This window comes from Vidua macroura, chromosome 12, assembly GCF_024509145.1.
Source record: "Vidua macroura isolate BioBank_ID:100142 chromosome 12, ASM2450914v1, whole genome shotgun sequence".
Lineage (NCBI taxonomy): Eukaryota > Metazoa > Chordata > Aves > Passeriformes > Viduidae > Vidua > Vidua macroura.
This window is the reverse complement of record NC_071582.1, coordinates 12,353,718-12,584,558: the sequence shown is the minus strand read 5'-3', so window position 1 is coordinate 12,584,558 and position 230,841 is coordinate 12,353,718. Positions and strand designations below refer to the sequence as shown.

At 41.8% G+C, this 230,841-nt stretch overlaps 5 protein-coding genes, 1 long non-coding RNA gene and 1 other non-coding gene across 15 annotated transcripts in view; 2 read left to right on the top strand and 5 right to left on the bottom strand.

Annotated features, from left to right (window-relative positions):
- Window positions 1-4,006: 4,006 nt before the first annotated feature.
- WHAMM (WASP homolog associated with actin, golgi membranes and microtubules) lies at window positions 4,007-16,953 on the bottom strand. The gene is given in 12 exon segments (XM_053988315.1): window positions 4,007-4,391; window positions 6,700-7,225; window positions 7,589-7,684; window positions 7,769-7,855; window positions 9,254-9,441; window positions 10,399-10,564; window positions 11,234-11,403; window positions 11,871-12,021; window positions 13,300-13,473; window positions 16,311-16,865; window positions 16,868-16,920; window positions 16,923-16,953. Coding segments are annotated over 12 exon segments (2,478 nt in total). The 5' UTR covers window positions 16,948-16,953; the 3' UTR covers window positions 4,007-4,104.
- A 1,806-nt stretch (window positions 16,954-18,759) lies between these two features.
- FSD2 (fibronectin type III and SPRY domain containing 2) lies at window positions 18,760-34,816 on the top strand. The gene is made up of 13 exons (XM_053988314.1): window positions 18,760-19,116; window positions 21,175-21,973; window positions 22,052-22,147; window positions 23,225-23,458; window positions 24,695-24,717; window positions 25,680-25,801; window positions 26,372-26,527; window positions 27,343-27,477; window positions 28,221-28,374; window positions 28,764-28,897; window positions 30,468-30,600; window positions 32,720-32,896; window positions 33,636-34,816. Exons 2-13 carry the CDS (start codon window positions 21,215-21,217, stop codon window positions 33,886-33,888), a joined length of 2,376 nt encoding a protein of 791 aa, XP_053844289.1. The 5' UTR covers window positions 18,760-19,116; window positions 21,175-21,214; the 3' UTR covers window positions 33,889-34,816.
- An 85-nt stretch (window positions 34,817-34,901) lies between these two features.
- PDE8A (phosphodiesterase 8A) lies at window positions 34,902-190,752 on the bottom strand. 4 transcript variants are annotated; one of them, XM_053988313.1, is made up of 28 exons: window positions 190,737-190,752; window positions 78,547-78,603; window positions 75,941-76,131; window positions 74,679-74,735; window positions 73,212-73,269; window positions 71,721-71,809; window positions 71,412-71,490; window positions 69,685-69,822; window positions 65,289-65,377; window positions 64,656-64,707; window positions 64,514-64,556; window positions 63,518-63,595; window positions 62,498-62,568; window positions 61,746-61,910; window positions 59,305-59,353; window positions 58,864-58,999; window positions 56,958-57,156; window positions 54,043-54,260; window positions 53,095-53,227; window positions 49,581-49,745; window positions 48,597-48,726; window positions 45,974-47,854; window positions 45,313-45,436; window positions 40,755-40,917; window positions 38,547-38,698; window positions 36,953-37,013; window positions 36,548-36,616; window positions 34,902-35,990 (listed from the first exon to the last, which is right to left on the bottom strand). In XM_053988313.1, the coding sequence occupies exons 2-22, from the start codon at window positions 78,571-78,573 to the stop codon at window positions 47,748-47,750; spliced, it is 2,274 nt and encodes a 757-aa protein (XP_053844288.1). In that variant the 5' UTR covers window positions 78,574-78,603; window positions 190,737-190,752; the 3' UTR covers window positions 34,902-35,990; window positions 36,548-36,616; window positions 36,953-37,013; window positions 38,547-38,698; window positions 40,755-40,917; window positions 45,313-45,436; window positions 45,974-47,747. The 4 variants fall into 4 exon arrangements, with proteins under 4 accessions (XP_053844288.1, XP_053844286.1, XP_053844285.1 ...); XM_053988311.1 differs by lacking the exon at window positions 190,737-190,752 and adding an exon at window positions 164,080-164,660 and having other exon boundaries at window positions 36,548-36,708; XM_053988310.1 differs by lacking the exon at window positions 190,737-190,752 and adding an exon at window positions 164,080-164,660.
- Window positions 37,174-37,305, bottom strand: LOC128813651 (small Cajal body-specific RNA 15). Its single transcript, XR_008439119.1, has one exon. It is a non-coding gene; the product is annotated as a small Cajal body-specific RNA 15 (non-coding RNA).
- Window positions 190,753-202,270: 11,518 nt separating the features above from the next.
- Window positions 202,271-215,121, bottom strand: GATM (glycine amidinotransferase). 3 transcript variants are annotated; one of them, XM_053988857.1, is made up of 9 exons: window positions 215,041-215,121; window positions 214,433-214,648; window positions 209,977-210,172; window positions 208,629-208,819; window positions 207,206-207,343; window positions 206,729-206,893; window positions 204,948-205,011; window positions 204,731-204,847; window positions 202,271-203,317 (listed from the first exon to the last, which is right to left on the bottom strand). In XM_053988857.1, the coding sequence occupies exons 1-9, from the start codon at window positions 215,107-215,109 to the stop codon at window positions 203,205-203,207; spliced, it is 1,269 nt and encodes a 422-aa protein (XP_053844832.1). In that variant the 5' UTR covers window positions 215,110-215,121; the 3' UTR covers window positions 202,271-203,204. The 3 variants fall into 3 exon arrangements, with proteins under 3 accessions (XP_053844832.1, XP_053844834.1, XP_053844833.1); XM_053988859.1 differs by lacking the exon at window positions 215,041-215,121 and adding an exon at window positions 213,343-213,379 and having other exon boundaries at window positions 214,433-214,548; XM_053988858.1 differs by lacking the exons at window positions 202,271-203,317; window positions 204,731-204,847; window positions 204,948-205,011 and adding an exon at window positions 205,267-205,943.
- An 11,463-nt stretch (window positions 215,122-226,584) lies between these two features.
- Window positions 226,585-230,841, bottom strand: part of HDC (histidine decarboxylase) — a 10,969-nt gene continuing 6,712 nt past the window's right edge. For 3 of the 4 annotated variants that reach the window (XM_053988785.1, XM_053988787.1, XM_053988788.1), the window contains 3 exons: window positions 229,817-229,915; window positions 229,035-229,136; window positions 227,909-228,855 (listed from right to left, as the gene is read on the bottom strand). In XM_053988785.1, the coding sequence (XP_053844760.1) occupies window positions 228,094-228,855; window positions 229,035-229,136; window positions 229,817-229,915 (963 nt within the window). In that variant the 3' untranslated portion in view covers window positions 227,909-228,093. Of the gene's footprint in view, window positions 227,121-227,799; window positions 227,887-227,908; window positions 228,856-229,034; window positions 229,137-229,816; window positions 229,916-230,841 lie in introns of those variants that run through there. The other variant, XM_053988786.1, reaches the window with a different exon arrangement.
- On the top strand, window positions 227,393-228,157 carry LOC128813562 (uncharacterized). Its single transcript, XR_008439083.1, has 3 exons — window positions 227,393-227,659; window positions 227,789-227,852; window positions 228,075-228,157. It is a non-coding gene; the product is annotated as an uncharacterized LOC128813562 (long non-coding RNA).

Genomic DNA, 230,841 nt, shown 5'->3' with positions numbered 1-230,841 from the left:
ATTAAATCCACGCTTTTTGAGTGAGGGCATGCATAGCCTTAAGTCTCATTTTCTCCAAAGGGTGCACACTCTTATCTTCCAACTGCTTTGCAGAGGAAGACTGAAAAGAGAAGCATTTCCCAACCTTTTGTTAGCTGTAATTAATGTCTTCATACTCATCCTCTTTGTCCTTCTTTCTCCTGGTGTACATGTGCATCTTTTTATTTTAAGGGATAAAAGAAGGAAGCAACTGAAGGATGGATCATAGGTGCAGCCCTGAAAACCTTCACCACTTCAAGCCCTTCTATTCAGATCTGTTCCACAGTCCCCACAGTCCCACAGATTCATGATGTGACACACTTGCTCAAGCCTCTATAAGTCTGGATCACTTCAAAATGTTCACACTCAGATATGATTTGCTTGATTTAATACCATTTTGCAGGAAAAAAAGGTCAGCATTCAGCTTATGGGCCAGCCCTGTGCACTGAGCTGGGGGGTTTGCTGTGGAGAAGCTTCATAAATCCCAAAAAGCAGCATGTGGACAGAAATGGTGGCAAAGCCAAGGCTGCACTGACATCACCTGCTATGGCCATGGTGCCCAGCGCTGCTGCCACAACACTTCTCTTGCTGTGATCAAAGCACTGGTGTTTCAAAGAGAAGTTCTTTTAGTCAGACTAAGTAGTTTTTGAATACATCAGCTTTAAACCTCTGTAAAAATACTGGCAGCTGCTGTCTGGACTGCCCTCATCATAGTTAGAAAGATCACAAACCATAGTGATACTGATTTATAGAAATTGATCTCTTTACCTCATGACTGGGATTTCCAGCAACTTTGTGCATTATTAACTCTTTAAAGCCAGACAATTGTATTTTTTCAGTTTAAAATAATCTATTTCTGCAGATGGACCATTAGGGCAGACTATTCCCACCAAGGGATTCACTTACTAGCCCAGAGTGAGGTAGTTTGAGAAGGGTATTTAATGTCAAAAAGGTGTCCCAGCATTTTTGCAGGTTAATATTGGACTGGTCTGCTAGAGCTGGTTTTTACAGATCCAAGCCATCAGTCCAGTTTCTCCTATTCTGTCCATCAGCCCTTGCACTTTGCTGACAGTGCATGGCACCAGCAGCTGCACCAAACACAGAGGTCAGAAGGCATCTGCTGAAGCCTGAGTTCAAATCCAGATTAAGGCCTCTCTCTTTTTGGCACTTCCAGGTGGTTTTCTTGAGTGCCCCACCAACCTGTGACACTGGGGTTATTTCTTACCCACCCTCCCCTTCACAGCCCACTGTGGTCATGGTCACAGAGAGACAGAAGAAAAATCTGAGGGCAGCTTAGAAAGGTTTTTTTGAGTGCCTTGCATTTGGGCATCTTTCAGAAAACAGGCTGTGGCTTCCCCTGCAGAGCAAACTGAGCCTCAAGGCAGCAGGACACTGATCTCACCTGGCTCAGCTGGGCATGGGCTGCAAACCTCTCCCTGCCACAGCAGTCAGCAATACCAGCAGCACCCCGGGGTGCTTATCTGACCTGCTTAGAAAGATTTCCAGTGACAGAAACCACCCTCCCAGGCAACCTGTCCCTGCACCTCTCTGCTCCCTCTGTTTGTTAGAAAGGTTTTCCTACCATTACCCTGAATCATTTCAGCTGTAATTTAAGCCCCTTATCTCCCTGTGAACACGTAGAACAAATTACTTCCCTCCTCTTTGCAGCTGCTTCTTATGTATTTGAAAACTGCTCTCTCACCTTCTTCTCTTTAGGCTAATGCCAGTGCTTCTGGTGTTTACCTTGGCCGTGCTTCTGACATCCAGGAGAATTGGTGATGCAGCAGCTACTCTGCTGAGTAGGATCCATTAAATCTTGGTAGTGAACCAGGCAGTGAGGATTACTTGATAGAGGTGAAGTCTTCTACATCAACCAGAAAATTGCAGCAGCCCATTTTCCACAGAGCAGACCTGCTGGCTGTCCAGCAATAAAGCAGGCTTCAAAAAACATGTGGGTTTAGCAGTTTCTGAGTGGATTTTCAAGGATATTTTTCAGCCTGGGATGTAGAGCTCTGTTGGACACATGAGATCAGTCCCAGAAAAGCTTCAGACATGGATACAAAATAAACCCTTAAGCAGGAGAAATCACTGTCCAGTAGTGCTGATCCTCAGATGGCCTCTCCTGAGTAAAAAGTCCTGCTGTTCAATACACAGAAACTGTAAGATTTGCTGGAGAAATTGCAACTCACTTAATTCTCTACATACTTTATGCTGTGTGCAACTTCCCAGGAATGCAACAGTAAATCAGTAAAGGGCTCTGTGCTGCCATTTGGCAGGAGGTACCAGCCAGGGGGAAGCAGCCCAGCCTCTGCACCCTCTATCCAGCTTTAAATAACTGCACCACTAAAGGGCATGGCCAGGAGAGCTCCCAGCACCACCCCATGGGCTGAGCACTCCTTCTGCCCAGGGTATCCCTTGGGGAAGAAATCTTTGCTTTCACAGGATGATTTTGTCTGTGGGAAGTGCTCAGTATTTGGGGTGGATTCTGCCCTGCTCTGCCCAGCCCAGCTCAGGGGGCAGCAGGGTGCTGTGGGCACACTGCCATCGTGCCCAGCTCCCCTCCAGGGTATCTCCTTGGGAGAGCTGAGTAACACCTGACCTGTGCTGATGTTCATTTTGTTTCTGGTTTCATAGCAGTAGACAAAAAACAGTGGCTTTTTTCTCACATCCAAACAGCAGTAGGTGCTTAAACAGTAAAAAAAATGCACCCCCAGCTGCTTCTGCTTCTCACATGAAAACTGCTGCATACATATTTACTGTGCTGATTAACAGATCTGCTGCTCTACAGTGGAACAGGGAATTAAAGCACTGTATTTTCAATTTTGTTACCAAATTACAATTCATAAATATTTGGGAAAATAAAGGCATTTGCATATACCATTAGTGAGAGTGCAGTTGCTGTATGGCTGCCACTTGCTATCAAAACCCAGGGTACCATGGTATAAATAATGCTCAGTTCACAGCAGTATCCTAAAATGACAGCACGCTGAATCTACTTCTTCTGTCAAGATATATTTTTATTAAGGGTCAGTATAAACTTCAAAAAAAAAAAAAACAAAACAAAACAAAAAAAAAAAAAAAAAAAACAAAAAAAAAAAAAAAAAAAAAAAAACCCACTTTAATCATTTGTGCCACTATATACCCAAAAGAGCAAGAGTCTCTAAATGCTCTAAATGTAGCTGAATTTTGAAATAGTCAGCTTCCAGGCACAATGTAAATACCTGCCATTTATAAGGCCATCAGGTAATTTAAATTCATGAGAGTAGCTATAAACATGTATTGAAGTTCTCAGTGGGGAAATGCAGCCCTACATTACAGGACTAAATCCTGAAAAATATTGTATACAATATTTTGGCTCTTTCTTTCATGTCAACAGGTCGTTGTAAATGTAGATGTATAAAAAACATTTAACATTTGAAAGTTCTCTATACTTAATCTTTCAGCTAAAAAAGTAAAATTTTTCAGTAATTACTGCAGTAGTGTTTATTTCAAACTTGAAACTGATTTTCCCAATCAGTGTTATCAAGCTATCCGTAAGTGCACACTTTCTAACTTGATGATAAATGGAGTACCCACACAGTTATTTAACAGTGAGCTGCATTAGACAAGCAAAATGTTTAAGAATTTTCTGGACAGTGGAGGGAGGAGTGAAAGATTCCAAATTATGTTAAATTTTCTGGTCTGCCTCTGTCACCACAGATTTGCTTCTACTTTAAGAGATTTTCAGTTATTTTTTCACTCCTTAAACTTTGTTGTGATAGCATTACCTACTGTGTAGTAACAATCTAAATAATGTATGTTTAAATCCAGCATTTTAGCTGTCTTCAGATGTGGTGAAAACACTACATGGTTGAGCCAGGAACAACTATTAGTGCAAGCATAATTTGGAGTATGATTTATCATGCAAAAATATGAATCTGTAGCTCCTACAGAAAATCAGCAGCAATCTTTTACTTTACAAGACATTTTGGACTATGAGAACACCACACACAATCACACAGTTCTTTCATTTTGACAGGGACAGTCTTCTACAATGTGCAAAATGAGGCACACACTCTGTTCCAGTCAGTAGGTCTGTTAGGGTGCTTAGCTGTCCCATTCTCCATTATTCTGATCATTGTCCTCCTCTTCTTCAGAATCAGCAGACACTTTCTTAATTCTCTGCATGGCTGCCTTAATGCTTCTCTCTAGCTCATTAGGAGATCCTCTGCTGACATCTCTCTCAGTATCTCGATTCACTTTCCTTAGTTTAACCCCTTGCCTTATGGCAGAGAGGATGTTGTCCTTCACAGAGGCGTACGGATTTGGCTGCTCCACTTTGCGAAGGTGAACTTCACTGCGCTTCAGAGAAGCCAAAACTTCATCCATGGAACCTGCAACACATAAATCCACTGCTACCAGAAGAAAGCATGAGACAACCACACTTAAGAGGTATGAAGCCCTACCCAGTGTTCAGGGCTCTTTCTTTAATCTGTGCTACCACTAGGATGGTCTGTTCTGGCACAAGAATGATCTTTTCTGGCACAGACTCTTTCAAGCTTTACAACAGCAGGCTCTGGAACTGCTTTTAAAAAGCAGTTACAGCTTTTATATCTTGAATTGAGAATCCAGTGCCTTCTCATCATTATATACAGTTGTGCTCTAAGGAAGAAATTATACACAAAGGACAATGCTCTTTTTCATTACAACTTTATGGGCTTTCAAAAAAATTGCACTGAACAAAAAAAAAATCTCTTGCATTCTGTGTTATAAACAATTCACCATCCCTTGTAGCTTGCCCAGAAGCCTGTTGAGACCGTCAATTGCATTTTTGCTCAGCCAAGAGAAAAATAAAAGGATTTGAGTAGAAGGGCTTTAAAGCACACCACTGAAGTCACTGGGAGCCAGATCAGGCCCTATGCAGGCAGCTCTTTTCTGCACGGACTTAGAAAACAATTCCTATTTTGCAACATGATTTAGATCTCAGGTGTATGTTTCTGAACTTCAGACCACAAAGGACACCATACTGAGAGTTTCCACTAGACCTCCTGATACACACTAATTTGTGTTTTACTCCTGCTGGACTCTCTGCTGCTGGCTCCAGACTGTCAGACAGGGAGGCTGTTTCCCTGGACAGCAATAGGTCCAGACCATCTGTGCCTCACAGCTAGAAATATTTTTGCCATGCACAGTGCACACAAGGTTATATGATTACCATCAACCACTTGAAATGTAACAGTCTGCTAAATCCTGTGGTACCTCCAGAGACTAAAAAGGATCAAGCAAAGATCCACCAGATTGCCTTACAAAGCCTACAAGTAAGAGAATCTTTAAGTCTACTACCTAAATGGGTTGCCTGGTAAAAGATTAGTCAGACAAACAAATTATAAAATAAGCCTCTCCTGGCTTTTCACATACAAAGACATGAGTAGCTCATAACTAAAACCAACACGTTTATGAAGCTGTTTCAGTAAGTTCCTATGGTGATTTAGCAATTACTGTTACAGCTACTGACATGATGGCTTTCTTCAAGAAATAGGTGTAAACAACTAATCAGACCTCTCCAATAAACAAAAAATACCTTTTCTTATCCAAAAATAATAAAAAGACATTAATGTTAGGCTGTGAATGGTAGTAAATATTAGCTACCAGAAAGGCCTTTCCAATAGTAGTTAGACTACTCTGGAGTACAACTCCTGTTGCTAATCAAGGCTTCTTAAGAGTATCTGTGGTAGTTATCCCATGGATATCCCACACTGAAGTCTGCACTGAAGATGCACAATAGTTTGCCATGGTAACTCAACTGTGTCTCAGCCCTTCAGCTGCTTGTACTTCCCCACAGCTTGGAAGAACTAAAAACGCTGAACTTCCCCTGATATTTCTGCCTGTGGTTTGCCTCTGAACTGATAGGATACAAAGGCTGCTTGGATGTATTGTGAAGAGTTGAAAAGGAAAAGGAATGTACCACATTTAAAGACATTCTTCATTCTAGCATAAACTCCACTGTGAAAAACAACCAAAAAAAATTGCTGCCTTCCAGCTTAGATCAATCTCTCTGACATAGTCAAAATATCCGCTCGTCTCGGAGACAAAAATAAACCTGTTAGCAGGATGCAACCAGGGCAGCCTTGGGAGGCTGCTGAGCCCTATTCTCATTCAAACTACTCCTTCAATTGCCAAGTTCAGCCTTCAATTACACCTGCAAAGCAAAGGTGTAACAGAGCAGAATTTCTTCCCTAGGAACATATGCCAAAGCTATTCACCTGCCTTTCAAATCCTGGTTGAATTCTGCATGAATTGCCTAAGGAAACCTTTATTTAGAAACCAAGCAAATCATAAATGGACAAAAGCTGTGCATACCTTAGAAACATAAGCAGCCCAATTACCAGCTCTGTAGTACATACATCATAAACACTAAAATGTAGCCTTAGTACAGCTACAAATTTACCCACATTGGTCTTCTGATTGGAGCACCAGGACCCTGTGAAGTGTCTCAAACAGGAAACATAAATCATTGTTACTCATTTAACATCCTGAGCTATGGTTAGTGTTATTGTATGTAGTTTCTTAGATTAAGCTTTCCAAGAGCCTCATTCTCCTGATCAACTACACACTATTCCTGTCCAGAAGCAGAGGAGGGAGGGAGACCACAAAAATACAGGAAATGCATTAAAAAGCACCGGTTGATGTGAGCCTACTTACCTATGCAATTATTTATGGACCTCCTGGATGAGTCATCCTGATTGTGCAGTGCAGGGCTTTCTGAGGAGCTATCAGAGCTGAGGGGAAGTGGTTTATCCTCTGTTGCTGATGGTTTTAACTGGAGAGGTAGGGTGGGAGGTGGGGGTGGAGGGGGCAAGGGAGGAGGTGGTGGAGGAGGGGGTGGAGGAGGGGGTGCTGAGCATGGAGACACCATCAATTCCTCACTGTGCTTTTGTTCCTCTGTGTCACCATCAGTAACAAAAATCTGGACAGGGATGTCTGCTGGGGGGGTATTCTGACATGAAGCTTTTGGTTCCTTATCTTCTACAAGCAGAATGCTCTGTGGCTGCTCGAGAGCTGTCCTTACTCTCGATGAGGGTGCAGGGGACAGAACTGCTGGGGCTGCCCCTGTGCTCGATGCAGGTGGAGGGGACAGCACCACAGCCTGCTGAGGGATGCCTCGTGGCAACTTGGGACTGTGAGGCTGGGGACGAGATGTTTTCAGAACAACATGAGCTGGACACTTCTGAAAAAAAAATCATAAGGCAGGAGGTCACATCTCCATTGGACTGGCCAAAACATCAATCCCAATGAGATAAAAAGCCACAGAGCACAAAACTGTCCCACCCACCCATTCAAGCAGAAAATTCAACCCCGAATAAATTTAAATGAATAATAAAGCATTTATTTCAAAGCCATTTCCGCACCTGTATTTTTTGCAACAGAGTCCACACCTGGAAACTGTATCCCCTTTACTCAATATACATAATCCTATTTTAGGCTATCCAAACGGTTGTCTCTGACTGGGACCACACTCACATGTGAGCTATGGCTACTTTCTGACATGTTTTGACACCACTTAAGGACTACTGCAGTTCACAGTACTTGCCTCCCTGAATACTTTCAGCCTCTCCAGCGTTTTCTGACGTTCCTGGCTTATCCAAGCTTTTTTCTTTTTCTCCTCCTCTTTTTGTTTGTCTCTCTTCTGCATTAAAACACAAGTAAGTGAGCCTTAGTGTGTGAAAACCAGCAGCTGCCAGACTCCCCAAGGCTGCTGTTTGGTACTCACTATCTGAATGCTGTGATGCTGCTGGAAGCGCTTTCTGCTCTCTTCTGCCTGTTGCAGTCTCTGCCGGTGGCTCGCTTCACACTGATCCTGGAAGAGCAGAATTCATGCAACTCTCAGTTCACACTTCCTCTGCACCAGCTCTGCCATTAACTCCTGTGCACCAGCCACTAAACAGCAACCACAGCTGGGCGCTTGGCAGGCCAAGAAAGATGGCTAAGCTCAAGTAATGTCAGATGTGAGACCCTGATGGTGAAGTCTGTGGGACTCCTTCACGCCTAAAGCCAATGTTCTCCTAATCAGCCATATTTTTATTCATGCTGCAGCAAAAATTAATCCAGATGTGACCCAACCCCTCTGTCTTACACTTTAGTTAAAAAGAAAGAAAAAAAAAAAAGAGAAGAAAGGGAAACAAAAAGAAAAGAAGAAACAAGCTCATGCAAAGACATGAGGAAGAAGGCAAAAAGGAAGCTAGCAAAGCACTACAAAAATACAAAGCTACATTTTCCCCTCTCCCTTATTTGCCAGAACTCCTAAGTACAAAAGGCAGGGAAGCAAAGGTATGGGAAGCACAATGAATGCCTAGCAAGGGTACTTTCTGTTAGTGACAAGTGCCACAGAGAAGCTGCAGGTTTCAGTATTTTCTCTGGGAGTCGCTTTTTGTCTCTGTACAGAGGGGGATTATCCACATGGCTGGACAAGCATTTGCAAGTCATGTGGCATTTGGCTTCAGTGTTATACAACCAATAGACAGCAATTAAGTAAATGAAAACAGAAGCAAAGGAAGTGTCTGCCAAGAAAGCAGTTGTAAGCAAGAGACAATGATGGCTCACAAAGCATTTCCAATATAATTCCCAGTTTGTCCAGGCTACTGAGTGATAAAAGGTCAGACAGACTTGAACCTAAACTCTGCTCTCTGCCCCAGCAGAACTGCAGGTGTAAGGTAAACTACTCTTACTGAGAAGGTTCATGAGAGTCAACTTTTGTCTTCCTAGTGTTCTGCTCTGAATGGGAAACAAAGGAAAAACTGCCCTTTGCACACAACTGAGAGGCTGGAGAGAGAACTGCAGCTGTTGAAGTTTTCCCTTCCTCCTGTTCAAAGGTACGGTATCAGTGTGCAGGTTGTCCTATCACTGCAGCTTCCTCCACAGAAGGTCAGTTTCCTCCTGTACTGCAGCTGCTTTGGAAAAGGCTGCTAGGGCAAAGCTCCAGCTGGCCCCAGGGCTCTGGTAAGGTCTAGCTGATGGGAGAACACCTGGGTCACCCAGGTAAGTTTGTGTTCTCTTTCCAAGCCAGAGACACTTGCACCACACCACGGAGCATAAAGCTGTTAAAATCACATTGCCCCTCTTTCTGCTTGCAGGCCTTGGCACTGAGTCATGAATCATCTTGTATGCTCCACCCAAACTTCCCTAATTGTTTCCTGTCCATCCCTCATGAGTCAAGACATCAGCTGAAGATAATGCACATCTCCAGGACTGCATTTACTTTTTTGTTCCTGAGGTAGGCTCTCCTCGCACAGACAGTCCCACGCTTTGTCTCCAACTGCTTAGTCTTCTGCCTCAGCATCGTCATTGCTGACAAGTTAGCGTAATGTTGTCCCATGGTCTGTTCAATGACCTTGAGCTCCTCAGGATTTTCACATGTATCATAGTAAACAACTTCATCCTGTTTCTCTAAAAAGGCATTTGGCATTTTTAAAAAACCAAAAATTGCCACAGTTATTTAAACATTTAAAGAGCTAATGACATTTTAAAAGCCACTGAAGGCAGTGAGTTAGTTATGAGTAAGTGTAAAGCTCCAGAGCCGAGCTGGGTCCTTCACAGTCATATGCAAACATGTCACGTTACTCACAGGGGTGCTTTGCAGGATAAATTTATGCTGTTAGCATTTGTTATTTAGCTTCCTCTTTCAAATGTTTCCCTGTGCTTCAACTCCTACCTTCGTGAACTGGAGTTTTCCTGGAAAACAGAAGGCTCTTCTGATCAACACTGGGTGTCCTATTTTACTATTTACCACGCTTCAGTTATGTAACAAGTGGCAGCAATGTTTACCTCACAGTGTACGTGGTAACGGAGAATTCATAAGCACAAATAAGAACTCAACTCGTGCCCAACTTGGTATAACTGTGTCACAAAGAGACACTTAAACTGGAAGACAGTGGTATTCAGGTAAGATTCTAGCTATAACCACCTCTTTTTGTCACTATAGGATGCATTTTGTAATCTCTACATGTTAGATTAGAATAGATGATGATTAATTACAGGACCTATTTCAGCAGGTTCACAATACCCAGTTTCTGTGAGTAGATCTTGTAGATATTAGAGCAGTTAAGCACTGTCAATATAAATTACTCCATGCTAAACCAGGGCATGCACATATCACAGCTGCTAGCAAGATGAGCAACCGGTGTGGCTTTTTTTTTAATTTGTGTTAACAAATTAGTGTCTAATTAATTAAAGTGTCTAATTAAAGACAAAATATCAGATGGTACCACAGCATTAATGTTTTCCAGCAATGCTTTCTACTAGCAAGACCCGAGCAATGATATCCTTTTTTTTTAACTGAAAAACAGAGCAGGCTATGTCCCTTCTGTGTTCTGAATATGTGCTTAAATAATATTTTATTCTCACCTTTAATCTGTCTCTTTATAGTGTCCAGCTGTACAATAAGCAGCATCTCTTCATGTTTCAATACTTCAAGCTGTACATTATATAATTCCAGCTGTGTTTCATAATACTGTATTTCCAGCTCCTCCACTACACTTAAATTCTCTTCTTGTTCACCAAGATTCTCCATCTGTAACAGAAAATAATAAGCATTAGTAACAAAATATGCACACATGAAACATGTCTGGATGCACAAATGCCTGTAAGGAGCCTGGTCTAACTAGCAGCTGCTTTGGTATGGAAAACAGCAGAGCATTAGAAATGGCTTGGAGCAGAAACTGAGAGGACCAGAGAACCTTATTAACCTAAGTATAAATTTACCTTCATTTTACCAGGAAAGACTTTATTATAACCTGTACAAGTGATACTGCTCCTGAAAACAATTATATATGGTACAGTACACTACTCTTGGAAAATAAATATCAGGTACTTCTAGCAGCAGTTAGATGGCATCAAAAATTAGTATTAAATAAGTATCTTAATTTTTCAGTGTCCTCTGAAAATAATATCTAGTCTGTATCTCCCTAAAACAAAACAATTTCAAAGATTATTATCACAAATGCTCAGATGATACTTGAACTGTAAAAGCACGTATGTTAAGCTTCACTGAGTGTCCTCAAACATGCAGGAGCAATTAAAAAACTGCAGACACACATTTTCCACAATGTAAAACTGTGCTGAAAATCTAAATTGTTTCATTGACAAAGACTTGAAAAGCCTACTCTCATGACCATTTTGGTAGGTTTTGATCAGCCCTTCAAAGAACAGTGACAGAAAAGGAGGCTTTGTAAGGTCTTACAAGTTTCTGAATGCCAGTTCTCTTCTGCTTCAGGCACAACTCTCTTGCCCTCAGATGCTGAAGGGTTTCTTTTGCTAACATGTATTTCAGGTTTTCTAGTCGTGGCAAAGCTGATGCCCAGGTGGTTTTACCAAATCTCTCCTCATCTTGCTCCATCTGTTTGTGCATTGCTGTAGATTAAAACATGGTAGTAAAGCATGAGAAATGCAGTGTACTAATAGCCCTTGTGTGTTTCTGAAGTATTAAAAATGCTAATCTTATTAAACTATTTTTGAAGCTTTAGAAATTACAAGGCTGAATTTGTGACCTTATGCATGTAAATGAAATACTTCATTCCACCATGGAAACACACCCTAACAGTTGCTCAGCAATATACTCTGTTCACATGCTGAAATCCTTGAGGCTTGCACATCAGGCATTAAAAGCACCCATGGTTTCTGTGCAGAGGTTTGCAGCTGTAAGTCTCAGGCAAGCAAAATCCAAGTTTTAAACCAAACTGGCTAAAATATATAAATCTTAAGTGAATAAAGTATTTCTTTCTTAAGCTGCACATTCACCTGAACCTCAGGTTCTGCACAGAGATAAGAAGAGCTCTCAGTCACTTAAGTTAACCTTTTGTGTAAGTCATTCTGATTACCTGCCAGAGCCTTTACAGTTTCCTTGAAGTAGTTCACTGTGATATCCTGAATGGAGCACACAGCAGTCTCAGCTCGCTTAGTCCATTCATCAGCATCCTTCTGCAAAGCTGCTACTCTTCTAGGCCCCAAATTATCATACTGCAAAGATTTCTACAAGGACACAAAATTCTCAGTTACCACCTGGTTTCCACAGAGGTGCAGCCACACTATGTTACACTTGAAGACATTTCAAGAATGGTGGCAAACATGACCTTCCCCTCACCTGTCACAAAGTGAATTACTGCTCATTCCTATTTCTCATTCTCTAGGCTAATTCAGAACCTTTGTTCTCCAATCCTGACCTCACATTTGGATTAATTTACTTCTTAAAACATTTTTAAAGCTATCATCTTTAAAATTACATCCAACACAAGTGTTTCTTATTGTTACTAAAAGTAACTCTTCTATGTGCAATGTTCTCTTCTATTTTTCCCCATGTGTTGACAGCACATTGCACCAGCAGGTTCTCCAGTTTGGCAGTTCTTTCACACAGGAATAGGGATACAGAAACGAAACATTAGAGAATGTTTTCAAGTCCACAAAGGAGACATGGGTACAAGCCCAGCATTAAAATACATTTTTAGAATAATTATATTTCAAATGAGCCCAAATATCCCTTACAGTTTTTTTTTTTAATACAAACTTTGTTTCATTCTTTCCAATTTCCACTTTATTTTTCAGAACTGTACATGGAACATTTTATTGTCACAGGTTTAGACCTTCAGTATACAAGCACCTTAATCTAAACTTGAAAACTGTTCTGCTCTTTTTGAGAATTTTAACACACTATATAAGGAAAATCAACATAGTAAATGGCTGTCAATCAATCCCAGGGGTATCATAACTTTCAGAATGTGCTTCCAGTTTAAGATGCACATAAAACAAAGTGAATGCAGTGATAAATGATATGTTTTCATCTGCAGTTCTAGCAGGTTGTAGCAGTAAAAGAAAGCTCCTTTGAGTGGGAAGGTCTCCTCCACAACTGAGTTAATCGGGTGCATCAGCATTCCTGGGGATGACATTCTCAATGTAAAAAACTAATCCCATGGGAAGGTGGCACAACAAAGGCTACTTACATTGCAGTAAATTCAGCCTCCCAGAGAGTAAACCCCGGGGAGGTGGAGCCTGGGGATATTCTTCTTTTAAGTGGGACACTGGTGGGAAGTTAGCTGCAGTTCTAGTGAAGCTGTTATCATAGACTCAGATCCTCTGAGAGTGGCTCTGCCCTAAATCTGAATTTGTCAGTCATGTTTGGTGGTTTGGCGAAGGGAAAAAAAGCAGGTAGAGCCAGAAGTAGGGAATGTTCCATGATTTGAGCCTGAACTGCTCTGAGAGCAGCTGATGCCCCACTATGTAGCTTGGCCCTTCACTCTGTAAAGGCAGACTTACCAGGATTTCCAGTTTGTACAGTGTCGCCAGCTCTCGCATATCTCTGAAGGGCTGCAGTAAATACTGGTAGAATTGTGTTGCCATGGTGACCAAATCCTGATAAGCTTCATCTTCTTCTTCATAAACCTTCATCAAAGCCACCATTGTGTCAGCACTTTTATGCTGCTGCAGAACCTAGTGGGATAAAAGGTAAATCAGACACGGCTGCTTTGCATTTCTGTGTGCTCAATGCTGCCAGGCTCGGGCAGGAAGGACCTGTCCTTCTACAGCCAAGACTTCCCACTGCACAGGAGGCCTGTGCCAGGCATTCTGCAGCCACCTCAGATGAAAATACTTCCAACACCACACTGTTAAAGGCACTAATTGCTGCACATTCCATCAGGAGCCTGCAAGGAGCATCCTGCCTATGGCTCCAGAAACATTCTAATAACTGTGTGCAGATGACTTGGCTGCTGCTTTTTATAAACATAAATGGGAATCTTGGGAAGTCTGTACTGGAAGGACAAGCAAGGTATTCTTAAACTAGCAGTTGCATTGCTTCCACAATTACTAAATGCCTGCTAATGAGTTTCTGGATCCAGAATTTCTGACTTCAGGCACAGAAAAAAATAGATTGGCACTTACTTCTGATACACCCTGCAGTTAAATTCCTTGAACATTTGTATAATTTATAATAGCTTACTCTAACCTCAGCTCTAGTGGTATTGCACTTTGTAAGTCATAATTCTTCCACGGAATTACTGCCTTTCGATACACTAGGCTCTATTTATTTCCTTCTATGACAAAATAAAAAGTTGGGGATTTCCCCTCAATTGCATTTGTTTACTGGTACCAAGCAAAGCTTCAATGATTTTTCTTTGACACCAGCTGGCAGAGACCATGGCATGCTCTACATGCCAGGATAGAGTGAGCTGGCTGAGAGAACACAGCTAAGTTCCACTGAGACTCAGACCTTCCTGGAAGGACAGCGTGTGCTCTGCACCTCCATAAAGAGGGAAGGGGATGGGAGGGGTGTGTGTGCTACCAGTAGTGAGAAAAGCATTAAAAAAAGCTTGGGTTGTGTTGCAACTGAAAAGCACTGAAATTAAACCATCACCTTTGCTCTTGCCAGCTGAGTCTGGGTAAGACAGCAGAGTTCCCATGTACGGAGGAACTTCCCCAGAGAAAATCTGTGGAAGTCAGCTCAAGGGCATTCCCACCCACCCTGTCTGCAGGCCTGGCACAGGCAAGACGGGAACAAGAGAATCTGAACTGCAACATTTCTGATAATCCCAGAAGTGTGACAGCCCCTTGGGCCTCCCCAGGAGCTTGTGGTAGCTCAGACACAGTCCTAGGGCCCACCTGCAGCAATTTCAGTCTGCTTTTGCCCCACTATGGAAGCCAAATACAAATGAAAGAGCTGACTTTTTGATTCCTATTCTAAAAGTAAGAAGGGAGGGTCATGCTGCTCCTGGAGGATGCTTAGTGAGTAGAGGCGAAATATTAGTGAAGGACATTAATGAAAAAAGGATGCTCTGGTACTTCAGTTTGGTTTAATGTCTACTTCTTGAATCTTCCATAATGTGGTCTAGGCTACAGTATAAGGAATTTATGTCCCTGTTAGGTCTGGAGATACAACCCCACTCTACAGTGTGTTTAGTCACATCTAAAACATAGCTGGAAAGCACAGAGTAACTATCAGAGGCACCAATCTGTACTTCACCACCAAGCCCCAAAGTGCCACAGAGCTGAACAGGCTTGTGCTGCTTCCAAAAGAACGTGGTGGCTGGAATGTATTTCTAACTGGGCTGTGAACTGTTAGTCAGTGACAGACACTGACTTTTGTATACAACAAGGTACATGTTCATGTAAACTAAAGCTGTGTTTTTAAAAACTGTCTTTCTGAAAAAGTAGTGTTGATTCATCTGTTAAATACTGCAATAGGAAAGAGAAGGCTGAAGTCAACTGTCATAACTTTCCTCCAAAGCATGACCACTTTCATAAAATACCTTTCAGGTTACTTTGACAGAAAATAAGACTCTAAACAGGTACTGCAAGAAACAGCAGCAACACACTGGTGAGCCTGAAGTATCTGTAACTCATCAGCATTCTGATGTCCTAACTGCAACTCTATTACTACACACAACCCTTTGAATTCTTGCTTACAAGAAGGAGAAAAGATCCAGGAACACATCTATAGCAAGAAGAAACCTAAGACACACCAAAGTAAGAAAGTGCTAACATCATCATTACTTCCATCATTAGGACAGAATTTGACACTTAAAAAAACAACAAAAACCTACACACAATTTCTCTGAATACAAACCACTTATCTGTATAGGACCAGGACTAAGTTTGGTCTTAAACAAAGTCTGAGAATCCCCCAGTTAAAAGCATTACTGCAAACATGTAGCATGAGACCTCCACAGGGAGGTTAGAAAATTAGCACATGATTGTATTCTCCTCTTCGGTTACTGTTCCACCCATTGCCCAACACTGCTGGATGTTTTTAGCAATGTGTTTTTGTAGGAGTGTCTGCAGCTTAAGTAAGAGCCCCAATGCCTTAAAGTGACTGCCCACGTGGACGTGGCTTACTCTCCACTTAATGAAAGTGCACTTCCAAGACCGATGACACTTAGTACTTCAGAAAGTGACTTTGTGGCTTTCAGACAATAAAAAAGTGTTTGTGTAAGCACAAATCTGGACATTGGACAACATCATGAGCAAGGTGGTACGAGTGACTTGGTCACCCTTGCTCACGTGAGTCTGGCGAGTCTGCCCTGATCGATGAAGCCCCGCAGCAGCAGGGGCTGCCAGGCTTATCATGCAACACCCAGGCGAGCACGGGGCGCCAAGCCGGAGCTCAGACAGGTGCACCCATGAGCTGAGCTGCAGCGCCGAACACTGAAGACAGTCCTACACCGAGGGCCCCTTCCCCTGCCCGCAGGGGTGGCCGGCAGCCGCCGCACCCCTCGGGGCCAGCCCCGCGCCCCGGCTCCCGTCCGCCCTGCGCCCGGCCCCGGGGCCCGTACCCGCCGCAGGGCCTCCTTGGCCCGGGCCAGGTGGCCGCGCAGGGCCTTCCCGCGGAGCTCGTGGAGGCTCTCGAAGTACTCGTCGTCGCAGCAGCGGTCGGCGGCGAAGAGCGCGTCCAGCACCACGCGGCCGCCGCAGAGCTCCAGGGCCCAGCCCAGGTACAGCTCCAGCGCCCGGCACAGCTCCTGCAGCTCGGCCTCATCCGGCGCGGCGCCGCCGGGGAACAGCACGGCCCAGAGCCCGCCGGAGGCCGCGCCGGGCAGCGCGGGCGGCAGCTCGGGGAAGGCGGGCTCCAGGCGCGGGCACACGGCCGACAGCTGCCGGTGGACGCCGCGCAGGGCCGGCGCCGAGAAGAGCCCGGCCCAGCTCTGCGGGGCCTGCTCCGCCGCCTCCGCCCGCCCGTGGCAGGTCACCGCGAACGCGCCCTCCGCGCCGTTCCACCCCACGAGGAAGCGGAGCCGCGGCGGCGGCTGAGGCTCAGCGAAGGCGGTGTCGCGCACGGCCACCCACCCCTCCAGGCTGTCGGGCTGCGGCTCCATCGCGGCGGCGGCGGCCCCGCGGGCCCCGGAGCGAAACAGAAACCGAGCGCCGGGAGGGGCGGGGCCGCGTCGCGTCACCGGCAGCACCCGCGCCCATTGGCGGGAGCGGAAGGGGGCGGGACCGCGGCGTCGGGGGCGGGGTCAGAGGAGGCGGGGCCGAGACGGAGGCGGGGCCAGGGCGGCCCTCACGGCAGGTGTGGAGAGCAAACAGTGCCGTAGTGAAAGAGCCGGAGCGGCGGCCCCGGGAAAGGCCGTTTTTCACCGGATCATGGCATGGCACGGCATGGCATGACATGGCATGGGTGACGTTGGGTTGGGAGGCGACCCCGAAGATCGCGTTGCCACCCCTTTGCTATGGGCACGGACTCCAGGCCAGGTTGCTCAGAGCTTCATCCAGCCTGGCCTTGAGCACCTGCAGTGATAGGGCAACACCTTCCCTGGGCAACTAGTGCCAGGGCCCCACCACCCTCACAGTAAAGAATTTCTTCCCAATGTGTAACCTAAAACTACTCTCAGTTTGAACCTGCTCCCCCTTGTCCTGTCAGTACATGCTCCTGCAAATAATCTTGCTGCATCTTCTCTGTGTGCTTCCTTCAGGTACTGGAAGGAGAAAGCTTTGTGAAATCAGCCGCTGTTCCTGTGAGGAGTGGTGAGCAGGGAGCTGGTGACACCCAGCCCCGTGTTTGAGCCGCTCCCTGAGGGGCAGTTTTCCTCCTGGCCATCGTTCCTGTGGTCCTCGCAAAAGTCCAGGAGCTTTCTCCAACGCCAGGCAAACCCCACACTCCTTCCCCACACTGCCTTGAGACAGAACCTGAGCCCTGGGGCCTGCGCCCGCAAACAGCCAAGGGTGCTTGTCCTGACACCAGCTCAGCCCCGAGGTCACCATGCTTTGTATAAATGGCACCCAAATGCTGCCTCACGGGCACCGAGGGGAGCAAAGAGCAGCAGGGTGATTGAACAAGAGCAGTCACTGCTCTCTTATTTGGGCCCTGTGTCCAGGGCAGAATGCAATTCACTATCTACCAAATGTTATATTCCAGTCTTTGGCAGCAAAGTACTGCTAATTTTTTGAGAAATTAAGGCCTATAAAATAGCGTAGCTTAACACAAAGCAAAAATAAGCTGTCATTTGAAAAATTAATCAAATCTGTCGGACTGCATAAATGTTAACGTTTCAGCAAGGGCTGCGTCACTTGTGTGAAAACACTTCTGCTCTAATCTCACAGATGATAGAAGCACTGTTAGCAGTAATGAGATCGTGCCTACATGGGCAATTAACTTGTGATTCCTCGCCAAACAGCAAACAATTGCACTGCTAGAAAAGTGAGCAAATGACACCAAGATAATTGGAAAAGGAGGAAAAAGCAGAGCTGTGTCAAGATCTAATAGACATTGTCCCTTGTGGCATCCCCTGAGCTCAAGCCATATATAATACAATATTCTCAAACATGTTTAAAAATCTACTGCCAGCAGGGCTGGCTCAGTAGCATGTTCACAAGCAGCAGCCTGTGTGTGCTGGGCAGCTGTGGGTTTGAGCAGATCCACAAAGCTCAAGTGCTACAGCAGTCACAATAATCAGTGGTAACACACAGCCTGTTTTTTATCAGGTAGACCCCTACTGAGCACAGACTGCAGGGATATGTTCCTGTGAAAACCTCCCTAGTGGGGCCAATTTCCACTTTCTTCACCATAATTAGCTTTCCAGAGGTCTGGCATACACCCACGGGGGATGATGTATGGATAAGTATAATAAGCATGTGCAACGGTATGATTTTTTGTTTTCTAAATTCTAAATTTTCTTTTTTTTTTCCCCCTAATATATGATCATGATTCCAACTCAGCCCCATAGAAAAGCTCCTGCTAATTTGAGAGAGAGGACTTTACAAGTAAGTGTTTGCAAAGAACAGAACAGGTACTTCCATCAAGTTGTGCAACTCTGTAAACACATGTCCAGCCATGTGAGTTGTTTGCACGTTTTGTGTATCCCACACAGGACACTCTGCCTAACGCCCCAGCCTTGGAAATCACACTCAGAGGCAATGAATGCACTCTGCAGTGTTTATTAATACCACCTCCAAAGTGAGAGGGTACTCTGGCTTTAGTGAGGGCTCTCTGTAACTGTTCGAAGTACTTCAGAGCCTGTTCCCAGTGTATGACATTCATCCTGGTGACACTGAAGCAGCACGCTGCTGAAGGACAGCCGGGGCACATCTATATTTGTGCCATTGCTCATTGCTGGCATGCCCCTATCTGAGCAAAGAGGCAGGGTAAGGTTACCGCAATAAGTCTTCCAACTGCAGTTATAGGAAAGTGGCAAGGAATTGCTTTCGTGTGAATTAATTTTTACTAGGGGGAATAGAAGTTAACTTTGATGCCATCTGAGCTATCAGAAGAATTTATGACGTCTTAAGATAGAAGGCAAGTTTTTAGGTAGTAACCTTCTTTGTTATGTATTTACGATAACTGACGGTCACGGATCTAAACGTGCTTCATGTAATTTTATCTGTGCCTGCAAAGCAAGCAGACACTGAGCAATCATCTGAAAATCTTATTTAGGCAGCAGAATTGCAGACAAGCTTAATTATGCTAATTTTAATTTATTTAATTTCATTTTGGTAGGAAAAATAAATGTTAATTCACTTTTCTAATTAGTAGTAACTTCTAAAGCAAGCCTTATTGTTTTAATTATGGGGAAAAAAGTCTTTGCGGGAGCCAGACAACATTTTCTGGTATGTGTTAAGACCTTTTGTCTGATTAAAATGTTAGAATTTGCATGATTTATTTCATTGCCTTTAGAGTAAATAGTATTTCTGCCTAACTTCAGTGGTTTTCTCTATAGTAGGATATTGCTAACTGCAGAATCCACACCCATGTCTGCAGTGCCAGAAGACAAACGATGAACTTCTGTGTGGGTTTTCTTACAGATCTGTAGAGCTGGACTCAGCCAGGGATATAAAACCAGAGAGTGCAAAATGACTCAGTATTTTTCACTGGATTGGGAAGTTGCTTTCTACAAAGTCACTGATAGTGTTGACTCTGTTAGCTAAGCATTTCTCAGGAAAATTAGTAAAATATTGATGAAATAAATTTGAAGCAATAGCAACTACTCAGAACTAAAAAGACCATAAATGGTAGTTTGAAAGCAATCTTATGTGAAAGCTTATCCAGAAGCTCTGATAACACTGATGATAACACTCTTTTGAGTTTTTTTCTTCTGTAGAAAGTGATTTTAAAGCTTTCATATGCTTCACTTACCTAGGACTAGATGTAACTACAGATTAATTGATATTCAGCTGAAATCTTTCCATGAAGTCTTTTGCTTGTGGTACTAAACTGCTGATGGAATTGATCTGAGTAGTTTTGCAGCTATGATTCCATTCATGTTGGTGAGCAGCGAAGGGCTGTGAGGATGTTTCAGCTCAGAGAGAGCTCTGACTCTGTACTGGCATTATTTCACTGCTGTTAATACAGGCTGATTTGAAAGAGTGGGCTTGGGAATCAGCATTAAAATTGCCTTTGCACTTTTAATGTTATCCCACATGCATCTGCTTTATCATACAGCTTTGCATGCCACCTGCACATGCTCTTTTCACACCTCCCTCCTTGCACAGAATAGACAAAATATACAAGGTTTGGGTCAGTCCACAGGTCAATGGCCTGCCTTGTTCTCTAGTTACTGGATGCTTTATATGTTAAAATGTATATTTTCCACAGCACATGAGAAGCCCAAAAGGGCAGTATGTTTCCTCTGTGATATTTTTTAGAAAGAAGCCAAGACCTCAACTCAAGTTTCAGTATTAAGAATGGCAACTTGAAAAATACAGAACAGGACTTTCCGGGGCATTTACTAGTGTGTTCTGTGGCATCAGTGGTCACAACAGAGGACATTCTACATTATGCCTGACTGACAGTTCAGAAAACATGACTGACAGCAGCTGAAGAGTGAACAGGCTTCCAACCAGGCCATTTCCAATTGCACAGAACAGCACTAACTGTGCCTGAAGCACAGTCACAGTGTTTATGTGAGGATAGGACTGCTCCACAGTTTGGAAATCAGGGATCGGGGTCACAGATGAGGTACTCAGAAAAGAGGCTGCACACCAGAGACAGCTCTCTGCTGTCCTTTCACTGGGGTGAGAAGAAAACAAGCTTCCTGTGGCTTCCCTTCAGAAGCTTCACTTAGGGAGCGAAGCTACTGACTTTGGTCTTTCCAGGACCTGAGCAGTCCTCAGCCAAATCTATTCTATCCATATACTTTTAAGCAAGAAAAATCTCAATACTGGTATCTAAGTATGTAGCTAAAGATCTTTCTTATCTTTTACAAGCTTGAGACTCATCATCTCAAAAGCCTCCCTGAGGATACCAATGTCATCCAGATCTGGCAGCACGAGAAACTATGAGACTAGTGGCCAGTCACAACATCATTCAGCTTCCCCACCAGCCCCAGAGTCTAGTGACACTGAGACTGAAGGTCTGATCTTTTATCACATGGATCTTTATGGATCAAAGGAGAGGTTTGATATCTTTCCTGAAGAGCTCTCTGGTCGAGGAGACAGATCTCTGGGGGATACGAGAAGGGAATCTGCATTGAGTAGTGAAAAAGTTCAGCGCCCACAAGAAGTTGGCTATGACTTGGAAAAGGAGGTTGCGGAGTTGGCTAAGATGTATGGACTTGATGAGGATAAAGAAAAAGAGCTTGAGCTTCTTGGAGGACATCTGGAGAAGATGGAGAGCAGATGGCCACCAGCTCGCTCAGGAAAAGCAGGATTACAAGACTCCATATATAACATATCAAAAAGCAGCTCTTCAGTGAAAGATCCAAGTCAAAGCCCAAAGCAACAAAGACTTCCTGATGAGGCTTCTCAAGGTGAAAATCAGAGCAAAGCCAGAGCAGATGATGAGGCTGAGAGCACCATATGGTCCAGAGGGGGGCTAAGCAGCGGCGGCATGTCAGATGAGTGGAACAGTCAGGCTGTCAGTGAGGAGGAGGAGGAGGAGGAGGAAGAAGCAGCAGATGTTTTTTGTTCCACCTGCAAGATACCAATCCGAGCTTTCGACAAACTATTTGGTGAACACAAGGATCACGAAGTTGCTCAGCTCCCCAGTGCTGTGGAAAGTGAAAAGGTGAGAGTAACACAGTGTACTGTGGTGCCTCTAAAACAGTCTTCAGACATAGTAAGAATCACACTGGGTGTTTTGTAGGAGGAGATCCATAAAAACATGTGCAAGTTGGAAGAACAGATTGCTCAGATGGAAAATGTTGCCAGCCATTTGGAGGAAATCTTCATCACTGTAGAGGTAAGGCATTTTCTCTTGGGCTAACTTTATGGTAGTGGGGTTAAACAGTTTTGACAGTCATACTGACATTCATAGTCTTCAGTTGTTAATGAGGTGAGTACTTACAGTAACAGAGCACAGAGTTATCTTGGGGTTTGTCTAGACTAAAGTAGTCAGGAAAACTCATCCTAAAGATTTTTTTTAAGTGGGCTAGTAAAACCACATTTATAATTTGCACAGAAGTTTGCATTCAAAAATAAAGTGACCCCTACTCAGGTAATCTTAGCTTTAAATGGCTAAAGAGCTGTGATCTAACTAGTCTGTCCAGAGTGCAGCCCATGTGTTCCCTCAGCTTCATTCACAGAAGTGTCAGATCCAGGCAAATCCTTGGACCAGCTGTTGACGAAGCTGATGACTTCAAGAGTTGTGTTCCCACTCTGCTGCTGTCAACTTGGCCCCAGGGGAAGGAGGTCAGCTGGCAGCAAGTTCAAACTGAAGCAATAACTCAAGGCACTGCAGTCTTTTCTCTGCTGCATGTGGCACAGGAGGACATCGGTGCCTGAACAGTGAGCAGCTGTTGGGACTGCTTCTTGACTTGCCTGCTCCTTAAATCTTCCTTCCTAATGCTTTCTGCAGCTGTGAGTGAGAATACCAGCATTAGCTACCCAGCTCCCTCAGCACAAATCCATGGATCCCACTGAGTTGCCATGGTTTCTTTCATGGAAGGATGTGCTTAACTGTGTTGGTGGAAATGCTTGTGAGATTATGGCTAGGGTATATCCTAGAAGTGCTCCCTGGGTTTACGTTGCTTTACATCATTGTTCCTGCTGTAATTTCTGTTGCTCTTATGTCTGGAACAAAATCCAACACTTTTGTACTTCGGTGGGAGGGTGAATGATCAGAGTAAACCCCTAAAAATGCACATAAGTCAAATTACAGCTTCTGTGTACTGGTACCATGTCCTAATTTTGTGAATTAAATCATGACATATTACCTCTGTGATAAGGAGAAGTTTAGACAGACCAGAGTAAGATTTTCTTCTGCATGACCTTTGGATCAGGCTTGATGCCAAGGTACAAACCCTCAAATACCTTGCAGGAAAATTTTGGGAGGCAGGAGCAGAACTTTGAGGTGCATTACAATGATGCAGTGCAAGTGCTTGCTCAGAAGTATGAGGAGCAGCTGGAAGCACTGGGAGAAGAGAAGAGGCAGAAGCTGGAAGCTCTGTATGAGCAGCTGGTCAGCTGTGGGAAACATCTTGACACCTGCAAGGAGCTGACAGATGAAACCCAGGAGCTTTTCCTGGAAAACGACAAAGTTGAATTTATGAAGGTAAAGAGCTTTAACTGTCAAAGTGCTTTTTTGCTGCTTGCAAGTAGTCCCTGTCTGAGAAGTCCCAAGCAGCCTTTTTGCTTAGGAGAATTTGGGATGCTCAGTCCATGGTGCTGTCACTGCTCCTGATGCTTGGCATGGTGGCATTGACTTAGTAGAGTAACACAATGGGGGCAAAATGCAGAAGCAGAAGTCTGTAGTTTGGATGCTCATTAATTTGTGAGTCACACTGGGGTTCAGAGAGAAGATATCTTGCTGAAATGCTTATCTGGGGAAACTCTGGAAGCACTTAGTGTTCCTTGCCTTGTGCAGGCTCAGCTCTCTTGCTCTATTCTGGGCTCACAGCAGGCAGGCTGATGTAATCACTTAGGAAGATGTTTCCTTTTCTTGCTCATTTTGGAGGAAAGTTCAGCTGAAATACATCAAGAGCTCCTGCAAAGTGATGGATGAAATCCCACTCTTGAGGTGGTGTCAAGAAGATATTTTTCTTTGGCAGGTAGAAAAATAATTGGAAAAAAATTCAGAATTTTCACTGATGATGAGTGATTGCTCTCACCTGAGCTGTCCTGTGACTAAGGTGGGTGGGAGCATTTCTGTATTAGTGACAGTGATTTCTGAACTGGACAACAAACAAATCTCATAACACCACCTAGTCTACTTCTGTGGGTCAGTTTGCTATGACTCCAGCCTAAGTTCTTCACATGAGCTGACTTTTCCCATTCCTCTGCATCTCTGGAATAAACTTATTTTTAAATATTTCCTTAATTTGTAAACAGTTTTACATCACCCCTAAGAACCATTTTTCATCAAGAAGTGAATGTTGGTCTTGAGCTCTCAGGGGCTTAGGTTTCTCCTGGGACTGTACACCTGTCTTCCAGTTACATGCACTGCTCAGACTCCCTCCAGCACAGATCATTTCATGAGTTCTTTTGCCCAGCTGATTTTGGTTTTATTTGTGAGGGATCTGTTGGCACTTTGGACAACCAAGGGAGGAATCAGTCTAGATAGGCAGACACTGATGACTACCTGATGTTGCTCATTATCTTACTGTAAATTCAACCAAGATCTATCCATTTCAGTAGAAAGGGCTGGCTTTGTTCTCAGAGTTGGGTGAGGGCCAATTACTTCATTCCAAGTATTGCATTTGGGGCAATTTGTGTAAGACAGGCCACCAGCATGATGTAGTCTGACTCTGGACTTTTCTACCTCTAACACTCTCCCCTTTTTTTCCAACAGGCAGCAGTAACCATGGTTGACAGGTAGTATCACAGTCTGGGATTTTGTGTCACATTTCTTCCTGCTAATTGGATGGGTTATTGGAGATGCTTGCGTGTTCTGGACTTTGTTCAGGCACACAAATGTTGTCTAAGCCACTAGAGCTATTGAAATATTTAGTATTTTTGTTTTAAAGTGCATCAGAAAATGTTGCTCTAAGAAACTTAACACTCAACACTTGTTTGGATCCAATTTCAAGAAATCTGAAAGGAGAGTTAGAGCCTGAATAAATCAGTGTTTTCAGCTTAGTCATAAGGAACTAATTTCATTGAGAAACAGAATTGCTAAAGCTCTTGAAAGAAACACTCTGGATCCAAATGAGACTAAAATTGGGCTCCCTAAATATACTGTAATGGGCTTATTTATGCATTAATATAGTCGAGGTAGAAAGTCAAGCTGTGGGAGCTCAGAACAGATACTGAAAAATCTTGAAGCAATTTGAAGAAGTCTTAGGACATACTAAATCATATGCAAAAAACACTCTCTTAATTGACTGTTATTGTTCATGAAAGCACAGAGAAAAGGTACCCCTTTCTTTCAAATTTACAACTCCTAGAGCCACGAGGTCATGAATTACTAATAGTGTAAATTCAAAATAATGGAGGTTATGGAGCTGATAGGGTGCTTCCACAGCGAGGTGCTGGGCACACCCCACTCTCCTGCTCGGTGTGCGCAGCCAGCTCGCTGCAGGAGCAGGGCACACCAGGGTGGCCCTCAGTCCCAGCAGCAGCCAGCTCTCTTTGGCATCTTGGGGCACTGATGGCCACGTATCTCCAAGCTGCAGGCAGAGCAGGCTGAGCTTGTACAGCTATGAAAATGGTGTTTTAAGGAAATAGATGGTAATTTGGAATCTGCTGTTCTTTTAAAAATAGGCATCATAGATAGATACCTCCAACACTATGATATTTCCAATTAGACATTATTTTTTCCCCCCTTACAATTACAGGCTGGAAGAATTCTTAAAGAAAGAAGTGGATTTAGAGCTTTCAACAGTGCCAGATTTTGAAGAGCGGGTCATAGATGTCTCTGAAGTTGAACAACTAATGAACTCCATTAATGCTATTCCAGGTACTCTTCCTAACTGATCATTATTTCACACCTATTTACATTTAAGTAAGGAGATGTATCAAACATTACTTCTTTTAAAGGAGATCTGCAAAGGCCGAATTAAATTCTCCCTAGTTTTCCTTCTAGGTTTTTTTTTTTTTTTAAATTTGCCTACATATACAGGGACACTGGAAGATATTTTTTTATTTTTTCCCATGTGTTTTCAATATAAAATTACCAGAATTACTGCTAAATTGGGACTTTCTTGCTTTTGCTGGATGATTTCCTAGAAGACTCATGAAGATTACCCCCTGCTGTTGAGGGGTCAGGCACACATAATTGGTGATAACTTGGTTGAGGTTTATTTATTTCATTGGTTTGACTTTGTTTTGAAGCAAGACTAGTTCTCACACACCTGATTACTATCTGCAGTTGTTTACAGAGTCAGATCCTGACTTTTCTCCATGTGGGAGGAATGGAGGAATATGACCCTATTCAGTGCCAAGGCGTTGTGCAAACACCTTTGTGACAGGAGAGGTACAACAAGCTGTGATTATACATTCAAAAACTGACCTGTTTTTCCCTCTGCAGCTCCTTGTGCCCCTGTGATCAATCCCCAGGCTCCCAATGCAGCAACTGGCACTTCACTGAGAGTTTGCTGGGGCCTCTTCTCGGATGACACTGTGGAGTGCTACCAGCTGTGCTACCAACCAGTGAGCAATGAGAGGCACAGTGATGGGCAAGCAGGTAAGGAGGCCTGGGGCAAAGGGACACCTCAGCCCTCCACTGGCAAAACCAGATGATGCCAAAGTGCCTCTGCATGCCTTGTGCACTCTGTCTGCCACCAAAACTGTCTTATCTGCCACCACCATCTGCTTTGTCCCTCTTCCCCTGCCAGGTCTGCCATGCTGTGCAGCAGGACCCATCACAGGAGCTAAGATAGGACATGGCAGCAGCAGGGATAGCAGGAATGGGAAGGGGACAGTGGATGGAGTCACAAGGATTTCTGGAGGGTGGGCACTGCATTAGAACATGTGCTGCATCCATGGCAAAGCACATTATTTTTACAGAGCAAATCATCATATTATCAGCACTCCAGCTGAAACCCCTAGATGATTTTACAGCTTATCTTAGTGCTAATAATAGGCTGTAACTCCTTAAGATGCACAGGCACACAAAGAACAACAGAACCAAAATGTCCCAGCCTTGTGACAAAACTGCCTTTGCTAATACTGTTCTTGCAGAACCTTCAAAAGTGGAAGCCAGTAGAGTGCCAGTGACCAGTTGAGAAAGAAAAGCAGGAACTATCCAAATTTTATAAGATGAAGAATGAGAAATGAGCAGTAAAATAGCTTCAGCTCTTGTCCCATCTGATTTATGCAGCTTTAGAGGAAGGCATTGTGAAAATGCCTGACAGCTGATCAGAGGGTGTGGAGCACAAAGAGCTCTCCTGAACTCAGCACCCAAAACAATGCACTTCAACTCCACTGTGTGATGCAGCTTTGGGGAAGAACGGGCAAGTGTGTGAAGGCACTGTAAATGCTTTGTTGTTGTCATTTCAGAGCATACACTAAAAGTCAAAGAAACATACTGCACCATTACTGATCTGTTGCCAAATACACAGTATGAATTTTGGGTCAGTGCTTTAAATGCCTCTGGTATCAGTCCACCAAGTGAAAGAGCAGTTTATGTAACAGGTAAAAATATTTCATTCATACAACTTTGTAACTTTCATAGTGAAATTCAAAATAACCTCTGAATTTTATGCAAGTAATGCTTTCTGGGCACTTTCTTTCTTCTGATGGAAGCCTACTGACTGCATGGGAATTCCCTATTTTTATTTGGAGAGCCTATCATGACAACTGTCCCTGTTTTAGAGTGGAAGAAACAGAAGCAGAGAGACAAAATAACTGATTTAAATGCAAGCATGTAGACAACTGTGAATGAAGTTCAAATTTCCTGGTTCTGCCAGATGAATCCCAGCTTTCCTTTTATTGGCTTATAGGCATTTTGTGGATTCACCTGTTATGCTGTTCTTTTTAACTCCAGTTCAGTCTAGGACATTGTGTGTGAAATCCTGACATCAGACTGAGCAAGTCAGTGTAAGACTTGTTGAGTGCTTGTTCCAGATGTCTTTGACATCTCAGAGCAGAGATGCACCTTTATGACAAAGATAAAACTAATGCTAGAAAACAGTTGTGTAATCAATCTTTATGTTACTTCTCTGTTTAATTCTCTTGGGACCTTTATAGTCTAAATGAAGTCTTTAAATAGTACTGTTAATCACTCTACCTGCTGTTTATTGTCCATTGGGGAAGCAGGTTTCTTTACCTACACAGTATTAGTAAACAACATTTTTCTATTTTTTTGTCTTCAAAGCATGTTGTTTGCAAACATCTTCAGGTAACAGCTTAGAATTGTTCTTTGCCCTGCTTTTTAGCTCCTTCACCACCTACCATAAAGAACAAGAAGATCCGAAGCTGTGAAAATGCAGCACTGGTGTGCTGGGAATCCAGAGACATTAATCCTGTTGATTCCTACACAGTTGAATTGTCCAAGCTGACAGATGAAGAAAATGATGATATTATTACTGAGTGAGTTACTCTTCTATTGATCCCATGGCCTGTAGAGATGAAACCATTTCAATCGTGTGGCATCAGATAGGACTAAGAAAGGACTCATAACCTTCTGGTGAATTTACATTTACAAACAACCCTCTTAGTAAAATCAGTTGTAAAATGTTAATCAGAAATTACAGTATGAGAATTATGGGTATGGGAAAAGGGCAGAAGCAAATGTAAAAATCTGCAGTCTGTGACAGACTCTCTCTCACCCTGCTACTGACAACTGTACAAGGTAAAATGTTGTTGATTGGTTGTAAGACAAGTTGAAGTGTAACATCTTCTTTGTTGCTCAGAAAAATAATTTCCAAGGCCTACCTTTGTTTTGTACCTTGTCATTTTCCATGGATTTGTTTTTGTAGATCTATTGTTGGGATCCCTAATTGTGAAGTCCTTATTCACCTCCAGCCAACACAAAAGTATCAAATCTGTGTCAGAGCCCAAAACTTGGGTGGCTCCAGTGAAAGAAGTGAACCCATTCTGATACACACCACAGGTACTGTACAGCTTGGAACAACTCCAGCAGCCTATTGTAGCATCTATTGTCTTAACAGAAAGATTCCTGCTGGTTTCAATGGTCTCTGGACCAGGTCCTAATCTCTTACATCTAATTACACACCTGGTAACCTTTTAGGAATGAAAAAAAACCAAAAAACTTCTTGTAACAATAAGTACACTGCTTTAGCTCTGTAATTTATATTATTGCTGTCTGCTACATTTGGCACTTGAAAGTTACTAATTTCTAAACATTTTAAAAGACAGTGTCAACTCAACGCCCACGTATTGCCAGCCTGCAAAGTACTGACACACCAATGAGGAAAGCTGTAGTGTGATTTTACTTCAGAGATTACCATGTAATGAAGCTGCTGCTGGAAATGATGGCTGAAACAGCACTTTCTAGAGCCATTTAGCAGACATCAGTGCTCACCTTCATCACTGTTGCAATGACACTGCTCATCTCAAATCTCCCATGCCACTCACGCCTTACCTGTGTCTCTTCTGCCCTTACCTTTTGTGAGATATTTGAAAATTGTATTTATTCAGCAAGATGACCACAAAAAGTTATGTTTTAGTAAAAAACCTGTCTGCCACACAGCAGTGACGCCACAGAAAAGAAATGCTCATCCATAAATCCCTGGAAAGGAAAATTGTCATTGTGTTACCATCGTTTGTGTGTATTCCAAGTGCTTAAATCAAACTCAATATTTGAAATTGCCCATTCTGTTTGCACAGCATGTGTTTGTTTTCAGCAGCACATGCCTGTAATTGCCCTGTCATTGTTTGCATTGTATTTGCAATGAAGTAACTTGCAGTTTGATTATAATGATTTCATTTGGGATTACCATGGGGCGATTAATCTTCTTGGAGTCTACATTAGGCAAGCAGCTGATGCAAATTGATCTGTCAGCTGCAAGGACCCACCTCCAACACTGTGAATGGCCTTTGATCCTTTCTGGGGTGGATAAACAAGCACCAACTACAAACAGCAACTGTGCCAATCGTGGCTGCTCCTCAGGCCACAGTGTTTCAGACCTGCTCTGTAAAGTCTCTGCAGGAAGAAAGGCAGAAGCACTTCTGTCCTGGGCTGGTCTTACCTCTCTGACAAGGGAGGTGCTGAAGCATAAGGGATCCTTTCTCTTCAAATTGTGCCCAGCATTTATATGGATGAGTGAGGCCATGGAGAGTCCTTTAAGCCCCTTTTCTCTTTTCAGTGATTAAAAATAGATTATTTGAAACCAGACAGTCCATTGCAGGGAGGACCCCTCATCTCTCAATAGCTACTTCTTGCACAATGCCTACAGCTTTGAGACCTGGTAGGGTTCAAAACCAGGCTAAGTCCCCTGCTTTTCACAAGGCTGAAACTAAAAAATGTTAAGCTGTAAAACAGCCATTTATTAGAAAAAAATTTAAAATATGATCTTGTCCTCTCAATGCCAGCTACAGATTCTTTCTAGAGCATTGGTGAATCTTTTTGTGGATACAAATTAACATTTCATCACACCCTTGCTGCAATTCTAATGTTTTAAGGCGATATTGGAGTTATCCTTAGGCATTTTCTCTTGCAGGCACCTGCTTCTACCTTAATGAGGACACAGCTCATCCTTTACTGGCAATTCTAGATGATGGATTTACCATTTCATGTGATGAACTGGAAAACCCAGAGTGTGATCTGCCTGTCTATGATAACAGCTTTACAAGGTATACAGGGGCATTTCAGTTTCTTTGGTTCTTTTAACAGATGCCAGGAAATGTCTAATGGGGCTTTCAGCAGCTCTGATTAATTTTTTGAGTTGAAATCTCTCTCTCCAGCTGCTCTTTGGAAATTGGAAATTAATGCAAGTTCTTAAATAGGTTTACAGATACAGCAGCCACAATTATGTACAAGCCTACTTAGACGTCTGGCACACTGAGCTATATTTGAACAGGTATTTAGGTGCCATTACAAATGCTAAGAAAAGGAGAGGGATCTGAAAACTTTCCTCTTGCTGAAAGATATAACTGATACTATTTGGACCAACAGGTATTACTTTCAAAAAAAGAATTAGGCCCTTTGCTATTGAAGTGAGAGACTAAGCTTGGCAAAATCATATTTCCAGTCAAAACCACAGAAACAGCATATAACTAGGACAGGCATTGCAGGATAATACAAGTCTACAATTTATTCCCTCCATGGAAGTGCAGTGCTACTAGAGGGCTTGGTAGAAAAGAGTTGGAAGACTGGTGATCCTTTTCATTAAAGCCATCATGGTAATCTTGAATGGGATTTCATCCCACTTCTATGGAATGCTTTTATGTTTCACATAAACAGCCAGAGCTGACACTTATCTCGTTCAAAGGTCGAGATTATGGTACCACTATGAACTTTCACAAATCTCCTTCAAACCAAGATACTGAAAAAACAGAAAAAAAAAAATGGAAAAAAAAAAAGGAAAAAAAAGCTCCCAAAGAAATTACATGGCAAACTCTTCTCTTCTTTGTGAAGTTTGTGTGGTCTCCTAAGTTTGGGTGGCTGATGTATTTCCTAACTGCTTCTTCAGCGCAGCTCAGGTTTGCCTTGGTGGCTTTGCATCTCTCATTACTATGGTCATGTTTTGTTCACAGATGTTTATCCATCCATTTTGCATAATTCCTTTTCCTTCTCAAGCTGTAGCAACACAGCCTCTCTGAGTTCTGATTTTAGCAGCCTTTAAGTTTTTCCCAAGATATTTACATGCACTCACAATGAACTGTACACTTGCTCTAAGCAAGTGCAGCTACTGTGCTGTGTGTGCCCATCCTCACACAACAGGCCCTCCAAATGATGAGTGCAGCTCTCTGTCAGCATTGCCCAGAAGACCTCAGTGTCTGCCAGCAACATCCTTTTCCTTTGTAACTTACAACTTTAGACACTACCATAGAAACATAAAAGTTGTGTGTGTTTGAAACCTGCTGTCCCCCTTGACAATGACAGCTGATACACCATGTACTTTTCCTAAGAAAAAGCTGAGGTGTAGGAATGCTCAGAAGCTCTCCTAAGAGTGTTTTAGAAGCATTTGGAGTGGGTTATTTTGCCCAATTTTCTTGCTTTAGAACATGTGTTTTTGCAGACTTGCATCTTCAAAGCAGCCAGTTCCTTTGATTTCAAGACTGTGCCAGTAAATCATGCTAAAGGGTCTCTCTGTAGCACATTATCTTTGTCTCTACTACACAACTTTCAAAAGAGTTATTTTCTGCATGGTTCCTATCATACATTTCATGGCCCAGGTACCCAGCATATTACAAGTTTTCCTACTGTGTTCAATTCTTCCTAATCTCTCCAAACACAGAGGGAACCAGTGTAGACAGGTTCCCTCCTCCCCAGCTGCCCCAGGAACTTCATGCTGTTACAGTGCTCAGTTCCTAATGGTGAGTGACGTTCAAAACCCTGGGCTGTTCAGAAAGAAAATGCAAAATCTCTACTTTTTCCCCCTGCTATGGTGGGGTTCACTAGAGCACTCTCTTTTCTAACAAGCATTAACTTTCCCAGAAAACCCAGGCACTATGGGATGCTATTCTCCATCTTCCTGGAAATCTAGGGCACTTATTTATACAAAGCTAACCACAAGTAAAAACAGGGCAGGTGTCACAAAGAAACCTGCAAGCTGGGTGTCAGCTCCTCAGCAAGGGGATTTCACTGGAATCAAAAATCCACACTGCACTGCTAAGGTGACAGCAGAAGTGGCTTTTGTTTATTGCTATGTAACGTCCAGGCATACACATACCTGAACATATCTAAACACTGTAAAGAGCATTATAGAGAGGCCCTGCCAAAACACATATTCCTGTCTGTCTCCCACAGATGTATTGCGATCCTGGGCAGTCTGATCCCATTTCCAGGAAAGCATTACTGGGAGGTGGAAGTTGAGGAAGATACAGAGTACAGAATTGGTGTGGCTTTTGAGAACACTCCAAGACATGGTCACCTGGGAGCAAACAACTCATCCTGGTGCATGAGGCACATCATCACACCCTCAAGGTAAGGGCTGTGGAGGCTGCAGGTCTCCGACAGGAACAACTCTTACACCTACAGGCAGAGCAGCAGAGAAGCCAGACATTTTGTATCAGCTCAGACCAGGCACTGGGACCTCCGACATTCCACCTCTGCCCCTGTAAACTGGTGTTGAAAGGATACTGCTTAAGCAAATCTTCCTGCTTTTTTAGAGTGTTTCAAAAGCATTTGGCATGGGTTATTTTGCCCAACTTCCTTGCTTCAGAACTCGAGTTTTGGCAGATTTGCATCTTCAAAGCACCCATTTCTGAGAGGGTGACTCTGAGAGGGTGCTAGTGAATCAAGCTGAAGGGTCTCTCTGTGGTACATTGTCTCATTGAAATGAGACATTGTCCCACTGCAACAAGAAATTGAAGAAACAAATCTGAATAAAATCAGAGTTGCAGAATTTAGCTGTAAACATTACCAAAACTTCAAGAGGTTACATCTATATAATCCAGAAACTATGTATCTGGCTAAACCCAGCTATACTGTACCCAACTGGTTTTGATCTCTGTCCTACCTATGGAAGTACGTCACACCTGCCTGCAGAAATGCTAGCTCCCCTTTTGCCTCAGCTGCACTGCAGGCTCTCCCCTGGACATGGCACATTAACATCACTGCCTTTGACTCTCATGAGTCTCACTTTGGGCACCTGTGTGCACAAAGTGTTTCCCTTTGAGAGCAGCCAGGGTGCCTTCAGCTCTTTTATTTTTCTTGCCTGCAGGCACAAGTACGAATTCCTGCACAGTGGGATGACACCTGACATCAGAATTACTATTCCCCCCAGAAGGATTGGCATTCTGCTGGACTATGAGAACTGCAGACTGGCATTTTTCAATGCAGATATTGCCCAGCACCTTCACACATTCAACTCACGCTTCCAGCATTATGTCCACCCCTGCTTTGCACTGGAAACACCTGGTATCTTGAGGATACATACTGGAATTACAACACCCCCATGGACTGCCCTGCCATAACCTGTGTTCTGCAGCTACCACACCCATGTGTAATCTGCCCTGAGCAATGCCCTCTTTCAGCATTAACTGCACCATCATACTCCCTTTAAACCAGCTGTTTCCCCCTAGTAAGAGCAAAGTGACCACGACCCAGTCCAGCTGCCAAGCCTGAGCCCTTAGGAGTTTACATCCTCTTGGGAAGGATCTTAGCAAAAAGCCACTGTGGTCACAAGATCCATCAGCATCCCAGAATTCTCACTAGAAACGGACACCTTCCTTCTCAGAAGTGACACTGTCACCACACAGCAGTGGCACCTGGATCACAGGTTTCCCCAACACCCACCTGAAGCCTAGGGAACTCCCCAGTTCCAAAGCCATCATTAATTCTACTCCTGAGTCTACTCAAGAGCTAAAAACTCAAAGAAAAATAGAAATAGCAAAAGGCATAATCACTCTACAGCTGCTGGAGCTGAAAACACTCCAGCCATGAAGCTGATCTCCTAATCAAGTGTTCTTCTTGCTACGTGAAGTCTGTGACACAAGATAGTCAAATACACCTCCCCTGTGTGTGAAATGTTTGTACCTACGTACCCAGTGAGGCTTTCTGGAATACCCAAGCCTGTACTCCAGTCTCAAATATAAGCCATTTTTACAGAATGCTTCTCATTCGTTCACCCAGGGAAAAAAAGGCAGGCTTTTTGCAGTGCTTGATGTCATTATAGAAAAACACTTTTAGCTGCTTCTTTTTAGCTATGCTCACCTCCACTGGGGTGTACCCTCCCTCCACACTCACAGATCTGTTCTTCCCCTCAGCACTGAGGAATTCCACTCCATGCTGTGCCCTTGAAGCTGTGGGTGTCCAGTGAGGCTGGAAGGATTCTGGCCCAGCACACAGTTCAGACATCCTTGTTTGGGTTTCATTTCCAGACACCAATCAAGACAAGCCCTGCCTGTCAAGCAGGCTTGGCCAGCTCTGAACAGCCTCATCCATGTATGTCAAAACTACCTGAACTCAATCAAGAGTCATTAACAGAGAAGCTTTTCCACAGATTTATTGCACATTCATTACAAAAATCATTGGTTTTAAGTTTCCATTCTAGGGAATCGCCAGGAACAAGCAGTGGCCTCTATAATATGCAGGGTCTCTACAAATAAATGCCGTTGGCAAAACTAGAGATTTTACATAGAACTGTGTGTCAAAAGCTTGTCTGTTCTTTCTCAAAGAGCTTTAAAAAAGTCTTGCAAAACCAGGCCTTTAGAAACCACAAAAATGGGAGCTGAGTATGTCGCTACAGCAGTGATTAGTACCAGCTGCTCTTGGATATCTGTTTCAAAAGCCTAAGAAGATGGGTTTAGCAACACTGAGCTATACCAGCACAGCATCATTTCTTAACCTACCAGGAATTAAGATATTTTCAGGACAGAAAAGGTTGTTATGGTCACTTTGTCAGTCCTCCTGTAAGCGGGCCAGAGACTCAGTTGCTTTGTCTGCAAGTGAGCAAAGCAGCTTGTGGCCATGTGTGCCCTGCTGATGCTGGCACGGCCATCCCAGGGAACAGCAGCTGTAGGGTACAGCTCCTCTGCAGGGGATGGAAGTGGTGAGAAAGCATCATTCTTTGTTTAAAAATGTACTCCTTGACTCTGGGTTCAACTTCTAACCACTGGAACATGTTTTACCCCCTGAGAGCCCCATTCTTATTTTCAAGTAGATACCTGAAAGAGCGTAACACAGATATCAGAGCAGAGGTATGAGGACATCTGAACCTCCCAACAGAGCCTCTAATGCACAAAGGCTGCTGGTGAACCCATGATTCCACTCCCCTTCACCAGCTTTCACCTCAAGTGTTTAAACCACAGCTGTAACCTGGCAAAATACTTTCCAATTGTGAACTGAACTGCCAAGTCCCCAGGACTTCACAACCCTCTTGCTGGACTGTTGCAAGGGCAGATCTTCTGAGCCAAATGCAAGGTGCTCAGACACCCTTGCAGTAGGACTCCACAGGTACCAAACAGCTCCGTTGTAATGCTGCCAGTGGCTGAGTACAGAGCAGTCTGGTCAGGAGAATGGCCCCATGGTCATTACCAGCCATGGCACAGGACTGCTAAGGCAGTGACAGAACTATCTGAAAGAAAGAACAAATATGCAATAATTGGCTTCTAGGTTAAAAACAGTAAGGGAAATGAGTTTGTATGTTTCTGTTTAATAAAAGCTTGACCTGTTGGCACTAGCCCAAGCTTTTCCTCCCTTAAGAATCCAAACCCCATCACTTAAATATTTATACAGCAAAGGAAACTTGACAACATGTGTTTCTTAGAACCAGCTGTTGCTCTGAACAATCTCTATATAAATCCTTTACAGGGAGGCCACCACTTCCACTCAGAGGTCTACTAAGCTGTAAGTTTACACCAACCCTGCATGTCTCTGTGTTCAGTTTATTCATCAGGTGTATTCAGTTTATTGGAACTCAGGGTATAGCACTCAACTTGGACAACTGTGTTGATATGAGATCTATTTCTCTGCATTGAAAGGTATCCCAGATGAGGTAAAATGAGTTCTTACCTCTGGCCTGTATACAGGCACTCTGGCTGAACTACATCACATGGTAGGGCAACAGTCAGTTAAAAATGAGTTGTCCTTGTCTCTAACATAATGTGCTGCAAGCTGTATTTTTCCTGGTACCTGTTGGGTCTTTTTCTTCCTGTTGCTTTTCCTTATGGGCATTCACTGGTACACAGCAAACTCCATCCTCTGCAAAGGACAGAAACTCATGCCTAAAGCTCTGGTTTTGGCCAGCTGAAGCCCACAGGCAGTCCTCATGGGCACCAGTGACCCATGCATCCCTGCAGAACTTGCAGCATCAGGAACTGCCAAAGGACAGGACACCCCCAACCAGCTAGCTAACCCCCAGCAGCTAACTGGGGACTTTGCCAGGGCTGCCTAAACCCCTTTTTGCCTTTTTTCCAATTCTCTGGGATTTCAAATTCACGTTGCTGCCACTGGAGGGCATCACGTGAAGCCCTTTCAGAAGACCACGCTGCTCTCACGCAGGTTTCTGAGGCTGAAAAGAGTTTTCAAACTAGTTACCGTAATCCAAGGCATGTCCAGTGTCCCTCCTCACCCAGCGCTGGAGCCGGGAACAAAGGGCCTGTGAGCAATTGGACAGGGGAGACAGGTCAAAAGCACAACTACAAGAGACAACACAATAGCCCCGAAATACATTTAATATATATTTAAAACAAACACACCCAACCTTTTACTACTGAAACACATGACTTTTAACTTGCTCTCTCTCACTGCCATTAAAACATTGTAGGTAGATCAAGTAGGTCCTGACTTTTATCTCGCAGGCAGGCCTTGTTCTCTCACCATTTAATTTAGGAGGATAGTATCAGTGGAGTCAATATAGTGCCACTGGCTCCACTTTCTTAGTCCTCCAGATGAATCACCACAAGAAACTCCTGAAAAGTCTCAGAACAGTCTGAGTCCTCCTAAAGTAGACAGCAGAGCCTAACAACTCAGCCAGGAAGGCAATTTCCTATTCCTGACTTCAAACTCAGTTTAATCTTTTTACTGCCCACCTCTGTTTCCCAACAGTAACCAATATCACTCTTTAGCAGCACACAGCAAAGCAACCAGGGACCGTACAAAGGTGAGGCTTTGCTTCCTCTTCAGACTCTACTGCAGTCCTGGGCCAGTCCAAAACACAACACTGCCTTTTTATTCAATTTTCTCTCCATCGTGTTTATGGTGGTGTGCTCAGTTGCCACTATATACTGGGACTCAGATGTCCTAGCCCACCTCACTAAACCCTTTTCCAAACACGATTATTTTTCAAGCTTTACTTGCTCTGATGGAAGCGATACTGAGACCTAAACTACTTTACAAAATGGCTGTAAGGGGCTGAGCCCTCTGCCAAAAGGGTGTTCATCCCACACCTGGAGCTATATAAAATCCAGACCCAAATTCGTGGCTTAAACAGCCCCAGAAAAGCTGCAGTAGTGGGTCCCGGGCTACCTCACAAAACCACCACCACGAGCAGCCCCTCCGGGGCGGCAGCGGGCCCGGCGGGCAGCGCTTACCTGGGCGCAGGGCTGCGGGCGGGAGCGCCCCTTCACGGGCCCCGCGCCGGCCACGGCCCGGGGCTCCCCGCGGGACGCGCATCACGGCGGCAGCTCCCTCAGGGGACACGGCGCTCACGGGCGGAGCCCCGAGCAGGCCGGGCCTCGGCGCCACGGCACGGGAGCCGCTCCGGCCGCACGGCCACGGGGCCTTTCCGTGTGGGAGCGAACGCGGGAGGCCGTGCCCGAGCTCCGCCGCTCTCCTGCTGCCGGCCGGCCGCCTCGGGGCACCTCAGCCCGCCGCGGGAGGAGCGGGGCCGGGGCCCCGCCGCCATGAGCTCCCCCACCTCCCCTCGTGGCGCCGCCATTTCCCGCGGCGGGAGCGGCTCGGTCGGTGCCCCGACAGAGGGCGGGGAGAGGGCGGGCGCTGCCTGCGTGCTTGCCTTCCCTCCTCCCTTCCTGTGCCGGGACGGCGCCTCAGACGGGGAGGGATCGCTCGGGGTTCCCCCCTGGGGTGGGCGCTCTATTCCCGCAGCCCTGGCCTCATTTAATGCAGCCTTTTCCCGAGATGTTACGGACCAAGCCGAGCTCACCACGCTCGGCACCCACTTGAGCCCTACCTGCCCTCGGCTGGGCCATGGAGCGGCTTCCCCAGTGATGGCTCCATCCACACACAGCTGAAGTGTTGCCTCCAGCAGCCACTATCCCGTGCAGCACCTGCTGTGCTTGTCCACCTCCATTCCTTCCCATAATATGTACTCTATCCTGCAGACTGGAGCACGACAGTAACACCCGCTGCTAGCACAGCCCTGGCAAGGCTGAGGGGCAGCCACCAGCTCTCAGCGGCTCCTGGGTCTCCACCAGCAGGACTGGGGCCGGACAAAGCTGCTATTTCTCACCCCTGAGGTGGGTTGTTCCACAGCTCCCAAATCACCTGCACGGCGCCCTCATCCAGGCTGGGCTGGGCCAAAAGTAGCATGTTAACTCCCTTGCCTTGGGGGTATTTTGCAGCCAGTTGAATATGCTTAAGTATTCCTTCAATCTCTAAACAAAATTCCTTTACATTCCCTCTCTGATATTGGAAAGCAAATCATCAGGTGATGCCTGGGGCCACCCCAACACCTCCTGCCTTGTACCCCCGTGCTGAGGTGAAAGCTGCAGCCAGGCTGCTGTAATAGTACTATATATTGTGCCTGTGCAGTCAGAGTCAGATACATTTCATCATCTGTGTAACAAAATGCTTGATGAAGTAAACATTTTGCCTCCTAAACATGGAAGCATGTAGTTTACACTGAGGATTTATTAAGCCAAAAAATTCTAAGCATGCCCAAAGTGATGGCTTATATTGACATACAGGAAAGGACACTTAAGAATCAGTTCGACTTCCTCACAGCCTGTCCAATAGAAAAAAATCCTTTGTTTCTGGTGGAGAATTTCAAATTCAGCATCATCATTATTACAAACGGTTCTCTTGCTTTACATTTCTTTGTGCACTAAACTTAGAGTTCATATCTAAACTCTATCTGATCACAGAGTTCATATCAACCAAAAGGTCAAAGAATAGACAAAAATAGAAACACCTATATAAATGGCTGCTTAAATTAGAAACGGATGGTGGTTTGGTTTTGTTTGGTGGGTTTTTTTTTGTTGGTGGTGTTTTTTGTAGTTTTGGTTTGGTTTTGTTTTGTTTTGCTGCAAATGGAAAAGCAGCCATTGGCTTTTGGGCCATACTGTCTCAGTCCCTGTGTGGAGTTTTGCACATGGCAAATATCTCATGACTGGGTGAGCACAGTAGCACAGCAGTGAGAGCAGGCCTGTGTGGGGCTCTCTGGCTCTCTCTGCTTGCAGCACAAGAAGAAAATCTAAGCTCAGGGTGCATCTGATCAGAAAAGGTGGAAGTAGGTCTGAACTTTGCTCAGCCACAGTACTGTGGCATTTCAGGTACACGCTATAATAATGTGACCATATATTTGCAACCAGACTTAGAACAGATTTCCTTCAGAAAGATAAAATTATCTAAGAAGTGGATCCATGGGTAAGAAGTAATACTCATGAGGCAGATTATGAACAGAGCTAAGCCAATGGAAGTAAATATAACTTCACCAAATTCAATGCATTGGGAAGGATTTTTAAGTCCCAAAGTGGGGCTTCTGGTAGGCAGATGGAAGAAATAAAACCCCAAATCCAAAGTCCCTCTTTTCAGACCACCTTCTACAAACACAATTCATTCTTGTTACAACAAAAGCAACACAAATATCACTTTGCTAATACCTACTGAGCCAGACTTAAACATGTCACTGATATTTACTTAACAAACATTGTTACCTACATACTCTGCTGTGGTTCAAAGAACACTTGTTTATTTAGAACAGCTTATTTTAAAACAAGGCTTTGGGTTGTTTTGTTGTTGTTGGGGATGTGGTTTTGGTTGGAGGATAGGTTGGTGTTTTGCTTTTTTTTTTTTTTGCTCCTGGCATGATAGAGCAGCTAAAACTTTGTGCCTTCTGACCTTGCCTTGTCAGAGATCTGTCATAACAGGGGACAGCACACTGGCACTGAGTCTGCCAGCATGCATTTTGAGGGGCTGGGAGAGGCCGCTCGCTTTTAGGGTTTGGTTGTCAGGTGAGGAGTACTTCACTCTGCTCTCACAATGTCCTGAAAACTGTCTGTATACCAGCAATGGCAGGCTTTCTCCCTCATTAACCCCAAAAGCCATGTCTGATGTTACACACTCTGTTCCCAGCCCAGTCCCAGAGGGGTGGCCGGGTGTCTCGCCTGTTCCTGAGTGCTCACATTCGTGCTGTGTCCTTGCAGTCTGCCTTACTTACAGTAAGCAGAGTGTGAAACAGCCGGCACCAGCCAGCGTGGGGACAGTGCTGCGACTCCGTGCCCGCCGATGGCATTCGGCTCTCCCGGGAGTCTCACCAAGCCTGGCGCACAGTGGGGTGGGAGGACGAAGCTCTGGCATCTCAGGAGCTCTGACCAGTATCTCTGAAAAACACCAGAGACAAACCTTTATGAAAACACCTGCTTTCTACATTTCTCTTCCCATTTTTTGGCAGGATCCTCACCAGAGCCCTCAGCAGCAGCCAGATTGCCCCAGGACTAGGCCAAGGTTTGCTGTGGCGTGGATGCCCACAAGCCCCTGTGCTTCCCTGCAGCTCATTTCACCCACCTCTGAAAGGGCTCTGTGGGTCTGCTTGTAAAGCTTAGGGATCAGTAAAGGAAAAAATTCATTTTCTGTGTAGAATAATATTACAAGCAAAGTAACTTTTGAGGGTTTTTTTTTTTAGGCAAAAAGGGACAGTTCTTTCTGGAGGTAAAAAGCAATATTCCTCACACATTTTACACTGCAAATACCAAGAAAATCTTATCAAAACATATTTAATTTCATCTTTAGGCTGAAGACAAAGCCATACCTCCTCCCCCGAGCTGGGGAGCTGCAGGATCACCAGGTTGACGTCATTCTCCTTGGTGATAAAACATGCTGCATGCTGAACTTGGCACTCAGCATGCTCAGGTTGAGCTAAGAGCTAATGTAATGAACTCTGGGGAAGGATTTACATCAAATACCACTCTGAAATATTAAATACAGACAAGACCAACTTCTCACTTGAATAATTACACACTGGCTAAATTCCTCCTTTTGTTTCAAAGAGGAATCACTTTTCTCACTTCCTTTTGAAAATTGTATGCATTGGTGCACTGTTTCACTACCTGTGTAATAAAAGGATGAAGTGACTTCTGCTAAGTACCATGGGCTGAACTAAGATGAGTTTTAGCTCTAGCAATGACTCTTGCCACTCGACGGGGGGAGCAAGCAAACCAAGAAAAGGCAGATTCAAATTTCAACAAGTGTCCCCAGCTGCTTGTGCTTGCTAACATAAGGCAGAGGTGCCTGGGAACACTCCTGACTTCACTTTGCATGTGGGAGTACAGTACCAAAGACCTTGCACACATATTCCCACTGCCCCAGCAGCACTGCAGTGCTCACAAGCTATTTCAGTTAACTGTGTTTGTATTCTCCTTCTGCCTGTGGATACCAATGTAAGGCTTTCAGCCATTATAAGATATTTCTCCAGGCTCATTTTGAGTCAGAAAGAAAAAGATTTTCTTGTGGTAAAAACTGTAGTAAGTAAGCAGCAAGAGTCAGTTTGAAAGGCAGGGTTTAGTCCCAGTGTTATGGCTGTGTGTTTGAGGGAGATGTTCAGCCAGTGGAAGTTAAAGCAAAGACTTCTAGCAAATGAGCTAAGAAGAAAAATGGAAGCAGAGAAGCTGGAAGAGAGGGGGGAAAGTGGAACATGAGAAGACCAGAAGACTGTTTCCTGGCCTAACACTTACTGTTAAACCACAGGCAGAGCTTGAAGATCCAGGACTTCAAAGATCTTTAGAAGCCTCAAAGCTACTTTGCTTAGTGGCTCTGGGTTCCCTGGCCTTTCCTAACTCAGTTGCCTTGCCTGCTAAAGAGGCAACTGCCATTGCTTCACAGGGTTTGCAGAGCTGAGCCCACTGAGGTTTGCATGGGAAGTGTTGGAGAAGAGTCTTAAAGAGTTAAACAAGTGGAAAAAAGGGAAACATGAGACACTTTGCCCAAATAAAATTCAAAGCAGGCATCAAGAGAAAGTATTCAGTGGAGTTAAGCCACAGCCCTTTGCTCACAGAGCCAAAGTTTCAGCAAAAAACAACTGAAACACCTGGACATTCCCTTTGTTCTGAACCAGCAGCACAGGCTGCACAGGGACATGGCAGCAATTTGAAAGCTTGTTTTCTGCATGTAAACATCATGTCAGGACAAACTGCACTCCATCCTGCTATGAGTTAACAGCACCCCTGGGACCCCTGTACCTTGGAGGCATGATGTCACACATGAGCAGAGAGATTATTTGTTTTGAAGCTTGTGAATAGCTCTGAGACTTCATTTCAAAGCACTCCTTGCAGAGTCATGACTCAAACCCTTCTGGTCTCACTGAAGGGCTGTTTGCCTGTGCTGTTTCTCAGCACCCAGCAAGTGATTATTAGGTATCTATAATCCTTTCTTCTCTTTTATGCAGGAATGCATTTGCCATTGCTCAATTCCTTCATGTTAAAGACACATTTTCTTAAATGTTTTATCAATGACTCCTCTACTGAGACAAGCAGAAACACCCAGATGAAAAGGCACTGCAACAAAAACCAAGGCATTCATTCCATTTCAGGTGATTTTTAATTTATGTATTAAATTATTTATATAGCCATTGGGTAAACTGCAGTATGAAAACCATCTTCAGACCTGTGATAAGGTAGCTGTGCATACCACCTATCTGGTTTATCCTTTTGTCAGAATAAGCAATTACTACTCCAAATTTTGTACAAGGGAAAAAGATGTTCATCTAGGACAATTTGCTGAGAAGCCAACATTTTTTTTACAAGATCATAATAATTCAGATTCACTTGGAAGCATCTACAGTGATACCCAGGTTTAGAAGCAGGATTACCTGATAGAAAATATGCAGCATGGAAAATAGAGCTATTCATTCTGTCATTTAATGCTGAATTGTTGAACCTTATTAAGTTTTAAAACACAAAGCTTTTTACTAAAGCCCTGGAGGTGCATAAAGAACCTCTCCTTCATCGTGTCTGCACTGGAATTTACTCTTGTATTAGCATTAAAGCAAGAACAAATGAAAAGTGCAGACACTTTATAAGACTGCCAGCCTAACTGAAATTGGGAACACTTCAATCACACTCAGTTTATTCCAGTGTTCTCCCTTCCATGGTGAAGGACCATCAGTAAAGCCACTTCTGTCCCCAGGAAGTTCCATCACTGAGTGACAGTTCAAAAAGCTGGGAAGGGTTCAGAGCACAGGGCATGTGATGTTGCTGTGTAATCTTGGAGAATAAAGGAAGGGGATCTGGAATGGCTGAAGCATTTGCAACGGGATCCAAAGACATCTGCATCCTGGAGCAGTGAATATCAGGTTAGAGCTATTACTGCTCCACAGCAAGGCCCTTCACGCTGCATGGGCACCACAGAATCACCCCCACAGAACAGGCACAGCCTCACGGTGCACAGAAGGCTTCAGAGGTGTGGCTTGGAAAGAGAAGCTCAGTGGGAAGAAAGTAAAGATCAGGCATCAGGATTCCAGATTTTAATTATAATCTGTCCTCAGCAAATTTAGATGGACAGGAGAGTGAGCATAGCTGCAGTGGCTGAAAATCAGTGTTTTATGTTAAGTGAAATTATTGTACACTGGTATGGACATAAATCTGGCTTACAGAGAGGGTTGATTAGCACAGTTCTACAGTCCAAGTAATGGAAATAAAGATGCAGTGTAAATTTCAGGGAATTAATCATATTGATCACATATTTTCAATGATGATGCATCAGGCATTTTTATACAGATGAAATTAACTGCTTTTAACCATGTTTTAATATAACCCAGAATATTAACTATGCTTATGAAGAAATATTTTTTCTGGGCAGTTTAATATCTTTATTGAGGATCTGGATGAGGGGATCAAGTGCACCCTCAGTCAGTTTGCAAATGACACCAAGTTGGATGGGAGTGTTGCTCTGCGGCAGGGTAGGAAGGCTCTGCAGAGGGACCTGGACAGGCTGGATCCATGGAGTGATGCCAGTGGTGTAAGGTTCAACAAGGCCAAGGGCCGGGTGCTGCCCTTGGGTCACAACAACCCCACACAGCTTTACAGGCTGGGGCTGGACAGTGCCCAGCAGAAAAGGGCCCGGGGTGCTGGTCAGCAGCAGCTGAACGTGACCAGCGAGTGCCAGGAATGCCGGTGGCACCGGGCCTGTGTCAGGAGCCGTGTGGCCAGCAGGGCCGGGGCAGTGGCCATCCCCCTGCACTCAGCGCTGGTGCGGCCACACCTCCAGTGCTGTGTCCAGTTCTGGGCTTCTCAGTTCAGGAGGGTCACTGAGGGGCTGGAGCGTGTCCAGAGAAGGGAAACAGAGCTGGGGAAGGGTCTGGAGCACAAGTGCTGTAAGGAGTGGCTGAGGGAGCCGGGGGTGTTCAGCCTGGAGAAAAGGAGGCTCAGAGGAGACCTTATCACTGCCTGAAAGGACACTGTAGGCAGGTGGGAGTCAGTCTCTCCTCCCAAGAAACAAGTGATAGGACAAGAGGAAATGGCCTCAAGTTGCACCAGGGGAAGTTTAGATTGGATATTAGGATTTTTTTTTTTTTTATTTGAAGGGTTGTCAAGCACTGGAACAGGCTGCCCAGGGCAGTGGTGGAGTCACCATCTCTGAAGGGATTTAAAACATGTGCAAAAGATGTGTAGATGTGGGACTTGGGGATGTGGTTTAGTGGTGGATTTGGCAGTGCTGGAGGAACAGGCAGACTCCATAATCTTAAAGGTCTTTTCCAGTCTAAATGATTCCATGATTTTTACCTGCAGATAAGTCTCTGAGCCCACATGCTCATGTCCACACGTCCTCTCCCATCCTCACTGCAGCAGATAAGCAGAAGAGACACTGATGTGTGATTCAGTTTTCCCCTAATGGAGACACAGGAGCCTGCAAGGAACAGAAGAGATTAATACTAGGTAGCAAATTACAGCTGGTTACAATAGATGCAGTGTAGGGAAATACAATGTGATATTGCCAGGAAAACTGTCAGCCAACTCTCTCTCTCCTTGCAAGTTTCCTGTGAAAACAGGATACTTGTTTTATTGAGCCTTCAGTGAAAATATGTATCTGCTCCTTCAGCTTTGATTGTAGACCCTCTGTTAGACTGACCAGAGAAGCTTCTGTCCTAATGTCAGTGAGACAGTGGCACAGTCTGGGCACCCCTCACAGGATCTGAGCCCCCTGGCTTAGGCAACATGCACACAACAATGAACTAAAATGGAATTATGAAAAGGGAATTCCCTGCCCCAACAGCATATAACTGAATTCTGAGTAGGTAAAGAGACCACACAAGCAGGGTAAGGGCAGAAAGTCATGACACTAACAGGAACAAATGGTGGTATCCCATCAGTCTCACTGGCTTGGAGAGGAAGGAGAAACACAGAAGCAGGTAACACCTGGAGAGGTCACTTCTTCCTTTCTTACCTTAAGGCTGCTACTGCAGTCCCTGAACTGCTCCATCATCCACCTCTCCCCAGCTTCTGCTTCTTCAGGAATGGTTCAAAATGTCTCTGAACTCAATTGCCTCTGCAGTAATGACAGTCAGCAGCCCTTTCAGTGCCTCTGGATGCCTTTCTGTTGACTGGAGAGGCTGACAGGATACTGCTCGAGTCCTCCAGTGGAACGCAGCGCGACACTGCGCGGAGCTGTGAAGAGACTTGTCCAAGGGTGCACAAGGGTCTGATGGGCTTGCCAAGGGCAGGCCACAAACACAGGGGCTTGCCAGCTACACCTTTCATCACCCTTATGCTGTTCAACCTCCTCAACTTTTCCCTTCCCCCGACAAAAAGTATCGTAGTTATTTTTAAAAAAAATTCATGTGTTTGTTAGTCTGCAAACTACAAAGTGCGTATACATTTCAAATGAAATGGGTAGGACTTGACACTTCTTAAAATATACATTTTATTATTTTCTGGTAGTTGCTATGAAGGTTTCATTCAAATTGTGAAGGTACACAGCCTTTACAAACTTCTTGAGTTGAAGGTTTGTGTTGGTGGTTTTATGTTCTTTTTCCTTTATGGCAGAGGAAAATACATTGGCTATAAAATGTTGAATCACCTTAGTATCACCTCTTCATATATGCTGTGGAATGCTTTGTAGAAATACTATATAAAATAAGGCAGACTTTAACAGGGAATTCAGTCATAAAATGTCATGGGAGATAACAGAGTTCCAATACATTATTATTTTTGTAGCCAAGAGAAGATCAGGTGGTCTTCACTGGTTTGTGGGAGAACTGCTGCAGTTCTGGTGCTCAGACAGTATACAGTTCTTGTTTATTCTACTATTCTCAAGTGAGACCTTTTTAATAAAACTTATTTTAATTAACATAAATCAGACAATATTTAAACATACACATCTATCCTTACAGTGCAATAAAAATGTATCATTGTATAGTATTTTGTATTTGCATTATGAAAATAAAAGGTCTGTACATCAATTAAATGTATATTAATGAGTATGAATCATGTAAATTTATAATGCATCTAAAGTTGGCTTTGGCTTTTAAGTATTTATAAATTCATAGAAAATATTGAACATCTAACAAAATAAATAAAACATAACATTTTAATCATAGATGCTAACGATCAACCTCAAAATTCTTGTGTTATTTTTTACATTTGCTACTAAATTTCTTAAGGAGAACTCACTTTCAGTAGTGCTCAGAAGTGAATGATTGCACCTTCTGTGATGTGAAAAAATACAGTACATCTATTTTTCATAGATCAAAAAATTCTTTCATAGACAGTTGCATTTTAAATGTCTGATTGTTCTACATAACTGTCTGAAGTGCTTATAAAAAGCATGTAGCTTTCTTATAAAAGCTGTGAGTCTCTATTAATAGATAAACTTCTAGTGAATGTCCTTTTCATAAGGATTCTCTTCAAGGTCTTCCAGCTTCATGTGCTGGTATGAAGATATCACAGAAGTATGTTATAATAAACCCTCTTCAGTACAAGTACTGCAGCAATCCAGTGTAATTCCACTTGGTGGGCTTATTTCATCCGAGTCCACACATGGTACTTTGTGGAAGTCAACTGCTGACCTCGTGTTCTCTTGAACGTGAAAGTTCCCCAAGTGCATGGGCTAGCTTTACTGTAATACTGAAGAGACCAAAACAAATCTGAATTCACACAGATAAAAGTGAGCTTGAATAAATATGCATCTGGCTAGTGAATGACACACCATGGTCTAACTGCTATTCTGGTGGTGGTCGAAGGACTCGCAGGTTCCTTCCATCCAGTCCTTTCCAGTATTTAATGTTATTATTCAGATGCTCCATCAGATTTGGCAGGTCGGCAAATGCTAGGGAATGAAGGGCAGAAAGCATTGAGTTTGCAGAACTGAAACAGTCACAGATTCTGTCTGCTTAAGTATCACTTGAAATGTTTGGGCAACTGTGTTGAGTAGAAAAGCTTAAATCTGTCATACTGATGCTTGAAATAGTTTTGACTATATAGCTCTCAGCACTCATGTGCTCAGGCCACTGAGAACTTCTCTGTAAATCTACTTAATACTGATACTGCAAGTCCCAGCAAAGGATCACAGTTTTCCAGGGGGGGCATAGCTAGTTATGGTTGTAATTATCCTACCCCATCAAACCTCAGTCACATGTCATGATCTGGCATTCAGGAGAGTCACATTTCTGACCACTTTTACCATGGAGGCAGCACTTGGAAGGAAACAGTTGCTCCCCCAAGCAGTTTCCAGACAGTAGAAATTTGCCATGAAGAATAACCAATATTAACATGGACAAAATGACTGTGCTCAAAGAGCTATCAAAGAGAGTGTGTTCTGTTCTCTGTTTACAGAGAAGCAAGTTTAAAAAGTTAAAGACTGCCAGAATCTAGTATATTATAGACAAGCCATTAGAATTGCTTGTAGCCATACTTAAAAGCAATAATGAAGTTATTAATCTTACTTGAACTGCAGGAATCTTCCCTTTTCTCTCCCTTTATTTAGGAGCCATAAAAAATAAATTTAGTATCACAGTAGCTTCAAATTTTCACAAATTGCTCACATCAGGAAACAGCAGAGTTTTGCTTACCATCCCAGGCATCAAACATATCAATAATGAAGTAATCAATGAATGATAATTGGGATTTGGGGATGCTGCAAGTATTTCTGTCAAAAACTGGCATCACAACAGGTAAACCTTGCCTCCTTTCTTCGTCAGTCTGCAAAAAACATTAGTGATTATTCATCTAAGACACATTCTGTTAATGGGCTTCTTTTAGCAGCAGATTGTTTGGCACTGACTAGAAATCTGAAGCAGCAGCAACTTAATCTTAAGCACCTAGTTTCGGCAAAACAGCAGACAAATAGTGCCTTCCAGTGTTTCCCACAAAGGGATATATTTCCCTTCTGTATCTGCACACAAGCTGACCCTAAGTAACTGCACACATTACCAAGTTATGACTTCTTTGGACTTAAGAGCTGCTCAGGCATTTTCAGTCTCTGATGGAAGCAGTGATCTGTCCCACTCAGACATGGCAAAGTATCTTTTGTACTCCCTTGTCCCTTGCTTGGGGCACCAAGTTCCAACTGCAGTGTTTGGTCTATCATCTGTAATGACTGTCCTCTCCTTTTCTACATCTTCCTAAAACCTTTCCTCAGCACAGTGTGCTAAGGGATTACAGCATTTCTTGGAGTGCTGCTCCCATCCAAACACTAGAACCTGATGATCCTATTCCCAAGGCAAAGCCAGCATTTGGTACAGAAGGCATCCTTGCTCTATGTTATGTGATGGGAGTGCATTTAAAGACAAGGCTCAAAAAGCTGAGTTCCAAACTGAACAACTTGAAAGCTTAATTTTTTCAGAAATTGCACAATAGAAGTTGTCAACTTTCATCTCTCTGAAGGCATCTAGTTGTGAACCAGTATGAGTAATACCTATCATTTAAAATAAAAAGGTTGTTGTTTCTCACATTACATAATGCAGCCTGAGATACTCTGTGACACTGGCACCCTTCCCCTCCCTTTTAAAGAGATGCTGACCTGCAGTTTCAGCAGCCTGCTTTAGGTGCCTTACCTGTGCAAAGTACTCCTCAGAGATGCGGCCGGCCCATTCTATACACTGTTCTCTGGGTCTGCATGGATTGGAAATGTCAGCACACTTTATCAACATGCGCTTGATAAGGATACGGTTTTCAGGAGACCTGAGAACAGTTTTGATTGACTCTCCATCACCATTATTCTGTAACATTTAAGAATTAAAAACAATCCATTAGCAAGGTCTCCATGCACTAACTCAAAAGCTTTTGTGCTTTGAGAATGCTTTCAGCACATCCTACAGGGATCAGTCCCGCTACTGGCTACCAGATTTGATGTCTAACTGAATTTATAGGTGGATTATGAAAGTCAGCCACAGCTCTGAGCTAGCACTGAACTCCAGTTTCTGGATTTAGTCACTGGCTTTTTGACAGATTTCTTTGGCATCTTTGGGCAAGTCATCTAATCCGTCTATTCCTTATCTGCCTTCTCAAAATTGTGGAGAGGATACATTCATCACTACACACGTAATGATGAGGACTGTGTAGGCAGAAAAATGTAACTCTCTGCTGAAACCCAAGGATTAATGGACTTGCACATTAAGAGTGGAATAGTTGGTTTGAAAAGAGGGACTGACCCGAGATGCAGAGCCACTCTTGGCACACAAACCCCATCAGTGTATCAATCATTCTGACAGCACTGCTACTATTCAGAGTCAGATCCTACATTGCTTCCCAGGCATGTTCCTTATTCCCTTCCCTTGTTGCTGGACTCTTTAAGGATGGATAGGTACAGGAGTTTACACTGCTGTCTACTCAGAATAGAAACTCTTTGAAGCAAGGAACATACACAACTTTTTTGGCACCTAACAAGGTCTTGCTCTACAGTCAGAGCAGGGAAGAAGTAACTAACAATAATGATAATAATAATGTGCTACCAGTTCCTGCAGTTTTTTGTAAAGAGGGAGAAAGCAGAAAGAAACATTCAAACAAAGCAGTAGAAACATTCTGACCTTTTATTAGGTCAGAATAACCATGACATTTTTCAGAAGAAAATTCTTGTGGGGAAGACAGTTCTTCCTAAAGGAAGAAACTGACAGTAATAAAAAAAATTTGATATTCTAGAAATGGCTCAGAAATACCAGCTCCACAGGTCTCACCAAAATGAGATGTCTAAACCAATTCTTTTCTCTCATTTCTAGGTATGTGGAAGGGAAAACAGAATAAAAAAGGTGAGATGTGTATACCTCCAAATGCATGGACAAATTATATATGAGAAAGCCAACATAAAGTGATGGAAGCTCCAGAAATACAAGTATGGAAATTAGGTATGGAAAATCAGAGATTGTTCAGTTATGAATAGTAGAGAATATCCTAGCAGGTAAACCACCAGGGAACAAGAAAGGATGTTCACCTCCGAGATCTGTTCAAACCAAAGGCACAGTTCTACTTGCTAGATGCAGATGTCTTGGGAATAAAATGTGTTAACTGTGCTCAGTCCCAGCATCCTGCTCAGAGTGCAGAGGTGTCTCTGCATGTCAGATGTTGGCTTCCTGTCATAGCTTAGGTGACATCATGAGGGGAAATGGGAGGATAAAGGATGCTGGAGCTGGAAAGGATTTTTTTCAGTTTATGAAACAAAAGCAGAAAGGAAACAAACAGAGCAGCTTCTCAGCATGGCTCTTTGAACAAATTTGTATAAAAATAATTTAAAAAAAAAGAGGTGGAACTGTCCCATTTGGAACAGGCGGTTGGCAGCTCAGCCTGCACACACTCCACTGAGTCACCACCATGACTGGAAAGCAGGCCAGAAAACATACACTGCTGCTGCAGCCAGAGGGACAGCAGACTTGAAAGAGGGGCTGACAGTGTTGTTCTCCTCAGCACAATAAATAATTTGCTTTATCCACTCACACATTACAGGCTTTTTAATAGGAACTTGCCAAACTGAAACTCCCAGATGAAAGAAGGGAAACATTTTGCTTCTTGTTTTCAATAGAAATTATATATTCTTTGTCTTACTTCCCATCCTTGGGCACAATTTGCTGTGAATCACAAATGCCTTGTGGGGCAGATAATTTCCCTGCAGTCTCTGGGGCTTAAGGGTTGAACTAAACTTTTTTTTCATTTTTCTATGTCCCTGTTTGTGTTTTTACTCTCTGATTGTACAGGTCTGAGCCCTGTTCTTCAGCAGCACCAGCTGTTCAGCTCTCTGTATAGGAAAGAAGAGGAGTTTGGCTCTTTGGATGGATGCTGCTGCTCAAACAACTGCTGCATCCCAACCCTTGGGGCTGGGAGGAGGGGCTCTGCACACCAAGCCCGGCCAGTGCAGGGCTCTTCAGCAAGACCAGGAGCCCTACAGAGTTACACACTCCACGGGGCCAGTGCAGTGCACTGCACCGAGCAGCAGCAGCTCCCTTGTTCTCCTCCTGCACTGATGCTGCTATGCTCATGCAGGGAACTTAACATCCTTTCTTCTAATTTATTCAGTACACCCCGTGTCCTATTGGAACTTTGGCTTCACATTCACAGAGTTCCCATTAGCATCGCCAGGTGCCATGAACAAAGCTAATTCTAGCCTATGCTCCTGTGGACAAAGGTACAATTCTCCAGTTAAGCTCCAGTCTGCTTCTCATGGGTGAAGGAATAAGACCTGTTTGTCTCCCACTCTCAGATAATAAAAAGACTGCCTTCCCCCATTACACACAACAGTCATAAATGTGGCTTTCTAAAAAAACATGGTAAGAAAATACAGAAAACCATTACGGCTCCTACATGACGTTGCCACCGATGCAAGCTTTATCATAACCATTTCTGCAAGGCTTCTCTTTGCAAAAATCATTCCAACAAAATTATACACTGCTCTTACTGGCAACAAAACTGCTGGTTGAAGTTGTTATTGAAACTAGTGTGGTTTTTCAGAAAGAGTTCTTAACAGGCAATTTCTTTGTGTCCATGGGGTTCCAGATGGCTATTGATTATATGATACATAATGTCACCATAATCTATTTTAAAGATTAAAAAAGAAAGCAGACAGAAACCCCATGAATGCTGCCAGGCAGCACTGGAGGCTGAGGGCCCTTATTCCCAGAGAATGCACCACATGCCAGCCCACAGACCTGCCCTTATGCTGCACCCCCAGCATGTCCTCTTGAGAGCAATGTAATTCAGCCTCTGCTTTGAAGCAAACCTTGCCTCCTTTGCAGAAATGGCCAACAACAATGCCCAGTCTCACCACTTCTTCCATGGGAGCGACTGGGTTAATCAAAATGGCGTTTTTACATGAAAACATAAAGCCCAGGGTCCTGTTCCAAGTACAACATCACAGCACTGTGATATTAAGAGGATCCAAGTGAGTCCCACTCACCCTCAAAGTGAGTGACAACCATGTTAAGCAGAAGGGGATTCAAACCCAGAGGTGAAAGATATATCTCCAGCCTCTCTTTCTCCACATTTCTGATAAACTTTCTCAGAACACCATGTGGGAATTTCCCACTGCCAAGAGTTCCCAGTCCCTGCCTAGGCATTTTAAGGAGGACTTGAAGTGTTGCTTACCCCATTTTCTTCTAGTGCTGCCAAGGGTTTGTTAATGCTGTTGACAAACTTGTTGACATGTTCAAAGTGCTTTGTCATTTCTGTTGCTAAGACCATGTCAATAATGACTTGGCGAAGGGTTCGATACTCATTCCTGTTTAAAGAAGGAAACAATTAAGAATGCTGGCTGGGTCACAAAGGGCTGGTTGCTAAAACAAGTCTAACAAAATTGCAACAGACCATTCCTGTTTGAGAGAGGTGCTAGGGGAAGAAAGAACAGTAATAAAGGCTTGGGCAGCTGCATCTCTGTTAGATGTAGGAGTACCTTTGGTGTGTAGAGACATAAGTACTCCAGGCATGACTGGATCTCTAGGAGAAACAGTACCAGAGCTGGGCAGAAGCAGAGGCACCAGCTGCTTAGGAGGCTGCTAGGATATGCCACACCTGCATGTTCCCAAGGCTTTTAGCACAGACACTCAGCTGTGGCTCACTCTCCAGTCAAGTTTTCAGCAATATTTTTCTGTTGTATCTTGAGAGAACCAAGGCAATGGTCACATCCATGCCCTAAATGCTTCTCTGAGGCTGCCAGAGCAACAGGTCCTTCATTATCCTTCACATGGCTCTGTGGCTCTTTCTCTCCTTGTTCTCTACCCATCCAGCCATAGCTTGTTCTCTACATTCAATGACACAAAACAACTCTTCTAGATTTGCTCAGTTAAGATTTACACTAAATTCCTTAGATAGGGCCTGCCTTTTTATGGACAGAAGAAACTGACAGTGGGGAATTACTCAGAAGTCTTTGCAGGAGAGACAGAAGCATTCTACTGTTTTAGAAGCAAATTTCACAAGGGCCATGGACAGTTATCCACCAGGCACTGCCCTCCTCTAGGATGCTAGTTTGCCTTATGTTACACAGAAGGAAGTGAGAGATGTTGGTGAGCAGACAAGGACCCAGGGGGTTTAGCTTACCTCTCCATGTTTTTAAATATATTGCATTTGCCATCCCGGGTGGTGAGCTGGAAAGCCAGGGCAGCGTGGTGGCTCTCCAGCACGGCCGTGTCGTTGTAGAGAATTGCGAGCTCGCTGCCAGCATTGCACAGGAACGAATTGGTTCTTCCTGGGTGATCCACATCATGGACTGTGGCAGCAATGAGCGCGGCAACCTCATCAATTGGATCCAGAGTTTGCTGAAAATAGAAGGGTGCTTAGTTTTCCTGGCACACTCATTAGAAACCCTGTTCTGTCCACAAGATTAAGCCAAGTCACTGAGGAATAAAAGCCAAAACTCTGGAGATCAGTAAGGGTCAGATGTTCTACACAGAGCAATGGAAAATTCATTATAAGCTTCATTGAACATTGCGTGACTTTTTTGGCCATTTTGTACCTCTTAAATTTTGCCTTAACCACACCTTTGTCACAGCACATCAAATTAAACAAATGTAAATTAATAAATTAGTTTCTGTTTTCTAGCAACATTGAAACCACCTTCACTTGGAGTTAAGGTATTTGGCTTGGAAAAAAGACCAATACTGCTAAAAATTATTCTATTACGACCCCTTAATTTCCTTTGGCAATTTAATGTGTCCTAATCATGTTCCACTTATGTGCTAGCTAGGTTTACAGTTTGAAAGGAATGCTATCCATACATCCAGTTCTTTAATAACACTGTCCTGGGTTACAGCTAATGCATATTCTTTGGAGAATATCTGATGTTTTGTATCCATGGATAAATTACATGACACATGTTCTGTATTTTCTGTGTCACATTCTGATTCTGGTAGCATGCTGCACTCCAAGCTTTATGCCTAATTGCAATGGACATTACTTTATGCCTATTTTTATCTACCATGTCATGAAATACAAACTTATTTGACTCTTAAGATTTTAAACTTAAGTGTTAATACTTTATTAATAGCATGAAGGGGAACAAGAACTAAGCATGTCAGAAATATTTTGTATACATCTTGAAACCAGCCTTTGTGCTGTGTTTATACTGGCATTTGTGAAGGACCACAGATACAAAGTAATTATATTAAAAATTTTAATAAAATGAAAGAGACACAAGAGCAGAAATATTCCCACTTGAATCTGGGAGCAGGACAGATAATTTTCATTCCAATTTGCTTTAATTTGAGGTCCAAATTCTCTATGGGCCCTCTACCACCATTCAGAATAGTACTTGGTAGGTAAAATGACAAACCCTTCCCTTCTTCACACCTCCTGAAATTATGCAGTGATTTGACTTTGTAGGAGCAGGGATATCATAAGGACTGTCAAGAGAAGGCAAGTAATTCTTTCTGCTCTAGTTCATAGATAGCACTGTCTGAAATACTCTCTGCTGTGTGTTAGCTTCTTCCTTCTTTCTTTCAGCTGCTGCTCGTGGGATTCTGTTTTTGTGGTATGCAGTTCAGAGAGAGGGATTTCCTCAGAGGGACACACTGAGCAGCGTTCAGTCTGGCTGAGAAAGACCTGTGCAGATGGGAAATGGCCAGAAACATGAGAATGCCTGACCTGGAGGACCACAGCAGTCTACCTGACTCATTTCACAGGGATTTACAGTACTTTTACACCCAACGTCAAGTCAAGGATTCTAATTCTGTTCTCTTAACTCCCATGGCACAGAAGTGAAAACTATTCTGAGAATATGGCTTCAATTTCAGAGCCAGAAAATTTTCCTAGGCAAGTTGAACTAAGTTCAAGCTACCAAAAAAAATATTCTCAGCATGAATTTCAGTGGCAGAATTGGGCTTTCTGTGTTTAGATTAAGTTGAACTCTGTTCAACACAAAGCTGGGCTATAACTTTGAAAAGATTAAGAGAGAATTCTGAACTTTTATTCTGTTCCTTCTGTTGCTGCAACAGTTTTTTCTCTTCCTATGCCTATGGAGGAATGGCAATAACCTTCTGGAAAAAGAGGAGGCAGTCATGCTTTTGTGGCACTGAAATGGATCCAGATCTTGTTTGTTTTTCATAGATATTCTTGGGAAGACCAGCTAAACCTCTGGCAAATCAGGGGCTGAAAAAAATCCAGTGACGTTCTATCCCCACTTGGCATTTGGTATTTGTAAATCAGCCTCTGGAGAGCACATTAATGAGCTGCAGCTCCAAGTTAACGGAATTACTACAGTTTAATGAGATGTCAGAAGCTTGTTTACAGTCACAAATTTCTCAGCTAGGTGCCCATCATTGGTCCTACCCTTAGGCAGGCCAGTTCAAAACTTCTACCCAAGACTGAGACTCAGAAATATGTCCCACCACTCTGTTGCACACACATCAAGCACTGCTTTATTCCTCTTCTCCAGTCTGGGCATGTGAGAGCAAAAGTCGCTCTGATTTATTCTGGTTGTCAGTGGCTTTAATACCCCAGTGGGTGTTACAGTACTGACAAATAATTTTTTTTTCCAATTTTTTTCTCCTCCAATGCAGTCTCTATAAGCCTCAGGGCATCTTCTCCAGGGGTGATATAGCCTACTTTATGGCCTATATTGTCCTGGGAGTCTTTTGCAAAATGACCATCACAGGCATAAGAGATAGTAATTTATCACATTAAATCTGTATTTGGCATGTACCATCACAAAAGTAATTATGTCATTAGCTCACCTATCTGAGAAGGTTTAACTATATAAGAAATTTTACTTGAAAGGAAGGTTTTCTTATTCTTCCATCAAGAACTGTTCAATTCTGTAATGTTAGTATCCATCCTTCTACATATACTGTAAGAGAGATCCTAGAATTCATATAAAGCAGCCCAGTTCTTTGACCTCAGAGTTACCAAACTGGTTGGCACTAGGCAGACATTTGGCTTTTGAATCTGTTTCTGAGAAATCCTTCTTTGATTGCATCTGCATTTCCCACCTAAACTGTTTCTCATAAATGTGGACTCACCTTTACTCTTTCTTTAGACAAGAAGTAAGCAGTAGCGTGTAGTACATCTGCTGAATGAGTAGAATTATGGTAGGAGTTGGAGGAATGGTAGTTAGCCTCAATAACTTGTAACCATGACCTCAGAGTGGATTCTGAACAGTTCAGGAATTCACAGATTCCAAAGCGAGCAAATATTTTGAGACCCAGATAAACCAAAGGCCTGTGGAGAAAAATAAACAGCAAGTTTTAAAATGAATGCAGCTGAAAGAATATTATATAGCATAAACAGTATGAATCCACACAGCATTTTTAGCTAATGACATATGTAATGATGTATAAGGATTTGTTACAGAATTACTGTGTCATATACTGGAATTATAATATACATAAAGTCAAATCCCCCTTAATTCCCCTCAGTGTCAGACAAAGGTGTCTCCAGGTTTCTGTGTCAGGGAACTGTAATGCACTAAAATCTAATTAATTATCCTGGCTTTATTACCATATGTCTGCTTGGACTTCAGGCAATACTAGTAACATATTCATACTTGTGAGTCATTGAAAATCACTTTACTTATCTTAACAAATGAACTACTGTTATTTAAACACAGTAGGAAGCAATCATAATTATACTACCTTTAATAAGAGTACAGGCAACAAAGTACCTCCTTTGTCCCTCTGTGGTCCCCCCAGATCAGTAAGAACAGAGAAACCTACCTGGTGATCTCATGCATGTTGGCTGGGATAATTAATTTAGTTACTGCAATGTACCCATTAAATGTTGTAAATCACACAGACTAACTGTATTTTTATATTTTTCTTTTTAATTACTTATCTCCATTACTTCATTAGAAATCAAAATGCAGCAAAGAAAGAAAACCTAAAGCAAGTGGATGTAAATATATTAATTTAAAATAAAATAATTTTAAAGAAGAACAAAACCCTGGGGGGTTTTGCACCTTTTTGGCTTATAAAACCACAGTCTAATAATGAAGTGCATATTTGTTAACTAAGTGCCCGACATCTTTCTTACACTTTGGTTTTGAATAACTTTCAAAGCTTTTACAGATCTGGGATTTTGACAAAGGGTTTAAGATAGTCAATTCATTGCAGGATCTGGCCTTCAAATTAGTGTCTCACAAAAACTTTTACCTAAGAAAAATCATGATACATGAAACTAGACCCAAAAGGCGAACTTTTCATAAGCATGAGAAAATAAAACCAAGGATTTAAACAGAAAGAACAATTTACAGTCTTAGGGGGAGCCTTTGCTACTAATGAAATACAGTCTATTAAAACTGCTGATCTGCTTTTGAAAACTTCTATGATGGAAACTGGTATGCCCTGGTTTTTACCAGCAAATGTTCTTCAGTTAAACTTACACATAAAATGTAATGTGCCAAGAATAAAGACCTTCCTCTAATCCCAGAGAAAGGTAATGGGAATTCAGCTGAAAACCTGTTTTGGAACTGTTCAGGAAGAAAACATTCCAAATCAAATGGAAAGAAAATAAAACTTGATCTGTATCAACTGATCAAATCAAGATCAGCATGTTGACTCTATATGTAGTTTGCCATAATAGGAATTTGAATCCCCACAAGAAAAAAATTTGATTTGTATAACTTTTATATTACTGAATAAAGGAAGACTTTAAAAACTATGCTGTATTGTCATTATACCATACCAAAGATATATAATCTTCACTTATATCCACTGGGAATTTACAGGAAATAGTGCATGATGAAACAGAAGCTATTTAAGATGCATACACAACTAGAAATGACAATGAGAAAATTTCAAACATCTGACATTGAAAATAAAATTAATTCAGCTGTAAAAGCACAGGTAGAGAACTTAAGGATCTGATTAGAGGATGACATTTAAGTCACTTTTCAGCAACTTCAGTTTATGAGCTCTTGCATTTACTGACCTTTTATGGGTGGCAGCCTCAAGTTCAAAGATATCAAAATCCCACTGTTCCTCATTTTCCATTGCCTGTGTTATCCGTGGGGGTATGTCATTGAGGGAGATTGGAGAGCTCAGACTGCCAGCAACCTGATGAGTTTCTTTTGGGGAACACAGTTATTACTATATGTATTTATTAACAGTATATTAAGTAGTATATTTAATAGTGAGATACAGTTTTACTGAATGACCATGCTTTCTCTTCTGTAGTAACACCTGGCTCAGTAATGCTGCAGAAAAATGCTTATAGATAAATCCCCCCTGCCAAAAAAAAAAAAAAAAAAACCAAAAAACACCACAAACAAAAAAAAATGCTCATAAAAAAGAACATCTAATCCTATTTCCCCCGCTTCTTAAATTTCTGAACATGTTTTAGTATCTCAGTAGCTGCCAAATTAAAACTTACGTTTTGCTGACAATATGTATTCGTTCCCTGATAATCTTCGTAAACCATCCTGTTAAATGAAAGTTGCAAGTTAAATGGAGGGTATTGCACAATAGGTCTAGGAGATGATGACACCAAGTAGTAGCACAACTTCAGAGAAGCCTGACTGTAGCCTGTCACAGTCATCAGAGCTGCCTCTCCTTATTTGTTTGTACTGTTCAGATTAGCCTGGTTTACACATAGCTCGTAACAGATGAGGAACTGCAGGCTAGGGGATACAATATGGACTCAGGTAGGTAGAAACTCAGGTTTCTCAGGTGCAGATGAAGGTCTAGAATTGCAGCCTCACATCTGTCTTTGTCTGGCCAACATGCACCACCAGCTGTGGGTCTGTGCCTTAAAGCAGACACTGTGTGTCCACACACTTCCAGCAACAAGCAAATGTGGGCGGTGGGAGGGAGTGGATGGAGACATTCCCCTGCTCTCCTGCCCTGGTATTGGCAGATCCAGTCACCTCAGCAGCATAAGAATCTCATGAGAATCTCAGGAACAAATTACTCTGAGGCTTCTTTTCTAGCGCACAGAATGTGCACATGTTTATTCTTCAGTTCAGTGCCTCCTAGGCTTAATTCTGGCATGATGCCTAGATGTGAACACTGAGATGATGGATTAAAACTAACAGAATTATGTATTTAATATTTACTTTTCATTTTATAATTCTAAATGCTGTGGCCCAAATCCTGCTTGCTCTTTTGAGGTTACAGCTGTTAGCTCATGTTTAGCCCATGATGTAAAAAACCAGTGTTTAAAAAAAATACTTCCAAATTCATCTTATTAAAAATGTTATTCACACCAATTATAGCTGAAGTAAATGTGGATCCTGTATCTGAACATGGAATATCTGCTCTTAAAAGAGCTGTTATATCTAATTCTTATTTTCACATTTGTAAGTAAATGAGTCTGGAGTTTTGTCATTTAAAAGGAAAGCAAGTACAACAGTGGCTATTCAATAGAACTGCTATGACACAAATATTTAGGTCACCAGATGCTGCCTATCATTTAGCATCAAAGATTAGTTTTTAAGAGTTGAAATAGCAGGTGTAATTGTATCTGGTAAATCTATCTTTGAACTCCAAATGCCCTTCCTGCTTGAGAGTTCAAATCCAATAACATATTACTTGTTTCCTTCTCAGATGTAACTTCTGAACGCAAATGGAACTATATAATTCTGTTTTCAGCAGACCCTTTGATGGAAAAATGTTTCTCTCCAATAGCTTTAAAGCTCATACCATGCCATATGCTCTGAAATTAATTTTCTAAGCTTTTCTTATTGCTCCATTAAAAAGTCTTGGGTTTATTTTTAGTAAAGATTTTATATTTTGCAATATTGTTATCTTCATGTTTGTGGACCAAATACAATCAGAATACAGATGCAGGTAAGAATCAACAATCCACAAAAAGGGGAAACCAGTCGAGTTCATGGACTCTTATGTATTCAGCAGGAGACAAGATTCACTTCAAGACTAATGATTACATGTATCAATATTCTTTCTATATTTTTGTAGTTAAGGTAATAATAAATTTTGTCTACTCAGTCAGTAAATACAACCCAGCATTAACCATTCAGGTCTTCTCCTGGAATTCTTGGAGTCTCCCACATGTTTCCCCTGATTAGATATTCGCTGTGGTATTTTAAAAGGTAAAAATACACAAACTATTTGAAGATTCTGATAGATACTGCAAAGGTGTCATTATAGTTCAAACATGAAATTATAATAGCCCAGAGACATCTCTGAAAAGCTCACATTTTGTGAGCCTTTTTGCATCCAACACACTGTAATTTTTTTCCTGACGTAGCCTTTCATATGCAACCTTCAGACTAATGAGAGCACATATCCTTAGGGCACAGGTAACATTCATCTAAACTCATCTCGTTAACATCAGGAGGGTCAGACTCCAGGCTCTGAAGGTTTGGGTTCAGTTCGTGCTTCACTGTGTGCCCTTTGTTCAATTTTGGGTACTATGCTATAGGTACAAATGTAATCCAAGAAACAGCAAGAATGTATTTTGCATTCTTTTGAAAACATTATTTTGATAGACTGAAAAGCCCCCCAAACCCACATCATTCTAAACCTCATTAATAAATAAAATATCTGGTTCTCTTTCTTTCTTCCTCTCCCACCTATACCTTACTCAAACAAATCACATTGAAAACAAATTTGTTTTTACTTTCCATTTTTCGCTAAACTAATGTTTTAAAGGGGCTGGTCAATTTTCTTCTTTTTCAGAGCTACATTATTCAAGTAGGGGGAGAAAGTCCACAAAAAGACATGTGCAGTTTTTCCTGAAAATTTAGCACTGTAGATAGAGGCAGAGCACACGGCAGATGATAAAGATCAAGTAACTGGGAAAATCAGGCAGCAAACATTAATCAAGAGCTGCTTGTGGCAGTAAGTACTTACTGTCATTAACCCTCCAACAAGGTCACTTGTATGTGGATCCTCATCTTTTGTCCCCAGTTGTGGAGAGTACAATTCAGTGGTTCTTAAAATCTCCAAAGCCCGGTCTAAAGCTTCTGCAACTGGCATGGGACTGCTCTCTTGTGCAGCATTGATGATGTTTATTACCTAATGTAGCATCAGACATATTGTGAACTTAGAAGTGATTTGTAAAAAACAGAGACACTCGTTAATTACTATGGGAAACTTAGGAAAATAACAAGACATAAAATTTTAATCTGCATGGGGGAAAAACAAAATGAAAGGGATGTTACTGAAATGCTGACGTTTGCTACTGACTCTGGGAATAAGATAGTGGCTTTAAGGACAGCAATCTTATTAATGATTTTCCCCTCCAAGGCACAGCCTCAGAATGTCTCCGAATGGATTTAATGTAACTTTCTCCCACTTGCCTCTCACAATTTGTTAAAGAGCTGTTTTTTTGACAAATCCTTGAATGGTTTCAGAATGCAGTTGACAATGCATAAGTAAGAAGGAGGAACTCCAGTCTCTCCTTCTTAAAAAGGGTAATGTGATGGCTGACTCCATGGATGACACTCTACCAAGCAGGTTTGGGAGATCTTTGCTCAGAGTATCTGCCTTTTTGAAGCTACAGCAGTGGGGGGGTGGAACAGGGGAAGGAGCTGCACCAGAGGCTGGTGCTGTCCTGGAGCCTCATGCCCCAGTGCTGCAGCACAGCACTGCTGTGACATTACCTTGGTGATGGGAGCCTCAATCGTCATGGAATGGACCCTGGCCATGGAGGAGCGGCGCCGCTGGGAGCTGCCTGTGTGCAAAACAGAGCAGAATTTGTGCCTCGATTGCAGAGACAAGGCTGGGCTGGAGGATCAGCCAGGAACTCCTGAGGCCTTTTCTGCACTGCTTACCCTGCTGTGCCTTTCAGAGGCAATCTACTGCAGAATGCACAACTGCAAAGAGATGCTGGCTGAACCACTGATGTCCCTGATTAGAGATAAGTGCCTGTAACAGCCTGGCAAAATCATGGCTTTGCTTTATTATTTTAAATATTCAATTACAAACTCAGTTAAAAGACTAGACAGATATGTGTGTATAAACTGGCAGGCACAGGTAGGTAACCATTGAATTTAGACTATTACAGGATGTATCTACTCTTGCTGCCTGATGCAATATGACAAGTCATAATGAGTCAGCTTCCAAGCTGAGGTAAATCACTGAAGCTCTTTTGAAGTGGGTACCTATGCCAAATAAAACCAGCAGAGGTTTTGGCCTATTACATTGGAAATTTAAAAACAAATGTTTTATATTGGTTAGCAATTTTGGTTCTGCAAAGAAAAGGTCAAGATGAGATTTTTCTGGATATTGTGCTACCTATAAAATGCAGACATCTCTGTTACTTATTGTGCTGAGCAGTTCTTAGGAAGAAGAGTCAATGCTATTTTTGCTATACTGCAACATGACTGTATTCTCACTGCCACAGACATGCTTCACTAGTGTATGCTGCCTAGACTGTGATGAGGGATGATTTAACAAAAGCATGTAAGTGTCAGCAACAGTTTTGAGTATGGGACTCATCTATCAAGTTTGGGGTGATCTAACAGAGCAAAATACAACACAGTGAAAGAAAACAAAATTAAGAAAAAAATATCTTCATATCTCTATCAAGGGAAGAGGTAAGAAATATAACAATTTGTGTGTTGGGTTTGCACGACAACTCGAACTCCGCCAGACCCAACACGATGAGTTGTTTCACATACCATCGCTCCCACGTGATGTTGTGGATCTGACATCCAGGGATCCTTTCCTCATGTCTTTGTGTCTGCATGTCTGAGTATCTGTGAAGAAAATGATATTGCATAATGACACAAAGTTTTGCCTTAGATGCATGTTAAAGGAACTGAAGCTCAGAAAAGCCTGGCAGCAGCTGAGTGACATTGACCTCAATGCTTCAGCAGATGAGAGCTGATCAAAGTACCTTTTAAAGCTCTTGCCGTATTCCACTGTCCTGAACCCAGTCAAGTTCTCAGGCAGAACATGCCTAAATGTTTGTGCAGAAGGAAACAGCGCGGAGAGAAAAGCTCCTCTCTTGCCACTGTGACACAATTGCAGTTGTGAACACAACTTGTGCAGCACACCTGAGCTCACTCAAGTAACTACTGCCACCAGGCACTGGTGGGCCACAGCAGAGCACATGCCAGCAAGCGGGGCAGTGTGTCCCAAGTTCCTTAGGGACTCCAAGATTCAGCCTAAGACTACAGTTAACAACAGCATGCTAGGGATGCCAAGGATGCCCGAACTGAAGTGCTGATATGTGGGATGAGGGTGAATGACAGTGTTGGTCATCCTCATTTCTACTCATGTGCAAGCTCCCCACAATGCAGCTCAAAGCAATGCAGACACGGGTGCCACGTGCTGCAGAGCAGCCACAGCAACACGATGACATTTCTGTCACAGGGATCCACCACCTACAACTGAACTGTGGCACTGAATCCAGCAATACCATGACACCAACTTGGGGCCCTGTGACAGCGTTTTCAAAGGTGGGCTGCTTTATGTCACCTCTAAAGTAAGTGAGGCAGGTAGAGAGGGAGCTTGTATTTACTTTCCTGCCTTTTGAGTTGGATTCCCAGCTTATCGCTAGGTAAATAGGACTGTTCTGTGAAACTGTGCTTTCAGTCAAATCACTAACAGTGGCCTTTATTCTCTCCCAAAGTATGTTCTGCAGTTCTTGAGAAAGAAGAGACATGTCGTACCTGTCTGAGATTCAGCCTGAATACATTCACATGTCTTCTCCACCTACAATTCAGTATGAGAAATCCAGTTAGTCAGAACTCTGCCATTATTTTGTTACACTTAGGCTCAAACTGAAGTGAGCATTGCACTATTTTCACTTACCTTATTGTTGTCATTGCACAGTCTACTAATTGACACATAGTGTCTAATCTTTCTGCAGGCAAAAAAACAGCGTGTTAATTCCCATCCAAACCTCAGCTCTAATTCAGTGCTGATACTTGGGTGCTCCAAAGGCTCGATTTGGGGACCAAGTGGAAGTGGCATAAAAATCTAGACATGCTTGAATCTTGCCCATGATCAAAGCACACAGTGACCTCATCCCATAACAACCCTTGGCAAGAGCCTTGAAAGGAGCACAGAGAAGTGAGCATGGAAGGACACAGTGCAGGTGCTCAGTGAAACAGGATGTAGGTCCTGGTGGCACAAACACAAAGCACAGAAAGACCAGAGGGTGCACTTGCACTTCAGGGAGAATTAGAAGAGTCAGAGTCACAAGTGAGCACATCTGCATCTTTGGCTCCTTTTGGAGGAGAATTACAGTTTCACTTTCCCTGCACACAACATAGAAAGTTGATTTTGCCCCAGGGAATTAAGCACAGAGGTCTGAGGCACCCGTCCTTGCATAAGCTTCCATTATACTCAGCAGCAGGATAATCCAATATCTGCTGAAGGCAACTGAACTTTAAACTGAGCCTTCATTCAGACACAAATCATGACTTTAGCTTTCACACTTACCCTCCCTGTCCAATGACAGGTAGTATCTTCACATTTTGTTGTATGCTATCTCCATTTTTCTTTTTCGCATAGTACATTCCTTGCCATTCCTGAAAAAATAATTCAAGTGGAAGGAAGTTCAGATAAAGCATGAAGAGAAGCTGTAGCTTCATACCTTCTTTCACTGAAAGCTGTCTCACAATACAAAACCAGGTAGGACTGGTTAAACTGTGCTGAAACCCTCAAATTTCTCCCCTGCAAGTAACCTGTAGGTCATTGTATTGCTGCCAATGCATGGATAACTTCCAGAGGAGCAGCCTGGGAACACTCTGATGGCAACAGCTAGAACTCAGGAGCTGTGGGAATTAGCTGCATTCTCTTCCCCATCCTGCCTCAGTGGTGTTGCAGGTCATTTTGGGGAGAGCTGGCAAAGAGCCCTGTGAGAGCAGGAGCTCAGACCAGCCTCTGCCTGGAGCAGAGTCCCCTCTCTTGGGGCAGCAGGTGTGGGTTCCCCAGGGACCCAGGACAGGAAGGTGACTGCAAATCTGTTACACCACCCTCACCTTCCCTGCTGGATACACCACCTCTCCTGCATGGCTGGGATGTCTTATAATATGAAATGTATCTGGGTAACATGAAATGTATCTGTGACTAAAAGTGCTTTGGTATCCCAGCACATTTACTTTCCATACTGTCAGTTTACTATCAAATGCAGCAGAGATTTATTTTATTTCTTTTAAAGCAGAAGAGAGCCCAGTAGAATAGCTCCTGGATTCTGCCTCCCCTCTAAAAGCACTCTGGTTTTAGGATTGCCCATGTGTTTCCACCCCTAGAATAGCTGTTGGTGGTCTTTTTTAACAGATGCATATTTTGAGCTGGGCATTTACTAAATACCAAGTAATTAATGAATAATTAAATCCATCTTGCACGTGCACTTAACACAAACTGCTCAGGCCAATTGCTGTATTTCAGTTGAGCTCAACAAACTGTAGATCAGATCTTATGTATGTGAAAATACCCTCATGAGGCACACAATATGTATTTATTTATGTGAGACTGACAGATTTCACAGTCAAGCCAGCCAGAACACAGGTACAGAGAGAATAGTTTTACATTTATGTGGATGGAGCCAGCAAATAAAGACTCCAGCCCACAGAGAACTGCATGGTGACAGGCTGTACAGAAAAAAATATGAAAGGCTTTTCTGAGGATCTGTCAGAGAAGAGAACTGTGAATAACAAACTGTGTAGTGAGCATAATGTCTTCTGTGAGCTGCTTGAGGAATACAAATGAAGATAAAGCAAGCACCACAAAATTCAATGCTCTCATAATTAAAAGTATGCACATCAATAGTTTCCTGACAACCAGGATGAGGTAGAGATGAGTAATTGATCTCTAACCCAGGTAATAAACCCAGGATGTGCACAAAGGGGTGAAGTCATAAACTACAGATGGGATAATTCCCTCATTGAAAGCCTATCCTTTTCAAGGCAGGTTATTCACTAATGTGTTCTTCTTAGTCAACAGATCGATTTTTTAACTTGTGAATTTCTAAAACCTGTGAAACTGTGGCAGGAAATATGTGAGGGAAAAGGTCAGCGCAATTCTGAGAAGCAGGAGGTCCAAGCCAAACTCCTGCTGGTAGGTGAAGTTCTCCCAGGGATGTCACTTAAACGTATTTTAAGAACACCATATGCTCTCTCCCAGAGCCTCTGTCAGCAATCCAGCAGAGAAGAGCTATTCCCAAGAAGTACTGTCAGTCAAGCCCATGGTTATGTCTGCACTGGAGCCACACGAGCACCATGACCAGCTCCTGCTGCGGGGGGTGCTGGGATCAAACCTGAGCAAACAGCACACAGAGCAAACCCCACAGTGCCACTCCTTACAGAGCACACCACTGCTGAGGTTCCAAACTCCATGAAGAAGGCCAAGGCACACATCTATCCACTGAGAACTCTCAGAGGCACAGTAAGGAACCCCCAGCTCAGCCTTACTTTTACACTGGGGCTTCCTGCACTGGACAGCAAAGTTCAGCAAGCTGCTTGCAGAAAACAGAGCAAACCAAAATAAACACACAACATCACGAACACAATCTCACAGAACTGAAGGCTGAGCTAGGAAGGTGCTGCCATAGATCTTTATCAGAGAGTGTGATTGCTCTCCCACCCCCTCTGCAAAGAACTTGCAAACACTTCCCAAAGGGTGAGAGGAATTGCATGGCTTGTCTGCTTTATCAGTAGGTGTTCGTCTCACTGCAGAAAAAGCAAAACTAAGAGCAAACTGCAGAGATCAGAGGCAGCAAGATTTCTACTCAGAATTGCACATTTCATCTTAATGGGTGCAATTTGAATCATGAAACAGAAGAATGAAGAAAAGCACAACTTTTTTAACTCCTCAAGTATGGATGGATGTACATTTCAATAATAAAATTTGCTTCTGGCAAATTACAGACAGCTGTAGTAAGGAAAAGTTGACTTCCAGAGATATGGTTTTTGCTAAGAGAAACAACATCCTGACCAAGAATCCCGATGTACCTTGCAATTTCCAATTTTTGATTACAACACCTATGAACTTCTGTTTGATTATACTGAACTTGCTAACAGCACTATGCTTGTCAGCACAAGAGGTGAAGTGCTGCAAGAGTCCATCTTCCTAAATTCCATTTAGAGACAAGATAAATTTCATGCAGCTTAGATTTTTCCAAAGATCAGAAAAACTTGCTTTCTATTATTTCTACTACTATGTTAGTATAGTACCCTATTTGTTCAAAAGTCAAACCTGTTGACAGATTATCACAGCAGCAGATAGTTTCCTTTTTTTGATATGCTGTAACCTACAGTAGCCAAAATACGGCCTATTGTAGTGAGAAGCAGTCTTCTAAATTTAGAATATAAAGAAATCACAAGTCTGAAAACTACACACAGACCACGTCAGAATGATCCAGGTAACTCAGGCACCTCTGAAAATGCTGTAATATCTTGACACAAATTATTTCAAAATTTCAAGTATTTCAAAGGTTGTTTCTCACAGTTAACCTCTACTTGCAAATGATTCCTGTAATAATTTAATTGGCAATTCATTTTTATATTAACATATAAATATAAGGTTGCATAGATTACATATTATAAAATGTTCCAGAGGGAAACACAGAACACCTGCAAACAGAATATATCCACCTAAACCAGCTTAAGCTGTTCCAGACAGACACGTTTGAGTAGGCAGTATTTCATTAGCCCTCACTGTTAAAGCCACACAGTCAGGAGTAAAATTAGTATAAGGAAGAAGATTAATTAGATTTAGATTTCTATCATTCATAGAGTAAAATATATTTCCATTATTAATGAAATTTTTATCAGCTCACTAAAATATTAAAAAATTTTATCACTTTATATCTTGAGAATTGATGGTGTGGATTTAAAGCCTGACACATCTAATGCATCTGAATTATAACTTAATAAATACTCCCTGCTAACATCAGTTTTATATTGCACACATTTACTTAAATAACTTCAGTCAGGCAACAGAAGTGTGAAGCACCATAATCCAAACTACTGTCTGTTGCTGGGATCTGTTCCAACAGGCCAGCACACGTGAAATGAGCGACACAATCTCCCCGAAATGCACATGGGAGCCACCGAGTGCCGTGTCAGCACCCTGACCCCAGAGCATGACTCACCACAACTTTGCAGTTGTGCTTTTGCATCCCTGCCCAGATGCAGAGTGCCCTGATGCCCTCTGGCATCTCCCTGCTCTGTGCCAATGCTGTGCTGCTTCGCACGGACAGTCCCCGTGAGCCTGGGCCATGGAGCATCATCAAACACAGCCCTTCCCAAATCTCTCTGTGCAACCTCCATGATCTTCTCCCTGCAAGGCACTATGTCATGTTCAACGACACCAGACACCAGCCCATCTCTGAGCAATGAACCTTTCTAATGGAAATCCATTAGACAGCTCCCAGGCCATTAGGGAATTAAACAGATTGGCAGCTGGCAGCTGACACTGCCTATCACTTTCAAGTGATATTGCAAATGTCTCCTTGGTATTTTTACATTCTGAACTTGCAAATCAGCTTCCACATTTCATGGTGAAATTCTTCAATATGGTACTTTTCTCATTTACATAGCACCAGATAACATGTGCATCCATCTCATTTTTCTTCAGCACTCCCACACCATTTGCTATGAAGAGCATAAATTATAAAGAAACGCCGTAAGTCGCTTATTTTTGTAAAAAAAGTAACTCTACCAAGCAAGAAAAGAGAAAGAAGCCCTCAAAAATGAAAAAATTGTTTACTTCCTGTCCTTTTAAGTTGCAAATGCTCTGTGTCTGTGAAGCTGCAAGTCACAATGTGTTTCACAGCTGAACTACAATAACTTTTACAGGTAGCAAATAAAAGTGATACAATGCCGTTACTCACCTTTCCTATCTTTATGCAGGAATTAATAGTATCTAGGAAATCAGCTTTTTTTTCATTTATAGGCACTTCTGTTAATTCCTTTTCTATTAGTTCACCTATTTGATAGCCCATCATTGTTTCAAAAGCAGGATTGACGTACTGTGAGATAAAAAAACAAACAAATACCCATTCAACAGCATACTTAAAGCATAAGAGAATCCCTTGTTTTGCTTGCTTAACCAGGAGATCTCTTTCCCAGCCTGAAATAAATGCCTGCATGCACTACTCCTGAGAGAGATGCTCACATTTTTTTCTTTGTGAAGCAAACCAGGAATTTCCATGCTAGAATAGTTGTGCAGAGTGTGTGCATGTCAGCAAAGAGAGGGAAATTATACAAACAGCTGAGTATCACATATCCACAGAGTTTAGACAGACAACATAAATTCCTGAAAAACTGGCTCTGTCAGTACCCAAACTTACCTCAGTGTTCCTAAAATCACAAACTGGATGTTGGAATACCACAGGACTATTATCCATATCTATTAGCAAATTCATAATCTTATTCTGTAAAGGCCAGCCATCACTATGACCCTGTCCAGGCAAAGCCCAGCCAAGCAGAGTGGAAGCAGTGGGATTTAATAAAGCAGGCTTCTCCCTGAAGTGAATGTTGCATTTCACTGCAGTTTTTGGCCCTTGCCCAATAAAGCTGAAGACTGGCACCAACAGCCCACCCCTTCATGGCCTCTCACTGCTGAGTTACAAGCACAGTCCTGGCAAAGCAGCATCTGAATGCCTTCAAAACTTACAATGTTTTCACATGAGAGAAAGGAAAAGGTGCCACTCTACTTCTAATGGTTCTCCACTAAAAGCTCCTTCCCAAAGGAACCCTCCCTCCCCTTCCCTGTGCAAAAAGCTGTGCCTGCTGGAGCTCCAGGACTCCTGCAAGTGTCACTTCTCATACTCTGGGGCTGTCAGCAGAGGGACAAAGTTTGGTTTGAAAAAAGTGTATTTAAAACAACTTCAGGATGTGTTCTGTTATTTTTGTAAAAGGAATGAAGAAGGCACATCCTTCAATGAAGTTGCCATTGTCAAGATTTGGATCAAGAAAGTACAATTTGTATGCATGTTATAATTCCCAGAGGCTGAGACTCAAGCACTTTACTGATAATAAAATCACTCATCACTGCTTCATAGCTAGGGATACAACTAACTCCTTTAAAAAGATGATGGTTTTCAGAACTGCAAAACTAAGCACAATTTCTTTTCCCTGTTTTAAAGAAATTTTTAAGAGAGGATTGCATTCATAAACAGTTGGCCCAAAAATTCTGATACATCAAACAGTATCATATTTTAGAAAAAAAAAGTACAATTATTTGAATAGAACATCCATTAGATTTTAAAGAGCATCAAATTAACACAATTTTTTTTTGGAAAAGAATTCATATAAGCCAGTGGCTGCATTCATTCTTGATATAGAGAATGAATGAATAATAGAGATAAGGAATCAATACAAAAAATTAGAAACAAGAGAGTAAATTCTTATTCATTCAGAAACAACAATCCCCTTAGAATTTATTTGATTTATGCCAGACACTTCAAATGGAGAAAATTCTACTCGACAGCTAAACTCACTTCAATCTTTTAGATCCATTAAGTTAGATTAGATTCTTGTGCTGTAAGAAAAGTAAGTGTAATCATAGAAGAAATAAAACACAGAGGAATTTTCTGTACTTATGGCTGGAACAAACCTGTATTACATGGTCTTCACTTGTGATCTCAATGGCTTCTTGACTTTTCTCTAATGCTGTAAATAATGAATTACATGCCCTGGAGAAAAAAGAGAAAGGCATCCAAAAATTTTTATCCATTTAATTCTTCTTATATACGATAATAAAGTATTACAACTCCATACTGAATAATGTTGTAGTCAAACAAATAATGTATTTTCTTCAGGTAACTGATATTCTATAATTAACTACTGCAGATTAAGTAAATACTCTATTAAGGATCTGGCAAAATTGAAAATTCTCTGTTGATAATGGTTTTGGTAAAATTACCTTAGTTTGAATTGTGCCTGCACCTGTCCAAATTCCAGCTGAATCAACTCATTGTAACAGGCCATTCTACTAGAATTTTCTACATATCTCTGCAAATAAAAGGTTAGAAATATTTCATTAATACACTTTCCTGTCTGCAAGGATTTGAAGCTCTGACTTCTTTTGCTTGCTAAAGAACCAGAAAAGGAGTAGATATGCCAAAAATGAACATGCTGGGATATGAGCAATGAGAGAAAATTATTTTTTGGTACCAGCAAAACTTTTCAAGTTACTGCATTTTGAAAAGATGACAGATCCTCATGGCAATGAGGTTCAACCAACCTGTTTATTCTCTGTGATTGTCAGCAGGATCAATGTATTTCAAAAAATCTACTTTTAGCTTTCATGCTACTTATTTAAAATAGCAGTGAAAAAAATGTTGGGTCTCAAGTAGTTTAAATTTGAAATTATTATGAGTTTCCAATTGCTAATATCCCAAATTGTCTATATAGATGAAAATAAGGTTTCCTGTGAAATATACCTTTATTGACCTTGGGGTTTTTATAGCAATGATCTCAGTATCTTTCACTTTTTAAAAACCATTTCATATTTACCAGGTATGAGCCTGAATGTTAAATCTTTGTTCACACTAAACTCCCACAGACATGGATATTTTGGGCAGGACGATTGATTATCACAGGTAAACCACCACAATCAAAGTTCCTAAACAAAATTTTCTATGCTCTGCCATTAGCCCCATCTCCAAGGCTCTGATCCATAAATAATTCAGAACCTGTGTTGAATTACTTATGTGCCCTCTGGAATGACTCTGTTCATATAAATGCCATTATCTTCAGGCTGTAGCATTTCCTGGATCAGGACCATTCTAGAAATAAGCAGATGGGTGCAAATGGAATGTGATGGAATAGTAAAAATCTGGTGAGCATGCAACCAAATATTTGGAATTGTGCTGTAAATCAGGCCCAGCCTTGTTCTACTGTCAGCTGAAGGCAATAAGGTACCCACTTAACTGATGCACTAATTAGCACTTTTTCTGCTCAGCTGGAACAGTTGCCAAGGAACAGATTCAATGCAATACTTCTCAGGTGCCTCCAAACAATAGCTAATAGCACTTGACAGTGTGTGAAGCCTGTTTACAATGGGAATTGGCATTTGATAGAAGACATTTCCCACAGCACATTCTGTTGTTCACTGCAAGCTGCTCTCTGACTCTGCCACTAATCAATTTGTCAATGTCAACTTTTCAAGGAAAGGATCATGTATTTAATCTGAAATAAATGTATGAAGTGGAGAAGTCTCAGTCCCACTTCTTACATCCCCAAGAGTGTAATGTCAACGTTCAGAATTGGGACACAGAAGAATGAGCAGCACGAAAAAGATCTACAAGGTTGGATCACTGACACAAATGGTGACTGACAGCCAAACTTCTGGAGAGCTTCTTGCATGACAATTTTGAAATGTCAGAACAAGGCAGCCGAGTATAGCACATACCCTTGTGAAGCCAGCAGAGATCAGGGGCAATATTGATGACTCCTCACGATCAGTGTGCCTTTGAAACAAAGAGGATAAATCAGAGATGTTGTAATTAACTCAGACCAAATTTCACAATGCGTTCATCTACTTGTATCCCAGATGTCACACTGAGGCTAATACTTCTAGATCCTAACAGGATATAGGAACAAAACATACTTTTTGTATTTTTTCTAAGGTTTCATCTTTGGCATGGATATTTTATTTTCCTTCACGCATGTAATGAGCTGCTTACATAAAAAAAAAAAAACCCTCTAATGCTTCAAGGAAACCAATTAATGAGCTAGATCATTGGACTTCTTCTGTACTGGATCCTTGTTGTTTATGCTGGCATTAGTCAGAAATGCACCTGAAAGTCTGCACAGCCAAAGTTTTAGGAAATTACTTGTTATCTGCATGTACCAAATCTTAGATGGGCAACTCAAGATGCGTGAATGAAGACAGATTTTCTAGTGCTGCCTACCCACTGCCTTCTAGTAAGTCACATTTGGGACACATTTCCAAATGTAGTATCTGAATAATCTGGCTATACTAACTGTTAAAAGACCCTTCAACATACATGAATGTATGGACTCAGGAAGAAAGGCCATTATGTGAAGTGTCTGTCAATAAGCAGATTGAAGCTGGTCATGTTTAGCAGATGGCACAATACCTTTTATTTATGCAGGAAGTTATGGACCTTGAAATGTTTATTTAGGGTCTTTTCTTTTGGTAGAGATGGTAGTGTATTTTTAATGGTAAATTTCAACACCTCAGAACTGGTTTTCAGAACTAATGTGCTCTGAGAAATGGCCATTCCCAAATTATACTTGGAGGAAATTATCTTCCTATTATTTCATTTCATTAAATACAGAGAATTTCTTTATTTTGTTCCTTTTACATTATTTTATAAGTAATTTTTTCAAAGGAGGGGGAAGGAAATAGCATATGTAGTACTTTACTGAGATGTCATAATCTCTTTTGCTTTTAAAACTGCTGTGGTCAGATGACACTTTGTACTGATCAAATTGTTCTATATCGCTTTTCACACTCAGCAGATCTCTGGTTTTCGCTGAGATTAATCATATTGAAAGGCAGATTAAGAAAGGTTCAAAACACAGATCTGCAAGACAGTTTTGTACAAGATGTTGCAGAAGTTGTTTGAAACATACTCTTAAAGCCTGCAGTGATGGCAGGGGAGTGAGAGGAGGAACCCAATACAAAACTCAAAGTGAGATTCTTGAGTAAAAACCCCAGAAATTAAAAAAACAATTTCTATCCCAATCCTATGGTCAAGTATAGTAAAAACTCTGGTACAGTACATTATTATTAGCACAGTAGGAACTTCTAATTCAGTTTTTTTGATGTTAATGGTTTTTCAGGTTAACTTTTACAATGGTAAGATTCACAGTTTTGATCACAGGTGAAAGGAAAGATATGAGTATTTACCTTTGTACCACACAAATAATGACTGTATTTTCTGAGGCTTTCGTTGTTCTGATAGACCTTTAAATAAAAAGCAAACCATTTAAATGCTTTTTAAGTTCACATTTCAGAAAACATGACTTTACAGAACCTTCAGACAGCACTTTTCTTAAAATATCTCTTTCAAACCATTTAACAACAAAACAAAAGTCAAATCCCAAGCCTGCTGCTAAGAAAGAAGAATAAATTATATCTGAGACTCCACAAATATAGATTAATCTACAACTCAAGTACTCTCAGTGGAGGAATAGCAAAAAATATCCTCTCTGAAACAGCATATAATAGACTTGTTTAAAGAACTTGGCCTCACTCATTTAAGGTGCATTTTACTGAATTCTGGGGCAGATTGGTAAAAATGGAACACGGGGAACAGCACTGCTACCTAGTCTTGGCCTGACAAAGATCTTATCTGCTTGCCTCAGTTCAGCAAGAAGAGCCTTTGCCCCAGCAGAGTCCCTCAGGGCACACACTGACCCTGGCACCCCTCCCCACAGCCTTGTTCAGTCTAGACACGTCCCCAAGGGCGACTTCACTGCGAAGGCTCTGGAGCAAGGCACCGCTGCCTGTCCAGGCTCTGTGGAGAGCCTCACAAAGAAAAATCTTTTCCTCCTTTTTTCGTTCTTCACAGCAGTTTCTAAAATTATTTTTGGAGTCTGTTTGCAATTTTGCTCTTCATAACATATTTTCAAATGTTGTAGATACGGAAACGTGCACACCAAACATTGCCTGTTAGCACTGGGAGTTATTCAACAGGAAGTGACATTCCAAAAAAATTAGAACATCAATGAAGGGAATGAATTAATAAAGGTGCTTGGTGACACATGCTATCTTTGCAGTTAATTTAGTGTGAAAATAAGGAACCAGGTATTTGAAAAAAAACCACCAAAAAACAAAAGAAAACAAAAACAAAAACAAAAACAAAAAAAAAAAAAAAAAAAAAAAAACAAACAAACAAACAAAAAAAAGTTCACTATGGCAACAAAGTTGCACACTGTAGCTCCAAGCCAGGTGGAGCTTCAGAGACCCTAGGACACAACCAAAAATGCTGCTGCTATCAGATGTAAAGCACTGAAGTAACAGTATTTGATGCTGCCAGTGCACACCTGTCTAAAACCAAAAAAATCAATGCTCTATGGAGTTTATAAAAACATCATATAAAAGCAAAAAAACTTTGATGCTGTGTTCACTATGTTGTTAAGCATTAATTACACTGAAACGGTGCTTACCTGCATAATGCTTCTGCATCAAAGTATCTGGAATGTCTATGGTCAATGATGATAATGTCATGGTGCTTATCTAGAAAACATTCTAGTGCAGACTGAGGTGTCCTGGCAAGATTACACCGAAATCCAGCCTTGTCACACGCCCAGCGGAACCCGTTACTCTGCTCGTCCTCCTCAGCAAACACTAAAAGTACCTGAGGTGGAGACAGGCAGTGGGTCATCACAAGCAAATCTTACAGTAGATTCTGCGACTTTGCCCTGTTCTTAACATGTTTTTCAAAGCCCCTTTTGAGGCTTAATCAGTTGTTTTTAAGAGAACTGCTTTCTACAGATCACTGTTTTTTTTATATTTGTCTGTACACAGAGGTGTTTCAAGTGGGTGAAACAGTCTGCCAGAGCCATGGCATATCCACATGGGAAGAACAAGTTTTGGAACTGTCTCTCTTGTCGTTGTCTACAGAGAGAGCTTAGGCAATCAGCTGAGACAAGATGCCTGTGTTTCAGAGAGCGTACATGAACCAACAGTAAATCCACTTCTCCGAAACCGTCTCACATGCAGCCTTTTTCTTGGGGTTTATTTTTCTTGCCAGGATCATATTCCAGAAAAGGGGAAAAAATATAAAAACCACAACAACAACAACAACAACAAAACCCCATAATTCGTCTCGTATGAATCAGTATTTAATGCTGCTTCAACAGCATGACAAAAAGTCTGCTTTTCTTTCCATCTAATCCTAATTCCCCAAAGGACTGGATGCTTCCCACTCTGTGGGATTTCTGGAAATTCTGGACAGGTTGGTCAAAAGGAACTCATGCCAGACTAAAATCATAAGCAGCACCACTGTATGTACGACCCCATGTGACTCCTACACAAAGCCTGCCATGGGATTTCTATGACAGAAGGAGATTATCATAGCTGAAATCCAGAACTGGAGGTCAGACCTGTGAGCCACTATTGCTCTGTCCTAACTTGCCTTGCAATTGCCAGTAACTAATCTCTAAGTCTTTTTAAAATCAACACAAAGCCTATAGACTAAAAGTACGATAAGGCCCAATTCCTTTAAAATGTATTTCCTGTTCTAGGATTTAATACAGCAAAGAGGATGAACAAAGTCTGCTAAGGAAGACTCACTGATGTGATTGTGCTTTGCATCAGGACAATGTTTGCAGAAGAAAACTTCTCTTGCCTGAAGGAATACAGCATGGCAGACTATAGATCTGTGCTGATTGTGGGGATGGCTCAGCACATGCAGCCTTTTGGGAGAGCTGGGTAACTAAGCCAGCATTCAGTCTATTGTCCCAAGACACCAATCTTTCAGTAGTTGAATCAAACAACACTCAGAAATGTTTTGGTCAGGCAAAGTGAAGCATGTGTAACTCACATCACATCCCACTGCTGTTTATCTTCTGTGTGATTTTAGGAACTCCAGTGCTGTTACACTTTGGACCAGGCTGGTGAAATGTCTACCAGTAAATCTTAACATTTCCATGTACTGCATATTTTTGTAAGAATGAAGGATTTTGCACACATTCAGTTCAGGTTCCTTTTATAGCAACCTGCAAAACTGTTTGCAAAAAACATGTCATAGTTTGGGCTGTATTTAGTGAAATTAATCTATAACACTCCTTGAGAGGGGAAGAATGGGTTTCAACAATAGCACAGAAAGTCAGGAGATCTGAGCTGTATGATTGACTCTGGCAAGAATATGATGTTGCCTACCTTCTCCTTCCTTCATACCTGCCAGCTATTTTACCAGGATAAATCAGTTGCATTTCAGAGTGGTCTGCGACTGGACAAAAGTGATACAATCATTAAGAACAATACAGGTGGCAGAAATACTCAAGGACTATTCTGATTTTGGGGAACAGCTGGATGAGGATGTTCTAAGATCTGATTTTTGATATTACTGTTCTGACAATGGCTCAAGAAGAAGATGTTAAACTGCAGTTCTTAAGACAGCCATTTTCAAATTATTAGGTCCACATTGCCTCTACTGAGGAGTTTTGCAATTACTGACAGAGGAACATCTTGGATGATTAATGGCTCAGCATGCCTTGGGTTATGGGAGAATTTCCAAAGGAAGTCCAAAGGAGTCATGTATCTCTAAACCTCATGTCCATCCCAGGCAACGTAAGGGGACAAATGGCATAAACCATTTATTAATAAAGGGATAAAAGAGGATTAATTATTGTCAGTCAGTAAAGAATAATAAAAAAGTATATTTTGCAAAGCTCACTTCATATATTTTGTAATGATACTGCAAGTTTGGTTGGCTTGTTATCAGTTTGATGAGATTTTGATTAAGAATTTTACTACCAGTAAAATACAAAGTGAGGCACAAACTAAATTGATTACAAGGAAACTGATAGCAAAAAAAAATAGATAGCTCTATTTTTATGAGCTGAGAGATGGTTGGAGAAAACAAGCAGGGTTTTTAGGATATCGCATAGAGAAAAATGTCATGATGAAAATCTGTTATGTGCACATTATCTCTTGAGGAAAATTCTCTGTGAAGATCTCTATAATCCAAAAAATTCCAGTCATAAATTTTAAGCTAACATCTGTGATATTTTAGAAATCAAGACTTCCATTTGAACTGCTGTGTTACCTGAAGCTGATCTTGATGAAGTCTCATAGGGCCAAACTGCACATCTGTTACTGGTGCCTAGAAGAAATAAGAAGGGAACTTTTTAATGAATAATACCTAAGGAAGAAGAAAAGTTATCTTTGTTATCTACCATTGTCTGGGAGATATACTGCCATCATTATGAGGCTGCATCTTCACGAGGGTCTTATTCTGGTTTTGTAAATTTATATGCTAAGCTGCATTAACAGTTAGAAACAACAAACTAGTCTTCAAGTAATTTTTTAGTGTTATTTTAAATGTAACAGATTAGTAATGAAAATCTGGGAGACAGATTGTTATTTTTCTGTATCCTCTGTATCACTCCAGCTGTTCTGCAAAACATGGAAGTGTTTAAAAACTGCTTCTTTTAAAGTCCAAGAAAGCATTAAAGCTCCAGAAGAAATGCAAAAATACATCATTCTTCACTTAGAATTTCAAATGCAACAGGTGCCCAAATTTCACATGTAACAGGTGCCCAAGGGTGCTACAGAAACACACTGATTTCATTTCTCCAAGAGCATTTTGCTGCATTCCCTGCTGCCCACCCAACCCCTCCAGGGAAGGCTCCCGAACCCAGGAATGTGTTGGGATTCAGCAGGCAGCTTTGTTTGAAAAACCCTGCAAAAATGCTGTCATACACCATGCTTTTGCCACGTCAGTGATTCCCACGTTCTCCTGCTCAGGTCCCACAGCTCAGGATGCAGGAACTCGTTGGCCACTCAAGTGCAGGGCGGGTGATTAAAAAGGGGAGCGCGGCGACCTGGAGTGGGCAAATGGCAGCGCAGCACGGCAGTTCTGCAGGCAGGGCTAAGGGTTTCCTCCTGCCAGTGGGGTTTTTAGTTTGTTGTTTGTTGTGATTTGGTTGGTTGGTTTTGCGTTTTTTGGTTAGCAATGGTTTTTGCATGATCAAAAGCCGCAGTTAGTACAAGTGTATGTAGCCAAAAGGAACCCTCCAGAAAGGAAGTGTCTGTCCAGACCCCTTCCTGTGCGGAGTGTTTGAGCTTTTCAGTGGCACTGGGGCTTCCAGAAGAAGCCTGCCTGCGGTGTGAGCAGGTGAACCATCTCCTTTTGCTGGTGGCCAAGCTTAGGGAGGAAGTAGAAAGACTAAGAAGTATCAGGGAAAGTGAAAGGGAAATAGATTGGTGGAGTCTATTTCCTAGCCTGGTTGGAAAGGGAAATAGACTAGTGGAGCCTGGATGGGCAATGTTTTGAAAGAACTTAGGAATAAAAAGAGGATGTATCATCTTTGGAAGGAGGGTCAGGTCTTTCAAGATGTATTTAAAGGGGTTGCCAGGGCATGTAGGAAAAAAAATAGGCTCAGTTCAAACCTAATTTGGCAACTTTTGTAAAGGATAATAAAAAATGTTTTTACAAATATATTAATGGTAAAGGGAAGGGTAAGACCAACCTTTGTTCTCTACTGGATCCATGAGGGAACTCGGTACCTGCAGGTGAGGAGAAGGCGGAAGTGCTTAACGCCTTCTTTGCATCAGTTCTTTAGTGGGAAGACAGCTTGTCCTCAGGACAACTGTCCTCCTGGATTGTTTTTATATTCTTTGGACTTGATCTCGAAGGTCACTTCCAACCTAGCGATTCTGTGTAACTAGCCAGGATCCTTCCCCCTCGCTTGTCCTTCCGTGGGAAGGAGGGCAATGACCACAAGTGCTGTTTGTCACAGCTGCTTCTCTTTTATATCATTAATCAAACCTCAACATGACTAACTCTTCAACTGGTATGAGACTATTTCTAAAGGAGTTAAACACATAAATACAGAGGGACACTCTAATAGGATTACACAGGTTTGGTTCTTTGAGAATTCCCATCAGGCATGCATCAGCACTTTCAATGTACTTAAATATTTTTTACCTCTTGTCCCAGAAATAAAAGCTAAAAAGTAGGAATAACAGTGTTCCCCATTCAAGATGGGAAACAAAGTCCAACCATTGGTCCCTGGAGTCACACAGACTTCAAAAGTAACTGGAATTAAGAAACCAGAAGAAAATAATCTTCGGCAATGCGGTAAACGTAAGACATCTCTGAACTGAATCGTTAAAAGAAAAGGGCTGTTGAGCACAAAGGTGGCATTTTTACATTGTTCTTTTTCAAAATTAAAACCCACTTGAAGATTAGATTTATTGCTTTGTAACCTATAATTTTTCCAGTAAGTAGTTTCAAAGAATCATCAGCACATCCCACAGCAAAATCTTTTAGAACTGCATGCCCCACTCTTTCTATGACCTTAATGCTCCATTGCTCAGCCCTAAGAGTATGTAATTTGTGATTTTATTTATTTATCAACTTGGAAGTCATCGCTGCAACATTAAATAAGCAACAAACATGAGTCAAGGAAAAATGGCAACACAGTGCCTACAAAAGCATGCCAGGATCCAGTGTTTGCCTGTCTTGCTTAAGTGGGCCTTTAAGAGTTGATGTTAAAATGACAAGGAGGGGTTTCAGATTTATTCAGTCATTGTGGTCAGATGGGCTTAGTTTAAATACATTCCAGTCATTTCTTTTTTCTGATCTTAAACCAAAAATCTCTCTTCAGTTGGAAAACTCAAGCTGCTTTACTCTCCCTTGTGGTACATCATCCAATTATTCAAAATCTGCACTACAAAACAGCAAAGACTTCTGCTGATAAACATAACAGGGGAGAATCCTCTTTGCACCACTGTTAATGGTCTTGCAGCACCAACAGTAGTAACTATTCATCCTGAATCAGTAATATCAGCAGAAATGTCTGAAGGACATGGAGAGAGCATGTCACTTGAGGTAAAGATACCTAAAAGATACCTTTTTACAGTTACTTCTCTGTACTTCAAATCAAACCTTGGACTTTTTGTACACTCTACCTGACAGCATAAAACAGTGAGTGTTCCGTGTCACCAGGCAATGGCCTGAGCTGGAAGGTTCAGATGCAGAGCTGAACCTCACTGGCATCTGGGGGGATGCAGAACCCCACCTTCCATGCCAGTGTACCCTTGGACTATCAGTCCCAGCCCAAGGGGAATTTTAAATTAGATAAATACAGTATTGCCAGTTTCTGCTTTTCAGATGCTCCTTTCTTTTAAGAAGTTTGTGAATGAATAGTCATTGAAGTATTTAAAGGACTGAGCCTGAAAAACACTTTTCTGCCAGAAATCTGTGGCTATTGCTGCAATGAAAATACCTGTCTATGCATCATTTATGCCTAAGTCACAAGAAGTGACCAGATGAGATAACCTGTCTTGTTACACATTAACTTGCTGTCCTGAGTAGAATCAAAGTCTTGGTCTACATCTCAGCTGGAAAATTTTGGTGAACTCCAGTTAATTCTTAATCCTGTTGAAATCTGCTCAAACAACTTGATTAATCATTTAAAGTTTCTGTGCTGCAGGTAGCACTGAGAAGTAACATGCCGATTAAGTATTGTGTCAGAAATCAAGGCTTCAGCAAGGATTAGCAGAAACTCTCAACTATTGCTGAACTAAATGAGCTTTTAAAATACCTATAACGCTGCAAAGTTATAACAAAACTAAATGCAGCCAAAGCTCACACGTATAGTAACTGCACAAGCACATCTTTATTCACTCACACCTTCTTCTACTTCTTCCTTGTAATTTCTTTCCTAGTTGAAAATCTCAAGTACATTTTCAGATTGCCAAACACGACTTAGACATGTGACAGCCTTCCAGGCAGGCACAGATTGGGAAGAGTGTCTGAGAAGACAGAGGTAGAACTGGTTGTGGGTTCCTGGAATTGACTGTGATAGAGCTGGGTCTGTTGCCAAAGAGCTGCTGACGCAAAGTCCGTAAGTGCAGCCTGTGTGACTGCGGCTCCTCAAACGCACACACAGCAACTGCAGCCATTTTACATTCTCAGACCCCTGAACTACTGCTGGTAGCACTTATTTCCCCCCAGATTTGCCTTTCTTATTTGAACACTCTATTTTTTGTCATGTGGAACCAGCCCTGCCTCTGGCACAAAGTGGGATTCATCCCAAGGCAATAGCATAAAGCTGTAAGTGATTGACAGCTGTCAACAGGGAAGGTCATCCACTGACTGCTGTGAGCAGCTCAACACTCGCCAGAAATTATCTCTGTGTTGTAGCAGCTGCATTGCAAACATTGAAATTGCTGATAGAAATAGTCCATGTTTCCAATGCCCTGAGAAAAGTGAATGTTGGGTAAATAAAAACAAGTGAAATAAGCTTTAAAAACACAGACCTACACAACTGTGATGGATCTGATTAAAGTACAACAAAGTCAGCGTTGACCCGATGTAACCTGGTAAAGTACTTCTATCTATGAGTCATTCTTCATGTTTTACCAGAGCAGAATCTAGAGGAATAGTCTGTTCATCACTGCTGGATTGTTTTTTCTTTCTTTCTACTGCTAGAAAAACTTCAGATGCACTTGTTCAATGAATAAATGCAGAAAGGAATAAAGGGTGGACATAAAGCCAGCTTGATTCACATGCTCCCTTTGGTGATAAATTGCCTGGCTGGTGACAGGGGCAGATCTATGCAGCCCATGGGTCTCCAATTTGCTAGAAGTGGTGCATCCTGGTATTCTCCAAAATATCTCTTACCATTACCCATTTAAGAGGGGAGAACACCTAAAATTTTGGGCAGAATCAGCTCCGGAAAAATCCTTTGGCTATTAACTTTCATGCAGTACTCCTGCTATGGAGGTGCAAATTCCTTCTGGAGGCTGATTTTCTTAAGAGACCTCTTTGTTGAAGTTTTTGTGGGATGTTTTAAAGCAGAGCCTTGTGCAGCACAAGGCAACACTCGGCTGCTGCAGCACTGCCCACCCATGGGAGGGGCTGCTGGGGAGCTGCTGGCGCCCGGGGCAGCAGGAATGCTCCCCTGACATCCGCAGTGCTCCATCCCTTCCTTTCTGCCACAGCTGGAGCTGTGCTGGTGACAGGAGTGACTACTCTGACCATTCCATGCACAGCCCTGGCCTCCTGACAGTACCTCTCCCCAAGGGGCAGCTGGCAGCACTTCTGCTCCTGCTGCTCCTCTCGCCTCTGCCAGGTGAGCACAGCTGCTTTTTCCTGCAGCTCACTTGAACAAAGAGGTGCCATGTACTTTTGCTGAATGGATTGCAGATAGAAGCTGCTGCTGGAGGGCAACATCTGCATTCAGTGGGGAGACAGTCAGAATCCGACTCATTGTAATATATGACAAGTAACTACAGTGATTAGACGCATAACTTCACTGCTGGTCCTAATGGAATACAGCCAGCAAAATTAATAATTTTCCTCACATCAATATTTTAAGATATCATCAAAATATTTTATCTGATTTTAAAATACATACTTATATTTTCTACATATACTAAGTACATGATATGAATCTGCATGAGTTGACTCATCACAGTAAGAATTAACAGTTTTCATTATCAAGATATGCTGGAAGCCACAGAACTGTCAACATAAACCTAAATTTTGTAATTCTAAGAAAAACAGAGATTCATTTTACAAAGGAAAAATATACTTTCTCCTAACCTACCGTTTTAGGCATAGATTTATCACCCCAGAAAACAAAGCCTCAAATGAACTGACAGATTTATACCATCCCCTAAACTTTTATTGAGTCAGGTTCTACTTGCTGCAAAAATTTGAATTTTGCATAATAATATACTTTCTCAGAAACCTTAGCCAAATCTTCCTGGATGCTGAAAGCTGGAAAATAAAGAACCTCCTACAAACTGGCATGACAAGGCACAGGATCTTGTCCAGCCAGGTCATACCAGCATGGTTCCTCTTTCTCAACAGAGAGGCGTTGTGACTTGTTGCAGCTCATACTTCTGGGCAGGAAAGTCTCCATGTTCAGAATCAAGTTTTCACAATTCACATTTTTCTTTGCTTATCATAACATTCATCACTTTCTGAAGTATATGAACACCAATTCAATCCATGTTCATTTATCTATTTCTTTCTCCAATGAAATGAACCTATGTAGAGGACTTAAGACTCAGCTTCCTATTTTCCATGTGCTTTCTGCTAGGCACTGAACATCACTGTTCATGTCTTCCTTGCTCACTTTGACAGCACTCTTTTGTTACCAACTCAGCATCAGTGCAAGTAACATAAAATGCTGTCCAAGCAGATCTTCCTAACGGGCACAGCTGTTCAGAGCATAAATTTAATTTTATAGTCCACAGACTGAATTCTGACCTGGTTAGCAAATCCAGTGAAATCCAGAGCAATTCAAATACAACGAAAATATACTGGATTTACTTCAGTGTGAATGAAGTGGGAGTCTGGCCCTGTGCAGCTCTTTCTTTTCTTGTTTGGAGGCCACAACAGTTTGAATAGAGAATAAGAGAGAACGAAGTGTCCAAGGTTTCTGCCTTTGCTCAACAGACTCAAGGACAAAGGTAAACTTGGCTTTCAAAGACCCTATGCTGTACAGAGTCAGTTTATTCTTTGCTGAAATACAAAGACATGACTTCTGAAAGGTGATTAAAATTTACCAAAACTGCTCTTCAACCTGGATGAAACCAGTTATGCCAGTCCTTGATATTTTTTTCCTATTTCTGCTTTGTGAAAGATGTAGACAAATGTCAGAGACTCTGAACTCATAATGTAGCATCCTGACTCAGTGCTTTGATAAAATCTCACATTTAGCTTAATCTAAATCATGTTCTCACTGATGCATCTCTCTCAACAAACGAATACAGATTTATATCTGTATCACAAGGCCTGCAGATCACTCAATGTTTGCTTCTGGTATAATTTTTCTTTTATCTATTTCCTGGTTTAAATTGATTCCTAGAAAAATTATCTATGCTGCCATGTAACAATATAGCAGAAAGTGATGGGTAATACACTCTCTGTTTTCTTAATCTGTATCTTAAGTTTTAGTACCTGTTTTTGAACCTGGTTTACATAAATGAGTTCTTGAAAGCCTAACTCTGGCCTCCAATTCACATTATTAGCAACACACAATTTTGACAGCTTGCAGTTTTTGTGAGAAGAAAAGCTTTATTGAGTCTAATGAGTTGCCAGAGCCCTCACATCAGGACACTGGCCCTTCTCTCTGGGCATGCAACCAGCCACAGGACCCACTTTCTTATTTCCAATGAACTGGCAACACCTTTCCTCCTCCCAAAATCCAGTAACGCTTCCATTACTCAGCCAGGGGGCAATTTTTGTGTTAACCCAGGTCCTGAGGGAGCCTCCCAGGAAATTTACACCCTGGTGGGACTGGGCTGCTTTACAGGAGTGCCGGCACACAGCGCTGAACCCAAGGACTATCCAAGCTCCACCAGGGTTCTGCCTGGCACAGCTGATTTTTGGCTTCTGTTCAGCTTGCCACACTTGCCAACCACTATCATGTATGTTTGTTTGTTTGTGTTTTGGGCCTGGTTGCCCACTGCTTTCTCTCAGTGCAATGAATGAAGCCAAGTTAGAACAGAACTGCAGCAATGCTGTTGGGAAATCACACTTGCTGCCTTCTTGCACACTTCAGACATAATCAACAACTCCCACTTTCTACTGTTTATAACTTCTCCCCTTATGCTTTACAGGAAACTTTGGATATCAAACTGCAAGTGTTGCACATGCAAAGTGAATCATTCTGTTTGGCTGGGAATAATTAACGATGCTGTCCCAAAGTGACTTGGATTATCATCTGCACTTGGTAAGGCCTCCATGGCCTCTGGCCCAGACAAGTGGCCCACTGTGGTCACGTTGTACAATGACAGGAGAAAAAGCCAGCCAGACGTCCCTGCCACTGGTAAAGGTCTGAACTTTTACACAGAACAGGCTGACACACTGGGGGACGTTTTTAGGACCCAATATGGTATTGAAATGATAAAATGAATGTCATTATCACTCATGCCTATGGAACAGATCTCCAACCTTGAAAAGGGAGGTTGCTGGTTTCATTTTGACATTCAAAGGAACTGAGGCACTGAGGGAGAGAGACAACTCCAGTCCCCCTTGTCCTGAGCCCTGGCATCCCTGGGCAGGGTGTCCAGTGCCCCTGCTTGCTGGCCAACTTACAGCAGCAGGCACTGGTAATACTGGGACCACGAGGCTGATACCTGGGAAACATCCACTTATTTCTGAAATTCAAAATTGTGTTGGTGATAATTCAAACAAGTTATATCACATCTTGGTAATCACAGCAGTACTGTAGGTTTCTAAGCTAAGCAGATACAACTCCTGCAAAACAACTCTGCAAATCTCACACTACATACTTACATAAGAGTCCTCACTGTCAATGAATCACACAGCAAAAAGGGATGCAATACATCAGCCAAGTCAGAAAAAGAGCCATTTACTCATTAATCCACACTGACTTTTCTGTCCATTGAGAACAAAGTTGAATGGAAACCAGTCCTCATATCAAATCCAGCAAGTTATATTTACTGCAACATCTACCTGATTCAAAGACCCGTTTCAGACCTGCATTTTATACACAAGTACACTGGGCTTGAAATTTCATCTATTTGTCTCTTTAGAAGAGGAAAATAAGTGAATCCATAACAAGAAGTGTGAATAACCTTAAGGTTGGTCTGTGCCTCATGGCTGTCATTTTGCCAAACCCTATTCTGACCAACCAGCACAGAATTTAAAGTGCCCTAAGTCTTCATAATCTTAAGATTTGATATGGCTCACTGGGGTCTTCATTAAGGTCCCACTTTCTGACAGGAAGTGCTGGCAAGAACTTCTCCATTCAGGGCAAATATTCACAGAACTTTGTCCGGAGCCTGTGACGTCTCCCCATATTGAACCCCTGGGCTGCTCACTAAACTACAGTCAAGTATTTCTGTGTGGTGAGGGCATGCTGTGGAGCATCTGTAGTTATATCCTGCACTAAGAGAAAACCAGCAGCTTAAATGATCTGGCCTGTACTTTAGAAGAATTTTTTAAACCCTATAATAATGGTTTTCTATACATAGGTTGCAGAAATGGATGCCTTTATCAATGAAAAAAAAAAAAAAAAAAAAAAAAGTAGCATGAACATTTTCAGCTGTTCAAACAGGAACAGAATGTGCAACATGCAGAAACTGAATTGCTTCAGATGAAAAAAAAGAAAGAGGTCATCTTTAAGGCACTAGCACCTAATTCTATGTTTTATTTGTTTCTGAGAAAATTCAAGGGTCAGATACAATACCCTGCACTCCAGAGCACATGTCCTGCAAAGTCAGGCATCCCTTGTACTCTGGGCTTACATGCAAGTAAGGGCTGTGACTGCCTCCGTGAGATGGCACCTCATGGGCAGCTGAACAGCACATCTGGGTGGATATTGCAACTTGCTGAGTTTCAGCAGCTCTTCCCTTGTACTCCAGCAACTCTGAGACTCCTCTGTTCTCCCCTCTGCAATCAGGAGCAGCCATACTATATCTCACAAAATGCTTTAATGGCAGCCACATAAAAACCACGTGCCTAGCAACTCCCAGAACTTGTTTCCTCTCTCCTCTTCCCCTCAGCTGACACAAGTTTGGTTATTCCACTGGCTGGGAGAGCTGTAACTGAGCTCTGGGGACCAACTCGCTCCTCGTACACCAGCATTGCTATAAAAGTTGCAGTGTGCTAACCTCTCTCATCTGCTGGCAGCAGTAACTTTTACCCAGATGCAAAGGCTGGCCAAGTCAAGAGAGAAGAAATTGGTCTGTAAGTCTTGCAGGTCATCAGCCAAGACGTGTTCAAAATCAGAGCATTAAATATATCAGGATTCACATAACTCCAAACAAATAAATGCAGCCTTTGGCTTTACCAACATCTTTGTCAAATGGGAAAGGAACTTCTCACTCGTCTGCTGTCGCCTCAGGTGTATTCATTTTACAGGCAGGCTGCGGCTGACTTTCCATCCCCCCAGCTTGAGCAGACACTTTAGTACAAATACAACATTCTTCTGGCCCTGAGGGAAATTCTTCCTGCCTGCATTTTAACAGTTGAACTGCACAGCACTCTGGGAGACTTAAATATGGCACAGTAGTTCTATTGTTTAATATTATTAAAACTGCTTGCTGTCTTGTGATTCTGCAAGATCCTGAAGTACAGCAGTAAGTGCTAATCTGTTTCCTATCTATCAGCTAGTTCTCTTTTTTCTGGTGGATACCACGTACTAGTTTTATTTTAGAGATGATTACAGATGCATCAGAATACAACAGAACTCCATTATCAGTTTTCATTTTTTCCTTATGAATATGAATTTCAGTGACAGTTTTCTTCGAACCATCTGGATTTGAACAGACTCATCTGACTAAAAGGAAGTTCCAGTCTACCAGGAAGTTTTCCAGCTACTTTATGCCAGACAACTTTTCATGGCTTGATCTACCAACACTGCAATTGTCACAAACAGACCAAGCAAAGCAAGAGAGTACAGCCCAAAAATAGCATAATTCAGTCAGTGGATCTGTTAGGCTTCCTAGAAGATCTCTGTTTTGTCCTAAACCTCCATCTGTTAAGGAATAAACTTGTTTTTTATTGTCATTAGTAACACATTTTGTGTGCTGACACAGTTCAGGCTTTACTGACCATAGTACTTTTTTCTACCTGCTGCCATCTGTTGTCTTTATCTCACAGCTCTCCAGCCTCTGCAGAAGTGGCCATCCTGGATGTGCCAGTTTAGTCCTCCAAGACTGGATGTGACAGTATGAAGCTGCCTCCTTCTCCTCCTCCTTCCCTATTCTCCCAGCCATCTGCCACACACAACATCTTCATACAGCTCACTCAGGTGTCTGTGAACCTGCTGGACATCACTAGAATTCTTTAGGGTTCAAGGGGTGTGCTCTGCCCAACTTCAGGATGCACAAACTCACCCGTGCTCTGTCCAGTACCCTGCCTGGGAACTGCTCTGAGTAACAACAAAGATCTGAGATGGGATTTTGCAGGTAGAATGAATGCAAAATCAGTGGGACAGCAGCCAGTAGAGCAAAGGAGAAATGCTCAATACTGATAATAAACATGAGTGCATTTTTTCTATTGAGTACATGTTTCTCAGACTGAGTAGAACTGTCAACTGACACTTGAGAAAACCAAGAGGAGTTCTTGGCAGTCAAACCTTTTCTAAATAGGGAACTTTGTCTCCAACAAATGAAGACTTGGGACTGCAGGCATATTCAAGATATCTTTTTTTAAAAACTTGAGGAAATTCACAGCAGCGTATTCTTTTTTTCTAAGGTTTAGCATTAATTTTGCTTGTTCACAGCTATAACCAATGCAACAGACTAACTTCAGGTTTTATGATAAGGAGGAAAACAGACAAAAAATTTAAGAGTCTTGGGCATCCCTTTCTTTTGACCACTAGGAACTCCACTGGCAGAGGGGATGAGTGACTGGCTTCCCCTAATACAGATGCCTCTTCATTCCTGAGGACCTACAGGGTAGTTTGAAACCTGACACTGGTTTTCTGCCTGACTCTGGTTCAGAAACACACAGTGCTTCTGCCAGCCCACAGGGCTCGTTAAATATCACACGCCTGGGATGGGATCACGTTTTTTTTCCTTAAGTAGAGTAGAACCATTTTACAGTTATGCCAATCCCCCTAACTCTGCATGTCTTTAATGAAGTGGGATTTTCATTATGATCAGAACTGCAATTAAGTAGAATTTATTGCAACAAAGCACTTTTTCATTCTAGTAGTCCTGTAAATATAATTTCACTCTATCTGGATTTGTGGTAGGCACACTCCATTTTATTTCATTTAAATGAAAGAATCTGTGTAATTATACTATTATCTTTGATACAAAGCAATCTCTGCATCTTCTGCCTACGAGTATCATTTCCTTTACAAAAGAACTGCTGGATATGCCAAAGGAGATGCTGCTGGTACAAAATAAATTACTATTTTGCACCAGCAGCATGATTTTCTCCATAGAAACACATAAGCAATCAATATGTTACCAACTCCTAGTAAAGTTTCACAGGATTAAAGCTGTGGCAGGCAAGGCCTCAGAACAGGAGTCTCCCAGAAGGCAGCTCTTTTATAAACAACCCATCATCAAGGAAGCCCATAAAGTACTCTGACATTGTAGTCCTTAACAGGGAAACAAATCCAGCTGGGTATCAAATATCCACTTAAGATGAAATCCTGCCCTACTGTCCAAATATACTCTCTCCAGGTACCATGCTAGCATTTCTCAAATTGAGTACACAGGCCATAATTACCCAGATAATAATCAGTAGATGTTGAATAGCTTCATATGAATTATTTAACCTTGACATTTCCAGGAAAGAGAGATAACATCTGGAGATACTTGCATCAAATACTTTCACAAGTTGCATGGCATCAGTGAAGCTTTGTTACGGAAAGCTGCTGCAGTCTCAAAGTTTGAAAGATTTGCAAAGATTTGTAACTTGGTGGGGGGGTAAGAAGAGAAGATGCAGAAACACTGAGTAAATCTTTAATGTAAACACATGTTCACCTGCAAACTGCCTAGCATAAGTGCTGTATAAACCATGAAGGCTTATAAGCTCCCAGCCAGCAGTGGTTGAAAGGTGCACTTGGTCAAGCAGATGTAGATTTTTCATGTGTCATTTCAAGAGACATTAGAGAACAGTGCTTGTCTTGCCTATAATGAGAGTGGGTGTCAGAATTTTTTTCTCAGAAGCTTTATCAGACTCAGGTTCCCAGTCCTCAGACCCTTGAGTGGGCCCTTCCACAGAGCATGTCCAAATAGCAGCACCATGTGCTGCCTCTGAAACAAGCAGATTCTCTGCTCCTCCCTGCAAGGACTGCAAAAAACTAGAGCAGCAAAAACAACTTCTCAAGTATTAGGATCAGCAGGTGCCTATCAGCTTCTGCACAATTTCATTGACACCTAAATTTATCTGTCTCATCAAAAAAGGTCTGATATTTCAACTGAGAGTGGCACAAATGTTTTACAATAGGAACCAGTGCTGGAGCTGTGCACAGGTGGCTCTTCTGTCCCACGGAGCAAAGCTCCACACGGCACCTTTCAGTTAGGCAGTGATTCTTATTCCTTATTCCACTTGGATAACAATGATGAACTAAAAGAAGAAGCACTATGAAAGAGAGAGGCTCCACTTACACATTAAATAAGTAAATAGTGTCCACCTATGCAAAACCTCCATAAATAGCTACAAGGAAGGTTGGCCTCTATCCAAAATCAGTCTCCCTCGAGATCCGAATTCTGGCATTAAACAAGCCTGTCTAATCTGTTTTGCAACTATCCAGAATATTTTTCTCACTCTGCTGGTTTTTCTAAGGAGAGGATGCAGCGACCCTGGGCCTTCTATTGAGAGTGTGAAAGCTTTATGCCAAAGGACAAACAAGAGAAAACAGACATTAAAGTCCTGTCTGGCGACACCATTAGTAAGTTCACAGTCACCATTTCCTTCTTCCTCCCCTGCACCAAGTGCTTCTTCCCAGACAGTGATCTAGACTGCTGATAGCTCTGGCTGGGAGTTTTTACCAGAAATTTTAGCAGGAAATGTTAATTTGCAAGCCTCAGTGTCCTCCCTGGGGGAGGATGGACACTGTATCTGCATGACCAAATTGTGGGGACTTAGAGTTTCTCAGACCTGCCTGCAACAGGCAGAAGAGAAACTCCTCTGTCTCTCCAGCAAAGCTGAGTAAAAAACCAACTGTACTCATTTATTTTCTTTTGCCTTTTCCCCCAAGCTACGAAATACTAGGAAGAACGTCCAAAGCAAACAGAAAAATTCTGTTAATGAAATATGCAATTTAGTGCAGTTTCATGGGCTGACTCTGAGCTCAGCCAGACTTCTAGGACACAAAACGTAGCTGTAAATTCATAGAACTAGAATAAAACAAAAGTATTGCTTTGCATAAAAATTATACTGCATTTCTATAAACCAGTTTAATGGGAAAGATAGCCTGTGTGAATCAGTAAATATAACCCATTACAAATAAATTAGATATCAAAGATAAGTATTTTTTTAGTATAAAGTCTAATGTCTCATATGTAAGCAACAGAAATGAAAAACCAGACTCACTTTATTAACAGTTCCAATAAAACTCCAGTAAAACTATAGGTCACTTTGAGAATTAAAAAATAAAAGTAAACCTATACATTCACTGAAGAATTACATATATCTGACTCCTGAAAAGTTTATTACTCAGATATATCACCTGGTTTCCTTTTCTTCCTCTATGAACTTTGAGCATAAGGCTGTAATTATTTACTATAGATGCAGGAGAGAACAGTGTCCTTGATTATGGAAGCTTTTCTCAATCCTGGGAAATTTCATTTGACTTGTTTGCATGTTCCTTTAAGCCAAGACAAATGTTCTTACCACATTCATATTTGTGGGGTTAGCAGCTTTTTCTGCATTTCTTTTGTCCTCATCCTCTAAAGACAAAACAAATGGTGTGCTGCTCAGTGTTGAACTTTATAATTTTACTAATAGGTTGCAGCAGGAATATATTTTGACTAACTATCTGAGCCACTACCACGTACAGTCTGAGCACCTACCATGGAACACCACAGTTCTAATTATTTTCTTCACTGCTTAATTTGAACCAATACTCTGGATGACTTCAGAACTCTGGATGACTTCAGAATATACCGTGAGACACATAATTTAATCCAGTTATATTTCATAATCTAATTTCACCAAGAACCTTCAAATATATTCCAACCAAAAAAACACCCCTTATGTGAAACAGCAGGAACACATTAGAGGTGGCACCAAACCACTACTCCATTAGACAGAAGTTACTCACAGTATGTTCCCCACCAAAATAGAGTAACAAAATTTGTAGGCCACAGTATGAGGTTGTACCCAGAAATACTTTCCAGCTGAAGCAAGCAAGATTTGCAGTGGTTTTGTGACAATTTCCTGCGAGTGGAAGAGGTTATCTGGGGCATTTGCTGCTGGGATTCTGTGTCCTTGCACATCTTCTTTTCTGAGCTCCACAGAAAGCTAAAGAGGGCACTTGTACAAACCAAGGTCCATCATGACTCTCTGCGTCCTTCCCTCTCTGCCCAGCTGGTCCTGAATGCTGAGTAATTGATCACCTGGGAGTTCCTTTGTCAGACAAATCCAACAAATCCATTGCCAACCAACCGTGTGTGGTATTCCAGGCTCATGCCCTTCTTTACTCTTAAATAACACTTGCTACCCACATGCTCTTCAGGAAGGAAGTGAAGCATGGCCTGCTTGTACCATAAATGAATGGTGCTTACAACATTTAAGACTAATTGAAATTTTTTACAAGAGAAACACGCCCATGTTGGGTGAAATATTTTTCTGATACTGTAAATATAAAGCCATGGGTGCCACAACTCCCATTGCACATATTACATTTCTACTTCCAAGAAAGACCAAGTTTTAAGACAGAATTTTACAGTGTTTATGACAAGTTAATAGCTTAACTGATGATTGTGCTATGCAATTCTGCTGCTCTGTATTTTTAGCTCATTCTATTTTTTTCTAATCTGCATGGCACATAGGGCATATAGAATTACCAGGTCTACCATTGGACTGCCTTGCTACTTTCTTCTAGAGTAAGAATAATCTCTTGGCTCCGCGAGTCAAAGAAAAACACTTCTTCCCCCAAGTTTGACTGAGAATTAAGCTACAGCCTTTGCAAGCAGCACTGTGCAAATCAATGTTTCCCACATAAGAAGCTTTTCAGAGTCTGCCGCAAGAAACACCTTACGATAAGTATAGACCTAATTTTTGCAGTACATGATAGCATACTTTCTGAAATGTTCCATTATTTTCCACTTTTTCTGTCATACAAGATTATTTTCATTTTCTTTTAAATCTAGTTACTACTGTTCCTTCATTGCAGTGCCAGCCAGTTGTTTTCTCAATTCAACCCTACCAGTCTCATCTGGAACTCTCTCAGTTTCATCCTGTTAGAAAAACTTGTGTCCCTTTGACTGCAAACCACTGGCAATGGTGAGCATTCATTTCACTCTGTCATCTAACACAAGACTGAACAACTGGAGCCCCAAGCTGATCATATCAGCACTCTGAGAGTTAGAGGCAAACATCTGGAATTAATTTGTTAGAAATAAAATGAATGACATCTTTTCAGGAGTTTTAGCTTGCACCTGTACTTATAAATCTCCATAAGGGCAAGTTATGAATAAATTTAACCAGGAACAGGAGGCAGAGGCTCAGCTTTTGAGCCCTTTGGCTTCCCTGTCAAGGGCCCCAAGAGGAAGCTCAGTACTAGGATGCCCTGGTGACACAATTTGTTGAGCTCTCCTTTTCCACTGCAGGATAAGGAACAGACTGTCTTAGGCTTGCTGGGCCCCCCATGCTGGCAGAGCCCATGTGCAGACAGCTCTGCAGAGGCATTGGGGGCACAGCCCCCGGTGCCCCCTCCCCAGAAATGCAGCGGTCTATCCAGCCTTGCAGTCCACACAGGCAATGGGGAGCTCTGTCCACCTTTGCCACAGAGGAAATGTAACCCTGAAGGTTATTTTTGTTGGATGTAACACCATTAGAGGTTCAAACTTGGCAGAAGCAGTGATGGGGAATGGAAAAGAGCACAGGAGAAATTTAAGGGGACGGTTCTGCCAGTAGAATAGGAATGGGGGGAGGGGGGCAGAGGTCAAAAGAATCAAACCCCACCACTGTTATCTGATGGGAAGGCACAAGGATACAGGATGAACCTCAGAAAACTTGGAGAGGAGGAAACAGGGAATACATAGAGAGGAAGAGGGCAGAGGAGAAACAAAGAGACAGAAACCCTTGCCAAATGTTTGGATGAAGTGTTACCTTTGCCTAGGCACTGAACTCATTGTCTGCAGCCATCTCCTTACCTGCTTCTTTCCTGAGCCCCCCATAGCAGACAGTGCTTGTTCCAAATTGGAAGGTGACTGATGTGGGTCCTGCACTATGGGCAGGTCTGTACCAGGGACTAGATCAACTTCTTTATTTTCATTTGTGTACTGTGCAAGGCTTGCATCGCAAGGGTTTAACTGACTGTGCAACTCAACCACATCTTATCCACCCTGGCAGCCTGTCTTGGAAAATGTTCATGTTTAGGCATTGGAATGATTTTGTTGAGACAAGCCCATTCAAAATGCAAGCCCACAGCTGGAGATGTAAGGCAGATTCACACAGGTAACCAAGGCTGGGTACTGCATCCAGTCCATTTCTCTACATACTGACTATGGGCCCCATTATGGATGCAGGATGCTACATGAACTTGGTGTTGCAAGGGAACCCTCTTATATACTCTGAGGCAAACAGCATTTTTGTCTCTGCAGAGATCCAAGCATGAAGATGTCAGAAATGATGACAAGAACTCAGTATTTCAATGAGGTGACAGCCCACATGCTCCACACTCAGTACTTCACACACTCAGACTATTTCCAGTTACTGCAAGCATGAGTGAGACAGAGCAACAAAACTGAATTTAGCAGAGAAAGGCAGCAAGCAAAATGTTCTGGCTCTACCTTAATAAAAACCTTTAAAAAATAAAGATAAACTCAATGCCCCCAGTGGTGGGATAGTTCCTATAAATCACTCCAACATACCCTGTAGTTCTGTCTGTCATCAGATACTCCTGCATTTTTTCAGTACTCTGCAGGTTGACTCCAAATGTTCTATGTTGTGAGATGTGGGATTTTTATTTTTCTGGTATTTGGGGGGTGGGGGGGTGATTTTTTTTTTTTTTTTTTTTTTTTTTTTGTTTTGTTTTCTTTTCTTTCTTTGAGGGGGGTGTTGTTTTGTTTTAATAAAGAACCTTAGGAGAATCCTTACAAGAATTGTTTTCATGAAGTGATCAAATGCTCTTTGGAGAGAGGAAAAATAGAATTCCAAGACAGAACCACTTGAAGCATGACAGACCTACAGAAGAGAGGGGAGCACAAGACTCAGGTAAAGGACACAGCATGCCCTATTTCACAAAGGTTGGGTGGGTTTTCTGACAATAGGTGCTCCCTCTTGCTGTGGATGACAGGAGGCCAATATGACAATGTTGGTGTTACCAATGAAAGCACCCCAAACTTTGTCTGGAAGATATGTTGAACAAAGGTCTGCTGTGCTTATCGCTGGTGCTTGCCCAAGTGGAAGTTAATGACCCTGTGGCAGTGGCCAGAAGACAAGAAAACCAAAAATGTAAGGGGATCAGTCCCCTGGCACAGTGTCAGCACCCCTGGGCTCAGCACCAGACGGCTGCTCTGGCAGCAGAGGAGTTACTGATGAACACATTGCTGGCAGCCCCTCTGGCAGCACCAGCATGCTGTGAATACCTGACAGAGGTGTTTTCACACACACATCACACAGCACCATATTATAAACTATTTCAGGCTGCTTCAGGAAGCTGCTAACAAACTCATGGAAAAAGATCCAAAAGCCATTAAAAACCCCCACAACCTGAAACAAGTATTTTATCACTGCTCAATGTTTGAACTGTCAGCTTTATCCCCCTGGCAAGCAAGCAGCTCTAGTTCACAACTGAACACCTACTTTATTTATTTAGTTCTGCTGCATTTAACCCTACATCCTGTCTGCTGGGTGCATCCGGCTCCACAGATCTCCACGCAGCAAAGCCTGAGCATAAGGTGGGGGAGCTGCTTTCCACAAGCCAAAAAACAGGAAATTTGATGACATTGTTCAGTGAGCAGACGTCAGCAGAGAGTGATACAAAAGAGTAAACAACTTCCTAGCAGCAGCAGACAAATGGGCCGGAACTACTGGAATCCTGTGATGTCTGGTGTGTTTTGCATGAAAATTACCATTTCAATGAAATAGGGAGAGATCTTTGGCTGATGCAAGTTGAAGCTGCTCCTTAGAAATCTAGGAACTACACCAGTTTTGTCTGCTTAATATCTGACTCCAAGTCCTTACCTTTCAGATCTTGAAAACATAGTTTTTAAGTATTCATATTATTGGTATTATACATATTTTGCAAATATTCTCATTATTTTAGAACACACGAAAAGTTGATTGGAGTAGAAAGGATAAACTTCAGTGAAAGTATGGAAGGCAGTACCAGTAATGCAGTTGCTACTTCATGATGATCATACTACCATCAGTCTTGTATATACAATGGATATATAGTCATAAAACCTATAAACTTGTTTAAATACTTTGCTATGGAAGAAACACTTTGCTAGTGGAACCACACAGTAGGTATGACATCTTTTTGGATTTCGGTGTTTGCTTTGTGGACTCTGATCTCATGTTTTCCAGCGATGGGCAAATGTCAAATGTGATCCGAAAAATTAACCCCTCAGGTAGGCACAGAACAAAGGTTGTTAAAAGCCAGATTACATCAGGCAGGAAGGAAATGTAAGGAAGGACATTTTTGCTCCAACAGAATGCCATTCTGCCCATCTCTGTCCAATCTCCTAACTGCAAGAAGCAATATTTGACTAGTGACTACAAACATGGAGCTTCACTAATGAATTCCAATCAACTGTGTCGAGAAAGATGGTAATCCCTGGAAAAGCTCTCTTGCCTACACATCTACATGTAGAGAGACCACCAAGGCATGTAATTTTGCCACTTGTACTATCCCTTTCAAAGGTATGTAGAGAAATTAAGTCCTATTCTGAACTAGTTCTTAAACTGTTGACAAACAGGTCAGACCAGGACTTAGCTGGGGCTTTATAACCTGGAAACACTTGGGGATCTTACAGAAAATACACAGGGAAATTCCCAGGGGGATACAATTCAGTAGGTACCCAGGACTCTCATCTCATCCAGGTATCCCCTCTAGCCAAAATCTAAGCAGAACTGACTCCTAAGACAAAATATAGCAGCTAAATTTAGAGATGTCCACAAGACTGCCCTACTCTCAGTAACAGAGAGAGAGAACAACAGGAAAGAGACAGATACGTCTCGGCTCTCCTTGCCAATTTCTCCACTCTTTGGAGACAGAAAATGCACTACATAATCATGGGGAGGAAGACACACCAATAACAATGTCAACGCTGCAGTCAAATGGCAAGGCAAACACACTGGGCCAAATCTATCAGCAATATAGCCAGTGATGTGAGCAAACTTTGTTCTTCCTAAATCCTGGCAAGTAGCTACAGGCTAACAAACAACCAGGCAAAAATAAATAAATACATGCACCTAAAGAGCAACAAATGCCAATAAAACCCAGTAGGTCTATATCAAAACAAAACTGCTTTTCACTCATCACTCTACCTACATCAGAATCTTCCTGGCTTCAATTAATTTGTTCTTTCAGCAGAGTGTGAGTTTGCACCAGTTCTGTCATTCTTTCCTGATGCCTTGGTTTGAATGTAAGAATTCAGAGCTTAGAAAACAAACGGCCCTTTGAAGCTAATCATTCCCAATCTTCTTCTATCTTTGCTTACAAGGTGAAATTAGAAGTATATACATCACTAGCAAAAACTTTCAAGAATAAGCAAATCAAGCTGGAGGAACTCCAAAGTGTTTATCAGAGAATGATATTCACCTGGGTGTGCCAACAATGTCAAGAAGTCAGTCCTGTCAGAAAACAGGTTTTCTGCAAACCCCACATGGCTTCAAGATGAAATCATTATTTTGCTCTAACTCAATTTCCAATGTTTCACTGCACTAAGACTTGTGGCTAGGGAAAAAAGACCTTGCTCTGACCTGCAGAAACAGTGATGATGGTGCTGTGACACGACCCCAGTGGAGATACATGATTGTCCAAGCCTGGCAACCACATGGCCCGCTTATTTAGGGCCTTCCATTGTTAGGTTCTGCTTTATACCAACAGAGGTGACCAAAGGCAGGCAGCATGTGGTTGAAAACAAAATGAAACCATGGAATTCCATTGTGTGCAAGCACAGAAGCAAGCACAGCATAGGAAGGGTGGGTGGCTGTGCTGAGCATTCTGCAGACAGGGTTAGTTACTAACTCTCCTCTATAGGATCTGTCATAAAGGACAGCAATTTCTACAGAAATTCCCTCCCCCTTTCCATGGTCTGAGGCCCCAGACTAGCAGGTATGCCACAAAACACAAAATGTTTTCCAGTTATCTCTACAATGCCATACTGCTAAGATTGATTCAGCAGCCAGGCCGCTGTTTCCTGCTTTGTCCTGTGCACCTAAGCAGAGAACTCCTTTTAACTCTCTGTGCGTGGGATCTGTCATCATCCCCCATGTTCAATTGAATTTCTACACATGGTTTTATTTCATGGAGGTGCATTTTGAAATTTTTCTTCTTCAGTGTAATGTAAAAGCACCTTTTAATAAGATTAAATTAGTAATAAAAACCCAGCCTGAGTTTAGAGGGGAGTGAACCTGACGACCACTAACTATGGTATTTCCTTCCTCTATTTCAGGTCACTTTACATTAAATTAGCAAATTGACTAAACTGAAATATGTTCTGATATAAGAGGAGTTCTTGTCAGGAAAAACAAGAGCTCCAAGAGTTTGATGCACCTACCATGTGCCCATCCACAAAGGGCAATGTGTTTCTTACAGGATCACTGCACAGTGGTAAGCTTTGTTTCTGTAGAGATTTTGACATATGGCTGAAGTTAGACTTAAATTAGAATATTCCTCTTTGAATTGAGAAATGATCTGTCTGTGCAAATGAATAGTGTATTCAGTGTGAATAAAGCTTCTGCTATTGCACAGTTCATCTTATCTACTGATGTAATTTCCTCTTAGCTGCTTCTGTAATATTAATAATCACCATACAGCCAAAGAGGTCATACACTAGGAATGTATACTTAAATATTCTTCAACATGCAGAAGAGTTGGAACAAAAAAACCTGTGTTTCAGGCTACATGAGCACACTGAATGACTTGCAAGATCATGACATTATGCCATTTAAAGGTGGGGATAAAGAAACCTGTCTGCTCTGGGGAAAAAGACTCCAAACTGTAAGAGAAACACAACAACTGAACTTAGGAAGGAAAATTACAAATGAACAGTGAACCTAAGCTTCTTTAAAAAGGGCCACAAATAAAGTAATCATGCTGATATAGGTAACAGATCACACACAAAATCATCATTATTTGATTTATGGATTCAGGAAATTTCTTATTTGATCCTTGATAAGGTAATTCTTGTTCTAAAACTGATTTTCAGCAGTGACTTCTCTCTGCCTGAACACTGCCAGAAGCAGTGTCCTGAACACAGTTATTTGCAGGACCCAATTCCTTGATGCACAAAAACTTCAAGGATCCCCACTTACCTACCCAGCTGAAGAGCAGAAAAAAGAAAACATGCAGGTGCAGACAAATTGATGTTTTTAAGGTACACTGGTACCTTTTAAGGTAAAAAGCTTGAGTTGTTTTTTTTTTTTGCCATGAGTCCTCTGGTTGATGGGACTATGGCTACTTCCTGGTGTTATGAAGTTCAGCTCTGTGTACATGAATGGGAGCAAAAGAGGATAATGAACCTCTACATGTCACAGTCACACAGTAAAGATGCCAGAACAAAAAACCTGGAAATTCCCATCACCTCTAACTCCTGGAAGAATGCAGGAGCCTGTGTTTCAAATCCAAAGGAGCTTAGGAGACAGGAGAGCTCAAAAAACTGGCTACCTGCTGGTAGTGGAGTGGGATTTGGGAGGATCTGTCCCTTGAGCTTCAGCAGAATACCCACACTTACGTAACAAGGGAAATTAGTGTATGTGAAAATTGAAGTTAATGTGTAAAAAACAGAGTTAAGATGCTCTTTAACATCTTTGATTTATAAAAGCCCTTAATGTCACCATATATAATTTTGAATGAAGCATTTCTTCTCCTTGAAAACAATGAAAATTACTTTCCAGTAAAAAGCAATCGTTCTACATATCAAAAACTATATCAAATGAATAAAAAATGTAAATTTAAGAAGGAGACAAGGTCTAGGGCATTTGATTTGAGCCAAATCATTAACTCTCAAGAAATAGCCTCACAACACAGTAACTGGAAGCTTTCAAGATGGGCTGATGAAAAAAATCCTAAGAGTGTGACCTAGTAAAAATAGCAATTCCTTAGAATATTACAGAAGAACCGATATTTCACAAATATGCTCTTTTTATTCCTTTACTTTGGGTGACTATAGGTCCATGGCAGACACTGTGTTCTTTTATGTACTGGAGATCATTCTTTTATGTAATTTGAAGCATACTGTTCTGAAAAACTAATTATTCCCTCCTCAGATTTGAAGGTTGGTTAGTTCATAAAGGTAAAGGACTTGTCATTTTCCTTTAAGTCAAAGCATTTAAAAACATTTTAAAAGCCACACATAAAGGATGTAAACCCTGTTATGGTAGCTGCATAAGCTACAACTGCTGAGCAATAGTCCAAAATTGTTTGAGCAGAACTTGTGGGAGGGACTGCAGAGGGATGCAAGCACACAGAGGCTGTATCTGACAATCCTAACCAGCTGAATCCCAGTCTATAGGAAATGTCTAGGGAGTGCATAGGCACTGACTTCCATGGAATTTGTTTTGTTGAAAACCAAGGTTCTGCATGTCCAGCACACAAATGTATCTTATTACAACCAAGAGAATTTTAAGTTAAGCTTGTGCTTAAGTTCTTGCTGAAACACAGCTTGGTGTTGCACACAAGTTTATAACAGACATTCAGTTCAATCAGACAACCTAGACATTGTAAGAATTACATCTTACTCTTAGGATTGCACTTGGACTGATTTTGTCAGTCCCCAAAGAGAGAATTCCACTGTTTATTACAAGAGCTGGGATTAACTATGTACTCTAGTAAACACACTAGAAATCCTAGCAGGATGTAACTGTATAATTACACTTCTCACAGATATCTCAGAACAAAATACAAATCTCAGTTAGTGCTTATTGACACCCCCAGAGCATACAAACTCATAAATTAAGTCTTTGTAGATTTATAAACAGATAGAGAAAATCTTATTGGAAAAAAACAGACTAGCCACACTTACCACACTTAAGCTCGATGAGGTTCTGGCAAACTAGAAAATATAAAGGAAATAGTTGCATAATGCCTAATAACTGCTTAAAATGGAAAAAATGTTTCTTTTATCTTGGCTTGTTCGAAGGGGATGGTCAGAGAATACAACACTGCTTCAATATGAAATCATGCCTGTTATCAAGTGCAGCTTTTACAAGCTGTGTGCAGGTACTGTACAGGACCAGGTTAGCTATGAACCATGTTGAAAAGAGAGCAATTTCTGTTTGCTAGGAAGCTGTGGTTTTAACTTAATAGCTCAAAAGCAATACATTGACTTTCCTGCAACTAAGCCAAGGAGGATGGAATAAGTATTCTCAGGAGAATAGGAAATAAATCTATACATACATTTATATCTGTAAATCTATTTGATACAGATAAATCTATATTCCATTTCTTTGTTCTCTGACTCTCTATGCATTAAACAGCTATTGCAAATTACCAGGAAACTATCATTATTGTATACCTCCAAAGCTTCCCACTTTCATCTATCCCAGTTTTTGGAAGGTGCTATCATTGGCAATGAAGGCAATCATCAAAGAAGGCAATGAACAAGGTCTTTGTTTCTCCAAGGGGAATCTTTGTGGCGAGCACTCAGTATTGGCCCTGCTCAGGAGATGTGAGACATGTACTGCTCCTCAGCACAGCTTCCCTGAGAGTTACAGTGGGCCTGTTTCAACAGATGCTTCAGAAACAAAAAGGTAAATGTAATCCTGGTCTACACAGCCACAGCTCTCACAGTCCTGTCTCTGAGCTGTCCCAACAGAAAACTATGTTTTATACCATATAAATAGGTTTTGAGTGTCTACAAACAATATATTCATTTTTTGCATTGCAATATTATGCCTTATATTGCATATGCCAACCATAAAAATCAGGCTAACATATACCTAGATTTTTCAACTTTCATGCTAGGAAAAACACCTCCGGTACTTCTGGTCTTGAACCTTGCATTTCTTGTTAACTTCAGCTCCATCTCAGTCTTCTGAGGCAAAACTGCTTTTAGTGCACCAACAGTTTATTGCTGTTACCATCATTCAAAGAGGTCTAATTAAGGGGCATCAGAATATTACATTAATGAATATGAGTAGTGGTAGTAGCAAAGATGCCCCCAGGTGAGCACCTGACCCTTTTGATTATTATTTTGGAAGTTGCACTTTTCACAGCTGCAACTATGTTCCATGGCCAACAGCTTTCTAAGTGTGCTATAAAGCTCAAGACTTCCTAACAGATGATATTAAAATTAACATTCCTTAAAAATAAGAAAGGCAACAATGGCAACACACAGGCTCAGCATCCATCTTGTCATCTATTTACACTGAAAAGCTACAAAGTCACTAGTCATTATTTTACTGCTTTTGCAATTACTAATCCCTAGATTTCAAATCAATTTTAACATGGATGGTGAGTTTTTAGTACTTTAGCTTCTGCTGTGCAACACCTTACTCCTTGAAAGTCTGGGCAAAACAAAAAAATTGGCAAACCTGATCTGAACTTGAAACTAACTTGGAAGATTCATTCTGAGTGCAACTGCAGCAGAAATCCTTAACACACAACTCTACACACCCTGCAGCATTTCCAACAGATATGAACAAGCAGCCAGCAAAGAATCTACTTGAGGGATGCAGGAAAGCATCAGCAGCTGTCACTGCAGCAGGCTCCAGAGAGCCTTACAGGGGCTGTGCTTTGAACATTTGTGCTTTGAACTTCCAGTCCTTGGGTGAGAGAACTCTTATTTTTTCCTTACTGACTCCACACATGACTTAGCAATTACATTTTCTGGAGTGCCCCCAGACCAGCAGGTTGCAGTTCATTGGGTCAGGACTGTGCAAACCTGGGGCAAAGCCTGCGTTGCAAAGCCCTTGCTCAGCAGGGTCCCTGGGGATGCGTGAGATCCGAGAAGCCCCTGGTCACATCCAATCCTCCTCCAGCAGATTCAGTGGCACTGCCCTTCCTCCTGCTGAGTGGGGAGGAGCTGCTGAGAGCTGCCATCTCCCAGGAGGTGAAAAAATGTGAAGAGTTCCATCCAACCAACACTTTCCAGATGCCAAGTAATTCCTACAGAAGCAGAGTTGCGGGGCAATGTGACAGCACTGACCACAGGCTGTACTTTGGTTCATGCTAACGGAGGTGCAGCAAGCCCCAGACCCTTTGTGAGCCTGGGGGCTGGGAATCCTGGCTCACACACAGGGGAATGAAAATGCCTCAGAAATATATTTTGAAAGGTTTTCTCAAAGCCCAAAAATGCAAGTTAACCCAAGCACAGAACAAGATATCAGAGCTAAACCAAAATAATGTATCTTTTCTATAGTATTGACTAACAGCCAACTACTTCACTCTATAAATATTACCCTCAGATCAGCCAGATTTGAGCTCTCCCTCAGCTGCAGCTGAACTGCAGCACCCATGAGTCTCCCCTTGAGCAGGGATGCCTCTCCAGGCTTCAGATTCCTTACCTAAGACAGCCTCCCTGCCCAAGGCAGAGAGATCCCCTCAGTAAGTGACTGGCAGCACACTGAATTAATTCTAAGGAAACATTATTAATCTATGTAGCTACTCAATATTAATTAGCATAAACTTAATAGAGATCATTTCATTAGACTTATATCTTTGTCCAAGTCTCAGACTAAGATTGTCCCAGTTGCACCTAGGGTCCATAAGGAGTTCAGAAAGCAATGGGGTCCACTCTGAACCTCGTGACTCAACAGGAAGGTCTGTGGTCTCTGTGTGAATCATACTAACCAGATTCTAATCCAATTTTCCTTTTTATGTTTCTTCTACACAGTAATTAACAAGGTGAACCTTGCCATCAAATTTACTGACCTGTAGCAAACCTCTGTTAAATTTTATTAAATACCATCAAATTTATTGACTTCTGTCAAATTATTATTTCACCATAATAAAACATACTGCTGCTTCTGTCTTTTGAATGAGGTGCATTCTACTCATCCCCAAAAGCCAGAATAGCTCACATTCCAGGACAGAATAAAAGCAAATAATTCTGTGCCTCCATTCCAACATTTCTGAACATCTTTTTCGGCCCCAGAGTTTTGTCATAGGTACCAAAGGTCTAAGGCTGTCCTGGAGTTAATGCGCACCTTCTCAATTCAGCATATTCTCTACCTGGATACTGTCCCTGTGACAGATGAAATCCATCCCTTTCCTTTGTTGTTTGTCCTCAGACAACAAAGAAATCTCACAAAGGGTCAAAATGTATCATCTCTGTTGCCAGCTAACAATTCCTTATCACCATTACTCATTTATTCTGTTTATGTTTTCTTATTGCCATAGTAACAGCACAGCTACAAAGGGCTTGCATGAAATAAATCAGTGGAGTCTGTAGACGTGAAAGCTGCTCAGCTAAACAATGGTTCACCTCGAGGGGAGAAGGTGAGGCATAAAACCTGCAACACATTAATGCTCTGACAGTATTTTATCACACACTGGTAACTGACAAACTGTGTCTAAAGAAAACAGTATCTAAAGAAAACTTTTTTATTAAAATCTAATAGGGAATGGAATACAAGGAGAAAGACTTTAATGAGATGATTATGAGTATTCATCATTGTTGTAACATATTAATTAAGCATTGATATTACATGCAAACATCAGAAATTTGGCCTCTAGCCTAATGACCCTGCAGTCTACAAGACAGAGCCCTCAATTCTTGCTTATACTAGTGTCCTTTTTTTATATGAACAGCCTCACTGCATGAGATGCAAAACCTCCACAATCAAAACTTCACAACAGACAACACGTACAGAGAAAAATTATTAATGGTGATCTGCTAAATACTTTAGGGAAAGCATGGAGAGAGGCTTTTGTATAAAGGGCATGTAGGCAAGTTCTGTTCAGCTTGGTTTAGTTTTTAACCTGCTCTCCCTGGTTTTCCCTTTACTACAAGTCTCAAAATATATTCACTGTTAGTCTTTGTACTTGTAATTAAGTGCTGTTAGTGTATCACAATGCTGATACACTAACAAAAGTGCCTAGAAAGAGAACTTTTAATATCCACAGCAATTTTCATCTGAACACAGGGGTTTTGCCCCATTTGAGATGTCCTGGTGTCTCCCAGCTGGTCCAGGAGGCAGTTTTTGTCAGTCGTGTGCTATGTGTACTATGTGGCAGCCCAGGAGGATCAGCTGAGGTACAGCAGGACCAAGTGGCCTAAGGATCACAGTCTTAGATGAGGAGATCTAAATCAAGTCCCCTTTGCTGGATTTGCTCCTTCTAACAACCTTTACTACTGCTGTTGCAGCAGTAAAGTGCCTTTTCAGCTTTGAGGTCCCGTCAGCTCCTCTGTTTGTGTTTATTTCTATCACCAGTGTGTCCAACAGCCCTGGGATGCTGTTTGGCTGGATCACCAAAACACAGCGATGGGCAACACCTTCCAGATCAAGTACGTGACACAGAGGGAACCATGGGGACAGGTGGATGGGGTGTAACACAGGGGGAAAAGCACTGCCAGAGTGGAAAGCAGTGCTTTCCACACACTGGAGACAACCATAGTTCACTGGCTCTGGCACGCTGCTGTCAGCAACACTGGCAAGCTTTCAGAGCAGAAAATAAGCCCAAGCAGGTATCAACTCACTGTAAATAAGTTTAGGCTTGAAATAAGAAGGATTAGAAACCCTCAGAAAGAACAACTTTTTAATAGAAATAGGGAAAGGCTGAAAAGGAATTAGCTTTGTGACAGTACAGGATGCATTTATGAAAGACATTTAATGCTGTGGCTACCCATAATAGCAGAGAACTGACCTTCATGACCCAGGTCATCCTTCTACTCCAGTAACTGTATGTCCCCAGAACACAAAAAAGGCCAAAAGCCTCTGTTCAAAGCCCTTTTACCTCTCTCTGCTTGTTGTGTGCTTAATCCACTTCTGCAGTGGCCAGAGAAATAGTGAACAAGTGCCATGAAAAAAGATTTTAAATCCAAGAAAATGCATTAAGCAGAAACAGAGTAAGTCACTATATCAAAACCCCAAATGTGTTCCATTTGAAATTTAACTTTTAAGTCTTCCATCCCCAACTCCAAAGCACAAGAGCACAAAAAGCGACTGGGGAATCAAATCTCCTGGTTTTATGGTTGTCATTACACAGGTCATAAAAATTACTGACTCTGGCTCTTTACGCCTTTAATACATTAAACATAATTACAACCATGCCCTGACTGAACAGTTATCTCACTAGTCAGCATGTGATTTTAGGGTTTTGAAGAAAAGCAACTGCTCAGCAGCACACAGAGCTCACTCATCCCAGAGAGGAGGTGCAGGCAGCTGCACAGCCACATGATCGAGTGCATCTTCCAGCACAGTTTGTGTCATCATGTATCATGATGATGTTTGTGTAGTCTTCTGGCCTGGGCTAAAATCCTTCTTTTCCATCATCACCTCAACAGGTAGATACCCCTGGAAACTACAAGAGAGTTGCCTGAATTCTAAAGAAAAATGGAAGAAAGAAGGTTTTTCAGACAGCTGGGAGGAAAAGTGGTCCAGAGACAGGACTCACAGTATAAAGGAAAGCTGAACTCCCTTCAAGAAGTACATTTATAGCATACTGTAAGTGTTCTATTCATTCCTGCTCCATACAGAATTCCCACAGGTACTGAAGGGGGAATGGGACTGAGTCAAACATTCAGACAAAACTTGAGAAATTACTTCCAGTTCCGGGTGCTTTCCATTTTGAGAATGGAAGTCTTCTATAGGAGTGCCTCAGGTGGCACTCCTACAGCTGACACTTAAAAGGGCTACAAATTCACTGTTTATTTTCTTACCTGCCCAGGCAGTGTGAGTCTCAATTTGGCAGCTCCACTCACACTGAGACTGTTAGATCTGCTCTGGCAAAGTAAAGCAAAATTCAGAGACCTCAAGTTCCCTTTACACAGCAGAGGTTGCCTTATTTTACATCTGTTCAACTCAGCTAATTTTCCTTAATACTACAATGACCACAGACAAAAGTTTTCTTAATTACCTTTAAAAAAGCAAGTAATTTAGATTCTCAGTCCTCAGAACGAGAAGCCTTATTTGTTTTTGTTTATGAGTTCTGTAAAGCCCAGTTCAAAGTCAGCTCCAAATTAATTGAAAGGCACCCAAATGACATTTCAAAACTAAAGCACAGACAACCCTTGGTGCAGTCAGTATGCTCAGGAAGAACTGGATAACTCAGCATCCATGTAGAGTATTTCTAGCTTTAAAAAAACCAAAACCCATTAATCTTTAAGTCCTTCTTTAAAACCACATCATCCACCCTTGGAGTTAATGCCACATGAAAGTCTTCTCTTATTTCCTCTTAACATTTAATTCAAACTGCCTAACTGCAGGTTTAAAAGCTCTTCCATCAACACTTAGTTTTGAAAATTGCAGTAATTTACTCTCACCTGAGATCATATATAGTAATCTGCTTGTTACCTCTTTGTTACATTGTCCCACTGTGAATGCATCAGCTGCACGAAGCACTGCTGCTCTCCATCCCATTTCAGGCATTTGCAATTTTATCAGCTGTTGAAAAAGTTGGGCTGGACCTTGGCAGTGAAGCAGGAAAGAAACTGACTTTCAAGGACTTCTAGTGTGAAAACCTCAGCAGCTTTTTGTTCATAAAAGTCTATTCAAGGATGTGGATATTTAAGGTGTTCAAAAGGTATAGTTACAAAACCTCTCTGTGCACTTTTAGAAATCTTGAGAGGTTTTTTCCCACATGGTTCAGTATCTGGACCACAAAGCAGTTCAGACTATTTGGCAAAAACATTCATCAATACTAAGCCTTTTTTTGTAAGTACAGTGATATTTTCATATTAACTTTATCAAACACAACCACATCAAAGGCTTACATTTGCTCATGGCACAAAACTACCAATGGCTCATTTTACTGTAGAACAAAGATGTCAGTACTATAAGCAGTAGAAACACTCTCCTTCACTTGTCAGTCAGGGTTAAAGGGGGATCCCCATGGCATTCGCATCACTTAGGCCATGGCCAATCAAGAGAGGAGACTTTCTATTCCTCATCCTCATTTTCTGGCTGCAGATGTTTCAAGACTGAAGCTGAAGGAAGCCCAGAAGCAGCATTCATCACCATGGGACATGTCAACTGCCACAGTGTCTCTGGGGACCCCTTTCAGACCCACAGCTGAGCAGCACTGGACCCACTCCGCTAGAACCTCAGCAACTTCTGCACCCTTCTGGACAGATGAGTGTCTCCAGCTGCACAGATGGGAACACCTTCCCTTAGCCCTTCAATCCACCTCAACATTTCCCAGTTACTCACTCTTTTGTTCTTTGAAAAATGATTGCCTACCAGCTCCTTTCACCGGGTCATAACTTCCCATCTGGCAGAGAAGCAAAGCTGCTTTCCGGCACGAGCACAGGTAGTGCTGCAGTTGAGTGACTTCCCTGAAAATCAGTCTGCCTGGTTAGCCTCTGTCTCTCCTGTCCTACTGCATCAGAGAAATATTTCTTCCTATTTCTTCCCAGCCTCAAGCAGCATGTCATCCACATGGCATGTCCCTTCAGCAGATAAAACAGGTTTTCCAGTTAAAGGCTGAAAACTAAATTAGAGAAGAACATAAAAATTCACACATACCCAATTAATGATCTTTGGCAAAGTATTGCTTGAACACCATGATGGGGTTTTACAAGATTATTGTTATTGTTTGGCAAAGCTTTTAACTGACTGTTACATTCTTTTTAATGAGTAGTAATTAAGGGGGAGTTTGCTACTGAATTTTAATTTGAAAGACATTTTTCTTAACACATTGGTATGTTTAATTGGCACACAGCAGTCCGTGTGAGTGCATGCACACAGCAATATACACCTTTCCCACCAGCAACTGCAGTTATCCTGGTGCATATGGCTGTAAATTTCCAGGAAAAAAAAAAAAAAAGAAAAAAGAAAAAAAGAAAAAAAGAGAGAGAGAGAGACAAGCAGAACAGGAAGGAGACAGTCACAAGACACAGGGGCCAGCTCCGAAACTAGGCAGTAAGATCCACAGTTTAGGTCTGCCAAGAACAGGAAGAGCAATAAGTAATGAATCACAAACAGCTGGGGGTAGGGGGGAGTTTTGGATGGTTCCTTTCTAACCCAGTCCCAACCAAAGCAAAGTCCATGTTGCCAGGCCAGGGGAACAACAGGAGGAGTCTGACACTACTTTGAGGCAGGAGGTCAAATGCCCATGGACCTTGGAATGACTTGCAAAATCCTTCAGTGATGCAAACCATATTTACCGTACTGAGAATGGTCTTTGAACCCTTTCTCACCTTGTCTTAGCACAACCAGTGGTGCTCAGTGTGAAACAGTGCATCTGCTGGCACGGATGTCCCCTTCCCCTCCCTCTGCCCGTATCAGCTGAGCTTGAACTGATGGCACTAGGAAACAACAGACACAAACCTAAACTTCCCTTGAAGGAGATGACTTTTTGTCTTCCTAAGGAGACCTGAGTATGGAATAGAAGGCACTGATGCCATGAAGGATCAATCCTTTAGAATGCAGCAGGTGCAGGCAGACCTGGAGCTGTTTTCCCCACTCCTGCACATCTTGCCCTCCACAAGGTAGATGAGGGTCAGGCTCTGCTGTAGAACAGGGAACAGTTGGGCACTGTGCCCTGGGGCAGGACAGTTCATGGGGAGGTGGAGATGCTTCAGGAGAGCTGGCTCAGCAGGGTCAGGGCAGCTGAGGAAGCAAGCACTCCTGTTCACTGTTTGCCATACTTTTGTTTCTCTTTTTCCTCATTGTCCGCCTTTTCTCTCCTCCCTACCTCAAGTTTCAGTGGTTTTTCCTCTTATGTTTTTTCCCTGCCTCACTCTCACTGCCTTATCTCCCCCTTTCAGTCCTATTCCCCTTTTAAGCATCCACTTGTCCTCTTGTTTCCATTAACCAGAGATGGATGGAGGTCCCAGCCAGACCAGTAACAGTCTCAGTAGTCAGTGGCAGAGAGCTACAAGCCTGTCCTATGGCCAGCACAGCCTGTGCCACCCAAGTCCCCACCAGGCAGTGCACCCAGCAAGGAAGCAGCTGTTCTATAGATCCGTTACATTTCACTATTTTAACATTCTGAATGCCTTTGCTTCTCAGCTTCATCACTACAGCCAGGGATCACCCTCAGTCACCTGTTTTCCTTCACAGGGAATTGTTGCTACTCTGGGCAGAGCCCAGAAAAGAGGATCTACCACAAGCAGATTAAGTTGGGATTTCCCTCCCTTTTCAGCAGAGCCTGCTCTCCCTGACCTGCAGCTGGTGATGCTGGCAGACATGTCAGGGACTGTCACCCCTGCAGCACGGCTGCACTGCAGCTCCTAATCCCTGTCCCTGACAGCACACAAAGCCTCCATCTCTGGCAGCAGCCCCACTGCTGGGTTAGTTGTATGCACAGACCAGTTCAACACTTACACCCTCTATGTCAGTAGCTGCAGGGGAGTGTGATGCCTATAATCTATAGAAGACTACCATATTTGGGCCCTCTTGAAGATCAAAACTGAAATCTTCCTTCATGAATACTCCACAACTCATTATCAAGATGCAGGTTTGATTTGCGGAAAACTATTTTTTACTTATTCCCAGACAGCACTAAAATCCTGAAAGATTTGGCTCTGAAGAGTCTCCCTCTGGGAAACATGACCTTTGGATAGGGCAGAACAAAGACTTTTTCAGTTTCCTCCATGTGTACAAGGCATCTGCCCTGCTGGACATCAAAGAAAGCCACCATGATGATAGGAATCTTTACTTTGGCAGAAAATGGCATGTAGCATATAAACAACATGCAGACTAAGATGAGAGGTGGCCTGCTGGGGTGTCTGTTACTCCTGTACATGGCTGTGTGCTGGCTTAATTTTGATTTAGTACCTCTGCCTCATTTGTGTGGATTTATTTAGAAAATTCTATAAAGCAATAAATAACTAAATAGCTAAAGGACCTGAGGATAATTGGACACAAAATGCCTCATTTATACCACATACTTGTATTCCTGCTGACTACTATGCATGATTTGTTACTAAACCATAGAGATTCAGCAACTTCTGATCATATTTAATTTGTCTGACAGTGCCTGTTTTGCTGACCTCTGGGGCTCCCTGCAAGGCCTGTTTTCCCAGACTCCCAGAGGGGTGGACTGAGCTGTCCTGAATGAGGAGCATCACATTTACTGCAGGCTGGGAAAAGATGAGGCCTTTGCTCATGGCTGACGTGTGTCAACTTTAAACCTGTAATAAGGGCATTTTTAGAAACACAACTGTCTGGGTGCTTTTGTCTGGAGCTGACTGTGCTGTGTCACGTGGACAGAGGAGGCACACGAGGGTGAGAGGTTACATAAAACTCATTTATGGCAGTGAATCCATGGGGCATTAGGAATCAGCTAATTAGAAAGGAAGAATCTGCGTGTACACACACATCTTGCTAATTGGTGATTATGGGAAAGAAAGGATCAAGGAAATACATGGCAGCTAAACAGAATTTTAACATGATACCAAAGAGACAGAAAGACTCTTCCCTCAAGGCCCAATAAGCATAAAAGTGGCAGATATGGTTGATACGAGCAGCCCTGCCCCACTTTGCTGCAGCTGCCATTCAATGTACAGCATGGCTGAGCTCATCTGAAGTTCAGGACCTCAGCCACCTTGGATCCCAGGAACAGCCAACATCATGGCAAGAGCCCTCAAAAGTATGCTGATTTCTGTTTCAATTCCCACCAGAGGACAGTGCCCCACGGCACAGATGTGACTTCACATTCACATGGGATAATTCTTGGGGAGAGTCAGGGATCCATCAAAAGCTCCAGAGAGCCACTGGCACTGTGAATTCCTGAGTGGACCACGCTGACACAGTAAAGACAAAGAGAAAATGGATTACATCTCTGCACAAATACCCCAGCCAGGGAGCTTCACTCCGATTTCTCTGAGAGTCTTCTGATTTCCATGGTTTATACACTGACTGTGGCTTTTTCCACAATGCTACCAAGTTCTCTCTCCCTCAGGCAGATAAGGTCTTTGAAGTGGTGTACAATAAACTGTGTAAAATCGTCCTCCTTTTTCATTTTTTAATCAATGAGAACAACAGATCCTTAAAACACAGTATTAGACCTTGGAAAAAGAACTGTTCCATGCTACAAAAGGAGACTTTTAGCACACAGACCAGCTCCAATAGTCTGTTCCTGCACACAAAACCTGAAGCACAGGTAAAAAAGACAAAGCTAACATGCAAAATAATTAAGCAACAGTAAAACGTAGCACAGGTGAAAGCAGTAGAAACTTTTAAGTCGATATCTAACACTAAGTAGCTGAAGTTCCCTCCCCAAGCTGAGTGTTGAAGTGTACAGGGCTCACACAGCAATAACAAGAATTGTCCCAGGAGAAGATGCAGAGCCCTGGCTTTGCACCATTCACAAGCCACTTGTGCAGTGCTGTGCTGCTCACAGCGTCAGCTGGGACCCGGAGCACACTCACCCCAGGGGCCATCTGTTATCCTCTGCTCAACAACCACTATCAACTCATTGTCACTGTCTTACTCACTAATACATGGAGCTGGCTGTTCTTCCTGCAAAAGAAAGCTGTTCCATAAACATAAGGACTTATTTCCAACCCTCAGCATTCAACACTTGCTTGCCTATTCTAGAGTCTTCATTTTTAAATATCTTCTTGTGATTACAGACTTTTAGGAAGAAATCATTTATTCAATAGTTTAGTTTAGAAGTTAGTGTTTCTGGTCTTGAACAGCCCTGATGAATAAAAAGATCAAATTAGTGTTCCCTAAGCTACTTGTCAAAGCAGAGGCAGAAAATTAAAAACACAGCCATTCTATGACAATGACTGGATAGACTGCCTTCAGTGGCAGAGATTTACTCCTCACCTTCCTCTCTATAACGTTATTTACTCATGATATGTTTTTTTACAGATTGGGACCCTTGCTCATGGGAGCACTTGAGCACAAGTAGCACACTTTATCTCAGTAGGATTCATTCAGAGAGATAAGTCTGCAGAAATCAGGGCTACAGCTGCATTTCTGAATGCCGCTGCAGTATAAAGACTGCAAAACCAGACACAGTGTCAATAAAACCTCCAGGCAGAGCAGCTCCTTGGCTGTTGACTGAACTGTGTATCTCTAAAGGACTGCAAATGATGCAATCATGGCATTTCCATTACTTTACAGCAGCACTTAAAACTGGAACGGCACTGGCAAAATTAGATTTAAGGTAAGTCATGGTCCCCAGCACCCCTTTAAAAAACACAAAACAAAGACCAATAAACAACTTGAGACAAAATAATAATCTGAGCTGACTTTGCAGTATTTGACATGCTTTCAAAACCTTTTTGTGTTTTTAGAAAATACTGCGGATTCTGTACTTTGTGGTGTTTCCAGCGGACACAGCTCTTCCTGTGGTATTAGACCTGGCACTGCCACAAGAACTTTGCCCCTGATTGTCTCAATGAAAACACCACAAAAAGGAACACTTTCCACCACTGACTGAAAAAATCTAAAATATACATCTGTACAGGGAGTGGTTTATATAATCCGGCATGAAGAAAAAGAAGATAAAAATCTAGGAAATAGATGAAAATGCAATGAATGATTTTCCTAAAATCAAATAAAAAGACAACGAGGATTTGGGGAAGGATTTTTGTTTGTTTGTTTGTTTTTGAGAGATTCCAGTCAGGCTCAAAAGCTTTGCTCATTTTTAGCTGGTGGATTTGAGCCAGAGCCTTTCCTTGGCTCTGACTCAACTCTACTCTATAGCTTTGATTCACTGAAATCTTGGCTGCAGCTGGGGGAAGGGAGACAAGCTGGTGCTGCTCCTGCCAGGGGCAAGCAGGAATTGGAGGCAGCAGCTCACCCACCACTGTCCCTCTCCCTCCAGCATGGCTTGGGGTCCCTTGCTCCTGGAACCCACTCAGCTGTCCCTTCCAGACAGAGCTGCTGGATCATCCAGCCTCACCAGGTCTTTTTGGATGTGAGAATGCAGAGTCAAAGGGAATCAACCCAATTATGTACAGATTACATCGGGTTCAGAGAGGTTCCAGTAATTTCACACCTCCTGGGAGCTGGTGACGACACCCTGCAGCCACCAGACAGGTACCTTGCATACACTGGCAGGGAGCAGGGTACCCACACGTGTCCAGACTAGAGCTTGGCTTTTTCTGCCAAGTGCAAAACAGTGTTTGGCCGCACCAGGTCCCCAGCACAGCCTGCCAAAATGCCCCAGCCCTCCCCAGGAGGGGCCAGCTCCACGGATGAAAGTGTTGTTTCTTCACCTCGTGTGTTCAGGTATTTGGCTGTGGCCCTCTCTACCATGGCTCCCAGCAGAAGCCCAGCAGGGTGGGGGTGGGTAACCAGCAGAGCTAACCTGAGAGCTGCTGGGCACGCTGGCTGTCACACATCAACAAGCCTGGAGAGGACAGAGACTGTGCAGCACAGCCAGATATAAACTGACAATATAAAGTCTACAGCTTTCATTCAACTGTTTAGTTACCCAAGTCACACATTTCCCTCTGTGAGCTCAAAAAAATACATTACAGAGAAAGAAAACTGTAAAGAGAAGCAGGTCAGGCTTAGACAGACACGTACGCTCCGGGGCACGTGGCAGGGAGGCAAGGAGAGACACACAGCTAATTGCAAATTGCTGCCATTGCCATATTAGTCATGCAACATAAATGCTGTCAAGTAACAAGCTTTATGGGAACAGACTCTGATTTCTCTCACAATGCCAGAAAGTGGCATTGTGGCTAAAGGCTGTAAATTAAGCATTGTCAGGGTTGGCAGCAGTTTGCCAAGATTTGTTGACTAGCAGGGGAAATGGGCTGTATTTAAGACCAGGCTCTTTCTACAAGCATGGCTGGCTGCTGCTTGGGATGCCATGGAGGGGGAAAGGCAGAAGGCAAAGAGAGACAGCTCAGTGACCAAAGCACACACATAGTCTCAGACTGATTCTGCAGGCAGAAGCCCTGGAGAACTCTTTCTCTAGGAAAAATAACCAAAATCTAAAGCTGCTTGGCCAAATACTTCCCTCCTTTTGGTGCAAAAAGAATCCACAGTATTTACCCACATTTTTCTCTTCATTAAGCCCTTATGCCTCATGCCACTTCCCTTATGCCTCAGTGCTGCGTCAAAAGGGTAAAGGTACAGCTATGAGCATTAGGCATGTCTTGCTTCCTTCAAAATAAATAATTTAGAGATTTTTTTCAGATTTGTTTCTGACTGCATGAACAATCGAGCTTGCTGCATTTTGCTGCAGTAATTAGTATCATGATTCCAAAATGCCGATTTACAGATTCTCACTCAGGAAGTCTTGAAGAAGATGGGAGTCAGATATTTTGCTTTCTGGCATTTATCCTCATCCAAAATGAATCTATTCTTAACACAGAGCCATGTGGTAATGGCAAAGAAATATAGACCCTTTCACCTCAAGTGGGCGATTTCATCAGAATTAGTATCTCTGAACCTACAGCAAACTCATTTTTGTGCTGCTGTGCGAATCCTGGTGGTGGGACCTTTCCCAGACTCTCCTGCTAGGTTCCTTTCTGTAGTTTTAAGACAGCAATACGCAGCCATCCCACTCCAGTAGATGAAAATGTTCTAGAAGTGTCTGTATAAAACACCAACCAGTAAAAATAGATTTTAAGAAGCAGAAAATGCAACATTGAGCTTAGAGAGTTGCAAAATGGTGAGAGACCATCACTCCAGAGGGGTAGCTAAGCAACAATTGCTTTGTTTTGTTTTGTAATCTATATGAGGAATAAAAATATCACCAGCCCAGAACAAAAATTCTCTGTTCTGAAGGAGAGCTGGGGCAGCGTCAACCAGTCCAGCTGCCTGCAATGCATGAAAAAGTGTCATCTGTTTTAAACCTGCCATCTCAGAGCTGCTATTGGCAGTCTTGCATCTGACTGTTCAGTGTGTCAGATAATGATGGGATGGCTTTATTGAAGTCTGTGTGATGATTTTTTTGAAAACATTGTATTTAAGTTAGGTGTGCTATTCTTGAAAAACCTGATAGTAAGTCTGATAGCTTAGACTGTATTTACCAACAGAAAAAAAAAAAAGCCTCCCATAGAAGGGACATGCTTTGAGTGGGTTAATTAACCTAATGAGCACGACATTAAAACCCTATTAAACCAGGACATTCCAAACACCCATTGAAGGAAACACTACCCTTTCCAAAGTCAAATGTACTCTTAAGTTCATTAAAAGCCAAAATAAGTGAGTTTCCAGCTAAATTCTCCTGGATGAACTCTAAAACTCAGTCTGAGATAGGATGACACACCTTATACAACAAAGAAATGGAAAGTGCTGTGTAATTGTTTCAGACAGTACTGAAAACTTTTACCATTTCAAAGGACAAACTCTTCCCCACCAGTCAGCAAGTCCAAGATAAGGCACTGGCATCACAGCAACACTCCTTTCTCCTTAAGCTTCAGGAATGACCACTTGGCCAGCAAGGAGCCACAGAACATCTGCTGCCTCCTCTCACAGAGGAGAAACACTGAGAAAAAGGTAATGAAAGATGTGCCTAGCTTACTAAACTGAAATTCCTAGATCTGAGATGAACTACACCGTTGATATCAAGGTAGCTTCCCAATCAAATCTTTACAAGGCTGAGATTTTCTTAGTGAACAAATACAGGGATAATCTTTATGGGTGTTTAAGCACACAAAGACAGAGAGGTGACTCATAACTTCTTAAAGCATCCAAGAGAATTCATCAGATGAGTATTGCTGAAAATCCTAGCTGCTGCTCACGTGCATTTCAGGAACCTGTCAAAGCTTGTTCTTTAATACCTCAACGAATAATCAGAGAATGGTTTGAGGGACCTTAAAGACTATGTAGTTTCAACATTTGCTTTCAGGCATTTACTAAAATTTTTCTTACTGCTGGACCATTTTGAATACCATGATGTAATATAACGATATCTAAAAACTGAATGAGCTTCTCTCACTTTTTCTGCCTTTCACGTGGGTGTAACTGTATCAGTACCAATGGAAGAAAAGAGCTCACCCCAACACTTATAGGCAGTATTTTCCCTTTGTCATAGGAGCAGAAGAATACCAATCACATATTATTTTAACATTTAAAACCACATTTTTGTCCAAATGGCAAGGTTGCCCAATCCCTGCTAAGTCCTGTAGTGTCCATGACATGCTTCCTGACACACCAGGATAGGCAGAGGTAGACAACTCTCCAGAGAATGTGCTCTAGGGTTAGGAGGGAAATCTCTCTGAGGGGGAAGATTCTGAACAATCAGCTTCTGAGGAGAGCTCCTGGGGAGGCTGCACAGCCCTCTCCACACTCAATCCCCTGGTAGTAACGTACAGTGTGTTGTTTGGGTGAAGTAGGATAGAAACTCCTCCTATTCCCAAGGCCCAGGTCTGTTCCTTACTGGAGTCAGACAGTGATCACTCTGATTGGTACTGGATCCTAAGTAATTTATACCCCAGTATTTCTAAGTACTTTAGCCTGTCTTTAAGGAGGCAGAGTCTATGTTTGAGCACCTTAAGAGGTCTTGCCACAATTGTTATTTTCCAGTGAAGACAAACTTCAGCCTCCATGGCAGAGCAGACCATCAAGCCACTGCTGTTGCAAAGGTTGGTTAGACTGAACAGAGTGCAAGAAGACAATAAAATAAAATTACAGTTTCCATGTGATGGGCCCAAACAAGCAGCCATTGGGGTTATGCCCTTCTCATTCCAACAGATGGAGACAGAGACCTTTGGGTTTAAGCACCATGCCTAATTCTCAGTATCTACGAATTTAGATATCACCCTAATTTATCCATCCACTCTCCCAAAAGCTTTGGATTCTCACTAACTTTCCACCAAAGGAACAACAATAATAAGGGGGAAAAAATCAATTTACAGAAATATGCATAGAAATAAAATGGAGGCATAAACTAAAAAAAAAAGAAAATAAAGTATCTTTCTTTTCATCTCCAATACAACATTACACCCAGCCAGAGTCCAAAAAGCAGTATTAAGATGAGAAGTAATAGGTTTTCTTAAATTGTATTGAACTTAACTAAAAATATTTGTGAGTTCTGGGAAACAGTCTCATAGTTGGAGGAAAAAACACAAGTCAAACATTTTCCCTGTTTATTGTACTTTAAAGGTTTGGATACTCTGTGCTTCATAGCTGTTGTTTAAGCAACTGAAGCCAGTGAGGGCTCTGAGGTGCTCAGTGCTTCAGGAGAGCATGTCACACACCCATGGTATTCTGGAATCCCAAAAATAGCCTTGGGAAGTTGAGTCTTTGCATTTCAGCCAGCCGTGGAAACGTTGCAGTAGGCCCTGTTGACAGTGCCTTCTTATGGACTCCAAGGAGCCTGTCCTTCTCAGCAATGCAGAATTCAGAAGAAACTCTTTGTCTGGGCTATGTAAGGTTACTGAACCCAAGATACCTTTCAAATTATATTTATCTGATTTTTTTTTTTTTTTCATATAGCTCCCTCTGCTTTTTCTGGGAATAGTAGTGCATGTACTGCCATTTGAACCATGACATCTCCCTCCTTTCTAAAGTCATCTGTGTAAGCATTTTCTGAGATGTTGCAACTGGCTGTTATTGCAACACGCACTTCCCCCCCACCCCCTGGTTTTCTCTATTGCTTCCAGGTTGTGACATTCACCAGCAGTTTGCCTCTTTCCTCCCTCCAAGCTCAACTGTTTCACCTTCAGGAAACGTCCCAGCTCCTCTGGCCAATGGGAGAAAGAAAACGAGCTGGTTTCTGTACTTGGTTTTAATGAAACAATCTACAACACTGCCAAGTTTCCAGGCTGACCATTTGCAAATCAATCTAGGGCTATACATGCCACGTACTTTTGACCTGTGCAACAACCCATACCATGAAGCAAACAACAGAGACAGATCTCCTTTGATACAAGTATTACTCTACTTTCTGAACCTTTGCTGGATTTCATCTAAAAATGACAGTGTTGATTAAAATATAAAAAAACTTGTTTTGACTATTTAAGGCAGGAGGACTCTGCTTAACAATCTTTGCCTTGAAGCTAAAAGCAAAACTTACAGTTGTTTACCATATCAGTCTTACAAACAATTTTCAAAACTAGACAATAAATTCACTCTCTACATATATCCGGTATTTCTCCTCTCCAGCAGTTTCAAGTTGTGCACTTTTCCTTACTGCTAAAACTCTTTGTTACTGGTTCACCATCTTGACTGTTCAGCTTTTATTTGTCCAGCTTCCCAACCTCTAGACTTTTCACTCCACCCTAAATTGAGCAGCTAAAATCTCTGAATTTCTCCAGTAGTTTCCTGTTACTGCTGCAAACTAAAGAAGCCTCTTCCTCACTTACAATACTGTCAGTACTGTAGATGTTTTTCACACCACCTACATCTTTGCTCCCCTCCAGCTCCTCCCATACCATTGCCCCCACTATTATTTTCTCAGCTTTCTACCCTTCCCTCCAGAGTAGCTTTTCACTTCTCTTCAGCCAGTTTATGTGAGACCTTTTTTTTTCTTTGCTCTTTACTCATTAACCAACAATACTCAGATTGTCCCCTAAAGTATTTTTTCATGGCTTGATTTTGTCTCTACCTACATTCATTTCTAACCTTTTCAACAAAAGAATCCCATCCTGAGCATAATTTCTGCATTTCTTCACAGGGAAGAAAAGGTTGGAACAAATAAACACAATGCTGTAGGAGTTTCTTGAAGATAAGTGTATTGAATCCAACTGGGAGTTCAAGTTTTACATTAGAACACAGAAGCAGCTCAAAATTAAAAATAGAAGCTACTCCATAAAGGCAGTCATTAATGTAGTCACACAGTTACTGGAAGAAATTGTGTGTGGGGGAGATTTTACTTAACTGTAAGCAAATCAGAGATGCACATCTCATATATTAGTCACCATCACTGTACTTTTATTTTTTTGCTCAGGTGGAAATGGCAGAGCTCTAGATGGACTTACACGACAGTTCCCCTTCGTAAAGTGCTGCTACCCTTGAAAAGGTGCTCACATCACAGGGGAAAGAAAGAATATACTTTAATAGCTTCAGTGTAAAAGTAGTCCCCTATTTTTGATTTCTAACACTAAAGTATTTTTTTCACTTGGCATTGTTAACTCATTTTATGCTCTTTTTTATGCAGTGACCACATAAAGCCAAAACAATGGAAAATTACTTGAGCAAGATTAATCAGTCACAAAGAATGATACTTATTCTGGAAGTTCACTCTATTGTCTTTCTTCAGCAACCTATGACTATGATTTCATTTGTAAGTCTTCCTTTTTTCTGAAGGCACAGTTGAAAACTGAAGCTGAAGAAGTTAATAAAAGGCAAGCTGTGTGCTTCACTGGTCTAAAACCTGCACTTGTTCTAGCACAGTCAGTGCAGTGATGACAGCTCACTAAGGAAGGTTAACTTCTTTTTTTTTGCCTTCAAAGATGTATATGGCCTTTTTGTTTTGCATTTTATTTCATTCCAGAAGTAGTATTGATTTTGGCAAAGCATCTAAAGTATTGTTGTCCCCTTTTAAAACTCATGTAAACTGCTGAAAAGACAGGTCCAACAGGAACACAGACAAAGCTGAGACTAAAACCATAGGACCAACTTCCTGCCAAACAGAACCAACAAAGATGATGCACAGCAACATAAAATGTGTAAGGTAATAAGCATGACACAGCTGTCCGAAGAACTTGCTGCAATGCATGAATAGGATGTAATGTGCCATCTTCAAACACACCTCTAAAAGAGTGAAGAGACTGCAGCAGTATTAAGCTTTTACAAACCCTTTGATTATATCCAGAAAGCAACTCAGGCAGTGTTTGAGTAAGGCTACAAAACGTGGGATCAGTAAGGACTACCAAGGTGTTGCACATGCACAATAAAGAGTCTGAGAGTACACTCAGAGACAACTTTCTGAAAATATAACAGTGATCAAAATCAGCACTTTGACTTTTACTCAAGTAAAAGATAAATAGATATTGAATTGTATACATTGGGAACACAGATGTCCAAAACTGCTTTTTTTTCTAGTCGTAAAATAGCACACTGTTTGTGCACAGGAGAGAATAGATAGAAACAGCCTCACACATGTCCAGAGGTTGAATGCTGAAAAATGAAAGAGGAACCTCCACCCCTTCACTGCTCACTTGACAGACTGTCAGCCCCTGGCTTCTGGACAAACTTCACAGAGATGGCAAATACAGAGACAACCTGCTACCCGAGCTGAAACACATCCTGCCTCCCAGCCAGACGGGAACGTGGGCACTGCTAACATCACACCACGGGCTCAAAGCACCTGGAGGAGGTGAGGGCAGCCAGGCCCTGGGCAGAGCCTGACTGTCCTAGCCCTGCTGCCCCTTCGGCTTCCAAAGTGTTGACAGTCATAAAAAAGTGTCCCATGGACACCAGGGATACAGAACAGACCTCAGGTCTGTATGTGACACATGACTGAGCAAGCATGAAGTAGAGCATGTTTGATTTTCATGGTGAGAAAAGTGAGCACAAAAAAAGTAAGAAAAAGAGTTGACAGGCAGCTGAGGAAGGCAGGGTTCAAGTTCCTGGTCTACCACAGAGATTTTGTGTGACCCCAGTGAAGTTGTTTATTCCCTGCACGCCTGAGCAATAGCTCTGTGGGTGGTGCAGAGGAGAAATACTTTAAAAACCAGGAGGTATCTGGATACAGGAGCACCCAAGAACTCTAGGACTGGTACATTTATACATACAGAGGACATTCAGAGACAATAACTCAGAAAGCATAAATGCACTGACAGCAAATGTTGAAGTAAGCATAAACAGAGGAAACAAGGAGGGGACACAAGAACAGTGACGATTTCCCTCAGCTAATTACATGGTCCTAGAACTCAAAAAAAGGTCTTTTCTTACAAATCTAACTTTGGGGGGGTTTTACAGGGATTACAGCTGCCCATAAAAAGGATGAGCAGAAACACCTGTGTGCTGTGTCCTGTCTGACCTGGAATGACTGGAAGTGGCTGCAGAGTAAATCATGGTCACCCTGCAGCTGCAGCCAGCCTTGTGCAGACAGTCAAATGCCATTGTAAAGCAGAGAGCACAAGTTGGACTCTCTTCCTAGTGGAAACACAGGCTGGCTCCTATAGCCTCTGCCCAGCAGCTAACAAGAAATCCTCTTAATCAGAGAGAATACAACTCTCAGCCAAGAGCTCACTAGCATTTCTTGGGAAATGTCAGCTGAAAAAGCAAGACAAATACATTTTACAAATACACACTAATGGTTTTAATTTTTGACAGCTTTTCTCCTAGGTCAACAAAATATTTAACAATTACTTTTTAAATGTGTGAGAGATTTTGAATTCAAATTGTAATTTGCCATACCAAAAGCAAACCATAAACTTGTTTAAAAATTAAATTCTAATTGAAAAAGGGAACATTTGCTTTTCAAAGTGCACTGCTTTTCTCATTGATAGGGTAGTTCTAAAAGAAAAATCACAACAGAGAAAAATAGTGCACGACTTTTGTGCACCCCACAAAAGAGTTATAGGTTTTTCTGTGAAAATGTGTATCATGGTGTTAAAGGAGGGGATATTTTCCCAGTATCTTCATCTTTGTTTTTAAGCCAAAGGAACATGATGTTAAATTCTGTGCAAATATAGCACAAACCACAGTCCTTTGTGCGTGTTCTTGAACTGTTTCAAGGAGCCCTAGAGATATCACACATTATCCCATGATTCAAACCTTTAACCTTGAGGGAAAATACACAAAGCAGCTTCAGATTTTTTCCAACTCAATAAAGCATTGAAAGTACTGTAACAGCTATTTGATAAACACAATGGAAGGACTTTTAAAGTGAATACATGTCATTTGCCATGTTTATAGTAAATGTCTCAGTAAAGACTTTTAAAATGCAAAACATAATTAACTACTCCAATATTTTTACTGCACTCACTGATTTATCTGCTTTAAGAGAAATCCAAGCATGTCTCCAGTTTGAGGAATGCAGTATCACTCATTTACTAAAAAGGTGATTGATCATTTTAAAACTAAATAAATTTGGGTTTAATCATCTTCGCCTGATATAAGGAATATTTTAAACAAAATACATTTTTCCCAAGTACCTAAAATGATTCTAAGGGCTGATAGAGTGGAAAATCTCCTACAGCACAAAGAGGGGGGCACACAAATGCACCCCCTCTGGGCTCATGCAGCTTGTACTGCATGGTATGGATTTAAATTAGTAGCACCTTTCATAACTCACAACCACTTACTAATGTTTGTTTGTATTTAGCAAAATATCTGATATAGCAACAAAGTTTTCAGGGCAAAATTATACTGAAATAAATGCAAGTAGAATATTAAAATATTTCTAGTCTTGGTGCCTCACTTCCTTATAAATGTCAGTCTTTAAAATTGAAAATGTCCCCTAATATTATACTCCTTTTAAATTACTTATATTGCTTAGGAAATGTGTCTGATTCTTCAGGAACTTAAATACATTCATTTTCATTTCATCATCATTCACTCAGGCCAGAAAGGACAAAATAGCAAATTCCCTTTTCCTGCCAATTACCTTCCAAAAGAAGTGCAGAAGTTATGGTACAGTCACAACCCTCACACATTTGAAAAAATAAAAAAGAAAACAGTAGCAGTCTGAAATAATCATTGCCATCGTATTTCTACAGAACTGTGAATTTTATTGGGTTACTGACATAGAACCCTTTAGAAAATATTTTTAGATGTCTGTTATGTAAATGTTGGAAATCAACCTAAAGTTTTAGGCTTTTTTTTTTTTTTGGCATGAGATATGGGAACCAAGATATTGTAGAATGACAATAACTTTTAAGAAACTCTTCCTTCTGCATCATTTTTTCACTACGCCAAATAAACATCTGCGATCCACATGAAGAGAAGCTGGTGGTCTCAAAGGGAAAAAAAAAAAAAAAAAAAAAAATGGCTTCTATGAGTCCAAAGTCTGTCATTGCCAGCATAAAATCAGTGTCTTTTGAGGCCCCAGTGAACAGAACACACACTCCATCCACACTTGCCCATGTCCAGGCTGGGACAGGAGGAAATGCATTTGTTTTGTTGTAAATCTTCACCAGGTAAGAGACACACACCCTCCACTGCCAAGGAGGGATGGCTGCCTACAGAATTGTTTCTCCTGAAAGAACCAGTGCCCCACACCAGTGACATTCCAGCAAAACAAGGAAACTGCCAACCCCTGTGTCAGAGCTGTGTCCTGGGGGCACACATGTAACTCGGCACGGCTCTGGTGGAACAACTCGGGCTCAACAGGACTAGGGAAGAAGGCTGCAGAAATACATTACATTTTAGAGCAAGCCAGACATTGCAGAAACACTACTGTATTTATTTCCTCCTAGAAGCATTAATAATTTACCATCTTTTTTAAAAAAGCAGCACTGGAGCTGCATCACTGAATTCTGAGCAAGTTCCAGGTATTTGTACAGTTGTTTGTTTGCCTTTATCTCTTAGTTCAGTCCTGCATTTCAGCCCCACTGGCCTTTTGTAAATCCCTGAAGATAGCTAGATGGAATGAAACCCAAGGTTTTATTAAGCTACAAAAGAAAATAAATTATGCTTAAGCTCATGTGAATATTTAGAATTTTTTCCAAACACGAGGATAAATGTGCAGGACTTGTGATGAGATACAGGAAAAAACAATTCCATTAAAGGGCCACTTATGCCCAGAGAGAATATTCAGAAAGTTGATGGGAAAAAAAAATAAAGCAGATGACAATGTCAGCACCTTAAATACCCACTTGCCTGTCCACCAGGGACAGGACAGAGCTTTCCTGGGAAGTGCTCACACCTTTTGCACAAATTGAAATATTTCTGTCTCTCTCAGTTCCTTCTGGGTGTCCTTCTGGGTTTTCAGCTGACACAGCCCCCGGGCACACGTGGCAGCCAGATGCAGCGCTGGCTCCTAGCCCTGCTGCCCCTGCTGGAGCGTGGGGAGGGCTCTGTGCTGTCAGAGCTCGGTGGGCACTGGGGCAGGCTGCCCCAGTCATCCTCACCATGGTCCTACTGCTCCCTGGAAAGTCTCTGCAGGAGGACAGGCACCTGCCCAGGGCTGAGGGTGCAGGTGCAGGGGAGGGCGAGGGGCAGGAGCTGTCAGTGAGAGGAAGCAGCAAGGCAGGGTGTAGGAGCCAGACAAAGCTGCTTTCTGCCCCAGCCCAGGAAAATGGCAGAAAATGAGGGTGGGGAAGGAAGAGATCTTAAAACATTTCATAGTCCAGGAATGTGTTCTTAAAAGCTGATACTAGAAGAATACAGTCATCAGCTGAGCAGTTACCTGTACAACCTTCTGACATAACTACCAAAGGTTCCTCTTGCACCTCGCCAGGCTCCCTCTTCCACACACCCTGGGAGGCACTAATGCACCTCTTGTGATTCAAAGCCAGGAGATCTGGTATGTGGTTTTACAGCCCTGATGTTTCTTCTCCACTGCTTTACCAGGAATCCTTCATAAGGAAAATGGAAAGCTCCCATTGGGCTCTACTGGGGACAGATCCAGACCCTTCCAGCCTGGCATGAGAGCAGCCAGAGGAAATGTGTGCACCTCACTGCTCCCTCCCCACTGACTGCGGGCACGAGAGGGTGTTTGCAAGGCTGGGAACACAGCATAAAGCTTCTCTAGTGCAGACAGTGATTAAAAGTCTCAGCTGTGGAGGAGAGATTCTTCCAAACAAATCCTTTCCTGTTGTGAGATATTTATTTTTTTTCTTAGCAGACATCAGAACTCTCGCATTTGCAAATGCATGTACAAGTCTCCAGAGGGAAGTTTGAACTTATCCTTAAATTACTGAAAGTTTATTATTATTATTTTCTCATGGAAAAAGTCACGGATGTCTTGTAATCCCTCATGTTCCCATCTTTTATAATTAAATGCATCTTGACCCAGAGAAAAGCTTGGGAGCCCATTAGAATAGGAGGTGAAAGACAATTCTGAAACAATTTACAAGATGTTCTTTCCTTCCAGACTTCAATGTTATGACTCACAACTGGGTGCTGGAAGTCCCACAAGAGCAGCCAGGAGTCTATACATCCAGTTTATGAAGTTTATAGATCAGCAATGGACTTCTTCTGTGTTTTACAAAGAGATGCAAAATACTTTGTGTCAACAGAGCTAATCTGCCCCCGTATCTTGGTATGCGCTGCTCAGTCTGGGATACAGACTCTGACAGCACACATTTGTATTTCAGAATCACAATAGCTATATATTTTTAGAGAATGGAAAGAGAAATGGTAGAGTTTGGAAGGCAAGCAGTGTGCCAAAAAGCTTAGTCTCTTCTGTAAAACGTCTTATGTGTTTTCTTAGGGCCTTATCCAATGCCTGTTGAAACTAACAGGAATCCCTCCAGGCCCGGGCTTTAGCTTTTCTACTGATGTACACATCTTTATCACTTACTGCAATTATATTCTTGTCACATCTGTGGGCAAAATGGCTGTGAGATGCTCTGATACATAAAATAAAACAATGATAGTTCTGCCACAGGAGTTTGGTTTCCTGGCTTCTACATGGTAGTGTTTAGTGCCTTGGTTAAGCAAACAAAGAAGATTCTTGCTTTCTGTCTCTTAAAAAGACTTAAGGAAGAAACTATAAAACAGTGAGTAACAGGACTACAGGTGATCACCAAACATGCTCATGCCAATGATATTCTGTGCCTGGATGGCAAGTAATTTTGCTCACTTTACCACAAAAATACAGTCACATCAGCTGCACTGGTGTCCTGCACCTACTTACTGCATTGCTGTGCAATGTCAGGGCTGGACACTCACTGCCCTGCAGAGGAGGTGCCCCCTGCCCAAATGTGAGTGGGATAGCTGGCAGCAGGTATCACAAGTCCAGATCCTTACAGAAAACAGACAAAACCACCCAAGAACACAGGCTGTTCTATTTCAGTGTTCAAGGAACACCCTCCTCTTGGGGTAATCCACCAACCAGAACATAATGCTAAGAAAGATTACGTCACCCTGTACACTGCTTTAACAAAAAATGCATGATTTAATTATTTTGGAAATGCACTATGGACTCGTGTAAGTTGGGTGCTTTGGATCTCAGTTGGTACAGCCTGTGGAAGAGCTCAGTATGGAGCTACCACTGACCAGGTTACAGTGAGTTCCAGCAGTGCCGTGGCAAACATTCCTGCATTTGGTTTGGGCTTGCTGTGGTTAAAGAAGCCTATGCAGAGGCTCAGAATTAGCATCAGAGATTATGGGTAGATTATAGGTAGGCAAGATCTTATCTTAGTGATACGACAGCTTGTGGAAAATATGTAAATATATCAAGTTACAAGTGCACACAAAAGCATTTCACAATTACACTAGATATTTAGACAGTTGATCCCTCAGACAACAAATGCAAGTGATACAAGCTCTTAAAACTACATGAAACATGACTCTGCTTTTTTGCCAAATTAGCTGGTAAACTAACACAACAAGCTTTATCTTGTTCTTACTAGCCCACCTGTCTTTGCCCCTTTAATGTCAGGCTTTAAAGAGGAAATGAGTACTTAACTGATACTGTCTCTTCAAAGGAAATATTTGCTTCAGTTACCTTGCGTTTTTAATGAGATTGTTTAGTCACAGCTTGGCATCAGTTCACAGTATGTACCATATCAAAGCTTTCAGGTTTTCAAAGCACAAAAACACATCAAGTAGTTTGAGCCAGCAAAAGTGAAATTCTTCCTGGTTGGCATAAAATCCTGGAGATGTTTAACTCCCATCCTTGGTCAGTGTAGAGACAGCATTAACAGGAGAAAGTTATTCCTTTAATAGCAATCTCTGTGCCATTTTCTGGGGCCTGTTAAAAGAAAATTCTCTGCGATTCAGCTGAGGAATCACCCAACCATCTGCAATTTGCTCATGTTTAGGATGAGGGTAGGAGCTGCTGAAGTGGCCTCAGCACACCAAGGAGCCTTGTTTACTATTATGTCATGCTAGTGAAAACTTAATAATTATGTAACCCTGAGGCTGGGTTGCCTCTTTTGTTAAAGGGGACCATAAAAGACACTATCTTTATTTGCTCTTTGTTTCCTTATGGGCCCCAAAATCAAACATTTTACTTTGTATGGCTCTGACTCAGCACACAGTACATGCATCTTTGATAAGCAGGGCATCTTTTGTACACAAAGACATAAGTCCTGACTTTTTTGAATATTCACTGACTTAAATCAAAATTACAGGTCCAACCACCATCTCAAACCCTCTCACAGTGTACATGTAAGCAGATGACCTGCAGTTAAAACATGAAGACTTGCACACAAAACTTTTTTTTTTAAAGAAACCACTCATTAATATTTTACATCAATACCCATGTTCAAAACACATTTCTTCTAAGTTTTGCCCCTTCAGTAAACACCAGAATGGTTTTATAAGGCAAATTATAAAAAGTACTAGAAGCTTTACAGAATGAAAAAAGCACCCCCCTGCCTTTACACCTTGCCATTCAAAGAACAAAAACTACAGCAGCAGCTGAAGAGGGCACCCTCCCTAGTAAGAAACATTTTCAATTTTTTACCTAACGTTTGTATAAATTTCTGTGGCAAACACACACATGTCCAAGAGCCACCCCCTGCCTCATTTCCTCTGGAGCAGCACTTAGCAATGTTCTTCCTCCACTGATTGAATGGGCTCGTTCATCTGAATGCGGTGTGGAACAAGCAATATTTAGGAGGGAACTGCTAAAGGAGCTTTCCAAGACAAAATGAATGTACAGGTAGAAAAGCAAACAAGACTCCCTTAGACACAGCAGACTTGGGCTGTTTCTGTTTACCACTGCAGACTTGGGCTGTTTCTGAGAAGCCTCATTTTGTTCACTGCCACAAGTGCTGGATAGAAATGTATCCTGACATCCCCCTTCCCCCAGAGGAAAGGCAATATACTCAGCAACTGACATGTTAGAAATGGTGAATGAACAGAAATAAACAAACTATTTGCATATGATTGCACAAGTGCCTAAAAGAACAGTAATGTCTCAATATCGCATGTAGCAAACAAAGTGCTAAAGGATGTCAGAACTGCTAACAAGCGGTTTCTCAATAAAAAAACACCAGTTTCAGGGTACTAGAGTATATTACTTATAGCAAACAGTTTTGTTTTGTTTTTTTTTATCAATAGGCAATCTTGGAAATTTAGACCAATGAGCTCCTGCAGTTATGCCCAGCTCAGAGGCCAAAATGGCAGAACCAAAATAGCATCAGGCCTGGAAAAAGATTATATAAAAACCAAGGAAATGTTCTGCAAAGTACCCATGTTCCCACTCAAGTTCTTTGAGCAGTATATTAATGTATAAAAAACCAACCAAACAAAAAACCCAACAAATTCTGGATACTGCAGTTGTGACTTTGAAGGTACAAGAACACAAGCAAAGAAGACGCACTAGAAAGAAACTGTGGGCTAACTGACAATACCACAGATGAAACGGGAGGAAACAAAACCAGAGGATTAAATGCACAATTCTCACCATGTAAACAAGAATGTGTTGCGTATCATTTTGCACCAGTATTTGTGTTCAACACTTCATTTACCAGTGGCCCCATCAACAGCAGCCTGGCTCTAGGGGAAGGTGCACTTTACCTACAGCAGCCCAAGAGCAGTTCCTCTCCCTCCCTCTGCCCACACTGACCAGGCTCTGGGAAGATGAGTGCAGTGGCTTGCAGGTATGGCATAGTATGGCCATTCCCATGCAGGCCAAGACACTTTCAGTAGCCTGTCACAAATGCAATAGCTGTTAGCTTCTCAAGCTCCTTCAGTTTGTTTAATGGTATGTGAGAGAAAAACTTAGGAAAACAGCAGTCAGAGAGATTCACATTAAGTAATACACAACTTTATCTGCAGGTGGGATAGGCTTAGCCATGTGGCTGTGTCTTAATCAGCAGAAATTGCATTTCAAACTCCTGCTTGTTGTGTTGCCTTTTCTAATTGATTTTTCAAGGCTAAACTGAATAAAGTCTTATGCTAAAATGCAAAGGCAAATAGCTTTGGGGCTTAATTTAACATGTACTTTTATAATTGATGAAGCTAAAAGCAATAATGTGTAGCAGATGTGGTGGGGCATTCTCTCTCTCCCCACTTCACAATAACCACCAGAGAGTGTCCTTACAGCTGCACCCGCCCTAGCTTGTACTTTTGGGAAATGAATGGCAACTCAGTAGCAATAGGCTCTCTGAAGCAGCAACCCATAGGTTTTGCTAGGATGTAAATATGACTTTAAGTGAGTTATCTTACTCTATAAAGAGTGGCCAGCCCAGGGCCCATCGGGCTCTCCTGCATGGTGGCAGCTGCATGCCAGGCTCTCCCCTTGAGCAGGGACTCACCCAAGGTTCCTCCTCCAGGCTGAGATTGCTTCCTGCAACAGATCCTCAGAGTGGCTATGAGCCTGCTAAGCTTCACTAACATTGTACCTTAGATGGGCTGTGCACACGTAATCCTTGAGACATGAACCATTGACCAAGCCTGTGCCTGAGACTGCATCCAGCTGCACCTGGACACCTCTGCATAGGAGGAGGCTGCACCTCATGACTCAATGGGAGGCTCTCCCTGACACGCCTGATTTATGCTGTTCTCTATGAACTAAGTCATCAAGTGTACCTTGCCATCAAATCTTGTTAAACCACTGTCACATTTACCATTGAACTTTGTTGATTCCCTGTATCAATAAAAGATACTGCTCCTCTCGCAAGTGAAGTGCCTCCCTCCATCTGGGACAGCAGATGACCCCAAAGGTCTTAGAGAATGCAAACACAAAAAGTACAGAAAATGCTTTGCACTGATTTAAAAATGTAGGCTCAGATTTCTAACCTGTTTAGTGGTAATTTAGACAGCATTGATAACTTCCAAAGCCAGCTCTTAGGAACACTTGTGTGTCTGTAGCCTCAGGAGGATCTAAGCCTTATTGCTGTAAAGAACTGAAAAACCTCCTTCAGGTAAATTTCTTGGCTGATGCTGAAGAAATTCCAGAATATATGTCCACAGAAGAGGAGTTAGGATCTCCCAGGGAAGCCAACCAATACTACTGCCTTACTCACTATTATTCATTACTGCTGCATTATTTATTCTGTGATAGAGCCCAAGGAACCCAGCCCAGTGCCAGAGCTCATTCTGCTCAGGGCTGTGCAGACACACAGGCAAACGTCTTTAGCCTGAGCAGTTCAGTTAGTAAAGTCACTCAGCCATACACACTACTGTACAATCTTCCTCAACCATAAACTCACCTTTTAACTCACTCTAACAGTGCTGCCCATGTAACAAATTAAAATAAGTGACTTCTGGATTGCAGTTTGGGGAAAGAGAAAATTAAAGTCCTGCCAAGTCACCCAAACCTAAATGTCTGTACACCTGTAAGCACAAAAGAGGTAGAGCATCTCAAAGAGCACTTCCATAGACCAGCTCCTGCAAAATCCTATTCTCTCTCTGTCCTCTTTTTTGAAACACAGCTAAATTAGCAGCAAGCAATATGATAAAGGGCAGAAGACCGGCATTACTCAGGCCTCTAATTCTTGGTGACACTCATAATGATACATCAGATGGTTATAATACTTTTTAAGGCTCTGTTCACATTAAATAATTTTTGCAGTGCTGCTGCATTTCTGGTAACACACTCGTGAGTGTACTAAACCCACTTCAATCTTCCCCTCATCATACCACAGCACACTACTAATTACATTTATTTGAACTTTTTTGAAAATACTTTTCTTACCAGATAACTCATTTTTCAGCTTGAAAAATTATTTTCATCCCTCAATGACATTTTTATGTCTACATTGGAGAGTTTATTCTACCAATGTGCTATGGAAGCAGATTTAGACCTAAAAAGAAATTAAAAAGCAGCCACATTTCCTAAAGTTTTGATCTGTTTTTAAATGTATCTCCATAGCTGCCAGTCCACAAAGAGGAAAAAAGGTTACCCATGGCACATAATCAGAAAAAGTGTGTGTGCTCTGCAGTATTCAAAGGAGATAGAGCTTGAGGTCTCCCCCCAGTCAAAGCTGAAACAGAAACTTTCAGATTTTTTCCTTCAGCAACTTCCAAGTCCTTGGTTTGTTATTTCTCATGTGGGGTGTACTGCTCATTCCATACACTCCAGTCTCCTCCCTCCTCTCTATCTACTTTCCATAGCATTTCTGTTCATTTTCTCCAGCCTCACTTTCCAGTTTTCATTTTCCTTTCCCACAGATTCCTTCTCATCTTTCAGAATACTCTTGTCTATTTGGGTTTCTTTCCATTTTTATAACCACAGAGTCCTTCCTTCACTGTCCCTGCCCACATTAGGAACTTTACCTGGTCAACCTGGCACAGGAGCCCTGGGAGATCCAAGCATCTTCCAAGGGGAAGAGGTGACAGTGTCTTGGTGACAGTTCTGCTGAGAGAGCTCGACTTTGTCACTCCAGACATGAGCTGACAGTGCTTGAATTGGCTTCCCATTTTCACAGCAGGCCACTTTCCCTTTGCACTGGTAGGCCTCCTGCAAAGCTGAAAACTGCATCTTTTAGGGTTGTATAGACTGAAAAACCTCAAATATTTTCTGTGGGATAGAGCCCTAACTAAGGGCTCTATTCACCAGAAATATGATGCCATGGACTTCCACAACCCAGCATGTAGGCAGACTGCACTTGATAAATGTGTATTTATCATAGCTGCAGAACTCAGCTCTGCTTTTCCAACCTCCTTTTCCCTTAAGATTGGGAAGATAAAGGTCACATTTTAAAAAGACAGGCCTTTAAAGCTATTTTTAAGTGCTAGCAGTTGAAATCTTTGTGTGAAAATATCCCATCCTTTTCTATTAAATTAGGCTGCATTAAATTAACATATTTTTAAAGAACCAGTACATTACTGACAAGAGCTTAAGAACTGTTTAGTTACAGTGATACACAGAGGGTAAAAGAAAACCTCTGCTACTGAAAAAGGAAGCCTCAAAATACTGAACAAGAAATTCCAATATGGGTATGCATTCAGATCATATTCCAACCAAAATTCCTGTACTAATTAGAGATTGATTTTTACAAGGCTTCAAATCCTCTGTGGCTCAGGGCTAGCTAGGTTACAGAACTACCAGTTTTCTCTTACTCTTTAGACAAAGATTCATTTTCTGCTCAAATCAGTACAAACTGTTGCGCTCCAGCTAACTCTACACCTTTCAAAAACACACTCATACTCCATTTTAAAGATACCCAAAAGTCCTAACCAGCACCTTTTTCATTTCAGGAGAGGCAGAACTTTGGAGTGTCACAGAGCAGAGGCAAAGCCATCCTCACCCTTGGGGGATGAAGCAGAACTTTTATGTTCCCCACTCTGTACCTAGCAGGACGATTTGGCTTACTTTCACCATCTCTGCTGCCCCTTCTACTAACACAAGGTGTGCTTCTTCTCAGCATGTAAAATATGCTCAAAGATTTCCTTATTCTTTACTTATTCCAAAATCTCAAAGAGCAAAACTGCTACCATTAGGCAAGAGGTGAATTTTTAGTTTCTTAAGGGAATATCTGCGCAGTTAAATACTGTCCTAATCTTCTATCCCTCCTTGTTCCACTGGATCTCTCCTGACTTTCCAAGCAAGGAACACAAGGCCAGTAACTCTGTTCTCCTGACTGCCTTGGGCTCTGGCAAAGAGCAGCTGAGAAGAAAGATATTTTACATATTCATGATTAAAAGATAACTGATAACCAGGATCCAGATGTTGGTCTCTGCTGGCCAGTGCACAGTGCAATTATTATTCCATTTACAGAAAGAGATGTTGTCCTGCCTTTTCCAGCCAACAAAAAGGTCTTCCACAAAATGCTCAAATACTCTGAAGAGAGGCATTCAAAACAAGGAATGAAGAGGGAACTAATCATATTTGCTCCACAATTATTGCATTATAAAAAGTTAACATGGCCTCAGCCCTAGAGCACTACCCAGTGCCACAAACTCCAGGTTCAGCATGTCAGGGTGAGCTGGGATTTCCCTCTGCAGCTCAGCACTGGCTCCCACATGGGTGCCTGTGGACAGCACTGCAGCACCCAAGTGAAAAGCAAACAAAATGTGGGCTAGAAAAGAGGTGAGAGCAGCCCCTTCACACCCACAGCCCAGGGCGGCTTCTAATGAGGTCAGTGGGAACAGGCACAAATTGTTTAAGCCAAGTGAAGTCCAACAGTGTTATTAAAGCTCTTCTCTCTCTGAGCTTGACCTTGGAAAAACTTCCGAATTTGTTTAAAGAACTGAATAGTATTCTAATTCCCTGCGTTCCTGACAAAGAGCACGATAGCCAAAGCAAAGGCTCTCTTTTGGGGTTTTTTGGTTGGTGAGACTCTGGACTGGAGGAAAGGGAGGGAATAAAAGGCTGAAAGGCAGAAAGTTGTCAAAACAGTGACTGTATAAAAATTATAGTTACCAGGCTGAAGAATGGCCCACAGCTTTAACAAATGTATTATGACAATTTTATCTGTTTGACATCTGGCTATATGGCTATAATATTTTCATTATTTGTCTTAATAAATTGTCAGCTTATTAAGTCCAGTCACAAATTATACCAGTAAGTAATACATTTTGGCTAAAAACATCCACAATTCCATAAAGAAATACAAGTGAGAGAGGATAGAAATACTTGAAAAATTCTGACAATCACTACAAAAGAAAGCCTGTGAAGTGTGTAACTTTACACCATGTACTTGGACTCTGCATGCTAATACATTATTAATCTTATTTTTCAGTTGTGGACAGGAAACATCTATAAACTCTTAATCCATTATATACAGCCTTTTCCCTTGGGTATTTCTAAACAATGGGAAAACAGAACTTACTGAATTTTAAAAATAACTTTTTGTATACCAACATTTCAGTTTACTTTAGAAATATGCTTCTTGTAGTCATAGAATCACTATGTATGCAGTGGTGATTTGTTTACTTACTGTCATAAAAAGTAATAACGATGAAGTGTTGTGGTTCCTATTAACATCACAGTTTTATATTTATACTGTGCATGCCATTTCAAGCTTTAGTGGAACTTGACACAAATGTAATTTTTTCCAATTCTCATGCATTTCCTCCTTTCTCTGTCAGCAGTTTCTTATTTTCTAAAATGTACAATATGCAGCAATTGCTGCTTTGATTAAATAATCTGATTTTAATTTTTTCCTCCTATTATAAACACTGCTTGTTCCCACATAACATCAACATCATTTATATGACAGAAAAATATTTACAGTCAGATCATTCAAACAAAACCCCAAAATTAATATAGAAAGCTAGCCATCAAGTTGTTCCTCCTTAAAGTGTTTTTGGTTTTTTTTTTTTCATAATGCCACAAATTAGTTTGACTCCTTAAGGACAGCATAGATCCACCAAACTTCAGATAATTATCAAGTTTCTGGTCCCAAGCTATCATAGATTTTAACAGAGAACATTTCCAGGAGTTTTGCATGGCCCAGATTCATATTTTTACGACACCACTATTAGAAACAATGGCACTATTTTGGCTGAAGATTTTGCACACAACCAAACAGAAACACACACCACCCCTGAGGCAGACCCCAGACAAATTAAAGTCAGTGCTTGAAATCTGATGAAATAACAATAAAACAAAATAAAGAACCCCAGACCTTACTAGTGTACTGTGTCAGGAAACATTTACAGCAGTGACTCTACACACCCCACCACAAAATAAATTCCTACCCAATTGCATTTGCTTTGGCCTCTGTTAATCTAATGCAATTTCAGTAGGATCTTGGTGGATTCAGCTTTATCAGCTCTATCAGGCTTTCACAGCAGGGCAGGAAACCAGGTTGATTTGGATGAGCTGCACAGGAGCAGGACAGGGCAGACCCTGGCTGCCCACCCATGGTCACTGCACTGTCCCAGCGCATTTCCCACACACACACTGCAGGAGAAAAACTCTCTTAGTCCAGAGAAAACCCTCAGCCAACCAGTATGTGTGATACAGAAAGACTGCAGGGAAAAAATCAAGGATTTTACCCTTCCACTGTTTCAATTAAAAATTGTAGAAAAGGAATAAAGAAACATAAAAGGGCAAAAATCATTATCTATATCAGAATTCTCTAACGGAGCAGAAGCTTCTGGTACTGCAAAAATATCTCAGAAATTACAGTTTCAGAAATAAAGCTCGTTCATTAACTCACTTGCTAAAGGCAGTATTTTCTGAGTATCTGCCTTTCTCCCCTATTACTAACATGACATTATATAACTACTTTATTACTGGTCTTATTTAAGACGTAGAAACTGGAGCTCCAGACAGCAATGCAGTCACCATTAGCTAATGGCAAACTCTTCCAAGAATTGTAATTGAAATTTCAGCCATTTTCCAAATTTGCTTTGTTACTTGTCTCTATTTGAAGAAGTAAAATTTTACAAATTATTTTTTAAAATATTCATATGAATGATTATGCTATATCCCTTAATTTTAAAATATAGATTTTAAAATTTTGTTTTTTAACTCAGAAAACTCATCCAGATATCCAAACCGTTTTATTTTAATGTTGAATTGCAAAATAGCTCTATGGTCTCTACAACAAACAGAATAGTTCAAAACATCGGAAAGAAAAATTTAATCATTTAAAAATAGATGCCATAAGTAGCACGTCTATTAAAAATTACAGCTCAGTTGTCTATACAAGATTTCTAAAAGAACATCACAAACTACTATAAATCTCAGAGTTTTGTATATTAAGAAATTATATTGCCAGTCTCAAAAACACTCTGTTTAAAAGAAGAAAATAAATAGTCTGTGATTTTGTTATAAAGAACCAGCAAGTCTTACATTACACACACAACTGGGTAGCTGCAATGTTTATAGAAAGACAGTCATTTAAACCTCCACTGAAAGTACTTAAATCTTTGTTGCTGACAGTTCAGAAGACAAGCAGAAAAAGGCTTTTGCCAGAATCTGCTGTTTTAAGAAAGCAAGACATTCCATTTTTGCTAAAACACCGCCTGAGTTTGTGTAGAAATATTTACGATTATCAACAGAAAGTGTGCAACAAAAGGTGTAGGTGATTATAGAAAAAGAAAATTAAGTCAGAAATGGTCTTCTCAGCCAGGTAGCATTAGCTTCTTTTTTTGAGTTCATACTCCCTAAAGAAACATTCCATCTCCTAAAGAAAAAGTAACACTGGGCTTAAGGATATACCAGAAACACTGAGAAGTGAAAAAAATTACTTGCCCAGGATTCTGCTAAACTGCAAAAAGTACAAAAATTTGTACTCTCTCGAGGATTTCACCTGTTTTTATCTTTAACTGTACATTTGTCTGCAGAGAGTACAATCACCTATTGGCTTCTCATGCTTCGCTGCACAGACCGCACCTCTTTCCTAGGAGTAGCTCCTGTTTTACCTAAACGCGTAGGGAGCAGCCTTGTTCTAACTCCAGCCTGGCACTGCCCAGTGCCCACCACCTCCTTTGTGCCCCAGAGCACTTCCACCCGCGGCAGACACTGCCCGGAGCAGCTCGCTCCGACACCTGTGCAGGTGTGTGCTCCGGGACGGAGCGAGGGAGGTACCTGCGGGGTGGGGATGCCCCGGGAGGGAGGGAGGTACCTGCGGGTGTGACCCCCGCACTCAGGGTCACCCGTGGCAGCCACAGCACCAGGGCACTGCTGCCGCAGCGATGTCGCAGTTGAGATGGCCACGATACACAGAGTGTCACCATGCAATTTCAGAAACATAAGCTTCAATCCATGCAGAGTAATGGGTAAACCATACCACTTCAGACGGCTTCAAGTATCTGCCCATACAGAGTAACACCGTATCACATCAGAAGGCTGCAAGCATCAGCCCTTCTTGTTCTTTAGCCCAACCTTTCATACCCCCATGGTTCTTGCATTGCACCTGTGTGCCCTCTGTTCCCTTTGTGGTTGGTCAGTGCCCCTGGGCACTCCATGGCTCATTGCTGTCAATGCTGCTCACCTGCTTCTCACAGCTGTGCCCACTGGGGATGAGGCTCAGCCACAGCCCCACTCCAATCACCACAAACTGTGCCACAACACAGCCCCACTCCAATCACCACAAACTGTGCCACAACACAGCCCCACTCCAATCCCCACAAACTGTGCCTCAACACAGCCCCACTCCCAGTTACCCCAAACTGTGCCACAACACAGCCCCACTGCCAATCCCCACAAACTGTGCCACAACACAGCCCCACTGCCAATCCCCACAAACTGTGCCACAACACAGCCCCACTGCCAATCCCCACAAACTGTGCCACAACACAGCCCCACTGCCAATCCCCACAAACTGTGCCACAACACAGCCCCACTCCCAGTTACCCCAAACTGTGCCACAACACAGCCCCACTCCCAGTTACCCCAAACTGTGCCACAACACAGCCCCACTCCAATCACCACAAACTGTGCCACAACACAGCCCCACTCCAATCCCCACAAACTGTGCCTCAACACAGCCCCACTCCCAGTTACCCCAAACTGTGCCACAACACAGCCCCACTGCCAATCCCCACAAACTGTGCCACAACACAGCCCCACTGCCAATCCCCACAAACTGTGCCACAACACAGCCCCACTGCCAATCCCCACAAACTGTGCCTCAACACAGCCCCACTCCAATCAATCACCACAAACTTTGTGCCTACACACTGTTGGTGGCTGACACAGGGGAGCTCACACCCAGCTCCCACTCCCTGGGTTCTGCCTCACCCCACAGCTCCTTTCCTTCCTCCTCCTCCTCCCTAACCCACTCCTCCTCTCTGCTTTCTGAAGGTTACCTGAATGCAGGGATCATCATCTAGAAACTTTCTTTTTTCCCCTAAACAATCAGTGTTTTTAAACTGTGGATTATCTGTGCTGCAGCTTATGTGCATGAAAACTGACATGCTGTTGTTTAAAATTCCATTTTTAATAAAATGCATTAGAAAATGAATGTCTATTCATGTAAGGAAATGATCATTCTTATTTTGGACATAAACCTAGTATTTTATCAAATATAGTTTCATTTTAATCTTACTAATGCTGAATGATTGTAGAAAAAAATGGGGGTTTTTTAAGTCTTAGAGATTTAAATGCTTATAAAACTATTTTGCTTTAAATCTCAGGCCTGGCATAGAGTAAATTTCTACTCTGCTTGGTTAAAAAAGGTATCAGCTTACCAATTCTTCTTCTGGGTACAGTAATTTCAAGACAAAATTAGGTTTACTTAATGTAAAGGCTCAAATTACTTTAAAAGAAAAGAAAAGGGATGTATTTCACAGCCTTATGTAATCTTTTTTCCTACGAGTTAACTTTCTTAATCAGTTTCTTACTAAACAAGACACTGACATTTTGCATCTCTTCTTTGTGCACACAAGAACGTCACCAAACTGGATACAGTTAGAAAATGCTGCCTTTTCTTAGGGACATTTCCTTAAAATGATAATTTTTCATGGCATGCTCTTGAAAAGGAATCATATAATCTAGAAAATATGCCATATTTGCAAACTCTTTTGCTCCACTTGCTTCATGGAAAGGAAGAGAGCCCTGTTTTCCACCAGCGGCTGTGGTTTCCATGTCACTGAGGGGCACAGAGCTTGGCTGTACACCCAACCCGCTGACTCATCAGAACTGGACTTGGCTGCAGAATGCCATTTTTTGTTAGATCCACATGTGATTGACACAGACCAACAATCTTGGGTACAGGGCTCATGCTAATCAGCCACATACACAAACAAGAGTACTCAACCCACACAAGTTTATCCAATCTGCATGGCCCAGAAAATAGCTGCTCATATCCAGAATGTTGATTTTTAGAACTATTAACTATTTCTTCTCTACTTTTTTTTTTTCTCACAGTGGCTCAAGAGCCATGTTTATTTCCCTGCCACGAAACACCAAGGAAGTTTTCATTTGACAAACTCATCTTCTTTTAATACTAGTCTGTAGCACTATTTGATCAAAGGAGAGTTTGTTCTCCAAAGCAGCTAAGACACCAGCAGCCTTCTTCCACTCAGCTGCAGATGACCCTAATTCTGACAGAAAAGCAGGTCTGTGCCATCTCATTAGCAATGTGTAGATGCCTGAAGTTAGCTGAGACTGTACAGCTAATTTTTGAAAATCGAGCTGTTATTCATTTCCTGAACTTCTCTCTATTTGAATAGCAGTGAAAGCATCAATGTGCCAGCTGAAAAGTTAATGCCTCATCAAAAAGAAGAGCATTTGTCACACTGAGGTGGATCATCAAAAGCAGCACTTTGCTGCTGTTTTATCCAGAAAATGTTATCTCCTAAATCAGGACTGTGTACACGTTTTAATTCAGTAAGTGAAAAAAATTAGCTAATCTTGAATAGGAAGAGAGAGAGATATGGATCACCATGCACATTGAAAAGTTTGAGATTTTCTCAAGTAAGTTGTGGGAGTCTGCAGAGCTTCTCCAGTATTTTATAATGATTTAGGACATGGTTAAGAGGTATCCACTCTTGCAGCTACAAATTTTTTTTCAAATACTGTTCATTTTCCAAAGGAAGAGTATCAGTAAATTGAGTGTCATGAAGGAATAGTTTGCACAGAAGCACTGAAGCAGTCTGAGCCAGAAAGTTTGACTGAACTCTCAGCTTTAGTTAAACTATGCCAGAAATAAATGGGAATAAATAAACAGATTAGGCAAAGAAGGCAGAAGAAAGTAATAAGAGTTGTTAACGTAATCTTCACTTGAGGAATGGGGCAAATGTAAACTGAAAGGGTCTCTGTATGTAACAGAGACTATAAAAGGAAGACTGTTTGGTATTAAAACTGTTTTGTGTAGGCTTTTGAAGAAAAAAAAAATATCCAACGAGCCATGCAAAAACTTTACACCTGGCCTGTGAACAGGTTTGGTCCCATGAAGAGGAATAAAGAAACCCCTAAATCTCCCCCAGAGCTTGGAAACTGGGGCCTTTAGGCTTTGCTGGGAAACTGAACAATGGTAGAAAGATCAGAGCAAACACCATTCTCCCTGCCAGACTCTCAGCCACGGCCTCAGGAACTCAGGCTTTGCCATGGGATAGGAGATTGCTGTGGCAGCACAGTTGCCTCCTTTCACAGCTTGAGCCCAGGAACCACAAGGGCCCTGCAGAGGGGGAAACCTCAAACTGGCAGTGTCTAATTTGGTTTTGTTTATGTTCCTATGTTCCCTATTGATCTGCACAGGGCTTAGAATCAACAGCTAAGACCAGCAACCTCCCCAGTACAAACTGCAGAGGAAAAATAATCTCAGAATAATTCATCCTGCTCCAAATCAGAAGGGACAGTCAGATCCAGCAGCTGGCACTGCTGGAAGTGGCCCCAAAGTCCACTTGTCACAAGGCTCTGCACAGCGATCAGTGTGTGTTTCAGTTTGGTGCTGCATCTGGAATCTCTGTCAATCACAGCACAGGGTCTCCCAGTCTTTTGAGTAAAGCAGAACAGGCAGCATCCATGATGGTAGTGCATCAACCCCATAATGAGGTGAAACAGGTTCTCAGTAGAACAAATGTAATGGGGAGGAGAGAGAGCAGAAGAACAGCAATGTTGAAAATAATCCTTTGGGAACAGTTTAACCCCCAAGTGACTACTATCAGAATCTCCAATTAACACATACACTGGCTTCAAAACAAGACATGGATGTCTATCCTTTAACAAGGACAGGGACTGAATAGCTTGGACATGCCACATGAGAAATATCTGACAGTCACTGAGACATGCCCCATTAGAGAAGCATTCACAAGCTCCTTAGAAGACCAAAGCACAACGTCTGCACAGTAAGATATCATCCTGCTCTCACCACATCATCTCATTTTTTCCACATATCTTAAGACTCTTAACTGCCTTCTATAAATTCCAATATAGAAGGCAAAGCACATCCAGTGGTTAGAAAAGCCCCTTTGTATTTGCTTAAAATGAAAACAAGTCAGTTAAGAAAGGCAAACCAAAATATCCTGCTTGCTGATTTTCCATTAGAAAAAATGGGACATTGTGGGACTACCCCAGGTCTGTGATCAGGCAGCGTGTCCACCAAAAAACGCATGACATTTTGGAAGGTCTTTCCTTCCTAAATAAGGATACTGCATATTTCGATGCTGTCAGCCTAATTTACAGGATACAGGTATTAGTTATTCTTTAAAACAGGAGCCCTTCATATGCAGGGCACCCTGCTGTGTTTCATCTTACAGGGAAATCAGACTTAAGAAATCTTTCCAGTGGTACAGATCACACAGCCTTTATGGAGCCCCTGGAAGGCCATATTCCTTCTCTTGTCACTTAGGAAGAAATTCATTCATCACTGAGCAAAGCCCAAGCACCAGATAACGTGCTTTTCAAGCACATGGTATGTGCACTTCCAGCCAGCAGGTGCCTATGCACCAAGGTATGACCATCATTTAACAGATGAATGCCCAGTATTTGCACGTGAACCAGGGTTCTTCACATTATGGAATAACAAATGGACTTTAGCACCTTCAGAAAAGAGAGCACTGAAATACTGGAACAATTTAACAAGTCCATGGTTTGCTGCCTGTGAGTATCTAAGATCCATGAAAACATGGGCACGTGATGCTGCGGCCTTGCTCCTGAGCTGTACACAGAGCTTCTGAAAGTAATTCTCCTCCCCCAGTTCCACATTGTGTATTCAGGATTCAGAGGCACTGATTTATAGTATTGTAATATTTTCTATTTGTTCTTTTTCCATTAAAGTTTTTTGTCAATGCTAACAGGAATTTATTTTTAAGGTAGTGGCAATGTAGGGTAGCTTGCACAGTGCATGGGTTGGTGTGACCAATTCCCATGCTTTCAGCACTGCCAGGAATAAGGGCCATGGCTAAACAGCCAGAAAAGATCTCTGTCAGCAGCTGGAAAAACCTACCACACACTACTACTCTCCAATAAAAGATCAAGGTAGCAAGCAAAAACGGACTGCATCACTTAATTGCAGCAACAGCCCTCTCCGTAATTGATGTTTCATCCATACCTTCAAAGAACACTCTCAAATCATGAATTTTACTGTACTACAAAATACTTGCCTTGTTCATTCCTAGAAGTTAGAAGTGAAAGGAAAGAATAAACCAGACCAATGGCTTTGGAAATACATTCTGACTTCAAAAGGGCATTTGTATGTTGGTAGCTTCCGAAACAGCAAGAAAACTACAAACAGCAGGAGGCTGGGAAGACAGATAATTCTGGAGACAGACTGCAGAGTAAACAAATAATAATTAAGCAGATATATTTGTCATATTTCTTTAAACCAAAGTTCCATGTCTTTTTGTTGTCACCTCTACAAAGGATTAATCATAACAGAAATTTTCTGCTGTCATTAAAGTAAGGAAATAATAGAAGTGAGAGGACATACAAGAGAAACAGAACCCATCAGCATTTTAATAGAGCTTTGAAAATTCTATGAAGAAAAAAGTACTGGTTGATAACATATGGTTTCACTTCAGAGATTCAAATATTGGCACTGAAAACAAGAAAGTAGAGGAAGTATGTCCTATAACAGGAGTATTTTTGTTGGAATAGTCAGTAATACATGGCAAGTGGCATAAGCTTCATTAGTCCTTCCACAGCCAGAATCTCTTCTTTCCTTAGGCAATGCAAGGCAATGCACAGGGGCTGAGGGTGGTAAAAGAAACACTCAGCTGTTTCAGTAGTGTTTGGTTCAAGCTAAATCATCAATACGAAAAAAAAAAAGCAAACCAGATTTTCCTATACATCTGCTGTCTGGGTGATGTTTCTCTGAGACCTAATCTACTAACTTGTGGACAAAAACAAGCTTTTACTACTGTTAGCTCTTCAAAACCAATATAACCATGGCTGAACAAGCAGGAATTTTTATTACTGGCAATGAAGTAAAATTCAGACAGTAAACAGCTTGATTGTCAAACCCAAATGTGTGAGTTAGAAAGACTGGCTGCTAGAAAAATCACCTTTTGACTTGTAAACTTAAGCAAAGTTCTATCAGAAAGAGACGGGCAGAGTGCAGGATCTCCTGCTGCAATTTTCACAGTTACTTCTGGAAACACTTCTGCTGTCCTTACAACCCTCTGCCCTTTCTGCCAGCCCTCATCCACCACTCACACCTGCAGGAGCAAGCTGCAGAGTGCTGCAGAGCTCTGAGTATTCCTCAGGTGTGCCAAGACCATGCTGGATTACTCAAAGAGGTAAGAGATGGAGAAGAAAAGGTGCAGCTTCCTGGGCAGTCAGGGCTCTGCCCTGCTAAACTGTGGGCACTGCCCCCTGAGAGATTTTTCCATCTTCACAAGACCAAAAAGTGCAAGCCTAGAAAATCCCCTTCAAGATTTGCTGACGCCCTGTAAGACTCCTGCACACTGAACTCGCCAACCCTTGGGATTTAGTCTGCTCCTGCCAGGAACTGGAGCCCTTCCTGCAGGGCTGGGACCTGCTGTCCCACACTCTGCCAAAGACAGTCCTCGGTCAGGCTGAGCTGAACAAAAAGGGCAGCCCTGTGCTCCTTTCTCATCTTGAGCTCCTCAGCTTTTTGTGTGGGTCCTGCTGGACCTACCCAGCAGGATGCAGGGTGGTGTCAAAGGTAGCTCTGAGTCTGCTCGAGGACTGGAAGCAGTGGAGCTGCATCCCCACAGTACCCTGCACACATCAGTGCTGATGCTCACACAGCTCTCCTACCGCTGCTGCCCAGCTCAGTCAAAACTAATTCATGTTTTTCTGGGTATTATTGCTCCACCCCTGCCCTTTAGATACAAGAAGAGATTTTTTTTTTTTTTTTTTTTTTTACTGGTTCAAATGAGGAAGAATTGGAAAAAACAAATCCCATGAATACAGTCCTCTATACCTGGATAAGTCTCTCCTGCCTCTCTGAAAACAAAAGAATGTTGCCACTTGGCCCATATTAAAACCTCCTTCTATGCCCAGGAAACAGTTTTTTAATCTCTACACAGCCTCAGATTGAGCCAAGAACGTGAGTTCAACAACAATCTTTTATGTATCTGACTTAATCCCAATTTAATAACTTAAACCCTAAATAAATAACCTTTTTTTTCCCAGGGCATTGAGCCACTCTAAGGTCAGCATTCTGTTTCAAGAGGAGCTGCCAGCCCCCTTATCCATCCTTTAGGGACTCCTTCCTCAGATTATATGTGGACATTGCCCATTCCAGCAGGGAATAAAAAATTGTTATGAGAAGATGAAGTCCCAATTTAGACCATACTGCTTGAGACCATGCTTTTGGATATCTTCCTATTAAGATGTACTTCAGGTTATTCCAGCACTTGCCTTAGGATCCAAGATCTTATCAAATAAACCTAAGGGTTTTTTTCATTTTTAACTATTGTTTCTTTTCTAACTACCAGACCTAGCATATCAAGTACTGAGGCTACCCTGGGCTTCAGCTGTGCCAGGGCTCCCAGCCCACATCCACTGGCCAGTAGAGCCCCAGAGAGGAGGGCAGAGGCAGGAAGGAAGCACAGAGGACTGCTCCAACCAGCACCAGACAGGAGCACTGGGAAGGCTGTGGTTAACTGGTCACCTGGTTTTGTTTCTGAACGAATATTAGCCAGTGATTTTTTTGCCTAGATTTTTTTTCTCATCAGTTGATAGCTTCAGTTTGATGGCTTTATTGTTAATGTCATTTTTTTACTGTAAATATCTGGGACACTGGACACCAGTGCTATCATTAATTATGCCAGCAGACAAGTCATCTATTTCTGAACTAAAGTACTTCTAATTGCAATTCAACTCTTGCGCTCTCCTTATGCATAAAGAAGTTTATGGTTTTTTTATAAAGTACATGTCATTACAGGGAGTGAACTGACAGAGAGTTCACTTCCTGGCATATCATCACTGTTTTTATTTTATTTTTACATTTGTACTGTGTAAGCATTGAAGTGTACAACAGCCCTATAAACAGACAGGAAAATATGAGCCCTGTCCCAGTGAGTTTGCATTCCAAGATGGGATTTCTTGTTAGCACTAATTCTTTCCACTTTCCTAAACTAATTAGCAAAAACAATTACAAAGACCTGTGCAAACTATGTGTGCTGTCGCCTGCTAACACAAATAAGATGTATCATTACTTGGGCTTTTTCCTAGATCCATTTTCCACGATGCATTATGACCCTCTCCTCTCTGCCCTCCCCAGCAACACATTTGGAACAGATGTTACCCAACTGAGCTTAATACACTGTCAGTCATTCCAAGCACTCCTGAACATCAGCAATGGCATCTGAAATGCTCAAACTATTGGACTGAGAAACAGTTTTTAGATATTTTATGTATATTTCCACTTTTTTTTTTCAAGTATCACATTGATTAAGCTTTTGAATAGCATGTTGCTTCAGCAAGATTTGGTATTATTTGTATCCAGAAGGAAAAAAAAAAACACAGAAAAATAACCACAACTCAAGTTAAAAAAAAAAAAAAAGCTCCTACAATTTAGACAAAGCTAAATAGCTAAATAAGAATTTTTAATCTAAAAACCATGTATAGTCCTTGTACCACAGTTGCTTATCTGTCACAAAGCAGACAAGCTACACTACAGCCTTGACTGACCATTATACATCATTCAAAGTTAACATTTTTCTATTTGACCATCTTATCTTCCTTTATCTCCCTGCCTGAGTGAGGAGACCCACAAGTCACTATGTAAAATATCATTTTAGATCCCAAAAGCCTTTGCCAAGGCACAGTGTGATCAGTCTCAAGGATTTCTCAAAGAGTAATCTGGTGGGTTTAAAGCGATGGCTGGAAATACTGAAGGCCTTTCCCCAACAGCCCTCTTTGTTTATCTGTGCTAGATTTGCTGCTGCTAAGTTGCTTCGAGGTAATTTTAATTCTATGATGCTAACCTTCTCTGGGGAAGGATTGTAAAATTTAAAAAGACCTACTCAGTAGTCCTAAAAATCTGTTGTTTGACTAAGAGCAGTTAGAATCAAGCAACTGCTTTCTCTAAAGAGAGGAGTATTTCCAAAAAGCAAGGAAGTGCTGACCCAAAGATGTAAACCAAGTGTGAAACAGCATCGAGTGAGTGACACGAAAACAGGCAAGGGACTCCTGATCCCAGGGCATATGAGGACAGAGTGGACCACAAAAGACTGAGCTTGCTTAGTTTCTGGTTGGAAGGTGTTTACCCTGAAAATGCAAATGTATGATCTGTGGAACAACATTGTCATGAGCTTAAAAAATTAAATAGCCTAACGTTTATAGAGGGCAACACATTTTGGAAGGATGCTATAAAAAAAGGCAAAGAAAATTTAAAGAGCAAAAAATAAAACAGACACAGTAATTAGAGTTTAGGTTTGTTTTCCATGGACTGAACTGGAAGATGATGAAGTGTAAAAGAAACAACTCCTGAGGTTCCCCAGAGCTTCCCCACAACACACAAACCTGGGCTCCAGAATGTGGGTACAGAGACAGGGGCAAGAGGCTTCAACTCCAAGTCCTGCACATGGCTCTGGTTTACTTGCAGAGCGTCACTTAAATGAAATATCACCCCACCTTCAATGCAAGCCAGATGAGAGTCAGGTCTGTCTTTTCACACTACCCAAAAGAAAACAAAGAGGACCAGTTTGTAGCCCCAGATCAGAGAAGGAGGCTCCTGGGTGAAGCTCCATAAACAAAACAGCACTTGTGGGCCACCTTTCAGTAATGGTCACCAACTCTGCAAGTGCAAGAAAGAATGGATATTAAACATATAAAAGAACATTTAATTGCATTAGAAACACAGTGAACTTGATCCCATGAAGAAAATGGGAATTATGGCAGTTATTGGGAGTATATCTGGAGGAAAAGTAACAATTTCTTTCACTCAGTCCTTGCCAAAAAAAAAAAAAAAAAAAGCTGTCACAAAACCAGCTTGAGCTTCAATACTTTGGTAAGTATTCCTAGTAAGAAGAAAAATCAATTTCCATTTCAGATCAAAGTTCAGTTTGATCACAACTATTCATGCAGATATTCCCTTTATACAGCAAGTATCTGAACTGACATGGTTACAAAAATAGATGAAAAATGTCTAATTTTTATTAAGAAATTGTGTCAGCACCAGCCAAATAAAACTAGGAGTCCAAGATTAGTGTCAATTATGACAGTTTCTATTCATTGTTAAACAACTAAAATTCATGTCCACAATCTACAATCAAGCAATTTACCCATCAACTGATTATTTATGTTTTGTGCTATGAAAAACAAAATTCTTTTTCCCCACAATATTACTTCCTTCTGTTAAGCAACACAAGAACACACCTGCAATTTAAAATGTCATTACAGAAAACATTTTAAGCATAGAACAGCACTGCAGTTTTGAAAGCTTTGTGAAAGATGAAAAAAAAAAATTTTTCTAGTACAGCAGATCAGAAGTGTACTGCATTTTAGCTGAAGTTAGGGAAGAAAATTACTGGTTTATTTGTGTTTGTGTACACATCTATGAAAATACTCCTCCAGTATCAGATTGATTTATAATAATGGCCCTTTAAGGACTATTGACCTTGCTGCAAATGATTAAGAGTACACTGTGTGTACTAAATAAAGATTTTCAGGGAGATATCTGTTTACTAGCTGTGCCTCTTTGTAAGCAGGATTCTGCCATTTCCAGGATACTGTCATATGCCAGAGGCTGGGAAGAAGCTGGACCTTCCTCAAAGACCTTCACCCACAAAAGTACTTCATGAAAAAAAAGTGCTCAGAGGAGTTGACATCAGCTTTGTCAGTGAGAGGACACACAATGTTTGCAATTCCCCAAAATTATAGAAAGATGCATTTATGAGCATTGGAAACATGAAAATGGCAGTTGAAGGTAAAAAGTGGCAAAAAGAAGAAACGGGGCTGAAGGAAGAAACTTGCACTATGTGTGATTGAACAAGTTAAAGAAAAACTACCGACCACCACGGATGACAAAGCCAGAAGGTTAAGCAGAAACAGTAAAATGGGGGCTTTGGTACAGAGGCAGCTGTTGTGTGACAACATTTCTATCACAAATTGCCACCATTTGGCATGACAATCAAATTGTCACCAAATCACACCTGATGATTCAGTCTCTTCCATACTTATGGTATGTATTATTATACGTACTTGTCCCATACTCAAACATAAATCTAGAATCATTCTATCACATAGTTATTAACATTAAGTTGGTCCTAAGCAATACAATTAATTAACTGATACTTCAGCTTTTCCTTAATAACCTGAAGTCACAGAATGCAGAGCCACTTACAGCCTGTTCTGAAGAGCAGTGTCCTATAGCAAAAGGCAAACAAACAGCAACAGAGGACAAAGGCCATTAACAATCATTTATTTGTCCTAATTCAAGGACTGTTCCCTCCTCTGTTTGTTCTACTGCCTGGTCTCGCCTACAAAGTCTTGCTGACAAAAATTACCTTTTCTTCCCAAAGCTTTACAAATATTCACATCATGATTTCACACCTCAGCCAAACCATTTCCTGTTAAATCTGTCTGTCCAAAAGAGGTAAAATTCCAAAAAAGCATCAGTTTGGTGGCAGCATTCAGCATGCTTGCAGAGTTCCTTGGAGCTCTCACTGCTAGCAGTGCTGGCTGTAAAGGCCTCATAAAAGCAGGCAAGTGGCCCAAAGGCATCAGCTGCCAGAAACTATTACAGTTCAAAGGCTCAACAAGGAGCAAAAGGCTCCATGTGCTCACTTCACTTCCATTTCACTTGCACAGTCCTAAATTCCTGGCACAAGAATAACACAAATGTCCTGGGAAACCTTCTTATTGCAAATGGAGCTAACATTAGCAAAACTGGTTTTGCTGGTATACTTTATAGCAGCTCTTCAGCTGAAAAAAGTTATTCTAACAAAAGCATGCTTCTTCCCTCTACCCACTATCACTATATCCATAACAGAGATCTTTTCCAAAATAAAATATAATGAAAACCCATATCTCTCACTGATATTTCTAACTAGGTAACATTCCTCATATAGTCCTTTCCTTGACTGTATCAAGACTTCACCTAAAGGTGCCCTAAGTATAGTTCCACATGTCAAGAAATACAGGAAAGCTTTCTGTTGTGGAAAAAGCTGTGCCATTGTATTTTTACTCTCAAATGGCACAAACAATGCTGCAACAAGCACAGTAGTATCCGTACTGCTGTAGTTAGAAGAGAACTTTACCCTACTTATGTCAGTAAGAAATCTCCTGAAGAACAGACCATTGCAATAACTGACAGTGAGGTGAGAGGAGATGCCTCAGCAGCTAAGACTCTAAACACTTGTTTCTGTAACATCTGATGGGTCCTTTCAAGGTCATGGGAAGAAGAAGTTTGCAAATGTCTGCAAGAGTATTTACTCTTTCTCCAAGGACAAACTGAAGAAACCCAGCTAACTGAACTGCAGTCTCCACTTCAGGTGGAGTTTTAGTAGTGCTCAGATTAAATTTTCTATATTGTCAGGAGAGAAAGGTACTCCAGACAAAGCACAAAAATAAATATCCATTATTTTATAAAGAAACAGATAAGAATTAAAAGAATTGCACATGTATGATCATTTAAGAAAAGGTTTAAAAAATACAGATCTTCAATCAAAATCACACAGGAGCTGCAATACACTGTTTTAGAGTGCTTATGCTTTTTAACCATCTAAAAATGGAAATAACTATGAAGCTCCCCAAAATGCTGGGACAGCCAGGGGCTCTCTTTAAACACTTTGCAAAATAACACTCTCTCTTACCACATGAGCTCTTAATTTCTCAGTTCAGAAAAGCATAGAGCACTTTCCTACAGTGCATAGCTGGGCAGTTCCAGAGCCTACTTCTTCACACAAAATCTTTGAAAGAAGGCTGGTAACTAAACTTGGCTTAATTAAGTTGACAATTTCACAGCTACTTTGAACAGCTCATTAACTGCAGGCTACAGCTTCTTTGCAGCCAAGGCTCCACAATACATCATAGAGTGAACCTGCTGACAGGAGCTACAACTTCCAACTCATGTTTCAGGAGATCAGATTTATTACTGAAGTCCTGCTTCTTCTAAAACCAGATCAGGCCTCCTATAAGAGACACTGAAAAGACTTTTCTCTGCAGTACAGTGCTACACATCACTGCAGAGAAACTCTGCATGTTAAAGGCAATGCTGTTTTACAATGCTGCCAGGCTGAGAGTGGTGCTGGGGTGAGGACAAGTAGCTGTGGCTGAGCTGCCACAGTTGAGGGTTTACTAAGTCAGGGGGTTGTATTCTACTTAAATTAACCACAAGCTAATTGGCAAACATCGTGTACATATTGATATAGCCCTTGGACAGTCTGCTCATGTCTGTTCTAGGCCAAAAGTATCTGTAGTTATAGCAATCAATTATTCTGTGTTTAAGAACTTGTGTTTAAACAAATTAATACTGCTGGCCTCAGATCATTCCTCAGTACAGAGGTCAAAGTTTCCCAAACCTAACTCAGACTCTTAAGGATACGAAGACCTCTTGCAACACCCAGCAAAAGCATTATTATGCTGTAAGCCATAATCCCTTCACCCCGGCAATCCTTTGTCATGCTTTTTTCTCTACATGATTGTCTTATTGGTTTGCCTTAAAAAAAAAAATCATTAAACTATTTCAGGATGGGCTAAAGGACCCTCCTTTAAAAGAATCTCTTAGAAATTCTACCTGCTGTCTTGGGACGCCCTGATGGTACAAATCTTTGCACCTCTTACAAAGTGGCAGGAAGCAATAGTAGTCAAGCATTTAGAGATTCCCAGGTAATATTTCACATGAGTATTTACTGAGCATACTGTTACAGGAGTAAGTGGAAACCAGATGCCAAAGTAGCCAAAGTGATTGGCCACAGCCAGGGAAGCGCTGCTCAGCTTTCAGGTGAGTCCAACACAACTCCTTTCCTTGGTACCTTTATCCTGGAATGGAACAGCCCTGGCACAGCAAATCCTAACAAGTGGATGCAGCTGTGGGTACTTCTCTGATCAGTCAGCTGGAATATCAGTCAGCTGGGGAAAAAATGTAAGGGGCCATTGACCAAAAGCATCAGGTTTCCTGAAGGGGGTTGATAGTTCTTCTTTGCAGGTCATCCATGGAGAAAGGGCAAGAGACTACACGGCCTCACTGCTAAACACACACTTGAGAAAACAACAGACTGAGGAAGACTGTGTCCTTGTTCAAACTGATGATGGGAGAATTTATGAGGTTTCTCAACTTCTTAGGACAAATCACTTTTCCATAACTAGGTAAATATCCCTGTGGAGACAACTGGGACTTCTGCAACTAAACCATATCTCACAGAGACCTCTGAGCCTTGCAAGTGCTGGACCCCACCACTCACACTCTCCACTGGCCTCGGTTTAATTTCAGAGGGACTGACAGAGCAGTGCATTGTATCACTGCATCCTAACCCACAATAAATCCTGTGCACCCAGGAAAAGGGTGAAAATCACAGCTACCTCTTAACACCCACAGCCTGCGCTTCCTAGCACAGCTCAGAGGCTCTCAGAAGAAATGGAGGAAAAGATTGCCATTCCCTGACCCTGCACCAGGTCTGTTTCATTTCCAGTCTTAGACTTTGTAAAACAACCAAACAAGGTTACCCCACAAAGCAAAAACTACCCCAAGGACAGTGTCCCACAAACTTAGCAGGGCACAGCAGGAGAGAGTTTATATTGCCCAGAGCACAAGAGAGCCTTGTAAGAGCTCTCAGCAATCACAACAGCCAAGATAAAGTTAGCAGAAAAACTTCAGAGCTATGTAACCACCAAAAATAAGTTGCTTTTAGTTTAATTTGCAAAATAAGAGATTGCAATTTCAGCTTGTTTTTTTTTGACAGTCCAGCTACAAATCTCACTTTAAGTAATTCATAAGAGAGCTTAGCTTTTTAGAAAATGTGAACTTCAGTCACGCTTCTCTGAAAATTTGGTGGTTGGCAATGTTCCCATGGTCACACTGTGACCAGAGGCTAAGTCTGAGGATGTGACAAGCCTCTGGACTTCCCACACCTCTCACCAACCACTGGCAGGGCTTGCTCCCTCTGCCCCACTCCCACACAAACTCTGAGGCTCTGCACTGCTACAAACAAACAAGGAAAAAAAACCCTTTCAACTGTCTTGGGAAAAAAAAAAATCCAACTTACAAACAGTGACAGCAGAATTATGTTTCTCAGAAAACTATCATAAGCTGATACATCAGTATTTAGCTCTCAGAACCAAAAGTATAGAATGCCCAACAAATTTTCTTTTTTTATTATTTGCTACCAAAGCAGCAGGCTGCCACTACTGCCTGTCCTTCACGGACAGACAGACATTACCTCTGCCCTTCTCACCAAAGCCAAGGGGGAGAGGGATGGGTCAGCTTCCTCACTGAGCAACTTCATTAGTTCAATGAGTTTTAGGTAGGATGAACAAGGATCATAAAAGCTAAATCTCTCTTATCTCCAACAATCTGGTTTTTCCTACTAGGTACCACTGTCAAAGGCAACTGCTTTTTGGATAAAACTTGGTTCCCACTGCTACTGCTCTAATACATTCATTTTAAAGAGCTGTAACATGCAATAAATTTTCAGAAAACTCTTAAAAAGTAAGTAGCTGCCCCATAGTAAAATATTCCCTACTTTGGAAGAGGCAGAATGTGACATTATCTGCTGAGGGAAGAAGTGCCATTGGTAGGCTTAGGGGCTGTGAGGGACAGCAGTGCCACAGAATTGGAGCTGACTGTTCTCCTGACAGATCTCAGCTCCACAGCACTGCACAGCAAGGAACAAGACCACCACCTCCAGAACTGAAGACATGCAATACCATCACTGATTGACAGTAGGAGCAGAACAGCCCTTTCATCTGAAATTCTGCAGAAAGCAGATCATTCCTGCCAAAGACAAAAAAGAAAACCCCAAGTATTAAGTAAAGGAAAAGTTCCAGTAGCATCAATGGAAGCATGAAGCAGTGTCTGAGTTCACAGGACTTATTCTTCCTTTTGTTAACGAAACAAAAGCTGTTTGGGTTTGCAAAACCCCCTCTGTCTGGCTTTGAAATGTTTAATTCCTCTAAAATATCAATTTTACCCTCAGGTTTTTTCATCTGGAGGACACACTGACCTATGCATGGAAAAAAACCTAGCTACCCTGGTCGTGAAGTCCTCTTCAGAATGCAAACCCATATTTAGTTTCCATTCACGTCCCCCGCTTTCTCCTAAACTCTTTCATTGTTTGTTTGTGGTCCCTGTAACAGTATCTGCAGAAACAAATATATCAACCATTCACATTGGTGGTGTTGCAGCGTTAAGTATGTGCTAACACTGGTTTGGAAATTAATTTTCCATTCACAAATTCTACTTAAGAGTACAATTTTTCATTGCACTCACCAACCAAGTTTTGGAGACATAAAACTAAAATATTGGTATCAAATTACATGCCAAAATGGCAAAAAATGAAATGTAAATCAGTATGTTCAGACTAAAGCCAGAAGAGGAACATGAAGAACTCTTCACAGTTTTGTACCTTTAAATAGATCCCTTGCATCTTTCTCCAAAGCACACTCTGCTGAGGGCTGGAGACAAAGCCCTGCACAGTTGGACACAGCTTGGTCTGAGTGCAGCTCTTGTGTTCTGGGTACATGGTGGCCCTGATCCTGCAGGACACAGAATTCACAGCAGGCATCCAAGTGGAAACAGACAGCAAGTTGGCCAGGCAGGACACACTAACCAGGGCAAGTCTGGATCCTGCTGCATCACTGCTTACAGAATGATCCTCAGATGTGAGTGAACAACAACACAGGTACAAATACGTGGGGAAAAAATCCTTTTGAATGCTTAGAAATTTAAGGTTTTAACCTCATGAGTCATCACTCTCAAAGATCTTAACAGGGTTGAACGAGTGTCGTTTTAGTAACAATTTGGCCCACTAATAAATCTCTTCGGTATTTGAAAGTAATACTTTGCTTTGGTTTGAAAAATAAAAAGCAGATATCTTGCTAGCAATCCCAGTGCCATCAACACTTTAGTACAAGCTCTGGATTCCAGTATTTATGGACCTACACTCTGATACTCATCCTGTGCTGAAATATTTATCTTTGAGTTAAAGCTCATGGAAAAGTGCAGTTTTTACCAGGCAGTTAAAATGTGTGCAGGACACATCATTTCTGCTTCAAGTTACCAGAGTAATAGGTGTGGCTGTCCTCAACCATTTGTGGAATTTCTCACCAAACTTATGAAAAGTTATGAAGGAATGAAAAAAAAAAAAAAAAAAAAAAAAAAAAAAAAAAAAAAAAAAAAAAAAAAATCATCTCAGCTCAACATTGATTTTGACCTACCTACACATCCCACAGATATGTTTGTGCATTTAAACCTGGAATTAAAACCACTGCTGTAAAACAGAGCTCTACACCTCAGTGTCAGAAGAGCCACAACCCTGATAACTCAGTGTGAATGAGGAACATCTTTCTGATGATGCAGAAGTGTAGCTACTCCTAAATACAGGAAAATTGCTTTCAGTGCAGATCAAGGTTCTTTTGTTGTTCTTCAATTAACAAATTAGCTAAAGGTATTTTTTTTAAATAAAATTATTATAAAGAAGGTTTACTTTGCCAATCACTTACTAAGGTTTTTTTTTCTGCTTAAATTTTATTAGAGATAACATAATCTCAGACTCAAAGGCAGAAGAGGGTAGTAAATGTGTAACTTTAAAAATAAGTTGTCTTTTAGTGGCAAATAAGATGGGGCCTCGTGAAGTTTCCACCATATCCCAGCAGGGAGCTAAAGGTCACTGCTAACTCAAAATGAAAACAATGGGAAGTAGAGGATGCCATTCTTTCATATTTGTCCAGTGATTCTATGTTTTCTTTGTATGGATTTACTTAGGAAACTGGGAAGTCTAAAACACAAAGAAAAGATTTTAACGTCACCATTTTCCCCATAACAAGACCAATAAACTGATCATTTCACTATATAAAATGTTTGATTTACAAAGCAAAATACATCTTCCTTGACAAAGGCATATAAAATGTTTGGTTTCCTATGCAACTTTCAAATTAACATGCAAAATAATTCTGTTTTTGCAAAAAAAAAAAGTTCTCATTTCCAACAAAGAAACAGACATGCCTCAATATGTTAAAATATTATTTAACAAACTGATTAATATATATCCTGATTTTTAAAAATTCTTGAAATAGTATCAGTTTAGCTCACTCAGAAATGAAAGACCCATCTGGCCAACAAAGAGATTTTCTTTACACCAACAAAAATATGTTATCCCAATTTCTCAGGATCTGGTGCTCAAAAATTGTCTATCAGGTAATAAAGTGGCAGAACCAAAAGCCACGTTTCCTGCCACTCCAGGCAAGGGTGGGAATCCTTATTTGAGTCCCTCATGCTGGAATCAGTCTTTTTCATGAGCAACATTTTCTTCCCAAAACTGCTTTTAAATCTTGAATATTCCTTTTTCATTCCAAGCTCTTCTGACATGCAAGGAACATTAACTCTCTACATATATCTGCAGACTACCTTTGAACATTGAAAACACTATCAAAACCCATCTCAAATTATCTTGTCTACCACATTCAAAACAGACATAACCTAATTTATGTCAACACATTTCCATGTCAAAAAGCAGGTTCTAGCTCTCTTCCTTTCTCCTGGAACAAAGCCATACATGTGGGAGCTGGCTTACACAATGGTAAGCCTTTTACTTTATGCAGAGTGACAGAGTTACAGATTTTACAAGAAAGAGAAGAAAAGGGCCTGGGAGTTTGATGTGAGGCCAACAGTACAACCCAGAGCAAAAGAGAATGGTCTGGAAGAACGCACAAATTAGAGACTCCACTATTTAACTTCACAGTGAGTGTAACACTATCATTTATTACATTTTGGCCCTAAAGAGGGTATCAAGAAAGAACCTAAAAAGGGCTGAATGCCGAAATCTTTTTGCAAAGCAGAGGACTTAAACATCACTTCCTCGGTGCCTTTGAAACTTAAAAATCTGACTCTGGGCAATAAAACTATTTAGTATGTCATGCACATTAAAGATATCCAATTTGTATCTTGTCATCCCGTGCCAATCTAAATTACAGTTAAATGATGATACCTAATTATTTTGCCCAAAGAGCAGATAGCAATGTGTAGAATGCCACAGGACCAAGCCAATTCCTTCTGAAACTTCACTGGATGAATGGGTCTTATATATAAAAACACTGAAATTCACATGGAAAATTGAGCTTGGGACATGAAATCACGCTCTGTGTGCAACCTTGGAAACATAGCTAACAATGTTTTAATTCCATCCATGGCTGGTAAAGCAGTTTACATGTGGGCATATTATATCCATATACACCACCAAAATAGAACACAATGCTAAATTGTTCTCCTACGTGTGCAGGTGCTTCTGTGCCCCCCTGATAAAATGACAATGTAAATCTTGTATTCAAACCATTTCACCTTGAGGCCATTCTGCTCATTATCATATTTCCTTTAAGCTTCTTTCACTTTTTGCTGAGAGCTACAAAATCTTTAGCTATCCATATCTCAAAATACTTATTTCTTCTTTGAGGACGCATTTGAAAGTCAGCTGAGATTCCAACTGCTCAAAAAGTGTAATATTTTCAGTGTATTGTTACCATTGCTTAAGTAAGCCAATTCTGTAGTCCTTTCTCAATGTGACAGCCAAGAGAGGTGAACAAATGTTCATATAATACTAAAACAAAACAGCTATTTATCACTGTTGGTAGTGGCGACTGCTGGATATAACAATTTCAATGGATGTTAAAAATAATTCTCATTCAAATACCTCTTCCTTTCTTGATATGGACATTTACTTGAACACGAGGAACAAATATTAAAGCATGCAAAATGGAAAACAAAACAGTTTCCAAACAGTATCTTTTCTTTGATTCAAATGAATCATGAACAACTTTCTTAATAAGACATTCTTAATTGTCACATAGATTGTAAGCATCCTCCAACCTACACTTCATTGAATGAGAACTATTTGCAAGCAGGTGTAACCATTTCATATCTTATACTTAAACTTAGCATTTTGGATGTAAAATCTGAATTGCTGGTATCTTAAATAGCAAGGCAATTTGTTAACTTGCATTGGAATTTCACACCACACGTAATATTGGGAATGGTAAAAACTCATTAATACCTCACCTCCTGTTATTCTGCCTGGCTTATAAGTACACTCTACAAGTAGAAAATTGCTCACTGTAAATGTACTTACACTTCAATCTGAGCCATGCAATTAATAATACAAAAGGTAAAACACAATAAGAAAAATGTCTAGAACAGCAGAAATAAAGGCTTGGTTTTAATACTTCCTCTATCGATAGATTCAGGTGGCAAAAAAGGAAAAGTTTAGTACTTAACTACATGAAATGGCCAGGGAAAAGACACAGAGAAAACTCAGACAGCAGCACTAAAGAACAACAGAAAAGGCACAAGAATTTTCAGCTGAGTTTCAGTGAAGTTTTTACCAACAGTAAATACTCCAAAAATTTCAGGGTCTAACCTTGCTCATCTCAGTCACACCAAGAATTGCCCTCAGATGCAGTGACACATTCTGCATGAGTTGGTTTGCATGCTGAGAAGAGGTACCACAGCTTATGCTGTCTTTGTAGTGCAGCCATCTATATACTGTGAGTGATTTATAGTTTGGTTTTTTTCCAATTTACATAACAAACAACAGGAAATTTAAAAAGATAAAAATTAGACCTAAATATGAGCCCAGTTCTCATGTTACTATACCACTTCACTTCATACAATTTAAAAATTAGACTCCCATCCCCTGGAGAATGGGTTCATGCCTTACAACAACAGCATTAAAAGTATCAGTGTGAAAGTCTGGAGCCCTAAAGACTGAGAAAAGTTCATGTATCTCAGCGTGGGAAGGATCCTCTCAGTGCAAGCAAGGATCTCTGTACAGGAGAGCTGACGTCAGTGGAAGTGGGAGGTAAATGGTGATGGGAAGTTTGTCGGGGAAATGATTGAGGACAGTTTCAGTGGGAACAGGGAGGATTCAAGACAGGGTGGATGGCCTCAGTGGAAGCATGGACAGAAAGTGTGGGAGTATGAAAGGGAAGGAGTGCTCATGTGTTCCAAGGGAAAGGAATTACCAGACAGGGAGGAAAAGAGCAGACAGCTTAATGGACTAAATAACGTGCTGTTAACTGCTGAAATGAGATCCACTTCAGCACTGCAGGTGCCATATAGCATACAGCCTATGCAGAATTATGCAACATGGGTTTGCAGTGACTGCAAAATTCACAGGCAATTTCAGGGTTTGAATGCAGAAAATTTACTGGCTGAAGGGACATGATTTAAACTGGCTGCCCCACATCAGCTGATAAATCAAAATACTAATTCACATTCGGTCCTTCTGACTTGGGAATAATTTTAATTTCAAACAAATGAAGTATGGATTTACTCTCTGATCCCCTTGCACCCAAATGCACATATTTCTGTATTAAATGTACCAACAGGGAGAGTTCCTCAAGGAAAGAGGAAGGAAATCTTACATACGTAAAAGAATGACAGAGCAAAATCAAGGTGCTACAGTGTGTATTAATGCGCTGGAGAAGAGCCACGCACACACAGGATGTTGGGATAGCATATGATTATGAATATCCCAGCCAATTCTAAGTAAATGCCCATTAAGTCCTTATGCCTTTCAGCATTTACTCCACTTATGTTATGGATTAAACAGTTATTATTCTAACGGTGTTTAAGCAGGTTTCTATAAATCCAAGTACCTTTATCACAAATTCAACTACAAAAATATCTGGAAATCATAACTAATATATATGAAAAGGACAGACTGTCACAATTTTGAGTGAACTTCCTTGAGATTTTTATGTAGCACTGGATAATCAAACCCCAGTCTTTGCATCCAAATCCTGCTCATCTTTCACTAGTACAGGGTTTAATCTGCAGAGGCAATACATTGAAAATTAAGGGAAGAGTGTCCATGGCTCGTTCACTGTTTAAATATGTCACTTAATCCAAGATGCTCATAATAATAAATAAAAGCCACATATGAAAATACTAATTAAGGAGGGAGATACAGGTGCCATGACCTAAAAGAGGTCTTCCATTTCTCACGTACTGTCACCATATTCATACACAACAGAAATAGGTATTATGGCATTTACCTCTGCGCACACACACACACACTTTCAGGATTATTCTGCAAATTTGGGTGGATTAATTTAGAGTTCCTCATACTAGAAAAGAACACGTCACTTTTTTAGCTACAGTTTATAAATTGATACAACTCACAAAATACAGTATGCTCACACCACCCATCCAGAAAATGATCCTCTGCTATTTGACCAGGAGAAAGATATAACAAGACATGAACACAAAACCAGAGTAAGTCAGGGGCTAACTAGCAATAGATATAATGCCATTTTACAACTAACATGGGACTTTTAAATCTTTTTTTTCTGACTTGAAAAATGTGCACTATAGCTAGCAAACTGATTCAGTAATAGTAATATTAATAGTAAATATTATTGCACTATGTATTATACTTGTTTTAATAAACTTAACATTAATGCCAGCCAAAGTGAAATTTACACACAGGCCAAGTTATGTTCATAGCTCTAACACAGCATTCTGTTGGCTTTAATTTGAGAATATACAACAACTTAAAGCACCTTGAAACCAAGTGAAAATGTCATTCAGGCAGATTACTGGTGATTCACACAAATTCTGGGTGACACCACCAGTGCCCAAAGCACACCAGGTTTGTAGCATTTTGTGTTTGTGTGAAGGAATCCCTGGGGCCACAAAGAGTGTACTACACACTCTGAGAAGTAGCAATGGTTCTTAGTAGCACCCTAACTCTTTCAGTTCTTCCTCTAGTCAAAAATCCTTTTAATTACAAAACAGCACAACATCCTGCCCAATGCTCCTTTTGCATTCAGGAATTTCAGGCTCCTGCACATTCTTTTCAATTTTCTCACACTTTCTTTCTTTCCAAACAACTTCACTGCACTGTGAAAACTGCTCTGCAGTGATCCCTCACTCCAGCACAATCTCTGAGACTGCACACTTATCTCACACTGCAAATCTGATCGTAATACACATGCTAATGATAAAAGCAGAGAAAGAAAGACCACGCTGCCTGACAGCTCTAAAGGCTATTACAGGATTTTGCAAATGAAAATAATGTAGACATGATGTGTGCAACAGATTTTGTATTCAACTGATCACAAACAGAACTCCATTTTCATTTCTCAGAACCCAACTTTCACAGAACTGTGCTAAAGAGTGATGACAAGGGCAGAAAATGTGACTGAGTGATAAAAATCTGAGTGACTGTCAATGAGATGACAGCATGCATACAAACCAACAGCAACCTATAGTGTCTGGCTGAATTATCCAAACCTAGTAACAAGAATTTGTACAAAGTTCTTGAAGGTGAACAACAGAATTTAACTAAATTAAGACTGCTTCCCACACGTGTTTCTAAAAAGAGGTTTGAGGGATTTTTCCCGTTAAACAATCACACAAAAGACAAATTCACAGAACAAAAATTTTAAAAGACTACTTTTGATTCAGGTTTGGTAACATGCAGTTATAATCACTATTACAAATACAGCTAGCAAAACAATTGTCAGGACTTAGATGACAACTTAAGCTTCCTCAGCGTGGCTGCTGTGTTAAACATGCCGTGAGCTCATCTATCGTGGTGAACAGGGCCGTAAAGTTCATTTCCTGTGCAGTGTTGTTAACACAAAAATTTAGTTTAGTACACCACCATTCAGCTTCATGTTCTGTGTTAAGTATTGTTAATTTCTCACCAGCTCACTACTCTCAAAGTGTCTGCTGATTTTCAAGACTTTTTTAAACTATGAAATTTATTAAACTATGACCAAAGATTACTAAATCTGAAGGAAAATAATCAACGAAAATCACCCACATAACTGAAGTAAATTATTCCAGGTCAATACTCTAGAAGTTGTCTTAATAAGCAAGAAAAAACCCTAAAAAAGCAACAAAGCATTAGAATTTCTGTTAGTCTGCAAAACACTTGACATTCAGCTACACCTCACTTGCATCTCAAACCTGTATTTTATATTTACAGCATATGTATCTCAGTTCTTACCACAGCAAGTAGAACAGATCAGCCATGTTATATAATATCCCCAGGGCTGCTACAATGTGATTTTTCTTACATTTGCAACTACTCATTTTTACAAAATAAAAACAGTTTCCAAAAAAAAGCAAAGTTATAACCCAAACCTATAACATTAGGAGCTAAAGTACAACCCATAAATAAACAGATAAAAAGCAAACAGACAAACAAGCACTCCAAACCACTAACTGTCTCACTTCCAAGAAAATAATCACAAATCACAATTTTTTTTCAGTATGTGTCTGTCAACTCCATACAGGCTTGTGTCATACCTCTACTCAAAAGTATGGGTGCAAACACATGGGAAAAAGAAATGCAAAAAAATACACTATTTGCAGCAACAGACAAGGTCAACAAGTTGTTAATGTAAATCAGTACCCAGAGCAAAACACGCTGCCGCTCTCCCTTCAACTTTCCAAATGGAAGAGGTGTAAAGTGATCAGCCCAGCTCGCAGACCGCGATCTGCCCCTGCTTCCAAAGGGGACAAGCACGAACAGCCACGCGGGACGGCCCAGCACCGACACGGGGCCCCGCGCATCCCCCCCTGCACAGCGCGGCCCCACCGCGGCCGCACGGACCCCCGCGCTCCAGCAGACCCGGCTGAACGATCCATGAGGACAATGAACATCGCTCTCCTTCCCAGAATTAGGAAAACACATTTTTTGGAGTGAAGAAAGAGGCTTGGGTACCTCTACAAAGTCGCCAAGACACTGATTAGTTTGTAAACGAAAGTAAAGCTCAAGCCAGGAAAAGATCCCGCACAACGGCCGGGAGACTCCTTGGGCTGAACCGCTACAGCCAACTCCTGTGCTGAGAGAAACAGTGCTCGTGTTTAGCACCCTTTTTACCTTAACATTGGATCTGCCGGTCTGGGCCTCTGCCTCCATGCTCTGGCTGTTCTCCCTCTTGTCTTTCTTAGAGGAATTAGTCCTCGCCTCATAAGTGGATGTGTTGTAGCATTTAATGAATAATCCTGGGACGGGGTTGCCTTGCTGCTGCTGAGACATGGTTGTGTTGGTCTGGTGAGGGAAATTGTACTCCTCAGACTCATTGCTACTGTGACAGATCACTCTGCTGTCAGAGAGGTTGGTGCTTGGAACACAGCCCATGCTTTGTGGCCACCTGGGGAATACTTCTAAATTGTATATATATACACTTGTGTATATATGTATATATATCTTTCCTTCCCGTTGATATTTTGCCCCTGCTTAATTTTTTTGTTAACAGGTTGAATCTCTCTCCTGCGTCTCCGCTACACTCTGAAGCATGGCCATCGGTCCCTTCTACACCACCAGAAACGTGTCTGTTCTCGTCCTCCAGGAAACAGGTCCTTTTAGCTCAATCTCAGCAGTGGGCTGGGGAGCTGGAGGGGAGGGAAGGGGGGAAATCAAGAACCGGTCGACTTCGTATTTTCACAGATTATTATTAATTTGTCTAAGCCATCTGAGAATCTTGATAACGTTTTCTTTCCTTCTTGTAAAAGCAGGGAAAAAAAAAAAAAGGGGGGGGGAGGAAAAAAAAAGGCAAAAAAGCCAAAAAAAAAGGCAAAAAAAAAAAAATATATATATATATATTTAAAAAAAAAAACAAAACACCCAAACCACACACACCTCGGCGTCGGCTCGGCGCTCAGAGCGGCCGGGGGCACGGCACCATCTCCTCCCCTGAGCCCGGAGCACGGCGCATTTTCCACCCGGGCTTGCTCCGCGTTACCGATTAACCCGGGACCGGGCCGGGAGCCGCTCCCCACCTCCGCGTCCGCGCTCCCGCCGAGCCGCGCTCACTCCTCGCGGTCCCACTCGGCGCTGTGCCGTGCCGGGGGTGCGCTTTGGGGTGTGCTTTGGGGCCAAAAAACCCAACGATTTATTAAAAAATAACAGCGAAAAGCGAAACCCGCCCGGCCGCCCCGGGGAGCCGGCTGCGCTCCTCACGCCGCGCTGGGCACGTCCCGCGCCGCCTCGGTCGCGGGCGGGCGGGCGGCCGCCGCGGGGGTGACATTCAGGTTCCCGTCGTCGGAAGGAAGGAAGAGCCCCCCGTCAGGCGGCAGCGGGGCTCTCCGGCCGCCGCAGCGGCATCCCGGCTCAGCGCCGCGGGGCAGGGGCGGGCCGGGCCGCGGGGAGCCCCCTCGGGGAATCGGGCACGGCCCGGAGGGCTTCCCTCAGCCGCGGGGGCAGCCGGCGCGGCGGGCGGACGCATCAAAGGGCCTCCATGATGCCGTTGATTTTTTGGGCAGAGAAGTGATGCGAAACGGCGAGAAGGGAAAAATTTAAAAAAATTAAAAAAAAAGGGCAAGAAAAATTAAAAAGAGCGAGAAGTAGAAGGAGAACGATCCTAGCGTCCCATCCCGGCGGCAAGGGCTGCAGCGGCGAGAGCTCTGGTTCCCGGGGCCGTGGTGTCTGCATCCCTCAGCAGGGAAATGCCTGGCTCCCCGCAGCCGCCGTCCCTCGCGCCGCGCTCACCTTGTTATTATTGATGTTCCTCAGCGCGGCCGCGGCCCCTCCGCCGCCCCGCCCGCCCCGCGCCGCCCCGCCCCGCGGCTCCCCCCGCGCTGCCCCGGCTCCCGGCCCCGGCTCCCGGCCGAGCCAATGCAGCGCCCGGCGGCGCTGACCTCCGGCCCGCGCTGGCGTCAATGCAGATCAGCGGCCGCGGCCAATGCCGCGCCGGCCCCGCCCGAGCCCGCGGCCCCGCACCCGCACCGCAGCGGGGCCCGCACCCGCTCAGGGCTCGGGGTAGCCCCGGGACGCCGCCTCGGGGAGCCAGCAAGCGGCTGCCCCGTGAGACACCTGGTGCCCTGCTTCAGAAACCGGACAACGGACTCGGTTGTTCCTTCCCATCGTTTTCCTTTTCGACTCTGCCCGTGCCAATTTCTTTGAAAATATTTTTGAAAGCAAAGCCTGTGAAAAGGGAAGATGGTGCTATGGGTGGAGCCAGGCCCCGGGGCTTGGGAAATCAACTGCAGGCAGACTTTTCCTGGAATATGTATGTAAAATAAACCTTTTCAGTTTCTATATCATATGAAAGTAACTATGCTTCCTTATCCTATAGATGTGCTGGGAGACTAGATGTCTGCATGTACTTTAAGAGAGAACATGCTGTATTTAAAGCCCTTCAGACACCGTGCCCAGGGCAAAACAAGTTACTGCCATAGACAATTTTGTTCCAGAAGTGAAGTACCAGCTCAAGTGCAGCCCAGGTTCTACGACAGATATACAACAGTGTACTCTACCAGAGACCACATACAACTCCATGGCATCTTCACGTGCCTTTCGTGTTTTTCACTATGCCATTCGTAGCTTCTGCTACCTTTATTCTCAATGACTCACAGAGGTGCTTCTCCAAGGTCCTGCCTGGTTTTGCTAGCTGAAGAACAGCTCAGAGGCAACAGCAGTTTAGGGAAGGCCCAACCAAATTTCAGATTTAGGAACATGGTGAAAACCAAATATCAGAGACATGACTTTTATCAATAAGCTCCAGCATCTGAAGAGGGAAAAATTATGTGTTACACAAGGAAACTGAACTACTCCTCTGTTTTGTAGCATGAACACTTCTGTGGTCTCCTGGCAGACTCATTGTGTTTCAGAAGAATCCAATTCAGCAGGAGCGCACTTGTGCGCATTCAGGACAGCCACACTTTTAACCTTAATACCTTAACTACATGACAAATGCCATCAGGTCATAATTAAAAGCAAAACATGCAGATAAGTGATGACTATGGAACAACAAGAATAGCAAGAAGCAGCTGTTCACTCGTATACGTAACAGCATCACTTGATCCAGATGAGAGTACCTTGTAAAGTTGAGAGATGCAAAGCCATAAGTCAGTGCTTTTGAGAAATGTGGTTTTTCAGGATAACCACAGTACTTGCAATGCAGAAATGCTTTTATTTACTTCTCATAATTGCTAGCATTAAAGGCTGGAAAATCAAGTCTTTCCTTCCCCAATGTTTCTGCTACTGTGCAGCTTCAAGTATAAGCAATAGTCACATAAACTTCATCCATCCCATTAATTTAGCTGGTCTATAGAGCCTGTTAGAACCAGAAAAATAAGTCAGCTTCCTGTGCCCTCTCATCACTTTGGACACCCACTCAATATAAACATTTAACAATAAATGAAATGAAAGGCTAACCATACCCATTTGAAACAGTGGGCACTGTTTGGAGATGGATCTCCTCCTCATTCTTTCCTTTACATTAACCATTATTTACTAGATGCCATTAATGAGAACACACTTATGTGCAGCTAGAAAAAGACTGTGGAAGAAGAGAATGCTACAATTCCTACTTGTGCTGTTAAGCATAAGTGCAGGCTCCCTTCCTCAGCCCTAATGGATCTGTCAGCAAAACTGCTATTGCACTTTGTTTCTGGTGGCACTGGAGGAGTCAGAGCAAAACTTCCTTTTCAGAGCTGCACATTCAGTTTGCACTGCTGACACCTAGAGTTAAGCTTTTTACTTTGTGAAACGAATGGGTCTGGTTTGCAGGTACATAGAGATAAAATGTACAATTCGTGGTGTCATTTAAAAAAAATCAATATTGGAAAAATCTCTGCTTTCCACCTGGAATGCAAACAAATTCCCACTCAACTAATACAAAAATTTATGTAAATGACAGGCAAATACTGGGGGGAGGGGAAAATGCTTTGTTTGATAACAGCATGACAAAACAAGAAAATGTACATGCAGATATGATGTGCATGATCACTTTGATCTTTTAAAGTTTTTCCACAACTGTCCATTGGCAGATTATTACTGATTATTTCTACAGCCTGACTTCATAAGAAAAAAAAAAAAAATCAATTTGCAAGATTTTCAGATGAGAACTCACACTGCCTTGAATAGGAGGATGAGACTGAATAATCCCTTAGTAGTTTAATAAAAGCCATTGAAAAATCACTGGGGTTATTGTCACACTGATGAAAATTCAACTAAAGACAAAAAAACTGCCCTTTGAACAAGACACTAGCACTGGAATTGTCTTGTTTCTCTACAATTTGGAAACACTGGTGCTAGGTTTTATTGCCAATAGAAAAATACAGTTGAAAGTATAGATTTAACCAAAGCCTAAAATTAAAGAGAAGGGGTGAAAGCATCAAAATTGTTGCCAATGGTAGTGCACTGTATGAAGTCTGTGGATAAAGTGTCTTGTTCACACTTAATGCTGAAGTGCAGCTCAGGAAATGGTGGGCCCTGTTATAAAAAAAAAAAAAAAACAACAAAAAAAAACAAAAATCATGCAAAATAGCAGAGGAAGCCTAGGAGTGTAGACACTGGCAGATTAGGACTGTGGGGGAAGTGCAAGGTCAGTACAGAGTCAGTAAGGGAGAGGTCAGAAGTGAACTAGCTCTAGGAGACATCTGGGGGAAAGAGAAAGGTTATTTACGGATAATAAGGTTGAATTTCATTCAGGACTGCAGAATAAGAAAGAATGCTAGGAAAGAGCTTGGAATAATTGTTATCAGCTTCATCTGCAGACAAGTGGGTGCTGGGGAAGATTGAAATATTTAGAAAACAAAACATAAGTGTCAAAATTTAAAAGGATTGAAAAGACCCTATTCAGCCACATCCTCATCCTTCTCACAGAGAAATTACATTGGATCCTGCATGTTTTTGGCAGAAGACTGAACATACTGCCCCCCCAGATAGCAGATATGGGGAGTAGTGGGGGATATCTCCCCCCACATTTCCATAAGCAAATCCCTTGATGTATCAGCAGCGTCCATCCATTTCACACAGACCTTGACCAATTCCCACTGCACAATGTAAGAGTTCATGCATGAGCACTGGGACAGTTCACTCCTGTCCAGTCACACAAAAATGCATGCAAAGGCCCAGAGCAAAAATTTGTTGCCAAAATCCAGTTTTGATAATACTTCAGTACCTGAGACATGGGCAGGCAGAATTACGCAGAAGGAATGATGGACTAACATCTGCATGAACAACAAATATCACTTTGGAAAAGTGTCTGTCCAGCAAAGGCAGAGCGAGCATGACTGCAGTCCTGTTAGCACAGGCAGCAATCTTGGTAAGAGATTACTCTATGTGGTTTTAATTGCTTCTCCCCCCAAGTCAGCTGTATGGTCCAACTGTGTCTTTTGGCCTTCTGAGAAGTTAGGCAATCCTGTTGGTCTCTAGGCCAGTGAAGGAGGCAGTGGGGAGAAGGAGGAGAACTGTGGGAAATGTGCCAGCATGCAAACAGCTGAATGGACTCTACAACGCTAACTACTGACACGTGCAAGCTGTGACAGAGTTTTTCTCCCCATCCTAAGATATTTTAGAAGAAGAAACAAGGACCTTAGCCCCAAGTAAGTATCAGCATTACACCCCACAAGGGTACATCTGCTTGTTCATGTATGAGCATCAGGTATCCTGGAACAGGGTGTTTTCAGGTGACACAAGAGTAAAATTTTTCCTGAGACAGCTCATCCCCAGCTCCTGGAATGTACAGAAGTACAGTTTGTTTTCTGCATCACTTTCCTGATGTCCTGAAAAGCCCCAAAGCAGCTGAGAGCAGGCTGTCCTGATGTCCTGGCAGGCTGTCCAGCTGCTGCTGTTGTGTAATTACAATTGCAGAACACAGACAGTTGTCTGTACCACTTGGAAATCAGAGCCTTCAAGGCAGCCTAAGTCAGCAACTTTTTCAACTCTGGCACTAAAGACATTCAAGTCCAAAGCTCAGATGCTTCATGTATATACAAGCTTCATCATCATAACTGGTGTGAGAACAGCTTTTGCAGCTGTAGTTTACACATCACACTCTGCACTGCTCAGTGATCAGCAGGATAGACACACTGTTTCTAGGAGAAAAATGTACCCCCTTTTCCACTGTATCTTCTTTCCCCTTTGACTACCTTCTTTGCTGTCCATCTGTCCAGCACTTCTCAAGTTTCCCTCAGCATTATACTTTCCCTACTTTGTTTTTGGTGGGCTCTCCCCAGATTGCCCAGGAGCAGCACCTGCTTCCAGAGCAGATGCAGAGTGAAGGTGAGCAGATCTCTGCCACTCAACTTTTATCACTGGGCACAGACCTTCAGATGCTGCTGCTCTCCCTCCCCCAGTGTCTAATGCTCACCCCTAACCCATGTCTTTCCAGTGCTTGAACCTGCAGCCCAGGGACTGCAGCACCTACAGGATGCAGGAGGCTGCACTGTATCACCCAGCTGCTCCTGACCTGCTGCCAAAGCAGCCTCCAACAGCTCCTACTGCCTGGCCTCGCCTTCAGTTGACCAAAAATTTGTGGGGAAGGGAGGAACAAAGCACTGTCGTCCCCAGCCACTCCCCTATAATTACCCTGTGCTTCACAAGCAGTATTATCTGTCTGGATACACAGGGCCCTGCAGCCAGCTGTGACCATAGAGAATTAGCTGTTCCCCTCTTGGAGAATTTTCCCTTCTCTCTTCCTAAGTATTTTTAAGCCAACTTGCATTTATTTAGCATGCAGCCTTTTGAGTTTGTGATTTACTAAACCAAGGATGACAACTGGTCCCTTTAGGTGGAGTGGTATACCCAATTCTTACACCCTACAAGTGCCTGTTGTCCCTGAGCTTCTTAGGAGTATTGGATCCTTTTCTTAGCTAATCAGCCTCAGCCAGGCTCAGCCCAAAAGCAACCACAGCCTCAGGACCCTTCAGACTCCTGAACTGGTTCTCAATGCCACAACCCCCTATATTATGCTGTGGCCTGTCTGGATCCAATAAGAGAAAACAAAACAAAAAAAAATCAGTAAAAGAAACAAGCAACTTGTGTCCTCCATCAGTAAGTCAGTTTTCTTTGGTCATCAGAGTTGGAAGGACAAGCTCTTCGTCTTTATTGTCTGACCCAGCAGCTAAAAGATCAGTTCAGGCTAATGAGGGAATACTCACTCAAGACAGGCTCTCAAATCCACAGACTCCTTGCCCCTGAGTCTCTCCCAGGATCCCACTGTCTCCTGCCCAGTAGCTGCCTTCTTGTTTGCTCCTGGCTAACCAGCAGTGCTAGTGGCCAGCAACCTGCCTGCCTTCCTTCCTGTGCCACCATCCTTAACCCTTCCCAAAGGCAGACAGAGTAAGAATGGCAAAGAGAACAACAAAAGATGGAGCTAGAAACTCATCCCTGCTGCATGGCAGCAGCAGAAGCTGAAAAACTCTCAAAATTAATCTTTAAGACTAGACTGTACACCTGCAAAACAGATGGCTTTCATGGTTGCTGAATTTATTATTTAAGGAACAGATACATCATCCATGGTCATACTGAGCAGTGATTTATTATATATTAACAATAGCAAAAAATCCCGTGTCCTGGCTGTGAGATTTATGCTCTTAGATCACTGAAACAACTGAAGAATTTAACCTACAAAGTTGTCTGAGTATAACACAGGGAACTCATCTGAATACTTAACAACTCCTAGCTGTGTTCTCAAGTACATTTCCTTTCTTTGGGTCAAAACAATACCTTTAAATACACTCAGTTATACCTGACTGTCTACAGTCCTTCCCCAGTGTTAAGTCTTTCTGTGGAGCATATATGCAAGCATATGCAAGAAGCTGAACCCTTAATTAACAAAGAGGATCATACCCTACCACCAACAGGTAACCCAGAGATGATTGTGCAATTGAATATATTCCTTTTTTCAGGAATGTTTCACATCCATTCTTTCATTGCAATCAGTCTCTGCTTTTCCAGCAATGGCAGAACATTTATCCAATACTATTCTTTCCAACTATTTTTCCAACTGTATTCTTATTTCTGTAAGCTCCCACCAGGTAAGTTGCAGTCCTTGTCTCTTGCCAACGTGCAGTTCTGCATGCAGACAGTTGTAAGGAGGAATGTACAAGAATCTCTGTGGTGCCATAGCACAGCACCCATAGATCATGGTTCTTGTAAACTCCATTTTATAGCTGTCTGCACATCCAGCTGAGCAGCAGGAAGAGCAACACCACAAGAATCGCAAGAGGAGATGACAACTCAGGGGAGAGATAAGGAGAAACCACACTCAAGGGAGAGGGCAGGTGGAAAAAACCAAGCCATGGAGGTTTTCTGGGGATAGCTATTTAAAAAAAGAGAGAAACATACTCAGGATGTGTTGGGGAGATAAATCTTCTGAGTTTTTGAAAAGGGGAAGGCAGCGCTTGCAGGCTCACTCACCACAGCCCTAACAAACATAAATCTTATGACATGGGCACCATCCTTCCCAACACATTCACCAGGGCTGGCTGTAGCACAGCTATCACGGAAGGATCTGTCATATTAAGCAGAACAGCACTTGGCAGTTTGTGTGAATTATGGTTATGGCCAGCACAGCTGGGTGCTGCAGGGGTTGACAGGCTCTGTAACACAAGCACAATAGCAAGCACTAAAAAAAGGGGAAAAAAAATCTCCAAAATGTTTTGGGAACAGAGTTGAAAAATACTTCTAAAACATGTCCTTTAAATTCGTGAGAGACTTCCAAACAGATGGGGCGAGGAATGATCAGCAGATCATTGAGGGGGCTGATCTCATGGTTTAGGTCTGCCTTAGGAAGATCTCCTGGGTCTGCACTTACTGTGCCCAAGTGGGTGGGTTCCTAGTGCTTCATCAAGAGGCTTTTTAATCCATGCTCACTTGAAAGAAGCTGCAGTGCCATCTCTGTCTCCCTGATACAGCTCCAGGCACAGCTCCCCACTTCCTATCTCTGCACATAAAGGCCTCTCACTCTGGTGGCTGCAGGTAACCAGGAGCAGTCCTCATCTCTGACGTGACCCAAGTGCCAAACACACCTTTCCCCACAAGCCAAATCTGCTTTACACTTCTGCTTATGGGGAGTTTCGGAGCAAAACATTCCACACAGTGAATTAACGTAACCAAGCCGAAACAATCACTCTTAAATTCACTACCACAACAAGTATACCCATTTGGACAAAGCAATTGAAGATATATTCACCTCCTTGCACTCTTGGAAGTTCATTAGGCAAGTGTCAGAGTGGTTTGAGAAGGTCAGGATCATACCATGCACATGACATCTCTTCAGACCCCATGCAGACTGCTTCCCTCTTGCTCAGCTGGTATAAACACCTAAAAGTCACATTTTCCTTTTGACAGTCTTGGGCACCAAAAGAAAAAAACACTTTTTAAAAGAAAGCTGAGTCTTTAGGACTTCAAAAATCTGATCTAAATTGATTATCCTTTTAGAAGGAAACTAAGTAACTCTGCATTTCACAGATTCACAGGGAAAAAGCTATGTGGCCTTTTAGGAGGGGAGGTAAATTGAGAAGAAAAAAAAAAAGTATGTACATAAGATGGCTGTTGTAAGATAATCTCACGATAAAAGTTTTTTTCTAAACACAGCCACATTTCTTTTTCAGGAGGAACAGCAAATCTCAGAAAAATCAGTCTTTCTCTGGGGAGAAATACATGTGTTCAAGAACAAATATTTCAAGAGAGAACAGTTTAAACTCAGCTTACCTAGTGCAGACTGCACAGACTGGTGCTGCAGAGGGGCAGGCAGTGATGGCAAGTGTGTGGAACACTGTGACTCAGCTGTGCCTGGTTCTCCAGAGGATCAGTTCTGAGCAGCACGAGGATTATTCCCCACATCCTGCACCCAGAGATGCCACTTTTTTTGATCAGTTTTCACTCAGTGCCCTGACTCACCCATACATCACACACAGGTGAGCAAACCTTGCTGCTCACTGCCACCCAGGGGGAATTTTTAGGAAGTTCTGGAAGAGGGATATCAGGAAACTCTTGCCTACTCTTACAGGTTTTCCCCAAAAATAGCAACAGTTATCCTGGACTTACACCTGCCACTGACTAAATAAGGCACCCTTCAGATCCCTGCCAAACCCCCCACAGAGACTGAAAGAGGAGAGATGTAACAGGCCCTGTAGACCTGCAATTAATTTAGTATCTAGGCAGAAGCTCAGTCTCACAGCTGAAACTCTGGGTCCAGCTGCGAGGTATTTCACTAATTGTGTAATGATGATCAAAAAGAAGTAAATAGCAATATAGCAAATTCCATTCCTCATAGCATTTCTGTTCAAGTTTTTATTAATATTATAAGCTAAATAACAGAAAACAGTTAGTATACAAGGGCTATTTTGGAAGCACTCTGCTCAGAGACAAACTGTAGGTTTGTCTTCTTCAGCTTCTTTCATGTAGATGCTGTTTTTAGAAAAGAAACGAGAAAAATGCCAACTATTCTGACTGTCAGCTCAGGTTGTTGAACATTTAAGAATGGAAAAGGGCATTAGCCTACAATGACAGTTAAGGGATTTTCATCACTGTGTGAATTACCTGCAAAATTACACACTCACAGGGAAATCACTGACACACAGGTTTAAAATAGACTGCAAGTGCTTTGTAAAACACATTCATTTTACATACTTGTTTGCTGGCTGTGTTGGCTGCTTCTTAACATGTGGAAAAGAGAAATGAAATTATCACCCAAAGATGGCTCTGGGATACCAAGGACCCTGTGAAAGTGCCTGGGTTGTCACAGCATCCTGGGCAGGGTGGGCAGCTGCAGTGTGAGGAGCTCGTCCTGACAGCAGCATAATGGCATCACCTCACTGCAGCCCTCTGTATTACATGAGGAATATACAAATACTCAATGTTTTCTCCTGGCAGCCCTCATTTCTACTTCTATCTTTTTCTTTTAAATTTTCTCACTCTTTTGTCACATGACACATTTTTATTATTTTACTATAGGACCCTTTTGATATTATCAACACACTAAGAATTACAGTTATATTTTCCCATCTGAGGCATTTATCTGATGCTGTTATTTGAGCTGCCCTAATTAGGGCAGATTGATCCCACCTTTATCCCAGCAGAGCATTTTGAGTTAGACCTTTGTATTTAAAAGGCACTGGCAGCACTGGGCTTCCCACAGGCACTGGGGGCAAAATATATCAACCTTGCTCTCCTTTCCAATTGGATTTTCTGAATCTGCAATGTCTTCTCCCATGCAGTGAACTTAACAGACAAAGAATGGATGCAGAGATGAAGACTGCAAAAATTATATGAGTAAGAGAAAGTAAATTAAGCAGGGCTTTTCTACACAGAGACTGAAGCAAAAATAAAAATTCTTTGCAGTGCTGTAGATTTCAGACAAAACCTAAATCCCCACACCAGCTTCCTGTCAGAGTATAAACTGCATGTACTTTGGCCATTTTCTCATCAGTTTAAAGCCAGCATCATATTTGTTACAATTACAGCATATTTACTGATGAAAGCCCTCTGAAAGACATTTTGGGAAGAGGAATGGAATTTTATCAGACTAAATTCACATTGCACAAACAATGTTTTTTCGATACATTTGTGCCCCCTGCATTATTGAAATAAACCTGAGGTAGCTCCCACATCACAATATTCTTAAAAAAAAAAAAAAAAAATAAAGGCAGGAATTACCCAGCTCTTCCTCCACTTGAGGAGAATGTGAACTTCTGATAAAAAGTTTGCTTTAGTTGCTCTGCCAAGTGCTAGGCCCAGAAGTGGGGAGGATTAATAACAGGAATGGGCTGGAGACACGTGATTGAGTTAGCCTTGTTTGCAGTTCAGCTCCTAAGCAAGGTACAGCCTGACCTTAGGTGACTGTGGCTAAAAGGAACAATTATGGAGCTTAGCAGTGGAAAAAAAGGTAAAACAAAAACAGACAGACCGGAGCCATATAACTGAAAGAATTTAAAGTGTTCAGCTAAATTAGGCACATTAGGTTAGAATACATTACATCCAAACTTTGTTAACCACTTCAGTGAGAAAAGAACTTCAGAAAAGATTATAGAAACTATGGATTTCTTCTAGAACAGATGCTGTACTGCTTCCTTTTATCTCTTAATAACAAATAAAAGTAAACTTTCTTTTATCTAAAGTTACATGGCCCTATCACAGACATACTGCAACACATCATAAATACTAGTTGATTTATGACACTAATTCCTTAGAGATGGGAAAATATTGAGTGATTTGCTCTTAATGACCTGGGAAGTATTTGTCATTGCCGAAGCAAGGCTGTAATCTGACCTCTTTCATCAAAGTCTCCACCTTTTGAAGCTTCAGTGGTTTCTGGGAAACCCTATATTTAAGACAGTTAGTATAGCCAAGTAAAATTCTGTATTTTTCAAGTGCAACATAACATATGATTGTGCAGCAACACTTTGCCTCTCCTAGAGACAGCACATCTTGATCTGCACCAGTGAAAAGCCTTCAGCTGACTAATGATCATCTAAAAGGTTTTAAACAAAACAGCTTTCTGATAAGAGTGCATTTCTTTGAGGGTCAGTTTATCAGGAAAATGCTAGTAACAGTCAAGTGGGATGACATTTAGTGTAGCACGTTACTCCTAGAAAGGAATGTCTCCCAGCTTTTTTACTAATGGGGAACCACTGCAGAAAAAGGAGTTGGTGGCTGTGGAGACACATGCAGTGAGTTTATTCATATCTGACTGGTATTTGGGGAATAACCTGACACTTTTGAGGAAGCTCAGAAACCCAGAAAGAACCTTTACACAGCTGTACAAGGAAACAATTCTCATCTCCATCTATTTTCTTAACTCTGCTTGTTTAAAAGATTTCCTAATTCTTGTTTGAGTATGGAACCATTGGCATTTTCTGTATATCAGTTCAGTTCCTGTTCAAAGAGGCCTTGGAGAGCAGCATTCCTGGTGGGATGGAGAGCAGGCCCAGAGGTGTGCTGGTGTGCTCTCTGCAGCCAAATCACCTGGAATGCTTGAGTGCTGGTACCCAGGCAAGGAGCTCTTGGATCAGGAGCAACTCCACTGAAGCCACTGAAGATGATTTTGGTTCTCCATGTGATGTCTTTCAAATGCTGTTTGTGGACACAGAAAAACACCAGAGACATGGCTTTGGGATGCAGTCATCAAACACAGGCATCCTGGGACACTCACAGATGCCCACTGCAAGCCACAGAACATAGGCCTGCTGCCTGCTGATCTGCACTGGGGAAAATTGCTAGGATTGAAGGAATTTATTTTGTTCTGTACTTCAAGGGCCTCCCGTGGGCAGGCGGGCGGGCCGGATGCAGCTGGAGCACTCCCTCCCTTTCCTGGTGCAGAGGGGAGTCAGGGAGGCCAAGCACGGCTGTCCAGAGCCCGGCATGGGGCACTGCACTGCCTGGGAGATGGCAATCAGGGGGAAAATCCCCAACCCTTCCACAGCCCAGCCAGCCAGGCAGGAAACTGCTGGGTGGCGCCCACAGACCCTACTTCTTGCCACTTAAAGCAGCTATTTAGTCCTCTTTTGAAGTGTGCTTCAGGAGTGTTGAATTGTATGAGTTTAGAACTGGGCTTAGCTAGCCACGGTGGATGGACCCTGACAAAGAGCTTTTAAGCCTCCTCAGTGAAGACAGCTGGTATTTTAAGGAACAGGTTAGGACATGACAATAGCTCCTTGCACTGGTACAACTGGTTACTGACTGTAATTCTCAACAAAGATTCATACAATAGATTCATGTAGCCATAAAATTGAACAGATTTATAAGAAAATTTAGTGTTACCTATGAAGACAAGACAATGCAATGCATTAGCTGGGGTTGGGAAGCCAATTTCACTGGTGCATGGCTCCCTCCTCACATAACTGGCTATGATGGAGGTCAGCTCATCCTCTTGGATATCCATCCTGTCTCAGTCAGACAAGAAAGTACTGTGACCTGATCCAACCCATCAAGCCCTGATCCAAACAGGAGATACAAGGCAAAGGGCTTCTATATAAGGAAAAAAAAAGGAGCTGGTGGAGTTCAGAAAAAAAAAGCAGGATCAAAAGGAGTATTTTGTAGCACAGTTGAACTCGTCGACACAGCCTGCACAGTGCCATCTTTGGCACATTATCCCACAGTATAAGAACAAAGCTGGATCCAAAAAGACAATTAAAAGGAAACCACACTATCTAGACAGGACATCTCTTCTGCAGAGCACTAATGATTAACCTTTGGAAACCACAATAATTTATCATTGAAGTAAAATGTACAGTGAAACCCAAAGATCATTGACATGAACCAGAAGTAGCCTCCGGGAGATGTCCTGCTTGAAGAAAAGCATTCAAATATGTACAGGACATAGTCAGGGTCTGGGTATATAATGATGTTTTGAAAACAAATAATGTTGCACCTTAAACAAAAAGGAAACTCCCACGAGATGAAACTTGAATACTCCCTGGGGTATACCTTGAGACAGCTCTCAACATACAATGAAAGAGTCATCACAGTCCAGTTTTAGGGAGTCCCTCAGTAAATGCAAACAAGCAAGGTTAGGTAACAGAATAGTGTTTGAGCTTGGGATCTCTGCAGAAAGCATGAACTCTTTTTTACTGTAAATAGTGTGATCTGGTCTGACCAGTGGCTGATTGCAGAGCACTGTGTCTTGTTAGCTCACCTCTGGCCATAACAGGCAATCGTCACTTGCATGGAAAGGAAAACAGAAGTTAATGGACTAATTCATTCAACCTGTGTTTAAAAATCCTAAGTAAACTATAAAGAAAGGGATCTGATTCCCCTGCATGTCTGACTTTGAGCATACACAAAATGCTGCCTGTTCACAAGGTTATCTTTGTTGTAAAGCCACTGTGCACTGGCCACTAACTCTACTTACATCCATTATAGGAGCCCCTTGTATAATATGCACCTTGCTTCAGTGTGCAAGACATTTGGTTCCCAAAAACACGATAGGATGGCTGGAGTAACCACTAACCAGACATGCTGGAATGCCTGGAAGTGTCCAAGATTAGTCATTTGGCAGCAGTCTTGAGGAAATGTAGCTTTACATATCCCACTCTGGACAGAGGGTTTAGTGCTCAGGCCCTTCTGGCAGGTCTGAACCTGACTCCTCTCCTCACAGAACACAGCACAGCTTGGTCAGCTGTGGCTATGACAGCTAGAGCTGGGATGCAACTGCCACAAAAATCTGGATCACTCACTTTGTCAAATCTGTCTCCAGCATATTATTTACTTCACCAAAAGAAAGAAACCCAAACCAAAACAAACCCTATCCCTATGCTTGGCCTTGGTATTTATTTTTTCTTGATAATTTCAGCTTCTGTGTTTGTCAACTGAAAGGAAAACTCATGTGTTGCATACGCATGGGTCAGAAATCTGGTGGGTGTTTGTCTATTAGACAAGAAATCAAAGATTGGAGAAGTTTCATTCTAACCTGAGGACAACAAAACAAGGTTACTGAAGAGCAGTGTGCCTGCTCGTCAGCTGTACACATCCAGGCAAATACAAGATTGCATTTAGGTGCCTCAGTGCTGGCAGGACTGAGCTGCAGATGCTTTTTTGGTCACTGGAATTTGATGCAGGTCTTGCATGCACCCTCTTGTCAGGAGGGCTGACACCTGCAGCTCACTGCAGGGATCCAGTCCCTCTGTGTAAGGTAAGCTGTTCCCAGGCCAGGAATTGTGCACAGCACAGAGCCTGTGCCTCTGACCGGCCAGCACAGCCAAGCCAGCAGCCGGGCATTGCAGCCGTGGCTCAGGAAGCCCTCCCAAGGAGCACGGCCAGAGCAGCCTGTCCTGGCTCAGGCTCAGCCTGCCTGACCCTCAGAAGGACCACTCTGCTTGAGCTTAGTGCTGAGCTGAGGCAGAATGAGTCCCACTGCTCTGGAGCAGGAATGCTCACCATGAGACCACAAGCCTGGGCATCACACCATTGTGTGGGGCTGCCATGGCCTGAGCATTTCTGCTCAGGGCTGCAGAGAATGAACCAGTTAAAACATGCAGAAACCAGCAGCTGTCCTGGTTTTCATGTACTGAGCTGCAGAACTGGTGCCAAGGACTCCCGCACCCAGGACTGCACAGATGATGTTGCTCCTTCAATGTGTGACATTCATGGGGCATTCCTACGGTGAAAGAAACCAGCACGGCCGAATGGATGAATGGAAAAACGAATGGCTTCAAGTTGATTTAAGGGAGATATTTAGTCATGCATGGGAAGGAAAAGAGAGAATAAGTGACCAAAATAGAATGAAGCAATTGGAAACAGCTGATGTTTGATGAAAAGAAAGATATTTTCTGGGGTGAGAAATGTAAAAGCCTTGAGTATTTTGAAAGGGCAAATTATGCATGAGTTTTTAATCTTTTAAATGGTGCCAGGTTATCCAGAATCCACTCCAGAAAAGTTTCTGAAGCAGTTTATTCTAGAACTAAGCCAAAACCTCAGCCAACTCTGGAAATTCTTATTTAGAGTCAGACTAACATATTGTGAGCTCATGTCGCTGTTGGAAAACTTCTCCAGCTGAAAGCATGAGGGAATCGTTTTGCTAAGGAACCCTGAAGTTTAAGCCTTTTTTTTTTTTAATTTGCAATAAGAAAAGGCAGGAAAGGAAATTTAAATCCTTGATAAAAGAAAAAAAAATATAGAAGGGCTGAGTTACATTTTCTGAGATTCACTAATGTCTTTCCATTTCACAAAGACTGGACAAGTTTCATGCTGAACTGGAAGTGAGGGGTTTCCTTTCCATGAGGCTGACATTAGGGCAGTTCTCATTCAGAGGTGACAGTTCCACAGTCCTGACCCACAGCATTTTGTGACTACAAATGGGACAAATCCCATTGTGTTGCTCCAGCCAGTGTCCAAATCACACCAATTACCATTAAACATCTCTGCAAAATGGCAGCTCAGACAGTGCACTCAGCCCAACAGGCAGGAATTCAGGTGTCAAACCCCACAGGGCGCCATGGGGGACACTGTCATAGGCACCAACAAATGGAGCTCACAAAGCAACCTTTTTTTAGGCTTTGTGTAAGTTTTTAGGAACATCCAAGTCTGAGGCATCCTAGTCATTCATGCTTCTGCATCCTCAGCTGTTCTTTATGTGCTATGAACATTTTGCATTTCTTTCAGTTTTGGGCTGCTTTTTATTTTAACTTGGCAAAAAAAGTTACTGGATAAATGACAGACACTACCTTGTGCCTTTAGTAAATCATTGGCAGACATGGGTCAACATTTGGAGATGAGAGGAACACAGTTTAGTGGTGAACTTGTTGGTTTTATGGCTGGACTTGATGATCTTAAAGGTCTTTTCCAACCTAAATGACTCTCTGATTCTATGTATGGACACAGGTAGGAAGCCAACCAGACAGGATATTACTACCTTTTATAATAAATGCTAATGTTTTTCTCCCATGAATGTCCACATCTTTTTAAGTCACAAGTGTGCTGTAATAAGCAAATATAAAGTCAAACACTTGTGGTTATATAAAGCTATGTGGAAGAAGAAAGGAGAAGCTATGTGGAATCCATGACACCTGGATTTCTACAGGGAGTCTGAAGACAGCATACATTGCCAGCCTAGCACAGGGGACACAGATTTCCCAAATAGAAGCCTAAGAAAATAAAAATCAGTAAATACAAAGTTGATCGCAAAATACAGTATGGGAACACAGATCTGTTTAGAAATTCAAGCCAAATCTGGGAAATTACTGTGGACACAGATAAAAATTCAAAACAGAAATGTATAGCATATTCAAATATGCTTTGAGCAGAGGGCTTGAAGTAGATGATCTCCAGTGTTCCCTTCCAACCTCAACTATTCTATGGTTCTGTGCAATGTTTTGCTTTGGTATTTCCTAAATGAAATGGGTTGGGTTTGATTTTTCTTTTCCAAAATGAAAGGGGACAAACAGAAACCGCTTATAAAGCAACTGCAGGCATTTTGTTTGGGACTGAATAAAAACATTTTGCAAAATTTAAGAATTTTCCTCCTAAGCCTCTTCAATTTTCTCCAAAGCAATCTCTGCTTTTAGTTTCATTAGACCTATGTTTATATTTCATAGCTGAGGGAGAAGGGTCAGAGAGCAAACAAAAAAAACTCACCATTGATCCAGCTCTGCTCTCAACCCCTATTTTCTTATTCACAGATAAACCCTTTCAGATGTACCCCAGTTCCTTCAGGGCTGAAGGTGCAGAACAGGCATCTCTGCAGCCAACAATAACAAACACTAACACCAACTTTGCATGTTTCCATGGCCATGGTGCCCCAGAGACCTCCTCTTTCATCCACACACTCCTCCCCTCCAAAGCTACCTCATCACCATCTCTCTGAGGCTGGGGAAGGAGGGACAGGTCAGCTACACCAACTTACCAATAGATTTTGTTACAAGGGGGAAGAAGAAGACTGGAAGAAAAAAAAAAAGGTGTTTCTGTTTTTTCATTCTTTTCCTTCCTTTCTTATTTGCTCGGGTCTTGTTACCTGCCCCATGTGGTTGCTGGTGGAAGATACGATGTCATTCAAGTGCAGAGAAGCAGCACAGGGAGCACTGTTGCACAACCAGCAGCCACCAGGATCACGCTGCTGTCCCCAGGGCAGCACGGGCAAAACGGAGCAATATTTTCCGATAAACACTAAAACCACTTGCAGTTAAGCCTTGTGCTCAGTCTGGCATGGGCGTACATGACACTGGTAGATCAACCACACCAGAGAGTGACTCGGGTCCATTTGGGGTCAATGACAGCTTCAGCCACCACATGCTCGCAGCCAGCACTGCAAGAAGTGCTGCAGAGGCTGGATGGGACTGACAGGAGGGGCACTCCCAGGAACATCCCAAGGGCAGAGGGAAAAAACTCCCAGGCCTCTACTATGAGCACAAAGGAGTTTCACCACTGCTAGGAGGGAGTTGGGATTGGTACAAATGGGGGAACAGTCAAAGAGTGAGGAAAATACCAGCCTTAGGGAGGGGAGGCAGTGGAGCTCAGCTCATCATATCAGCACTTGTTTGCTCATGCAGCAACCCTTCAGCACAAAGAAAAGCAAATGTCCATTATAATCTCTAATTTCTGAACTAGTCTCCTGCATATTAATTCCTATTGACTGACAAGTGGAACAGCATACATCGATCATCTTGTTAATCAGGTATTCTTGCAGCAATGCGTGATGCAGTTTAAATAAGCCAGGTTAAGTTCCTTGTGTACACAAGGAAGCTATTATAAGAAAATGTAATGATGAAACCACTTTTTGCAAGAAGCAAGCAGAGCTTGAGCACCCTATATGCTTTGGAAAATTTCACTTCATTTATATAATTTTTCATGACCTTTTGCTTAGCATGACATGGTGTTGTCCCCCAGCTTGACCAATTTGGCTTGAAAGTCAAGATTTTGCAAGCCTGACTAGTGAAATCTCCTGAGGCTCTAAGCCTTCAGGGAGCTCAGTACCTTCTTTTGAGGGGGCATCTCTTCTATATAGCGTGTTTTGGTAGTTCATAATAATGACCACTCCTGAGGCTATTGCTCAGATGCACAGCAGTTCTTGGCAGACAGGACTGCTGAGTTACTGTGGTCCTGTACAAAAAGGTCCTTCCTCCCCATGGCACCAAGGGACGAGACACCAGCGCTGCCACAGAGGAAGAGCACTGATAACAAACAAGGCTACCCAGCCCCACTGCTGCACCCCACTGCTCAGCTGACCCTGTTGCCCAACCTCCCAACACAATTGTATTTACAAAAGCATCTGATTTGCAGAAACAGTGCTCAGTCTCAGCTCCTGCCGGTATCTGCAGAGACTACACACGCTGGGATATTGAAAAATCAGCACGGTATCACCAGCTTATGCTTCCCCTTTCCCACTTTTACAAGGGTGGCTCAGCCTCTTAGGGGCCATAACTGAATCTTTATGAAGCCCTTGCATGGGTTTTACTGCAAAACAACGCTGAGAATGCACATGCACGATTACACCAGGACAATAGCCTGAAGTTAACAATCGCTTCCTGTAATTGTCTGAGGCAGCCTGTAGAACTAAGAATCGTCTCATGATAAATCCTTGTTGGTCATTTACCATCATTAATCTATACTGTCAGAATGAATTAGGTGCAGAGGAGCATATTAATTACAATGCAGATGACACTCCAGCTTTAATTATCAGGACTTCAGAGGAACCAGTGCCAGTTAATCAAGCTCAGTACCACGGAGGCTGTTGAAGGAAAGTGCTGTTCAGTTGGTGGCACTGACATCCAGCCTGCAGGGTCTGCACGTACAGTGATGCCATTCCAGCTTTAGTTTTCCAAATTGCTCTCTATTTCTATCCACATTAGTCAGGTCTATGGGAACACTTTTTCTACTCCCTATGACATGCCTTAAATTAGGGGTGACCAGTTCTGTCAATATGTAGCCACCTACCTTTATTTACAGAACATTTCATATTAAACAGCAAAAGCTCCCACTGTCTTTTTAAGCCTGTTGCATAAAATTTAGCATTTAACAGCTACTTACTCATTTTACTTACCAGCTAAGTCTACATTTTCACAGGTTGTTGTTTCCATGTCAATATTATTTCATGCCATTTTCTGGAGGGCTAGGATTATGGAATAAACCTAAACATCTGAACAGTTTGTAAAGCACTGGCAGAGCAGCTAGCAGTGTTGCAAAGGCCCCCAAATCCCATCAGCCAAATGTAGCCCTTTTGTTATTGTAGGACCAGAGACAGAAACTCTCAAAGCCCATCAGATTCCTGCTGACACTCTCCGTGTGAATTCCAGCAGGCGGGCCGACCGCTCACTCTGGCTGTTACCAGCACCAGGCTCCTGGGGAGAGCAGAGAAAGCTGTTCTCCACATCTCCTGCAGACAGGACATGAGGAGGTGCACTGCACAGCACAGAGCCAGCATGGCAGCAGGAATGCAATGCTGAAGCTGTACAGGTGTTGGAGTGGGCTGCTCAGTGAGGCTGGGGATTTCCAGCAGCACACACTTCAACAAGCTGGGTATGCTCTGCAGGGCCTGGGGCTCACAGAGCCCATGGGGGGCTTCACTCCGTGCTGCTTCCTGCTGCTGCACACACCTCGTGAAAAACACACAATTCCTCCTGAAACTGGTGTACAAAATGCAAAAGCCTGAGGAGATCCAAGGAGCCTGTGAAATGTCCTCAAGGAGAGCAAACCAAGGAAATAAGGAGTTACAGAAACAAACCAATAAAGTAAAATTACTGTGGGGAATTTAATCACCCAGGAGACAGGAAATTCAAGACTATGGTACCCATGCCAACTACTATTTGTCCACAGTGTATGGAACATTAACCTTAACTCCATATGCGGAAACAGAAGAAATTATGGGACATATCAGGTATGAATGCATATTTCATGCAGAGGGTACTCTTTGAGGGCTACTGTGGAAGCAATAATTAAATTTCCTGACTGCAAAGCAAGTTCATGCACAAGCAGCTCTTCTGAGACACGAGTGAACATCACCAGACAGAGCTCCCAGCTCACCCCCATGGCTTAGGCAGGGAAGATTCAAGGTCTCTGTTTGGTCACAGCATCATCTCCTGCCTTGTAAGCTTCTGGCTGCTGTTCAGACTTTGTTTTGAGAATTGCCATGTGTTGATTTAGGAAATGTTGTGATGTTTGTTTCAGTTGTTGGGTCAACAAGGATTCTGCATTTCTTGTATGTTCTCCTTTTGAGCAACTAAAGCAACATTCATCCTTCAACAAGGCAGAAGTCCAGTTCCTGCTGGGTGATCAGTTTACTCGAATGCGAGAACCAGATTATTGCTGAGTTAGACAGCAAACAAGTTATCAAAACCTGAGAGAGCTTTGCACTTGTCGTGAACTGAATTTTAACCCCTGGCTGGATACTGTGGAGTCAGATTACTTACAGAAAGAGCCAAAACCAAAGCAGCCAGATAGACAGCAACTCTCTGGGTGGAACTGCTGTCCCTAATGTCTCAATTTTCACATAATCTTAGACAATTGCTGACTGGTACATCTATTATTGCTAATATTTGGAAGACAAGATTTATGAATATAGAACAAATAGCAAAAGTATAGCAGCTGAGAAAACTAATTGCAATCAGGTGGGAAGGGTGGCTATTGAAACAAGGGGTTTTTAACAATAAAAGTTAATTCTATCTTTTGTTGCTGCCAGAGGACACAGAAGCAGACAGTCTGCTTGGCTATGACCTATCACTAGCTGACTCTGGAGGTGCCATGTGCTGTTTCCTCTTCGGGCAGCTAAACCCATGGCCCAGCATCTCCCACATGGAATTTTGCTGCAGGAGCAGGGCCAGATGCTAATCCAGCCCATCACTCTTAATGAAGTGATTTAACACATCCACGGCACCAACCAGCTCAGGTCTGACCTCTGTCACCACTTCACAGGCAGTTGGATGATGCCAAAATCCAGCCATGCTCACAGAGGGGCTGCTGGAGTCAGTGCAGCAGCACTGCACTCTCTGGGGCAGGCTCAGGTGCTGTGGGGTGGTGGGTGCCTCCCCAGGCTCCCCACCCCTGCTCGGTGCCTCGCACTCGCTGGGCTTGGGGTGCTCCTGCTCTGCCCGGTGGGGCTCCCTGCCGGGGCAAGGAGGGAGCAGTTTCACACAGGGAAACTTTTCCCAGGCAGCAGCATCTTCAGGCAGCACCCTGCCAGAGGGCTTCCATCCAGTAGTTTTGGACATATTTAACCGAGTCAAGGCCACATTTATTTAGCAGCAATTCAAAGTGAGGAGATCTCCCACTGTGAAAAAGGTTGGTGTTTCTTTCACCTGCACTTCAAAATAAGAGTGCTCCCATGAACTCCCTCTGCCAGGAAACCATCTCAGGGCTGTCCCAGCCCACAGACCAAGCCCAGCTGAAGGCATGGCTGGGACAAAGAGCCCAAGTACACTCTGCACAGCCTGGTTCATACTTGTAGTCTGGGCACGTGGTGAGCAGAAAGCAGCAATGCCTCTCCATGGCTGACCTACTTAGAGGTCAGGCTTGCCCAGGGGCTCTGAACCGTGTCCTGTGGGCTGCTCACCACTCAGATATGCACTAGTTCACATTCTGCTCACCCTCCTATTTCTTGCTGAAGTCCCTGAAAACCTCAGAGTCAGCTCTGAAACAAAGGCTGATGGCCCCTCACCAGCAACAGCTCACTGGTGTGAAACTCCCCATAGGGCCATAAAAGCCAAAAAGAAACCATTTGACAGGAAGGAAAAAAGTATGAGGCCTTCTTGTAAATACCCACTGAGGGCAGCACCAGAAGGGTGCCAGGGTTAGCCCAGCTGATCAAGAGCCATGTGATAACACCAGCATCCTTCATGCAACATCCTGCTCCAGGGAAGGAGAGAACTCCTAACAGCAGTTTCTCCCTTTGCTCTTGGAGGCACAGGCATGCTCCTGCAGCAGGGTTTTCATCACTATTGCAAACCCCAGACCAGTTTCAGGAGGGCTGGGCTGAAATCACCGACCTCACTTCCAGAGAGTGGTTAATAGCCTTGGACCCTTCCCAGTGTGTCTTAAATATGAGCTGCTCCTCAGCAGGAGAAATCAGGATTTGATGCTGCACAGGAATTTATAGCTGAACAACACAAGTCTTGAGAAGTGGCTCTGCATATGTTTTCACAGAAGTCATGGCAGGTTCTGGAATTAATCTGGCCAGAAACCACCATTATATCTACATGCTAACCTGAGTTGAGGCAGGTTTGAATACTGCTGAAAAATCCCAGCCTGTGAATGATTTCCACTTCTGAATCTCTGCCCTGCTGTTTATGGACAGGCAAAGAAGTACAGTGATGAGGTAAATGTGTCTATGAATGCACTACTGTTACCTTTCTACTCTAACAACTTACAGGAATTACTTTACCACCCTTATTTATTGCTAATCAAGCTCAGCACTGGGCAAGGAGAAGGAATAAATTCTGCCATGAAGTTTGTGCTAGGTAATTTTGTCTTCATCACATGAAAGCCATGGCCCAGACAGTCTTATTTGAAACCCGTTAATGGTTAGAAATACCACTTTTCTAGGAGTTTGCTCTTCTTTCTTAGAAGTGCTCACATTTTAGCCAGCACCACTTCTGTAGTTCAGCAAGAGCAGCCTGAGCTGCAGCAGAGCAGCAAAGTCTGAGTGCTCAGCAAGCTGCCCTGAACTTCTGTTTGAAGTTTCCTCAAAAGCTGCACCAGCTACTTTGCCAGCTAATCTTTCCAGCCTGCAGCTACAGAGCAAAGCATAGCTGTGGACCTGTGTCAAAGGTACATTTGTTAACACATTTCCCCTGGAGTGCTAATTAACATTTACATCAAGTACTATGAGAGCAAAAAAGCTTCAACACAAACACACACTGCAGGGAAATGTGGAGAATAGTGTACTGTTTGCCCTTCAGGAGCTGGTGAAAATCCAGTTTGTTTTGTAATCTTCTGTTCTCTAAAATCAGATATTTCTTCAAGTTAATAACTAACCCATTCTTTTTCATTTAAAAACCTGTAAGTGCATTTAGAATGGTATGACAGCAAGGCCCTGCTGGCCCTGGTGCAAGCCAGCCCACGTGCAGGTCTCCGTCCTCAGCCACAGCACAGGCACAGCCCAGGCTAACCACAGAAAATGACAGTATTTTATGATTTTATAATAAACATAAACAAAAGAACATCAACACACTTTTGCTTAAGATTCAACCCTCTCAAACTAAACACTAAGATAGGAAACACAAACAGAAATATTTGTAGCTGGATCTTCAATTACCACATTTTGGGATGCTGACAAAAAGCTCTAATGAGTAACACTTGTACCCACAATGAGAGGCAGACAAAGTTATTTGCAAGCACAAATTTGCACTTGAAAGATGCAAAGGCAGTTGCTGAACAGCTGAATTATGAGCTATTCTCAATATTATTTCTCAATATTTATTGAGAAAAAATGTGCTATCACAGTGAAGTAAAAATTTGAAGACTGCAACCAATAAAACTAAAATATGGTTGAAAAAATCCTCTAGATTTTTTTCCCAGGGCAGGGGGAAGTTTTTCCCATTTTTTAAAGGAAAAACTAGAAAATATCAGGTTCACAGAAAGAAAATCATATTCTATGAGCCACAAAACAATAGTATGTAAATCCCCACCTACTCTGTGAACTTTTAGGCCATGATAGAGTGTATGTTGTTATTCAAGATATTCTCTTCTGCCACAACCATGCATCCTGCCCAGGCTCCCATGAATTACAATCTGTGTCTAAAAAAGCACCAATAGGCACACTTGCAGATGTAGTAAAAACTGAACACACTACTCCCAGAAATCAGTTTCTAGCCCTCCACCTCCACATAAATCAGGATCCAAGATTAATAATATATACGGCAAAAGCACGGACTTTTTGATTGCAAACCACTCTAGAGTTCTGTGAACATATTTTGTTACTGTTGCCAAATATTTGAGGTGAATAATTTTCAGCCTTCATGTTTAGAAACTACTCTCATTGTTTTGTCCCTTTTCTCTTCCTTTTTTTTCCTTTTTTATTTTTTGAGTGTTGCTTCTGCCTTTTTAACTGGATATCCAACTTTGTAAACAAAAAATAAGCATGGCAAACAGCAAATGCAGCAGCAGTTTTTTTAGTTTTTGTTAGACAGGCTGAAGTAAAAGACCCTAAGCACTGATGAGAATGACTGTCTGGGCAGTGCCACGGGAGATGCACCAAGCAATCAATGCTGAGATGCTCCAACAGGACAAGGTGTTTGTGTTTCTTCTGCTTGACCAGCTCTTCAAACTTCTTTTCATTAGATACACATGTCTGTATTCACTAAGAACATTTTTCAACAAGTAGCAAGCACTCAGATATTTTCAGATTTCCAGTTTCCTTTGTTCTCTGTCTTAGTTTCCAGTAACTCCTATGAAGAAAAGGCAATACTGAGCTTGAATCTAAACTGGCACATTTCTGACATGACCTCCCAGAGACTTTTTCTCCATAGCACAAATGTCTGAACTGAAATCCTGGCCTCAGCACAGGCAACAGAAAATCTTCCACCAGTCCCCTCCAAAACTTGTGAAGATAACAAACCCCAGTATTTCTGGGGAAACCAAAATGGAAGTAGAATGTCCAACTTCCAAAATGCTAACGGTGTAATTTCAAGTAACAGGATGAGATTAATGTAAACACGCTAACCTGTCCAAACTGGAAATCTTTCAAACATCAAGCACAGGAATCAACAAGGTGTTTTTTTTCAGGCAGGATGTCAGAGTTACCCCCGTGGTTATGTGTGAGCTGAGGACAATGTTATTACATGAGATCAAATTACAAACACAAGCAAACAGAAAACAATCTCTGAACGTCACTGTTGGGATTTGACAAGAAGCCCAGCTGACCCATTCGGGAGGTTGAATGCTCTCAAGTGAGCTCTGGGGGAGTAGGAGGAATTGCTGCTGGACACTGAGTTCCATGCAGCTAAATTGTCAATTTGTTTGCCCAAGTTAATGCATATCTTACCCTATGCTTGCTATGGTTTTACTCAACATATTTGACCTGCAAATCTTAAAACAGTGGCTTTGCTAAAATTATATGAAGTTTCTGGATTCTCCAAGCTCCTTAAAAAAAAACTATTTTGGTCGTTTCCACAGCACAGAGACCTACAGTTACTCAGATATTTGAAACTTCCAGTGAGGTGGATGACAGTCGCTTAACCACACACATCACCATTTCATTTCTGTTCCTAATGTTTAGCACAGCCTTGCTCTAAGGAATTTCTGAAGTTGTTCACAAAGCTGATGCAGAGGTTGCATTCAGTCTGGTCCAAGGGCAATGGTTTACTGAAATCACTTGTAAACAGCAGAAAGATAATATTTTCTGTGACTGAGGGAGGAGGAGGAATAAAAGGTCTCACCTTGCACCAAGGACCATTATAGACAGAGCTGGTTTCCAAAATATCTGCTCCTTCATTTTCTTCCATGTCTGATTAGTTGCAAAACTTTGTTCTCCAATGAAAAACATTAAATTACCCTCCAGGCAAAAGCAAAGCAAACCATGCAGGCTCCAGTATCCCAGTTTGTGAAAGCCCTGCAATTAGTCACATGGCGGTTTTATGGTCACTGGTCTAATCCAAGGTTGCAGATCCTGGTTCTGTGCTGGATTTCACAGAGCTTGGCCTTTCTTAATAGTTCCTCTTGTCAGGCATTTATCTCCTTCAGCCCTTCCTCATGGATCCAGGTTTTCACATAACAAATGGCAAACGTTTACAGCTTCCCAGGCGCTGAAGGGGAGCTGACACTGAGCCTCCGATCATCTCAGGAGCAGCCTGACAGCAGAGTGAAGTATGTGGCCACACCTCTCTGCTGCCAGAGCTGGCCTAGACCATAAAATCAGAAGCAAGGTCACCCAGCAACCAACCATTCAACGTCACTACAGTAATAAAGCCGACTTACATTCAACTTCTTGCTTGGGTAGATAAATATTTTTATTAGAAGAAAGAAGCCCAGAGGAGATGGCAGGGGGCTGACTGTTCTGAGCTGAGGTAGATAAATTCTGATGGATGCAAAGCTTCCATCATGCATGAGCCACATGCAAACCCACAAGGCTCTGTTTGTGAATGCCAGTGGGGTCAAACCCCTAAGCCTTTTTCCCTAAGGATGCATAGACCCTGTACCCCAGCAGGCTGAGTGGGTAATGTCCACAGGATCTTTTTCAGCAAAGAACACAAGTTCCCATCCAGGTGCTCACAAGATTTTCATCTACCACATGCTCAGCTTAAAAAAGTTCCACTCACGCTCAGAAGTCTACATAAGATAGGGATGAATTTACAAAACAGCCTCCATTCCCTGCCAGAGTCAGTAAAAATCAGGTCATACTATAAGACTGCATACAGGAGCTTTCTCAAGCAAATGGAGTATTTTTCTCAGGAGCAACCACATACTAGAAGGAGCACACTCAATTTAGGCAGTGACATTTCTCTCCAAAGAGACGTACACGTTAGAGAGAAGGGCTACAATAAATATAAATAAAAGCAGATAACAAATGATCGACCCTCTTTGTTCTGTTTGCACTGTGTATCAGGCAGTGCCACTGCAGATAGCTGGTGCCCTAAAATTTCGAAACCAACTGTGATCTCTGACATCTATTCAAAGACAAACATGGCTTCATTTTCAGGGCAGCCACTTGGTCTGTCTCAGGAAAGGCCTCTCTTTAAAGGAAAAGAGAGTAATCCAGGGTCGCTGGCTACTCTGGGAAATGAAGGCCACTTTCCTCCCTCTCTGATATACAACTTTTCTTTCTATATGGCAGGAAACAACTTTTTTTTTTTTTTTTTTTTTTTTTGAAGGGAAGAATGGCAACTCTGCAGGAAGATTAAAGTTAATTCTGTTCAAATATAAAATATTTTAATCCAATGCTCATACTGGCAGCATCATTAAAAATTAGCCAGACAGGAATCTGATTTTTAGACCTCTTTCTGCCACTGATGCACAAAGTGCATAAGTGATTTGGTTGAGATCATATGCTCAATAATCCTCATTATTAGTCACATAGGATTTCATGAGATATTTCTCAACAGTTTTTAAGTAGTTTGAGATTACATTTTATCAAAACTGTCAGTAACTGGAAGTGTCTGTCTTGTTGGGACATAATAGTTACAGGCCCTCAAACACTGAGTAGTATCTGACTGAGCCCAGTGTACACATTGCTTGATTATAGATTTATTTCAAGGAAGTGAAGACAAATGTGACAAAAAAGGCAAGAATTTTGAGGGCATGGGTGTGTCTTTAGGGAGAGAGCAAGGCAAAATGTGAGTGCAGATTTGGAAACCAGCAACTCAGCTTGCATCTAGCACTGATTTTGTGATTTCAAGAGGTAAATCCAAAGCCTTGTGCCTCAGTTTCTCCTCCTGTGCTGTGAGACCAGCAATACTCAGCATTAGTATCTTAACCACCATGATTTGCCCACAGAAACTCAAGGAAAAGCAAAGCTGACTTAGCCCCACATGCTCCAGTGTAACCCCAGCCCAGCTTCTCCCAGGGCTCAGCACAAGCCTGCAGTCCCTGTGCTCCTGGGCACTGCCTCATTGCACTGCAGCAACACAGCTGAGCAAGCTTTGTCCCTTTTGAAATCATTCACATGAACTCACTATCCAAACCAGCAGATAACCAGGTGAGGTACTCCCTTCCCAGCTAGAAGATTCTGCTACAAATATTCACCAAGTACAGATGTTCCTTTCTGTGATTTGGTATGCCCAGGTCATTTTCTGAGAGCCAAAGAGCTTTCCCAGCACAGAACCCCAGAGCCTGTCAGTCCTGGCTCCCAGGGCACCTCTGGCCAGCCCTCCCTGCCCGGCTGGGAGTCAGCTCAGCCTCAGGCAAACTGTGGGGCAGGAACGGGGAGGGGACTGCAGCAATCCTTGCCCCAGTTATTCACAAGGGCTGTTTATTACAGCAGCTTCAAGGACTCTTTCCCCCCCCCATTCCTTCAATTCTCTTGGGCGAAGAAAGCTCTGATCACTAATTACCATTTGAATTTTAAGAGAGCAGGCAAGGGGCCTGCCTGAAATATCAAATTGCTTTGCATTTTGTTTTTTCTTTGGTTTCTCTTTACAGGTCACCCATTTGGTGACATATTAGCTATGTTCCAGAGTAGGCAAACCCAGCCTTCTGAAGTTTCCTTGCATTAAATACCAGGCAAAAGTGCTGTAACTCATTATCCACATCAGTGTCAATATTATGTCTTCTGCTTTGATGACATTCTGTGACAGTAATTTTCACAGGTTCTTTTGGCTTTGAATTGGCCATTTCCTAATTTAAAACAGCAATCAAAGAAACACTTTCCACATACGCAGCATAACATAAGATAAACTTTCCTATGGTTGCTGTGGAGAAGCAAACTCACAAGGTTTTCAGCTTCAACCTTTAGTGTAAACCAGACATCTGTTTTGAGTTGTGTCAGATCACAGGAAGGATAGCCCACAGCTTGGTTTACTCCAAACTAATTTAGGAAATCAGAACTCTCCCCATGGATGAGTCACGAGCTTCTTGGGCAATGACAGGCCAGAGGCATTTGTCTCTGCAGCTTGGTGGTTTTCCCTGTAAAACGGGTGATGGCTCTTTCCCCCATCTGGAGGTGACTTGCAGCTGGAGGATGTAGCCCCAATACCAAGCCCGTTTGTGCATCTGCAGTCCTGATGTCAAAGTCCACCAGGAAAGGAAATAAAGGATGAAAAAGAAAAGGGAAAGTGCAGAATGGGTCTAAAGATGGCTTTGAAGTACAGCCCAGGAGCGGAGATCAGGAAGTGAGAGCTGTAATTGCAGCTGGGTATCAGTTTCCTTTTTTATTTCAGGATCGCCCACAGCATGCTGGAGTTTGTCCCTCAGAAAGCAGGCAGGAACAACACTCACCTCTGCAGGAGAACAGGAGCTGCTCTTAAATGGAAAAGCCACAGAGACAAAACAGCTCTTTGCGTTTCTAATGCAGAGGCAAACAGAAAGTACCTTGAACATGTCTGAAATTACTTTTACTACTTCTGGACCAGCCAGGAAAGCTAAAAACTGTTTCTTATTCTGCTTCCTAAGGAAGTTGCACTGTATTGCTTGTGGGCTCTGCCCGAGTTCCTTGAAACGGGGCCAGATTCAAGAAAACTCAGTAGAGAGGAGGCATCAGGCTCACAAAAGTAGGTGCTCCAGCAGACCTGAGAGGTCCTGCAAATATCCCCAGAGTGGAAGGCTCCCAGCTGAGCTCAGGCCATCAAGGGAAGGCAGACCAGAGGGAAGGCACCAGTGTCACAGACAGGGGGTATTTGACATCACTCTGGGGCAGGTTTATTCCAAGCTGCCTTGAGCCTGGCATTAGTGACACCCCAGCACTGTTCAGACCTCACCAAACTGCATGTTCAGCTGCTCACATGGTGGGTGCAAGCATAAATGTGGGACCTCAGATCTGGCAGTCCCTTGACACAAGCCCTGGTAAAGCTCCCCCTCATGGAAACTGGCACTTCCAAGCTGCTGCCTCCAGCAGATGTGTCAGAACAGGTTCATAGACATCCTGCTATAACTTTAATGCTATTAGCCAACATTAAACAAAGGTTTAATTTTTTTTCCTTCCCAAGATAAGCCACAAGGCAGGGATCAGGGCTGCTGTGAGAAAACACGGACTCTTAGTATCCTGTTTGTTCCAGTTACAAAAGGCTGTGAGCTGAGCTCTGGGGCCCAAGTTATCAGGGAAATGACAGCATCTTGAAGACCATTGCAAAGGATTTAGGTTTTGGTATTTGCTAGGCATACCTTGAGTGTTTGACCATTATAAATATTTTCTTGTTTAGGAAAGAAATCTCATTTTCATTATATTGTGCTTATTTTTTAGCAGAAGCCAGAGCAGGATATGATTCTGCTGGTGTTTGCAGACAGCAGTGGTGCAGTACAGCCCATCTCTTAGCTTCACAGTGAAGAAAATGAGCTACAATTGTGAAATCATTGCCTAACAATTGATAAGGACAATTGCTGCAATCCTCTCCCTGCCTCCCCTTGGCCAGCATCCCGATTACCACATTACTGGATATATAGAAAGGAGAATGGCAGTGTGGTTAAAGTACAAGCCACACACATAAAAGACAGAGAATTTATCTCCATGTCTAGTCTGGTTTCCTCTTCCACCTTTGGCCAAGTAATTCAGTCTTTGCAAGAATTCATTTTCCTCCTTTCATGACAATATTTACCATCTTTCTGACAGCCCTTGTGTTCTCCCAAGAAATGGGGCTTTGTAAATAGGGTTGGGGAAGAAACCTGTCCCTCCAAAGAAAGCCATGTCAGGTACCTTGTACAAGGTGCTGCAGGAGACTCCTGTAGGAGGCCTTTGCTTTGCAGAGGAATGAGGTTTCTTCATGCCTTGTTCCAAACCAAGACCATCATTCCCATTTCACCCTTCTTTTCAAGGACTCCCTGGGGCACCATAACACCTGCAGCATGAGTTGCCAGCTCTTGATGTCAGCAATCCCAAGAAAACTCCAGTCCACCACAAGACCAAAGAGATTTGGTTTCACACATTCTCACCCTGAAATGAAGAGGGCTGTATGCAATTTCTCAGTCTCCAAAATTTCTGACTCTTGAGAACAGCAAGCCCACACACCCTCTATTGCCACTACCACACTGAAGGATGCAATGACTATTTTCTCCCATGAGAGAAAAGCCTGTGGTAAACCAAATACTTGTATGTATGAAATATTAGATAAATACTGATGAAGTGTCAAGTAATGGTACTTTCAATGATATTTTAAAACCCCCAAATGTGTTATCACTTCCTATTCCACACAGATGCTCAGTGGCAGTTGTATTGCTCACTAGACAGCTGCAGGACAAAACCTCACCAGTTCTGCATGAGCTGAGTAACAAAACCCAGGTCACTGAACTGTAGCTCCCTTGAACACAGTTCAGTATTACAACTAGATAGGGCCAAACTCTACCCAACATCCCTATAAACATCACCCCTATAAACACCCAGCAATTATTTCAGTGCCTTGCTGACTCAGAAGTAATATAAACAAAAGAGGAAACAGGAGAGCTAGCCTTTGGATTTAAATTTGCTGTTCAAAAGTGCAGCATAAATGATGTTCCACCAAGATGATATTTCAACCTGCAAAAGAAATAATGTGCAATTTGCAAGCAATTCCTGCTTCTGTAGAAAATTTATATTGCATTTTGTCCTAATGAGTTGGAATTTCTTAAGGGTAATGAGAATAGATTCTAGTTCATCTTAAATTCTAGTTCTTCCAAATACACTTTATATTTCTAAGAGCAAGTGGTATTTTTTTCATTAACTGAAGGAACTACTCTAGAATTAATCTGACAGAACATGAACTGCAAAGACAGACCACATCATCCACAGAAATCTCACCTGCATTGGGTCTCAACAAAATACCAGTATTTGGTCTTAATTTCCTGCAAAGAAGGCATAACTGAACACCAAGAAGGTATCTAAAAGAACAGGGAATGACCCTATAAATATGTGGCTTTTGGGCCATCATTTTAAAGTCAACGGCTATGTCAAAACATGTGAAGCTCAGCCCATGTGAGGGAGGTCTAAAAAGGCAACAATTATCCTCATTTGGCCCTGATTTGATTTCTGACATCCTATATAAGCCTGAACAATCCAGCCAGCCCTTAAGGAAACATCTGAGTCCCTACATTCAGAGCCATTGTTTTCATGTGTATGCATATGTACTTTTTTGATGCTGAGAAATAATACTTTATGTATCATCACACAAATTATATCTACAGCTGGGAAAAATCTTGATGTGTTTTCAAGGACTTTGATCAAAACATCATCAGAAACAAGATGAGTAAACAAAAAATGGTTCTAAAACATCCCTTAGGATAGGCTGGAGGAAAGCTACTGGTGTCACAGCAGCACCCTCTAGTGCTGCTGTCACTGGGCTTTGCCAGCACTTCCTGGATAAAATTTGTCATTTGGTGTCAGGATTAAACTTCTCTTGTCCTAGACACAGCTCACAATAAGGTCAGAATATCAACATCATCTTATGGACAAAATGAGATATAGATGGCTGTGGAGACCAATCCACCATTACTAATAAATATTTTAAGAGAGAGCTTGCAATTAGCTGTGTTAACAGCACCTACAGCCAAACTCCCAAATTATGGAAATAAAGACCAGTGCAAAGGCAGAGGTTATTTTTTAGTTGTTCAGTGGAAAAGAAATGAGCCTGCTTTCACAGACTCCAAGTAATGTAGAGACATAGCCCAAAATTAACAACTGTCAGACTGCTGTGGTTTACCCCAGGCAGCAATGAAGCCCCACAGAGCCTCTTGCTCACTTTCCCTGGTGGGATGGGGAACTGGAAAGGTAAAGTGACAAAGCTCATGTGTTGAAATAAACAGTTCAATTGGTAAAGCAAAAGCTGTGCACACAAGGAAAGGAAAACAAGGGATTTATCCACCACTTTCCATGGGCAGGCTGTTCAGGAGAGCAAGGCTCCATCAAATCTAACAGTGACTTGAGAAGACAAGCACCATCACTCCGAACATCACCCTCTTCCTCCTTCTCCCTCCAGGCTTTCTATGCTGAGATAGATATCCCAGAGAGTCTGGAATATTCCTTGGGCCAGTTGGGATCAGCTGTCACAGCTCTGTCCCCTCCCAGCTCCTTGTGAGAAGCAGAAAAGGCCTTGGCCCTGTGGAAGCTCTGCTCAGCAATAACTACAACAGCCCTGTGTTAGCAACGCTGTTTCCAGCACAAATCCAAAACAAATCCCAAGACCAGCTACTGTGGAGAAATTAACTGTGTCCCAGCCAAAACCAGCACACAGTCACAACAAAATAGGTACATAAGCCTAAGTCCATAAATGAGCTAAATACTCCTCTGCCACAGTGGTGAACATAAAAAGATGAAGGCAAGATTGAGCATGTGAAACAGGGTGGGTGAGATACTGTACTTGAGAAGAAGAAGGTTAAGCATGACTTTACCAAAGCAGTTAATGCTCTCCTAAAGTGACAGAGCAGCTGCAAGGCAACCAAGCCACAGTGACCACCACCCTTTCTCCACCTCCTCCCCTGCAGCTGTAGGGAAAGCCCAGGAGGAATTGGGTTGCCTTAAGTGCTACACAGAGACATCCCCAGTCAAACCTGTTAACAACTCAGCCTTCATCCCATTACATGCAATTTCCAGAATATGCTTTTCTCCAAGTGCCTCACGTGGGACAAGGCCACCATTTCAATCACGCTGGGTTTGTCACTGCAGTGTCCAATGCCCCAAAAAGATGAGGTGAATATCCAAAACTCCCTAAAGGTAAGTACTGGAATGTTAAAACCAAAAAATCCTCTGATACAGTAGGACAAGTATATTACACATTGGGAAACAACATCAAAACCACAAAAACACAAACCAGTATTTCTACACTTTTTTTCTATCTACAGAAGCATAGTTGAGTCTATCAGGTCCTTTAATGATCATCCCTGTAGATAACAGATAGATAAACATACCTGAGGGAGTATCTCAATCTCTGCAAGCTGGACTCACCCTCATGTTACCCTCTCTGGGTCTCAGAGATTTTCTCCCTCGTTCTTGTTATTTAAGATGTAGACAAAGCAGAGAGAGGGTGTAAACTGTTACAGAACATGCCCTGGATTTTGGTAGTTCATTTTTTGTGGGGTTGCACAATTCATCACACTCCCAATTTTATGAAAATAGCATAGCAGTAGAAAAACTCTTTGGAAGGTTGTGTTTCTTAGTCATGTGTTTGACTTACATTAAGCCATAACTTGTGACAATTTCCTATAAACTGATGAATGAACCACTAACTTGGGACATCATTATCATAAAGCTATTTGCTGCCTGCTTAATTAAGCTCAGAGAATGCTCTAGCAGAAGCAGACCCTCTTGGGAAGTGATAAATGCTGGAGGATGAGGGGTATCCTGACAGTTTCAGCACAGCTAAACACACTGGATTGCTCCTTAGCAAGAATAAAGTGGCTCAGATAGTCTGGAATGCTGGAATGGGGAAATCAACTCTAGAAACATCTTTAACTACAAGAAATATGCACGGATCCAAGACTCAAATTTCCACCTGCACTGCATAACACCAGGGAAAAAAAAAATCTGCAACAGTCCTAATATTTGACCTGAAAACCAAAACTAATTTTAAATGGAGGCAAGTAGACATCAGCCTACCCTTGTTAGGCATTAACAGCAGTTACAGAACTGTCCACCAGGCTTTTCAGTTTGGGTTTCAGTTTGGGTTCAGTTTCATTTAATCATATGGGTGGCAAGTAATGGAGCCAAAAGAGAACATTTTAAACTGGACAGCAGAAACATTCAGAAAACACTGAAGCAAGAAATAACCAATATCTGCTAGGACAGACACAGCTCAAAGCAACTGACTGGAAAAAAACCCATTCTTTCCCTTTTGCCCACTAAAAAGGGCAAACCCCCCGCTCCCTTTCTGCAGTTTATCTCACACTGGCCCTCAGCATTCCCAACCATGAGCTCCACATACAAACAGGAGGTTATTCCTGCCTCAGAGACTTTGCCTTTTTCCCACATCCTGTCTTGCTTGGTGCTGGTACTTTAAGAGTTGTATCTTATCTAAAAAGCAGACCTGAAGAGCCTTTATTACAGGCATCTCTATGAGTACACATGCCTTGTCATAACCAGCAAGTTTCCTAGAGCCTAGTTTCAGCAGGAAAATGGGAGGAAATTCCCAGCTCCCCAGGGCCCCTGCCCAGGGAGTGGTCAGCTAATTCCCTGTAGCTGGTTGAGCCCACCCTGAAAAACCTCAATTTGAATTGGCCAAGTGATTTATCATTTGTCCTTACAGCTCTAACTGCAGCTTTAGACTGTCTGGTTTGAAAGCTGAAGCTGACCTTCTCTGAAGCAAGTATTTAAGGCCTGCATAGCTAGTGAAAAATAATTATTGAGAATTCAAGTCCAGCCCCCATTCAGTTTGCTGTATTTACATATAAACTGCAGTTTGGAGCAGAGGTGGTCAAACACCACCATGACTGCTTCCTGTGGCCAATAGGAGCCTGTAGCCCACATGCAATTTGGCTTCATAAAATTGCTTGTAATTCAATATCAGAGCAGAAACCAAGTCTGTTTCTCACTGCAGACTCTCATTTCCAAGCTCTTGCCTAATCAAAACCAACTGTGACACAGGCTGACCTCCCTCTTTGCAAGAATAAAAATAACTTGGAAGATTATATGTATTACTATTATGTGGTGGCATCCACCATAACACTCTTCCATATCATGTTCCCTTCATCATTCCTCTAAAGGTTTTGCTGTCTCTGTATTACTCCCTCTTGAACAGGTTACTGAGGAAAATGTTGCCTCTTATCAGCATTTTTCAAATTATTCCACTATAAAGAAAGCCCTTTAGAGCTTTAAAATTTACCTTTGAACTTTTTTTGTCATTGTATTCCATTTCATAAATTCTCTCCTGCAGCTGCACAATCACATCTCCAACTAACAGTGGGGATTGTAAGACAGGGCAGTTTCACATTTGGCAATTCAGACATGCACATCCACCCAAGGGACAGTTGTGAACATACCTGTGAATAAACTGCTCCCTGCACTGCTGGGAAAATATTACTGTTCCAGAAGAAATACAAACTTGGTCCTCCCTGGTCTGGTGCTGCAGAAGGATTAGAGAGAATTCCACATTGTTCCTAAATAGTCCTTGCTTTTGTAGGCTGGAGCAGGTATTTACTGTTTAACCCTCACTGTATCTCATGGAGTACCCAACTGTAGTTCCCTTACAACTTAACATGGAAATGGACAGGCTAATGGACTGCTTTATGGTCAGTGAAAGAGTCAAGTATGAGAAAATCCCAAAAATATTCACAGCACTAGCTCCTGCTCTGTCCCAAAACGATGGTAGTAACACATCCTCAGGTCAGTGGATTCCTGCTACCGTGTGTCTACAATCTGTATTCTGACACTACTGCTGATACTGAACAGGAAGCTTCTGCTCAAATGCAACAACTTCTCTGCCTTTCATGATGAAGGAAAGATGACTTAAGAGACAAGTCTGTTCCCAAACCAGTCAGGAGATCCATGGATTAGGTAAAAGAACTTGTATTACTGACAGAAAAAAAACCAAACAACTTCAGAAACATAATGGTGGCCTTCAAGCTGAAAAACTTGCTACTGTGTGCACAGTTTAAGATTTTTTTAAAAAATTAATAATAAGGGATAAACAAAAAAACTGGGAAAAGGCTGAAATGTTTATAAAGCCAGTGTCACATACAATGTGATACAAAAATATAGTCTCCTAAATCACACGTCTTATTAATCCACATTTGGCCAGTTTCTAGTGGTTTCAGCCATAGCTGATGGTATCTTATGCCAAGCACAGACACACAGACGTTTTGGCACTGCAGCATGCAGAGCAATGGGAGAGATAACCTGCTGTGTATGCTGCTCTAATGCAGCTGCCCAGCTAAGTGCCAATAGTGGAAAACAAAGCTTGGTTAGAGGAAGACTCAGACAAATTTCCATTGTCTATAAAGCATTGATTTTAGACATCTCTACCTTGTTAAGTGCTGGTAGCTGTCTAATTACCTCTTTCCATATTTCAAAGCATTCTAGATTGTTGATATTTGACCTGTTTAGCCCTACCCAACTCAAAAATATGGCCATACAGTTTGTATATGAGCATGCTTTGCCTGACATCTTTTCTGTCAGGGTACACTGTGTTGTAAGAGTAGATTCCTCTACAGTGTAGCAAGAAATATCAGTGGTACTTTCCCCCACTAGTCATACTTCTGTGAAAAACAGAAGTACAAACATGTTATATGAATAATACACTACAAAGGTTTTCTGCATTATACAGGAGTTTAAGAGGTTACCTGTTTTACAGGGGGAAAAAATTCCATGTGTATTTTGTATCCATCCTGACATTTCATACTTACACATGAAAAGAAAAGCAACAAATTGAGAATGCAAAACACTTTATTAGCATAAAAAGTACATATTCAGGAATCAAAACTCAAATTCCTCCATGGCATCAGGCGTGTTTGATACATATTTCTGTATCTGCTACAGCTGAAGGAAGTCCGGGTTGTAAGATGTCAGAAGCTTAAGGTTGGGAGGGGAGTTATTGTTGGGTTTTTCTTTTGTGCCTCTTTTTAAGTTATGTAAACAACTCAGAGTGAAACCTGTACAAGCAGAATATTAGCTATCATTTTAAACACTTAAAAGTTAAATAAAACCAAATTTCAGCAATACAAAAAGCAATATAAAAAAGTACTCAGATGCATGACATGCATCAGAAGAAAATGTAGAAGAACATGGCAAGTAACTGAACATGTCTTAAAAGTTAGATCATATTGAAAATTCTCTGTAAATATCTGTATGACTAGACATGAAAAACATGATAAAATTACTTGGTTCCCTAAGGGATCTATACACTTGCATCTATTTCAACTTAATAGACATGAATATATTAGCACGACAAAGTAGTTAAAGGAATAAGGAAAGTTTACTCAAGTTTCACATTTCAAGCTGCCTATTTGATAAGGTAACTAGACAGAGGTAGATATCGAGTATTAGTGGCCAAGCTATTCTAACAAGACCTTTTAGCTATCCTGTCAAGCTTTTGCATTCAAAGCCAATGTGAAAAGGCTTCATAGATGAAGGATGTCTTTCAAAAAGGCAGCCAGAAAACCTGTATTGCTGATGGAAGTAATTTCAATTATCTTACTAAAAGTGAAGGGTAGTTAAGAATAAAGCATTACCCAGACCATTATGAGGACACCACTTACCAAGCACTAGAGCTCATGCAGGCATTTTAACAAGAGTGACAGTGATTTGCTCATTTGCTATGCCTATTTTAGAAGCTGAATCATTGCTACCTATTGGGCTATTCCTAGTCAAAGTAGGACTGCAGGGTGCCGCGGCGGCGGATGTCACACGTCCAGCAGTGGAAGCCACCTCCCAGAGAATTGGCGTGGCGAATGTTCACTTTAATTGTAGAAATGCCTGGAAGAATTATACAAGGCACACTTTAAAATTAGATTCTCAGCTTCATCTCTGATCAGAACATTAGATGATACTTTATCAGATCACATGGCTAGATGTAAATGTGGGAGGTATTCCCTACTAGTTTGTTAAGAATTTGTTTTCCCAAGTTCTAGGCAGAGAACAAACTAGGAACATAGCTGGCTTGTTTATTCTGGTGATACCCTCAGGAATACACAGTGCCTGGAGCACAGCCAGTGTCTGATGTGTTATGATGTGCCAGTACTAAAAAGATAAATTCAGGTTTTGCAGTATGTGAAGAATTAGCTGAAGTTCTGCTACAATATATGATCAGGACACATTTTCATAAATATGTGTGAGCACTTATGATTCAGACACTGAATTTCTCTTTCAAATGCCTCTCAAGAAAAGAAGTATTCAAGGTAGATAGCTCTGACTCCCTTTTTCTCTTACTACCTAGGTTAAGCTTCCTACCCCTTCTTTTCAGCTCTGATGGATGTTTCAGCTGTGGCTCAGCTTATACAAAGGCCCAATAGAAGGATCAGACAACTTCTCTGTTACAGAGTTTTCCTTTTTTGCTTCTCAGCACTTTCAGGAGCTGAGGAGCAGGTCAGTAGAATCTATCTCCTAGGTCAGCAGTACTTTTGTTCCCAGTAGACCCATCTCAGTCCTACAAGCTTTCTGACTACCAGAGTTTATTCAGAGCTTACATAGACTGTGAAGTCAAGGATGAAAGGTAAGCCATGATTAGCGTTAGTAGCCTCATTCTTTAAGTACTTTCAAGTATATTTAAATCCTCAACTCTTTGCTCATGCAATAAAACAACCTAAGACTGAGCAGCTGTGCATAATAAGACTTCCATATTTTATGTTCAAATACAGTTCTTCTGTCACTGCATATCTGAAGGAATTCTACACTATCATAAAGTTACATCTCACAGGACTGAGATTCTCCGTAAATGAGCAGAAATACCTGGGTTAAGTGGTCTCAATTTGACATTTTAAAGTACAATGAGTTTGCAACTAGAAAAATCTGGAAGAATTTTGTCAATCATGGATTCCCAGCTCTATATCATTCAGCAATAGGTGCACTCAACCTCTGCAAGACACATGTTGACCTCTAACTGGATAGTTTGCATTTAAAAAGCTCATTCAAAGGCATCCTAGCAATAACTTTAGTTGCTACTCATACCTTTATGTGCTGCAAGCTGTAAGGGGCAAAAGAAAACCATATTTCTATGACTGAAGTATTCAGGAGAAAAATCACTGAATTATTCTTACTTGCTAATCCAGCTGTTTGAGTACTTTTTCCAGTGCTGTCTGCTTTGACTACTTTAAGTAAAACCTCCATTTACCCCGGCTGGTAGCACAATAATTTTCTTGTAAGTGTATGTAGAAATGTGTTAGGACATACCTAGCTTTTCAAACATCTTCTGAATCGATGTCTCATTGGCATCCACCATCACACGTTTCTCATCCAGCATTAGAACATTCATGGAGAGCCACTTAGAAGACATCCACAGGGGGTGATCTAAAACAGGAGAACAAACCTTGTACTATACCAATGTTACTCGTTTTTAATACCCTTAAGAGCACTCTTGGAATCCGTGGAAAAGGAAGGGTGACTGTACCATCTGGGATGAGTGGCACTGGGGGTTGAATCACAGTCCAGCCAGCTTTCTTGAAGAGCTCAATCTGGAAGAGCAATTTAAATATATTCTCAAGAGGGTTCTTAGAGTATCACATTATGTCCTCCAACCTATGCCAGATTTTCCCAGAATATTCCAATATGCATGACATCCCCTGCCCTCAGTTCATTATTCTAGCCCTCATTCAGGCTTCACCTACAAACCCAGCTTTCATACAAGCATTTTTAAAAAGTCTTCAGATTTTGCATACCAATAGCATTTATTTATATTGGTTTTATATATGCTAGATATGTTAAAGACAAAAGGTCGCATTTACAGTTTGGAGCTTGTAAAGTAAATGTATTGGTAACAACTGAAACATATTCAACTATCTTTTTTTGGTGTTATTTCTTCCCATATGATTATAAAAGTTACACTGATGTTTCTAAAAACAAACCCATCTGAAATAACACAAAATTCACACTTTATAATTTTCTTCAAACTTTATAAGAAAATTATTATGCCGTTCATTTAACAAAGGGGACAATGTAAGGGCATCACAAGGAATAATTTATGTCTCTAAGATTTACACAATTAAGTTAAAATTAAGAGGAGGATAATTTGGCGAAGGGGAATTGACTTTTCATCTTCGTTGTCTGAATAGCTGGAAGAGTATTCGGGAGTGTTCCAGCGTTACCACGAGGTGGGGCTCCAATCCCGAACACTTAATAACAAGCCCGGCCTGCCAGGATTTTAGAGAAAGGCTCCCTTTCTTCGGCGCCATTCAGGAAAAGCCCCCTTTCATCCGCACCATTCGCACACACCCCCCACCGCTCCCCGGTCATCCAGAACAGCCAAACCAGTTTTTGTGCAAGCAAGCTGCATTTCTCTTTTCTATCTACACAGACAGCAGTTTTCCCTGAAAAAAGTCGATAGAACATGGGTTTGATTCAAGGAGATCAAGAAGAACATCCTCTTCCAAGTAACACTATGAAAAAACTGTGGAAGGGAAAAGGAGAGGGAAAAATAAGATTGTTTTTAAAACTATATTCTCGGAATGGGTGCTAAAGGAGGCAGTAATTCAATCAGACCATTTGCATTGAAACCACTTGCTAAGAAGAGGCTGACACTGCTCTCAGGAGCTGTGCTGTGCACATGGCTCCACGGTGGGCAGCACCCGGCTCTGTGCCTCCGATTCGGTGTCAGCTCAGCTGTCCCCCTGTTCGGCTGCTGTACAGCTTCTGAAGCCACGGGGATCCTCACAAAAATCCCCAAGCACTGCAGTGCAGTAACATGACTGTAACAGAGACGAGCTCTTGCTCTCTGGAAGGTTTTCTGATCTCATTGTGCTGCTCAGCAATATTAGCTTTTTTCTCAGTGTAGCAGCAGGTTTTATATATCTCTCCTCTTCCCTACCCTTCAGAAGGTATTCAAAGCTGAATGACTGAGCAACTACCAGCTTCCTGCCATTGGTTCAATTAATACCAAAGGAGAGGCTTCCAAAATAGGAATAAAAAAGGAGATTTCTCATCTGAGCAGCAGAAGCCCTTCAGTTTCTCTTAGGATACAATTGAAGTATTTAAGCATGGAAGTGTTCAGAGAAGTGGTATATCCAGGTGCTTGCTTTGATACATCTTTAAAAATTAGGTTACTTCCATCATATTTAACCATGGACCTAGAAAGCAACACGCAGTGGAATGTGTGGAATAGTAATTACCCAGCAGGGAATGAACCCAGCTGAGTGGTTTTTACACAAAACACTTTCCCTCCTTGTACACTCTCACCTGATGGCAGGGACGGTCTGGGTTAGAGAGCACAAGACCAGGCCCAATGATATTAAAAGTGGCATCAATGTGCATAGGGTTGGGATCCTTAAAGGATATTATATGCACTCTGTAGTCTGGTGCAAGGTGTCGCCTCATCCATTCAATACCCATGTAGTTTGTAACCTGAAAAACAAGACAAATTAAGCTTTACGAGGCTAGAATATAAACTGCACCCAGGTTTACTTTGTCTAAGGTTTTATTTCATTAAATATTTAAAGCCAATATAATAGAGAATGTTATGCCTTTAGCTAACCCCTTACCTGGAAGGTAGTCTTATCCTTCCAGGATAAGTCTTATCCTTCCAGGATATCAAACATTCTATGAAGAGCAACTTCTTTTGCCAACTCTTATTTTAACGCTGCTCAGGAATTTTAAAAGACAAAATACCAGTCTCTAAGAGAGATACCAAAACTGTTGAAAGAAATCTTTGTTTACCTGGCTCCTTTGTACAAAGATATCTCTTCCAGCTCTAATGAAGTCAGCAGCATCAAAGCATGGCTCAAATTCAGTAGTTACAAATTTTCCCTGAGCAGCCAGTTTATGCCTGTCTTCAACAGAGTGGATTGGATAATTCTAGTTGTAGAGAAGAGAACAACAAATTTAGGTTGGAGATGTTAAAAGAAAGTTCTCAAATAATTTGCAAGTGAGGAGTAATTTGAAATTAGGAAAATGTGTTAATATTGATAGCTAGTGTGTTGTGAGGTGGTTTGGTTACTTCTTATTAGAATAGAAAAGAAAATCTAAATGTGGACATAAAAGTGAAAGGCTTTAAACACATTCAAGAATAGGTCATGAGATAAGAGACAAGAATTATATCAAGAAATTAATTGCTCTTCAGAACCAGATAAAAGTATTCATTACCAGAGGAGTTTAATACCAGTCAAACAAATCACTGCACACTGACAGAAAGACTGGACTGGAAGCTATTTCCTAACGAATGTGGACTCCTCACTCTTCCACATTTTAAAATGGAGCAAAACTTCAAGCTAGAAGATGGATCTTTATTATTATAAATAATTTTAAAATTAAACAAGGCAATTCAGAACAAGTGAGATGTAAAAATCCAGCACAAATTAAAAATACCACATAAATAGTTACAGGCTCTAGAAGTTCTCTAATACTGAAGGTGACTCTAAGGTAATTTTGTTTAACAAAGTCTCCTTTGTATCACTGATGACACTGTTCCCAGAAAGTGGCAATCATTTCACAACTAGTTCACTTCATTTATTGTAAATGCTGTCACCAAGGTTCTGATGCATTTGGGGACTTATAGGAAACTACCAAAATTGTCCAAGTCAAAATTATTAGGAAAAAAATTAGGAAACTATTCACTAAAATATTTGGAAGGTAAATACAGTTTCAATCCTTCACTATTTCTTTTATGCAACTTTCAAAATACCAATCATCATGCAAAATAGGGATTATGAGTTGGGTTTTTTTCTTTGACAAAATATATATTCTTCCTCACTTTCCTAACACAGGAAAGTGAAGGACATATGGACATTCTCAGGGAATCTTTATTCTTGAAAGTAATCTCTGTGATGTTTTTCTAGCATTCCTTCCTCTTTAGTAATGCTCAGTTATACCCAGTAACCAAAACAATTCAAAGCAGAGGAATTTAATAGACACAACTTCCTGTTCCTTGTTCTCTGACTGCACACACTGAGTTTCAGCTGGAAAGGCCACAGCATGTTTGCATACGCTAGAAAAAAAAAAAAAAAAAAAAAAAACAAGTCTCCGGAGTTGTTTTGTGCCATTCCTCCACACAATTTTGTGAATCCTAAATATCAGGTGGAAACTTATCAACAAAATTCTGTATAATGAGAAGTGAAGTTCTGAAGGAAAATGAGAACAGTACCTGATCATAGAGTTCATCTGCCATTGTGGGTTTTGGGGCAGTTGTCCACTTAGCACCACTGTTGAAATAATCTTTGATTAGTCGTCTGTATGCCCTGTACTCAAAGAACCGAGCACGCCAAGCCATAGGTGCTTCAATAATTTCATTTCCCACCACTATCAGGATGTCTCTTGGCATGGCAGCATACATACCTGAAAGGAAAGTGGCCATTAATGAGACAAATATGCCTTTCTCACTCCTTCTGCTCAGGCACTTTCCCCTTTCTTTTTACCATTATTTCTATCCAAAATAATGGCAAAAATAATTCTTAGCAATGTGAGGGAGCCAGCATGTAATATCAGGTCCTTACATTCTTCAGCAATTTTTCAAAGTAATATTTTTCATTCAAAATACGTGGAACTTTTGCTACAAAAACTCACAACAGATTCACAGCTAGATGAAAGCCATCTACCATCAAGCCTCCACTTCATAACTTGGATAATGAAAATTCACTAGACCAAGGCTTATGCATTACCCACATGGCTTTAAAAAGTGATGATGGGCAGCAAATTTTCCAAGAGAACAGCATTTCTTTATATAGTATCCTTTTAAAAAGTAATAGCACAGACAAGGAATTTGATGGAACACAGAACTAGTGCAGAAAGCAGTCCCATTAGACTTTTCCTTAACATTATCTGTTCCTCAAATAATTTGAATTCCACTAGAAAAAATTAACAACATGTTTTACATGAAAGAAGCCTGAGGACTACACTTGATGCAAAGCTTGGTGAGCCAGTGTGCTCTCACTGCAGATAACCATGCATGGAGGAACGTGTGTAGGAAAAGGGACATTCCAATTTCCTTGACACTAGTGAGGATCTTCCTGGTAAAGTGTTGCCTCCAACTGTTTTGTCTTCCATAGTTTAAAATGGATCCAACTCCAGGATCCAACAAAGAGCTATCAAGAGGGTCAGAGGGACTTTGAGCACTTGACTTTCATGTAGGGGACAAAGCAGAAACATTCTACAGCCACTTTGAGGGCCATGACAGATTAGCACTTCTTGGCAGTGGCAGTGACAACACAGAGAGGGAACCTGGTAAGAGATGCTGGTGTGGGAAGTTCAGGCTGGGCATCAGACAAAGGTCTTCCATCAGGAAATTCACCCAGCACTGAAACTGATCACCAAATCAGGTGGCAGAATCTCCATCCCTGGAGATCTTCCAAGTCTTACCTACAGAAAACAGTCACCGACTTCACTTAGTGTTGGTGATAATCCTGCTCCTAGCTAGAAGGTAGACTAGATGACATCCAAAATGTCTCAGACAAGAGCTAAACAAACAAGACCTTCAATAATGGAAAAACATTTACCTGTAGACTCAAAATCAGGTGTTTTATACTTCACAGACCAGTCAATTGGATCAGGCCTCTTGACAATAACACCTTCTCCCTTCAAAATATTGCACATCTCTTCAATTTCAGCAATAGCTTTTTTTAAATGGTCTTTGGGGAAACTCTGGCCTCCAAATTTCTGGTAAAATCCCCAATATTTTTCATAAGTGTTTGCCTAGAACAAAAGGACATGAAGTGACAAAGGATAAGCACCAGTTATTTTGGAGTGAAATAGATGCATAAGATGCAATTCTTAAAGTTTAAAATTTATTGTTCTTGATCCTAATACGTTTGAGTGTACATTTTATCTGTTCCTGCAATATTTTGACTACATTACACTTCAGTAAGTATTAAGTGACTAGTGTTGCCAAGAGGCCATTTGGTCCCTATTACAGAAAACCTTTGCAAACACTCCAAATATGGCAAACACTGTAGACTCTCTGTTTAATAAGGCTATCAGGCACATTTTTAAATTAAAACCACCTTAAGCTCATCTGCAAAATGCACACGTCTGTAGTCACCTTCTTACAACCTCACTTCAGTAATGTCACAATGGTGACATCAGAAATTCTAAAGCCATCCCAAGTCCAGGTAACATGCTTTGTTTGCCAGAATGGGCCATACTTCAGGTGCAGCAGCAGTCTAGAAAAGGCAAAAGATGCTAAATTCACCTGTCAGGGTTGGATTAAAGCATGTTCAACATTTACAGACTTAAATCCTCTGCTGAAATGCTGTGATAGCCTTCTTAAATTAAAAACAAATTCAAAATAATGTCCCAGTTCTCATGGGTATGTAAAACCAGACACATAATCAAAACAAATTATGCTGCTTCAGTTTGATGTGTCTGATGTTCCTCTGTCATGTCAGTGTTAGCTGAGATGCAAGTGCATATGGAGCCCTTCTGGAATGACAGCAAGTTGGAGGGACAGCAAGGGGATGCAGAAGAACCTGCCCTTCCAAACATGAGGTTGTCTCCTGGCACTGCAGTCCCGACCACCTCCCAGAACTCAATGTCCTCCCCAAAACCAGAGCGATGATGTTCCTTTGTGCTAGCACTGCCACTGAGCCCTGAGCAGGCAAGGCCATCCATCTGAAGGATGCCTGATCCCCTTTAACAATCCAGGCTATTCCTCTGCTGATTCTGGGGATTTGCCTCATGCTATAGAGGTAAGAGAGAAGGAAGAAAATTCAGCCTTAACATTTACACAGAGAGCCTCAGCATGGCCATCCTGCTCCTCCAGTACTGAAGCTTCTTCCCATCCTTCCTGAGGGAATTTGTTCTTTTTCTGTAAGTGAGGCCTTGGGTAATTTGAGCACCTCAAACTTGCCAGCTGGCCAGAAGTCACAGGCAGATCACATGAAGTGCTCAGCATTCCTATGGAGACATGTTCTGCTAATGAGATAAATTCATCCTGGGGATTGAAGCTGGTTATTTTCAGAGCCAGCCATGGTGTATGTGAATATCATCAATCCCTAAGAGATGCAGCCCCTCTCTCCACCACGTCCTTTAGTACTGCTTTTTTTTTTTTCAAACCTGAGGAGCCACACTTGTGTTGCACTAATGGGATGGTGTAATCTTAAAGTTACAACAGAATAAAGGTTAGCACTGTAACACTACTCATATTCCCTGTCTTCCAAATAACTGGGAAAAGGGTAAATGGCTGGGACATGTATTTCATAGCAGATCAGGGTTGACATTTCAGGCCCCTTTGGTCATAGACATACAAGTCAGTTCAGAATGTTCAAAAAAGGACCATGGATAGGACACAGGAAAGACAACTTTTACAACAAACTATTTCTTTTGAGAAAGAAATTTAAGAGTGTTCTGGGAAAGACTGTCCTTAAGAAACAGCATTATTGTTCCTTATAGTTGCTATTTACTTTAAACATTTGTCATGGAAAATAATTAACATTATCAAGATGTACCATTAACCTAGTTAAGACAGTAAATTTAGGATTATTAAAACTTAAATTCAGATCAAAATTCTTTTTGCCTAATTCCATAGTAAACACATGTACACACTCTCATCTTCTTACTCAAGACATAGGGATCTGTGTTAATAATACTCCTCACCCAAAATGCATTATTATTCACAAAAGGTACTGAAAATCACTGCAGAATATAAAACTATAAAGTTCAACTGCTTGAGTCAACTGCTTCAGAATACATCTCAGTTGTGGGATTTTTCATTGCAGTGCTGATTCAAACAGGATATCCTCCTAATTAATGTTAAGATTTTTCAAGTTTCCAAATATTGTATTTACCTCTACATACCCTATTTCAAGCTCTGAAAAGGATATGCAATAAAGTGTCAGCTCATTAATATTCATCAGAGATGCAGGGCTCTCTATTCAATTCCTTCCTTCCTCCTTCTTATGCCAAGCACATAATTCCCACATCACAGCAAAAACACTCGAGTATACCAAGCCCTTGTCTCAAAGTAGAAAGGAGTGCTGAGTGCACCATACTTCCTGCATTTAAATATTTAGCAAATAAACACACATACAGTCTTAAAACACAATCTCAACACAAGTATTTACCAAACTGCTATAATTTGAGATACATTTTTTGGACTGTCTCAAGTCCAAAGCTTTGAATTTTCCTTATAGGTGTAGAATTCATTAGTTTTAAAGTGCATTTTTTATAAGCAGTGACCCTCATGCACTCGCAGACAGCACGTGATACCCAGCAGCTCTAGTTTTGCTGCTTCCAGGGGCAGGAACAGGACACGCCTTACCTCTTGGCCACATGGAGATTTAAACAATCATGAATCAATTAATAATAAAATTCATGTCAAGGTAAGACTGGACTACTGCTTGGATTATTCAGCAACACCCTCCCAGTGTTACTGTTGCAGTTTCTGCAGCAATATTTAAGACAAAAGCAGAGAAAATTAGAGGAAATCACATCTCAACTGGCTCTGTTCCCATTACTTGTTGTGGACTTGGCAATTGATATAAAGCAAATTTAAGTCTTGCTTTAACTCTAAGTCATAGGTATTTGAATTGCAGAGGTAATCCTATACTTTGACACTCCTCACTGAGCTTTTGGTAGCACATGTAAAAGAAAGTGAAGTTCAGACCTCACGTGAGTAGTTATGGCTTAATAGGCAGTAAAATCTGTATAGCATGTGGCACTTCAGCAAGTTAGACACTTGAAATATTTCTTCTGGTGCTAAAGCAAGCCCCTGACCACTGCTTAGGAACTGAATTTTGCCTCATTTAATATCACAATGTAAAATGTTAGACTTATTTTTCCTTACTCTTTCTGTACATTCATTGTGTCAGTCCTACACAAATGCACATACATACACTTCTATATTAGAAATGCTAACTCTCATTCACCCCCTTCTCTGAAGCTGCTAGGATATCTTTGGAGTCTCTGAAAAACATAACACAGATTCTAAAATATACATATATATATGGCTAAGGGAAGAGAAGTCTTCTGTACAAGTACATCTCAAACTTTCCTTAAACAAGCATTTCTAGCACTTTAAACTTATTTGCAGTATCTTTGTTTGCCATTCTTTCAATGTCAGATAAGAATTATTTTTTCTTTCTTCTTTTTTTTTTTTTTTTTTTAACTGAGTAAACTTTGTCAGACTATCCTTTAAATTTTTATTAAGATCTCTTGGGTAGAAGCCATGTGCCAGCTCATTTTGCTGGGATAGCCATGGGTTACATGCTGCCCTGCAGGTAGTGCTGTATTGTAACAATGAAAGATTCAAGAACTTGCCCACAAATGCAGGTAACACACATAATCAGCAACTTTAAAGTCCAGGTGAAAAACACAAAAATCTGGAGCAAGTCCACTATTTGAGTATTACTGTCTTTAGTGCAAGATTCCAGAGAACAAAGAATCATGGATTTATTTAGGTTGCTGATGCAGTTTTAGGCATAGAAAAACCCTGAGAGAACAGTGGACTATGTATTTCCACAAAATATTTACTGTATCGCACAGGAGTTTCAGTAAACTACTTCAGAGCTGTCTGACACAAGAGTCCTGTCAGTCTACAGCTACAGAACTCAATCTTGCTCAGACTATTAAGTAGAAAGCTACTCTTTTTTTCAAGTGTAGTTGGAAAAAAATGCAGCTTCAAGCCAAATTAAAGTTTCATCAGTCCAACCAACTACCTCAGAAGTTTGTGTGTGTACTTTGACAACATCAGGGCTATATTACTAGAGCAGATTGCAAATATTAGAGGTTGTCTCTGCTAGTGACTTCTCTTAAAACAGCTAGTTCAGTTGAAAATCCAAAGAAAAACAGCACATCCCTCACCAACATGGCTATGCTGTAAAGTTTCACAGATGTAAACAACTACCTTGAAAGAAGAATTTCCAAGAGTAAGCACCACACCTTATGCATTGTAAAGCTTAAGTACATTTTAGATATAAATTCCACATTTTCTATTTAAGGTTAGTTTTTATTGTTTACCTTAACCTCCACAGAAAAAGGTGGGACACAAGCATTTTCAGCTCTTCCCACAATGACCTCTTCCAGTGGATCCCATTCATTGTATGAGCAAACAAGGCAGTCCTTGGGCACAGGGCTTGCAGCCTTGTCATCAGCAGCACAGGTGTTCTGGGAGGCCGCAGCTGCCTGGGTGCTCTGGAAAGTTCGCTGCACCCATCCTGTAAAGGCTCCTCGAAGCTTAAAATAAAAATAAGAACGAAAATTACGCTTCCCTTACAAAAGACAAAAAGCTATGGCTCAGCCCACAAGTGCCTTAACACTATAATCCCAAAGCAATGTATGTTATTTGGAGTATTAACAGAAACACGGCTTGTTACAGCCATTCTAATTTACTCACAGCCTAGCAGATGCTTAAAGGAAATTCTGCCTTTTAAGATACACTCAATTTAGAAGGGTAAGGAGGTCGGAACACGGCACTGGCAGACTGGGGCGGGGGGATGCTGGGTGAACCTCAGCCGGCGACCGTCCCGCACCCTCCTGTCACGGCTCGGAGCGCCCGGCTCGGAGCCACACGGGACCCGCCCCGCGGAGCATCCTCAGCCCCAGCCCCGGATCTGCGCGGCACCAACCCTGGAGCCGATGTAATGCGCTGCCTCGGCCCCCCGGCTGCCCCCGCGCAGGCACCGCACTCGCAGCATCGCCGCCGGCCGGACACGACGGGACGGGACGGGACGGGACGGGACGGGACGGCTCCGCTTTATGTGCGCCCGGCCCGCCCCGCCCGGGGGCAGCGCCCGCGGGGCCGGGCGGGGCCGGTCCGGCTCCCCAGCTCTGCCCGGCACGGCTCCCCCGCTCCCGGCACAGCTCTGCCCGGCCCGTCTCCCCGGCTCTGCCCGGCACGGCTCTGCCCGGCCCGGCACGGCTCTGCCCGGCACGGCTCTGCCCGGCACGGCTCCCTGGCACTGCCCGGCACGGCTCCCCCGCTCCCGACCCGGCTCCCCGGCTCTGCCCGGCACGGCTCCCCCGCTCCCGGCACGGCTCCCCCGCTCCCGGCACGGCTCCCCGGCTCTGCCCGGCACGGCTCCCCCGGCAGTCCCGAGGGAGGAGCAGCTGGAGCGGCCGGGCTCGGAGACAGCCCCGGGAGACACAGCCCCAGAGCTGACCGACGGCTTCTGCCAACACGCCTGGATTTCTTTTCCACGAAGGGCTCTTCAGCAGCAACCTGGCTTGGAGAAAGTCACGTTTTAAATTTTTTCTCTAAAATGTGTACTGAAGTGCATAATACAGTTATTTTTAGTCATCAAGTATGCATATTCTTCATTAAGCCTATAGTCGACAAATTCAACTTTACCAAAAATTCCAGTATTTCATACATTAAGAATTCAGATCTTTAGACTACAACCTAAAGAATTTGTGATTCACCTAAAAAATATCTGAATTATTTAATTACTGAAGGGGTGTTTCAAGAATATCCCAAACAATTTTGAATTCTGGCTTCTCAAAATCCATATTGTGATATGATGAAAAGCCATCCTAAAATTAAAACCTAAACTGGTTAGCTCCTAGTAGACCTGTATATAAGTTTCCCTGCAAAACCTCTCCATGATAAAGTCAACAGACTTATCTTCAAAAATACCTCTATTTCAACAGAAATGTTCTACAACAAGAAATGTGTTCGCAACCAGCTCTACTTATACTTAGTATATCCCACTTAGCCTATTCTGCATTTTCTCTACTTTGCACATAAGTTCACTTTAAATAATTTTGCTTTGCCATGTAAAAAGCAGACATACCAAAAATCACTCTTATCCAAATGATTCTGTTTAAAGTTGTAAAAAATCTGTATCTTTCTCCCAACATGATTTTTGGTTCTTCCTTTATCATCCATGCAGTGCCTTGCTCAATACTCCTCCAGCCTATGCTCTGCTCTCCAGAGCTCCTACAGCAAGGCACGGCTTGAACAGACACAATATTTAACGTTATTTCTACATGCACAATTGCAGGTAGTGCTGGTGAACTCAGCACACGTCTGTAGGAGGAAAAGGTAAACATCACTAGTGGTTACTTACATTAAAACATAAATACAGCAAATAGCAAATCAGCCACAGTTTTTACATGCCTTAGATACACAAGTAACTATGTTTTATTCTGCTAGGTAATTATTCATTCAGATGTTTGTCTTTTTGGCACAGGTAAACACTACACTTTCCCAGGACAAATAATACAGTACGAGTTTTCCATGAACTTACACAGATCTCAAAGAAAAGCTAATTATTTTAATTGGCATAATGCCAAGTATGCATTACCCAGTTTCATACAACTGCAGAATTTTCTCATAACTCACTCAGCTTGTTAGGACTTATTTGTAACATAAATGCATTAAAAACAAACAAACAAACAAAAACACAAAAACCAAACCAAAACAAAAAAAACCTTTATGCTAGTTCTGCTCAAATTCTTGCTTTTTGATTCAGTTGATTTTGCTAAGGTCACTATACTCACATTGACCTAAAAAATTAATGATTGGCTTGTAGCTAAATCCAAAGGTCTTGCTTCCTTTTCTGTCCTTTTCAACTTATCAGCTAGTTTTAGACCTTTGAATCATTCTTTATCAACTCAGTTTACATAGTTTTTCTGACTCTGCACAACACTTCTTTTCCCACTTACTACATAGGTCTGATGCTTTATAGAGTCCTCACCATCACTGGAACAAGTTTTTGCTGAATGCTCTAACATTTTAAAAATTTTTCTTCTGGGTTGCATTAATTCTGCTCAGAATTATTTTTAGTGGAAATCTTCTTTCCCGTATCTCATAGGTCTCTCTTCCTTTTTTAGGGGTAGCTCCTCATGGATACAAGCCAATCTTCACCTAAGTAAAATCAAAGCAGGTTTTTTTTCCTTTTCCTTACTGACACATTTGCAGTCTGACCCTGAAGCCTTTACTCATGGTAAATGGCATTTTCCTCCCAGCCTTTATACCAGACATCTGGCCCCAGACTGCCCTAACCATCCACAATGCACCCTAGTGGTGTCACTACACTTCTGTCCTCACTTGACCATCTTCTCAATCACCGGAAAAAAAACCTCATTTGTCTCCTTCAGCAGTTACTTACTGTTTCTTTGCTTACATCTTTTTATTCCTTAACATCAAATACAAGCACCATCAGTTTGCATTTGTGGTGTGTGAAAGTGTCATTCTTTACAGTTCCCTCTGGCATCAAAACCAGAGTCCTCTTGCTTTTTGTATGCTAGGCAGCTCTTTATTCCTCTACTTCTACAAGAAGGATGTGATCTAGCAATGTACATTTACTTAATAGAGACATAAATCAAGGAGCACAACACCAGTAATGATTATTCAAATTAAAGAAAGCCAAGTTCATTCATTCAAATACAAGAAGTTTATGTAAACATGTAGTTGTCTAAGCAGGCACAGAGCTTTTCAGATCAAAAATCTTTTTATAAAGATCACATGGTTAGTTTTTTACACAAAATTGCTAGAATTATTGTAACACCTTGAAAGCTCACCTCACTAAATGAAAGCCTGCCAATTATTTTAAAATTATATGCTGATCTAGTAAAGATAGTTCCTTCCTCTGCAAACCTCATCTTAGTATGGAATTTTAACTTGAAGCAGAAGAGCTTCACATTTCTGTTGCTGAGATTTGGCCTATGAATATTAATTAGCAAGTTGTGGATTTTTTTAATGGGGCTCTGTGCATGTTTTGTAATAGTCAATGCATCATTTTTAAATGACACAAGGTGCTTTGAATGGCTTATGTAAACCCACCTCATTCTGACAACTAGGTAATGCATTTAAAACAGTGTGGTTTCAGCTACTGAAGAGCAACATTCTAGCCCAACAGCATGAGAGAATAAGATACAAAGTAGTAAAAATCGAGTTTAAAACTACAGAACTAGAAAAGGCAACAGGAGACATAGTAGAGAGAAGTCACCCTTGGCAACGAAACCAGAGTTACTGAAGTTCAAAGTATAAACTCATCTATGTTTTAGGACAGTATCTTGTCTTAGCTTCACCTATCTTATCTCTAACACATCTCTATTAGAGAAACAGAAGTCTCAATGGATTTTATTACTGCTTAGACATGGATTTCCATCTGCCCTGTAACTGAGGTCCTCAATTGTTGCTTCGATTTGTAGTGTGGTACAGCAGCACGTGTGACTTGGGAGATATGATATTTAAAGCTAAGGAACAGCTTACCCTTTCTTACCAAAAAGGCAAGAAAGGGTAAGCTTTCTGCTATATTAGTGATTTTAAAAAAAATGATAAATCTAGTGTTAGCTGATCTTAACATTTACATCTACTCAACAGTTTTTATGTTACTTCCAGAAACTTAATCTGCTCAAAAATATAAACATAAGAGGGTTCAATTCCTTCCTTCTACTGCCTTGTCAAAGATACTGCTTGCTAAATTCCAACAGACTATCATCCCCAGGAAGAGAATTTGGCCCAGCAAATCTTATCTGTTAGCTATCAGAAACAACACAGAAGAATCCAGTATGCTTCTTAGAAAGCAAGTTTCAAACTTCCTGAAGTTCAGAAGTCTTTCCAAATGGAAAGAATAAACGCACCTCAAAACATTAAAATTACTTCCCCCCCCGCCTTTGACCTTATAATTTTGTAGTTAACTCTGAACTCTAAAAACAGTAAAAATATTGTTACACACAATTAAAACAATTTCTCTAATTTAAAATATCTTTAACTTGTGACTTGTTATAGAGCTAAAGCAGTGTAGTATTGTCAAAGCACTTTGAAAGATATTTCTATTCTAATTTAATAATACAAATCTTGCTTTATCATTCTTCACACTCAAAAGATAAAATTAAATGTATCCAACTAAACAAACTACATACATAAAATGGCAGGAAATTCTTTCTCCCTAATCCCAGTTTCACCAAACCCCATTTAATGTTTAAACTTCATAACAAACTCTACATAGCTTCTGCCTACTTATCTTTTATAGTTATTGAAGGATCCTGTAGTTTTCCCCAAATGCCAGTTCCGGATACTTCTTGGAAGATTTTCTGTTCCTCCTTGTCAGGACATCCTCCCTGTGCGACGTGCTAATGCCAAATTGTCCATCAGACTGGACACAATCTGCTACAATGGAGTTTTGACTGCAGAATAAAATACCCCTATGAGCACAAGAACTGAGATGAAACTGATCTCCTATATTTTCATACAATTCATATGGTAAATGCTAATTCAGAAACATAAACTTTTCTTTACTACATTCACATTTACTACAATCACAGATAAGAGTTTATAAGGAATCTCCATTATGTGGATACACTGGTATCTAATAGCTCTGCCCCTTTTTGCTAGGGCTTTTAAGGGGTCTCTTTATCCCTATCCAGCTAGCTATTATCATGAAACTCATAGAAACCCAATACCATTGAGACCTATGACCCTTTCCCAAATGTGCCTGAAAGCAGCCAGCAGTTTCAAGTTGCAGGGAGGGGAAGGAGAGAACAGACACATAACAGACACATACACAACCCATGGCCATGTAACCTCATGTTCTTGGAAGCAAAGCCAAAACCTTCCTTGTCTTTGAGAAATCAAATCTCCTTTGGTGAAAGTAGATGACTTCTGTAGATGTTTTCTACAGGAAACTTAGGTAGCAATAGATCAAATTTTTGTAAGTCTGTTGGTATGACGCAATTCTTAGTGCATTATTTTATTTAAGCAAACATTGCTCTTCATATCTATTTGTTAAAATTTCTTTAAAAAATAACTGCAAAATGCAATCAAAAAATGCATTTCAGCATGTATAATTCAAAATAATATATCAATGTTAATATGCATTGCACTGAATTTCAAGCATGTCTGATAACTTAGGAAATAATTTAAATCCTTTTTTGGGAACCCAGTAGCAGGAATACTGAAAGGATATAGAGAAATACAGTTATGTAGCCCAACTCAAAGTAAGGCTCAGTAACTGTGCCAAGGAGACAGTACAGGTAGGAGAGGTGCCTAACCATGAAGGGCAGGACATCAGCCAGTGAGAAGTTGCAATGAAATAGAAAACACAGTGACAGAGCTATGGTGAGATAATTGTTCGACTAAATTTTTGGCTTAAAAGTAGTAAAAAACAGTTTGGGACTTTGAGCAAATAATATAATCCTTGTTGACTGAATCCACCTGATTTCAGGAAGATAAGAGTTTCCACTGTCCTTCTATCCAAACATAAACTATGCTACATCAAAGAAATTACTGACTTAATAATTAATTTCTTTTCCTCCCTGAGTTAACAGAAATCTACATTCTGATTACTGCACTGTATGTGCATATAAAGATGAGTTGCAGCATACATATAAATACCTGTTTTAATTTTAGATGTCACGTTTCTATTATGGAAAGCTGACAGAGCTGAATGAAGTTCTATGAAGGCAAAGGATTTGGTGGCCATAATCCCTGACATTTTACACTCTGTCATTTCCAGAGGCAGTGCAGTGCTGACTACTGAAAAATGCTGGAGGTTCATGCAGCAAGAGGTACATCACTTGGTGGGATAGATTTCATTCAGCCCAGTACTTCCATGCATACAGTAACACGATCTGCCAACATTTTCTCAGTACTGTGACAATACTTTCTCTAAGGGCTGCCAAGTGAACTTCATGGCTCTAGGACATTTGAAATTTCTTCCAATATATGGTCTTGCAACACAGCCCATTGTACATAAGCATTTAAAATTTGAAAACTGCTTCACATCTTTCTTGAAGAATACTTATAGAAAATGTTAATATAGCTTTGCTGTGCCCCTGAAATAACAACTGCATTCAGTTTTCTGCTCACTCACACAAGTTTGAATTGCAGCCATATTATATTATACAAATTTTGGCTCCTTTAACCATTGTGTGAGTGGCAACTGTAAGTAAGCTCCTGACCTCATAATTTGAAGGGGTTTATTCATCTGAAAGAGGCTGAAATACCCTTACACTAAATGTGATGGCAGAGCTTGTCTATTTGCTTTGCTGCTGGCCAGGCAATAAGGCTGTGAGAGCAAAGTCTCTTCCTCCACCCCTCTTTCTAGGAAAACACTGCTCTTTGATGAGCACACCCTGTCATTTGATGCTGCTGTTGGCAGCAGCTGTGAACATTGCTCATACTGTACTGCCTTTGAAAAGTTTGCTGAGTATAATCTTGCCTTGACGGTAGGATAGCAACAAATTATACAAGGAGGATTTGATTTGCATGTCTCCTTCAGAGGATTTAATAAATTCATGGGGAGTTTTATGCTGAATCTGAGTCAAGCTTAAGTGAGTGGTTAAAAAAAACAACACTGGATTTGGACACATGGATGTCAATTACTCTTCCATCATAAATGGAAAAAATGGCAAAGTCAAAATTTGGTGGAAATTAATACTTTCAAATTCTCTGCTAAGCTTTCTGCTTAATTCTTACCCTTTCTTGTCCCCATGGTCACTCCAGTTGTTGACAGGTAATTTCTCAGCAGACGAGAGAGCAGAGCTTGCTGTGACTGGGGTACCTGTACTAACCCAGCTAACTGAACTGAGCTAACTCTGCTGGTGTAGCTCTGGAATGAGCTTCACTGTGTCTGTAATGAACCAACAGAATTCAAAATCTATTCATGGGATGGAAGCATTTTCTGAAGTTCATGAAAGAGAATTGAGAAAGGTTCCTTTAGGAGGTTCTCTACGAGGAGAGGAGATAATTCCTGAGCTTTGACAGCTCCCTCCTCTGATCCTGGAGAGCACATCTGCTCTGATGAATCCCAACCATGTCTATCCAAGAAAGATGAGGATGGGCTCAGTGCCAAGTATTTAGTTACCATCCAGCACCAGAAATCTCTCACATGTCACTGCAGAATATTAAAATTTTGTTCCTAGAATTTCATAGAAGTTGCTTCTAACACCTCTGCAACAGAAAGATGAGTCTCACTGTGACTCAGACAGCTTCACCTAGAATTTCTTTAGCCAGTCATAAAAAAGCAGAGAGCGACATCTAAGATCACCACTCAATCTAAAATAGTTGAAGAATTCTAGCTTTAATAGCCTAGAAACTACCACAGTATCAAAGATACCGTCCTCTGAGCAGTGAGCTAAATGACAGGTCATGGAGTAGCTGAGATGCATACACAGTAATAGTGTTGTGATTTTGTGCTTCCCTAGTCACACACCTCTCATCTTCTGTGGAGTGTAGCAGATGGCCTGTATGTCTCCACTTTTAACACACAAATCTGGACTGTCTATATGGCTTTGTCTAATGAGTCATGACATGTTTATTCCCAGCCACGTTACACCATTTTATCTTTCAAAAGCAAAGCCATTAACATAAAGGAACATAAAAGAGCTTGTAACAGAATGCAGCAAAGTAAAGGCATCTTGTACCATCTAAATTACTAGATTTTAGGAGGGACCTGGGTAATCCACTAGACAAGACTTCCTTGGAAATTCTAGTCACAGGAGTGGCTCAGTCCTTTTGAAGGGGACTTTTTTCAAGGTTGGTGATTGCAAAGTATTCCAGTGATGTCAAATCAGCTGCAACTGGACCAGCAAGTCAACTCCCCTGGCTGACCTACTAGAAATCCTGATGCATTACAGATTTGTGAGCATCATCCTCAGAAGTGGGAAAAGACATGGAAAAATACCAATAAACTGCTGGTGCAAGCACAGTTTTAGTAGTGCCAGAGCATGTATGTACTGACCTTCATCTCCTGAACCTGTGCCAGGCACAGAGGGGGAAAATGGAATGGCTTGAACTCTGCTGTGAGTAGATTCATTGATTTATCTCTGCACAGACTGCCAACCTGGTTCTTACATTTACAAATATTATTTTGGTTAATAGATACTTTACACGCCTTCCCAAGTGGGAAGGGAAGAGAAGAAGAATTTGAGATGTAGGCATGTAGGGAAGGGAGATTAAGCTTATTGTTTCCTTATTCCTTCCTTTGTATTAATCCTAGTATTGGTACTAATATGACTCCTCAATTAGCCAGTTCTACTCAGTGATTCAACAGAGAACTCACCCCAAAAATACATTTTTTGCTGACTTAGTGAACTGAATCCACCACTAAACTGTCAGAAGAGCATCAGAGCTGGAGCAAGGGAGGCAGTGGAACTAAAAGGTCACATAAGGAGGACAGGGAAACAGAATAACCTCTTTTGGCAGCACCAATTAATTAGACCAGGTCAACCTTGTTATCTGATTGAAACCTTAGAGAAAAACCGTGGTAAACTTCCAAATAAACCTTTAGTAGAAACTGTAGTAGCTATTAATTTAAAAGGTGACAGAAGGACATTTGAAACTGAAAAATGAAGCTTGAAGGCTTCAATTTAGAAATCCTGAAAAATACCCAGCTGGGATTTTCCATGGGAATGGTCAGGTGAAACAAACAAAGAAAGAACAAACCCAGCTGACCTGTTACACGGGTTCACTGAAGCCACCAGCCATCCAGTCTGAGTCCCATCTCTCTGCCATTCATCAGTAATCAGGTAAATGTTGCTCTGTGATATGATTATTGTCCCTTGAGCTGACTGGAATGGTGCATTTGAACAGTGAAGGCTCCTGTTACACCATAACAAAACAGAAAAAAGAGAAGAGGCTGTCTGCACAGAAGATGCTGCAGCCTGGAGCATCCTATGTCAGCCAGCATGAGGCGTGCTGGGCTTTCCCATGCTCTCTTTCTAAGTACCTTTCTCTTAATTAACTGTACATTGAGCCTGAATCCAAATTTAACACAACTTCCAGTTACTTGTTGCCCTCTGGTGACATCTCGTGGATCACATCAAGATGTCTTTGTCTTTTGGCAAAACCTGCAAAGCCTTGAGCTGAAATCTTCGTGAGAAACATGTAGTTGGAGAACAGTGGAAAATCTTTATGTCAAGGAATAGCTTAGAAAAACAATATATTATGCAAAAGCTGGTGAGCAAACCAAGTATTTATTGGGTGAAGATTTACAAGTTTTAAAACAAATTAGCCCTGAATAATAAGGCAGACAAAGGTCCTTCAAAATGTTACATTCACAATCAATAAACCTGAGGATTTCAGCTCTCCACGCTACTGATTACAACTCCCTACTGAAGTTACAGAACTAATGCCACATCCCATTTTAGAAAGTCAGAGATGTAACTGAAGAAGAAAAGGTTACACAGAAAAACTTCTTCAGAAAGCCCATTGAAGGACCATAGCACAAAACTGCTACACACTCTGAGCAGGAAGCTGGAATGAGTTATGGAAATTCAGCAATGCTTTGGAAATACTGTCTATGACCCTAGCTAACAGGGTCTACTAATTTCTCCTACTTTTCCCAGGCAGTAGCCATCACATATCAAGCTTCCAAAAATGTTCTGTAGTATTTACAGTTGTGAAGAAACTTCTAAAAAAAATTCCTGTGGCACCAGTTTGAAACAGTAACTCTGTTACAGGAGAAGTGTAAAACCCCTCTAATTTATCCAAATGCTAATGTCTAGTGATAGACCAAATTTATCCTGGACATAAACCTGTTAATTTTCACCCCTGCCAGCTCCCTGAACAGCTCCTCACTCAGTGCCCTGTGTTCTAAGGCTGGGTCCTGGGAGCAGTGTGGGAGCAGCCCACGGGCTCAGGTTCTGGCTGCAGGCAGGTGTGAGCCCCGCTGAAGCGCAGGGATCTGCTCCCACTCACCCTGCTCGGACACCCAGGGCTGGTGCTGCACTAGAGCTGGCCACAGCTCCCCTGGCAGCAAAGGGAATTTATCTAGCAGGGGAAAGAAAGTCTGCAGTGAAAAACTTTCCTGGCAGATCAATGACCTGAATCCACTCACCTTGTGCTGGAAAGTATCAGATTTGCCATAAAAGGGCAGTAGAAGGCTGAGCAAGAGGGAAAGGATTTGTCCCCTTAGTGGCACAAATAGTAAAAATATAAAATGAAAAATAATTATTTTTTTAAAAGTAAGAAAGGAAAACCCATCCTCATTCACAGTAATGGCTGTTTAGAACCCAGAAGTACTGAGCCCTGGTCACCAGGTCCAGTCAGAAGGGTGAAATTCCTGGAGTTTGCTTCAAGACTGTCTGAGTAACTAAGGAAATAACTATGCTGAATTCAATAATACAGTTCTTATGTCATTAAAGTAACTTATCTCTATGATAAAATATGGATTTCAAAGTTTATTGAAGGGTAATTTATCTCAGTGAAAGTTTATTGGAGGTTATTTACCTCTAGGGTGCCAGGTCATTAGGTATTTGCAAAAGCTATCCAGTATGCCACAGGCATCATTGAACAACTTTTCTTGTTGTTTGCTAACTAAATAACAGGGAACCTTTGTTACATTTTGCTGAAAATTTAACCATAAAGGGAAAGGAGGAAGCCCAGCAAAAACCTTTCCTAATGAGGTCTGTAGTCTCTCACTGCATACTAACATTAACTTTTTTCAAGTAAAACAAAGGAGCTTTTGGCTTGAATTAATCATTCTTTTGCATAGGGGAGTAATGGCAATCCATTAACTGACATTCTGGTAAAATGGATAGAGAAAACACTTACCTTAAGTGAGCACTTCAGCTGCACACCACAAAGGAGGAGTTCTCCAGAAACCTATGGACCTTTTTTTTTTTGGGTAGTGTGACTTTTGGGGGTTATGTAGCCAAAATATCTTAACCCAAGCCAGGTGATTCCCAGGTAAAAGTGTTAATGTGAGTGCTTAAAGAGTGATGCACTTAAGCTATTTTCTGCACAGGGTAGCTACTCATAGGTGCTTCATAGATGGTTTGGATCACTGCAATTATATCAGTTCCTCCTTCATTCCAAAAATATTTTTGCCTAAAATGAATGTCACAGTAGTAGAACTGCAGTTAGAATTTAGTAAGGAAAAAGGGATCAATCAGTCTTTATAGCACCTTATGATAACCATAAGCCAGGACAGAGAATTAGGTCCACAGTCTCCTTGCAATTTATGCACATTATTTATCTTTGCTCAGTGGTTCAGATTTCTTTCTTGAATCACTCCTTGAAACAGTGTTTTGCAATTCCAGCATTCCATGCTCATCTTTGACTTCTACCATCTACTGCAGTGCCCTCTGCCCTGTATTTCCTGAAAGACATAGAGCCAACATACTTATTCTGCATAAATACACTAGTCTGTTGCTGACAGAAAAATCTTATCCTTTCAAGGAAGTATTCCAAGTTAAAAAGTCAATATATATTTTAAAAGATTCTTAGTGTATAACAAAATACTATTAAATTACATAATAAAAGAAACAGATGGAAGAAAGGACGGGAAGTGGGGAAAAAGCCTTTCTATAATTTTCTAAAACTTTCTCACACTTTTGTTACTTACTAGCACATTAGATATGCTTATAAATTACAAGTGTCCAACTCAGGGCACTTCCTATTGCTGAATATAAATTTAAACATCTAAGACTAGGCATCTTGCCATCCTCACTGTGTGTTTATTGCTTTATTGTGTAAACAGAAAGATTTAATAGCACTATTAAAAGTGATATGAAACATGGTTATTGATTTTTTAGCAGAAATAAAGTGTGAATATGAGATTGTCTTAATGAAGCAGAACTACTCCAACTCTACCTACATCTTAGCTGATGAGCTTAGCTGATTTTGTATAAGGGCCTAGACATTAACCATGCTCATTGTTTATGTAACCTGGGAATAGTAGTTCTGGATCAGAGGGAAGATCCATCTATCTGAGTGCACTGCCTTCAGGACAGGGTGACTGTAAGTGTCTGGAAACAACTACAAGGAAAGCAGTGAGCATCTAGCAGTGCTTTCCCAGACTAAAGTCCATCAATCACCATGTTTCCTGACTCAACTGTACTATTCCTAAATTTAAATTTGTCCTTAATAGATTTTTCTCCCCTCCCCCCGCCACCAATTTTTTATATACATAAATCACTTGTCTCTTGAAGCAAAACATTTTTTTGCTGTACAAAGACCCTTTATTCCATAATGCCCCTTCAGTTCTCTGTTATGAGAGAGAGGGAAATATCATTGCTCCTCTCTTTCCTCATGCATTTGTGATGTACAGACCTTAGGTAATACTGAGAAAGGCCACAGGTGCTTTGCAAGGGCAACTGTTTTGCAACATGGTTGCACAAAGCCTCCCTTAGCTGATTAGAACAGGTGGGCTGGCACCCATTTAACTCTGGGAAAATTGCCCTCCTGCAGCAAAATCTCTTAGAGAGGTTACATCCTTCTTTCTGCACAGTTCAAAACTGATGTTGGCATTGCTGCACACATAGATCCTCATATCAGTCTAGAGAGTTTAAGTCAAGGTATCAACACCACCCCCCCCCCCCAAAAAAAAAAAAAAAGGAACAAAAAGAAAAATTAAAAAAAAAACCCACAACAAAACCAAAAACCAGTGGTGCAAATAGAGACCTGGATTGTTTATCACCTCCTAGGGCCAACATACTTTGTCAAAGTGCTTCCAGCCTAAAGTGGTTTCCAGCTGGATTACCAGGACTGGTAAGGTAGAAATTGGCATTTTCTTTACCACAGTCTACAAAACAGAAGGTTTCATGTTATAGGCCTACAAGATTTATTTGACACTTTAATCTATAAATACATGAGGTTTTCACCAGTAAAAGCACAGGCATTTTCTCAGTGGTCCTTGCCACGGCTTACATTTTGAACAAAAGAACATGTAGTATTGCATGTGAATAAGCAAACTTTGGTTCTCTTTCTAAGGACCAAGCTCTCTTCCTTGTTAAACAATGGCCTGCAGAGGACAACAAGGCAGCTGAAGGCCACACTGAATGCTACACTCTGGAAAGCTTGGGACACTGTAGAATTTAATTAGTTTTTTGAAGGCACCTTTTTTGAACATCATCATGTCTTCAGGCAGCCTGGAAAGAACTCTGGCATTTGCACGAGACTCCTTCTTGTCAGTGGCTGCTGCTTTGGGGTTACATTGCTCCAGATTACCAGTCACTGGCACACTGGTGCAGCTAAGGGAACGTGCTGTCTTTTTCTTGCCTTGAACAGATAAATAACTGAATAAAAAAGAAGTTAACTTGTGTTTGGTAACATTTTGGACATCTTCTGGAAAACAGTCATCCAGGGGATTCTCTTGACCTTTCACCTGCTGACTAATCACACACTTACTGGGACTTACTGATAATTTCTTAGGCTGTACTACTGTTTTTCTAGAAGGTGTTTTGTATTTCCCTCCATCTAAGTAAAGCTGAGGAACATTGCTAATGGCATCAGAAGTAGGCTGAACTATTGTAGTGGGGATTCCTGCCCCATCACCAGAATTGATGTAGTGCAACCCATAATTCTGGCTAATGATTTGGGCTGCAGTGTGTTGAATGATGCTCCAGTCCTGCAGAATGTCTTCCCTGGTTGTGAACTGAGATGTCACAGTAAAGCGGATGATGAACTTGTCATGGATGGTTGCTGGAATGAGGAAGAGCCTGCCAGAACTGCTTAGTTCTTTCAGGAGTTTTTCTGTCAGCCAATTGGGACCCTGTTTCAAATATGAATTAAAAAATACTATAGTTAGAACTTCCAGTGACATCCAAACATATCTAAGAATTGCAATCACAAATTCTTAAATGGAAATATATTCACAGTTATTAATGTCTGGGGAGAGATCAGCTGTGGTCAGTTCATTCCAAAGGGACATGCAAAAGGGCCAATCTTTACCTTTAGGCGAAATACAACCAGCCCAAGATGTCTCTTGGCAGGAATTTCAAAGAGTGGGTCACTTTTAACCAAGGATTCAAAGAATTTGGCTGTTTCAGTACCCTACAATTAAGGGGCAAAAAAAAGTTATCTATTTGTTTGTCACAAACCCACTTGTAAGATGCTAAACTGGGTAGTTAAAAGGAATTCCTTTCCTTACTGAAACACATCACTCCAATGCATGAATAAGAGCAAACAGAAAAATTATATCAAAGCTAAGAATTTTTAAGTCTGTCTCTATTTGCCCAAACCCTTGAAAATGAACATGAATAACTGGCCTATACATAGGGATTTTCTACAGGTTTTAAAAGAGAATGTGCCTTCTCATATTAGAGTCCTTTTGCAGCAACCATTGATCCACAATGTGACCCCTCATATTTACACTCATCAGAGACTCAAGCCTGTACATTTTCATAGTGGTGGTTCAGTTATTCATCACAGCCTGCCTCCCAAACAGCTGCCACTTGACCTCAAAGAAAGCTTCTCCAGATTATGGCTCAGTAAAGTGCAGAAGGCAGTGACCAAGTCCCTTTCCATTGTCCAATGCTGTCAAGAAGGGGACAGGAAATGTTCTGTCTACACAGTCAATCTCTACAGATTATTTTAGAGTAAAACCAGGACACATTTAGAATTCACATGCAAGCTTTGCGTGTGAGAGGATTTCTGTTACTCATCTCTGCATCTCTGAGTGTACTAATCTCACCTACCAAGAACTGAACATAACACACTGGTAATTCACACACCTGTCGGACGTGAGCTTGAAGCTTTTTCACCCCAAATGAACGAAGCACAAACCACAGCTTCAAAGAGCGAAATCGACGACTCAGTGGAATCTGCCAGTGCTGTGAAAACAGAACAGTGCATCAGTGAGTGCAGAAACAACAGAAGGGAGAGTTCCCCTTCCACTGCTACATGTCTTGCTTCAGACTCAGGTCAGAAACCTCTCTTGAGATGAATAGTGTCATATTACTGAAAATCTGCTAAGCCTAGGAAACAGCCATCAAAGAAACACTATGTCCCCATGTTTTTCAATTATTTGCAAAAATTAGATATTGGCTATTCCCCTTAATTTATGGCTTAGATATGTTTAGAATTTTAAATTAATCACCAGCTTATAACAACAACTTTTTGCATTTAAGAACATAATCAATTTAATATGTGGCCATTTACACTTTAGGACTGACTAGTGCTTGCTTCACCTCCTGTAATTTCCTGAACATTTTCCCAAACAAATTATATATAGCAAGATTTGATACTGGGCTAGACTGTTCCAGAAAAAGCAACACCTACTCCAAGGAAAAGAGTGAGAAAACCTGTAAAGGAATATTTCAGGGAAGCCACACAATCACGTGCAGGATCCAATTTAACCACAAGAGGGACTCAATATCCTTGTTTCCGTCCCTCCCTCTCTCCACTCTAGTGAAAAGCACTATTGATTTCAAGAAAACAATTATCTTTTCAGGACTAGGGTGAGATCATAGCAGAAATAATTGGCAGTGAATATTCCTTTGTATTACTGTACTGAAATCTGCTGTAAGATGTATCTGCAGTGAAATGTCTCTTAGCTCTCCTATGAATACCTTAATCTGAAGAAAAAATGAAATTCATTCTCCTGCTGCTTCAGTGCATGGCTTTTCCATTGTTTATTCCTTTCTCTCTTTTATTACATATCAGAGATACAAGAAATCCAGCCAAAATGGCATCAGTAGGAATTACTACAGCAACACAGTACACAGAAATGACCCTTTGCATTAGAAAGGCAAGGTTG

Bases quoted from the DNA above. Each gene is read 5' to 3' on its own strand.
- FSD2 (XM_053988314.1), top strand. From the start codon at position 21,215: ATGTCATCCAGATCTGGCAGCACGAGAAACTATGAGACTAGTGGCCAG. The intron at 24,718-25,679 runs GTAGTATCACAG...TTACAATTACAG, and splicing joins GCAGTAACCATGGTTGACAG to GCTGGAAGAATTCTTAAAGA. The intron at 28,898-30,467 runs GTACTGTACAGC...TTTCTCTTGCAG, and splicing joins CATTCTGATACACACCACAG to GCACCTGCTTCTACCTTAAT.
- PDE8A (XM_053988311.1), bottom strand. From the start codon at position 164,340: ATGGGCTGTGTTCCAAGCACCAACCTCTCTGACAGCAGAGTGATCTGT. The intron at 74,736-75,940 runs GTAAGCACCGTT...TTTTATTTAAAG, and splicing joins GATGCAGAAGCATTATGCAG to GTCTATCAGAACAACGAAAG. The intron at 59,354-61,745 runs GTAAGTACTTAC...TTCATTTAACAG, and splicing joins TTGTTGGAGGGTTAATGACA to GATGGTTTACGAAGATTATC.
- GATM (XM_053988857.1), bottom strand. From the start codon at position 215,109: ATGCTGCGAGTGCGGTGCCTGCGCGGGGGCAGCCGGGGGGCCGAGGCA. The intron at 206,894-207,205 runs GTAAACAAAGAT...CTTGTTTTTCAG, and splicing joins TCTTTGTACAAAGGAGCCAG to GTTACAAACTACATGGGTAT. The intron at 204,848-204,947 runs GTACAGTCACCC...CTCCTGTTTTAG, and splicing joins AGTGCCACTCATCCCAGATG to ATCACCCCCTGTGGATGTCT.